This window comes from Scomber japonicus, chromosome 6, assembly GCF_027409825.1.
Source record: "Scomber japonicus isolate fScoJap1 chromosome 6, fScoJap1.pri, whole genome shotgun sequence".
Taxonomy (NCBI): domain Eukaryota; kingdom Metazoa; phylum Chordata; class Actinopteri; order Scombriformes; family Scombridae; genus Scomber; species Scomber japonicus.
This window is the reverse complement of record NC_070583.1, coordinates 16,592,904-16,815,958: the sequence shown is the minus strand read 5'-3', so window position 1 is coordinate 16,815,958 and position 223,055 is coordinate 16,592,904. Positions and strand designations below refer to the sequence as shown.

Sequence of the window (223,055 nt, the reverse complement as noted above, 5' to 3'; positions counted from 1 at the left end):
ATTATTGCACACAATTATATAATAAATAAATAAATAAATAAATGTTAAGTCTTAGTTTGACCTCCTGGCCTTGTTTGTTGATTTGCATCAGCTGGTTTCTGTGAGGCTCGAGGCAGAACGGAGGAGATGTGTTCAGCTCAGCAGAGCAGGACAAAGATATTTTCTAAACTTGCTGATGTTGTTTTTCATGTGTTGCACTTTGTTATTTTGGAGATGTAGTAGTAGAAGTTTACTCTGCATGCCTAAACCTACTTAAAGAATATGTTAATCATCTAAAAAGCCTTCAGATTTTTCAAGCAGATCATCAATTTTCTGAGCTGAAAAACAGCAAAAATATACATGTGTCTTAAAAGTAACACGGCATCATTGATTTTATAGATTCTGTCACTAAACCAGCTGATCAACATTTCTCCTCCACCAGCTGCAGGTCAACACACACACACACACACACACACACACACACACACACACACACACACACACACACACACACACACACACACACAACAACAGCAGCAGCACAGAGCAGTAAGGTTAATGATTGATTGTCATTGTGTTGATAGGATGAGATTGAGAGTGGAGTGATTGAGAAACACTCGACTCTGACTCAACAACAACAGCGGAGGTGTGTGTGGATCATGTCTTCACCGTCTGGTCAGTTCACTTTTTTTCTCTGGCTCAAAGTTTAAAGGTTAAAATCACATTGAACCAGATCCAGTTTGGTTTGATTTTAGATCTCAGATACAACGAATCCCGTGCAAAGTCAGGGCACTAATTAACTTCAATAAGAGTGTTAGTTTAAAGGTGTTTTGCTGCTTGCTTTTCTTCCTATTTTTGTGGGTCACACAGTAAACAGTCGGTTACACCATAACATGTTTAGGAACATTTTGAACACCATGTACTGACTTAGAGACGCTTTGGGATTCTTTAATGACTTTAGTGTACTTTATGGGGCTGCTGTCATGTTAATTTGTGTTGTGTTTGTTGTGAAATGTATTTAATATATCATTTAATATATAATGTTCAACATGAGTTTGTATGTTCTCCTCGCGCCTGTGTGGGTTCTCTCCGGGTACTCAAGCTTCCTCCCACACACCAAAAACATGCAGGTTAGGTTCATTGGAGACTCTAAATTGCCTGTAGGTTTTTAATGGTTGTTTATCTCTATATGTTAGCCCTGTGATGGACTGGTGGTCTTGCCCAATGACAGCGGAGAATGACTCCAGCCCCCTGCAACCCCTATGTATGATAAGCGGTTTGGAAAATGGACTGAAATGAATTTGTTTGCATTTATTTGATCAACATCAAGCACTTAAAGATAGGAGTTCGACTAATATAAAGAAAACAGGGACATTAATCCTGCTTTGATCAGTAAAACTAAACCAAATATTTATCATTTAAGAGAGAAAATGAGACAGATTCTGAATTTCACGTCTGTCCAAAAGCTTTTACAATAATAACTTATTAAATGAATAGCAGTTTCATTAGAGAAGTACATAGATTCTTTAAAAAAAAAAAGATAACATGGTTACATAAGTGATTTCTGAGTCACTTTTGTGGTTCTCCATATGACTTTGAAGATTCTGAGTTTCTGGCAGCAAACTGGGTGAAGAGTTAGAAACTTCGGGTTTGTGGATATAAAATATAGTCGTCAAAATAACAAACTACTGAAGGGAGATGTTTTGTGTTTTTAATGATTTTTGAAGTAGGGGGATGTAATAGGGGCTTTCTCCATCCTCTCCACATGTCAACCTGGCATTGCAGTAGTTTCATATACAGTATACCTCTCTAAAAGTGTAAAAATGAAGATGCATAATGAAAGTAATTTTGCACCAAAACTGGTGCAAAAAAAATAATCCTGTTTCAATTTCATTTCTGCAAAGAAAAGCTTGTTTTGAGTGTTTGGATCCTAAAATGCCCAAGATTCAGTACAAATGTCCACTATAGTTTAAAATCTTCCCAAATGTCTTTTACTCTAAAATTTGATGACTTTTCCTAAAGTGGTCCAAAATGCACAAAAATGGAAATATTTTACAATGTTATACTTTTGTATAGGCCCTACAAAGATTTGTCCATTGAGGCTGTTCTGGGTAAAATTTGACCCGTGTCTATTGACATGTCTTTTAGTTAAATGAATAGTTAATATTTTAATAATATAGTTGTAATGAAAATTTCTTTTTATGATGTAGCAGTGAAGACTGATGGCTCTAATGGTTATACAATAAACCCCACAGTTCCATAAAGTTCTTGTCATTTTCACTTTCAATAAAATATATTTCAATCATTATTGCTGTGTTATATTTTCATGTCTTAGGTAAAATAGTAGCTGTTTTTTCTCCAAAAATGAGTGGTGTAAAACCTAACAAAAACACTCTCTGCTCTCTGAAACATTAATCAAGGTTTAATCACACATTTATTGATCAGTCAGATCAGCTATTGATGCTTTCTAAATACATCTGTGGTTCAAAATTTGGTATAGACACTTTTTATGAAGGGATTCTTAGACCGGGTCAAAATTGTTGCAGAACATAGAATATGAACAGTATGTAAGGGTTCATTTTGATGCTGGAGGAGTGATCTTCTGTATTTTGAGATCCTCAGTTTCTTGCATTCATTTCCCTTAGTTACTTTGTTTTTTCTCTGGAATAGTTTTCCAGGAAAGTGTGTCCTTGTGTGTTTTTTTGTCATCTTGTATTTAGTCCAAACATCTCACAGTGCCTCCATAAACACACAGCGCATCACTTCCTGAGAGAGAGAGGGGGATTTTTCCAAGGAAACTCTAATTCAAACTCTCATTTACAAGGAATGTTTTGAATCTTTCCATTAAGAATAACCCCACAAGGGCATATCACTGCATAAAACACCAATTTTAAGAGGGATATGAGACTGCTTTACTGAAAATCCTGGGTGTGCCTGAAAGGTTTGACCAAAAAGAGAAGTTGGTTGGATGAGTCTGTTGTTGGGAAGTGAAAAAGAGAAGAGTCAGTGCTGTTTACTGTAAGTATCTGACTGTGGTTTACAATGGGAAGATAAGAGGGCGAATCATTGATAAAGACAGTACAGTAGATGTTTGTAAGATAGTAAAATGATGATTTGTTTTAAATGTTTTTATCGTCACATTACTGCAGGACACTAAAGCTTTCTTTCTTACCCTTAAAATGTAGCACTTTTCTCTCTCTCTCTTCTTCAGTTTTGGTTGAGTAATTGATGGACTCTGCACTCTTCTGCTCATTGCATGAGTCATTTATCAACCAGCATTAGCTAATCAGGGAGAGAAATTGACCTCCACTGTGTTTTCGAGGAAGTCACGTCACAGGCAGGAAGTCATGTCCAAACAGTGCCAAAAGAAGGGTGTGGGGGCACAGAGTGAAGTTTAAAGCTGTAACCAGAAATAATGAAATTTCGTCCCTTTAAAAAAAATGTGTTTTCACTATTTCAAAATAGTCTTATTGCAAGGGCGGTAGTGGTTTAGATAAGTCACAAAAAGCACAGAGGGTTTTTCCACTCCAAGTGACCAGTGTGTGACGATGGTGATGGTGCAAGAGGGGTACTTACTTACTCTGTCATGGAGGAACATCTTTACCCCAAATTTTGTGATTTTAAAGGTGATGATATCCTGCTTACTCTCCGTCTGCCCATACCTGATTAAGCAAGTTGATTAAAAGTGTGTACCTTTGTATTTAGCTGAACACACCTGACTCAGTCAATCAGCTGTCAGTAGAACATAAGGAAGCATGGGAGCTACTGTTTTATTCACTTAATTTATATCTTTTGTGGAGATAAACCCTCACATATTGTTCATATTCTGGCTCATAATCAGTCTCTACACCAATTCACATTCATAAATTCCCCATCAGTCATTAATGAAGAGTGTATTCTAATCATTTATGGGGAAAAAAAGACATAAAAAACGATTTTTTATGATCCAGGATAACATTTTATAGAATATAAAGACATACAGCAACATGTTTGAATGGTGATTTAAAACAATGTGCTTTTTATCTCCATGTTTGTATATTCAGGGTCACATTAGGATAAGCCCACCTAGAGAAAATGAGTAGTGGGTGTTTTTACAGCTCTTAAATGTTAAAATGGGTCAAATTTGACCCTGGACAGTATGCAGTCGTGGAGGAAATCTTCAGATACTTTGGATAAGTAAAAGTAATATAGTTTAGCTTATTTCAGTCATTTTAAATGTGTGCAACTCAAACATACATGTAAATAAATAGTCATATGCCCTTGTTTTCTTCGTCTCCCTTGGAAACTGTGACAACCCCTCCAAAAAAGGCTAATTATTTATCAATGACTTATTAATCGAGTAGATATGACTAGGTTTGAGTAAAACTAACAACATCACTGGGTATAAACATTCATTACAAGTCCAAAATAACACATGTATGCTCTATTTGAAGTCATCATAAACATGTCAAACATTTACCTTCTGCTCTAAATGTTATATTCATATTAGAAAGCTGAAATCCATCTGTATGATCAACTCAGAAGTTAAAGTTCTGATATGTTGCTTCAAATGGATGCAAAGCCAACAACAGGTAGATTTATTGAGGATATCACCATTGGTAATATTGGTGTACTGTATTGTATTGTATTGTATTGTATTGGTATTATCATTGGTATTGGTGATATCCTAAAAAGATCTAACTGCATTGGGAGCTGCAGTGTGCCGGCTTGGTCCAGCACCTGCTTTCTTTCTTTTTCTGGATGTGCGCATCCACCACAAACTTTTTTGCAAACCCAACAACAAAATGAGTTATTTCCAGTGAGATGCATCACTTTTTTTTATACCACTGTGGAGATGTTTATATTTTCTTTGTGGACTGTAAGTAGATTAAACACAGCAGCAGTTTACAGTCAACGTAACCTGCTTTGTGTCACTCAACAGCAGCGTTCCTGTTTTATAGTTGGAATTTTACTTTCATGTGTGGTGACCCCTGCTGTCCTGTGTGTTCACCTGTCGGCTGTTTACCTGTTTTTTCAGGTGCTTGTTAGGGTAGCTGGTGACACCTGAGGACCCACAGTGAGGTCTAATTATTAACACCATGCTGCAGCTCAGGCAGCTTGCTCACTCTCCTCTGACTGCTGTTTAGTTATGTCTTTGTTATTTCTCTAAATGTAACTTTAATCTTTTACAGTTACTGAGAAAAAAATGTGTCATTAAATTACAGTTACTAATGAAAATGTTGATGATTACTAAGAGGGTTACATCTGAAATCAGACCGTAGACCTTATTTTTCTCAGGAGGGTTTTTCCTCATTTTTTAATATTTAACATGTTACTGAATACATATATTGCTTTTTTTAATTCTTTGATGTCAATATTTTTATATTTTGTAAATAAATCATGACGTCGGCTTATTTAGAGCACACATGGACTTAAATGGTGTCACAGTACCAATTAAGTCCATACCAGACTTTTGACTTTTTTCATCAAATGTCTTTATTTTATATTCTACAATCTACATGAACTAATGAATACATTTTCAAATGAGAGATAAATCTTGCTTTATAAGAAATTATTTCTCTACTAAATCATGTCAGTATTCATGAAACACACCTGAACTTAGATTTTGGTGCTTAATGGGTACACTTACCCTAACAGCTGAAAACATTAGTTAGAAAATTAGAAAAGTAATCAAATGCAATGAGTTACATTACTTTGATGAAGTAATTGAAATAGTTACATTACTTATTACATAAATAGAGTAACTAGTAATCTGTAACCTATTACATTTCCAAAGTAACCTTCCCAACTCTGCACACCTTGTACTGATCCTACAGACATCAACACCCCATACATTATATATTCTGCTAATTTAATGTAATATATCATCTTTAGTTAAACATTCTCCCCTTTCTTGTGGACAGGTTGTAACAAATAGAGGCTCATCCTACGTGCACACTGACACTGAGCAGACTTTTATGACAGTGACGAGATGATCGGACCTGCACTACCATGAATGGATGTTCCTGTTTGTGGGAAGGTAAACATTTACCTCCTCCTCCTCCTCCTCCTCCTCCTCTCTGAATACAGATCACACGGTAGCTTCTACTTGTGCTTCAACAGCTTTATTAACTCAAGAATGCATACAGGATAAATTGTAAAAATAAAAAGGAAAACATTACATTACAGTATTTAAATTTCTCCCACGATTTCAATCATTGGAAGCATTTAGAGTAAAGCCTGTGTGTGGTTTTTGTTTATTTTTACAGAGAAAAAACAGTAAAATGTTTTTTTTTTTACCGGATGATAAAAAGGCACAGAGAACTTTGGAAGAGTTAACATGTCTGAAATGAACAAAAAAAAGGTCATTTCTCATACATTTGAGAAGTTGGCAGCTGACATTAATATGAGATAAGAAAATCTTTCTTCTACCATCTAAACAAATTTAAAAAAACAAACTGCTACATCTCAGCTGTTGTAGCATCACAATAATTTCATCTAACTCTACTTACATGAGGAGGCAAATTTTCATACAAGTCCAAAAAAAAGAAAAATCAAACTTATACATGACGAAAACATGAATACTAGTGTTTTTTATAACATTTCTAACAAATATGAAGAGAAACTAACTCAACTTTTTGCCTCATTAATGATAACTGCATCAATACTGTGAGTTTATCAATGATATATTTCAAAGTTATAATAAAAGGATGTATCAAACTGCATGTATCAACAGGTTACATGGTTTGGTTTAGTCCACTTTTTAATAACTGAAAAGATTTCCAACATAGGAAAAACACAGATTTTTATATTTATAGTAATGTATTTAAAAGTACATTTTACTAAAATGTTAGATTTTTTAAAAATTTATTGGCTCAAATTTAGCTTATAGGGAGTGTTTGATAAAAAATAAACTGCACCCGCCTGACACCTCAAGAGGATTAAAACAAACAGCAAGAGTAAAATCGCAGGGGATTGTTGACTCAGGCAAGATAACCAAGTAGTAACAGTTGAAAATTCACTTTTTCTAGTAAATGCACCATTTAAAAAATAAAATGTTTAGTACAACTGTATAAAAAGATGCCACTGAAACGATCGATGCCACTGATGTTCGCATGTTTTGTTTTGTTTTGAACTCGGAAAACAAAACAGAAGAAGAAGAAGAAACTGGAGATAATGTTGCTCCTATTATATAGATGTTGGCTCAAAGTTAAAGCAGAGCAGTTATGTGTTCCTGCACAGGTTTAAATGATGATGATGATGATAATGAAAGAAGGGATTAAATGTGAGTCAGAAAACTTGAAAAGCTGCAAAGAGAAAGACTTTTCAGGTTTGTCACATTGTTTAACCCATGTACATCTTCTCTTTTTTCACAACTTTTATTTTGAAAGATTTAGCACCACCTGCTGTTTTCCATGACACAGACAGGTCACAATAAAAAGGTGCAGTATGTAGAATTTAGGGGTAAATAGTGAAATCAGCTTTACAGAAATGGAACATAATATTCATAAGTGTGATTTTCTTTACCTTAGAATGAAACCTTAATGCATCAGCCATGTTTCTACATTAGTAGTGGGTCTTTCGTGTTTTTTGTGCGAGTTTCGCAGCCACTGAAGGTCCTCCTACTCGCTTGGAAGGAGAGGAGAGGGGTAATCAGTTGGTTTATTTTGCATCCTCACCACCAGATGTCACTAAATCCTACAGACTGGTCCTTTTTAAAATCGGTGATAAAGTGTAAATGCAGAGGAAAATCGAGCGAATAAGCAGTGTCGGGTTAAAGTAAGCGGACTGCAGCACCGTCAGTCTGACCTCACAACTCCTCCATCAGCTTTTGTTTCACAGTGAGAGACTGATGAGGGAAAACCCCTCCAAAGAAACTGCCTGTTGTGGTTCAGCTACAAGCAACACCAGGGTTACACAGAATTATGCGAGTCTAAATAACTTTTTTTGTATGTGCGTTATGAGTTTGTGGTGTGTTTTTTTTTAGTTTGTGTGCTCAGGTTGCTATGGTTGCAGACAGATCCGGCGTTTGAGTTTCTGGTCTTTAAAAAAAACACAGAAGTTGAGCCAACTCTCGACTGACCAGTGCTTTATCAAGTCATAGGTGAGAGAGGCGGCGACAGGTCAGGTGGGCGTGCTACGAATATTTCCCTCATCAGAGCTACAGAGAAACAGAAAGACAGAAAGATACTGTTAGGTTGGACAAAGTTGCTTCAGAGGGACACAACATGCACATTTCCAGGTCCAGGCAGAATCAATATGAGCAGAACACTTATTAATACCAATCGGATTCCTATAATCAGATGTTATTATCCAGATATGTGACATATTAATATCAGGAATGGGATTTTAGATAAATATGTATTGCAGTGTAAACTGTATATGTAAACTGTAGATAGAAGAATATCTACAAGTATCTACAAGTAAAAGAAAAGAAGTAGATGTTAAAAAAGTCAAAAGAGTAATGTAAAAGCATAATAACTTTAAAATGTGGATCTGAAAAACAGCATCAAAACCATTATCACTGTTTCATATGTCATGAAAAACAGATGATATAAGTCATTTGAGAGAATTCAACTATTATGTAATCACAGTTTATAAGAGAATCATGACAACTGAATCCTGTTAATGCAGGGGAGATGTAGGTCTCCAATATGGCCACCAGATGGCACCATGTCACCTGAACACTCCTGATATTTTTGAGTTGCACATCTGGGAGCTAAACAGGTTTTTACTGTTAGACAACAGAGAGGTGACAGGAAATGAGGAGTGTGAGGGAGATGGGGAGTCACATGCAGTGACAGTCTGACTGAAATCTGAGGATAGAACAGTTCATTGGGGACAGCTTCTGCAACTAAGGACAAAACCTGTGTCCCCAATGGGAAAAAGATGTTTTTTGGGTCAGTGGTTGGGTTTAGTCTCTGATAAATGAATGTGTGTCTATTTAATGTCCCTAAAAATGTGTCCTACCCGCGGTCTCACAGATTCCTTGTCCGCCTCCTAAAATAGGGTCTCTGTCTGTGAGCAGCTTACTCCGTCCTTCCGGGCCCGGGTCCAGGAGTAGATCTGATTGGTCGGTTTCCTCCAGAGAGCCCTGAGCAAGAAGTAAAAAAACAAAAAGTCAGAGAAGCGACAGAAACTCAAACACAGAGGTTAAAAACACTTTTAGTCGTTAACTGACCCTGAAAATGTGGTTTCATTAATAGTAATAGCGAGCTGTGAGCTTTTTACACACTGGTTTTTAAAGGTAATATATTAAAATGAATGAAGCTAACAATAATGATTACCATACAGTGCATAAATCCTTTCTAAACTTCATTATTTGAGAAAAAAACATGAAAATGTGATTGAAATATTGAATAACAGTGATCAGGGCTTTAATGTGCAGCTGCTGACACTCATCAATCCTCTAATAACCACTCATTTTTTGCTGCTTCCTGACTTATAACGCTGACAGATGGTTTGGATGAAAGCGCCGTCAGCATTTACAACATCAACATTTTTAGTATTTAACTGCAGACGGAACTTGAAAACAACTAAAACTGATCTGAATCAAAGCAAACTAACACAAGGAGTCTTTTTCACATAACAGTCGAAGCTGTTTTCTTCCTCTCCGCTCTGAAGAAAGTTCAAGGGTTGAAATGTTGTCTTCTATCATGATTAATTCTCTTCCTGCAGCAGAAGCAGCAGTACATCATTTCTCTGACAGTCTCACTTGTTTCTGGCCAAATTCAAGAAGCTGATTACTAACACGGGAAAGTTCTCGAGGCAGGAAATAATCCGCCTTTGAATTGTTTCATGCTCTAGTAGCTGCTTTAAGAAGGGGGCGAGAAACATTTGCTCCTCCTCTTCCTCCACTCACCAGTAATTTGTGGGTGAGAAGTAGTTTCTCTTCTAGTGAGCAAGGCTCCTGTTTCTGTCTCTTGTCCTGAATCATCAGTTGGGATGGCATTTCCTCATCTGGGTTATGGGTCCTAAAAGAGAGAGAGAGAGACAGAGAGAGACAGAGAGAGAGATAGAGAGAGAGAGAGACTCCTAAATGATTTCATGTCAGACATATAACATGACTAATTATTAAATTAAAAGGCTTCAGCACAAGTGTAAGAAACACAGCAGATGTTGCACATTGCTGCAGGAGGATGATCCCTCATCTTTTTATGTATGATACATTTTGACACACGCTTGCATATTTATGACACTTTCACATTCATCCCTTCTCATCTAGTTACCATGTTTACTGTCAAACATCTGCTCCATCTCTCTCTTAAGCACACATATTTCTTACACTTTTGCCCTCTTATTTGATCATTTTAGGGTTATGAAGACGTCCTAACATTTCCATTGCACTATTGAAGGTCTTTGAAGGATAAATGTGCAGAGGGAACTACTGGATCGTACCGTTTCCTGCTTGCTGTGACTGCAGGCGTCATAGCCAAGGGCTCAGACGAAGAGGAAGGAGGGTTGATAGTTTCCTCTGGAAGGTTGCTGAGGAAGGTCAGCTGGAAGTCATCGTCCATAGAGATGTAAGGAGCCAACATGTCCAGGTCCATCCCCTCCATGTCCTGAGAAAAAGACAAGACAGGATATTAAAAGTCAGAGAGAAATACTGATGGACACCCACGTCCATAAATGAAAAGTTGTGCACAAAAATGTCAAATGGAACCACAGACACTACATTATCACAGTTTCAGTGGCATTTTATTTTAAATGACAGAAAAGAAGTCCTATATCATGTGGAAATTTGTGAGCTTCCACTTGGAAACGCATTTTAATGCTCAAACATGAGAATCGTTGTTACTTTTTACAGCTACAGTATCAAATCTCAACCAGGACTAACCCTAACCCTAACCCTATCTGATGGATTCTTAAAAGGTTAAAAGGTCAGGATCTTTATCTCAATCTTGCATTCTTCTGCCCTTTTGAAGAGCACATCACAAACTGAATTTGGATTATCTACAAGAAACATATCTGATTACACTCATTTTATTACAAATTGAAAACAAAAGCTGTTTTTTTATGTTCAGTTTATAATAAAAATGATTCCACTAATAGAAAGTGAGTAGAATATCAATGTAGAAAATGCGCATAAGCAGCTAATCTTGAGTGGTTTAAGTTATTTAGAAAAACAATAAATACTTCTACATTGTTTTTCACGGAAGAAGAAATATTTTTACAATCTAATTTTCCATCCTGAGATTGTCGTGTGGATATTTGTGACATTTTGCTAGCCCTTCAGATTTTATGATGTTGTAAAGAAGAGAGGAAAAGGCAGAAATGTGGTCTTCTAATCTAGATGAATTTATATATCTGCGTGTTCTCCTTTTACCTCCAGCATCTGTTCCTTTTCTTCATCTTCTGCAAAGAACTGCGAGATCATGCTGTAGTCCATCACCTCCTCCTCAATGCAGCTCTGAGGGAGGTCGACAATTATTACATCTGTCAAAAAAAAACAAACAAATATCCACATGAAAAAAAGAAGATTAAATAGTTAAAGCTTATATTTACCGGCTCAGAATCAGATGTGGAGATTGGTGATAATGATGATGATGATGATGATGATGGTGGAGTGAGGGGGTTGAAGATGGGTGAGAGGAGCTGTCGGAGCTGTGGTGTGCACAGGTCCTGCGGGTGGTCCAGCACGGAGCTCAGACTGAGTGGGTGGGCAAAGGACAGCTCGGTAAAGTCTGACAGAGACAAAAGACAATGAAAGATGAAAGATCCAAATGATCACGTGTTTGTAATTTTCTGTCTGATGTTCCCAACGAGTCGGATAGAGATCACTGAAGTTAAACTGTAACTCGATAACTGAGAAATGTTGTACTCTTTGATATTAAAGTCATAAAACAAGCCTCAAGATAAACTTTAATGTCCTGAGGGGAAATTTGTCTTGGGCAAAAGTGCTACACAGAGCTGCAGTCAAGCAATACACGACAATACGATACATAGTTGAAATAATACATCACTGACAAGACAATAAAAGTGGTGCAGTAGTGCAAAAAGTGCCACACAGCCACAATCACAAAATATAAATGAAAAATGTAAAAGCATAAAAAACAGTATAATTGAATGTATTATTTGGCAATGTTTTTACTTTGGATATTTTACTTGCATTATCTGTTGTTTATTTCTATATATTTAATTTTTGCATATTTAAGTGCAACTTATTCTATAAGTACAAGCAGTCATATTAGTAGTTAAAATATCAGTATTACATTCATCATATGTGCATGTGTCAATGTGGTTTAAGTAAATCAGTACTAGTGTATGAACCTTAATGCAGTTTGAACATTTGATTCTGATAAAGAGACATTTTGTTCCTGTTTTGTGTTTATTAAATGTATGTTTTTTATATTACATTAATGTTCCTTTACATGTTTTTAAGCTCCTTTTATGTCCTTTTCATGTGAAGCATGTAATTTCTTATGTAAAGCACTTTGATCTACATTTCATGTATGAAAGGTGCTATATTAATAAAGTTATCATTATTGTTATTATTGTGTAGAAAATGGAGTAAATTAATACATTATTTTTAAAAGACGCAGTGATGCTCATGTGAATATAAAAGTGTGACAAACCTCCTGTCAGTGGTACGATGGTGTCTCCGGCCTCTGGAGCCAGCTGGAGAAGCTCCCCTGGCTTCACACTCAGTTTGAAGAAAAGCTCTGCAGAGCTGCCGGGCTTCAAATCTGCGTCCTCGGTCTGACACTCACTGTCAGCAGTCTCACAAACTTCCTCCTCTGCGGGTGAAGGGGACTGAGGTTCGGCTTTAGGCAGCTGGCTGCAACGAATCTGCTCAACAGAGAAAATGACGTCCGGCTGCTCCACGGCACTGCAGAAGGAGACGACGACAGAGGAGGTGAAGAGAGAGAACAGAAAAGTATTTTTAATAATCTTTTAGTCTCGGAGGAGTTTGCAGCTCTGTCCTAACTCTTGTTGGATCCACCGTTATGTGACACACAGTACCTGAGTATAAAGTTGAGGCAGACTACGGCCTCGGGTTGCGACGTCTTGCTGCTGTAGAGTACGGTGGCCTGAGTCTCTGCCCAGACGAAGCCGCCGCTGTTCGCCAGGAAACGGTAATGTCTGGTGCTAACCTGACCTTTGGACAGCACTGCACAGTGTGGACAGAGAGGCAGAGAAGAGACAGGTAAAGAAGGATGGACAAAAAGTACACAGGCAACTGAAAGAGGCTGCGGTGAAAGCCTGGAAAAGCATCACAAAAGAAGAATGTAAAAGTGTGGTGATTTCAATGGGTCACAGGCTTGATGCAGTTATTGCAAGCAAATGATTTGCAACTAAATATTATTGTTATCTTCTAGATTGTGTATCAGATTCAGATGTAAATACCTGGAAATGTTGAAGGACTGTGGCATTAATAAAATTTTTATCTGGTTTATTTACAGACTTATGACATAATTCTGCAGCACCAAAGTTATGGACCAAAAAAAATCTATAATTTTTTAAACAAAAGAATAAAAAACACACTCAATAACCTCAGATATGCAAATATATGAAAAAGGAAAAAAAAACAACAACAACAATTTTAATTTTAAAATGAGACATTTTGCAGGTAGAGGGTTGACCTATTAGTGACAAATTCTGTTTTAAAAGAAAGTCTAGATGTTTATATCCATTATTAATACTGTATTTCAGGTCTTTTTAAAATATAATAATAATAATAATAATAATAATAATAATAATAATAATAATAATAATGATAATACACTTTATGTACAGAGCACCTTTCATACAAGGCATGTAGCTCAAAGTGCTTTACAGAAAAAACTACAATAAAACAACAGCAAATAAAACAGAGTAAAAGAAAGATACATTTAGTAAAACTAGACAAAAAAATGTAAAAAGACTTTCAGTAAAATGACATTAATTAAAAGCCAGATTATATAAATATGTTTTTAGCTGGTTATGAAGATGTACTGAATACTTAAGTTAAAAACAAGGAAAATAAAGCTATTTTGTTCATAATCACATCATTATAAATTACATTTGTGTCTTTTTTCTGACACATACACACTCATACACACTCATACACACTCATACACACTCATACACACTCACATGTGTGCAGGCTCTTGTTGACGTGATCGGAGTCGAGCGCATGATGAAACTCAAATGCAGAGCGTCCAATCAGATCGTCAGGTTTGTATCCCACCAACTCTGTCACCCTGGAAACAGAAAGAAGAAGAAGAGAAGAAAAACAGAGGAATTATTTAATAAACAAGGTTTTCTCTCTGTGATTTCATATTCTGGTTCCCTCTCCTCTCTTCTCTCTCTCTCATCCCATCCCCACAGGAGGTCAAAGGTCAAGGTTCCTCCTACCTGCCCTCGCAATGTGTGAAGCGCAGGTCCATGCTGTGGCGGGTGAGAAAGGTGCAGGTGTCCAGAGGGAATTCCACGCTGGACGGGTGAGGAACAGGCTCACACAGCAGGGTCATCACTCTGGCAGCAGGGGGCGACGACGAGCCGCCAAATGACCGCATGTGACCTGTGCAGTGAAGAACCTGCAGAGAGGGAGAAAGATACATTTAGAGGCTATTTAGTACCAATTCCAAAATTATACTTTAATACTTCAATTTCACTAAATCTTTCTGAGGCTCAGGTCCTTTAATATGTGAACGATAAGCTGCTATAAGCTGGTCTGCCAGTCTGTGGTGACTAGTGTTATATTCTTGGCAGTGGTGAGCTGGGGAGGTGCTACTGGGACTTGTGTTGCCAACAAATTGGGCAAGCTGGTGGGGACGGTTCAGACAGTATGGAGGCAGTGACAGAGAAGGGGATGCGAGGGAAGATGAAACCGAGCTGAGGTGTCTCAGGAGCACATTCAGCCACAGACTCATCCAGCAAAGTGCCTCTAAGTGCCAAGATGGCTTCTTTGTGCCATCAGCCATCAGATTAGACAGCACCACAGCTACCAGTATCTTTAAAACCATACTGCTGTATGATATCACAAACTGTCAGCACTTAAACTGTCACAGATATTGCACATGTATATACAACAGATAGAGCAGTGACGTGCGGTCAGGGGAGGCAGGTGAGGCCGTGCCTCACCTGTTTTCATGGAAAAAGACTTAAAAATGAAAACAATAATAAATGGTTATATTTGTCCAGTGATTTGCACTATAACGTTATTTTCTATCTAACTTTACCATTTTCGGATTATTTTTAATTCAAAATCGCTGAAGTTTCACATGTACTGATCAAACACTGAAAAGAGACACGCAGTGAGGCAGCAGCCAGGCGAGCCTCACCATGGATTGCGCAATGACTCGGCTTACTGCGCTGGCATGCTATGCAGTGAGACAGTACAGCTGTACAGCTGTCTCTCTGTATGTCGCTATTAACATGTTCAAACACTTTTACTATATGAACTAAATTTCCATAGTTTAGCTGATGATATAATGTACAGTGTTTGTAGCGTGTTTCGTGTGCTGAGCAGCATAAAACGGCTGCAAAAAGTCACTAAGTGAGGCACGCAGTTCTCCGGCCTCTTGGCAGGGGGCGCTCCTGATCCCAGTGATTCTTATTACGACTCATTAGCTGCAGAATAAGTGACAGTAAGCTACAACTTCTACAAACAAGTTATCGATGCTTTTGTCCAGAAGGAGCGCCGCATGGACTTCATTTAAAGGTAAGACCATAATAACGTTTTTTAAATTAAATGTGTTTTTTTGTGTGCTACAGTTTGTATGTGTAAAGAAAGCTGATATGAGAGTTTAAACATAACCTGTTAACTGCTGCCAATCAAATGGTGAATAAGCTACTCTGTAGGGTTCATATGTTTGTAAATCTGATTGTGATGAAGTCAGTGCCTCACCAGACATGAACCTCACCGCACGTCACTGAGATAGAGCTATAATGTATGTACAGTTCTGTGAAAAAGTCTTAGGTCACCACTAGCGTTGTGGTTTTAGCAAAGTTTTAATGACCATCCATATTTATTTTTTGTTCTCTTTATAAAGATACAAACAGAAAATATAGGAAATATGTGCATAAAATGTAACAATGATTATTAATTATCATTATTAATAAGGGTTCCATTCAATTTAGGTTTAAGAGAGCCAGGTTCTATCTATTTTTTTGCATCTTTTACTCTTATTTTATCGCTTTTATTTTATTTCTTACTAACTTCTTAATGTAAAAATTCTTAACTTTTGTGCTGCTGTGTCAAACTCATCTTAGAGCCAAGCAAGTGTCGTTTATGTCATGTAAAGTCAGGTCACAAGTCTGTAGTCAAGCTGCAAGATTTTGTTGTACAAATCTATTAATTAAGTCCCTTTAATGCACTTAAATATGCAAGCTGTGTTGCGGTATTTCTGTCCCTGTGTTGTGCTATTTATGCTTCAGAATATCATCAGGCTGAAACCTGAGACTTTAACAAATTAGTATTTAATCTCAAAGTCATGTCTTCATTTCCAACACTTAAAATACAACCTCAAAGTTCAGAGCTCCCATCTACAGCTCCACCAACAAACAATGACAGGACATCTGTTGTAGTAAGTGCGTGAATATGTACTTTATGTACTGAGTGTGTGTTTCTGAGTGAAACAGGAACACAGCGCTGGAGCATGAAGAGAACAAGGTCTGACATCTGACCCACTCATATCATTTCAAGGCTGGACTTTGGCTCTGTGTAGTCTAGAGGTTTGGATGCACTTCCCCCATTCACTTGAGTTAGAAACCTTTAATCTCTGCTGTGTGTGTGTGTGTGTGTGTGTGTGTGTGTGTGTGTGTGTGTGTGTGTGTGTGTGTCCTCGACTGTTTGTTACTGAACTATCTGAACAAGATGTTTAAATAAAGAAAACTGTACCTTCCAGGTGGCAGATTTGATGTTGACGGTGCGCCCCCTGCTGGTCAGCGTGCTCTTCATTCTCAGGAAGAAGTTCCTCTCGCTCGCCTGCTCCGTCAGTGGTTTCTTACTCAAGCCTGAAAAACAACACAACAAAGTTTAAACTCCCCTCACTCACACAAGTTTCATCAACCTTTAAAAAAAGAAAAAAACAAAGCTCCATGTTTGAGTTATTATGTATTTAAAAAAGGTCAGAAATATTTTAATAAAAATGACTGAAAGCACAAAAATAAGTTGCAGAGGTCTTTAACCCCTTCATGCATGGATTTTGAAGGCGTAGTTGCACTTCAGCCACCAAAGTGCATCATCCCAAACACTTCATCTACAGTACCGTTTTTTTGGTCACATCTGTATACAGAAGACCCTCTCAACTAATATTACAGTTTTTTCATGCCTAAAGAGAAATAAAAACCTAGGGGGAAAAAATCCTGACTGAGGTTATCATATATAATTCATGAATGAAAGGGTTAAAAAAACAGCTGCTACTCATCTCTGCCACTGTGTTATATGACAGCCATAATGATGATGGATAGAGGACAGAAAGAGAAATTAAAGAGCATCTAATCATCTTATAACATGAAATTACGATCAAATTATTTCTTTGCCGAGAAAATAAATAGCTGTTTGAAATCAAGTAGGAAATCTTGAATATTATCTCTATCTATATTTTAAGGATTTTTAAAATTCTATCATGATAATAAATGGTGCGTCTTACCTGGACGTACTGTCAGCAGGTCTCGGAGCTCCTCCTGATCACATGGATGAACAAAGTCGTAGATGCTGTGACCCAGCAAGTCCAGCTGTGGACAATAAAAAACAACTGTCAGTAACTTGAGGCTTCGACTAGCATTAAAAAAAGCATTCGGGTAATTCTTTCCAATGTATTCTGTAGTCTGTATTTTGTGCACATGTTAAATGTAAAAACAAGCGCCTTAGTTAGAGGCCTATCTGGACTTAGTTTTTGTTTGTGAAATCATTCCATCTTATTAAATGATTGTGCTGAATCTTTGCTGAGAGAAGTAACATTGAATGTCACGATTGCAGGATGAAATCATTACAGCCGCTACGAGACACAGTGGGACAGGAAGTCTCGCTCTATATTTCAGTGTCCAGTTATAGTAACCTAGTTGTGTTTCAATGATAAACTTGATCTCAAAACGGAGATAAAAATAGATTTATGGGACGTCTTCTATCTCTCTCCGTCTCTCTACATCTTGCTCGAGTTACTGAGAATAGGTCACATACTGTCCTAGGGGCTTACAGTAAAAAAACAGTAACTCCCACTAAAGAAAGAGGCAATGTAACAATTACTATGTTACGTGCCGTAGTGTGTTTGCTTTATGTTTGTTGCTGTGTTTTTTTTTCCCTTTCTCTTGACAGGTGCTGCCCTCCTTTTACCTTAGCTGATCTCCACAGCTGTGCCCCATTGCAATCAGCCTCAGTATAAGACTCCAGCCTCTCCTTTTCTGTGCCAGTGGGCCATCCGGCAGTGCAATTAATGTTGACTTGTGTGTGACTCTGTGATACGTGTTTAGTGACTAGTAGTGGTGTTGTGTCATATCGGCTTCTTTATTTTAAGTTAAGACCGTCCTGAGTTGTTTCTTGAGCTGGAATTTTTGGTTTATTGTTCTGATTTGTTAAATAAATCCTTGGTTTTGCCGTCATACTTCAATTGTCCTCTTGTTTCTGTTATTGCTAATACCAGTTGTTATTTCCCTCCTCCATTAAAAGTTTTTTGGGTCGTAACATACTATCAACAAAAAAAAAAAAAAAAAAAAAAAAATGCCACTGAAACTAAGTAGTCTCGTATTCATGCTGAAGTCCAGATGTTACAAGTTTTAATAATGTTTAGTGAATGAAAGAACAAAAAAGACTGTTGCACTGTAATGATTGAACAATGCCTGATGTGATTTGTGATAATATGGTGACGATATCAGAGCCATACTAACCCCCTTTGTCTAAACTCTCGCCGCCACCCAAGTGAACAGGTAAAACCCATGTGTCAATCAATGCAAGAAACGTAATGCGTGTAGCCCAAAGAAATACATAAACACAGGCAAATATACATTTTAGATCCTACAGTAGAGAAAAGCCAGTGTAGTAAAATCTAGACCCACAAAGTCTAATATATACAGAATTACTATAATGCTAGTAGTGGAACATGTGAGACCACTGGCTTTCATAAAGGAGAATTTCACAGGACGGTCACACTGAACAGCAGCTGACACAGACTCTTGAATGGGGAACTTAAGCAAGCACCTTTAAAATGTGTGAAACATGTGAGGGAATATTTGTGTCATGAGGGACTCATTGTGTCAGGTACGCTCCCAGGTTTATTGTTAAAATAATGTTTTTGACTACATGAGATGGAATCCATACCACCATGCATCGTAAGTTCTGGTAACCTCTCCATGGTAGGTGACCTTCTACTGTGCCCAAATCACATAGGTTGAAGATTCTGCGATGTGATTCAACCCCACACTGCAAAACTTCTTCAAAACTGTGATGATGATTGCATGTTTTTTGGTTTGAATTATGCATAGGAAAGTTTTTATTTTGTTTGATTTTAAGTTTAACAGACATATTTGGCCCATAGGGGTTCATGGTCAGTCATATATGTATCCGTGCTCTGATTGTGTTTGGAATTTCTTTGTGTTTTGTGCATGTGCTCAAACCTGTATGCAAGCTCTTCTATACAATTGGTTGGGCATTGTGGTTGGAGGGAACAAGACATGATTGTTCCTTAAAAGATCAATTGAGCCATCCAGTGACTATAATCCACAATCATATGTCATGCCAGAATGGGCTCCAGGGAAACCCATTCAGATAAATTGATTTAGATGACAACATATGATGAGTTTTCTTTAAGTCATTGTCATTTCATAGTAATGTGTTTTTCCCTTTGTTGTATTTTAATTTTACAATTCCCTATTACATGGTGATGCCTGATATTATTATGTAAATATTTGGTTGACACTTTGTGTCAAAAGGGGGGAATGTGAGGGAATTGTTGTGTGAGGGACTGTGTTAGGAAAGCCTCAGGCCTTTTGTTACACTAGATAAGACATCAAAAGTAAACTGACCATCTTTTGACCTAGTAGGGGGTCAGCACGTGATACCAGTAGTCTTTGAAGGGTTTCTGTCTTTTATTACTTTACGACTTCTTTGGTTGTACTTTATTACTTTGTCACCCTGTCTTATTCAAATTCCACTGGGAGGTACTCTATAAAAGCTGAAACTAGTTGTTGCTTGGCAGAACAACTGTGTGTCCTTCTCCATGCTGGCATGTACTGAGTAAAAGAGAAAGATTCATCACTCCATCGTATGTGCTTTTCTTCAGAGAAACTTCTATTACAAACATACTAAATATATGAATATATTAGAGTCAATATGATCTGTTTGTGCACAATGTTTTTACCAGCAAATGTGAAACTAATGATCATTCTCATCAATTTCTGTCTGCCGTAATTTTTAATTTTTATTTTATTTAAATGAGGACAGTGCAAAACAAAACATTAACCTTGTATAAAACAAGGAGAGATGCATTACACAAGTTGCCATTTTCAGCCCATAGTCCCTGGGCAGGTAGATGGACCACACAATAAATTAAAATCAATAACAGAATCCACAAAGTTGTGCAAAATTGCAATGACAAAATTATCAATACACACATTCCAACATCCTAAAAGCAACTTGACCCTCCCCCCGAAACCTCATACACATACCTGAGTGATACCGATGTGTCTGCTGACGTTTTCAGTCAGGTAGATCATGTCTCCCTCCTCCGTCATCACCATGACGAAGCCGGCCAGGACCTGAGGGTAGAAACAGTCCATTGGGTCTTCATGCAGCTCCTCCTCCTCCTTTTCAGACTCCTCCTTCTGATTCTCACCTGTTGATTAAAAAAAACAACAAAAACAACCAGATGATTATTCCAGCAAACTTGTTTCAGAGTATTGATAGACACTTATTTGTGAGTGGAGTTTTTATAAAAAAAATGTAAATACATTTTCTTATTTTGACAGTCAATGAAGTTATCCTATTTTCCAAGTGATTAGACACACTGCTGCTTAATTTAACCTTGTCATTAGCTCAAAAAACTTTTCACTAACTATTAAGGTAAAATAAACTCTCTTTTTTCCCTCCAAAGTTTTCAGGTATGAAAACTGTCAGCGTAGCCACGCGTCAGAAACCTGATGCATTTTTCATATTTGTCAGCTGAGTAATATAAGTTCAGCCAATGCACCTTTCATTATTGATGAGTTCATTACTCTGTTCTCACACATCGCCTAGCCAACTCACATCACCAGAATAACAAAAAAAAGAAAAAACACTCACACTGAATGTACAAAAAGTATGAAGAGTGCTGCTTTTTAAATCCCCACCCCCACCCCCACCCCCCAATCGAGCAGCCCGTGAAGCCTGACTGAGTTCACAATTGAAACTCCTTCAGTCATGAAGGGGAGACGTGGATGAAAGAGACGTTTTAATTGAGACAACTGAGACATGGGGTAAAATATAAAGCTGTATCAGCCAGGTGGAGGCCGAGCAATCACTGCAATACCAAAAGATGTTTTTTAAAGTTGGCAAGTTTAGGCCTTAACACAGGAAATAAGGATACAAAGCTAAAGCTGAAATATGTGGTTGGTGTAAAACTGGACGACTCTCTGCAGATGTGCTTCTCACCAGGTTTGAGGAGGTGGCGCATGCGCAGGAAGCTGAGGGCGACTCTCATGATGGCGGCTTTGTCCAGATGGGTGGAGACTCGGCGGGGGAGCGGCAGAGTGTGGGCGAGCTCGTAAAACACCTCCGTCTCCTTACTCCGCCTACACCTGGCTGCATCACGGGAATGAAGCTTCCTCTGCTCCGAACTGCTCCTGGAGGAGGAGGAGGAGGAAAGAAGGAGGAAGAAGTAAAAAGACAGAGGTGGAGGAGGAGAGGGGACAGGAGTGGGTTTGTATATTGGGACAGGAGAGATATGTTTAGAGAAAGAAGAGGAAGAAAATGAAAATATTAAAAAAATGAGAGGGAAAGAATCAAAAGGAGGAGTAGGAAGAGGAGGAGGAAAAAGAAAAGGAAGGATTAGATCAGTAGATGACAGAAACAAGATAAAGAAGTAGAAGGGAAAGGAATGAATGAGGGAGGTGAGATGGAGAGAGAGTGAGGGGGATTGGAAGAGGAGAATAGATGTGGAGATGAAAGAAGGAATGTGGAAGAAAAACAAGATGGGATCAAAAAAAAAACACATCAGCAAGAAGCTCATGATGAACAAATCACACTCCTTACTTCACTTCTTCTCATCCTTTTAAACATTTTTATTCAAAATCAACTCTCAGGTGTCAGCATGTGTTTCCTTTTTTCTCTGGATATAGACAAACTGTTTCTTTGATAAAAACACACAAGTGCATTTCTGTAACACAAGTTCAGCAATAAGGTAATACAAATGAAGTAAACCCTGATGAAAGACACTGTAAATAAAGCTATATTAGTATGCACTGTTTTATATTAGTGACCTTTAGAAACTTTAAACATTACATTTCTGCTGCTGTGACCTCTAAAACATCATCATTTGTTACATTTCAAAATCATATCATCTAATTAAGTCACATCCACTAAATAACGCAGATCATTGAATGTAAAATTAAAGTGCTCTTTCAGATTTTCAGAGCTGCAGACTATATCCACAAATTTGAGGATTTGGGAATTTGATCCAATACCAACATCAAGGAGCTTTCCTGCATTATAGAATATACAGTAGATAGAAATACACAAGCTTACTCTAAAAGAATTCTCACTAATCCTTTCCATTATGTTTGATGTGATTCAAACTTTGATTTATTGCCCTTTTAAAGTCTGAAATCTTAAAAAGTCTTTGGTTTTGTCCTGAGACCCTCCAACATTCCCCTAGGGGTTTCCTTGAGTCAACCAAAGGAACCAAAGCAGTGAACCTGCTATAAATCCATCTCTGCTGTTTTTGACAGGGGGGGGACAGACATTAAGACTTCCATCTCTTTATATGGGACTTGAGCCCACCCCCCAAAGTGGGAACATTTTCTAAGAGCAAAAATAGAGAAATGTCCCAAACTGCAGAGAACAGAATGTTATTTATCTCAGCGGCTGGGAAAGCGTCCAGATCCTCCTTCGCTCCCTCCCCGTCTGTTCTTCCCTCTCTCTCAGCATCCAGAAACATGTGCTGATAGGACAAAAGCAGGGTTTAATTTCTCTCTCACTCACTCACACTCTTACAAAAGCAGTGTTTTGCAGAGTGGGCGGAAAGCAATCAAATCAAATTAGAATCAGAATAGGCTCCATTTGAAATGACTTTAAACAGGAGTAACTTCTGCTCTTTGAAACTAAAAATGGGTCAATGACGGTTTTTTTGAGTCAAATTTAAAGGGTGTTAAAATGTGAAAAACGTATGAATAACTTTCACACATTCTTTTTTTGTGGACCCAGCATAACATTTCTGCTTTTAATCCATATTGGGAGAATATATTAGAGGATTATAGCAAAAATGTTGCTTAAAAACACATAATTCTCAATAAGACACCATATCAAATAGTTTGGCATGATCTTACATTATAGGTAATGGAATACAATTGTTCTAAATATTACATTTAACAACAAGGACAAGACAGGAGATACCAGCTGAGTGCCAGTTCAAAAATAACTCATCAGCTGTGACTTTAAAAAGAGTTTATACTACAATACAAAACCATATTATACACCATGCAATAACGTCTGCAATTCCTCATGTTACAGTTTTACTATATACAATGCTATGACCCAAGCCTAAAGGAAACCAGAGACTCTGCTGCTCTCAGCTTTAAAGAAACACCAGCAACAAGGAATTTTGCCGCTTCAGGGGTCCGTTCCATAAAGCAAGCTCAGAAAAGTGGGTCTTATTGTCAAACACCTATAGTCCTTATGAGAAGATGTCTGTTTCTCTATGTTTTGTTCTATTGTGTGTTCAATTAAAAAAAACTCCTTTATCCATCATTTCAAAATAAAAGCTTCTAGTGACTCATACACAGTCCTGCTATGTGTTAGGTTTTGAGCTGGTTTCATTTCACTGATGTTTTAGTTTACATAGAAGACATATTTTTACTTTTTTGTACTTTATGTTTAATCAACAAGTTCAATATATTAAAACAAAAACATTACATAACTCCTTTACACCAGGGATGTGTGGTTTTTAAGACAGCAACTGTTAAAGATTCCTAATTTATTGCCTAATATGAGTAGGCTATAGAGAGAAAAACTGACATTAATAATAATGTGAACCATTTCTGTAGCATTAATTATCAATAACTGTCTTTTTTCATTCCTATTTTATTGAAGCAAAGTTCTGCTCCTTCTCTTCAGCTGATTCTCTATGGCGTGTCCCCTGACAACGTCCTGGAAAAGGCACTAGAGGACACATCCTGACCCCGCGCTGCACAACAAGCCAACAGCCAACACCATTACATAATATGAAAAAGGATAGGAGGCTGCATGACATTGCCTCAGATGCCTGTAATTCTATTCGAGCATAGCAGGCCACATATGTAGGCTCTAGGCTGTCTGTGCAGGAGTTCAAACTGCAGGCAGCTTCACAGGATGCAACACTCGGTTTAATCTGTGTGTGCATCACAAAGCAGTGCTGCACACACACACTCAATAATATGCAATATTAACTCTCAGAAGAATGAACTATCTTTTATAATTAGTTACATGTCTGTGTGTATATGTCATAAGCAGAGTGGTGGGTGAGTTATGACGCTATAATGTTAGTAAGACCAGTCTGATTTCACATCTTAAATGACAGCACAGAAACTAAATATGGAGATAAGCAACTAAATTGGTCTAAATGAATCCTGAATTGAACACTTTACATTATTTTCATACACAACTACACATTTATATTTCCCTTGTTTGCACAAATGAAGCCAGAAAATGTGAGACTTTATAGTTTCCATCTATATTTGGACTGAAAACCAACTTGCTTATGAAGTTTTGTACTAGAGCTGCCACAGTTGCGTGATTAATTGATTAGTTTCACACTGTTCAATTAATGGCCAACTATCTTGACAATCAATTAATCGTTTTGATTCATTCTTTAGTAGTGAAATAGTGAATAATGTGAATATTCTCTGGTTTCTTTAATTTGTTTTGACAGTATCTTTGGGTTGTGGACAAAACAAGTCATTGGAGGACATCTTGATCATCTAATAGAATAAAATAGCTAATAGATTACTGTAGATAAAGAAGAAAATAAACTACAGATTCAGTTCAGTTCAAAGACTGTCAGGGATTCATCCTTCAGAAAAAAAGGGTCCTTAATACTGTGACTTGAATGTATGAACAGTATTTTAAATAAACTGGCTCTTTCATTGCAGTTTTGTTTGCTGGTGTGTGTTAACCTTTAGGATCAACAGCTTTACAGGGCTTGTTAGACTGGTTTGGAGAAATATTATAAATACTCAGTTGATCAGTTATACAGGACCTCTTCTGTGTATTAGAGAACAGTGTGCTGCGCTAGAATAAGGTGTGCTGCGCTTAGTAGCAGTCCCTGCATGCAGACCTGTCAACACAACATCTTTTGAGTAAATAAAGACCACATCACACGACAAGTTTATGTAACAGGTGGTGTGCACATGCCAGCAGCTGCTAACACAATACCTCTTGTCAAATGTATTTTTATATATATTTGAGGTTTGTGATGCTACATGTCAAAGGAAGTGCAGCTGAACACACACCAGTAGACCACAAACAAAGATACAACAACCATTATACACACACACACACACACACACACACACACACACACACAGGCATGTAGAGACACACTGAGACATGCAGAAAGACTCTGAGAATGAACAACACGAATCGACATCATCCAGAACCGCACGTCGACCATGGTGTATCGTTGTGTGGCATCTCTAGAGGAATGACAAACACACAAACACAACGCAAGCTGCTTTTGAGGAATTGAGACTTTTGATCGAGTCACACGGAGGATGATTTAACTCAGCAGGAATTAAGGAGGCTCCTTCTGAAATCTCACTGTGTAGCTTTGTCACATTACTCACATGATCTCATAGGCTTTATTCTCAGAGCAGCCTGAGAAAGTGCTGAACTGACAGGGGACTTTCTGACAGATGATTTAAATGATAAATAATGAGGGTGCAGCTCTGGGAATGTTTGGTTTGGTTGACTTTTGTTCACCATATTTATTTATTCTAAATATAGATAAATATTATTTATATATTTATCTGCTGAAAGTGGAAGGTTTCTCTGAGGACACTGAGGACTAAGTTTAAGGCAGCAGACCTACGAGCAGGATTAGTGACAACTAGTTTGGAGCCAATTCTGGTCAACTTTACAGTGAAGGAAGAGATATCTTGTGCTCAACAGTTCAACTTAAAAATAAATTAGCATATTCATTCTGGGATTTTTAATGAGGGCGAGGGGTAGATGCTATTTTATGGATTTTCACCTTTTTTTAAATATAAAAACAATATCATTATTAGTAACATACTTTTGAAATGAAACATATGTTCATATTCATAGAGTCTGGGTTTTTAATGAGGTAGACAGAAGATACCACCTTTAGTAGTTTTTTTAATTATTTGAACAATAACTGAACATTTCTTGTGTAAAAAAAATATCAGGTGACAAACTGCATGTTTGTCTCCATCATCATCAGTGTAATTCATAAAATATGACTACCACTGTTAAAACTAATAATACTACTGTTCATAATACTACTGTGGATACAACAGTTACTACTACTATTGTTCATAATACTGTTGTTTCAACTGTTAATAATACTACTTATGTTAATACTACTACTACTACTAATATTACTACAACTACCACTGTTATAAATACTACTACTACTACTATTTATCATACTGTTGCTACCACTGTTAATAATACTACTTCTGTTAATACCACTACTACTACTACTGCTACTATTAATACCACTACTACTACTACTACTACTATTAATAATACTATTGTTACTACTATTATTACTACAACTACCACTGTTATAAATACTACTACTACTGTTAATATCTATACTACTACTACTACTATTAATTCAACTGCTTTTCATAATAATTCTTCTTTTGTTAATACTATTGCTACTACTACTGTAAACACTAATACCTCTGCTAAAATAGTACTAGTACTGTTAACAATAGTACTACTCCTGCTAATAACAGGACTACTCCTGTTAATACTACTTCAACTACAGTTAATTATAGTACTCCTGTTAATAATAGTACTTATTCCAGTCCTTCAGTGTCTCACAGCAACAGCAGCAGTGAGTGGGGAGGAGCTTGAGGGAACAGACTGTCCCGGTCAGAGAGCAGCGCTGCAGTTTGGAGACCAGTTGTTATTGCTCAACCAGTATGTGCCTGTGTGTGTGTGTGTGTGTGTGTGTGTGTGTGTGTGTGTGTGTGTGTGTGTGTGTTACACTGCCTGTGTGGGACATGCTTAACACCAAACAGAAGAGTTTATGTGTATGCTGGAGAACAAACTGTGGTTTAATGACGTGTGGTTTAGTTGCATGAGCCGTCCTGGGAGAGTGTGTGAGGGAATACACCCACACACACAGACACACACATGCGTGTGCACGTGCACGTGCGCACACACGCAAACACACACACACAGACACACACACACACACACACACACACACACACACGCACACACACACACACACACACACGCACACACACACACAGACACACAGACACACTCTCTAAACAAGGACACCACACTCTTCAGGGCACACCCCTAACCTTCTTCTAACATAAACACACACATTCTTTTAGGGATTACACAGACTTAAGTCTCTCTCCTGGAGACAAGCCTTAACCACTGACCCAGAAACCTGCTTTTTACAAAATGAGGGCACAGTTTTTGGACAAACTATCCCAAATTAACTGGTCTTTAGTCTGAAATCTGTCCCCGCAAGTAGCCTGTGAAATATTATGTAGACTTTTGGGGACATTATATAGGCTTAATTTTATTAGTACCTAACCTTAACCACCACCACCACCACATACCTAAGAATAAACCTTACCCTAACCCTAAACTAACCTTAACTTTAAACCAAGCGTTTACCATAAAATTAATGATTTACATCAATGGAACTTGCTTTTTCACCCCATAACAAGTCAAGTCCCCACAACATGAGTACACAAACATGAATGTGTACAGTATGTGTGAACTGCAGTAAAAGGATAAACAGGTCAGGCCAGGTCAGGTCGGCCATAAATACAAACAATGTCCTCTATTGTCCTCCTCAAAACAGGTGGAGAGAGTCAGAGACACACATTCACATATATTTAGTGTTGTCAGGAGAGTTTAAAGTGAGAGAAAATGAAAGAAAGATGAAAATGTAATAGTAATTTCAACTTCTTTGTAAGATACCAAACCCCCCACTGTCTCACCAACATATCAGACTTTTAACTGTAATTGTAAATTCAATTCCTTTGCATTTCTACTACCTGAGACACCATCCTCCCACTTTCTCATCAATATTCAAACCCTTTTGTATTTTAAATTGTGTTGTCTAGACCTCTTAACTTCACACTTCAGGGGGTCGGTGCCAATACCTGTGAAAGACAAGTGTGTGAAAGCACACCATAGGTAAGAGGCCGACCCCACAGCAGACAAAGGATGTTAAACACGCCCCAGAGGCGGGCCTTTCCCTCAGGTATAAATGCCTAAGTTTCCCCATGCTCGGGGTCTTTTAATAAAACCTTGTCGGCTGACGGAAGTTTCTATTTCATTCTTCACCAAGAGCACAGCATTTCCACGACAAAAACAAGGCAAAATGTACAGTACATGAGGAGGGAAGGGAAGTATGAGGAAGTCCTGAGCAAAGACTAACTAGCAGCCCCCCCAAAAAAGCACATGCACGTCTTGTATCCCCTGCTGACATTGTCAACTCTAAACAACACACTGAGTTTGAGTTTGTTTGGGTTGGAGCAGACTACATCAGAGCAGAGAGGGCTGAAAGTGGTTTATTTTTTGGTCAACTCAGTGTGTGTGTGTGAGATGGCACAAAGTCCGCTGCTCCTTTCAAACACACACGTGGGCGCAAACGTACATATCCGCCCCCCATGTCGAAATCAAAAGAGCTTTGTTTTTCTCCACTGGTTCTGGCTTTAGGATGACAGTGATAGTAACATATTTTGCACTGGAGTTGCCAACGACTATGGGGCTTACACTTCATTTATATTAAGATATAACAGTTGGCTTTACATTACAGCTACATTACAGACTGAATAACATCATTTGGTGCATCATCTCTTATTTTTTTTGTAAGAGGAAAAACTAAAGTGTAAGTGGAGCTTTGAGGGGAGATTATTTTATCACAGTAATGTTACAGTCAGGTAGGTGTGATAAAGATTTGTTGACTGGAGAGTACAAACGTCTGAGGAGGGAAGAATGCTGAATAAAAGTTTCAAAATTCAATATAGACTGTTCTGTTCATTTAAATACATCTTTATAGACTGACTTGATTAATTGATTGACTTTATATCCTTCTAAAAACAAACATTACTGCATTTTAATTTTAAGTTAACTGTTCGGTAAGTAAATGTCCTGAGAGAGGTAAAAGGAACAATATACAATATAATGCATTTTTCAAGTGTGTCGTGACTAATTTTGAAAAGTTAAAAAGTCAACACCGTACTGTGTGAATCACAACATGAACAACATAACCACTCCATGTTTCTGTAGCTGCAGGTGTTAATAGCACAAGCAAAAGCAATGTAATGTGAAATGTGAGTCAATGTGAATCCTCGAGGCAAAACAGCACTTATGATTACACTAGTGAGCAATCTGTGGACTTCTGATTCACTATAATGACAATACAGGACACTACACACAGATTCATGCCACATCTGGATACAAATACACTAGAAATGCTTTAATTCATATAAGCTAAGAACCATAAATAAACCAAATAAAACAACTTTTACTTATTTATAAAGCTTTAAACAACCTTATTCCTCCCTGCAGAGACTTTCTGTCATTTTCTGTTGCAGCCAGATCTTATCTTCAGGTTTATCTTTAAGCAGCTAAAGAGGAACCCTCTGTGTTTCCTTTAAAAAGGAAATTAAAGACCTATTTATATTGATTTTAATGATAATTTGTAATGTAAAGTTATACAGTAATGTTATAGTTGTATCTTATCTCTCTATCTACCCATCCGTCTATCTTTAGGCTATTTAGCCTTAAGGGTCCCACTGAGATATAAGATCTCTTCTTCCAGGAAGTCCTACTCAAGATGGCTACAGAAGTCACATTCACAGCAGTAACATGTTAATAACACAGACAACACATGAAAGATGAAGAAGAGAGAGAGAGAGAGAGAGAGAGAGAGAGAGAGAGAGGAAGACAGGCTGATCCATGGATAACCAAAATACAGTTCATCTCATGTCAAGGTTATGTAATAGCCTAGACAACAGCAACATGTCTCCTTCAGGGCAGTGTGAACAAGGCCTTTATAGGGTGTTGAAAGAGAGGAGTGCTCATAAGGTAAATGCTCCTTTAAAGCCCAATAAGCATTAAAAAAGGAGATTGAATCGTTTGCTTTGGTTTATATTGACCTATATATTTATCCATTTTCAAAGCTGGTTATCTTGCAAAAACTGTATTTCTTGTCATGTATTCTGCTTTTCTTCGCTTATTTATGTGTGTATAGTCTTAACCCTGCTGTGTGAGGCTCCCTGGCCTGCATGTTTATGTCATATATATAAACCTGGTGAGGAGACAAATAACACTATGCTGCTCAGCCTGTATTGTTTTCCTCAGTGAGACGCGTGTAGGAAAGTTGCAGTAAACACATAACACGGACTAAAACCTCAATAAACGAGTATTTTTTTTAAGAAGCAGTCTTACCGTTTAACCACGACGCTCTCCTCTTTCTTCTCCATGTTCAATTTGCTCGCTGAATCGATTCTTCTCTTTGTGATTATTGTTTATTCTTGCATGGCAGGATCGAGGACAGACCCAAAAAGACCTTTCCTACACTCTGTCAAGTGTGCAAGTGTAAGGAAACAACGCTTCCTGTCATTGTTTTCAAAGCAAGGGTCTAATTGAGCTCACATGATTGGCTCTCAGTCAGCAGCATGTATGTCACTGTGTCACATGACATGAAAGATGAATTCATATTAAAATAAACATGGTTGAGAAGGTTATTTTTGAAATGTAATAGGTTACAGATTAGTAGTTACCCTTTTTAAAAATGTAATAAGTAATGTAACTATTTCAATTACATGATTAATAAGGGAGATCATTTCTTATAAAGCAAGATTTGAAAATGTATTCATTAATTTATGTTGGTTTTTATAATATAAAATAAAGATATTTGATGAAAAAAGCCAAAAGTCTGGTATGGGTTTAATTGTATACTGTGACACCATTTAAGTCCATGTGTGCTCTAAATAAGCCCCCATCATGATTTATTTACAAAATATAAAAAGCTATTGATTTCAAAGAATTAAAAACAGCAATATATTTTTTCAGTAAGATGTTAAATATTAAAAAATGAGGAAAAAACCCTCCTGAGCAAAATCTTAAAGGTGTGACTTCAGATGTAACCCCCTTTGTAACCATCAACATTTTCACTCTAATTTAATAACACATTTTTTCTCAGTAAATGTAATAGATTTCACATTTATTTTGTAATTAAATTATGTAATGCTGTTACATGTAACAGTGCAGTAGCACTAAAATCCATTAAGTGTAGGTGTGTCCAGTGTAGTAAAACGAATCTGTATTGATTTCGAGTCACTGGGTTTCACAACATGGAAGTACTGAATTAACCCTTACATACTCTTCAGGGTCAGGGTTTTGACTGAAAGAACCCTCTATACACATTTCTTTTTCTAATGTGACCCACAGTATACAAAATGGAAATCAAATGTATTTTATTTTTGTGCAGCTGATACATATTTTTATGTATGCAAATATACAAGTTTTAGCTGTGTTTATTAAAATGTGAATGTCTTTTTTCCATTTGATTAATCAAACATGTATTAATAACTAACAGGGAATTTATGAATGTGAATTGGTGTAGAGACTAATTATGAGACAGAATATGAACAGTATATAAAGAGTTAATACAAGATCATTGTTTGTAAAAGTATCCACAGTGTAAAATAGGATTTCAGGAAGGATGGGAGCCAGAGTGCCTGAACCTGAACAGTATAAAGTCCACAGTTCAGAGTTCAGTGATTTATTTGCACACATGGCAAAAAGCAAACACACACACACACAGGGGCTGGTGAGATATTGAGTATGAGGATCAGTATTCATGCAGAGAGATAAAGTGAAATGAAAGCTGCACACAATCAGGTAAATGAGTGTAGGCAGGGACCCAGGTGCTCCAGATATTAACTAATGAGGAACTGACAAGGACTACACATAGGTTTTGGCAGTGGTGGAAAGTATTCCACTTGACTGTTATTGTTCAGAGGGAAATATGGTGTATTACTCCATTACATTAATTCTACAGCTAAAGTTAGTACTAAATTATATTTTTATGCACTAAACATATAATCAACTTATGAAAAATACAATGCATTAGTATAGAATGAAGCTCTTGAATATTTTCTCAGGTGTTCAGTTTCTGTGGGATGGGATTTATGTGAGGTCATTAAACTTCATGTTTCATTAGGTCTGATAACTTACCTGTGGGGGTGAGTGTGTATGTTAAAATATTAAAATGTTAAAACTAGTTCTACCTCATCCAGTTACATTAACAAACTATGGTAAATAACAGAGGTTAAAATATAATATTACACAGTAAAGGAAAGTCATATTAATTGTGTAGGAGAGGAAAGAAGCCCAGAGTGCAAGTCATTAAAAACACACTGAGTCATAAAACCAATACAACATTAAATAGACCCCAAAAAACACATATTAAAAAACTGTTAGTAATATGGGCTGCATTGCACCACTGTGACTCTGATTTTTGCTCATTTGTGTGCTGCTTTGCTTAAAAGTGTCTGCAAAGGAATAATAGTCAAATTAAATGTATATAAAAAATAACAATAAGCAGGTGAAGCGGAGGTTTAGTAATCTCCGAGGTCAAAGTAAGAAATTTGATCACTTTTTTTTTTTTACAGATTTTATTGTAAGCACAGAATTAGGAGTTTCCGGATGTACTCTGTCAGTCTCCGGCTTGACACACCCAGACGATCCTCCCATCATTGGAAGAAGAGACGTCGCTGTTGAGACGTCACCCTGAACGTCACATCATGTCGGTACTTCTTTTTCTCGTCAAGCAGCAGAAAGGAAAAGTGACCGTGTCTGTCTGCACTGCCCTCTGTCGTTAAAACAAAAAGCGTGTTTTGCTTTCAGTAACTACCAAGCTGCAAAATATATAAATACAGTTTACTTACACGATTTTGTGGACCACCATAGTAGACAAAAGTGCATCATCCCATGCACTTCATCTGCAGTAATTTTTTTTTGGGTTGTAAATCAATTGATTTTAGTTATTTTGTGATTATAGATGATGTAATTTGATAGTAATAATAAAAAAAAGAAGTCCAAATATGTTTTGCCATGCTCAAGGAGAAAAAACGCTTAAGGAAAAAAATCAACATGACAACGTGTCAGTCATGTCAGGACACACACCCAAAGGATCACACATATCTGCTAGTGTTAGTGTGTGATTAATGGGCTAAAAACATGTGACACTGACATGATCCTTTTCATGTTCACCATAGATCCTAATATTTGACAAATTTCACTTTACATTGATTGGTAAATAAATATTTTATAGTAAAATACTAAGTTCATAACACTAATAGTTTCTCTGTTCTCTGTGTTTCTCTGTGGCTATTGACAGTACACATTTAACCGGTATCATCGTAGTGTAATATACTGAAATATACCCAATAAAACCAGTATGAACACAACATGTCAGGACACACACACACACACACACACACACACACACACACACACACACACACACACACACACACACACACACATGAACAGAGATTATTTCAGTTCCAATGTTTTAATAACAGATCTCCATATACAAACTGGATACAGTGACGTCATTCTGCTGTTATAACTTCCACCAGGACAGGCAAGTGTGTGAAAGCGTGTGTGTGATCTCTGTGTGTGTGTGTGCAAATGTGGGTGTGTGTCTGTTAGTGTGTGTGTGTGTGTGTGTGGGTTTGTGCATGTGGTAACTGTATGGTAATAGAGAATGCATATTTCAAACATACACACAGATAAATAAAAATAAACTCAGAACATTAAAAAAAATTCTTACTCATCTTGCTTCAGCCTGAAATATCAAATAAAAAACTATAACTTCAGAAATGTGCTATACATACAACATACTGTATATGGAATGATATTTGTTCCCTTGGTACTGAATGTTTCTCTGAGTTGCAAAACAAGGCTTTAAGAGGAAAAAACAGTGTGAGCTTCAATCGTTCTGTTTATTCTGGCATCCTAATGTGTTTTTTGTTGTTCTCTTAGCGTCATTGACCCAGCTTTTGCTCTTTGGACTGAGCATTTGTTGTTTTTTTTGTTCTGCTCATAGACAGACTGATAACATATAAAATTAAATATCTGGTAAATGTTTCTAAATCCTTAAGAAAACTACTGAGTGAAGCAAAAACTGGATTCAGAGAATGAGTTATGAGCTGTAAGTAAATTTGTATAGAGGTGAGAGGTGAATCATTGGATTTTCTCGGGCTGTGTGGAGTTTGTGGCTGTTCCTACAATCTAAGCTTTTCTCTCCGAGTTCACAGCCTCTTCAGTATTTCCCAAAATCCCAGTATTTTTGCTCTAAAATTGGGCTTAATGATCGGTGTTTATCTAACAGGCATGAATACTTTAGTTTCTCAAAAGGAAGCACAACATTCAAACTAATTTGGGTTGTTTTTAAAGCACAGGAGGTACACATAGACATTTAAACACTGACTCTTGTATTTTGTCAGAAATATTAAGTCTTCGAATAAGAATTTCTTGTTTTGGAGATGAACCACTGATCTGCAGGATGCTGTTTAATGAGGCGGGATTCATATTTTGTTATGAGAGTTTGGCAGTAACCACATCTGGGCTCCATATTGCAGAAGTATTCTGGCATGAGCCCTCATATATGTTCCATTATAAACCAAAGGCTTGCTCATAATGATTATTATTATTGTGATGGTGTGGCCTTTAGTGTCATAATTGTCCTACTGTAATCTTAATCAAGCAGTTAATTATGACTTTCTAAAGCAATCAATTGAGATTGACTTAAACATATCAAATAGAAGATGTGAGTAGCAGATATTATGAGGTGACGATGTACTCCAAAAAACAGAGATTCCTACTTCTTTTTGCAAAGTTAGACACACACTAACTGATCTCTTTACACCTGCAGTCATGTCTATTTCAGCTCTTCAGTTCTGGAGCAGGATCGTTATATTTTTTACTCCCTCTCATGTTTTTCTAGTGGCTGAAAAAAAATTGAACACGACTCACAATTTTGGCCAGTAAATATGAAATGTTAAAGTGCAGGATAATCCAAGGCTGAACAACTGCGTCATGTACACAAAATCTCAGATTTACCTCATATAAACCTTCCTCACAGACAGTGCCCATGATTGTAATCATTTAATAAATTGGGAGGAAAATCCAGACCTGCTATCTTTTATTCAAATACAAAACATCCTGATTATGTTTAAATCTGCATTCATTTGAATGTGTCTCAAATATATCTTGTATTAGCAATTGTTTTTGATAAGAAAAAGAATATATATTATGTTTCCCCCGCTCATTTTATTTTAATAATGAGGACCTGAGCTCACTGGTTAACAGAGAAATACACATTTGCATTTGAAGTAAAGCTAAAGAAGAGGGCTGTGATTACTTTTTGCACACTTGATTTTAAAAGAAATGGGATAACAATAAAAAAGAGAGACATGATTAGAGAGAGAGAGAGAGAGAGAGAGAGAGAGAGAGTGAGTGAGTGAGTGAGTGTGTGTGTGTGAGTTTGCGAGGTTTTGCATCATGTATAAATACCAATATACTGACCAGGCTCACTTTAATACAGCCAGGTTTACATTTGCATCCACACACACACAACAATTGGATGGAGAAATGCAGCTCTGACCACCTTTAAATGTGAGATTTAATGTAATGTTAATCACAAAATACTTGGATTCAGTTGCACAACCTGTTTGGAGAAATTAAAAACTTTTGTCCGTCAGTGTTTTAGGATGAAGGTTGAATCTATGTTTTAGATCACTTTTTTGAATGTGAATTATTCCTTTAACATCTGAAGAAAGCAGATCCTAATTTTTCCCCCTTCTTATCTCAGACATCGTGATGAAGCATTAATTTAGCCTTAAAGCCAAGACTGACCCCTATAAGCCTATGTGCTCATTCGAGATACACTCGGAAGACATGCTGTTGCTATGACTACAGAAGGAGAGTATAGGGAGTGCAACAATCCCACCCGCCTCAACACTGGCTAGTACGCAGAGAGAGATAACTGGTGGTTTTATCTGTTGCTCCAAGGGCAAAACCTTGGCTCCTGCAGTCCTGGAAAATGCTCTGCTATTTATAGGATGCATTGTCAGGCAGGTAACTCTATAACTCACACACACACAAAAAAAAGAACAAAAAAAAACCAAAAAGGCTGACAAAAAATAAATAAAAATTCTGCGGGCATGCTGCAAGTTTTAAATTGGCATTGACATATAAGACAGGTGAATCAGTCAGTAGCTGGTTATGGCAAAAGAAAAACAACAAAAATCATAAGACAGATAGATCCTGTTCAGAAACACCTCTGCAGCCCCCTTTCTCTCTGGTTTATGGTTTAGAAGTGGTTTGGCATGTAGATTAGCAGCTTGGCATAGCTATTTTTTTTCTTCCAACTTGGTTTATTGACTCCTGAAATGATTACAACATGGCAGACAGTAGCGAGCACTCAAACATGTGTCACAAAAGGCAGTAAAAATGCAGTGAAATGGGAAAAAAAAGCTGCACAGAAAGTGTTTTGCTCTGGCTCTCGTTTTTTTTTTTTTTGGGTCATCTGGTGTTTAACGGCTGTTTTCTTGGCTGGAAAAGCAACATAGCCAAATCACAGCTTTGTAGGTGATTTTAAGAATGGTGAGGTCATGGCGCCGGAGTCAGAAAAATAAAGACAGGCATGGATGATATCACTGCAGCTCTACAGGTTATAATGCAAGTAATAAACCTGAATCTTGACACATGGCTACTTTCAGTCAAGATGTACACCCATTTAAATATCCAGTGAGTGAGTGAGAGAGCTGTTTCTGCACAGATCAAAACAAGACAACAACACCCCTTGTGTCACCCATGGCAGCTCAGGATGGACTGTGGATTTATTGAATGTGCAAATTCTTGCAAGAGGCAATTCAGGTGCAACAGGAATGAGTCCAAGATACAGTATATATGATGCTACACCATAAGGGGATTGCATGTGTGTGTGTGTGTGTGTAAGTGCATGTACACGTGAGCTGTTTTACATCCCGAATGTGCAGGTGTGTGTGTGTGTGTGTTCGTGAGCAAGTTATTCATTAAGATGCTGTGTGTCCATGTGTGATGTTCAGCAGAATTAGTATTATTTGGACCTATTAACTTGGACAGTCAGCTGAAATGTACAGCTAGCAGCCACTTCAAAGATTGCTCTCTGTGCTCGACTCAGGTCCCTCCCTCTCTCTAAAAAGTCACACAAGGACCCGAAATGTTCCCGCCTTGATCGATGGGTTGAAACTCAGCTCGCTTTCAGGGACAAACCGGAGAAACTCTTATCACACGAAATAAAAACACATTGACATCTTCAAGTTCCCTAAAACAGCAGACATTCATTTTTTTTAACTGTGGTTGCTATGTACAATAGAAGGATCTTCATATATTAATATTCTCCATCTCTCCTCTTTTTTTTCTTCGCATCCTTGCTGTGAAGTCATTATGTCCATACACGTTTAGTCCTTTTTGTATTAATAGAGTATTTTCAGTATTTACAATATAAATTACTACACAGTCTTGTGATAAAATAAATAACTTAAATACAATGGCCGTGGCTTTTGCAGTGTCTTTTGCGGGGGGGGGGGGTTTATCAGATGGAGGAGGGACTGAGTAGGGGGTTGAAGACATGAAGACAGAGCCTGGCCTGCCGTTCACTCCTCGTTGCTTCAGGGATACAGATAGAGGAGAAACAATCTCTGTTTGATGCAGTCTTTCTGTAGAGAAATGGGGGGGTGGGGGGGATTGGTAGAGGGCTGAAGCACTGGGGAATAAAATTTACTCCCACAGTGGCACTAGGTGGGAAACTCTTAAGAGCAAGTAAAATGTATAGTAGCTCTAGCACAACTGCTGACCACCTTAATAACACCAAGAATCAGACATTTATCATTTCAAATTGTGACAAAAGGTGCCATATAAATCGTACTAGTTTCTGAGTTTCTGGTTTTTTGGCAGGTGTCCATTAGAATCATTAAACTCTAGCGAAACACCAGGTTACATTGAAACTTTAAAAGTGGATGACTCCTAATGAAAACCTTCATTTTCTGTGGCAAAATGACACACTGAAGTTCACATAGCAGAGAATGACAGACATGAGATGAAGGATGCCACCATATCATATGGTACATTATCACTTATTTAAATCCAACCTCACTTACTTATTAAGCATGAAGCTACAGTAGATCTTCATATTTGATAAAGCACAAAACATTGTGATAAGAAGAACAACTAAAGTCATGTAACTACAGTTGTAAGTTTAACATGGCCAAAAGAAGGTGGACACCTGAACATTACCCCCATATGTGATTACTGAGAATGAAACTCATATCATCATAGGCATTCATCTGTTGTTTAAACAGCCTTCACTCTTCTGGGAACACTTTGAACACTCCTGGAGCCAGGCTCCATTCAGCCTCAAGAGTTTTAGTGAGGCGTAAAACTGATATTGGAGCAATAAGAGCCTGGCTTACAGTTCATCCCCAATGTGTTGGATGGGCTTAAGGTTAAGGGCTCTGTAGTGGCCAGTCAAGTTCTTCCACACCAAACTAGGAGAACCATTTCATAATGGATCTGGCTTTGAGCACAGGTGCACCATCATCTTGAAACAAGACAACGTTTTCTTCAAACTGCTGCAAGTTGGTTGAAAAAACATCAAATGCTGCTGCCCTCACTCAAACTAATAGGCTTCATAAAGCAACATAAACAGCCCAAGACAAACCCAACCTAAACAGCCCAAGACAAAGGGGGGGTCCACATACTTTTCGCTATATAGTGTATATGGTCAATTGCAGCTAGCTATCAGAACTGAGTCTAAGCAAATAACTGATGGCTAATGGTTAACTAGCTGATATGCTCTAGTATCCTAGTGGTCCTGGCTAGTCTTGTAACGGATTTTGACATCTTACATAAAATTGTTGCATCAAAAGTTTCCCATCTATGTGTCCATCATGAGAGTAAATCATTAAGGAACAGGGTTTTGGTCATGGCAAGAACAGAGATACACTGAGGGTATAATACTGCAGTGGTAGGGTACGGTCTCTGGTTGTTGGCCCCTTTATTTGAAATTTTTGAGGATGGGTGGAGAGGCTGTCGGACAGACAGAAGACAACGGAGGTGGAGGGAGGGGATGAGTGCAAAGCTTCTCCTCCAGCTATACCACTGTGCCGCTCGGAGAGTTACCGTTTTGTGCTGTCAAGTTCTGAACAAGAGAAAGAAAGACAAAAAAAAACATAATAGTAAAAGTTAGACAGTCAGGGACAATCACAGCAAGAAAAATACATTCTCCACTCCACTTGTAGGAGCAGGAACATAAAAAGAAATTGTTTTTGAGAAGACGAAGGGTGAAATAATCTCTAAATGTTGAGTCATTTCTCTAGCTCTGGAGGTGCTGCAGCCTGAAATATCGACCCTTTAAAAAATAAACTCAAAATAACCTGACCTGCAAGAAAAGGACTTGTTTACATTACATCACTGTACTTATGAACTTCCCAAAGTTCAGTGTTGTTGTCTAATTATGATTTATAATGGATGCTTATTCTGGATTTACTCATTTAAAAGAGAATGACAAAGTTTAAGATGGTTTGATCGGCTCCACGCCTGTTTTGGTCAGTGTCTTTCAACTATCTCATCCAGATTAACCCTTACATACTGTTCATATTGTACACCCTTGCAGTATGTTCTGGGTCAGTTGTGACCCGGTCCAAGAATCTATAAGTGTCTAAGGCTACGTTCACACCGCAGTTAAAAGTGACCTGAATCCGATTTGTTTACTCAAATGTGACCCATATCTGATTTGTTTCTGACAATGTGAACAGCACAAGTCGCATTGAATCTGACATTTCCAAATCTGAGTCAGGCCACTTTCAAATGTGGTATTGAATCGGATACATATCGGATTTTTTGGAATTAAGACCTGCAGTGTCTATACCACATTTTGAACCACAGATCTGTTTACAAAGCATCAATAGCTGATCTGACTGATCAATAAATGTGTGATTAAATCTTGATTAATGTTTCAGAGAGCAGAGAGAGTGTATTTTTTAGGTTTTACACCACTTGTTTTTGGGGAAAAACTGCTACTATCACACAATATCATGTCCTATTTGACCTAAAACATGAAAATATAACATAGCAATAATGATTGAAATGTATTTTATTGAAAGTGAAAGTATGTTATGGAACTGTGGGGTTTATTGTATAACCATTAGAACCATCAGTCTTCACTGCTACATCATAAAAAGAAATCTGCATAACTACTATCTTATTAAAACTATTAACTATTCATTTAACTAAAAGTCATGTCAATAGATATGGGTCATATTTGACCTCAAACTGCCTCAATAGACAAAAATGTGTAGCACCTACACAAAAGTATAACATTTTAAAATATCTTCATGTTTGTGCATTTTGGGCCACTTTAGGAAACGTCGTCAAATTTTAGGGTAAAAGACTTTTGGGGTGTTTTTACAGCTGTCAAATGTGAAAATGGGTCAAATTTGACCCGAACAGTATGTAAGGGTTAAAAGGAAAAGGTTACATAGAGAACAGTTGTATGCCTTCTTATGGCTGTTTTGTTTTTCCACTTGGACAAAGCCTCTTACCTGGCAAGAGCAAGACTGAACTTTTTTTGGCTGTGGATACTTTGTAATATACTCCAGCTTTTGGCAAACAGACAATTGGCTTGGTGCAACATAACAGAAGAAATAGCCCATGACATGTCTCAAACACACTGCTATTCCTATATATTGCTTAGTGGAGATATACACCTTATAAGTTAGGTTATAAGTAAAACATCAAATGCTGGGACTGTCAGTCCTCCACGCGACTATGGAAATGGATACAGCTTAAATTTGAGTCTATAAACCAATTTGGTCTGCCTGGGGTGTGAGAAATAATCCCCAGCCTGGCAGAAAAGAGGAATAAGTAGGCTATACTACCTCTGGACACCATCCAAGACACGCCGTCTATTAAACAGCAACATCTCAGAGCTGACTTTCACCAGGAGAGATGTTAAGACAGTACAGTAGATGTGTGTTATTGGTCATGCTGCACTTAAACAAAAAAGAACCAGGTATTTTCAAACTGTAAACAATGCAAAGGTAATATGGCAATTAGGAATTAATTCAGGTCATTTAAGTATTTGGTGTATTATATTGAAGGAAAATCAGGTTGAACATCTATTGACAGACTTTAATTAGAATTTTCTGGCTCAGAGTAAAACTTGGCTGAACAATAATATTCCAACAACTATGACTGATGTTCCTGGGTATGCTTGTTATAGAAAAGACAGGTCATCAGGAAAAGGAGGGGGAGTCCTGATCTATATCAGAGAACCCCTGAAGTGCTCTGAAATTAATCTGAATACGTTTGATTTAGAATGTTTAATATTGGATATTGTCTTGTCAACTTAGATTCATTTTAACATTTTAACTGTTAAATTGTGACAATGAAACTATATTTCTTGGAGATATTAATATTGGATGATAAAGCCCAACAAAACTTAAACAAACAAGATTTAATGCTTATGATCATAATTTGATTTGAATTGAAACTGATGAAGAAATGTTTCCAGCGTTTTTTTTGGCTATAGACCAAACGTCAATCATCAACAGAATGGGATTCAAAACAACAAAATCCCTCAGATTGAGATTGAACTAGTAGTAGAAGTAGGTGTTTAGTAGGTTTAGGTCCAGAATACATGAATGACATGCTAATAGAATATAAACCCTGTAGGGCTCTAAGATCGGCTGACTCAGGTCAGATAGTTGAGCCCAGAGTTCAAACTAAACATGGTGAAGTAGCTTTTAGCGGTTATGCTGCACACAACTGAGAACAAACTGCCAACAGAAGTGAAATCTGCCCCAAATGTGGATATTTTTAGATGCAGGTTAAAAACGTTTCTTATGATTGACCTCTTTTAAAGCACTTTAAATTAGTATCTTATTTGCACTGTATGTTCTTTTAATGATTTAAATGCAAATCATTATTTTATGTTGCACTCTCATATTTCATGCTCTATTTTAGTCTAGCTTTTTCTTTTCTTTTCTTTCTTTCTATTTTTCTGTACTTTGTTTTCTTTTCTATTATAATTGGGTTCTTTTTTTAATATTTCCAATTTTTACTATAATTGGGTTTTATTGGTTTATCTTTTTAATTGTATGGTTTTATGCTTACAATTCTTACTGTTAAATGCTTGTTTTTATGCAAAGGGTTAGGGTTACCTAACCCCTAACCCTAACCCACATTGAGTTTCCCCTAGGTATGAAATGCACTATATAAATAAAGCTGTCTTACCTAGAATATAAATTAAGATTCAGTCCTACAAACATATGATTTAAGTAACATCTTGATGGATTGACTTGTAAATACAACTCCAAAATGTATAAAGCTGTTCAAATGTGGTAAAAAAACAAAAACACCATCTCTGTCTTGGGTTCATAACAATATTTGTCAGCAAATGAAAAAGAGGGATCTCACGTTAAAAGAAAAAAAATATATACAAGGTCTCAGAAATAAAGTGGTCAGTGAATTAAGAAAAGCTATGACTGCCTACTTTGTGGTGAGTTGTTTTTTTTGTACAGTTAAGGGGAAATTGCTTTGGAGACATTTCAATAGGCTTACTAAACGGCAGCCTAATCAGAGAAAAGGAATAATTCAATTGGATGTAAAAGGAATGGAGTGGTCAGTTCTGACAGCAATGGTCACTTAATACCTTTTTAGTCCCATCAGTGGAAGAACTGGCAGCAAGCTTTAAAACCATTAGAGCTGTCAGGTACGTCAGTAAATGACAGAGCAAATTTCTGACCAAGGTCAAATTCAACAAACAATCAATCAATTAGATGATTCAAAAGGCTGAAGATATATTTGGGCTAGACACTGACTTTACAAAAAATAAAAAAGTAAAAAAATCGGCCCACATGAGATCAAATTGGGCTGTATGTGGCCCTTGAATGAAAATGAGTTTGACATCCCTGGTCTAGGTTAACCTTAACTGTTTTTGACTTAGAAGATCTTGTTTACCCATAATTATATTTTTATAAATCTCTCATTAAAAAAAAAGATTTTTAAGTGTGTTAATAGCCTTGCCCAGAACTAGTCAATGATTTTAAAATATAAGCAGCAAAGACGCAGTTAGTGGAGACTGCAAACCAGCAAAACACAAAACAACATTCAGTCAATACTCTCTTCCAGTTAAAGGCCCACAAGATTTGGAAACCCCTGCCATCAGAAATAAAAACATGTACTTAGTTTAAAGCTTTAAACACTAAGGCAAAACTATGACAAATCAGTGTGCACTGAGATACATGGATTTATATAGCATACGTTTGTTTATCGTCTGTGTTTCTCAATTACTGTCTATGTCAGTTTAATTGTTTGTTTCTGTGCCTGTATTATGTGTTTTATCCCTTAAATGGGCCCAATGGGTGAGTTACACATGTGGGACCCATGTTTTTGCCCATATGGTGTCTAAGTGGGATCAGAATGGACTTTAAATGGGGCCATTTAGCCAGCGCACATAAGCTTCACATGTGGGGGACCATGGGGCACGCAGGTGGTCGAGGGGTTAGAGCGCATGCCATATACGCAGCCGACCCCGGTTCGAATCCCAATAAGAGGTCCTTTGGTGCATGTCACATATTTCCTGTCGGTCCACTGATAAATAATTCTATGCCAACAAAATCTTAAAAAAAAAAAACATGTGGGCAACACAACAACAAAACATGTGTTTCTGAAACCATATAGGGCCCATACAATATGCCCATGCCCACTTAGTCCACTTACATCCCTTATGGGGCTCATCAAGTCAGTCCACCTGCAAAATTGGGACCTGCAGAATTTGCCCAGTTCAAGCCCATGCCATTTCAGTACCCACGTAGCCCGCATTTAACCCATTTGGGGCCTACATGGACATGCTGGCTGGGCTGTGATTTTTTTTTGCTTCCAATTACTGACATTCAGTCGACTGAACAATTAATCTGTGAATTGAATAAATAACTGACAGATAGATTGATTACAGTGAGAATAATTGTACTGTATGTAGCATGATGTATTATGAATGAAAGTTCAATAAAGCCGTACCGCCTTCCCCGGTCGTGCCCAGGTACAGATGAGACCCTCTTGGCAGGCTGTGATGATGCAGTCGTCCATGAACACCAACACGGTCAGCCTCTCATGTGCAATCTTCTTGCACACTAGCGGCTCCAGCAGGGGCACTTCATGCATGCGTGGGCACAGCGTGGTGCCCAGGACCTTGGCTGCGTCCAGCCGGTTGCTCCGCGGCGCCACGTTGATCTTATCGTTGCTTTTGCTGATGTTGCCCAGGCTGTGGTAACGCTTGTGCTCCTTCTCCACCCCACCGCTGCCACCAGACTTGTCCGACTTGCGTTCCTGGAGTGACAGCGTGGCAAAGCGACCGATGCTGAATGGGGTACTGTTTCCTCCACCACTGCTCCCTCCACCTCCTCCCCCTCCCCCGCCGCCCTCCGAGGCGCCTTGGCCCTTGGAGGCGTTGGCCACGGCGGGGTGGGGCAGAGAGTTGGAGCGCGAGAGGGAGCGAGGAAGGGGTAAGGGGAGCGTTGGCGGGTTGGTGGTGGTGCCGGTGTTAGTGTTGGGCGGGTGATGGTGCCCCTCCACCACTCCCCCACCTGAGGTGCTGTTGACCCCTCCACTGCCAGAGTTGGACAGCGAGGGTCCAAAAGTGTTAGTGAAGGCGCGGGACAGCGGCAGGCGTGGGTATAGCACATCATCTGTCAGGTCCCACAGACAGAACTGAGTGTCCTGCCCCACTGAACCAAACCGGTATGTGACTGCTGCCGAGCCGCCGCCTTTAGAGCTGTGCCGAGAAAGACGCGACAACGTGCTGCTTGTTCGAACCCGGCCAAAGTGCATGGAGTTATTTGGTGCCCCCTGGTGGAGGTCCTCCTCACTTCCACTAAGCTCCATGGGCTCTTCATCTTCCAGGGATGTCGTAAAGGGGTCAAACGCCACCACATTGACCCAGGACTTGTGACCATGACCTCTTGCTACCACGCGGCTCTCTGCAAATGACCAGACAGTAACCAGGTCATCCTCTCCACCTGTGGCGAGATATTTCCCATCGGGGCTCCACGACACACACAGCAGCCCACCAAAGTAACTCTTCATAACTCCTTGCAGTTCCATTGAGTCAAAGTGGAAGACACGCAGGCAGCCGTCCTGGCCCACACACGCCACATGCACGCCATCTGGGGAGAAAGCAAACTCGTTGAGGCCTCCCTCACCCACGGCCCATCGCAAAAGCGGGTTGCGCGGCGTCTTAGTTTTACAGGCGTAAACGGCAAAGCCTTCACCCTGTCGCAGCAGAGAGTACTGTGGGGCCGTGGTGCCACATGGGTGGTCCACATTGTAGAGGTAGAGGTGGCCGCTTGCATGGGAGGCCAGGAACAGGTTCTCCGACTTGGGAAGCCATTTAAGACACGTCACCTTAGATTTGTCTATCAACCTCTAGAAAACAGGAAGGATGAAAGGTGGGGACAGAGAGGAAGATGACAGGAGAGATTTTGTAAAATATAGGAAAGAAAGAAGGATTTAAGATGAGTTTGAAAGAAGATTAAAGGGGAGGAAAGAAGGAGGCACGGGGGAGACAAGAATAAAAGTAAGAGTAAAATAAAGATATGATGAATACATTGATTTTATATTTGGGCCATTAACTGGACACAGGGTAGAGTCAAATCATTACTAGCTAAATTTGACATATAGAATATAGATATATAAACTACAGAGAGAAGCACACACAGAAAGAAAGCATAGGAATGCCTGCAGAGAGCTAGAAACAAGTGTGAGCTGCAGCAGGGACGAAGAAAAAGACTGAAATCAACCGAGAGAGAAAACCAGGGGAGTGGGAGATTACCAGTGAAAAAGATTTAGAAAAGTAAATCCCAGGGAGGTGAACAGATTCAGAAGATATGCAAACAGAAAGTCTGCATGCAGTAGTGCAAATGTACACTCCCAACCTCTTAAATTTAATAGGGAATACCATTAAGGAGATTCCCATTAAACAGATAAATGCAGTTCAGTAGATGCAGAGAAAAATATGAATACAACAAAGCATGAATATAGTGTTTGAATGCCTCCAAAGGCTAAATGAGGCATCCAAAGTAGGAAGAAAAAAAAATCAATACAAAGAATGAGAAATAGCTACCTCTGCTGAAATGTAGCAAACTTCAATCACAATTTTCCCTAACACAGATGAAAATCTAATATTTGCAGACATACGCAGACAAATACAATACCTCCTCATTAAAGAGTTTACTGGTTTCCTTCTTGATGGGGTCGAGATACTGGACCTGTCCAGCCGAGAAACCCACGATGAGAGCTACACTCTCCGCTGTGGCAGAGTACTGATTGAAGTCGTGACATGTCGGCTGAGTCCCCTTGTAGATTCTCTTGTCTATTGGCTTGCTGAGGTCTACAGCCTGCAGACGGTCCCAAAAAAAAAAAGAAAAAGAAGGAGACAGGAGAGGAGAATGGTGATGCACAGGCAAAACACCTGCCAAGATGTGAGTTTCAGGGACATTTAGAGGTCCTCAGGGTGGTTTAGGCTAGTCCCAGAGGACACTTTGGAAAACAACAAACCGGTACTGAAACAATTTACCACAGCTAGAAACATCTGCTGACAATGCGGCTAATATTTTAAGGGGCTCTGAAGGGAATGATTTGTTCATGTTGAATGCAAACAAATGATTGTGTATATAATACTTGTGCGTGAAAGGTTAAAATGCTTTGCGACAGTTGTAGAGATCACGTTTGTGTGTCTGAACAGTATGTTCCTGCATGAAAGAAAAGCAAGAATCATCTTTTAATGCTGGAGCATTGCCATGTATTTTTGGGTATAATCATGCATACAGTAGTCACAGTAGTCACAGTAACTCCTAGAGGTTGGTGTGAAAGAAGAAGTATTTGCCCCACTGTTCGGGGTTCACTCCTCTGCAGATGCTTGTATGTCTGAGTGTGAGTGTGACGATACTGTACTGGGAAACTGTTTCTTTCCTCATTGAAGTCGAGTGTGAGAGGTGAGTTGCCATGTCATTTGTTTTTTTCTTATTTTTATTAATCCATTATAATGCATAGATGACAAAAAGTCACACTGAGATATTTCCAGTGGAGTTTGATGGAAAACCACATCTTCATTTATCTAAAAGATCAATGATTAATGTCAGGTTTTGGTGTCACAATGAAGAAGAATGAAGGTTTCTTTCTTGTGCTGCTGCGTGCTCTGACATTGAAAAATCACACAGGGAGAAATCCATCATACAAGAGTTGCTGATGTTTCCACCGACAGAGGCCACACGAGACCAGAAATCAACATGGCTGCAGGTGTATTTCCAGATTGGAAACTCTCGCTCTCTCTCTCTCTCTTTCTCTATCTCTCTCTCTCGTATTATTGGTCTCCACACCAGAACACGGTAAGGTGAGGTCACACCTGATCTATGAGGGTCTAGATTATAATGTACTCCTCACTGTCAGGATTTGAAATATACATGGTCTTAATGTCCACCATGTTAGAGTCACAATCAACCATGATACAAATAAAATATTGGGACAGAACAGACTCATGATGACTAATAAATAATCATTTACTGACTTTACTTAACCCAGAACTGGGACAAAACTTTATTTTGGGAGGATTGGGATTTTACTCTTCAATTATGCTGAATAAATATATTTTGAAATATCAAAGTCTTGGCTATGAAATCTTGTGACGGGCCAACCTCCCAGTTATTACATTTTTTCTTAAATAGCACGTTTTGCAGCTAACTTAACTTAAATTTTCTCAACTTTGTCAGGCATGCATAAAGTCATAGTATTATAATATAAAACATGAAGGAAATGTTTAGTGTTTTTGTATTAAGTACAAGTCTATTTAATCAGCTATATAATCAAAAAGTTTGATATATTTTTATCCAAGTAATACCAACCATACCATTATAATATTGTTGGAAATATGAGACTGAAGAAGTAGACAAGGCTCCCCAGTGAGCAGTGATTTAGTGCTCAAATGCAAAAAAACAAAACAAACCAAACTTTTCAACCAATTTCAGGACATCTGCAGATGGTGTGACTTCTCTATTGTCTTGCAAATTAATAAATGCTTAATAAACACTTTATCATGAAATAACTTTCAAGAGGCAATGCACAACAAATATGATTATGCATCGATCCCGTACACCTGATCATACCGGCACCAGTGGTGACCTTATTAGGGGAGTTTGGGTGTTGGCCAGATGTGAGAGACATGAGTTTTCATGCTAATGTAATGTTTTCTCCAAAAGTTGCATTAATATTTATTACATGTAAATGATACATGTAAGATAAATTTCACCTCTGATTTCTACGCCTGGACCTGAGTATGATATTTTGTTCTCTTTCATGTACCAACATGGCTGGAGTATACCAGTACCAATCCAAGTACCCTTAAAGTGATACCGAAAGCAATTGAGTACTTCATTCGATACCCATCACACATTTTGTGTACCTGCTTTTATCCAGTGTAACAGGCATGTAGTGTAGCCACACTGTAGAACGTTTAGGTGGCATCTTGGCTGCTGACATGCAACCACTACTTCACCACCACAGACAGGTTGTAGCTGCTGTGGCAGTGAGCCAATCACATGCTTTCTGTTAATATATTATACAAAAAGGATCGATTGCAGGTATTGTTTGACGGGAGACGTTCTGATACTACTTGGTATTTATTTATTTCAGTCGATACCTTAAAAGGTACTGAGATACCCAGCCCTACTGTGGTGACAGTAAACATCCTTAATCCTTGATCCATTTGCTCAATTTCTGTATAACAATCCAAAATCAAAAGAGTTTTTGCTTGAGAAATGACTGAAACTGTGATTTTGGTTGCAGATAAATTATTCAATTAATTGTATAACTGTTGCAGCTCTAGTTAAATCGTGTTGTATTGGTAGCAGGTAAAACTGTGTATAAACCTCAGGAAGGTTAGCTGACATAAGGAAGATTGGGAACCCCTGAGGATATGGAGTACAATTTACTGCACGTCATGCTGCCTGCAGACCAACTAAATACTGAATGTGCTGCTGTATATTAATCGTGACATGTTTCCTCTGTCATCTACACATGCAGGATCTGTATCAGTAATAAAGACACACACATTCCTGGCAGATTAACTACATTCATTATATTTATGGAGTGATTTCATACTGAACCTGAGACAGTGTGCAGTGAAAGTTAAAGTCTTGACATAAAATTGTAGTCGGTTACAACCTTCTCCCTCATTGATCCATGTCATGTCCATATTAGAAGGAAAACCTTTTTAGATTTGTCCTCTAATTCCTCCTAAATGGGTTATTAACATTCCTCATTAAGAAGCTAGTGGTGCAGCTAGTTGAGAGCACTTTCAGCTCTCTAATAAAGATCCTTGGTGAATACTATCAATGCTAAAACCAAGCTGGGTAAAGGAGGAGCAAATGCAGATACTACTCCTTCCTTCCACTCCTTTTTCTGTCATGTGCACATATGTTTGCCACTAAATAGTTAAAAACATTGCCAAATATAATGTTTTTCCACACTTTTACTTCTTTATGAGCCTGTGGTGCAGTGTGAGGACTACATTAAGATTTTAAAGCGTTAAAAATCAATAGTTTTCTTGTGAATGTAGCCTACCTGCTTCTAACTGAGTCACCTTGCATTACACTTCAAATATGAGTACTTTTACAGCAACTCCAAAACTCAAACTGTGTGATTCAAAGCAAAGCACAGATCCATATTAACATTTAAAAATTGCAGCAGAGAGAATAAACTGTCTTTAGTTCATGGAGGGTTTCTAATATAAAGGCAGTGAATAGAGTGCTGTCATTGCCTTCCTGTCTGTTTACTGATCCTATAGTAACACTGTTGCCCTGTATCCGTCTGGGTGATGCACCATTCACTGTCTATTCAGTCAACATGGTCTGCCCCTCTGCTGCACTGCACATAACACTCACATGTTTAATACGTGCATGTTCTCCAGCTGTGTGTAACATTAGCAGCCAAAGAGGCTCCATTTTTTTTGTTAAAATAAAAAATGATGAAACACGAGCTAATAGCATCAAATCAGCAGTTCAAGGCTAGCATGCTAAGCTACGCCTGTCATTCCGGCCAAGAGCGGAGGAAGAAGAGCAAGCTCACCTTCTTGATGTTGGTGTACGTGTAGAAATACAGCTCTCTGCCGATGTTGAAGCACACCCTCTCCGACTCCTCGCTCGGGTCTTCGGGCTGCAGCTTGACCATGGAGACCCGGACCGGCGGCAGGAAACCTGCCGGAGAGGAGTTGGCTGCGGCATTGGAAGAGGAGGAGGCGGCGGCGGCAGCAGCAGCAGCAGCGGCGGCGGCGGCAGCCCCGGGCCCCTGCAGCAGCCCGACCCCTCCACCGGGTATCGGACCGGTTCCAGCCCCGGGGCCCAGCGTGGCTCCGGCGGACGGACCCCGCGGCAGCCCGCCCCGCTGCTGCGAGTCCGAGAGGGTGAGCAGCTTGTAGAAGCCCTCTCTGGTCCTGAACTGGGATTTAATCTCATTGATATCCTTCAGAGCACCGCCATCTCCGGCCATTTTTAGTACAAACAAGCCGCACAGGAAACTGTGATTCTGACCTGGAAATAATAACGCTGAATAAAAAAAAGTACTAGAATAGAAATGGGAGCGGCGGAGGCGAGCAGCAGCAGCCGAGCTCAGCTAGGCCGACCAGCACACCCGGTCTGCTCCAGTGCATTTTACACCAGAACCGGCCACCATACCGCTGCTGCCTGATACATAAACCCCGAGAGAAAGCCCTTCCGAGCCGGTCTAAGCATCATCCTCGGTCAGCTCTTTGCCTCCGTTCATCCAGCGTGCGTAAATACGTGCGATCAATGATGCGTCGGCTGCTGGCCCAGTCTGGCACTGCGCACTCCCACAAATGTGTCGGGGGTTAAAGAGAAGGCGTCCGGCCCTTATCCGGCCCTGCTAGATTTATCAACCTCCCGGTGACACCAGGAGGACCACCTAAAGATACGATTTGTAGGATCAAGGAAAACAACAGGGTCTACTGCTTTCAGGACCCTAGCTATAATTTTTTATTTCTACTGGTACCTCTTTAAAATGCATTATGTGGTGTCTTTTTATGGAAAGAGATTAGTGCCACAAGAGAGGGCTTCATTTGAATTGCAGAAATCTGACACGCTCACATTGACTTTTTAAAGAAAGATTCTCTTCCTGAATACAATAAAAATGATTAAATTAAATTAAAGTAAAGATTTTGTCTAAAACAGAATGCAGTGGCTTGTAAAAGCAGATGCAGATATTATTGATTGTATGTGTTTAGCAGTTAGTTCACATTTGTTGTCTCGATAATACCCCCCATGCCCATTTTATTAGTTTTCTGAAGACTAATAAATGTGCATGAGGGGGTTGTAAGCAAATCAACATAGCCACAGCTTGTCAAATGTGACCCAATCACACCATCTAAACACACTAACAGAGATTACTTAATTATCTTTCACCTTGCATTAACTGTAACTGATTTGCCCCACTCCCCCTCCAAGATCAATACAATTCACCTCATCTTGTGTTAATTAACTTTATTACAGTGTAGCGGCAGTGGCAAGTGTGTATCTTCGATCCAACACTGACATACAAACTCAGGTTATAAAAACACAAAACACACAGTATGAGCAACAGCAGTGCTGCTCTGCTCCAGTCCTTTATGCTTTATATGAAGTGTCTTTAGGAAGCTGCTGCTTGTATCAACAATGCTGTGGCAGAAGAAAGTAGATACTCCTCTTTAGTGTTAGAGGAGGACCTTCCTTCACTATTCATTTAGGGTTTTCTCAGATGTCTGGATTCAGGAGATTGTTCTGGATCTCACAAACCGAGGTGAAATTTGGATAAATAAGAGCAGGCTCCCCTCTCTGTGTAAGGGATTAAAGGCAAGAACACTACAATCATCTTGAGTTGGTTTGACTTTGCAACATCCTGTCATCACTTCCTTATGACATAGTTCCTGTCTTCCATTTAGAAAATAAAACACTGTGGCAGTGATGCATCCGTTCCCGTCACAGTTAAATCATAACAGACGATGGAAGATCCAAATGTTGATGACAGATTTGTTCATTCTGTTCTCCTTGAATGCTGCAAGTCCTGGGTAGAGGCATTCATTTAGAAGTGGTGTTGGGAGTTTCCCATGATGTCATATACTAGCAGACGAGAGAGTCAGGGCAGCATGACGTAGCTCTCAGCAGTTTCCAGGACATACAGGTTGGACAGCCCCGCCTGGTCCTCTATCTGGTGCGTCTCCAAGACGACCATCCTGCAGCGAGAAGGTTAAGTAGGTCAGAGGATGTCAAGCAGGGATACTGTTAATATGCAGGACAGTATCAGTCTGATGTCAGTTACAGTGTTGGAGAATAACTAGTTACATGTAACAGTGTTATGTAATCTAATTACAAAGTAATGTAACTGTAATCTGTTACAGTTACTGAGAAAATGTGTAGTTAAAATACAGTTACTTATGAAAATGTTGATAACAAACGGGGATACATCTGAAATCAGACCTTTAAGATTTTGCTCAGGAGGGTTTTTTCCTCATTTTTTAATATTTAACATCTTACTGAATACATATATTGCTGTTTTTAATTATTTGAAATCAATATTTTTTAAGCCTTCTTTATTTTATATTCCAAAATCTACATGAACTAATGAATACATTTTCAAATGAGAGATAAATCTCGCTTAAATAATAATAAATCATGTCAGTATCCATGAAAAACATCTGAACTTAGATTTTGGTGCTTAATGTGTACACTTAGAAAAGTAATCAAATGTAATAAGTTACATTACTTTGATGAAGTAATTGAAATAGTTACATTTTAAGTAGGGTAACTAACAATCTGTAACCTATTACAGTAACCTTCCCAACCCTGGCAAGTTATGAATGAAGATGCAAAACCAGAATATAATCTAATATTCAGATTAATTGCTGAATTTAAATATATTCCTGATATTCACCTCAGTTTCACCTCAATAACTGTTTATCACATCAAACGGTTCCTCAGTGATAAAATCCAAGATGTGTAATATTAGAAATATCAGTCTAATCAAAGCATAGCTATTGGTGTTTTTTTATGTGTTTTATATTTGTTATCATTTGACATCAACAGAAGCAGAGCTGATTATTGGGCAGCACCATGTCCGAACAAGATAAAGAAAAAAGCACCACCTGCAAAAACCTAAATAAAGATCTAAGCAACAGGACGTGTCTTATCTTTGTTTTTATTTGCTATGCTGCAAGGTCTCTTTTGCAACACAGCAGTGAGCAGCGAGTGAAGATATGCCATACTTGTCTGACTGCACCAGTCTGTAGATCTTCCTTGCGTCTGTGGTTTCCTCCAGCACTTCAGTGAAACCTTGTCTTTTCCTCTGCCAGCCATGACGCCACACTGCTAACAGCGTGTCCTCCAAATACACTGGGTTAATTGACAGAAAAACAGAGTCAATGCTTAACTTGGATTTGGTAATGCACCCCTATAACATTGTGGACTTGTGGTAGATACAAATCTAAATCAAGTGCAGCAGAATCAGAGAAATTAACTTTTTTATTCCATTTCTTCTCAACTCAATTCACTCAACTGCATAAATTCAGGTGTCTTATGCTACTAGCTGCTAATATAACTTATAATAATATAACTTTTTTCAATCCCAACTGATGCTGACTCAACTGACATCACCTGACACAGCTCTTTCTGCAGTCACAAAAGGCTTTATACACCTTTTTTCACATATGCAATACCTGTAAACAGACTTTTAATGTTTAGAAATTTGGTGAACTTCCCCTTTAACTGTCACTGGATTTGTCACTGGATGCACTCACCTATAGACTCCACTTCATGAGCGAAGGTGGTCTCATAGGACATAGACCTGTTGCTCTTCTGCTCTCCCTCCAGGCCTACTATATGTACTGACCCTGTGGAGATAGAGGGGGGTAGTCGACAGTTTATCACCTGTTACATCAGTATGGAAACATGTGAGTAGATGAGGACATATAACACTGAATTTATGCATTCATTATAAATCACATTATTACAATTATTGCCAGATCATTACGTTGTCTATATATATATCTGCCACAAACTTAAAGAAGAATAAATGCCAACATTTTTTTTAATTTATTGGTATTTTGATATCAATATCCCACTAATATCCTGATTATTTTTACCTTTGTACACATAATGACTGATGTAGGAATTTGACTCAGTAATACAATAATAGAAACAGTACAGTAATATCATGACATATTGCACCATAATGGGGTGCATGTCTTCTCTAATATGATAAGGGGGGAAGGGGCACATTAATATCAACACCTGTGCAATGTAATGCAACCCAACACATTGGAAAACCATGAATCACATGGTGTCTTATGAAATGTATTGGAACAAAGAGGTTTTGATTTAATAATAGTATTTCTTAGAAGTCAGAACTGGTAATGTCCGTTGTTTTTTTAAAGTTTTGATTATTTCTGTCATTTTTAAATGCCTGTAACTCAAATACACATGTAAATAAATAACTAAATAAAAAAGGCAGTTTCTGACGGAAAAGGTGTAGGGTTTATAACACCACCAACCTTCTTTCCGTCCATTACAAAATTCATATATATTTATTAATCATCTTATTTTTAAAATATTTTAAGTCTTACACATTTTCAAATTTGTGTTGTGATGTGCACAGCTGTATAATGTCTGAAAGCTATTTTATAAGGTAAGGTAACTTTATTGGTCCCCTAGGGAGAAATTCAAAATTGACACAACAGTAGTCTTGTAATGGTGAAAGTGATAAAAAAAAATAAGAATAAAAATGAAATAAAATACAATATACAATAAAAAATCTCTGTGTAAAATAATTTGCAATCATATAAATCTACAATGTAAATAAATTCCTGATAATATAAACTGATTTTAAAAGAAAATTGCATTTACTTACTTTCTACGAGGATGAGCAGTGAGCTGCTGTCCAACTGGTTTACTTGAACAACATCTGCACAAGGTTTCTCTGTAAACAAACACACACACACACAAACATCGTACTGCCATCATTAACAACAACAGCAAACTAGCAAAGACATAAGCGGAATGTTTGTCCCTCATTTCTCTCAAAAGCTGGACGTAATGATGCTGTCTCCACTTACCCAAGCCAGAGTTGGTAAACCAGGAAGTGTTGGAGTTGAGGTTGATGTAATCTACAATGACTGGTATGTTGGGGTTGGACCCCCGAGAGACACCAATACACACCAGTGGGTACTCATACTGGGGCACCACCACCATTTGAAACACCCGCAAAGGGTTGGGCAGGGGGAAGTCGAAATTCTGCAAGTCAAGATTTGGGTATTTAGTCGTTTTTCATCTCACGGAGTGCAGCTCACAAAGCAGATGGCTTAAGTGTTTTGCCCCAAAACACTTAAAACTGCAACCTTTTAGCCACAGGAGGGCATATAACTCAGGGTACCAATAAGTCTCTCCTCAGAACTCATCTCATTTTATGCTCAAAGGTCTAAAACTACCCCTTAAATTTAATGGCGACCATAAAATGTTTTATTTTCCTTCCAGCAGTCATTTAATTAGCTGCTGTCAGTGTTAACAGTCTAATAAAAAAATGTAAAAAATAAAACACAGACAAGTAACAATCATCCAATGGAATCACACCATACAATATCTGAACTTAGACATATTTTTTGGTATCATTTTTCTATCCACATGTATATATATGTAGCATTTAAAACCTATTTAGCATTTATGGGTTTTTTATGCTTTTATTTTGCACACTTTTTTCATATAAAGTTTCACCTGTAGTGCAAGATTAAGAAAAACTATTTTATTATAACTATTTTATATGTACGTTTATACTATTTTATTTTAATGTTTTATTTAACACCCCCCGCCCCTCCTCCTCCTTTACAGGAAGAGGTTTTGGGATTTCGATCTAATGCTCTATTAATTTCATGGACCTTGCAAATTTTAATGGCTGGACATTTGAGCTCTGGAAAATTATAATGATTGTGTAACAATTTTCTGCCATTTTATATACAAAACAGTTAATCGAGAAAGTAAATGGCGGATTAATTGGTAATAAAGAATAATCTGCAGTTGTAGTCATACACATACCTTAATGAGCATGAACTTGTGCATTGGCTCGTACCACTGCAGCAGCACCACACTGGACTCCAGAGCACAGACCAGGAACACACAGCCTCGCTGTGAGTTATCTGCTGCAGGAGACAGGACAGAAAAACAAGTTTTAGTTTAATTATCTCACATATCAATCACATCAACACTGGAAAACTGGAAAACTGTGCAGCATCTGCATCCTTATGTAGCTTCAAAATGAAAAGTGAAGTTTAAAGGGACCCTGTGGAGTTTGTGACCACCAGCAGCACTATGGAGTCATTTCTTATGATTAAATGTAGGATTCACATCCAGCACGAGCCTGCGGGTGGCACGATGTACTCCTCCTGCTGGTATCACGCTGTCTATATAACTCCCTCGCTGTAATCATTCCTCCTGTTCATACTGACTATTAGAAGATCTCCTTCAAATGTGCTTTCAATGGAAGTGATGGAGGACAAAATCTAGAGCGTGTCCACACAGCCATTTAAAAGTAGATTATAGCTTATATGAGGCTTCAGCAGTCTGAGTTAGTCATATCAAGTGGATATCTGACACATTTACAATCTTATTAGCATCAAATTCCCTCTTTGTGTTTCTCTGTTGAGCTGTGGTGGAAGTAAAGTAACAAAAAGAGGGACATGGGCACTAAAAAGACTGTAACATTGAAACATATCTACTTGATTCGATTCATTTGGACAACTTTTAAATACATTTTTGCACAGGAGGACTGTGGATTTTGTCCTCCATCACTTCCATTGTAAGTGCATTATGAAGGGATCTTCTAATGGTCAGTATGAACAGGAGGAATGATTACAGCAAGAAAAAACTATTTCAATGTTCATTTGGGCTCTTGACTGCTACTTTAAAGGTGCTGCTCTTTGTGTGTTGTTATTTGCTTTGGTAGCAGCACCGGCCACATCCATGTCCATTTCTCAAATTACAGCTAAACAGTTCACTGAAATATGTTTGTGAAAACATTTGAAGCAAGAAATAAGGAATGCACTAACATAATCTTGATCCATATATGATCAGAACTGCCGAGTTTGATAGTCAGATATTGGTGCTATAGTGCGACATCTAGTGGCTGACGGATGGGCTTGGCAAATTGTGAACCTATCCTTTAATGCCATATTTAGAAAATTTGTGAACCTGTTCTTTAATATGTGGTGGTGGTAATGTGCAAACAAATATACCAGTGTGCTAACAATGGCGAGGGAGAAGCAGACTGCAATCTAGTTAACATGGATGTAATCAATGCACAGTTTAAGGAAAATCAACATTTTTGTTAAACTTCAAGGAAACACACTGAATGCAAACTTACATATTGCTTGTTTACAAGAAAACTCCACAGGGCATATTTAAATCCTCACACACAGGCAATAAATACAAATAAATAAATACACTAATGAGGCAGAGAGGTGATAGAAGAGAAGAAGTGTAGAACCTTTCCACTATCAACTACATCTGAACACACACACACACACACACACACACACACACACACACACACACACACACACACACACACACACACACACACACACACACACACTATGGCAGTAAAGTAAATTATTCCCTAAATTCAAGAATATATCTCTGCACACACATAAAATCATTATCTGGTCTTACCAACTGAGCAGGTCTTGCAGCCTTTGGTGTCAGGTATTTTACAGCTCACTGCACATTTCCTGAACACAAAATAGATAATATAGTTTTTTAATGTAAAAGTGTTTTGAGACAAACTGTTCAAACTAAAAAAAAGAGAAGGAGCGACAGAAAAATGAAATACAGAGGAGAAAGTCCAGCGTTACCTAGGTAACAGCCGATGAGTCGGCAAAGGAACCATCCTCTGGTCTCTCCGAGCCTGTTCATACAGCTCCTTCAGTGAATGGGAGTGAAGCTGGGATGATTTACCTGTAAACACACATCATGCATTTATTGTTTCTTGGCCTAAAGTGAATTAGTAAATGTTATAAGAGTTAGAGCTGAAGGAGGCGCAGAATTCCTTTTGAGCTGTTAATTATAACATCTGTTCCTTTTGTTTGCAGCTCCTCAATATGTCCTTTAAACAGAAAGAGCGTCTCCTTAGCATATCACCTATAGCTAAATGAGTTTTCAGTTCTTATTCAACATGCTTCTTTATTTACCTGATATAGACATGAGGACGTTATTAATGATGTAGAGCCAGGTACACTTCCCCGGATACAACTGAAAGAGAAAGAGAGAACATCCATTCATTCACTGCGTCCTTATTACTCTACTCAAATGATTTTGCTAACTTTTTAAAAAGTTTTTATTTGCTTTTGTAAAAAGCTTTTCTGATTAAGTGCCATCAGACTGTTTCTGTGCCAAAGTAATGTCAGATTCTGGGGCTCAATGCTGTCACCTTGTTTCCAACCCAAAGTCTGTAAAATATTGTTGTAGCTCTGCAGTAAGTTAGATAAGGATCCTACCAGCTCCATTGTGGTCTCTGAGCTGTTGAGGTTCAGGGTGTAGATTCCTTCTTCTGCCCCCAGGATCAGATGCCGGTCTAAGGTTAGGGGAAGAAAAGAGACACACAGGCTGGTCAGACAGATATAACAAAGGTTTTATAGGATTAAAAAAAGAGAGAGCAGTTCATTTACTGTGTGCTTCTGTGTGTTTTATTCAATGATACAACCTTTGTTAGCTGGGTTTTCCCAGGTTGTGGAACAGTTTATTTTCAGAGGACAGCCATGGAAGATCTTTTTAAAGTAGACCTGGAAAAAAAGAGGTGAGGGTATTAAATTATTCATTTGATGCCAGAATGACTCTATTTTACTGCCTTATCTACGAATAAACACTTGCTCACAATGATAATGCTTCAGCATGTTAGCAAGCATAATGTTAATGTTAATGTTGTTACTTGTATTAGCATTTTTACAACTAGCACTAAATAGAATATCATCAGTTTTTTAAGTTATTTAAAACCAAAGTATTGAATAAAATGAACTTTTGACTGTGATTGATTGAACAGTTTGAAGTTATTACAGTTCATTCTCTGGAGGCTGTGAACGTGTGTACCAAATTTCACAACAATCTAGTTTGTCGAGATATTTTAATAAAGAACTAAAATTCAACCTTGTGGTGGCTAAAGAGAAAAAAATCAGAGGGTTTTCAATGTTATTAGAATACATTGTCTGGGAGAACAATACTGTCTAAAACAAAGTTTGTGCCAATCCACTAAGTAGATGCTGAGATACAGCACTGTTCAAATGTCTTAGGCCACCATTAGATTAGTTGTTTTAGCAATGTTATAATGACCATATGTAATTATTTCTCAATATCTTTAATAGATTACAACCAGAAAATACAGGAAATGTGTATGCAGTATTAAAAAACAGAAATATTTAGTGTGATCTCTCCTTACACTTGAACAATAGCAGGAACCAGGCTCTCTAAAACCTAATGGGAATGGGACCCTAAGTAATGTCATCACTAACACCTGTATTTATCCTACTATTTCATGTCAAAATGACTGCTGTGAAAAAGGTCAATTACACCAGGTTTGTGCTTTACATACACATTTAACTCATTGGAAGCGTGCTAATATGTATAAGACCAACTTTCAATCATATCATTCCATTCAAAATGCCAGAGATTACACAATTTGACAGACATTAAATCACCTGGAAAGAAGAATAAATAAAAGATAAATCTGAACCTAAATCTGAAGAACAATTCTGGGAAGTGCTGAAAGAAGCCTGGTAAAATATACCAGAAGATTTCTTCACAAAACTTCAGGACAGTTTCCCCAAAATAGTTCAAGATGTGCTTAGTGCCAAGGGAGGTCACACTAAATACTGACCTTTGCCTGTAGAGGGCATATGGATGGTCATTATAGCATTGCTAAAACAACAAAGCTACTGTAGCTAGTGATGGCCTAAGACATTTGCACATAAGTCAGAAGTTTGATCTGCTGATGGTGTTAGAAGAAAAGTCAGAGGATCACCAAAATCATGAGAATATACAGACCATGAGTAGCTCTTGATTAAAAATGTTTATAGTTTATAGCTTTTCATTTTATTCTATTGTGCTTGTTTTTGATGTTTTACATTTTTATTTATTTATCTTATTATTATCATTCTATAGTTGAACCCTTCTTATCAATTTTATTTGTCATTTGTCTTTCTTAACCTAGCTTTAGTCCAACTTTTATTAAACTTCTTCTATTTTGCTTTTCTTTTGCCTTTTTAATCTATTTGAACCTAATTTGTTTCTCTCTAACTTTTAATAACCCTTTTCTCTTATTCTCTCTTATCTTACTTATTTATTTAATTATTTTTTATCTATTCAATGATTTATTTTCACTTCTTTATTTTCACAGCTTGTCAATCAACTAATTGCAATGCACTTTGAGCTGTATGAAAGGTGCTATAGAAATAGAGTTTGATTGCATGATTGATTGATAACAAAAAGATGCATTTAAATCCAATGAATAGCTGTAGAGATATTTCAGTATGGACCAAAGCAGTAGCAAACAGACAAAGACATCCCTGGAGGCAGCATATTGAACAAAATGAGCCACTATCACGTCAAAAAAAAAGAAGAAACATGAAAACAATAACATCATAAAAGGGTATCACTAAACAGTATTCTGTGTTTAATATTAAAAAAGGTATAAATTACACAGCAGTTTTTTGTGTGGTGTGGCTTTCTGAATGTTTTATGTGGATCTCAGAGGGGCAACATCCAACTTGTGATCTAAAGCTCAAGATATTCTAATAAATATTTGCTGGATTTTAAGCTCTGACAGTCTCCCTTGGGTAAAGAGATGGTACACACATGTGCAAACTTCAAACACAAAACCCCTCCAACATCTCAGCTGCTCAGCAGTAGCATTTTAGATGAGGGTAGGAGGGGGAATTATTTTGTCAAAGCAAAAGAAACTCACAGGAGGTTTCTTCATAATGGGGCTGACACACTCAGCGGGGTCCTGAGAACAGAAAAGGGAAAATCTGATGATGAGTGTGTCAGGATGCAATAACAGGGAGAAAGAGAAGATATGGATAATCAAAAAACGAAATGGAAATACATGTGACTCATTTTCCTCCATTATCTACAGCTGAATACGAGCTTCTGTTAATCTTTCTATCTGTGCTATAAACAGACTTTTGATTCCTGTCACAAATGCACTCTTAGTTTCTGTTACTTCTGGGGATATTTCTACTATAATTCCTGTTCTAACTAGTGTGTAGTGTTGACTGGAGAAGCATTAAATTCATTTATATGACACAAACATTTAAGTGATAACAGGCACAGAGCCAATGAGTGCAAAGCAGGCGAAAAAACACTTTTTTCCCAATTTTTTGATCCTCTGTTTTACCTTCGATGGGAGATGCCGTCTGCGTATGCCTTTAGGGGGGAGCTCAGGAGGAAGGAGGTCTGCTGGGTTCTCATTCATGTGGACAGGTAGGGACAGAGGGTCTGGATCATACACACACAAGCACACACATGCACACACACACGCACACACATGAACACATGGTGAGAAACTGTGTGATATAATACAAAGGTAGATGTATGGACTATGGACTTCTTTCTAGACAGAAATGCTTATGCTTATGCTGGTGGAAAGGTCAGAGTTCAAATATATTAAACCCTTCACTTAATCCTCTTTGATTAAATGACATTTGCCTCATTTCTGAACATAGCCAGTATCACTAAGGGATATGTTCAGAAGTTGCACATAACCACACCCAACAGTGATATCACAGCATCCTGTTTGGTAAAGTTAAAAACACTGGAGATCAGTCAAAAACACAAGGCAAGGCCAATTGATGTGTGTAATACATTGCAGCAACATGGCAATTCAAAAATTAATCATCTTTGATATTTGCATCCATGGCGCGCAGGTGGTCGAGTGGTTAGAGCACATGTCATGTACGCAGCCGATAGTTAACATGTTACTGAATACATATATTGCTGTTTTTAATGATTTGAAATCTATTTTCTTTTATATTTTGTAAATAAATCATGACATTTAGAACACTTAAATTGTGTCACAGTAACAATTAAGCCCATGCCAGACTTTTGACTTTTTTGATCAAATAACCAAAATGAACTAATGAATACTGTACATTTTCAAATGAGAGATAAATCTTGCTTTATAAGAAATGATCTCTCTTATAAATCTTGTCAGTATCCATGAAAAACACTGAACTTAGATTTTGGTGCTTAATGGGTACACTTATCTAGTAATCTGTAACCTATTACATTTCCAAAGCAACCTTCCCAACCCTATTTGTACTATTGTAAAAACTTTACAGTCAAATTCACAGGTATATTGTGTATGTTGATATTTACTTCTTCTCATATGTTGTGACCTAAGCACAGTAGAAATGTGCAGTGGCTCACCTGAGTGTCGTGTGGATCGTGGTTGGGGTGTCGGTCGGACATGCGTCCCACTAGAGGTCCTCATGAGAGGAGTGGGAGCATACAGCGAGCAGGGTTTCCTCGAGCGGTCATCCTCCCCCGCCATGCTTTCCTCTGAGCTGGTCCGTGCTTTGGGCTGTGCACATGGAAACATGCAGATATTTAAATTTCATGACCTAGTTAGTAATTTTAAAACAATTTAAAACAGACAGAGCAGGAAGGGGTTTTGATGTTGACCTTTAGCAGGGTGTTATTTTTTACTTCTTCTGTGGTTTTATGAGTATGTACAATCAGTCAGTTCTCTGATACTGATCTTAGATAGTGGAACATTCCTATAAATTGATGACATTTCCAAGTAATATGATGAGTAATTTGATAAAACTCCTAATTGAATAATGCATTCCAGTTATCACAAAAACCCTACTGATATTAACGGCCAAATAATATTGCTTGATAGTGAAATAACATAAAGGAAAAAATATCAAATGTGGTCTGACCTCTTGAAAAAAATGTACTAAAAACTGGCTGTTTAACAACTTATGTCTGAAGTTTTAGTCTTTCCATGAATGTTATAAAATCCAAAAATGTGATAATGATTATATTGACATGCAATAACATGTTATATCAACAGTAGTTTTCATTTTCATTACGTTTTTTTAATGTGAATAGAGTGTAACAATAGTTTTAGACTATTAAGACTTTGGCTTAACCTACATACACTGATAAAACCACGTTCCATGTATAGATTTAGTTGTTTCCTGCACTCAATACACACCTTTGGAGGAAGCGGAGGTGGGGTTTCATTATTGGACATGATGAGACTGTTAACAGAGAGAGTTTTTCAGTGTCTGGTTTGTTCATGATTCAAATACACATTAATACACATGTGACAGTTTTTAGCATTTCATAGTTTACCTGGTGGCTTGTATCGTAGGGCTGACGTGGATGAAAGACAAAGGGAGAACGTGTCACTGTAGTCCATTAAAATTGTACATATAATTTTCTTAACCCTTACACACTGTTCATACTCAGACTCATAATTATTCTCTACATCAATTCACATTCAGAAATGACCCATCAGTCATTAATAAATGTTTGATTAATCCTTAGTGAAGCTGTCAGAGAGCAAACAGAGTGTGTTCTATTTATTTATGGAAAACAAATTCACAAACACTATTTTATGGACCAGAAGAACATTTTATGTAATATGAAGTATATAGCATTAAAATTGTGTACATTTGCATATATAAACATGTGTATCAGCTGCACAAAAATAAAACAATTATGCATTTTATTTCAATTTTTGTAAACTGTGGGTAAGCTCTCAAATGTAAAAATGGGTAAGGGTTAAGTAAGTGCTATCATTAGCTCTCATAAATAGGAAAAATGTCCATGTGATTATCTGAGTTTGCAAAATATTTAGCTATGAACATAACACATCAAATTCAGGCTACCAGCAGTGTTTTGGATTTAATAACTTAAATGCTGTACTTTGGGTTTTTTTTTTTAGTTCAACATGGATCTGGTGTAATTGTAATAGTGTGATGTCGTTCTTACATATCCACATCGTCGTAGTCATCATCTGAATCTGTGTCCTGGTCCCTGGGAGAGAGAGAGAGAGAGAGAGAGAGAGAGAGAGAGAGAGAGAGAGAGAGAGAGAGAGAGAGAGAGAGAGAGAGAGAGAGAGAGAGAGAGAAAGAGAGAAGTTATGTATTCATTCAGTTGTCGATATTTAATGTGACTCCATGTCTGTGTTTAATTGTGTGATCCAGTTACCTCATTGGACTCATGTTAATGCTGGGCGATCCCACTGAAGGCCTTAACTGTAGAAAGCACATGAAATTGCCAGTTTTTTATAAAAGCTTACAGTCTACGAGTACAAACTTAATAAGTGCATGAAATAAGGAAGTAAAAAAAGGAGAAACCACAAAAGACAGAACCAAATAGTCACAAATTCCCATCTACACTCCTCTATTTGTTGCAGTAAATTAATATTCCATGATAAATATTACAGTAAATATAGACTATGTGCTGAGAATTACAACAAGGACGCCTGCACACAAAGATCCCTCTCTGATGAGTCCTGTAGTTCTTGTTGACATTAACAGGACTCATCAGAGGCGAATTTTGGTGGAGGTATCTGTTTATTTTATTGTGTGCTTGTTTAAATATCAGCAATGTTGACTTTTAATTAGGTTGTGATGTCACCAATGTGAAATTAGAATACTGTGTATGAGTGATCTAGATAGGCTGGGAACATCACAAGCTGTGTCCTGTAGATACCCTCTGTACTGTATGTATCCAGGCAATATGCAATATATATGGGTCAATGACATTTTCTTGTGTCATGTGGTTTAGTCAAATTTAAATGTATGAATAACTTGCACACATTCATTTTTTGTGGACCCAGCAACAAATGTCTGTTTTTAATCCACTCTGAGAGAATATGTTATAGGATTATGGCAAAAATGTCTAAGTGGTGTAACCATAAAAACGTTGTACCAAATAATTAAACTTGCTTAAAAAATCAACTATAACTTTTTTATATTAAATAAAGGTAATGGAATACAATTAGGCAAATCAGGCATAATGCATGACAAGTAGAGTCTCTCCAATATTGTACAGTAACAAAGTACAAATACTTCATTACTTCCCACATCTGTTCTTATGTGGTTACACCATCTGACATTTTCAGGAGCATTCAGTCTTACTTTTGGTAAAAAATGGTGCAAATGTCATTTCAAATGACATAAAACCAACACAAATACAATATGTTAATTTTAACAAACCTGATGCTGCTTTTAAAACAATTTTTTAAAGATATTTTTAAATTGCTCATCTTGCCAACACTTATTTGACATTAAACATGTCATAAGCTTACCGTGGTGTCCGGGGATTGTTTCTTCGTAGGCCTCTGAGTATAGATCTGTTCCACTGAGCAACAGTAAAATATTTCAATCATTATTCACAATTATTATTCTCCAGAGAAACTCTAATCAGTATGCAGTAGGCAGTATTGATTTGTATTCTTTTAACAGCATCATAATCATCCAATAAATGAAGAGTGACAGGACTGAAGCAGATGTGCTCAGATAGTAGAACAAGTGACTTGATGAGTTTATTCGCACACTTTCAGTAATGTACATGACTTGAGAAGGTGAAGTGCTGAATAGTTTGTGCCCCATATGTGATCATGATCTTTAATCTACATGAATGAATGAATGAAATAAATAAATATCATCTCTATCAATATGGACCTAAATATAAACACATTTGGTATTATGAGTATTCATGTTGCTATAAACAGACTAAGATTCTTTTACTGTTTATACTGTATTCATATACTATATATTATACAAAATCTGTCATTTTTGTGAGCTATATACAAAACTAAATGTACATATTTGATTAAATGCAATAAATGAATCACTAAACTGTTCTGTTAAAAAAAGAAATAGTCACTGGCAAGAAATATTTGAAAAAAATTTGACGAAAAAATATATTTATGATATTTATGATATAAAACCATAAATAGGGTATGTTTTCTTACAGCTTATGTCAGAGTTGGTCCTCTCTGCTCGGTTGTGTTTGTTGATAGACTGGATCCTCCTTAAAGATCCAGGCACTACCACCTTAAATCAACAAGAAAACAAATGATTAATACTATCTAACTAGAAATAGACATCCATGGCCATACATTTAAGACTTAATTTCAAATGTAAAGTCAAATTAAAGCCCCTAAAAGCATTAAGGAAAAAAGTAGTAATGGATTTAAATAAGATAATAGATAATATCTTTTTTTCCCCTTCATCTACAATGAAGATGTTCTGCTTCCTGCTTGGCTGAATCATGATGACTTTGATCAGGCTCTTCCTGTGTCATCAACAGAGAGCTTCACCTCAGTTAACCAAAAATAAAGTGTTACTAAGAATCAAGTTCAAACCTCCATCTCTTCATCGTCTGTCACCAGGCTGCTCTTCAGTTTCTCAGGGTGTCTGAACTTCTCCAGCAGGTCCAGGGTCAGGTCCTGGTTCAGGGACTGCTGGGTCAGAAACATGTGCTGCAGGGAGGAGCAGGGTGGAGAAAAGATGGAGGGAGTAAAAGAATAAGACAGAGATAATCAGTACAGGTGACCAGAGACAGCAAATACATTATTTTATTAGATTCTTTTCTGACAATCATCTTCATACTGATGCACTACTGACTTTCTTTTAAAAATGTTGTATTTATTTCAAAAAATGTAGGTACTTTCTATTTTTACTATTTTAAAATTATTACTATTTTTATGGTTCTTTTTCTTCCTTTATTTTTCTTTATGTTTTAGGTCCTTTTAATGTGAGGCATACAACTTGGTGTATGTACTTCCCTTTATTTTAAAGCACTTTTAGCTGCATTTCTTGTATCAAAGTATAAAGTATAAAGTTATTATGATTATGTTTCATTATTATTAAGTGAGATGTTGAAGACTGTAAACAGCAGGGTGGTTGTCAAAACTACCTCCAGTTCAGGTAAAGACAAAGCTTACGGGAGGCCAAGACTGATGAAAAACAGTTTAATACAGTCAGTAGATTTTACAGTAATTCAGGAAGACTGAACTATGGTCAACTGTTGCTTTGAGTTTTATAAGTGATAATATCTCTTGTAACCCTTACATACTGTTTGGGTCAAATTTGACCTGTTTTGACATTTGACAGCTGTAAAAACAGTTCTGCTACATTTTCAGGGTCATTGAAATACATTTAGGTCTGTAACTACACAAAAACCTACTGGAGTCTACCATAATGCGTCCCTCCACTACAGCCACTCAGTATAGGTAACTCTACATGTGCAGTGGATTTTGTCCCTCATATCTTACAGTGTCGTTACTTCTGAGGAGGTGTCAGTGCCTGTATAGAGACTAAAGGTTTCTACAGCGACCAAGACCTTTACCCACCTTCAAAGGCCATGACACTTATTACATTAAGACAGACTTGTTGCAGAATTGATGATTACACAATATAAACTTGACTTGGAGTGAATGTGAGCAGTACTGACTGAGAGCATCTTGGCTGCGCTTGGTCTCTTCTTCGGGTTCCTCACCAACATGGCCTTTACAAAGTTATAAAACATGGAGGACCTGCACACAGGAGAAAAATTGGCAGCTTTTTATAACAAGAAACTTAATAAACAAAGATACATAATACTAGATTAGGAAATTCGTCAACATCAGTGCAAATTATTTACATTTTTTGAACAGTAGCCTGTACTGTAATATTATTAAGCCTTACATACTGTTTTTTATTTTAGAAAAGTTCTTAGCCAGACACTTACTTATCCTAATGTGACCCAGAATATACAAAAATTAGAATTACTTCACCTTTCTAAAAATGTTTCTGTGCAGCTGATACATATTTTGTTGAGTTGTTGACTCATATTTATTCAAAAAAACCTAAAGAGTGCAATCAAGGATTTATCACCAGTTTATTAATGACTGATGAGGTGTTCATGAATGATGTATGGTTGTAAAATTATGTATAGAGGCTAATTATGAGTTTATACTGTGAAATGCCTGAATATGAGCAATAAGTTGCGGTGCTTTTATAAGCAGCTTTAACTTTATATGACCTGTAGAGCTTGTTTTGCTTCTCTACTTCTCAGATTTCAACATTTCATATTTGTAAACGCACACTAAGGCTTAAAATATACAACGCCTGATTGCAACAACTTCATTGATACTGTAGGAACCATTTGCTTCTGTGATTAAATGATTAAAAACAAAGTATATGATAATTAAGAATGTGGTAAGTTTTTATGTACCATTTTGACTTGTCCTTCAGTTTAGGAGGCTGGTAGCCACTCTTGGACATGAGAAACAGGACCCTGCAGGAAAAAACATGTTTAATGAGAATCTGCATGCACATGAAATGTCATACGTACATTTGCACAAGTCTGATCTGCTTTGTGGTTCACTCAGAAAAGTGACATGGAGATATGGGTGCAGACCCTGAGACACACGACTTCAAAGACGAGACTTCATACTTGACCAAAAAAACACTTAAAACGACCTTGACACCAATGATAACCAATGACTTGCATTAAAGTAGGACTTGTCCTTTTCCTTAAAATGGGTCATCATCACCATCAAGTTGTATCTATGGCATGTACACGGCTGATTTCTGATAACAATTCTGACGAAAGCAATGCTCTATATTTTAAGGATGTGAAAACTACTGTCAGAGGACTTTGTGAAATTGTGCTCAGGAGTTGCTGTTAACTGCATGGTGATGTAATAGTCACAGCTGGAAATCTTCATTTAGTTATCACTAGGCAACAGCTGCATGAAGTGTGAACTAACATTTATGTACTGCATAAGTATGAAGAACAAAACTAATTCTTGATAAGCAAATATGGTCATGGTATAAACTGCATAATACAACCCAACCCATGTGTTAAAATAAAGCTGATAATCACAGTGTGGCAGATTATTCTGTACTCATATTTATGTATTTGTGTGTACGTGCAGAGGTGTGTAAATGCTCAGACATGTGAGGTTGTGTGTTTCAATGTGTATGTACCGCAGCGGGTGGACATCAAACATTGGAGGTTGCAGTTCTGCCAGCTCTATAGCCGTGATGCCCACAGACCAGATATCACACAGTTCATTGTATCCGCCTTTAATTTCCACTGCTGCCACCTCTGGTGCCATCCTGAGGAAAGGAAGGGAACAGCAGCAACAAAAGGTGAGTTTAACATCACAGATGAGCAGAGATAAGAGTTTCAGTTGTTTCTCACAACTATTATTTTTTCAGTGATATTCATTTAAAATGTATAAACTGAGCTTTTGAGGCTTTTATGTGTGTTATCAATTGAAAACTATAAATTAAGAGGTCTGATGATGAGTTAGGCTACTGTACAGCATAAAATAGCAAAAATATAAATGTTCTCCCTGCACCTAAATTATCAGCTTCAGGTGTTTACAGGACAACATTTGAAGTTGCAAAGGAAGCTGCAGATTGATCTTGGGTAATGATCTTACCAATATGGCGTCCCAATGAAGGACATCCGCCGGGCCAGAGTGGCTGTGATCTGAGCTGAGATCCCAAAGTCAGCTACACAACAAAAACAGGGGGAGTTCATTTTTTATGTCACTTTAGTTGGTGTGCTGAAAAAGCTGCTGTATGTTCACACACAGTTCTGACTTGAGACCTGGCTCAAGTTATGAAATCATAAATCATGTAACAATATAAAATGTTTGTATTTTGTGTTTTTTTAACCCTTACAGTACATACTGTTCAGACCCAATTTTTACATTTGAGAGCTATGTAAAACACTAAATACACATTTCTTTTAGTTAGATTTTTCCTAATGTGACCCACAATATACAATACAATATTTTGTGTGTGCAGCTAATACACATTTTTATATATGCAAATTGTGATTGTGAATGTCTTTGAATCAAACAGAATGACTAATCAAACATTTATTAATGACTGAATTTATGAATATGAATTTGTGTAGAAACTAATTATGAGTCAGAATATGAACAGTGTAAGGGTTAATATTATTTTAGATTTAATGCACACTCTAAGCCACATATGAAGCCATAAAAAAACTTTCATCATTTCTAAAAATCATTGTTTTCATTAAATTATCCAAACAGATCATTTAGTATTTCTTCTTCTTCTTGATTAAAATGGAAGCCAGAATGCTGCATTATCAGAAGCAAAATTAACAGCTTTCTCACAATTTTGCTCATGAATAAAACTGAATATTAAGTGTGATTCACATTACCACAAAAATTCCCAACCGGTTTGGAAACAGGCCATTCACTCTGTCAATAACATATTAATCAGCCTTGTTTTAACCAGGCAGCCAAGATGTGTTAATTGAACTGACAGTCTTGACTGAGGTGAGTGACTAATCTCAACAGAAAGTGCAAACATCCACCCACCGAGCTTGACCTCTCCCTGGTCATTGAGGAGGATGTTGGCGCCCTGCAGGAGAAAGAGGATGTGAGAAACACAACCATAGAAACATGTTCTTATATCCAGACTCCCACTCAGAGAACTTTAACTAAACCCACACTCGATGGAAATTTTAAAGTCTAATTAAAATGTATTACCTTAAAACTAATTATCTGATAATTACCTTCAATAAGCATGAATTACTATTATTTTCTAGATTTTAATGACAAGACTGCATTCATTAATAAAATCATTTTTATTTATCATTATAAGATGAGAAATCTGAGAGCTTGGAATTTACTAATTTTCTTCATGATGTTTCTATCGGGGGTAATAAAATGAGATATACAGATGATTTTACTACCAGCCATTGGGAACACATGCTGGACATGTCAATCTCTAACCTTCTACATGGTCTATGTTTAGTCACAGTTTACATCTTACTCTTTGCTGCTGCAAATGACCCAGTTTTTACATCTGCAAGATAACAGAGACAAACATGTAGAATAAAACATCACTGTCTGACGTGTTCACCTTGATGTCTCTGTGGATTTTCTTCTGTGCGTGCAGGTAGTCCAGACCCTGGTCACACACGCACACACACACACACACACACACACACACACACACACACACACACACACACACACACACACAAAAAAAATCATGACCAAAAGAATGTTTTCAAGAGTTTTGTCCCTTCTCCACATCATTATCAACCATTTCAGATGATCGATAATAACTATTCTATTCATTTCCAGTAGGTAATAAATGTGACTTTACCTGTAGCATCTCCCTGCAGATGTAGGCTATCTGTGACTCAGACAGAGGACCAGTCACTGCGGAACAAAATTCACTTGTTATGATTGAGTATTCAAATACTATGGGGCGATTTCCTGGACAGGGATTAAGAATCCATTGATAAACAAATACTAGATTTGTTTCCACAGACTCTTATCTTTAGTTTAGGACTTGTCATAACCTCTGTATGAAAAACTGGATTTATATTTTATGTGGTAATAATTCAGAAGCAGCATTTATAGCCTTCACATGACTGGAAAAAGGGTAATAAAAAATAAAGGTTAATTTTAACAATAAAAAAGTTGTGTTGAGTGTTTCTAGAGGACATATAACATATGAGAACTGAAAACAGTGACATTGTATAACTCAAATTCCAGCCACATATTAGTTTATGTGGCACAAATGTCAACATCGGGGGGATTCAAAGAAAATGTACAGTTTTTAACAACCTGGGTTTGACTTTTTGTAAATGTGGATATGATCAGACAGGTTTCACCAAGGGCCAGTTTAACCAAATGATCCAAACCACTATTTGGATTCAAAAAATGTCCATTTCACTGTTAATTGACCTGTAAAACTGTGTGTGCTAGTGTTATGGTGTGTGTTTCTACAGTAACAGTTGACTACAACAGTGACTAATATTATGTGTTTGGTAATGTTTATGAATTTATAGTGTTCATTTCCTGTTTCTGTAGGAGACAACAAGTGAGGAACTGCTACTAATATTAACGATGTTTAGTCATTTTTCTCATACAGAAGGTTTTGAATGATGTTTTTCTGTCTATGTTTTTGTCTCTTTTACAGTAAGGATCTGAGGGAATCGATTTATAGGTAAAAGAACAAATACATCGAAATTGCATTAGATTAATTAAAACTATATTGTGTAGGTTTTTCAAACATTAACCACACACATACACAGATACTCACCATGATATACATCCTGGAGTGAGCCTCCTCCACAGAACTCCATACAGATCCACAATTTATTGGCTCTGGAGAAAAGTAAAAAGAGTTAATTGCTGCATCTAAGATTAATAAGTGAAAGAGAGAGAGAAAGAAAGAGAAAACACAAGCCTACCGTATGTAGCTGCCATAATACGCCACTATGTTTGGATGTTTGCAGCTCTTCACTATGATGATTTCCTGCTGGATGATAGAAAAATCATCCTCTGTGGGACCAGACAAAGAGAGAGACAGGATACACAGTCATTATCATCACATTACATACAAATAAAGGTATGGTCAGGGAGTATTAAGCACAGGCTACCACAAAAGTTGGTTACACTGGTTTTGGTTTAGCTACTGTCTGAATCTGTTTCTTTTATTTTCTAGACTAAAATAATTGAAACTATCACAGAGTTCAGTGCATGGTTAGCGACAGAAGAAGATCAGATCAGAGAAAAATTCATTTAGAGACTAATTAGAGTCTTCCTTTATTTAACCGCTGTGTTACATTCTCAGTGTAAACCATCCATGAACACGTATAAGAACTCTGCTCAATAAAGAAGGTGTAAATTGAGAGGCCATGTTACATGCATTTAAATATAGCTGAATATGCTAATGCCTGCACTTTGTGGTGTGGTGACATGCCTTTTATGGTATTCTTATGGTATCTATCTTATGGTATGTATCTTATGTTATGCATGTTATGGTATGTATCATATGGTATATCTTATGGTGTGAATCTTATGGTATATAGTATCTTATGGTATATATCTTATGGCATATCTACTTATGGTATGAATATTATGACATATATCTTATGGTATGTATGTTATGGTATATATCTTATGGTATGTATCTTATGGTGTGAATCTTACGGAATATAGCTTATGTTATATATCTTATGGCATCTACGTATGATATGTATCTTATGGCATATAGCTTATATCTTATGGCTCATTTGCAATTATACTTACTATGTTGAACTCTCCATTTAAACAAAGTGAACAAAGTATTTAAGTGAATGGGAAGGTGTGTCCATGACTTAATGTATTTTAATGACTGAACTGTCCCACCCACCAGAAATATTCCCCCCCTTTGCCTGACATATTTGGCACCTTGAGAAACTTTGAGCTGCCTACCAGAATTTAAAATGAAGATCTGTTGTTTGGAACAATGTCTGGCCAACAGGAAGGTCAGAGTGGGTTTTAAAAGGTTAAACCAAAGAGGTGAGTCCCCATTTCTTGCCTGATAGACTTTCACGTGCATATAATTAATCTGCGTGGTCTAAATAAGGAGGTCAGACTGTGACAGTGCTGCTTTCTCATGTGAGCTGATATAGAAGATATATATTAACTTACTACCTCTGTATTGCGGCTTTAATGATAAGCGATAAACTAAACTGTTGGATGTCTAATACAATGCATTGAATTGTATGATTTATGTCGCTCTGCCACTGTGGGAAATGATGACTCTCTTTCTCAGTATGTGTACATCTGTCTCTTCCTCTTAAAATTTACTGCAGTCTAATGTTTTGCCAACAGCTCCCTTAATGGTATCATAATGAGTATGGGAACTAGTAATTGTGTTGCATTTAGAGAGCTCTCTCTTAGTTACAGGGCCAGAAAGTAACAGCACTGTAATTGTCATAATATTTTAGTATCTTACATTATAAAACATTTATTTAAGAAAAATTGTGTACCGTAAGTACTTTTAACACAAAGACATCTACTGTATCTCCAACCTTTTTTGTTTTTACTTTGGTTCCCTTTCTTCCCACTACTTTTCTTTAGCTTTAATATTATTTATCTACTATTTACCTTTTACATACAGACACATATGTAGATGTAGATGAGCAGAGGTGTATAAATAAATTTAAATGTGTACACACGCACGCACACACACACACACACACACACACACGGCCCATTCATATATGTGTATAAGTAGGAATATACTGCTTGTTTTGTTTTGTGTTTTCTTTTTATCTTTTTTCTATTACTATTACTATTACTATTACTATTATTATCTTTAATTCTTCTTTTCCATTTCCTTGGCTCTTAAAATTAAAGGTCCAACTGTACAAAACCTTTGTTTCAAATCAAATAAAAAAGTGCAATAACATGTATGCATACCATCCATTACAGTATAGACATTACATATTGCACACCACTTATTATATGTATATAATGTCACATCACTGTTTTTATGCATTCATTATTTACGTCATTATGTATACATATTATCCATTACTGCACAGACGTTACATATTGTGCACCACATTAGTCATTATTTAACGTCATTATTTGTTGCAGTCTTTCACACATTCACGCTGTTTGTATCTTGTTTCCAGAAATTGTTTCAGACATTATATGTTGTTGGTTCTATTTATATATCATTTTTTCATCTAATTGCTTGTACATAAAAGTTATATCAAAATGTTTAATTATCTTTATTTAGCTTGTTGTCTTCATGCATCTTTGTAAAGGCCTTGAATGTGTGTGAACAACGTCAGTCAATAAAGCTGATTTGAAAAGCTCAATATAGCACATTGACCAGTTTTAATGCTAAACATGTGGTGAGTGTAAATGCAAAGTGCTGTTTTGTTTCCTGATAATATGAAATGAAACCGGAGACATTCAGATATTCTCACCCGGCTCCATCTTGATGACCTTAATGGCTGCCAGCTCTCCATTCTGCTTGTGACGTGCCTGAAAACACAAAAAACACCAACACAGGTTAATGGTTTGTCACTGTATGCTGTTAGTCGTGTGTTTTTTTTTTGTTGCAGTGTTTTCCTGTGTCTCAGCAGGGCATCATTTGCATGTGCGCTGTCCAGATCAGTGGAGTGCAGCAAACAGCCCACAGCACAGCTCTTTGGCCTTAAAGACACAAAAATACATCGACGGTAAAACACACACTTTCAGCACGTATTCATGCGTGCACGCAATGACCTTTAAAAGTGACACCAAAGAGGTGCGTCAATTCTCTTTTCTTGTTTTATTATAAATAGATACTGAGACACTGGTTTCCCTTACACATTAACTACTCTAAATGAGACTAGTTTATTTCCTGATGTAATGGTTGATCTGACAAGAAGCTGGCACACAACAGATTTCCACCCAAACTGTCCCGCAATGCAACGTAGGTACAATTTTTCTCGATTGCTAAGACACATTTCCCCAAAACTCTAAAACACTAAATGTTTTACTGCACACTCATCTTCACAAACTTCAAATTTCCATGTCAAAACCAAACCTCTCCACTCAATCCGTGTAATCTTACATCTAAACCAACCTTTGCTTTCAGACGTCACACAAAAAGCTGTTAGATACCCAAAAAAAGTCAATACATGCCGGTAAGATCCATTCAAAACACTACTGTAAAAACTTGTTACTGCAATGAATAATGGCACTTAAGGTTTTCCCCCCAGAACAACCTCTTTAGATTCAAGATCGCTTTATTGTCATTGTGTAAGAGCTACACACTGAAATTCAGTACACTCCCTAAAAATGGAATCCAAGACGTTCACGTTCACATAATTACCAACATATACTTGTACTGTAAAAAATACAACTAACAAAATATTTCCTATGTATTTACTAATATAAACCAATGAAAGTTTGTACATTAAGAAAGAAATCACATTTATTCTGTATCAGGTCCAAAACAAGTGGTCAGACCCATAATTCCAATTTTCTGCTGATTCAGAGATTTTTCCACCCTGATCTTGGAAAAAAACACAAATACACATTATGGTCATATTTAAAATATTTCTGTATTGAACATTGTGCAAAATGTTGTCAATCAGCAGCTTCTGGGAAAAATAATCTGAAAAAAACTGATGTTAATCAAACTATCATGGTCACAATGAAGCATTGAATATTATGGCTCTGGCTTAAAATAATATGTAAATAAGAATATATCTATTACTGTTAAATATAAACATAGCACAAAAAGTAAGGACATTTGTGTTTGGGTTAGGGTTACTATTTCTTTGTGGTAACAGTGCTCCTTGGCAATAAATCTTATATTGTTGAAAAGCCTGTTTATTTCCCTTTTAAATGGTGCATTTGTGTGGGATGAGCAGCAGAACTGAGTATCTGGGTTGCTCCCATGAAAAAATTGCCAAATCTTCTCTGCCAATGCCGAACGGCTTATTCTGCTATTGACTCTTGTTTGGTGGATTGGATGACTTAAGTCTGAAGAAACAAGACATACTGGCAATTTAACACTTTATTCCTTTAACAAACAGGAGCCTGAGTAGTGTGTGGAAGAACCATACATAGCCACAACAGCCTGGCAACTCCTCCTTATGCTGGTCACCTGACTGGTCACACACTGCTGTGGGATGGCATCCCATTCTTCAACCGCCATTTGTTGCAGTTCAGCCAACGTGGTTGTGTTGTTGACTCTGGCACGAACAGCACGCCCAAGCTGATCCCACAAGTGTTCAATGGGGTTGAGGTCAGGACTGCTGGCAGGCCATTTCATCATCTCCTCTCCCAAATTCTGGAGGTAGTCTTTAATAAACCCCGCTCTGTGGGGGCGAGCGTTGTCATCTTGGAGGATAGAGTTCGGTCTCAGACTGTGGAGGGATTGCCACTGGTCTCGATATCTCTCTGCATTGAGATTGCCTCCAATGATGACAAGCCTTGTTTTTCCAGTGAGGGAGATGCCACCCCACACCATCACACTGCCTCCACCAAAGAAGACAGAGAAGATTTGACTAATTTTTCATGGGCGCAACCCACATACTCAACTCTGCTGCTCATCCCACAAACGCATGTTCCTTACAAAAGGGCTTTCCAACAGTATAAGATTTATGCCCAGAAGCATTGTTACAACAAAGAAAAACTCTACCAAACACAAATGCCCTTACTTTTTGTGCTATGTTTATATTTGAGTAGGCTGTACACAATGTATACGACCTTCTGTAGGCGTAGCTGGTGTACTGTTAATTAATCTAAAATACACACAAAGTTCATCCAACCATCATGGTCACACTGAAGCACTGAATATTATGGCTCTGACTTTTTCAACAGAAAATCAGAGAAACAATTCCTCTCCAAACTGGTGGATAGACAGCTAGTCAGTACAGGAGCACTACAGAAAAAAACAGAACAAAATGTTAACCAGCTAAATAAATTAAGAATAAACTCATCATAAACACTCATCAGCAAGTGGAGAATATAATTCCACACATACACAAACCAACCCAAATCTGGTTCAGACATGACAGAAGTGAAAGCCCACCCACTTCGCTTGGAGGAAATACCCATTCACAATCTGCCAGTCCTGAAATAGAAAACCATCCCCAAACCCAGGAGCACAGAGGTCAGAACTACAACCAGAAGATAAACTGCTACATTATGTGTAAAGTTTTTTAAAGTTACGAAACCAGTTTGTTGTCGCAAAATGTACTGACATGAGCAGGATGCGGAGTGTAAGATGCCTTAAAGATGCTAATTGTACATGAAATACACTTTCCCCAAAATGAAAACACATCTTTCTTTCTGAAGACACGACAGTGGCCACCTCCACTGTCGAGGTGCTACATTCATTTTTGGCGCCCACCTTCTCCTCTGCCCCCTGGCAAGGATGAACTGTAATGGAAGATGCCGCCTTGCAGTTGGAGGTATTTCTTATGTTGGTGGTGGTCTGTGCTCTTTACTCAAAGTCTGCCTTTGTGTTTGACACTGAAATAGCAGAGTGGAAAGTCAGAGTGTTGTGGTCGCTGCAGAGGATGGTCATAAACAAAAACAAGTCTCGCATTTATACTTTATAATACGCCTTTTTTTCCTATTTAACAAACAAATAGTCCTCTCCCACAAACTGATCTTAAAGGATCAGTTCACCAAAATCACTATACACAATTTTCTCACTTTCTCACCTCATGGTATCAAAGCATACAGATCATTTTGTTTTATCTGCCTTCGGTCTCTCAAGACTGTCGCAGCTACTCCAATAATGAGGTGAAGAAAATTTGGTTTGTGGTGCTTTTAAATGTGTTAAAAAATGCACACTTAAAAACTCAAGAGTAATGTGTCTTATCAGAAATAGAGTGATCCTGTTATTCAGTGCAATACACTGACATGACTGAGCAGTTTTCAGTACTTGAACTGGCCCAGACTTGCTTCGATTGGCCTAATTTCCATTAAGCAATTTTTGACCAAAAAGACCCCCAAAATAAACTTTTAGCAAAAATTGGCCGGTTAACACATCAAGAGAGCAGCATGAGCATCTCATTAGAGTTGTGTTTCTGGCCATCGTCCAGTTTTCATTGGCCTAACTCTGATCTGGTCTCCACCGACTGCGGAGAAAAATCTTTAGCTGCTCGATGCTCCATTTTCATAACCAGTTGCTCTTTGCATACACTAAGCTTGTTGGAGCTTGAAACCACCGTCTGCAGTGAGAGTCGACAACCCACAGTCTGTGCCAATTAAACTAACTAGCTATAACATCAGGTGTTCATTTTCTGTAGATTTATTTATTACTACCTCCTATATATATTTATTAGTGCCATTTTTTTAATACTCTCTTTTTAAAAAAATCTATAGTGTCTTTATGTGTCTCATTGTTTGCTGGTTTATGTTTATTGTCTGCTGCTGTTTGTATGTGTATTAGCCACAGGGGACACACCATTTTGTTGCACTGCTGTGCAATGACAATAAAGGCATTGAATTGAATTGAATTGAGTCTTTAGATTATTGAATTCCCTTGACAATATCAAAAAATATCACTTAAAGCAGGTTTTACAATATATTTTGCATACTTTTTAACACACTGACAATGGCGTGCCCTCTTCAGTTCTTCCATTATGCATATTATTAATTTCCAAACAATGATTTCTGTAGTTGTGCTCATAAAAAGCTGTGGACTTCAATAACAGTCTGTGAGACATGTTTTGGGTGAAGTTTAGTCACGCTTATCGTTAGAGGGCAGATTACATGTACCGGTAAAGTACCTCAATGTGAATTGAATGGACAAAAAACATTTCTGATTAAAACTGAGGTGTAAAACAACTCAGTCATACTGTGCTGTACTCACACATGGAGTACAGTGCAGACAAACAAAAGCATTTAGTGGTTGAAAGGTAAGTAAGATCATGAAAGCAACAATGACAATGGAAACACCATTCAATCAAAAGAGACTGTGTGTGTGTATGTGTGTGTGTGTGTGTGTGTGTGTGTGTGTGTGTGTTAGTGGGTGTGTGACATCACAGAGGTCACAAAGAGGAAAGATGTCTTGCTAGTGATCAGTAAACAACCAAACACCAGACTATAGAGGTGGACGTCACAGCGGAAGCCGCGGCCCTTCCAAAGCGACCTTTCCATCTCGATGTTTAGTAGCTGCTTCTGATCACCAGCGGAAGGGGTCTTTCCTTTCTTTGACCTCTGCGATGACACACATACACAAACACGAAACATACACATGTGCTCGAAATAAGACATATTATAACATGCAGATTTGCTGCTAAAGCGAATGATCGCGCTCACAATACGCCTCAATAGAAAGAAGAAAAGAGACAAAGATGAAGTTGATTTGGCCAGTTCATTTGAACGGTGACAGGGGAAAAAGTCAAAGGAGTGACTGATAATATTCCACACAGATATTCATATCTAACTACTAAGCTGCCATTATTTCTTCTCTTCTCTTTTTCAGCAGTGTTCAATAAAATGATTCTGCGAGTTTAACGCTTAATTACTGTTCATTTTCTGACTCATAATTAGTCTCTACACCAATTCCTCAACAGTCGTTAATAAATGTTGGATTCATCTTATGGAAAAAAGACATTCACAATCACTATTTTATGGTCCAGGAGAACAATTTATTAGTACGTGATGAATACAACAACATGTTAAATAAATAAAGGTTAAAATAAAGGTAAACGTGTACATTTTACATTTATAAAAATGTGCATCAGCTGCACAAAGATTTACATTTACATTTTATTTTCATTTTTATGTACTATGGGTCACTTTAGGAAAAATAAATGTGTATATAGTGTTTTAACAGCTCTAAAATTAAAAATGTAAAAAGGGTCAAATTTGACCCTGAACAGTATGTAAGGGTTAACAGAAACAAACACAATGTGAAGTTAGCTATAATATACTCACATTTGTTCTTGCTTATGTTTGCTCTTGTGAAACTGTTCTGTAACTGTTTGTTTGTTGCTTTATTCAGTTGTAGTTTGCTCTGCTTTTATTGCACTGTGTTTTATAACTGCAAGAAAAAAAGTCCGCAAACTGCGGCTCCCAATCGAGTAGATTAATAGGATACCACCAGTGACATTTTGAGCTCAATGCTCTTCTTCAGATTAAAAATCAACTAGATAGACGTCATCTTAAAAATCTTTTTCATTCTCTGGATGTGCCCATTTACCACAAACTTTTTTTTGATATTTATTGTAACTGGCATGTCTGACAAACTGTGTTTCAGATTGCCAGTATACACCTGGCCAGGGAAAACTAACTTTTGGGCTAATTCTGGTATATTAACAGTAATATTTATTCATAGGCACACAATTAAAAGTTTAAAAAAAGGTGAATTACACATATTTCTAACTCATTTATACCAAAAAAACATACTAACTCTTAATTAATCTAAACTTTAACCTGTAATCTCCAATGATAACCATAATTTAAACCTAATCATAACTCCCAAAGCCTTTTGAACCTTATTCTAATGTTTAACCTCAGCACTCGACTGACCAATTCATTCATTGACAACCAGTTTCCTCTCTATATGTTCACTGGGAGCTACCTCCATTACATGTTTGGCCTAGTTTAGCAAAAAGAGAAAAACTGGGTGTTCTCAGCTGACTCTTGAACATCCTGATCTGATGATTAGCTTACTACTTAACTAGATTAAACATGTAAACAGACAGGTTTGGAGTTAGATGGTATCTTTTTTTTTTTTTGGAGAGTAGTTGTTTAGTCTGTGTGCTGAGCTAAGAAAGGCAACTGTTTTGTACAGCACATTTCATACACAAGGCATTCATTTTTTACAGGATGCAAACATTGAAACATGAATAAAAATGATAGAAACTATTTAAAAAGATTAAAAAGATATAATTTCATGTAATATAGATAAACATGTAAGTGCAAGGAAGATAATGATAAGTATTTATAGTTTAGTTCAGATGTAGTTTAGTTAGTAGTTCATTAATTTTAGCTTAACTCACACCTGAGTGCAAAATATCTTCCCATCTGACTGTGGTTCATTTAGTAAATAAGTAAAATCACATTTGATTTGACTTTATTTGATATTTCATCATGCACACATACACACTGTCAGTTATTTATTTAAAAATTATTTGTATCGTAAATGATCTCTCTTCCTCTTTTTCATGGGTTAAAGATAAATCAACGCTAACCAAAATTCATGCACATTTCATTGTAAAACACACAAACAGACACACACAGACACACACACACACACAAAACCACACCACTTCAGCAGAAACTTGACATAGTTAACTCAGCTCTGCAGGCTGACTCTCTGTGTAGTCCGCTGCTCATTTATCTCACTTCTTCATTTTGCGCCTGAGGTTGCACACACACCAGGTGCAGCCCACAGCTTCTGTGAGGCTATACAGGATGAAACTACAGTTGCACTGCGTTGAAGAGCAACCCCAACTGCAGCTTAGAAGCACAAGCCACATCTGATAAGGAGATATCTCTGCAGACAGTACGCTTGATGGTTGGAACTAATAAACATAAACTAAGTTGAGGGATGAACTCAAACGCACATGGCTGCTGTGGGTCATGGCCTCTTTGTAATCACTGATTCATACATAGGGGATCCAACAATACACATTGAGAGATACTAAAATACACCAAAAAAGTTGGGTTTTTAGTGACATTTTTTTAGAGCTTTTGGATAGATTGTAATCTGGTATGGTCTTCCTCCAGTCAGGGTGTATAGTAATGAACATAGACAGTGAATGTGGTAATAATTACACCTGCTAAAACATAGTGTGTTTGCATTGGCATTGCAAGCATGTTGGTGTTGTACTGTCTTATCAGTCAAATATATTCTGGAGCATGTAGCCCAAACATCCGGGCCTGCAGGAGGTGGTTTGGCCCCCACAGAACCCTGATTTAAACATTATGCAGTCAGTCTGGGATTACCTGAAGTGACAGAAGCAGCTGAGACGTCGAAATCCAGAAAAGAAGAAGAAGAACTGTGGCGACTTCTAAAAGATGGAGGAACAACAAGCAACCTGTAGAGTACCTGAAAGACTGTGTGCAGGTGTATTAAGGAGAACTGCTGCTGCTGTAAAGGCAAAGCTGCTCACTACATATAAAACAATTCAGTTAGCTTACAAGTTAACTTATAACTAAAAACCATACGTGGCATTATTTTTGAAAGCACTTTATTGTAAGTGCCTAAAACTGTGGTATGTAGCTTATTTTATAGGAAATTGACATCCTCAGGTAAGGTTTGATTGAGTATTCATATGTTAAATGCTGGAGATGAACAATTTGGACTCAATTCAATTCAACTTCGATGTGTAGCTACTAGTTGCTGCACACACATCCACCTCTTAAACTGTGTGTTGTACAACCAACAGGTAAAACCAGTTTCTATTTCTAGCACAGTGTTACAGAACAATGATACAGTTACAGAAAGGAAGTGTGAGGACGGGACGGTGATGCCTCACATTGTAGAAATGAAGTCTGGGTGCATGCCTCCATGATTCTTCTTTCACAATTGTCAATTGTAAAATTAAACAGAAAAGCAACACGGACCACGTGATATGTGTAGTGGTTTCTCTTCCCTTTTTTTCTTTTTTTTTGCTGTCACATACAATTTTTCCACAATATTTAAACTTCATAACTTTCTGTATAATTCTGTGTTATTTGAGATTTGGTTGGGAAGGCAAAGTTGGGTGTTCATCTGTTTTTGCAACTCTGATTCTCTAATGATTCGCTGTTATTTCCTTCATTAAAGGTTTTAAACACTGAATGAAGTATCTCTATACTGGCACAAAGAGCATAATTCAATTTATATTCAAGTTTTCAAAAATAAATCTGATTAATTCACATGAGCAGTGACAGCCGTCATGACAGAACAGACAAAAGACAAAAAAGCGAAACTCAAACAAGTGCAACATGTAAGAATCAGAAACTCCTTCTCATAAATGAAACCAGAGGCTACTCTGTCAGTTTACCTGTCCAAAAGGAGGAACACCAGCTTGGGGTTGAACGTTAGCAGACTTTATTTTTAAGCTAACGTTAGCTAGTGTTGCACCTTGTTGGTGCTATAGGTGGACAAGAGAGAGGCGAGGCACTTATACAGAAATCAGTCCACAAGCTGTTATAGGCATCTGAGAAAGTTAGGTCTCATTTCTCATAATTTTATTAAATTAAAACCTGAGCCTTGATCTATTCAAGCTAGCAACTATACATTTTGTTTTAGTCTGAAGAAGGACAATGTGCTTAAAATGTCACTATCATATTAAACCTACACCTGCATCGGGAACTACACTGTGCAGACATTCTTTTCTCTTTTACACCCTTTGGTTCTTTGGTCCCTCATTGGTCTAAGTTTCGCCAACCACACAGTTTTAAAAAGAAAATTCTTACATATTGCACCTTTAAATGTTTAAAGGTCAAGAGTACCAAAGATGTCACCTGAATCCAAGAGGCACAAATCTAATGGACAAAGTTTAATGAGTATCTTGAACATAATCTACAAAGAAGGAAACAAAAACATGACCAGTTTTTACAATACTTATCTAAAAGGTCTACAGCTGATGGTGTACATGTGCTGCTTTTGCAGGCTGATCTTGTCTACACTGTGAGTGAAGCAACATCTATTTGAGTGTGTGTGTGTGTGTGTGTGTGTGTGTGAGAGAGTGAGTGCAGGTGCATGTGTGTGCGATCATATCTGTGTGTGTCCATATGTGAAGGAAAGACTACTATGTAAATCTCTCTCACTCTCTCTGCTGGTCTGTTTAGAGGAAGTGTGCTCACTGCCACAGCTAACCTGCTTTGCATCGATTACATTTACAGTTACTGTACTCCACAGTGAGCACACGCTGAAAACAGTGTTAGCATGTTACATTAGCAGCATGAAAGCTTGAGATTCCTTAATGTTGTCAAAATGTCCATACATGAGCTGAGGCAGGCAGCTAAAAGCTACTCCAAGATCAATTAGAAGCCCAAACTGCAGCTTAAAGTTTTAATAGTAATTTACAATATTTTTGAAGGCAAATATCTGGTGATATCATTGAGGGATGAAGAGTAAAGGAGAAAAGTATTGACTACTATGGTTGGGTTTGGCTGTATGGTTCTAATGTGAGGACTTATTTATGAGAAAATATTACAAATATACAGCAGTGACCTGTATGTTACTGTTTTCTTTGACAAAAATGATAAGAAGTTGAGTTTCTTTTGGCTGTTAATGCTTCAATCATTAAATTTACGTTGCATCATTGCTTAAACTTTGCATTTCAGTATGGAGATTTCAAGTATCAAAGCAAAGTGACCTTTTCTTCTCACACAAAGAGGTCACGTCGTCCAGTATGGCTGACAACGGGTGTGTTCATGTCACATTACAACAAAACTCACTCAACGATTAACCTAACGCAGTATGACATGTTAAAGTTTTTTGTTTCTCCATTCCATTCCATTATCCACGCCTGCAGAGCCGACGCATAATTAGGGTACTTTTTGTTGTCTGGGCAAATAAAAAACACTCTATGACAGCTGAGGAAAAGATGAAAAGTCTGAGACGAGATGTGATGGTGTCTGGTGTCAGAGGTGTCAGAGTCGAGTGCTTTGCACGCCCATTCATCCACCCAGACCTCCACAGGCCTGAATGTCACAGTTAAGTGCTTGCGTTATACACTTAAATGTTGCCAGTGAACTCACACTCCTGACGTAAATATGTCGTATATGAACGTAATCTGTGGGAGACTTTGGAGGTTTTGACACATAAGCGCAGGGTTTGGATGGGTCTGCAGATGAAGTCATAGGGTCTACTGAACCGACATGAGAGCTGGCACTGAAATCTTAACGCTTATGTTTAATTTCCAAACAAATGAGTCAGATTATTATTTCTCTTTACGACTATCTCTTCTGGTCAGTCTGTAGAAAGGAGGGAAACAGTTCTCTTTGATGATTTTTAACTCTGATGGGAGCTATGATGAACAATTTACTTAACTTTTCCATACAAGATTGTTTCAGGTGTGACTAACTTTGTGGAAAGTACCAGAGAATCCTTGAATACAGTCCACCTACATGAGTGGTCCCATGTAGTTTACTGTCTTTAATGGTTTTTAACATGAAGACAACCAAATTCAGACTTATTTTTCATATGTCTGTCCACACTGCAGCCAACACTGTATAGTTACATTTGTGTATGTGGCAAAGAAGGCAAGACATTTATTTAGTTTGATATTAATAAGTAAAATTTTAAATTATTTTAAAACATATTGATTATAATTCAAATGCAGCTCCTTGTATACTGTTGACATGGGTGCTGTAAGGGGGTAAAAAGTTAAAATGATTCTAAGGGCCTGTGATTGACAGGGTCCCTAATAATATATACGAAAATGAGTTTGTTTGTTTTTTAAATAAACTCATAATCATTAATAAACATTAATAGACATATTTTATTTACAATGTACTCATTAAACTTAAACATTTTTCTTGTTTCTGCCAATGTTAACCATCGTAAGCCTCTGTATTGCCCATAAATCCCCCTCTATTTACATGAAATGGTTCAGTCCGGGCTCTTATTTTCACAGTTCAATGTCAGTAGATATTGTACAGTTAGTATTGGACTATAAGAGAGTTGTAAGCCTGCACAGGTAGAGGTGTGGTTACAGCAATGGTTGGTGTGACCTGTGTGTGGTGGTGGGGCCCAATGTGATATCTTTTCATGGGGGCCAAAATCCCTGGCAGCACCCCTGATTGTTGAATATAGAAAGCTAAACCACAATCGCATTAACTTCACAGACGTGTCACTGATGAGATATTGGCTACGTTCACACCGCAGGTCTTAATGCTCAATTCCGATTTATTGCTCAAATCCGATTTTTTTGTTTGGCTGTTCATATTACACATATTAAAAAATCTGATATGTACCCGATTCAGTACCACATTTGAAAGTGGCCTGAATCTGATTTGGAAATGTCAGATTCAATGTGACTTGTGCTGTTCACATTGTCAGAAACAAATCAGATATGGGTCACATTTGAGTGAACAAATCGGATTCAGGTCACTTTTAACTGCGGTGTGAACGTAGCCTTTGATCATTTTGGGAGTCAGAGGCCAGAAAAAGGCTCAGTTGCCCCATTATAATCAAACTTTGTCAGCAAGTTGATGCTTTTGTCTGAGAAGTTTTATGTTCAACAATTGCAGGTTGGGGGACACCACTGTTTTCAGTCTACATACTGTTTTACAAACCTAACCCACAAGATCAAAAAAATGTGGGTTAGGGTTAAATCAGATTTCAAATGACCCAAGAATGCATTAAATCGATCAGGAAGATGTTTTAAGATGTGATGATACACTGTTTATAAAAGATGATGTGGGATTAGCTCCTGAGAGCTCACTAGTCTACTACATATTCATTCTAGATACTATCAAAGGGTTTCTTACAGACTTTTATGTGCCAAGGTCTAAAGATATTGTTGTTTAAAATCTCTGCCACAAGAACAATTAGTTTTCAGTGGAGCCGAGAACTTCTCAGAATAAAGCAGACATTGTTCCTGGAAGAAGAATTTGCATTTGAGTTAAAAAAAAAAAATGTCAATGTATTTTTGCAAAGCTGCAAGCAACACAAATATCACCCTCATGTTTTTTGAGAGTGGTGGCAAAAATGATATCTCAGTAAGAAACCCTTTGATAGTATCTCAGAACAGATCAAATCAAAATGTTCTGAATGATTGCGTCATTCTTCATGGTAATTGTAATCTCTATCAATCTAACACTGTCATCTAACCACGGACAAAAAGAAACTCACTTTCTGAAGCGCAGAGGTTGAGTTGAGTCCATACAATGTCATAACATCATGTGAGCTTATGTGTTTCACATATAACTTTGACACTTCTTAAACTGGGAACTACACACTACTAACTGACTTGACTGTGACTTTATTTAGAGTGTACAAAGCTTTTCGGCCTGCTGCTTCCTTAATTTTGACTTTTCACTTAAGATGTTACTATGTTAAGATAATTGAAAATACTGGTTGTGTATACTGGGAGACTTCTTTACTGGGATGGTGTTCAGTAATGAGGAACTCATCCTGTGGTGGTGCAGAAGTAAAATATTGTGTCTGCTGCATAAAAGCAATAATGTGATCAAGGCCGTGCTGAATTATGACTCTTGGTACCGGTATGAAGAGGAGAGGGGTGTGTAGGTGTGTGTGTGTGTGTGTGTGTGTGTGTGTGTGTGTGTGTGTGTGTGTGTGTGTGTGTGTAGAGAAAAAAGCAGTTACTACAAACCTCACTGACCTTGTTATGAGGCCAGTTTTCCAGTCAACACTTACAGACACAGCAGTTTGGATTCTCACTCGTCTTAATTCTGTTAATGACTCAACATCTTTTAACCCTGAAATAATCTATATCATACTTTACTGTTTTTTTAAATCAAGTTTTCAAGAGAGACTTAAACAGACACAAATCACCACTGTGATAAACAAAAAAGAGAAGACATGACTAGAAATTAAAATCATGTAAAAAGGACAGAGGAAGGTATAAAAAGTCAACCAATCAGCAACCTAAAACATCTGAACAAACTACAGATCATCATGATTTTTTTATCTCTTTTTTTTTCAGGCCCGGAAATCAGCATGAGGACATCTACAAAACAACTGGAAGTAGTTTAATTATAATCAAGAGTTCAGTTTGACAACTGTTTCAGTTTTCAGTTAAATTCTCTATCAGCTATTAATGAGAATACTTTCACTTCTTGTAAAACCACTTCCTCCAGCAGTGCCAGAGCCTGCACTGAAGTTGTGATTGCCATGAACCAATGAAACTAAAATGAATCACACCTACATACATATATACGTACATATATACATATATACATACGTACATATATACATATATATATATATTCAAACTCATTAAGAATTATTTCCAGTGAGCACAAGCACCATACAGGGAGAGACAGAATATCTAATCTAGCCATATATTTGTGGGTCAAACTGTGACGGGACACAGACAATTGAGCAACTTGCAAAGTATAAGCAGAACGTGCTCGACTTGTTTTGAAGATAAGAAGAGATGCCAGCAGTCAGTGCCAAACACAAACAATGTGATTTACAACCTTGAATCCTGTCTTCAAAATAAAACATTGTCTATTCTTTAAAACTCTTTAAAGAAGTGTTTCAAGTTTGAACTGTCTTCAGATGTTTTGAGAAAATTTTGACTTAAGATTTTTTATTAGATCTAATCTTATTTGGTAAAAATCACTTTTTTAAATTTTATTTTTACTTTGAACAGACAAAAGTGAAACACTGATCAGTGACATATCGCGGTAGTACTGAAAGCAGAATAAGTCTAAGACCTCTGACCTTATAAACTTCTCCATAGGTTCCTCCTCCGACTCTCAGCAGGATCTCAAAGTCATCCTGAGGGTTTCTGGTGGAGATATCCAGAGCGGCCCGGTGCTGGAAATCCATTTTGATGTTTGTATTAGGCTACTGATAATCCCTCCTCTGACATGTCACACACATACACACACACACACACACATACACTCTCAGCGGCATCTACATGTACAGGCAACAAAAAATGGTGAACTGCCACAAGAAGTGAACTAAAAAGAGACGCTTGATCTCTCTCTCTCTCTCTCTCTCTCTCTCTCTCTCTCTCTCTCTCTCTCTCTCTCTCTCTCTGAGTGAATTGCTGTGTGTCGTTCAGCTACTGTCTCCCACACACACACATACACATACACACACGCACGCACACATGCACACACACTCACACCTTCCTGTTTCTGTTTCTCAGGCTGCATCGATACACCCTACCTCTGTCCCTCCCTCCCTCCCTCTACCTCTCACACCTTCTTCTATTCTTCTCTCTCAAACTCTCTCACCATTGCTTGCATAATCCAATTTTACTTTGTTATTGTGTGTATATGTGTGAGAGAGAAAGAGACATTAAATATTTTTTAGAATCTTTTAAAGATGAAGAAAATATGCCTCACAGTCCTCACTTTTTTCAGAGCTTAGAGGAGGTGTGTGTGTGTGTGTGTGTGTGTGTGTGTGGAGGGGGGGTGGGCATGTGCGCATATGTGTGAGTGTATGTGCATGGGCACATATTTTGGGATTGTATGTGTCTGCATATGTGTTGCTTCAAGCTGATTAATTGCAGTTGTGCTGTTTGGGGTTTTCAGCGTAAGTTTCAGTCTCAGCTTCACGCCTACTGACATGCGTCTGTTTTCTATGTGTGTGTGTGTGTGTGTGTGTGTGTGTGTGTGTGTGTTGCAGCTCTGCAGAAAAGTCACTCGTGCTTGGAGCTCCCTGTCAGTTTCCTGTTCTGAAGCATTTCCCCGCAGATAAATAAGGGGCACCCATTACATCCTGTTAACAAGTTAAATTGACTTTACTAGCTGTGTATCTGCTGTGAAAAAGCCTTCCTTTCTTAAAATTGGAGGCAGTTGGAGGTGTGAATAGCTGTGAGTCTAGTGGAGTTGTTAGAAGGAACAATCTAATCAGAAGATATTTGCTGCAGACACCTGCTGCAGTATGAGCACAGTTGATCATTTTCTTTGCTTGGCTGATTTACTTTTGCTGCTGCAGCTTAAAGAAAGTCCTCAAAGGTTTTGATCTTATCTTGTGTCATTTCATTAAGGGACACAAAAACAGTTACACATCCTACATTACCTCCCTCATATCCACTGATCTAAAAGGAGACATTATGAAGTTCAGCAGGAAAATAAAGCAGCTGAATGTGTGTTATTCAAGAAAGGATTTGTAGAAGAAATTCATCAAAAGGAAAAATATCACTTAATTATATTTCTTGCGACATGTAATGATACCATCTTCATCTTTTGACATTTGTCCTCCTCCTCCCATCTGTTGACCCTGCTAAATACCACGTTGTTCAAAAACTCCTACATATGACAGACACATAACAGGACCAGTCAACCACAAATAACCGCCTCAACTGAGCCATGACAGCAGGAATGGTGAGGTTATTAATAAAGGCACACCTCAAAACCTCAGAAAGGCTTCACAAACAAGACTCACGGTTGATTTCAGTATGAAAGTATGAAACAGCACTAAGTTGTTGTCTTTCTCTTCCACTGACCAAAACCGTTTGTCAAGTATGAAATTAATTGGTAACTACTTTGAGAATGCATTAATTAATTGGAGTCATTCTTTAAGAATAATACTCAAATGTGAGTATTTTCTGGTTTCTTTAGTCTCCTCTATGACAGTGAACTGAATATTTTAGGTTGTGGACAAAATGAGACATTTAAACAGACAGATTGATCATAAAATAATCATTAGTCAAAGCTGTAAAACTTGACAAAACCTACTCAAAATCAGTCAAACACTCCCTGAGACTTTTGGACACACTTCATGTTGTTGTGTTGCATCATGGACCACTGGCCCAAAAAGGCCCTTTTCCCCCTACACATAATCATTATGAAAGGAACAGCTGCAAAAATGATGATACTGTATGTAAAATGTCACAATTGCAATGTTTATGAAGTCCAAAAGGATATCTTCAATTTGTTTTTTTGTCCAGCCAACTGTTAAAAACCCCAAAGGTTTAAAAATTGGTGGAATTATTGTTTAAGTGACTAATGGCGACAACAGTTTTTGAAGAGTGCTCAATACTGTAATCAGATGAGGCAATAGCACCGAGGTTCACAACTTTCAGGTGCCCATATAAACACTGAATGCTGTGATCATCCCTCCTGTTCATACTGGCTATTAAAAGATCCTCTTCAAATGTGCTTTCAATGTAAGGTGGCTAAAATCCACAATAAAATGCATTTTAAAGTAGATGTGAAGCTTATATGAGGCTTCAGCAGTCTGAGTTAGTCATATCAAGTGGATATCTGACACATTTACAATCTTTTTAGCATCAAATTCCCTCTTTGTGTTTCTCTGTTGAGCTGTAGTGGAAGTATAGTAACAAAAAGAGGGACTTTGGCACTAAAAAGACTAACGTGAAAACATAGAAGACTTGATTTGACTCATTTGGACGACTGAAGCTTCATATTAGCTTCAGATAAACTTTTAAATACATTTTGCATAAAACAATAGTCAGTATGAACAGGAGGAATGACTACAGCAAGAAAAACATGTTTCAATGTTCATTTGGGCTCCTGACTTGACATGACACACATGAAAAATTGTGAACCTTTCCTTTAACACACTGACTGTCTCAGCTCCACATGTTTTGCTTTTTGTGTCAAATCACATCACTATAAAGTTGTTAATATTAAACCATGTCACGCTACTATGTGTTACTTTCATTATTGAAGTTGGAACACTCCAGCAAATATTATTCCCTGACCTAAAAATACATTAAAATGTGTTGTTGGATGAACTGCTGCTTTGCTGTTTCTTGAATCATTGTATTGCATTCACAGCAGGAGGTTTCAGGCTGCTGTGAGTCACTGTTTCACCCACCTGTCTCAGTGAGCCACCTGTCTGAAGTGCTCTTGAGCAAGACACCAAACTCTCTCAAGCTCCTGCAAGGCTGCACTGTAGCTGACTTTGATCCCCCTGGAAGCAAACAAGTAGACAGAGAAACTTCCTGTCATGACCTTATTGTGACTGTGGGCAGAGGTCACACCACGCAAAGCACAAACAAAAGGTGTTAAAGCCAGTGTTTGTGTGTTTGTGTGGAAGGGATGAGGAGGAGGGAGGTGTTATGATTTTAAAGGTCTCTCAAGTCACCTCAAACAGAGAAAGTCAGCTGATAGCTTTGAAACAGCTCTTATTAGTGCACCTCCAGCACTGAGTTTAGGTTTTGTAGTGTCACTACTTGCTGGAAGACTTCAGGACAGTTTGGCCTTCATCCTCCTAATACTGTTGTCTTTACATGACCCCTAACCCCTAAACACCCCACTCTTCATGCCTAAATCTAACCAAGAGGACATGTCATGTAGTAAAGTAGGTATGTTGTGTAGATACTGTGAATCTATAGCAAGCCATAATATATCCATATCCATAATAGCAAAACTGTATTCTCACCAGTCAGAAAGGTAATTAAAGATAATAACATAGCAATAACAACATTCTTACCATAGTAGAGATGGTATTTCAAGATATCTACACTTTTGATTGTACTAATCCAAAATAAATGTAAGATATATAAAAATCCTTACTAAGTATAAAGTGGCTATTTTAGCATTTAAAATCCAGAGTAGGTAATTAAATTCTGTAATTGGATATGCTGCAATTGAATATGCTGCAATGATTGAGGGGTTGAAGTTTCTTGACAGCTAAAAATCAGTTTAAAATGTTTCAATAATAAAAGTTCATATATCTCGGGTTGCTTCCGTTTTGTCACTGTAATTTGAAAGTACGCACAGGAAGTGGTTACATCGTGTTACAGTGACACTACTTTGATTAATTTAATGTGTTGTGGTTGCAGCGTGTACTACGGAGCGCCTCTGGTGACATGGTCAAGCGCACGAAAAACTAATTCGTGGCCGCGACATAGGTATAACGTGCGCACGAAATACTAATTAATAATATTAGGCTAATATCATTCCTGGACAGCTGGGTAAGGAAATCGAGTGCACCTTCTCTAGAACCTGCAATAGCCTACGTCCGGACCAAATTCTGTTCAGTTTCAGCTTAAAATCAGTTTAAAAAGCCTTTTTCACTGATCATCTCCTTTGAAAGTAGCATCATGTGTGTCAGACTCTCATCTGAGGGAATACATAGGTTATATGAACCGCAGCATTTAATGATGTCACCGGACGAAGTATGCATCACGTTGCCAAGGAAACCTATAGCCTAGTGATCAGAATCTAGTTTGATTTGCAGGTTTTTGTTGCTCTGACTGAACTACTGAATGTGTCTGTAGTGTTCTCTGGACATTTGTCCTTCAATAAAATCACAGAAGATTAAAAGTTCACTATATTATTGATCAATCTGACGTTTACCTGCAGATGAAATGTGCTATAATTCCTTTAAACCATTATGTTAACACTTTGATGATGTTTTATGCTTGATCCTGATTTGCTGAAGTCCTATATATACAGCTATATATATATGCCTATATTACAGCTAATAGAACCCTGATTAGAAAATTGCGCAATCCTTTATTACCACAGATAATATCTGATCAATAAAAATCATTCCACTTTGATTTGCCAAAGACTAGTGATTTCATACCGTGTCAGAGCTTGAGTATAATGTTAAAATCAGTTTAAAGTTTCAGAGCTCTACAATGTGCAGCTGTCACCAAACATACGGGAGGCATTGAGAGTGCACCGAGCACCCATGGTATTAATATTAAAATTATTAATTAGGAAATTTCGTGCGCAGGTTATACATTTCGTGGCCACGAATTAGTATTTCGTGGTCACGAATTAGTATTTCGTACGCACGTTATAGCTATATTGTGGCCACAATTAAACATTTTTTTGTCTGTCATCAGAGAGGCTCCGTAGGTTACAGCTCCAGACTGAAGTCACGCTCATGAGCTCATGCCAGGAGGTAAATTACTGCCCTTGTGTGGTGACAGTGTGGAACTGCAACACTGTTTATTTGTATTTATAAACAATTATATTTTACAATTATTCAGTATATTACAATTTTATTTTATTTTTTAAAGCCTTTAAGGAAAAACCAAATTCAATCAATGTGCTGTGTGAGGTCCCAGAAGTTTGGCTGTTTACTTTTAAATATGTATTTATGAATTTGAAATGTTGCCAATAAAATTAAACTTTTTTTTTTTTTTTTTTTTAAATATAGCTGCCAATTTAATTTAGAGTCATCTTATTTTCTTCCAACAAGTACGTTTCCAAAATTATATAACATTTCCATCGATATGGCTGTTGATAAAGTGTTATTCCAGAAGAATCTCACAAAAGGGACAAAATTAGGGAACAGCGGTCTAAGAGCAGCTACAACAAAATGTAATGATACATTTCTTAATATTTCTTTGCTGGGTAAAATTCATGAATGAATAAAACAGTAGGCTATATCTATCAAACTAGCGTAATTGGCGGCATAATAACCACTTGTGGTTGCTACTTTGCAATGTCAAATGCAGTGACAAATAGAGATGGTCATTAACTGATTGTGTTGATTAAACTGTGTTAGGGAGTAACTACTTGTTACATGTAACTGTGTTACGTAATTTAATTAGAAAAATAAATGTAACTGTAGTCTGTTATTGTTACTGAGAAAGAAATGTTCAAGTTATTAATGAAAATGTTGATGATTACAAAGGGGGATACATCTGACAGACGTTTAAGATTTTGCTCAGGAGGGTTTTTCCTCATTTTTTAATATTTAACATGTTACTGAATACATATATTGCTGTTTTTAATTCTTTGAAATCAATATTTTTTTTGTATTTAGTAAATAAATCATGACGTGGGTTTATTTGGAGCACGCATGGGCTTAAATTGTGTCACAGTACCAATTAAGCCCATGCCGGACTTTTGACTTTTTTCATCAAATATCTTTATTTCATATTCTACAATCTACACGAACTAATGAATACATTTTCAAATGAGAAATAAATCTTACTTTATAAGAAATGATCTCCCTTATAAATCAGAAACAGCTGAACTTAGATTTTGGTGCTTAATGGGTACACTTACCTGAAAACATTTGTTAGAAAATTAGAAAAGTAATCAAAAAGCAATCAAATGTAACTAGTTACATTACTTTGATGAAGTAATTGAAATAGTTACATTACTTATTACATTATAAATAGGATACCTAGTAATCTGCAAACTAACCTTCCCAACCCTGCTGTCTTTGCATTTAGATTAACCGCTGCAATGTTTGAGGAAAGTTTACGTTTAATAGCGTTATTTTCACAATTATACAGCAAGTTAACAAGAAGTTGTGTCTACAAACACGCAAACTGAGAAAAAGAAACGGTAGAAAAGGTAAATAAATATAAAGCTTATATAGGCCTATAGGAGGTTATTGTGAAGTTTTCTGTTTTCACAGCACACTTTTTGTTCGTACATTTAAGTTTAGAAGAAATGTTTTGTTTGATATTAAAGTAACATCTGAACAGAATTGGATATGTGGAATATTTATATCTTAAATTGCAAATATCCAATGTATAAAATGTTGTCAAAATAATACAAATTAAATAGAAAGTTGAAGTTGTTTTGGTCCATCGGTTGTTTGGGCTCCGTACTTACACTTCCTGTTCCGGTCCGTCGCTCTTTCCTTTCCGACCTCCTCTCCTCTCATCCCGACTCAGCGGTCCACGTGTGGATTTAGTTGGGTTTATTCACCGCCAAGATTGCAGAAATAAATCTGGACGAAATGTCGTCGACAATCGAGCAGATGAGGGCGAACGTGGGGAAACTCCTGCGTGGGATCGACAGGTACCAATGATGCTGCTCACGGACCGATAACCGGATGAACAAGCTAATGATAGCCTAGCCTCTGTGCTAATATTGAAAGCTAACATTTGCTGAGTGTAGCCAGTCAGATACTTTATTGTATTATTGTATCAGTCTTATATCAATGTAAACATGTTAATAATGAGATAAGGTACATTTCTAAATATACCTGAGCATTGAAACTGGAGAAGTTGAGTCACATCTGTCAGACTTTCAAAACAGCTAACCTTAGCGAGGAAACAAAAACTCCCCTTATAACATTTCTGCCACAATATTTATCAATATTAAAGACTCACATGATGTGCAACTGAAGTTTAAAGTATGCCTCTTTTTCACAAAAGTGACAGATGTTAAAGGTCTGTCTTAAAACAACAGTCAGGTGCTTAAATGAACATTGTCATCATCCCTCCTGTTCATACTGGCCGGTCATTAGAAGATCCCTTTATAATGCACGTAAGGCAAGGCAGTTTCATTTATATAGCGCATTTCATACACAATGGCAACTCAATGTGCTTTACATAAAACAGAAAAACATGCAGTTTGAGAAACATTAAAACATACAATTAACCCCCCACCCCCACACTAATGGAAGTGATGGAGGACAAAATCCACAGTCGTCCTCCTGTGCAAAAATGTATTTAAAAGCTAATATGATGCTTCAAGCTGTCTGCATGAGTCAATTAAGTAGATACGTTACAACCTTAGTCTTTTTAGTGCCAAAGTTCCTCTTCTTGTTACTATAAATCCACTACAGCTCAGTGGTGAAACATAAAGACGGAATTTGATAATACAAAAGATTGTAAATGTGTCAGATATCCACTTGATATGACTAACTCAGACTGCTGAAGCCTCATATAAGCTATAATCTACTTTTAAATGACTGTGTGGACACACTGTGGATTTTGTCCTCCATCACTTCCATCCTCCAAAGCACATTTGAAGGAGATCTTTTAATGGTCAGTATGAACAGGAGGAATGATTACTGGAAGGAAAACTTATTTCACTGTTCAAATGGACACCTGACAGACTTGAAAAGCTGTGAACTCATCCTTTAATTTGTCAATTATTGTCTCGATTCATCAAGTCCATAAAATGGTGAAATAAAGCAACCCAAATATATCAGTTGACTAAAGAAACCAGAAAATATTCACATCTGAGAAACTGGAAACATTTTGACATTTATCTGTTAAAAAAAAAAACACACTTAAAAATGAATAATCGATTATCAAAATAGCAATTAATTTAACAGTTCTACAGCTAGATTACAAGCTCCTGAAAACCTCTGACAGTTAATACACAGAAGCCGTCTACACTGAATAATTTTCTTTCTCCTTTCAGATACAACCCAGAAAACCTTGCAACGTTGGAGCGCTACGTGGAGATGCAAGCCAGAGAAAACTCCTATGACCTGGAGGCCAACCTGGCTGTCCTCAAGCTGTAAGTTACACGACCACTGCTTCTGTTACCTGCCAACATTCAAAACCATAGCAAATATTTAAAATTCTACTCAGGAACATTTAAGGAGTTAGCCAGAAACTGAGAGAATTATCTGGAATCTCTTTTAAAAACTTTGTGTTGGCTGAGTTGAATGTTTCCTGGGAATTTTTTTGTTCTCTGTTTTTTTCACAGTTGGCTGTTGAACTTGTTTTTACAATTTTGAAAGATATTAACATTGTGAGGGCTGTACTGTTTATCTTTCTGCTGGCTTGGAAAATAAATAACAGGAAAGCCAGACAATAGACGTGCTATTAATTATATAACAGTTAAAGCATGAGGTTCGTTCTTATAGATTTTAAGCAGAGTTTTGTGATTTTAAAGACTCATTGAAATTGTTTAACATGTGTGGGTCATATGAGGTGATTTTAAATCCTAAAACCCCCTCCTCTCCCTGTAGGTATCAGTTCAACCCTGCCTACTTCCAGACTCAAGTGACCTCTCAGGTTCTGCTGAAGGCTCTGACCAACCTGCCACACACCGACTTCACTCTGTGCAAGTGCATGATCGATCAGACACACGTATCCTTTTGGTGCTCTTTCATCTGTTAAACTCTTTACATACTGTTCATATTCAGACTCAGAATTAGTCTCTACACCGATTCACATTCTAAAAGTTATTCAGGTATTTTTTGCAAGTGGACAACAGAGCACCACTTTTCATTGGCATCATCATCGGGTTTCCTCTTTTACTCATTATTTTGAAAGTCTTAGTTGTGTTAATGTGAGTCTGTGGTCATGTTTCTGGGTAAAATAATGTATGTTGTAGTGTATGTAATATAAGTTGCTACTGTCAGTGTGTGTGTGTGTGTGTGTGTGTGTGTGTGTGTGTGTGTGTGTGTGTGTGTGTGTGTGTGTGAGTGAATAGGTCCAGGGTGGGTTGGGGAGGGGTGGGGTGCTGTATTTGGGGTCAAGGGGTGTTTCCTTGACTACAGTGTCGCAGCAAGAGGAGCGCCCCATCAGACAGATCCTGTACCTGGGGAACCTGCTGGAGACCTGCCACTTCCAGAGCTTCTGGGTACGCTACACAGTACACACACACACTTAAACAAGTCACGTATAGATTTACTGATATATTCAATCTTATTTTTATAGCCCTAAATCAGAAATGTGCCTGTTTTTACAATCTATAGCCTACATCTCTCTGTCCTTATTCCCCCTTTTTCTGTGGAGGAAAAACTCCCAAAATATCCTCTAATGGGGAAAAAGGAGGAGACAGACATGCGTTTGAAATAACAGTTATTAGGGCCAATATTAGGGAATTAAAAAACTCTGATAATGATATTGATACATATATATGCAACACTTGTGACAAAGATATGTAATCAAAGCAACATATTTTACAGTCTAACTATACTTTTTATTGTATAAAATGACATCAGTGCACTGAAACAGTGAATTTCACTGCAAATTTTATATAAAATCATATAAAAAATAAAACACATACAAAAAAAAACATGTACAAATTTATAAAAACGTCCTGATACTGATATATGTGTGATGGCTCTAACAATTATTAAATGACAGTATGGAGAAACAGTACAATAATATCAGGTAGATAGGTGGCAGACAATTCCTGGTGATTAATCAGGAGAGTAGAGCCACAACTGACAGCTGTTTTCATTATTGATGAACTGTGTATAAAATGTCAGAACATAGTGAAAATGCCTGTTCTGATTTCTTTGTTTTGTCTGACCAACAGTTCAAAATCTAAAGATATTAAGTTTACTTTCATCTATGACACATACAAGTTTTAAGTTGTCAGATTTAGAAAGCTGCAGATATGCAAACCATTTGAACCATCTGTGCAGACTAGATTCAATAAATCTCACCACTGAGCAAATCTACTTCAATTCAACACATTTTAAGTGTGTTTTCAAAGAAAAGTGGATATCACTCCATCATTTGGATGCAGATAAAATAACATTTTGAAAAAAGCAAGTCAATAATAAGAACTGGTTTATGCAAATATTTGGCATTTTCCTTATTAAAATAGTTGCTGATTCATTTCCTGTCTACTGATTGATTGACAAATAGTTGTCAAAATGATCTCTTAGTGGATTAACAGAAACAATATGAAAGAAAATGTAATTATTAATAAAAACAAAAAACACTTAAATGATATACAGCATGACACACAAAAGCTGCAACCAGTAAATATTTGGCAATTTCTTCCATCCATTCATTTACAAATCATTATAAGTCATCTGGATGAAGGAAATGTGTATTTTTAAACAGAAACAAAATATGTTTCAAATACAAATTTATACCAAAGAAAAATTTCATGATTTTAAGAAATTTTAAGAAAATGTAAATGATATAGAATCCTAACAGTGTCTGTGTTGCATATCATGTTTTATTTTGAATGTTAAATTATGCAGCAGAGTTAGATAGCAAATGCATAAGACAAATCTCCTTAAGCTGACTGTGATAATAATGCTAATAACACATTGCTAATAATACATTGTATTTATAAAGCACTACGTTTGAAACAACATACTGACATACTTTGTTATTATACATGTATTTAGTACCGTCTGTGTTTGAGTTGCTCCCATTGTTGTGGTTGAAACATCGATCATGCTTCATATTTGTGTTAAGCAGTTCATTATTCATCAGACCCGCTGACTGGATCAGGACTTGTTTGTTTTGATCCTTTTGTTTTTTCTATTTTTCCAGACTTGCGAAATACTTAATTCACGTCGTTTTGCTTTAGTCACGTTTGTTGTTTCTTCCTCCTTCCTTCTCTTCACTGACAGACGAGTCTGGAGGAGAACAGAGAGCTCATCGACGGCATTACTGGTTTTGAGGACTCCGTTCGCAAGTGTGAGTATCATCTGCTGACTCAGCGCTGCGGACACGAGCATGTGATGTCATTTATCTGTTAGAGGAAGATAACATTAAAGCAGCCACACCCCAAGCTGAAAAGATGTTATTACGTGAATGGCATGCATCACTTGTTGAAACATTACAGCATTACAACACTTTAACTGATTGTCCTCTTTTCTTTGTAGTCATCTGCCATGTTGTGGGTATCACCTACCAGACCATCGAGCACCGGTTACTGGCTGAGATGCTGGGAGACCCACTGGGTAAGAAACACACTGTTCAGCATGTTATAAGCATTTTTTACACAATATAATACCTGTGTCCCATCCAATATGTTTTAGATGTCTTGGAAATATAAGAACTCAACACTGATAGAAACCTCCACATGCCCCCATCTAGAAAAAGTGATCTGATTTAATTAGTCAAATTTGACCCATTTTAACATTTGAAAGCAGTAAATACACTTTAATTACTTCTTACTTTTAGCCTGAAATTTGATGACTTCTATTTAAAACATTTAAGTGCAGCTGATGCATATTATTAAGTTTTTAACCCATATTTATAAAAAAAAAACAAAAAACTGCTGAATTCTTCACATTTAATATAGTTTTTTTTTTCCATAAACGAGAAGTGTAAAGCTTCATCAAGGATTAATCTGCCTTATTATCTGTGACTGATGACGTATTCATGAATAATTTGTCGTGCAGAAATTTGGTAGAGACTAATTATGAGAGTAATACTGTGAAGAGTCTGAATATGAACAGTATGTGAGGGTTAAAACTCCACTAATCAATACTGTTTCATGTTTGTTATAATTATAATGCAAAAGCTCAACGTTTAAGGCTCGAGTCTGACTTTCGTGTGTGTGTGTGTGTGTGTGTGTGTGTGTGTGTGTGTGTGTGTGTGTGTGTGTGTGTGTGTGTGTGCGTGTGCGTGTGCGTGTGCGTGCACAGACACGCAGGTGAAGGTTTGGATGAACAAGTACGGCTGGACGGAGAACGAGGAGGGTCAGATCTTCATCTTCAACCAGGAGGAGAGCGTCAAGCCCAAGAACATCGTGGAGAAGATCGACTTTGAGAGTGAGTTGATGTGTTTCTGTTTGAGTTCTTTCTGGAGTTTCACAGACACAGACAGACTCCTTTTTAATGTTTTATTGATGATGTGAGTTGAAAGCTTCCCTCATGTGTCCCGTAAAGTCCCATAATGAAAATATTAATCACCATCATAGTTTTTACTCTGCTAGACAATCTTCAACAAAACATTAGATTACCTTGAACCCTTTTATGATATTAACAAGCTTTTTTTGTCTGATCCATGAGATTCTCAGCTTTCCAGGTTACTTTGAACAGTGTCTTTTAAACCATCAGGGCCGATAGGGTGCGTGCAATCACGTAATACAGGGACAGAAGTTTGCAGGCTCTTCCTTATATAACAGATAACAGATTCAGTTGTCTATTTTCCAATGATGTATAATATTTGAATATTTGCTCTCAGAGGTGATATTGACCAAAAAATTAACACAACACCAAAATGTAGATATTATTACATTATCTACTAAAAACACACCCTAGACAATATGCAAATAAATGTCTGTAACTCACGGAGGAAAAGATGGATTTACACATGGAGCTCCAAAACACCTAAACACTACTTTTAACACTGAAAAAAAAATATGGTAAGCTCACACAAAGTTCATGCATGATGGTAACTTTCCACTGCAGCAGAAATAAAGAGCAGGTTCCTCTGAATCATATGAAACATGACACTTGATACTCACTGAAAGAATGACTTCCAAATTGGCTAAAAATATAAAACTATGTCCAGGTGCCACTGTGTCTATATAGGGTTTGGATTAATGATGTCACAGTTAATTTCACTATCACTCTAAATGTTGCTTTTCTCTCATTGTAAATTTAATATATTTGGCTTTTCAATTGTTGTCAGTTAAAACAAGTCATTTGAAGATGTGACTTTGTACTCTTAGAAATGGTGATGGGCAGATAATAGAAATAACAATAAGCTGCTTCCCAGCATCCATTTATCCTCGTTGTAGCGGATTTATGAAATCATAACGCTTACCTTAATTTAATTTGAATTATCATATTTCACATTGTGTGTTTGGTGACTGTATCTGAAGACAAAACTTAATATTCTTCTTCATTTTTTCTCCTCTTTCCTTTTCACAGGTGTATCCAGCATCATGGCTACATCTCAGTGATGCAAACACACACACACACATACACTCACTTTTACAGGCACACATACCAGTGATCAAAATTAAACCATAAAATCTTTTCTCAATAAATATAATTTATCATTTACAGCCTATGTGTGTGGGTGTGTGTGGTTCTTCATGCTGCTCTGTAAAGAAACTCCATTAATGTTGCTTTATTAACGGAAACATTTTCATTTCCAAGAATATTATAAAACTTCCTTGTTGGTCCAGACGGTAGCAGGGTGTGTTGGCTCATATCAAAAGAGAAACTTGACCTGGATCAAAGCTACTGATTAGTCATCCTGTTAGGTGTTGTAATGTTTGTTGAGTGTTGAAATAATAATGGGACAGATCATTTCACATGTTTGATGTGCTCAGCAGGATCCTGTACACTGAGTAAATATTATATTAAATGTGAATTAATTTTGAACTAAATTGAAAAAAAACCCTCTAATACTATCAGAGACTCTAGTTAAAAAACCTGATTTAAATATCAGTCTAAGTAGAACGATGGCTGAGTGTAAGCATCGTATTGTCCTCAAGTTATTTGACCTGAAATCTGGTGTCCATGGGTAAAAAAACACATCTTTTTGGGGGTTTAGGGGTCTTCAGTATTTTAAAATACAGAGGAGTATTGCCAAAGATTTCCCTCATTAAAGTGAAAGGCAGGGGGGAAATTAGCAGCACACTTCAATATAGTCCCAATATAACAATACCAAGCAATATGGGTTAAAATGGCAGCAGATTTAAATTAAAAACATCTATGATGGTGTTAATAAGACACAAGCTTTGTAATGACAGGATTCATCATAGGTCTTTTATATTAGTTTGTTACATTTTGTAAATATACCAAATAAAGTGAAACATTAAATCAGTTCATCTGTGGAGTTCATATCTGCTGTGTTGGACTGTGTGTTGATCTTATTTCAGAAATCACTCCAGGAGAAATCTGATTCACTAAAAGCTTTTTGTAGTTTATACTCCGTTCTTTTCTTTTCTTTAAAAAGAACACAATTTTGCAGAACTTAGTAAAACAATGATTCTCTATAGCTCAGTGTTCTTCTTGGCGCTTAATTCTCATGAAAGGGATGGCAGTTGATCACTGTCTAGACGGGGCTAATGATCCTTGAAATGAAACCATTTGGGATCAGTTCACTGTTTCAGAGACTTCAACACAGAAAAGCAAGAGCTCACCAAATGTTCCTGATAAGTATTTCTGTTTGGTGTGGTTGTCAGAAGATTAGCACTTCATATTTCTACTCTGTAATATCAAGATAAAACTGTTGGTTTTTGCATTTTGCAACCATGATTCACAGTTTTTACACAGAAAGTTTTCCAGGTAACAAATAACAGCATTAAGAGAGTTTTTACAGTATTACCTTGAAAAGTAAAGCAGCATAATCAGATTTTTAATTTTATTTTTTTTACTGATGTTGTCTTGCAAGAATGTTCAGGTGATTTTGAAGGTGTTACGCTGACATGAGACAAAACAACTTTTGGATGGACAATTGAGCAGAAACCAAAAGAAGTAAAAATAAGTGAAATAAACATTTGTCCAAAGGTGTCAATCCTATATATACATTCTTGGATACTTCCTGACCCTGGTGGTCTAAAAGGAGCCAGTCCAAGATAACAAGTTTAACCCTTACATACTATTCAGGGTCCAATCTGACCCATTTCTACATTTGACCCATATAAAAATATCTTATTCACATTTGTATCAGATGGACTTTTCCCTAATATGGCCCATCGTACACACAAATGGAAATGAAATGCATCTTTTTTTATATTTTTGCTGCAGCTGATACACATTTTATATATGCATGTACAAATTTGAGTCTCTCCAGGAGCAGGGTTGAAGACCACTGCACTAAATAATGCAAGACTGATACCCTCTATAAGTAATGTTTTAATCTTAGTGTTAACATTCTTCAATGTAGAATTCTCTAGAATGATATGATCATCAAAATGGACTCTGCAGTAGATTGTTTGACCAAATATACAACCAATCCTTATCAATGAGAATGATTTAATAAGGCTTCTTTTATTCATAATAATAAAACTAAATTCCCACAGATGTCCTTCAGTCATGTCATGCTGGCATGTCATTGAACACAATGCTGCTCTCCTCCAGTTTGCATTAGGGTTGCTTCATTATTAAGGAGGGGCAGGACTGCTGAGTCATTATGAATAGCTGCTAAACATTTACCTGCATTGATTCAATGTTAGATAAAAGAGGGATGAAATGAAATCACTAAAGTCACTCATGTTTGGGGAGTAAAAATAACACAAATCATTTTTTACTGTGGACAAAACTAAGCTAACAGGTTCATTTCCACTCATGGACTAGACCCACCCTTTCATTTCTCTCGCTTGTCTTTTGTTTTTGTTTTTAGAACCATGATAATGTATTTTGTGAAGCTGTTGAGACAAGATGCCCATGCTGCACTTCTCTATTTCATGTAAATAGAGGGGGGTGTTTGGGCAATACAGAGGTTGAATGGTTCATTTTGGCCAGAAACAAGACAAATAAAGCGTTAATTTAACAAGTACATTGCAAATAAAATATTCTATTAATGACTAGGCTAGTTTTAACTAATTAATTAACTAATGTTCTAATATTTTTCAGGGCCCTTGTCAGTCACAGGTCCTTATCTTCCTAACCCCCTTACACCCCTCCTATTGAGAAGTAGCCTAATTCATGCACTTACTTTTTTCTTTCACTTTATGTTGTTGTTAGCTTATTAGCTTTGTTTAAATAGTTTGAACTCCGTTTCCAAGTTACTTTAATTAACCAAACTATATTTGTGTTTAGGGTAGCTCTGCTGTAGTTCAACTTCTCCCAGTAAGTAATTGGTGCACTGTATATGTGTCCAATCTACTACTCTGTTATTATTTTGGCAATGATCGTGATATTACTTTAATTATTACCTTTTCATTATCACAATATTACACAATGACCTTGTTATTACCGAGCTGGAATGTGGGATGACTTTGTCTTGAATGTTGGTTCTTGGTTTAACATCAATGTGTTTTTGAAGCATTGTTATTACATATCGGAGTGTCTGAGGGTCTGAGGGGTTAGTGGATGTACTGACCAGAAACGTGGGAGACCCGGACCTGTGTGTGTGACTGGAAAATCCTGCAGGATCCCGTATAATGCATTACATCTGAGTCCTCCCAGGTGTCCGCCTCTGCAGGAGCCAGGAGGGTGTGGCCTCTGTGTGCGTGTTTATTACCTGCTCAAAGTGAAACACATACACGTCAGTCGGAAGTTTGAGCGCAGACAGTTGAGCAGAGCAGATCATAGATTAAACATGCAGAAGTCTTTAAGTGTGTCCTCTGAGAGCTCCCTCCCTCCACCGGACGAGGATGTGGACTCGGTCTGTTCTGATGACCTGATGGGGTCTCAGTCTCGTCGCTGGCTGGCGGATCTTCGGTCTGATGACATAGTGGACCACGGATCAGGGAACACCTTCGGCCGGGATGGACTGTTCGTGGACTATAACTTCCCCCTGGGGGAGCTGGAGATGCACTCCGGGATCAAGTGGAAACGACCAAAGGTAAAGAAAACTAAGACTTCCTATGCAGGGCTGGTTCAAAATAAATCACCCCAAAACAGTCCAAACATTTGTATTTAATTACAAGCAAACATTAACGGAACATGGACTGTGCAGATATCCAGTCAATTATCATCTGAAGCATCTGCTGCATGAACGTGACGACCAAGGTTATTATAGTTTTGAAATTTTGTTTGCTTTTTTTTTTTTAAATTTCAGTTCAGTTTTAGTTAGTTCAACGAGTGATTTAGTAGTTTCAGTTTAGTTTTTATTTTGAGGAATTGACTAGTTTCAGTTTAGTTTTTATTTAGTTTTAGTCTTAGTCTTAGTTTTTCGGGTATTAAGAGAAAGCCTTGACTTGTAGAAGCTGAAAAGGATGAAAGAATAATTGACACCAAATATGGTTTATCATCAAGTCCTTTTTAATTTCATTCTTTAACCACGAAGCATAGCGGCTACTGCAGGACAGGAAGTCATCGAGGGAGAAAACGAAACGACAACATTGTAGTTTTTATTTAGTTTTTAAAAAAATTTTATTGTAGTTTTTATTTTAATTTCAGTTAATTAAATTATTTTCTCATTGCTAGTTTTAGTTTTAGTCTTAGTTTTAGTTAACTATAATAACCCTGGTGCAAACAGCATTAGAATGTAGTTCCGGCCAGCCACAGTTCATCAGCTGTATACTGCCTGGTAGCTTCGTTCATGGCAGTCCATCATATTTTATGACTTTATCACATGTTTTTTTTATTGTAAAACTTTATCTACTCTGTAACTATAGGATCAGATGGAGATGAAGACTAAAAAAATAATTTCATAATGTGAACTATCCTACAGGAGTACACAGAAGTAAAGCTGCAGAATATGGAAATGCCCAAAGTACTTAAAGAATTGCTCTTAATTACAGCACAGAGGAAATGCACTTTGGACTTCACAGCTCTGCTCCTCTTTATAAAATGAACTATGTAGATGAATAATTAACCTACAGTTTGTTATTATTATGTGTAGCCAAAAGGCAATAAGTAAAAAGTGGGCATATTTAGTCATTAAAATAAAACACTATTTAAATAATAACAATAATAATAATAAGGTTATTTGTATAGCACATTTCATACAAGAAATGCAGCTCAAAGTACTTTACAGCATGTACTTCACATTAAAATAATATTAAGGAACACAATAACATATAAAAACAACCAAAAAAGATCAATGTAATATAAGATGGAGAATAAAAATAGTAATATTGGTAAAATACAAAAAAAAAAATAATAATAATAATAAAGTTGAAGTAGTGAAAACAGACTAAATAGTATAAAATCAAGTAAATTACAATATTTTAAAAGAAGTTAGTGCATCAGAGGGAAGATGACTGATAGGAAAGCTACTTAAAGGCTAAAGTGAAGAGGTAAGTTTTTAGCTTTATTTTAAATATATTTAGCAAGCTGCTTACCTGATATCTAAATACAGTGTGCTCCATAGTGTTTTGGGGGTGTTATTGACGAAGTCTGCATCCCTGATTTTCTTTTGGCTGTGAACCTCCATTAAACCAGCAGCAGATGATCGCAGTGCTGTTGAAGGCAAATAGTTCAGACAGACCATTAATGGACGACCTTAAAGTAAATTCAGTGCAGAGCAGCTAAAACTGGACTAGTGTGTTCACTCCTTTTGGGTCTATTTACATAGTAATTATAAGGTATTTAGTGCAAATAATTAGTATTTATTTAAGAAATTACAATGTAGTAATAATAATAATAATAATAATAAGCAGAGATGATCTCAGTGGTAGGCTGTTTCAAAGTTTAGGAGCCAGTACGGCAAAAATAAATTGGTCCCCTTCTTCATTTTTAAGCTGGACTCAGACCTGAGGGTAGTAAGGACTAAGAAGTTGTATACTCTAGATATAGGCCATGCAAGCCACTTTAAATGAACTCTGTGTGAGAAGCATTGTGTTCTGCTCAGTAGTCTATTGAATCTATCTATGGAATTGTGAACAACAATAATTGAAGTCAGAGGATATTTCTCTGTATTGCTAAAAGAGTAAAACAGCATGTTGAAGTATTCAGGGAATGGTGCTGTTCTGACAAGCTAATCCTATTTAACTCATACTCATCTAACGTTCTCTCTCTCTCACCTGTCTCTCTTCTTCGTCTCCTTTCTTTCTCCTCCTCTTTTTCTAACTACTCGACCTCCCTGCTGGTTTTAGGAGCTCTGTGCATCACCTCAGTTTATAATTGATGGAGCTTCCCGTCTGGATATCTGCCAAGGGAAACTCAGTAAGTAGCCAACTATTGTAGTGTTGCCAAATACAGGTTTTTTTCAGATATGATGAATGCAGAAACCGTTAGCGACAAGACACATGAGGAAAAAACATGTTCAACTTTAAATTATTCATTAAATCAAATGAATCAGATCCCTACATTGTACCTGTTTAGTCATCTGAATTAAGGAAACCGTCCAGGTTCCATTTCATACACTTTTTGTTTTTTGTTTTTGTTTTGGTCTGTTTTTTATTTCTCCTGCAGTTAGACAAAATCACATAACACAGAGTTTGACAATCATCACTGTGATTTTTTGAATCAACATAACAAAACTACAAAGAGGCCAAACCATCAGTGGTAGAAATAGGTACGGTATCTTTATTGCTCCCCCTAGGGAGAAATTCAAAATTGACACAGCATAGCCATGTAATAGTGAAAAAAGTGATAAAAAAAATAAATACAAATAAAATAAAATACTATATACAATAAAAAATGTGTGTAAAATAATCTGCAATTATATAAATCTACAATATACATAAATTCCTGATACTATACTGGGATTAAACAGTAAGGACAGCCTCAGTCTTTTTAGTGGGATTGGGAGGTACTGGGAGCTGTGGTGTTGTACAGTCTGATGGCTGATGGTATGAAAAAGCTCCCAAAGCACCATGAGGCACGTGGCTGGACGTGCTTCTGCTTGGTGTAGACAGGATGAGAAGGAACCTGATGCGCCTGCTGATGAAACATGCCAAATAATGATATATCAATCAATCAATCAATCAATCAATCAATCTTTATTTGTATAGCGCCAAATCATAACAAAGTCATCTCAAGACACTTTCCACATAGAGCAGGTTCTAAACCGAACTCTTCGGGTTTTAATTTTAAAGAGACCCAACATTCCCACATGAGCAAGCACTTAGTGACAGTGGCAAGAAAAAACTCCCTTTTAACAGGAAGAAACCTCAGGCAGAACCAGGATCAAAGTGGGTGGCCATCTTCCTCAACCGGTTGGGGTAGAGAGGAGAGAAAGGAAGGATAGAGGAGAGAAGCACAATGAAAATCAACAATGAAGCTAGTAGGTCTGGGACTGAAATCTGTCATCCAGACGTCTACGGGCCCAGATTACCTGTGAGACGAGAAAGCACAGACAACTCTGGGGAAGAAGTTTAGGTTATTGAATGCATGGTTTCTGGTATTCAACCTAAGATGACCCAACGTCATGTGAGGTTTTGTAATGGAGACTTATCTACATAAACTTTGCATACATTTGTCTTACCCTTGTGAGCCCTTGTGACTATTTTTTGTAATTTATCTTCAGGACATAAACAATTGAACAATTGACTACTATATATGACTGAATTAGGGTAAGGGTCAGGTTTTATGATGCAGGTTTTTTCTCTTAGTCTTAAATCCAATTTAGAACAACTCAGTGAGGAAGAATAACCTTCAAACATTAATTGTGTCCAAAGTAATCTGAATCCCAATCTGAATACCAGATTGAACCTGTTCCTCTGGTACAAATACTTCATTCCAGTCAGATCACAGATAACTAATACAATGCTGCATTTAAGTGGTTCTTGCCTTGTAAACTCAGACAGAATATTCCCAAAATTCACCACCTGGAAGTTGCCTTGAAAAAGCTGATGAAGTGAAAATAGAAGTAGTAAACCTGGGTTACCAGTTTAGAGGGAAAAATATCAAAATCACATACCAGACTGCCATCATTACAATCTAATAATATCAAATGATAATTTTGAAAGTTGACACAGGTAGTCTGCATCCACCCTGAGTCAACTGACTGATTAAAAAAAATAAAAATAAAAAATAAAAAATACGTGCGTCATGTATGTAGCTTATTGTCGTGGATGTTTTGGGCTTGTTATGCAATGAATGACATGTGAAAGAAGGGTAGGTATTATAAGCAAATGCTGCAGCCTTTACCTTTTCGGTTGGAAACAGCTTTATTTATTTAATTTTTGGCTTGTCATCAGTTCCGGTGGAGATGTGCAACTTCTTGTTGACCCTGGCCCTGCTTATCACACCCTGTTTTCTTTTCTTTAGATGACTGCTGGATACTTTCTGCTATTGCATCACTCTCTTTGCATCCATCTCTGCTGAAAAAGGTTGTACCTCCAGGACAGACCTTCCAGGACGCATACAACGGCTCCTTCACCTTCAGGGTAAATACCTGAATGCGGCCTAACATGCTGCAGCACAGTCATGCAAATGTTTTTTCAAGGTTCAAAGGATATGTTCACATGTTTCTGTTATCATTGCTCTTACTTTGGAAGATAGCCACTTGGTTTGACCCACTCAGACTTACTGAAGCCTTGCATAAGCTTTAGATACTTTGCATTCTGCCCAAAACAATGACTGTTGATTTTGTTCCCATCACTTTCATTGAAAGCAGATTAGGAACTGATCCTTTTATGGCAAGTATGAACAGCAGGAACATTTTACAGCAAGCAAAACCTGTTTCAATGTATATAATGGCACTAGAAACGTGAACCTTTTCTTCTTCTAGATAATACCAAAGAATTAACTGCATGTTTACAGAAGCACAACCTGTCTCTTTCTCTTTAAATTAATCAATGACAATAGCAAAAAAGACGATGTTGAATATGAAACTGTAGCTTTAATCTAGATAATAATTCATAAAGCAGACAGAGATATAAGACAACTTTACTGTTTTTTTACAGCCTTTGTAAAGCAGTTGAAAAGGAGGCCTCTGGCTTTGTGACAAAAAAAAGCACCACACCCTTTTTCTCTTTTCATAGTTCTGGCAGTACGGTCAGTGGGAGGAGGTGAAGATAGACGATTTGTTGCCGACTCAGGACAACAACCTTATCTACCTCAGATCCCCAAATAAACTTGAATTTTGGAGCTCCCTGCTGGAGAAAGCCTATGCCAAGTGAGTATAAGTGTGTGTGTGTATTTGGAAAATACACTCCTTGAATTACAATGCTTTTTCGATGACCTTTGAAGATGATTTTTATCACGAAAATAATCACATAAAGGGCAGAAGATCACTTTTAATCTGGATTATTCCACAATTACCAAAATATAAAAATGTCCTGGTCAGAGTGCATTTATTTTCACAAGGTCCTTTTAATTCTAATTACAACAGTATGAGCTGTTTCTAGCAACACCTTGCGAAGGAATGTTGTATTTTATCACTTCTCAAAGGACATCAAGTCCATCAGGCTGTTATCTGTTTTGCTGAACACCTTCACAGTATGCTCTGAAAACAGAAGCCGCTCCAGCACATTCTTGGTCCTCTATTGTCTGTTACAGATGTTTCATAAGTTATATTCAATATTAAAAACGTTAGCTTCTTATAAATAAATTGTTTCTTTATCCAATTCCACTTAGCACTGAATGAAATGATCTATAACCATATATAACAAATATGGAAACACACGTACATGCACATACAGACAAATACACACATATGCTTTGAATTAAAAACAGCTGAAAAAACTTAAAAAATATATAACATACCTGGATCTTAACCTCTTAATTCCTAAGAATCTGCTTTTTGCTACTTGCTCAGTCAGGAGCTTGGTGTTTGACTTGTGTTTAGTTTGGCTAGAAATGGTTATGCTGCCTTACTATCTGAGCTTCTCCTAAACAAAAAAGTATGTCATGTGATTATGTTCTTGAGTCTTAAATGCCCTGTGATATGTTTACTTATGCAGGTATCATCTTGCCCCTGCAATTGGTGGCTCTAGTGATTAACAGATTCATTTGGTACCATTCCCCATCTCTCTCTGTCCTTATTTCCTGTCCTGTGTACTCAACAATGAAAGGCATAAAATCCCCCACAAAATATTTTAATGCACGTGTTGTGTTTGTGTAACTTTATTCTTACACTGTGTCTAGCTGAATTTGTCTGGCAAGCTGTTTTTCTGTCAGCCCGTCTGTCTGTATTTCTCTCTGGATTCCCCAGTTTCACACTTTTTAAAGTCTGGCCAAAATATGCCAGAGGGAAAGATACCCACATTTTTTATAAGGTTCAAAGGATGTGTTCACAATTTTCTGTTATCATTGCTCTGCTACAGATCAACAGAGAAACAAAAATATGGAGCATAGTACTAAGAAAACTTACTTTGGAAGATAACCACTTGGTTTGACTCACTCAGACACAAAACAATGTTGATTTTGTTCCCCATCATTTACGTTGAAAGCAGATTAGGAACTGATCCTTTTATGGCAAGTATGAACAGGAACATTTTAAAGTAAGCAAAACCTGTTTCAATGTATATAATGGCACCAGAAACTGTTCAAAATAAAATGTGAACCTATCCTTCTTCTTGATAATACTAAATAATTAACTTCATGTGTCACTTTATTTTTAAATTAATCAATGCCAATAAAAAAAAAAAAAATACAAGCGCCCCCCCCCCCCCCCAAACTCATGTACCTCCAATAAAAACCTTCTTTGTGGTGCTGTCAAATAGATGGTGTGATAAATGAGCTACTGTCTGTCAGTAATTCTCTCTGGATTCTCCAGTTTCACACTTTTTAAAGTCAGCAGTTACTTGTCAAAATATTCCAGAGGCAGCAAAAAAAAAGCTTTGTACCTGTGAATAATATTGCATGTATGTCGCTCTTTTTTCATTTCAGAGCAAATTGTGTGTATGCATGAGGTTGATTTCAGGCAAAGAAATCATCCTCAGACAAAATTCACAGAGAAAGATTTAAAAATGTGTGGCTCCCTAATATCTCAAAACCTGCTCATCTATATACCATAAACCATGTGGGAACTGCCTGACATTTTTGTCCTTCCCATGTCACCTGTCCCAGGATGAAAGGTGGCTACAGAGCACTGGACATGGGCTTCCCTCATGAGGCCATGGTTGATATGACAGGTGGGGTCGGTGAGGTTTTGAGCATTGCCTTGTTGCCCCGACACCTGCCAGCCATCATTAGAGAGCTACTGGATAAAGGAGCACTTGTCAACTGTGGCTCAAGCCAGGTATGCAGAGATATTGACTTGTTAGATCTGGTTTAAATCTGTGGACCTGTTGGGCAATACCAAAGCAGTACACTCCCCCCATTGAGGGTTTGATTTGATTTGATTTGATTTGAGATGAGTCATATAATTGTGTTATTTTGACTTTTCCCCCTGTCATGACTGTGGTTGGATGTGTTTGTTTATGCAGGGTCCACTGGAGCAGAGGAATGAATTTGGAATCATGTTCAGGCATGCTTATTCTGTGACTGCAGTGGAGAAGGTAACTGTATAGTATGGCTGTGGCTCAGGAGGTAGAGCGGTTGTCCTCTAATTGGAAGATTGGCAGTCCACATGTCGATGTGTCCTTGGGCAAGACACTTAACCCCAAATTGCTCCCAACTGTGTGTGAATGAGAATGAATGGTTAAATTCCCCCTGATGAGCAGGTTGGCACCCTGCATGGTAGCTCCTGCCATCAGTGTATGAATGTGTGTGAATGGGTGAATGAGTTGTAATGTAAAGCGGTCGTAAAGACTAGAAAGGCGCTATATAAGTACAGTCCATTTACCATTTACCATATAGGTAGCTCTCATCGCTTGTATTTGTCTTGTCAAACTTGACTCCAGTCTTAATCTTTCACATCCTAAAACAAGAAAAGGTTAGGTTTTAGGTTAATAATGTTAAAAACATAGCTAACAGATTTTTTTTTACATGTTTTTAGACCAAACTTATCAAAGCCTTAAAAAACCCTTTGAATTTGAGTTATCGGCAAACATATCAACAGCAGGTGAGAGTCTGCGAAACTTAGAGAGCAGTAGGATTCCTCCTACTAAGGCCACAAATACTAACTGTACATGGTTTGGGTCTAAAGTTAGATAGATGTTATATTTCTAGACCTTACAGTAAAAGTGCTAATTCATCATAGCCTGTTCTTCTCATTGCTCTCACCTTTTCTTTTGCTCTTCCCTCCCAGGTAAAGACATCTTATGGCCCTGTGGATTTGGTGCGAATCCTCAACCCATGGGGCAACACAGAGTGGGAGGGTCCATGGAGCGACTTTAAAGGGTAAATTTATCTAGTTTTAAGTCATTATGATACACTTTTTAGATCCTTATCTGTTTTAACTGCTACATGTTTTAACTGGGTAAAACATTTTAGCCGTCAGACTTTTGAATCTGGAGTAAATCATACTATCTAAAGACTATCTGTGCCCGCCTGATGAAATCCCTTAATTTGCTAGTATCTCATTCATCTCAGCGGCCCACAGTATTTGTAAGTCTCACTCCTTGGAGGACCTTAGACCTAGAGGGACTTATCTCTGCCCAAGCCAAGATAACACTGTGGAGTCTTCTTGTGTAGGTTTTTATCCGGAGTAGCTAAACCTGTAGCAGCTGCACTACATGTTTGCTGCTGTATACCTGCAGCAGTATAAAGGTTCAGATATGCTCATACAAACAGAAAAAAACAGATAAAGAAGAACGGTTTCCCCTTAAAAAGCAGGGCTGGTCCTCCAAAATGAAAACAAATGGGACTTTTTTAAATAGGGAGGCACTATGTTTTTTTGGATTTCAGTTGTATGTGGATGATTAAAGGATTTTCTTTATGAACCCTTTGTCTCTCTCTGTGCAGTCCAGAGTGGAGCACTGTGAGCACCGAGGAACAGAAGAGACTGGGGAGAGTCAGCCGGGAGGACGGGGAGTTCTGGTGAGTTAGTGGCGTTATTGTGTGTCCGACCGTCTCTCTGTGACACACTTCATAGCTCGGGTCGGGCACTTGGGTGATGCTATCGTTCATCAATGGCTGACAGTCATTGACCACTGTAACATCATAATTTAAAATTCCCCCATCACTTGTCATCTGTCCATCTTTTGCATGTATTAAATTACTCTTATTGGAATTTTACTCACAAAGCTGTTATTGCACTCGGTATTGTGACGAGTGTAGTTAGTTATTGTCAACTCGACCTTCACTGTGTCTCCTCTGCCCCGCCTGCAGTGAAACACAGGAGAGGAGAGAAACTCAATGTGACCATGAATGACAGGAAAACGCAGTGTTTATTTATGTTATTTACCTGATTTGAGTGTACTAATTTCATTTCAGGTCAGTGCAAGCGTCCACTGCGATTTGCTATGATTTATGGTCATGTTGAGTTTCTCTCCTCTCCTGTGTTAAACTGCAGGCGGGGCTGAGTGCACTGTTTGAGCTCCACAGAGTGAAGTAGAAGAGAGATAGTTAGCCAGGTGAATTACTCGAGATGACACTTGTCATGTTACTGTGCAAGTAAAAAGCCAATAATGGTAATTTATGCATATAATCCGCAGTACCATGATTTGAGATGACTTTTGTTGTGATTTGATGCTATATAAATAAAGATTAAATAAAGATTGATGAAGATAACCCCCTCCCCCCATGGTGATAATCTCATCCATTGTGAAGTTTCACTGTTGACATCTTCATATCTGTAGACATCGCCCAACTCTAAATACAACTGACTCTAATTCTCACTGTCCCTACACAGTAGACATGAACGAAAACATTCAGACATTTAAATCTCAACCACAACAGGAACCACGAGACAAACAAGACATCTTACCTTGTAATTTCTTTTCTCCTGCACACCCAAGTGCCTTTTGCTTTTACGGCTTTAAGACTGATTTTAACTGAAAATATTAAAATCAGTCTTAGAAATAAAAACTAGTCCTAGGTTTAACTATTGAGAACAATAAAAAATAGTGTCATACAAGTTTGGGACAATTAAACCACATACAGTATTTGAAGAGACCGGCTCGTCAGTTCACTTTTTCTGTCTCCATCAGGATGTCAGTTTCAGACTTCCGGCAGAACTTTGACGTAATGGAAGTTTGTCATCTGATTGAAGGTCTCGACGAACCAGGCGCCAGCCAGCATTCATGGTGCTGCACAATGCATCATGGGGCCTGGGTGCCTCACATCTCAGCAGGAGGCTCGCCCAGAGGGGGTAAGACACATGATGATCCATGATGAGAAAATGTTTTGGTGTTTCTAAAAATCATATTTGAGTAAGAAGCCTCTTTTTGTCCTGATATGCTCCCATGTGCACTGTTGATTTACTGTAATGTACTCAACATTTAAAGCTTTCCACCATATTCAGGATTTCCCACAAAGGACATAAGGGACATAAAAGTGCAATATAAAGAAAATTGTATTTGTAAAAGTATGTGTGTGTGTGCGTTCGTTTCCAGGTTGGTTTTGGCAGAACCCTCAGTTCCAGTTCGTCTTGTCAGAAGTGGACACCGATTCATCCAACTCTCAGAAGACCTGCTCTTTCATTTTGGCTCTGATGCAGAAACAGCGGGGGCGTAGGGGCAATAACCTGCCTATAGCCCTGCATATATATCCGGTACACACACACACACACACACACACACACACACACACACACACACACACACACATGTTAACACACATATGTACACAGACTAAGTTGATTTTAGTTATTAATTAGCTAAATGATCAATAGTAAAATAACCTGCAACCAGGCTTGGGGAGTAAAGGAATACATGTAACAGCATTATGTAATTAGGATACAATAAAAAGGTAACTGTATTCTGCTACAGTTACAGAAAAAAAAGACGTAATCTGATTACAGGTACATTTTGTAAAAATGGGGATTATTTAGTAGGATTACAATTTTACAATAAAGAACAATACTACCATGCACTGTAAAAGTCCCAAACGTGAGCAGAGCAAAAGTGAGAGGGAAAATGATCTCTCTGATCCACGATGGTCTGAGTAGTGGATGATACTGCATGACTCGTGCAGCGGGTGTACACACACTTCACACACACTGTGAACTGAAAAGTTGGCAAGGGTGTTTGTGGCAAAGACTCAAAAATTTGTTAAAAGAGAGCTTGAGTTGATAACAGCTTGTAGTGCACATTACTGATGTCCACTGATATGACTGTGTATGCGTAATATCAGACACAAAATATTCAAAGTAAGTATTTTATATGCAACTTAAGACACATCTGGAAGGATTTTTTAAGAAAATGACGCTACATGGATGTCAATGAAACTGCAACAAAGAGAAAAACCTACTCACTGGCTGGGTTTCATTTTCAGCCCACAATCACTATCAAAGTGTTTATGTGGGAGTTGTGTTTCAGATTCATTAGATGATTGAACTTCAGCTCTGACTGTGTTTCCCCTTTGACACCTTGCACTTTAAAACTTGTCTCGCCTGAACAGGGACTTCAACACTGGACTCTCAGATTAAAAGTCTGATGCTCTACCTACTGAGTTATCCAGGCTTTGCAAAATAGTTAATGTTTACAGTCCCATAAACCTGCAAATACTTCAGAATTACTTTCCTTAAACTTATAAAAATTCTCTGACCCTGAAACCAAGGTACAATACTTTTAAAGCATATTGATTGTTTTAAAAATGACACTAAAATGAAACAGTATGGTGCGACTAAGAAATGTTGCCCCCAACTTGATGGGAGTTAGGAGGAGTGGCTGGAAACCCGACTGCCGCTGAAGCCATAGCGGTCGCTGTATTAACACAGAGGCAGACAACATTAGCTTCCTTTCCACACAGCTGCAGGATTTATTCTGCTTCACAAAAGTATAGTGAACAAGTATACAATTTTATAGTGCATAACTACTTATTTCTTAACTATCCATTACACAAATGCATACTCTTTAGGGGAATATTAACCCACCTGTACAGAAGCAGACAACATTAGCTTCCTTTCCACTCAGCTGCACTGCCTCCATGGGGTTTTATGTTCCTCCTAACCGCTATGCGCCCTCTGCTGACATCTTTTAGTATTACACAACCACTTTAACCAGTAAAGTACACTGTAATTGGCATTTAAATCACGGTTTAGAACACAATTCAAATAAATTATTATTTTTTAACAATCAACTGTAAGATAGTCCCTTAATGAACTGACTTTTTTCACATCTTTGAAATTTCCTTTATATCACCTTTCAAATACATATGCTGCATTTTTTTACCCCTGGTGCCAGGAGAAGTTTTAAGCTGCCTGAATCAGACAGCAATAAGAAAAATGCAAATCTAGCTCCTAACATTAAAGTCTGGGAATGTGGAGCGCCCTCCTAGCAGTGGTTACAGCGCATGTCATATACTTGCAACACCACTGGTTCAAGTCTGGCAAGGGACCTTTGTTGTATGTCATACCCATAACTCTCTCTCCCCTTGTTTCCTGTGAGTCCCTCTGCCACCAACTGTCCAATGAAGGCAAAAAAATAGTTTGGGAACATGAACAAGGCCAGTTGAGAGCATTACTGTCTTTATTGTATGTATCTATTATAAGAGTGCGCTATATCTCCAGGCCCCTCCGAAGAAGACACACCTGTTGCCCGAGGACTTGAGGGTGCTACCGCTGGTCCTCAGCAGCCAAACTTACTTTGCACGTCGGGAGATTGTTCTCCGCCACTCCCTTCCACCTGGTCGTTACATCATCATCCCGTCTACCGCCGAACCCAATCAGCAGGGATCATTTCTCCTCCGGGTGCTGACAGAGCAGGGCAACACTGCCACGTGAGTCCTGGATAAATCTATCAGTAAAGTTTAGATTTTGTTGTTTTCATATAGCTTGAGCTGTGACGAGCAAGAAAAAAAAATACCCATGAGACATGATTATCATGTAAACAGTTAAAATGTTGTAAAGGTTGCATTTAATATCTGGGAACATACTGTGGGAGTGTAGAATATGAACTGTATGTAAGGGTTAATTTAACAGGTTTAAGACAGAAATCTGAACCTCATGGAAGTTGAAAACTGTTGAGATTCAATATATCGTCCCCATCAGTGTCCCAAAGGTCCAGTTTTGTCTTTTTAACTTGGTCATGTCCACCATTATTGGTGAGTATAGGATTGTTTCTCTGGATGTTTGACTTTAAAATCAGTGATTTTATGATAATTTAATGTGTTTTATGTAATTTCCCCCCCAGTCCAGCTGAGAAACCAGCAACAGACGTCCCTTCAACAACAGAGGTAGGAGACACATTAACATACATTAACATCCATGTTACACAGGCATGTCCAAACTACTCCATAAAGGTTTGTGTGCCTGCAGTTTTTTGTTCCAACCAAATAAGAGCACACAATTCAACTATCAAATCAACTATGTGAAGACTTAGATCAGTTCATTAAAAGAGTTGAGCCTGGTGTACTCCTGCTTGGTAGGAATGAAAACCTGCAGCCACATAACCCTTTATGGAATAGTTTGGACACCTCTGATGTTACATGATTTCTTGGAAGCACTATATGCAAATGTTGAATATCTTCACTGTTCTTTGCTTCTGAGTAAAGCATCTTTAAACTTGTTCTGCCTGAATGGGGACTTGAACCCTGGACCCTCAGATTAAAAGTCTGGTGCTCTACTGACTGAGATATCCAGGTTCTATTTTGCTTGGAGATGGAATGCACTTCATCGTAGGATTCATACATAATAAAAATATCTGAGATATTGTTTTAGTGTAGTGAGTAGTTTCAGACACAACTACTGACCTCTACAGCTGAGTTCTTGTATTTCACTTCAGTTATTGACCTCCACACAGGAAATGAGACTGAAATAAAGTGCATCAGTGACAGTGTCAAGCATCTTAAAACTTGTCCCGCCTGAACAGGGACTTGAACCCTGGACCCTCAGATTAAAAGTCTGATGCTCTACCGACTGAGCTATCCAGGCTCTGAAAGACACAAGAAATCTCTCAGTCAGATAACCAAATAAGAGGAGGTGTATCGTTGAGTGTAGCAGTGACAGTGTCAGCACACATCGTCTCTCTTTACTTTGTCAGCTTCAAGTATCTTAAAACTTGTCTAACTCACTGTGCATCCTGAATCAAGACCTTAAATTATAATTTAGGTAGTTAAGCTCCAGAGACACACGTGAAAAACAGATTAGTATAGTGTATACTTTGAAGGAGTATAGTATACTATAGTATTCTGTAGTAGAGCTACAAGAAATCAGTTTACTTTAAGGAAAAGATGCAATTTTAACATCAATCAAGCTGTGACTTTCAAACAAAACTGTCAAACTTAACAAAGCGATTTTTTTAATCTCCAACTGACTGAAATTTAATAACTTAGCTTGACTGAGTTCTTTGATAAATTTCATCATTTATCCAGATTGAATGCATCACAGCCTCCAAACTAGTTTGAAATGAGTAAAGAATTGAGGCACAGATACTACGCATTATACTAGATATGTGTACTATAGTTCAACATACTTCTGTGTCAATAAACAGTAGTATGCGCCATTTCGGACACACTGAGCTATAATTATCATGTCCCTTCCTGAGAGCCTCCTTGCTGGTTGGAGACGTATAACCATGGTAACCCGTGCCAACCATAAAGTCTGAACTAATTTAAAAAAATAAAATAGCCAAGTGAAATCTTTCTTGAGTTTAAATGTTGTTGATGTTACACCAGAGCTACGTGATTGTCTGTTATGTTATTTTTGTCGTTGCCACTGCTGGTTTCACACTAAACAAACCTGACATATTGCTTCAGTGTAGTGAGTAGCATGTTAGTGAGAGTTTCAGACACAGCTACTGACTTCTACAGCTGAGTTGTTCTTGTGTTTTATTTCAGTTCTTGACCTCAACACAGGAAATGAGACTGAAGTAAAGTGGTTCAGAGTAGAAATGACAGTGTCAGCACACATCTTCACTCTTTACTCTGTCAGTTTCAAAAATCTTAAACACAGGGACTTGAACCCTGGACCCTCATTAATAGTCTGATGCTCTACCGACTGAGCTATCCAGGCTCTTGAAGATGCTGGACTTCTCTCAGTCAGATAACCAAAGAAGAGGAGGTGTAGCATTGAAATGTTAAATAGCCTAACTCATTGTGCATCCTGAATCAAGACCCTACATTAGCATTTAGGTAGTGAAGCTCCAGAAACACACATGGAAAACAGATTAATATATAGTAGTCATAGTATACTGTTTCTGTAGTGGAGCTACAAGAAATCAGTTTACTTTAAGGAAAAGAAGTAATGTGAACATCAGTCGAGCTGTGACTTTGGGACAACACTCTGAAACTTAACAGAGAATTTCTCTGACTGACTGAAATTTAATAACTCATTCAAGAATAAAGTTTTCTTCTTTAGATTGACTGAGTTCTTTGGTTAATGTTATCATTTATCCAGAATGAATACATCACAGCCTCCAAACTAGTTTTAAAGGAGTAAAGAGTTGAAGCACAAATACTATGCACTATAGTTGATATGTGTACTTCCATTCAACAGGAGCAATGAGTTTCAGACACAGTCACTGACTTCTACTTATATTTTGCTTCAGTTCTTGACCTCCACACTGGAAATGAGACTGAAGTAAAGTGGTTCAGAGTACAAATGATAGTGTCAGCACACATCTTCTCTCTTTACCCTGCCAGTTTCAAGCTTTTTAAAACTTGTGTCGCCTGAACAGGGACTTGAACCCTGGACCCTCAGATTAAAAGTCTGATGCTCTACCGACTGAGCTATCCAGGCTCTTGAAGATATTTGATTTCTGTCAGTAAGATAACCAAAGAAGAGGAGGTGTAGCATTGAAATTAAAAGTGTTAAATAGCTTAACTCATTGTGCATCCTAATAAAGTTTTCTTCTTTAGATTGACTGAGTTCTTTGATTAATGTTGTCATTTATCCAGAATGAATGCATCACAGCCTCCAAACTAGTTTAAAAGGAGTAAAGAATTGAAGCACAAATACTATGCACTGTACTTGACATGTGTACTAATGTTCAACAGGAGTGATGTTTCAGACACAGTCACTGACTTCTACTTATATTTTACTTCAGTTCTTGACATCCACACTGGAAACGAGACTGAAGTAAAGTGGTTCAGAGTAGAAATGACTCTCTTTATTCTGACAGCTTGAAGAATCTTAAAACTTGTCACGCCTGAACAGGGACTTGAACCCTGGACCCTCAGATTAAAAGTCTGATGCTCTACCGACTGAGCTATCCAGGCTCTTAACATGTAGTAAACTTCTCTCACTGAGATAACTAAAGAAGAGGAGGTGTATTGTTGAATTAAACATGTCAAATAGCTTAAGGCAAGGCAAGGCAGTTTTATTTGTATAGTGCATTTCATACACAATAGCAACTCAGTGTGCTTTACATAAAACAGAAAAACATGAAATTTGAGAAACATTAAAACATACATTTAACCCCCCAACAGCTAAAAGCTGCTTCACCATGTTTAGTTTGAACTCTGGGCTCAACTATCTGACCTGAGTCAGTAGATCTCAGAGCTCTACTGGGTTTATATTCTACTAACATGTCATTCATGTATTCTGGACCTAAACCATGTCTCATTATTTTATGATGATTTATAAAATTCTCTGACCCTTATACCAAAGTGTCACAATATATATTAATGCATATTAATATTTAAAAAACAAGATTGGGGGGCAAAAAGAAACAGTATGGTGTGAATAAGAAACACCAGATTTTTAAATCAAGGACATGCGAGGAGGAGTTATACACATACATAACATAAAATATCAATTTTATTGATACAGTAAATGCTTAACTCACTGCACATCCTAAATCAAGAACCTAAATTGTAATTTTAGGTTTCCCTAACTACTATAAATTCCTCACACAGTCCCTTACAAAAGACGTATGCATTAGTTTTATTTGTGACTCCTATTTAAAAGTGTGAATGTGCTTGTCTGTGTGTGCAGCCCTGTGGTAGACTGGTCTTTCCTGCTGGGTGAATGTTGTCTGAATGTAACAGATTAGCATGTAATAGATGCTAATCTGCACAACAAGACAAAACAATGTAGTACAGAAAATAGATCCATGCAAAATATAGACACAGGGGTTGTTTTTTTTAAAATCAATTTATAGCATTTGAGTGCTTGATATGCTGCATCAAAGCAATATTATTCAGAAGAAAATTGCAGTGCCTAATATAAGGACAGCAGGTTTTTATTAGTGAAGATGAAGACTTGTTTCTCAATTCAGGTTTTGTATTTTCTTCCTGCAGACTTCATTTCCTCACCAGGCTGCTCTTCCTTCGCCTCAATCTACAAGACGTCTGTTTAAGAAGCACTGCAACAAGGTCAGGTTAACCTGCACACATAGCTGCTCTACATTAACCTGATTTAAGGTGCTATATGTATATTTGCAACATTGTAAAATGACTTTATTCCCAGTGAGATTAGAGAATCACAAGAACTCATTAAAATATCATTTCTGGCACTTCTTTGAACTGTTCTGGTGTAATAAATTTAATCCATCTGCTGCTCCAAGCCAGTATATATGTGTGTGTGTGTGTGTGTGTGTGTGTATGTGTGTGTGTGTGTGTGTGTGTGTGTGTGTGTGTGTGTTACATCGGCCATTATGTCTTTTGTTCTGAATGTTTCCTGCTTTATGTCATCAGAGAGGATTTTGCAAACCAGCGCACCTCCTGGAACTACTGACAGAGGCCATACGGGGAGGAGGTCAGTGATGTGTGTCTGTTTCCTTTCATAGAGGATTGTTTCCAGATTTTTATTCATAGGTCATCTCTGAAGTTATTTATGTTTGCAAGCTTTGTCCAAAAGGTAGCAGTAAAGGATTCTTTCAGGAACAAAAACAATACAAGTATATTGGATTTTTTACAATAGTTTAATCTTTTGATTTTTAGTATCAAGCTTGGCAATGATTGGTCTGGAGTCACAATATATCAAAGACATCTATACATCATCAAAGAACCAGAGCTCATTGATTTGAAGCCATCCGCACATCTAGTATTTGACTTGATTGATCTGCTGAGCTAATATTACATTTGTAACAGTCTGGAGCACTAACGACCACTTGACACAAGTGGCATTGTGAACACCTCCACAGAGGTTAAATACCTGGGTTTCTGGGTTCAGACTAGCTCAGACTGGTCAGACATGCAAGAACTGATGAAGCCCCTCAGATAAGAGGTGAAATGTCTTCATAGACATATAACAAGTCCAATTGCTTTCGATTCAATTACCCAGATATAACTATGACCTGAAGGAATGATTGGTACAACTACTGCATGTCTGTGAAGCACATCTCTGCCCCCCCCCCCCCCCCCCCCCCCCACACACACAGTAGCTTCATAGATTTTGGTGTCAGGTCCCCACACCCCCCTCTCTACTGAAACAGGCTGTTTGGGGTTCATTAACACAACAGTATTCAGGACACTTGTTACCTTGCAGTATTTAAGCTAATCGCAATCAATATTTAAATTAAAATGCATTTGCAGAAATTCTTTTTCATTTTAAGAATGTGGCTGCGTTATTTGACTCATAAATTAAATGAATCATCAATCCACCTATTTGCGTTTTAATTGTCTTCTTAAGGACTGCTCATTCTTTCACTTAATTAAAATGAAAAAGAAAAATACATTTTATGAGGCAAATAATGCAGCCACATTCTTAAAATAAAAAAGCATTTCTGCAAATGCATTTTAATTTAAATATTGATCACAATTTGCTTCCATATTGCAGACATGCTGATCACACCACTGACACACCCAGTAGTAAAGCAGTTCTAGTATCATGTTTTAAACGACACTTCAATCACATCTCTAACTGAAAAATTCACTATATGACTGCATTTCCAAATAAATACTAAAATATATGATCTAACTTGTGTTTCAGTGTTAGCTGGCAGTGAGAAGTGTTTGGCTCTGGAGCACTGCAAGAGCCTGGTGGTTCTCATGGATGTATCCTTGAAAAAGATTTAATAAAACACAGTTTTGGAGATCATTCACATTCCGCACCAGCAGACTGACAGACCGACTGACAGACCAGCTGACTGTGAGTGAGTGATTGAAAGAACAAGTGAAGAACTGACTGATTTATTGGCTGGATCTGTCTGTGAGGGGTATACAAAAGAATTAAGATCTGAATAGAAATTTGGTGTATTCTTGAATTTTAAAAAAAGCCGCTTTCATGTTGACCCTCCTGAGTGGTTTTTAACATCCAGATTTTATTTAAGTGTTGCCATGTTGCCTTGTTTGTAGTGGAGCATGTCAGAGCCTGGATAGCTCAGTCGGTAGAGCATCAGACTTTTAATCTGAGGGTCCAGGGTTCAAGTCCCTGTTCAGGCGAGACAAGTTTTAATCAGGTTATAGCAAACAAAGACTGCTCACCAACTGCTGCTTTGAATGACCACATTTGTAGTGTGGATCAAAATACATAAACATTTCATTTACATGGATTAAAAACCTGTACCTGTATTTGTTATCAGGATAACAATGAATTGTGACCCCAAATCTTAGCAGATGTAAATGCAGTCTGTACCGTGTGAACACATTAATAAGAAACAAAGTGGTCCAGTAACTTTAAAAGTCACCAAGCTCTGCCTTTTTCTGCCAGTTTAAGCAAGTCCAGCAAAAAAACTACAAGTAGCAGCAGCTAGAAGTGATTTAGAAATGAGTGACATCTGTTCACACCTATGACGCAACATGTCTCCCCTTCGCTAGCAACTGAGAAAACAAGAATATGTTTCAATACGAGGTGTAAATGCAAAGATCCATGGATTGGATGTCATTATCTAGGTAGAAATTATATGTTAAAACCAGATTGGGAATATTTGAGTCAAGAGTCTAGAAGTCATTATCTGTGCTTCAATCCCTTACTCTTAGATTACCTTCAGACCTGAAACCTGGTGTCTGTTCATCTAGTTTTTACTCTTAAACAGGTTAGTCAAGCAAAAAAGCTAATTAAAAAACTTTTTACACATATAATTAAATTGCAGATGGTGAAGAGGCAGCTAAAGAAACAGTTTGGAAAAAAAACAAAATGTATTAAATCTTTAGAGTTTTTAGTACATTGATTTCTTGTATATCAATTACAGATACTATGACAGGTATTGCTTCATGCACACATTTAGCATTTATTTGATGATTATATTTCATATTTGACTCCTGATTGTGCTTGCCTTCAATATCTGCCATCTTAAAACTTGTCTCGTCTGAACAGGGACTTGATCCCTCAGATTAAAAGGCTGATGCTCTACCGACTGAGCTATCCAGGCTCTGCTGAGAAGGTCCCATATGCTGAATTCCCTCCCATTTTAATTTTCAATATATTTACTCATTACTCTTATAAAACAAATAGACTTTAGAATGAAATAGCAGAAATGATTTAAACTCAAAAGCCGCAGCATTGTCGATGGAGCAAGTGACTCAAGAAGCCTCCATATTGGAATTTCATAGCAGCTGGATAAAGAAGAAGCTTGAGAAGAACAGGCTCATCTTCCTCTTTTGTGCTGGAAAGTTTAGATATTTTGCTCAGGCTGCCATTTTTTTCTGTGGTGGTTTCATTAGTTTAAAGTAATTATACTACTGTCTTAAAATAAAAAAAAGTTTGACTGTAAAGTGACTACGCTTCTTCTGTCTTTCATCAGCTGGCTTGTGGTGTTATTTCTGAGTCGTCACTGTTGAGAGTCATTGAGATATTTTCCTTTTAATTTCCTTGACCTCAGTGTTTTTTATAGACCCAAGGCATCGCCCAGCTAAACTGGATGGAGTTTCAGAGTCTGTGGGACAAGATCAGGAAGTGGACGGTGAGGTTATCAACACGCTGTAACACACCACAGCTGGAACGTTCATGAGAAAATGCGGCTGGTTAAATTGGAAGCTGCATGTAAAAATCTACTTGTGTACAGATGCATTGACAGGATGTCTTAGTTCATTTGCTTAACGTACTGATTTCCTGTTTGTCTGTTAGTTTTGCAAAATTATTACCAATTTTATGTCAGTGATAAACCAAATTGTATGAACTACCATAGCTAAAAGGATGGTGTCCCAGAAAAATAGTACACAATATGTTTAGATTGGGTCTGTGGAAATGAGAAAACTAGGATTTATTCATGTTTTCTGAGTGTAAAGAGAATAATTGATCTTCTTCCTCCTCTGCTTAGTTTAGTTTTGTTCAGTTTTGTTTTTATTAGTGTTTTTGTTGTTCTTTTTCTTCTTCTTCTTCTTATTATTATTATTATAAGGTGAATAAAGAATATTAACCGTGCAGTATATAATAGTATATAATAACCGCACTACCATTTTCCAAATTTAACTCATACATTTTATACTATACTATAATAATATTTGCATTACATTCATGATTTGAACACATTTTTTACAACTATGTTCATCTGTAGTTTAGTCAGGGACGAGACAGTTAACACATGATCAAATCTGGATCTGAGGGGACTGAATTGAACTTGTGTGTGTGTGTGTGTGTGTGTGTGTGTGTGTGTGTATGTGTGGGTGTGTAGGTGTGTGTTTAAGGAGTATTTTCATGCATTCATTAAGCTGTCTTTATTCTCCTCTCAGGACATCTTCCTGACGTTTGACAAGAATAAAACCAAATTCCTCGAGTATCGAGAGGTTGCCCCCGCACTAAAGGCAGCAGGTAGGACTGAGGACACACATAAGTGATATAAATGACTACGTATTTCATTACAGATTTTTCAACTGTTGATGTTTAACCCTTACATACTGTTTCATTTTTACATTTGAAAGCAGTAAATACATTCTTAATACGTATTTTTAGCCTGAAATGTTTTGACCCATATTTATTCAAAAATGTAAATTCTGTTACATTCTTCACATTTAATAGAGTTCATGTTTTTCTCCATAAACAAGTATAAAAACTGAATAGTAAACTCTCTCAGCTCTCTGAAAGCTTCATTAAGGATTAATCTAGCTTATTTTCTGTGACTGATGACGCATTTGTGAATGATTTGTTGTGCAGAAATTTGGTAGAGGCTAATTATGAGAGTGATACTGTGAAGAGTCTGAATATGAACAGTATGTGAGGGTTAAATACAAGCGTGGCCTTCATTGGATTCTGGTTTCTGGTTTCTGGTTTCACAGTTCAGGCTCTGCATCTGTCTCGACCAACAGGGGGAGCCAAAACACTTCTCTTTACTTCTTCCTTTCTGCTTTTTTAAAGCTTTCCTGATAGTCCTCAGAGGTGGAGATACTTTGTTGTATTTATTCTGATCACATTAACAGTCACATATATATTTGATGTGTTTGAGTTACATAAAGAAACAGCAAACATTATATGTTGAGTTTCTTGTTACTAAAGTCCTGTGCTCTACTTTTGGGTAGATGAGGTAACCCTTTAAAAAAAAAGATTCATGCATGAAGTAAGGAAGTTTACAATAAATGAATGTAGCAACTCTCAGCACAGTTAGAATAAAATGTCCAGAGTACAGATGCTGGATAAATGTGAGGCCAATTGCAGTAAAGCATTAATCAAGTGGTAAGTATTCACACCTTCCTTTACTGGTGCACTTTATTTTAAAAGTATTTACACCTCAATAAACTAGTGTGAACTTTTTCCTCTTGGCCTCCTGAAGTCATAAAAAATACACCCATAACTAGATTTACCTCCAAAACCTCCAATAGTTAACTATGAATTATTTTTAAATGAGCTACTTTAGACTTTTAGTGAGGGAAATGTTTAAATACATACTTTAACTTCTTTCTTCTTTCTTTATTCATAACTTTCTGGAGCTTACATGCTGTCAGCTCTAACAACTTTACAACAGTGTCCACATGTGTGCATTTTAATATGTGAGATCTTTTGACAGTTGTACGACTCATCTGAGGAAATGTCTCGCCCAGTTTCTCTGCATCTGTCAGTTACAGTGACTTGAAAGTGATCGTAGTGTGTTTTTCTGCTCTGTTTCCTGCTGCAGGGATCGTGGTGGATGATTTAGTGATGCAGCTGGTTGGACTGAGATACACAGAGCCAGACTTGACTGTCAGTTATCCCGGCTTCTTGTACCTGCTGATGAAACTGGAGAGCATGATCCGTAAGGAAGGGAGATGGGGAAAGAAAGAGGGAATGGGTGATTGGTTAGAAAGAAAAAGAAAAAGAAATGGAGAGGAGCTGGATGCTAAAAATTACAAACATGTTTAAGTTGTATAAATCACATCCAAAATACTTCAAACATATACTGCTGAGAATGACCTCTACAAGGCCGACAGTCTCTCTAAATATGGAGTCTCCATTTACAGTAAAGTTGATGTTTGAGTTTGAGGGAAAAGCTGGAAATATAACAATGAGAGATATGTTGAAAAGTTATATGTTTGTATACTTACTCACTCCAGTAAATAAATGGGAAAAAAAGAAAGTTATCATCTAGTAGATGCAGAATATCAGGTTAAGATTTATCACAAACATATATACAGTACAGATGCTGGATAAATGTGAAGCCAATTGCAGTGAAGCATTAATCAGTGACAAATATTCAGACCTTTATTGGTGCACTTTATTTTAAACATATTTACACCTCAATAAACTAATGTGAACTTTTTCCTCTTGGCCTTCTGAAGCCATACAAATCACACCCATCACTAGATTTACCTCCAAAACTCAAACAGCTAACAATTATGGTGACAAAATGAATTAATTTAAATGAGCTACTGTAGACTTTTAGTCAGGGAAATGTTTAAATTGATACTTAAACTTCTTCTTTCTTCTTTCTTCATTCATAACTTTCTGGAGCTCACATGCTGTCAGCTCTAACAACTTTACAACAGTGTCCACATGTGTGCATTGACAGTTTGACAGTTGTACGACTCATATGAGGAAATGTCTCGCCCAGTGTCTCTGCATCTGTCAGTTACAGCCACTTGAAAGTGATCGTAGTGTGTTTTTCTGCTGTGTTTAAATTAGTTAGGGGTTAAGTTAGGGTTAGTTTAAATATACACTTCAACTACTTCCCCTTTCTGGTCTCCAAACTTTAGACTGGTACTGTATCTATAAAGTTAAAAATCTGGTGCCAAACATTAACATTAGGGCAACAGCAATTTGGCAAAACTTCACTTAGTGTGTTTACATCATGTTCAGATTGGTAATGTTTGCGATGCATGGACAAAGAGAGGTGGAACGTTTCGAAAGTCACAGAAAAAGCCTCCTGAAGTGAGTTTATTCTACTGACATTCATCCAAAACCATCTCAGCTGACCTGATACATTACACTTCACTCACCTACTGCTGCAGGTAGAATAAGCCAGTGAAAGTATCTGTACATCATGTATTTCTGTTTCTTCTGCAGAGAAATTTCAAGCATATGACATGGTGGGAATGGGAACTGTAACTGTCAGCTACAGACAGGTATGAACAGCAACTCCTTTCTTTCCTCTTTTTATCTGTTAGCAGGTGTGATATATGTTAAAAATACTTTATCTCTGTTAAACATATACATTTTTGGGTGATTAATACAAAGGTGTTTTGTTCTCTGATTGGTTCCAGTGGCTCCACATGACCATGTACAACTGACCTGATCCACTCTGACGCTTTGCCAGGATTTCCTTTGTGTAGTATTTTTTGATGGATGATTTTCATTGTGTAGTGTTAAGTTTTTTCGAATGAAATAAAGTGATTTTTACTGAATAGTTCAGCAGCAAACAGGAAAAACACTTCCAGTCTAATATGCTAATTTAAAATAAGCTTGATTGTTCAACACTGAAATTGGCTCTTTTTGTTTATCGATCCATAATTAGAGCTTCAGACAACACTTATATTCATACCAATTAGTCAATCAGTTGATTTATCATTTAGTTGACTCAGCATTGTTTCTCCACTATGCATTTCTTAAGTAGAAAAAAGTACTTGACAACAGGTTTAAAATTTAAAGCTAAAAGGCCAAATTAAGGAATCATCCATTAATCTTAAAGGATATCTGAGACGTGTTTGTAAAAAATGTATGTAGTGATTTTAGACTCATTACTTGAGTTTGTTTCTGACTTTTTTTTAAAGGATAATGCTTGAATAAAGAATATAGAGTCAAAGTGTGTGAAGTCCTTTATCAGGGTTATTAGGTAACTTCCATAAGCATCCAGCTTGCTCATGCCTTTCTGTGAGGTTGTAGAATTATGTGGATTTTAGACCGGCGAGGAACCATATATGGTAAGTCATTGAACTTGATTTGGAACATAAAAATTAGTAAAAATTTGGAAATAGTCACAAAAGCAAAAAAGTCATGTCATTTCTCTATAGGGTTGAATTACCAGGGTTGAAAGTCACCAGCTCCAATATTTTTTAATTGAATAACTTGCTAAATGATTTAATAACTGCTTAACAATAATAATCATCATAGTAATACATTTATTTTATTAAACATACAAAATAAATGAAAACACAATCAATAAAAGCAATGTAGGGAAGAAGAAACAAAAGTAGAAAAAACAAAAAGAAAAGAAAACAATCAAACATTAAAAGCTGATTTAAAAAGTTGGCTCTTTAGAAGAGATTTGAATTTGATTAGGTCAGTACAATCACAGAGAGATTTGGTGAGTGTGTTGAGTGAGAGTGGATATATAAAGGTAAAAAGTTGATGAAAACTGATTATTACATCATCTGTCTGCTGAGTCTTGTTGTGTCTAAGTGCTGCCATGAATGAGGAAGACTTCTCTAATCTCACAAACTCGAAGTAATTTGAGCAACTGTTTCCCTTCAAATTGATGTTTTGGTGCTGCTGTATGTTTATGTTTCACTTTTATTCATTATTTCACCTCATGAGGCCTTTTCGCTGTGATTGAAAAGTAAGACTGATTATTCGTCTACTGCTTCTTGGGTTTTGTACGTGTTTTTTCTCTGCAGCTTTTCTGCAGGGTCTATGTCTGCGGTGACCTCGACCGCAGGGGATATTTTGAGAAATGACCCTCTGTTCTGTGCTGCTGTTTGGTATGTGTAAATATCCGTCTTCCAGCATCATTCTTTAAAGTGAGAATGGTCAGAGATACACATACCAGAGGAGGTTGTGCGTGTGTGTGTGTGTGTGTGTGTGTGTGTGTGTGTGTTTATATGTGTGTGTGTTCAATATCCTGTTGTGCTACTGCTGTGTTGGTTCAGACTGCCCTTTAGGACAGAATGTGATACTCATATGTTAGACACACCCAGAGACACTGTCTGTCTTCCTGTCTCACTGCCTCTTTCACCTTTCAGTGAGTATCACCAATCTTTTTTTTTTTTTTGTTCCTCTCGTGCTTTTATTTATATGAAAATAAAAGCCATTGTCAATATACATACAGAATATAATGGATTGTGTGGGCTCAACCGGTGGATGTTTTTTTCTCACAATCTTTGTTTATTGGATTTTCAGAGCATGCTATTCACATTGTAGAAGGGTTGCTAGACACATTGGAAAACATCACCCCAACACAGAGAACAGAATCACTACACACTACAGTTCATCACAGGACTAATATAAAGATAGGCATCTGGGTCATTGATGTTTTTTTGTGTCCATATGGTTTATAAATTGAAAGGAGTTAAAATGTATGAATACATTCTTTTTTGTGGAACCAGCATAACATTCCTGCTTTAAATCCATTTTGAGAGAATATATTAGAGGATTATGGCAAAATGTCTAAGTGGTGTAACCATAAAAACCAAATAAATAGAATTGCTTAAAAACACTAAATTCTCATTAAAAACCATATCAACTAGTTTGGCATGATCTTACATTATTAAATTTAATCTGGGAACTCATCAGGATGAATGAAGTAATTATTTGTATAAGTACACTTAAATACACTGTAGGTGGAATATTGAATATTTATCATTCTTTTGGGTTTACACCAATTGACATTTTCAGGAGCTAACCCTAACCCTAACCCTTACTTTGTTTTTTAAAAATGGTGCAAATGACATAAAACCAACAAAAATACAAAATGTACATTTTAACAAACCTAAAGCTGCTTTTAATACAAAATTTAAAGATATTTTTAATTGCTCATCTTGCCAACCCTTATTTGTCACTGACCAACCTCCTGGCAATTTAAAGTCAATTGCATGTTTTTGGTCTGTGGAGTACCCACAGGGAGAACATGAAACTAACCACTGCACCATCACACAGTCTAATTTGTCAAATAGCACTTTGTAATTTGTATTAAGAACCCAAAGAGTACACACAAAATGAATGAATAAAAAGCAGGAGGAAATGAAAAACATCAAGGAATAAAACAAGTAAAAGGTCAAAAAGGAGCTCAAGGTAACAGGAAAGAGCTATGAATCTGTAAGGAGAGTCTTCAATTTATCAGAGTATTGTATAATAATAGTAAAAAGAATCCCTGCAGCAAAAAACTTTTGTCTGCAATTTTAAAAAGAACTGGTGGGTGTTTTTACAAAAACATGAGTCAAATCCAGAGCAAATCCTCAACATAAACTTCAATAAAAGACTATAATTGGTTTTAAAAGACTACGATTACTCCAACTCACAACAGCAGCAGTTATAGTAAAACTCCACTAGTGGCTGTGGAAGCAAAGAAAATCACAGTTAAAAGGTCAGTTCTATATATCAGTACAGGTAGTTTTAGTTTCCATTTAGCTGGATTTGAGTTATTAGTCTATGAAATGTCTGCTGCTACCTCAGTACAGCTGAGGTGGAGCTGAAAGGACACATCTTTATCCAGAAATACTGAACACACTATAAACAGTTTTCATAGGTACTATTTCTTCAGAGCACTTAAGAGAAGTCAACTGTTACCACTACAGATGGGTAATAAAACATAAACTCTCTCCATTATACCACTGTCAGCTTTGGTGTCAGTCACAGTACCAATTAAACCCATGCCAGACTTTTGACTTTTTTCACCAAATATCTTTATTTTATATTACAAAATCTACATGAACTAATGAATACATTTTCAAATGAGAGATAAATCTTGCTTTATAAGAAATGATCTCCCTTATAAATCTTGTCAGTATCCATGAAACACACATGAACTTCAGAAACCTAATAAATTAATCAAATGTAACAAATTACATTACTTTGATGAAGTAATTGAAATAGTTACATTACTTATTACATTTTAAATATGGTAACTAGTAATCTGTAACCTATTACATTTCTAAAGTAACCTTCCCATCCTGCTCACAATGACCAAGTTTTTGTGCTTCATCATTCATATCGTCACCCCTGATGTTAATATCACCAACTACACCAACGTAAATCTCCTTGTGTTTGTTCAATGACTCTTCAAGAAACAAAAATAATAACAGGCCATTTACACGTGGCTCATTCCTTATGAGAGGGGACACAGGCTGTAATTATGACTCAGGGCTGTTGTGACCAATGACAGCGCTGTTAGTAGTAGAGTTGCACTATATAGAATCACATGACAACATCAAAGTTTAAACATGGTTCAGCTACAGTCTCCACGCTGCTGCAGGCCATGGTGACGCTAATGGAGCCGGACAGCCTGAGCATGACCTACTTCTGTAGGTGGCTCCTGCAGGCGGGACAGACACCCTCCAAATCAACCCAAGTCTCCCACCTGGCACATTTAATAGATGACACCACAGTTCAGGAGCTTCTTGTTTTTTATTTTTATGAGTGTCAGTCCTCCGGGTCAGCAGTTTGGATCATGACCCCATTGAGGGTCACAGGCTTCACATGAATCATATAGTAAGGATTGATTCTGCCCCTGTTCTGGTTGGTTTTTTCTTTAATCCTGAAACATTGGACAAGGAAAAAGTGAGAAATGATAAATTTACAGAAATATTTCTGTTTCCTGTCTGATTAAGCAGTGAGGGCCTTCTCTCTCTCTCTCTCTCTCTCTCTCTCTCTCTCTCTCTCTCTCTCTCTCTCACTCTCTCTCTCTCTTCTGGTTCCACAACATCATCTCTTGATGATCATTTGTTGTATCTCTCTTTTAATTACAGCGTGCTCATTTCTGGGCATTTATCATCATTCTGATTTCTCTTTATTGTGTTTGTTTTTTACTCTGTGGAAAGCAATTTGGAGTGCTATATAAGTAAATTAGATTAGATTACTTATTGTCATTGTACAAAACATACAACCTGTTGGTGGATAACAGCACAGCATGGATTTAGAAAACAATCAGCTATACTCTTACACTGTTAAACAAACATTATACCTGCAAGCTGCCCACTACATCAAGTGCTAACTGCTGATTATTTGGGGTTAGAGCTCCTCCACTGATCTCAAACTGCTTTCTTTAACCTTATTTTCTTGGATACTTTATGCAGAGTCATGCATGAGAGAGAGAGTTTTATTGGATGAAAGGGGTCAGGGTCAGTTGGAATTTTTAGCAATGTTGTAGGTCTGTCAGTTGGTCGATGTGATCACCAGACAGTAACTGTTTGATGGGTCGCAATGAAATTTTTCAATCTTGGAGGTCAACTTTCATATCCTCAAACTGGAATAAACAGGATGCTTTTAAGTTTTATTCTTCCTACTTACAAATCATATATTTTTTAACACTTTTTCTGATACTGTGTAAATGCATGCTGTGATGTTTTATATGTCTGGATCAGTTTTTCCACTGGTCCAGTCTGCTATTGGTTTTTATTTATTTTAGTATGGGACATAAATCAATTAAAAGGCTTGTGTAACCTGCCTGAGCTGCAAAATGCATCACAGTGAATATCAGGTCTGTATCCATGAAGTAAAAAGTTACATTAACATTGGATTGTGTTGCAGTGTGCAGCAGATTGATTTGAAAGGCTGTCAGTGGATTGCTCATAAAGATAATATAACTTTTTATATAAAGGCCTGTAATTTATGCTGACTTTATCTTCACTGTGACAGATTTCACACCCACCTTGAACAAATTTTAAAAATCTACTACTTCTTTCCATGCTTTCTGTTCATTTCCATACAGAAATGAATGGAAACTAATGGCTGCCTGGGAACAGCAGGAAATGGGGAGTGAGGTAATAGTGAATGGGCAACAACTAACATGGTTATTTAAGTGAGTTTGGAGCAAAATAAAATTGTTGCATATGCATGCAACATCTTGAATGGCTGACTAACTTCCTGTTTTTTGTCTATATACATCCAACTTTAGATACAACTCAGACAGAAACCACCAACAGAAGTTTGTGGATGACTCTACAATTATTAGATGTATTGTTTCACACATTCATGCACATTCACATTCATCAGAATGTGTGAAAACCCACAGAGATGATGGTGGATTTCAGAAGGCATAACACACCAATCAATCCTGTTACCACTGGGTTTGCAGGTGGGGTGTTTCAAAGTCTAGACATGTTGCAGTCCTACAGGTCAGGACAGTGGGATTGGGAACACTTATTCAAGAAGAACCAGAGCTGACTTTATTTCCTGAGGAGGCTCAGAGGCTAAATGTCGGTCGTAATAAGTGCCCTTTACTTTGCGGCTGTGGGCTGGAGCAGCAGCACAAAAGCTGCAGACACCAACAGGAAAGACAGAAGGTTGAGGAAGATGGATGTGCTCACTAAGAGCTCCTCTGCATCCTTTATGACACTTTGGGCAAGCTAAGGAGCACATCCTGTCTCAGTGTATCACAGAGCAGCATAGGAGGTCCCCTAAAACTGTAAAACCCTGCCCAAAAAACACACACTATGCACCTGGGGATTTGCTGTTTTGGACACCCAACTCTTAAACATCATTTGTACATTTCCACATTTATGTTTCAATCCTGTAGAATTTATCCCGACCTTTATTTTAATATTTATTCCTCTTGTGTTATTCTATTATGTGCTCTGCTATTGTTGCTGTAACAAAGACATTTACCCCCTCAGAGGTACAATATAGTAACTACCTACCTTAAACTTTAACGAGCCTGCAGTAAAACAATCCTAACAACGACACACCGACATATAACTGTATACATTTATAGTGTTTTATTGTTTCAGTGGCTCATGTTCAAGTGTTATGAATATTCATGATGTGGCCTATGGAAGCTACTGGAGACCGTAGCTGGAGACAGGTGTGTCAATTGCACAAACACACAGGAACACTGCACACGAGACAGACGGGGATACTTTCAAAATAAAACACTCTTAACTTCAGGGAGGGGGATGAAAATTCAACTGGACCAGAAATCCCATAAAAGTGCCACGTTACTGTAATTTATTTTACGTATCCAGTGAAACTCTAGTGGTAACATTTATAGGTCATTAAAGGAGGGGGAGCATTTAAAGTTCTTAAATGATTAATATATTGATTTTAAAAGCAAATTCCTCCTAATTTTATTTTTTTTATGATTTTTACTAATATAATTGAACCTGCATATTCAACAAAAATGTGCTTCAATTAAAAATAAGTGAAAAAAGTCAGAGTAGCCTAATTGTGTGCTGGATAAAGACAAAAAAAAAATGTTTTCAAAGTCTTACTGGTAGGTCAGTTCTGGTCCAACAGCCACCACACTTCATATGCCACCTTAGGTCTCTCATTGGACTTTTTTCTACAGAGATCCAGCATAAAACCCATCATTAAACTGCCTTTGCTTTTTTACATTGTGTCCCACCATGCCTGCTGTCCCTTTTACACAGACGTCGATTTGGCTCTGTGATCACCTTCATAGCTGGCTTATTGGTTAAGGAATTTTGCCCTCCCATTCTATGTCTGTACCTTTTACACAGAATAAAGGTGCAGCATTACCTGGACTAGACTGTGCTATTGAATGGCTCCTTGCAGGATTATTTTAATTTTGAAATTTTCATTAGTTTTTATTTCTATTTAGTTGTTCAGTTTGTTTGTTTTTTAAATTTTAGTTTAGTTTTAGTTAGTTTGACAAGTGATTAAGTAGTTTTTTTTGTTGTTTTTTTAAGTTTAGTTTTAGTCTTAATTTTAGTTTTTCAGGTAGGCTATATGGAGGAAAGCCTTGATTTGTGGAAGCTGAAAAGGAGGAACGATTGCATGGTTTACAAAGTTTATTAAAAAGGTACCATATTGTGACTGTGAATAGCTATTTTTATGATCTTTTTCTTTAACCATTAACAATGCTCAACCCTATCACCAATGCCTATTTGTCTGGAGGACTGGGAAGACTGGGAATAACTTTGGCTGTGTTGCATGAGTTCAAGTTTGAAGAACCAGGACTGGAGGAACTATAGTTGGGCTTTTTTTGGATTGGGGGGCAGCTCCAGTCTAAAAAGAAAAAATCACACCTAGGGCACCAGCACAGTCAGGTCCGACCCTGGCATTTGCTTTGTGAGCCATACCAACATAAAGCACACATCCATTACTTTGAACACCGAACAGGAAGCGTCTCGCCTCAGTGCGTGGAGCTTGTTTGTGTGGAGCTCGCTTGTGCAGCCTGTAGGAGCGGCGGTTCCTCCCAGCAGCAAGAGCCACACCGCTCACAGGGAAAGCTTTTCTTCTCACAGCAGCAGCAGCGGGGTTTTCTGACTGCACACACCGGATATTCAACACATTAAAAACACACACTCACGTCTGAAAGCGGCGAGAGAAGAAGGACACCGTGCTCGGGTCGTGTATCCCTCCCCATCCCGCCTCTTTCAATCCAGGCGTCGTTGCCTTTCTTTTCATTTTCATTTTTTTTTTTTTTTTTTTTAAATTTTGGTATTTTTCCCTCACAGTTTTATCTGTGGCGCACTCAGGTTTTCTTTTGCTGACATGGTAGATTATCACGCTGCCAATAATCAGTATTCGGCCGGCGGTCAACAGACCTACATGGAGCAAGAGAATGACTGGGACCGGGACCTGCTGCTGGACCCGGCCTGGGAGAAACAGCAGAGGAAGGTAAGGAAACGAGGAGTCAGGCCCCTAGGTGAGCTGGGCCGAGTGGAGCCGGGCTCAGAGGAAGAGGAGGCGGCGGCGGGCTGAAAGAAAATGGCAGGGGAGGGATGGGATGGGGAGTGGAGGTCAGGGAGCGAAAGCGGGCCTCGTCTTTGCTGTGTAAACCCTCAGCTGCTCCACTTATACAGACTCATTTTTCTTGTTCGCAGCCTGCCTCTCCTCTCTCAGCCCGTCCGGAGGCTCCTCTCAATGTCAAGCTGCTTCATTTCACTGCGATTTTAACAAAAAACAAAAAAAAACAACAACCCTGCTTTCTTTCCCTCCTCCTTCTTCTTCCAATTTGTCTTTTCCTCTCTGTGAATGAAAAAGTAGTCGGTTTGCCTGTGTAACGTTAGCTGCTGCTTTCACTCCAAGGTATTTTTTGTGGCACCTTTCTTTTTCTTTTTTTTTTTTTTTTTTTTTATCCCCAACCTACTTGAGCGGAAACGGGGCGCCACATTGTCGCAAAAAAAAAAAAAAATTGTAAGTGTGCAGATTTTTGAAGCTGGAAACAGACAACCAAACGGTGTTTTTTTTGTGCGAGGTTTTTAGGGCGTTATCAAGCCTTCCTGTCCCACTTGTCTGCTTGGCTGGCTGGTTGGAGGCCAATAAGACTGACTGGTGAGGCGAGTTTCTGCTGCTGCTCACTACTGGAAGATCTGACCGATACGGTGCTTTTTTAAGGCCGATATATATCATCTCTGTGTGCTCACATTTGAATCACTTTTATAAGAAAGACTGAAGGAAGTTAGTGTCAATTCAATTCGAAACTAATAACCTGCTGAGACAGTAAATGACTGTATAACATAATCCCCCCCCCCCCCCCCCCCCCCATTGATTAATAAGTAAATGAGGAGGTCCTGTGATCTTAAAGGTCACCATAGAGAAAAAGCACAGTGTGTGTGTAAAAACCAAACAAGACCGCCACCATGAGCAATGCTATGTGGAGCAACACTCTGTAATACTGTATATGTGCTGAAGAGTGTTATATCTTGACAATCACACTCATTTTCAAGCCCACACAAGTGTTGGGACCGACATGCTCTCTGTCTCTTGAATTGACACCCCCCCCCCCCCTCCACACACACACACACACTTGCTGTGCTGTAGATTTCAGTCAGCAAAATGACATTAAACAGCTTTGTACCATATAGCTCATCAGACTTTATTCTGTAGCCTGATACTTCCACCAGTCATCCCCACTGTTATCATTACTATTTAAACAACCGAGAGCCTTTTTTTAAGTGTATCTAAAACAAGCAAGCCTATTCACTTACTCTACTCCCTCTACTCCCTCCCCTCCCCTCCCTGCCTTCCACAACTCTCCGTCTAGTTTTTCCTCATCCTCTAATCCTCTTTCCTGTTCGTCATGTCTGTTAACAGATGATGCTTATGTTCGCGGGAATATTTTGGCTTTCCTTTGTGCAATTTTTGCCCCCCTCAAGTGATGTGAACGGATTTTTGTTTGAGCCACCAGACTAAAAGAAAGATGAATGATCGTACTTGCTAGAAGCTCTGATACACTCTTAAATGGACGCTGGCAGAAGACACACACACCTTGTCCTGATGAAAAAGGACGCTTGTGTCTACATGGATACACAATACGATACTAAAAGCCTCTCACACCAGTTTTTCACCTTCTAAATCCTCATCAGGGAGTGGGTAGGCAGAATAATTAGTGATAATTTGAAGAACCATTGTTTAACAGTGTGGAATGATTTGAAAGGGTGTGTATTTATGTGTGTGTGTGTGTGTGTGTGCTATGCTACCCAGACTACACACCCTATCTTATTCACTGACTAGCCAGATGACTGGCATACTTTCTAGTGGTGTGACAGCATGCCGAGCATTGAATCGTGCATTTTTATTAGGCCACTCAGCATTTTAACCGTCCACAGCAGACATTCCTGCAGTCGATTAGCATCAAACCTGGCAGGTTGGGTCCTCTCAGCTGTTACCTCACGCTGGTTAGTCAGGCTGGGTCGACGCTCTGTGCATATTTGTCCATTGATCACATGGGTCAAAGTTTCCCAGAAAAAGAAAATCTTAACTGGCAAATCATTAACAGAGAGGCTGGTTGTGCAAACCATTCCTCTGCGTTCCTGAATGTGCACTCATTGGTGGACGCTGATAGGTGTTTGATTGATTGAGAACAATGCAGGCTATGGGGGACATGTCTCCCTGCCAAGTATGAACGTTGTTGGCCTTGCTGGTGAGGTGGCTGGGTGGGGAGTTGGGGAGCAAGGGCAAATTCCTGTGGTGTATTCACGCTCACTGTGCCAGTTATTGCGCAAAAGTGAGTGAATGCCTCCCACAGGAGTATATAGAAAGACGCAGATGTAATGAGTGTGGGAATGGATTTGGGCCCTCCATCTTGTTAAGCCATAAGGTCAGAAATAGGAGTGGATTGTCAGAGAGAGAGCGCCCCCCCCTCCACTTCTCCCCCAATGCTGACGCTGCACATTTAACACTTTGAGTTATACAAGAAGGGGAAGAAGACAGCAGGGCTGAGGATTTTTGTCATTCTTGCCTTTATTTGGCGAAAGAGAGAGAGAGAGACAGAGACACGTGACACTGTAGGTGCAGAGTTCACATTTGATCTAATAGAGCCACAAAGACTTCTTGATGATTAGGACTTTATTTGCTTCTGTAAAAAAAAAAAAAGAATTACATAAAAAATGTAATGTACATGCTCATATCTTGTTCATATCTTGTTCTTCTATTTCTATTCTTCTTTTTTCTTTTTAAATAAACAAAAAGGGAAGATGTCATGAGGCGAGCTTAAAAAATGTCATTTGGCAGCAATGCTTTTACTTAATGTGGTTCTTTTTGATTAAATACATTTTTAAAATCCCAGTTTTTCAGAGCTGAGTTTCACCTCAGCACAAGAATAACTTGTTTTGGGAGTCTCTTATGATTCGTTTATTCCCACAAAGTGAATCTGTGTTTCTTTGGCAGAGGCTGAGCTTTGTCCTTTCAGCATGTTTCCAGTTGTCCATTTGGTACATTGAGCAACATTTCTCAACACCCCAGAGTACCTGGACTGAGCCCAGCTGAGTCCGGTCGGCTGTTTGTTTCAGGGCGAAGCTCCTCGCCTGACAAACATGTTATTAAACCCTTTTCCCACTGCCGAGGGATTTGCCGCACGTTGTAACATGTCAAACTACGCAGTGACACCACCAGAGGGTTTTTTATAATTGTAACTCTCAGCAGTGTGGCAGTGGAACATGCAAATCCAGCTTCTCAGTGACAGTTAAGGCTGCGCATATTTCTCATGTCAGGAGGGGGAGAAAGTACAGCAGAGGAGGGGAGGGTGAACTAACAAGGAAAACATAAAAATACACACGAGCCAAAGTTCCTGGAGTCATCTGCGTCTGTGCTGATTGATTTGAAATTGGATTTATTATCACTTTTCTCACTTTGTTTTAATCTGACACATATACAGTACTGTTTGATTAATTCACACAGACATAAAAAAGATCAAAATAGAGATGGTGAAAATGTGCTGGTATGCAAATTGGAGCAATTATGATATTTGCTCAATTGAAGGAAAAAAAAAGGGTTACAACAAAAATGAGCTTAAGGCTTCCACTCTTCGCTTGTATCAGGAGCGTCAGGAGTGTGTGTCTGTGGAACATTTCCTCTCATAAATTAGTTGTGTTATCGTGGCAGATTCACTTGTGGTTGCTGATATTTATCTGTCTTAATTTTCCTACACTGGCAGCCGTCTCAGTCTGACAGCCTGTTTGCACAGAAGTGATTGGAGCAGTGCCGTTTCACTCAGGACTCACAGATGAACAGGCTTTAAAGTTAAACAGCTGTAACTGATGGAGGGATAACCTGTGATAATGTCCCTGTGTTTTTTACACAGCCGGTCATATTGTCAGCACTAATTGAGTCACCTAAAGTTATTTCTGTCACACAATCAGTCACTTCTTTTAGTCTATTGTTGAATTTTTCCAGTTGTGTCATTGCACATGTGTCCTTCAGCGTGATCTTGTTTGTGCCCTGCCTTCCCTGACACGACCCACCAGTGCCCAAACTTGCAACACACACACACACACACATTTTTCCATTACTGCCAAGGTGGGCAGCTGGACACAATGTTGGTTTGTTCTTTTACCGCCCACTTTCACATGCTTTCTGTGTGACTGACTGGCTGGCAGGCAGGCGGAGCCACTTAAGATGGTCCGGGTTGGCTCAGGACGAGCTGTAAGTGACGTCTCTTCTCTTAAGAATCCCCGGGGGACTAAACAATACATCCCGTTGTCATCAATTTTAGCTGCCAGGCGGCTCCCTTCCTGTCCTGAAACAACATTTTTAAAAAGAATGAAGAGAGCTTAAAAAATGTTGGAAGAAGTTTGAGTAAATGGGCCCGCTCGCTAAATAACAATAGACAATGCTCCGTTTGTAGAGAAGACGAGGAGCGGACACTTTGATTGGTTGTCTCTTTGTTTTTGTGGGCGTGAGTTTGCTGATGCAACCTGACTGGGGATGTGGTGGATGTAGTTATCATTCAGGCCTGATATAAGTGAATTTTGCCCCTTTTGATTGAGCATAGTTATCTCTAATGTGTTTTCTCTGCTTCAGGTGAGCAGCGTGAAACGATAGGTGAGATTAATCCTCAGCTTAATCTGCTTGACCAGGATCACCTTCTACAGTTTGTACTAGATATGAACTCTAAACTCAGACACCTTTTTTCATGGTTAATCATTTAACACATAGATCAAGCAAAAATGGATAGTTAGTTGGTGAGAATCAGTTTGTAACCTTAGCAACTTGTGTTATGTGTTAGTCTGAAAATGAATCGATGATCAGAGGTTACTGTAAAAATAAAACTCAACAGAAGACGCTGCTGCTGCTTCTGCTGCATATAACTTCCTCTTCCAGATGTGGACAGTTTACATAACCTAACCCCGCTCCGAGAAGACAGTTCTCACAGCAGTTTTTTTTTTTTTTTTTTTGTAACCGTGGATGTCTGAGGAGAATTTAGGGGGGTTGTGAGATAATGGCAGCGTGGCATCTCCTCTCTGCCCCCCACCCCCCGTCTCTGCCAGCTGATTCTAGGTCAGCTGTGGGAAAAGCCCCTCTGCCTCAGCTGACCGCCATCCAGAATCAGCTTGTGCACCTAAACAGCGAATCAGTCAATTCAGCAGACGACAGCCGGCAAGAGGACAGAGGAAAAAAGAGAGAGGAATGCACCCCTCTGTATTTCCCCCTCTGTCCTCCTCTCTGTTCTGCTATTGGCCACAGTGTGTGTGTGAGAGAGAGAGAGAGTATGCAAGGGGGAAACATTCCTTTGGTGGCCCATTATAGCCTGCTAGGCCAGTGGGAGGGGGCTTGTTACTAAAGGGGGGCGGGGTGTCCTGTTTTTTTGCCCGACAGGAAAAAAGAGTTGGGGGGGGGGGGGGGGGGTTGCAGGATTGCAGATGTGGTTGAGAGGGAGAATCCTTCTTAGGGGCAGAGGATGCTTGTTGGGAGAGGGAGGAGGGGGAGAGGGGTGTGCAAGATTTTCCAGCTGGTTATGATGTGGCGGAAGTCGTGGCGCCAAAGTTTGGTCCAAATATTTGTTTGCAGTAATGCTCTCAGACACCACCGCTGGAACCATTTGTTTTATTTCTTTAGTTAAGACACACAAACACACACACAGTCCAATCAGTGGCGTGTAGCCCTGTGCTGGTATTGACATTGGTCTGCTGTAGACCTGTGTGTGTGTGTGTGTGTGTGTGTGTGTGTGTGTGTGTGTGTGTGTGGAGGTGGTGGTGGAGCCTAATGTGTTTCTCTTTCAAAAGAGATTTCTTTACGGTCTGTTTCTCTCCCCTCTCTCTCTTTGTGTGTGTATGAGAGGAAAGCGTTGCAATTTTGGGCCACAGGGGAGGACACGGGTACGTCCGAATGTCGTAGAAGCCATGAATCCCAGGATTCAGTTTATGGCTGACATAACCTTAGCGCTTGCTCGCTAATTGCTGCTGTTCACAGGCTTACTTCTTGGCTATTGTGCATAGTTATGAGGATTAGTAAATGGCATTTCCCACTGATGAATTGAAATTGGCAACAATAGGGACTAAGTATTTCCTTTTGGTTGGCTGCCAATATGCATGTTGATGGTTTTAGCTTGAAGCTCAGACGCCCCCCACCCCTTCATATATCCTCCTAGTTTAATCTCAACAAAGGAATTTGAAGGAATATTGAGGCTTTTTCTTTTGGCAAGGAGCTCTTTTGATCTGCTTGTCTTCATGTTAACAAGACTAAGAGTCTACAGCCATGCTAGCAGCTCTGAGAGACTACGCCAAAGTCTAACATTCAGTAACATGCTCAGAATGACAATGCTGACGTAAAGCAGATATAATATTAACCATGTTCACCATCTCAGTTTAGCATATTAGCATGCTGATATTTGCTAAGTAGTGACAAATACAGAGCACAAATGAGTTAGTTAGTTAGTTTCATCAAGTATTTCATCATAAACCAAAGGGTTGGGTGAACTGTATAAAAAGGGAGGAGGTCACCAAAGCTATTACAGTTCATTCAGAGGAGGGAACATGAGTGTCTGAACTAAATTTTAAGGCAATCCATTCAATAGTTGTTGATTCATTTCAATCTGAGTCAGAAATGTCAACCTCATGGTGGCCTTGGTCTTTAGGATTCATCATGCAGGCGCTCTAGATACCTGATCTATAGATTTGTACCTTGTTTTTCACAGGATAGATAAAAACCATGAGAAGAAAAGTCAGCAGTTCGTCATAGTGATTAGGAAATATCCTCTGAACACAACCAATGTCTGTTTAAAATATCCTGACAGTTCATCTGATAGTTGTGGAGATATTTTGGTCTCTGCAAACTTGTGATGAGCATTTTTCACCTTTTTTTCACTTATAGATATATTTAATGGTAAAGGCAATCCATAGACTTATTGATAATGTAAATCATCATTAGTTGCATCTCTCTGTGCAGGCTGCCTTCTCATCGGACAGAATCCTCTAAACATTCAGGAATCAGTTGTTTGCTTTCTGAGCTGTTATGATTGTTGATGATGGTTGCTGCCAGCGGCCTCATGTCAACAGCTCCTAGTTTGTGTCTTGAGCACATTGTGACAATATTAGTACATTTCTCTTTCTCTCTGTATGTGTGTGTGTGTGTGTGTGTTTTCTAAATTCAGGCTCCAGTGTTATTGAAGAAGTTGGGGGATGGCTGTGTTTGCAGGAAAGCAGCAGAAGAAAGAGATGTGTGTTTAGGTGTGGCATGTGTATGTGTGTGAAGGGTGTGGGGGGGGGTACCATTATATTATGAGTTTTGGGGAGGAAGAAGAAGGGGAGGAAGGGGGGAATTGACTGTAGTTTGGAGAATGAGCCCCCACCCCTTTTTTTTTTTTGGTTTGTTTTCCAGCAGGAGGATCACATAGCTGTGGGATTGTGTGCTGCTGCTTAACACCGTGCACTTAAACAAACACACATCCCTCTCTTGTCCTCACCCACTGCACGGGTGTGTGTAGGCATGCATGTTAGGGTGTGTGTGTGTGTGTGTGTGTGAGAGAGGGAATTTGATTAGGAGAAGCTTTTTTTCAGATTTCACCTAAAGGCATTGTGCATGTACGGTCCATTGAACATGCAGGGAAATAAACTGAGGAACAACGTGTTATGAGTTCACTTTTTTTTAGCAAGTTCCTTTATAAACAAACACCTCGCACTAACTGACTGATTGGACTGTGTATATAATTAAAAACAACATAATCCTCATACTGTAGTCACTGCTGCATTTTTCATATGAAGAAATTTGTTTTAAGGGCATCATGGAGAATCCCTGGCTTGCAAATGTAGATAGTATTGAACTATCAGTCACTATATTCAAACTAACTTGTAATGATAAGGGCTGAGTGATATGAAAATGATGTCTCACCACTCACCAGCCCTATTACAGTGATATAAAAACATATATCAGTGTATCCTCACTCTTGTAACACTGTTTCCTCTCTCTGCACGTCTCTGCTCGCACTCATATTTCTCTCCTCCGTCGCCATGGCTGCAGAATGCAGGTAGTGTTCACGCATGTATCCGTGCTGCTGAACACTCACACTCACACTCTGCACGGCTCTGTATTTTTGGAAACACTACTTCAGAGCTCTACTTTCATCCCGCACCTGACAGAGAGAGAGAGAGAGACAGAGAAAGAGAGTTCGATAAAAATTTGATCAGAAAAAAGAAGGGCAGAATAAGAAGACTGTTCTCACACATCTATTTCTCTCTGTCCTCGGCGGTTATAAGGGCGCTGATGCACCAGTTCCTTTCTAACACCGAAGGCTATAGATAGACATGCGTTTTCTTCACCTTCTGCACACTTCTCACACATCTTATCAAAGGTTTTTTTAAGATGTATGTGGTTGTTAAGGTGGCTGTTTAGGAGTTGCTCTTGTGCTAAATAAGCAGATATATTCTGGTTACATGGTTATTAGACGGCAATCGCAGAACTAAAAGTGCTTCTTATGAAAGCTTCTTTTTTATAGTTATTTTATGAAACAGAACTCATGTTGCAGAGGCTTACAGTTAAAAAACTATATTCATGATCCTTTTAGCAATATGGAGACCTGTTTCAATCTCTTAAATAAACCATGTGGAGAATAGTCAAGTATTAAGGGGATTTTCGACAGGAGGTCAGTTTATTAGTCACTGCTCAGCCTGTGGAAACAGTGATAATGTGTCTTGTGCAGCTCTGGAGGAGTTGTGTCAAGTCTGACAAAAAGATGCTACTAGTTGCATCGTGGGAAATGTCTATCTTCTGTGTCTGCTGCTAAATGAGTCTACATGTGGATCATAAAGCACTAAAACACTGCTTTTGTTCTTTTTATCTGGGCAGGTGTTGTGCTTGTTAAGTGGTTTGTATTTCAGTGTTTCTCTTCGTGTCTGTACCTGTAACCTGTAGCACTGTGTTAGACTCAGTTTGTATTGTTCACACTGTCAGGTTGTTCACAATCTGCTCATCCTCTGGAGCAACATCTGTCAGAGTTGGGACAGATCACCTGACCCAGAGATTATATCCCTGCTCAGATGATGAGTTTATATTCACATCTGGCACATATCTGAGGAGAATAGAAAGGTGGGGGAATGACATGATTTACTCATGCATGTGCCTGCTGATTTATGTACAGCCTGGTAGTTAGTTAAGATTACAGTGTGAGCAGGTGTGATCACAGGTGTTAAGATGATTGTAATCAGAGGCGCTGACCTTCAGTCAGAAAGCTGTAGTGCACATTTTTCACAAGTAAAGAGCCATAAAAGAACATGAACAGAAGGTCCCATTAGATATTATCTGAGGTATCTGATACTAAAACTCTATTTTGTGCTTATCTTAACAACCCTGTTGCACTATTTATCCTACAGACATATTATCTTCCCTTTTTATGATCTGTTTTATAACAGCGAATAAATGTACTCAAGAGCACATATGGATATAACACCTCTGTGGTGTTTAAAATGAAGCTTAACTTTTAAGTTTGAACAGACAAAACTGATACAGAGCTGATTTTATTTTATTGGCTGTTTCATCAGTGCATTCAAGAAAGCTGTTGTAATAATGATGTTGTTGTTGTTGTTGTGTAGAATATAGTTTGATGGATGTGTGCATGCGTGGCCACACCTAGACAGGTTATCCTCTGGGTGTGAGAGATAGAGAGAGGGAGAGAGAGAGAGAGAGAGAGAGAGAGAGAGAGACAGAGAGAGAGAGCATCACAAACAGGCCATGCTAGTCTGGTAACAAAGGGTGAGCTGGGATGGGTAAGGCCTCATCCTACATCTGAGACATGGTTATAACTACTACACACACACACACACACACCGATTAAAGTAGTATTAGTTAATAAGTCTTCTTCTTTCACTGCACGCTTGTCACAGTCTGGGTTAATTTTGCACATATATTCTTTTCTTATCGCGGTTATGAGACCACTGTGCACAGTAAACTTGTTCCACCCCCCTTTTACTGCTCATTGATTCCTGAAAGTGACGTCTGGACAGACTGACTGCGTGACCTCACTGGTTACGTGTCTCTATTCTAAGTGATGGTCTTAAACCTCAAGATTTTATTTTTACTATTTGTAACACAGAATACAGGAACTGTCAAGTACCAGAAGCTGATTTTAAAAAAAGAAAAGAAAAAAAGAGCAAGTTCTTGTATGGCAGCCTGAGTTTCGACAATAATTAACATTAAAGAGCTTCTTTTATTAAGTGAGTGAGTTAAAATGTGGAGTTTTAATTGTGATGCAGGTTTATTAAGTGTTGATTTTCCATTTACAGACTCAATTTTTTTTTTTTACATTTATCACTGACTTTATTAGATGTGTTTTGATATTTGAAGCTGAATTGATTTCATAATAATAATTGTTAATAAGGTAATACACATACATATAAACCAGTAAATGTGGGAAATATTTGATTGATTTTGAAGATATGTGGATTTAGCTACAACATGTACTGCTCCAAGAAGAACATATTTTAGTTTTTCTTGGAAAGTGAACAGATCCTGAGAGAGAGGAGAGGGTGGGGGATTTACCCTGTTGAGGCTGCTGGGATCTGTAGGCAACCGTTAGTGTTAGTTGTGGTATTGAAACAAAAGCCTCCATCGATCATGACGGCTTTTAAAAACGTCGTAACACAGGTGAAGACGAGGCAAACAAACCACGCTTCAACCTGTGTGTGTGTGTGTGTGTGTGTGTTTGTGGTTTTCTCTGTAGCTGTGTCTGATTTCTTCAGCGGCATCCTGTTGTATTATTTAACAGCTTTCAAACTGGGGCACTGGGCAAAGAGGTGAACAGGAGAAGCCTACTGGGACCAACACAGACAGAACATACAAAGAGCAGATAGACTGGATAATGTACATGAGCTTATTTAAACCCAATAGGGCTGCACACCAATTCTTTTTTCACCACTAATCATTTCAACCATCCCAAAGTGAACATAAACTGTCCCAAAATCAGTAATGGTTATTTCCCCAGGAAGATCTCAGTCCCTTCTTCAGAAAACAAAGGACACTGTTACTTTAGAGCCCTGAAACCCAAACACACTGCTTTGGACTTTGCTTTCCATTAAATGTTTTATTTATTTCATTTATTTAGTTTATTTCTAAGGCACACAGCAAATGAACATAGTACAACTTCAGCTTGTTCCAAACGAGCTGCAGTAACTGATGTTCTTCATGTAGAGATTATAGCTATTGTTAATTCCCATCTCCTGGCCCTAATTAGGCTTTTAAAAGACAGATATCAATATTCCATATAAAAAAACAATGGAAATGTAGATACAGTGTACTGTGATGTCTTTTCAGTTCAATTTTCTGCAGATTTATCATCATTAAGGCTAATTGTGTTAGCTCCAAACAAACCAGACACATTAAATGTATCACCTACTGAGTGTAATATGATTCTCTTTGTATTTCAAACAAGTAATATAAAAGTGTGATAAACAATAAACCTGTAAAATATTCATTAGTTTCATCAGATATTGGGCTCAACTTACTGTGAAGTAAAAAAAAATGGGGAATGTTCAGTCTGGGTTTTGGACACCTGAGGCTGAAACATTTCGGTGGCAATCGGTGGAGCCTGTGTTGGTTTCAGGGCAGATAACAGCAGCATTAAATATTTACTGATGGAGCCTGGCCTCCAGGTTCCTCTGCTCTCATTTTATAGCAAAGACACTCTGCACACTCGATCCCACGCAACACACTCGCTCGTCCTCTTGTTCTCTGATACTCACGTTGTTTTTTATTTTTTTTATTTCTTCCTTTTGCATTTCTCCACTTAGTCTCCGCTGTCTTGGCCATAGTCGTTAAGGCAACAGGCACAGACAAAAGAGGATAGCTGGAGTGTGTGCTGCTATTTTTAGTGCTTGGCTGGTATGTTTTTGGCTATCAAATTGTTTTTTTGTGTGTGTGTGTGTGTGTGTGTGTGTTTGTGTGTATGTGCGATTTAGCATTTCAGCTCTGTAGGGGAGTTGGGTTCTGTCTTGAATTGTGGGATATATTTCTGATCAGACATCTTCAGGACCAGCCCCGGAGCCTGTTCACAGTCTGGTTTTATTCGCCTTTCGTAGTTCAGAGGCCGGCCCCATGGAGACTGCGAGGCCTTTAGGCTTTTTTGCAGCGAGACACAAGACGCAGACAATAGGGTCCAATTTTTCAAACACAAAGCTCTGGAATGAGTTTAAATGTGTCTTGGCATGTTTGGATATGTGGAAAACTGACACACACACAAATATGTACAAAAAAAAGGAGATGTTTGTATTAGCTTAGCCCCTTTTCAAATGGGTGGAAATGTACACACAAAACACTGTTGTACTTCTGACTGAAATAACAGCTTATATTCCAATCTGATTATTAAAATTGTTTGTGCTTAATCTAATTGGAGTTTCAAACACATACAGTGTGATCCTGTGGGCAGACAATCAAGAAATGGCGCAGCAGTCCTGCAAACACGCTTGTTTTTTCTGTATTACGCGGCCTGAAAGTGTAAGACTACGTTTAGCCTCGCAGAGAGATGTAGAGAGCCTGATACAGATGTATGATAAACACTTACTGCACGTTCACTGCCAGTTTATGCAGCTGAAGAGACAGACGATCCAAACACTGCCGCTACTGCTGCTGTTCCTGCTGCTGTTATTAGCCTCAGGGTTTCCAAATGAAAATGGAAAGCAGGAGAATAATTTCCCCTCTTCTCTTCTTCTTGTTATTGTACTTTCAGCTTTGTCCTCCTTCTCCCGAGGTGATCAGGTTGGTTTTCATGGTTAAAAGTTGATGTGGAGACATTTCCTGGACTTCATCCACCACTAAAATCTGTTTATTATTGGTTACTGGTCACTTTCCTGCAGTTGAAATAGTTGGAAACCTCTGAATACTAAACAAATTGTGGCTTTTGATAAACATCTCGCTCTGCTGAAGAATACGTTTCCCCCTCAAAGAAGAAGAAAAAGAAGTAGAGAATAGGATGAGTGTGACTCAGGAGACGTTGTTGAAGAGTGACTGCAGCGCCGCTCTCATGCCTCCTGGGAGTCGTTGTTGTAGTAGTGGAAGAAAGAGGAAAAGGGAAGGCTCTGAGGTTCTTGCGGTTTTCTGCCCCTTCCCCCTGTTTCAAATATAAAGTCACCACACACGCAAACAGCCAGGCAAGCCCTCTGAGTCAGAGCAGAAAGACAGACACATCTCTCTTGTGTTTTCGTGTGTGTCACTGTTGCTTTAATGGACCAGATGGCTGGCCCTTAAAATAGGGAATGCCTGCAGATCAGCCTCACTGTATATTGAACAGGAGTTTAAAACAGGGAGTGATTGTTTTCTCTAATTTTGCCACATTGGTGACTTAAGACTCTTGTGAATGATGCAGTTTCCACCGCAGTTGTCTTTTTAGGTGTGTGTGGAAAGCTTCATTGGAAATACTCTGAGAAAATATTGCAATAGTTATGTTTGGCTGCGGTGCATAAGCTTGTGTGCAGAAACAGTAGATAAGATACGGTGTGATGGAATCAGTTTTTGACCTTGCAGAAGCTTCATCAGTAGCCTCTCCTGCTATAAACAAACCTGTTATTTATCACCTTGCATGACACCATTTATCACTACATGGCTGCTGCTCTGCTAGGAAACTGAACCATTAAAAAGAGTGTGAACAAAGTGATATCCTCATGTTTGAGTCCAGGTGATAAAAGCATGGTAGGATACACACATATTGCAGCTACTGGTGCTGCATTAATTACACAATCTGAACACATCATCTTGAATATTTTCATATATATGTAGTTGATGGAAATGGACAGATGTTATTTTTTTTATTTTTAGCTGTATTGAGAATCAGTTTATTTCCATGCTGTCAGTTTTGTGTTTAAAGCATATTTTGGAGATCCTCTTTTATTAAAGCCTTTCCAGCTGGTACAGTATTTAAAAGTCAAAGTTGACATTTCGGTCAAAGCAGGTGCTGCAGCAGAAAGTAGTCTTGCTCGCAGCCCCGCTCGGTCTTAATGTGGGTCAGGGAAGTCCTCTGCCCTCTTTGCCATCGGCCACGAGCCTACTATCCTGTCTGATCCAATCAAAGCTAGCCTGCAGGGGATTATTTAGCTACCGTTCCCTGGCTAACAAAGACTCCTCTGTTGGCCCTCTGACTCACAGTACTGTGGGGAGTGCGCGATGGCGTGCACGTGGAGTTAACGCCGACCCTGGTACCCTGCAGTCGCTTCAAAGCAAGCACGGCACAGTTTTGTCTTTAGTGTGTATGAGCTCAGAGTTCTGGTTTTGACACCCCTGCTGTAGAGACTTACGCAGCAGCGTTTCCTGCTGAGCTCGCCACCACTGAACGAGAGTTTCTGTGCAAAAACTCACTCTCAGCACCTTCTGGGATTGATTTGGTTTATTTATTTTCATCTCTAACATTCAGGCACACTTTGATGAATGCAGCAGTGCTTGTTTCCAGCTGTGCTTTGTTCAGTCTGTACTTTGTCACATCACATCGGGGCAGGAGCAGCATGTGAGATCTATTTTAGAGAAAGAGGAGGATGCAGAGAGAGATGGAGAAGAGTAATTAATACACTGATGGATGAGAGGTTGAAGAACAAAGTGTGATTTAACAAAAAGTCAGCATGCAGAAATCTCTATTAAAGAGCTCATGAGTGTGACAGGTTCATACTGTGGACATCAGGTGCTGAGATGCAACCTTCTAAAAATAAGATGCGGTAATCTTAGGTTGCTTAGCAACAGTCCTGCAGCACAGTCGTGGCATTAATATGGCTGCTGCGGTATCCTGAAATGACCAAATTTGGTATAACAGTTTCCTTAATGAAAGTGAACAGCAGCTGTAAGTGAACATCAGGTGTGAGTGTGCAGTGTCCCTTTCTGCCTCCGCTGTGTCACTCTACGTAAATTACCATGCTTACAGCCATCAAAGCTTTTAAGTAGATCTAGATCCAATAATTCAGTGTAATATCAGTAATTATTACGTGACTGTAATTTGTTGACATTGAGTTTGATGCTCCGGCATATGTATAGAAAATGTCCAGTGTTGAATAAAGCTGTCAGTTAATTGATGGTTTTTCTACGTGGTGCAGCTGGTTTTCTTAGCTGGGGTTAATGCTGCTGGTCCAGACGTCCATTGTTTGTATACAGACGGACAGAAAGTGTTTGAGAGGATCAGACTGTCACTGATTCACTGTCTACACATCCTGGACTACTCCATGATACAGCAGAGGAGGAGGGGTGATATAATATTAAAGTCATTTTAAAGGGATTACATTGATCTGGAGCTGCGATCTCCCCCCACCCCCCCCTCCTGCAGACCTGACCTGAACACAGTGGTAGTTGCCATGACTGAGCCCTGCACCCCGAGGGGCTCAGAGGGGGGTCGGGTATATACTCTGTGTGTGTGTGTGTTAAGAGCTCTGCATGAGACTATCTGGGGCACGAGGATCACTGCATTAAATCACTGAAGGTTTTAGGTTGGTGTGGGAGGAGTGAGTTCATGTAGAAATGGAAGTTAATGTAGTTGTGGATTCACGTTTATCACTTTTTAACCTTTTTGTATATCTGTGGGTACAAAGTAAAGGAGATTGTAAACTCAGACGGATGAAATTACTGACTCTGCAAATCTCTCACCAACTTAAATCTTTCTATCTTTGTTTAAGACTGTTCAGTCAGACAAAACAAGCAATCTTGGGCCATTAGGACATTGTGATGGACATTTATAAAATTTCACAGATTAAACAGCCAATAAGGTATTCAATAACAAAATTAACGAATCGCCTGAAAGTTCTTATTGCAGCATTACACAACACCCACTGGTTTCCTTCTTTTGTCTAGTAGTAACGTAGTATTAAAAAAATCTGTGTGGTAATCCCTGCCCGCCATTCTTATATTTCCTGTCTGTCTAATGTGACGCTCTCAGCGGTTGATTAATATCTATTTGCATGCCGATTTGCCTTGGCATCCGCTTTTTGTGTGTGTGTGTGTGTGTGTGTGTGTGTGTGTGTGTGTGACGGGCATAAGGCCAGTGACTCATGAAGCCATAAAGGGCAGGGTGAGCTCTGGAATGTGTGACAGAGCTGGAGCTGGTTTTGGCTAGACCTCTCTCCTGTGTGTGGGGGGGTGGGGGGGTCATCAACAAGCGGAAACTGAGAGAACAAACAATGTGCTGCCCCTGGTACCGAGATCTCACTCTTTTTTTAGAGATCTCCTTCCACCTCTCTGCTCGCCCACCTCCACTTGCAGTGATTTTTAAGATTTCAGACTGTCTCTCTAGTGAGATGAAGTATTTGTGAGCTGATTTTTCTGATAATCAATTGTTTTCCTTTTTGAATCGCTGAAACAAAATCTGAGTTTTAAATTGAGCTCTGTGCAGCATAAAAAATGATATTTGAGCTCATAAAAGCTTCAAAACTCAATGACACAAACACATTTTATTAAAATTCAGCAAATTCGAGTCAAGGCCATCTAAGGACATGCCTACACTCCCTTTTACACACACACACTTGTTGACACAGCGTTTGACCTGAGTCTCCTGTACAGAGGCAGGAAGTTGGGAGGTGTTTGTTGCAGAGCAGCAGTTTTTTTTCTTTGAGTGACTTTCTTCATCTTTTTTCTCACTTTTTTCCCTTTTCTCAGCTCTTCATTTAATCTGTTGTTTCACGTCCTGTGTCTCTGTATGTCAAACTTTCTGCTTCTCTCTCTCTCCTCTCTCTCTCTCTCTCTCTCTCTCTCTCTCTCTCTCTTCTCTCTCTCTCTCTCTCTCTCTCTCTCTCCTCTCTCTCTCTCTCTCCTCTCTCTCTCTCTCTCTCTCTCTCTCTCTCTCTCTCTCTCTCTCTCTCTCTCTCTCTCTCTCTCTCTCTCTCTCTCTCTCTCTCTCTCTCTCTCTCTCACACTCCCCCCTCCTCCTGTTTGTTTGTGCTGCTTCAAAGGAAGTAGGGGAGGGTGTGGAGAGAGAGAAAAGATGGTGTGTGTGTCGTGTTTCACATTCCTGCTCTGTAGATTGCTTGCTCGCTCACACACACACACACACACACACATACAAGTGCACACAACATTGACATAGATGCAGCCAAGTAACTTTTAAAGTATCTACTGGGGCATCCTGAAATTCTCTCTCCCTCTCCCTCTCCCTCTCCCTCTCTCTCTCTCTCTCCTCTCTCTCTCTCTCTCTGTGTGCATGTGTCAGCGGGGGTGCACCTTGCTGCCCTCTTACATCACCATTGTCGCCGTGACAGGCAGTAAAGTGCGTTGCCTTATAAGGTAAAAGCGCGCAAGGCGGGTAGAAAGGAGGAGGGGCAGAAGAGCCTGTTACCGCGACAATGCTGTCTGCTGCCGGGCAACTGGGCTGGCCTGAAACTCCCGTTTGGCCACATTTTCACGCACACAAAACATGCACACGCACACACAGCCTCTGTCCTCTGTGTTTCCTTTTATTCTCCCTCCTTCTTCTTATCCGTTTCTCCAGAGCCACATGATTCATTCATTTCATATGACGGTTTTGTTGTTTTTAAAGAAATATTTCTGGCTTCTTTGTTGTTTGTTAGCCTCTCAAAGGTGTGTGCATACACGTCAGTTATCGTCACAGTGTCAGCGCTTGCATGATATCTGCGGCACACTGCTTCAGTGGGTATTGAATAAAGATATATAACCATTGTCATTCTCCTCACACACATACACATGCACGCAGATGACACTTACAGCTCTGAAAACAAGTGTATACAGAGCTGCTTTATTTGTTCACACATGCTGTTTTATGTTTCCTATCAGCAGCAGAGGTGTCACATGGTCAGCTTGGTCAGCCTAGTGTGACCTTGATTTTGTTTTATTTATTTATTTATTTATTTTTATAACTTGATTGTCAGCTGTGTTGCCTGATTGTAGCTGACATAGGTAGATGAAGTGATACTGCAAGCTGAGCACGTTTTGGCTGCTGTCTCTGGTGTGTTAGACTAGCCCCCCCCCCCCCCCCCCACCTACCCCTCAATATGATAAAAATAACCAAAATGCTGAGTAATTCTGTGTCAGTGGCTGAGTGTAGCACGTATTTATTCTATCTATAGCCGCATTTGCTCACACCAAGGCAGAACCAGTAATATGTTGATATGAAAACAGCCTCTCTTTACAGGTGTGGCAATGCTGAGAAAAATAAACTATCAAAATAAATATTTAAATCTTCTTTGTGGTCATATTGCATTTATGGGTTTATGAGGTTATATTTTTGGGAATAGGAACTTGTGGCATTTCCCTGAAAATACGATGAATACAGAACGCAGAGAGAGAAGTTTCAATTCTCATACACATTACGCTAACAGTAATTACTTCTCTTTTTCTGACCAATAACTTCCTCTAACAGGCTTCAACTAGTTTCAGATGTTTATCAGATGTCATTGTTGGAAATAGACTCTGTGTGTGTGTGCTGTGAGAAACTCTAACCCTAGAAGAAAAAGTGATCACTACTGAAATAAATCATTTCAAAGTTATTTTAAAAGCACAAAAAAGAGATTAATTAATTAGAAGAATGGCATACTGATAATAGTGCAAACAATTAAAGTCCCCAGGAGGATAATACTAATACTAATGAGAGTGTTTGTCAAAAATCATTATAATTTTATCCACAGTTTTACAGACAAAATCAGTATATTATGTTGTGTTTAAGTACAGCAGTTAACTCTAGACAACATGCAGTGATTAAATGGTGTAAGAAAACTGGCACAATTTCCAGAATAAGCATGACAGAAAGACACTGTTAAAATTTCATTGGTCTAAATGACACAATCACCAGCAAGTCTTCCCCTTTATCCCCTTTTAAAATCAACCGTGTTTGACAGGTGTCACCGAATGCATTATGTACATCGCTTCCTGAGAAACTCTGAACTTCATGTTAAACACTGAAGGAACCTCATTTTCTAATTTTCATTTTGTGCCTGATCTTTTGTGTTTTTAGTATATTTATATCTCACAGTATAGAGATTTTAATAATACAGTATCAATAAAAGGAACACACAGCAATATATTGCTGGTAATGGTAGTCCAGGAATACATTCATAAGCCAGAGCTCAGATTATCATGATCCGTATCAGTCAGACAGGTCAATGGGACTAGTTTGTGTGTGTGATGGTCTTCCTGATGAGCTGTAAATGCTGTTACATCAGTCAGCCAGCAGATAGTTCTCTCTGAGTCGTCTTCATCATCATCATCATCAACAACGTCATAATTAGTGGGCTGTACTCAGTCACACCCATCATTAAGACTTACTCATACACACACACATACACACACACACACTTTCACGTGCCAGTGCATCAGGATCTTTCCAGAAACACATCATTCTTCTGTAATGAACACATCAGCTTTGTAGGAACCTGTCTGGAAATGTTGTGTTGATGTTCTTAATCAGACTAATTTACTGTGGATTAGCAGTTTGTACTGTAGCTCCAGATGTAACCAGGTTTAAACCTGCACAGCCTCTCAAATACACACTGATGCCAGATGGCTCATCCATCCTTATACATACTTATCTAAGTGTTTTTACCCCCAAAAATAAGATACCAAATAAACAGAGCACTCTGATTTGTTGTTAAGGTGGGTTACCATGTTAACAAGCAGTCATTTTCCACCTTTTGCATGTCATAAAACATAAATGATCCCTTCATGCATTCATTTTCAGACACACGCTAACATTTTTCTTTACTCTGAGGATGTTTTTGTAGCATCAATCTGCTTCACTGCTATATTCTGACCTCATAGAAACAGGTTTATATGATAATACTAAAAAGTACCAACACCAGATTTGACATCTGGGCTAGTCTGGCACCAAGACAACAGCGTGCTTTCTAACAAAACCAGGATCGGAGCAGCGCCTCCGTTTCCTCCCGCTCCCAGACTGATCAACAACAGTGCCGCAGAACTGTCGCGGAGCTCTGGAAAGATTCAGCCAGCGGTTTTAATAAAAGGGGTCGACACAAACAGCTGACGCTTTACCCCTGCCAACTCCTGACAGGCTTGCCAAACTCCTGATTGGGGCCGTGTAAAAACAGGCACATCACACACACACACACACACACACACACACACACACACACACACACACAGAAGTCAGTGTGTGTGTGTAGTAATAAGAATAATAATAATAATGACCTCAGCTCATTCAGCGATGGAGAGTTCTAGTTTTTGTGATTGTGAGGTCAGTGCTGGCAAATGAAAAGGGGGACGCCGGTCTGATTATCGGCCGTCCACATCTACTCCTGCAGGGCAGCCGGAAACATGAAAGCTTTTAGAACTAAAATGAGCCACGTGTACGTCATAACAGTCAAATGCATCAAGGTCAAAGGAGACATTTGTGTTAAAGAGTTGCCAGTCCTGACCGCTCTCTTTCTCCTTCTCTCTATTGACTTGTGATAATTTAACTTTTGATTCGCTGCCAAGTTTGAGGCCCGAGCAAAAAAAAAAAAAAAAAAAAAGTGCCAGACGTCTTCAGCATTAACAGTAACAGTAACACGTCTCTCTTAAAGGGTCTCAAGGTCACGGACATGAAGTAAAAGTTTCTGCTCATGACTCTTGGCATGCGGTTCATGCACTTATCCAGACATAATGAATGAATGAGGTTCCTGAATTGGAGGACGTGGACAAAGGAGAACAAGGGTCAGATAAGAGTTTGACGCTAAACAGGTTTTTTTAGAAAAAAATGGCTGATGCAAGGATCTAAACGTGAAAACGAAAGAAGAAAGTGAACCATTTGTTTTTTTAACACTGATGTTTGAGAAGTGATGTGGCTGTTAAATGATATCCGTGAGAAAAACACAACTTCTTCATTGCGTCATTCATTTTAGTTCTGCATTTATTTAACTTGGACGTGAAGTTTTTGTCTTTTGTTGACTTTTTCCCTCTCTCTCTCTATTTCCCTTTCACACATGGTTGTGCTCCATTGTGTAGCAGTTTCCAGGTGTTATCCAGGACCCTTGCTTGGCTTCCAGGCATTAGTCAGGTCCCTGAATGGGATTTTTATCTGGATATAACTGTATGCTGCCATTCAGAGAGCTGATATAAGAAGCAGACCTTGTTGATGGCATTGTTGGGGAGTTTTATGTCCCACAGCATAACTTACGTTACTTTAAGATAGATAATAAGGTAGATGGATAGATAAAATAGATAGATATAAGATAAAATAATTGGGTTAAGTTTTAGTTTTAGTTTTTGTTTTCAAGGAATTCAGAACAGGCATCATTTTATGACATAGCCACTGACTTCACCAAGGCAGAGTTGTTCAATAAAAGCAGGTGAAGCCGAGATCCGTCTGCGTGAGCTCCAGTCATGCGTGATGGTGTGTTTCAACATTTACTCAAGAGAAGAACTTAATGGTCAGTTGTGAAACGACGGGCCCCGCTTGACTCATTTGGTTTTAGCTCGTAGGCGGCAGCTCCAGCGTTGAATCAGCCTCTTGTAAAAAGGGTGTCAGTCATTGCAACACCTTTCCTACCTTGTTATCTTTACCCTACTTATTCTATCTTTTTGTGTGTGTGTGTGTGTGTGTGTGTGCTTGAGGTGCGGCTTCTATATGTGACCTCAATGAGAGGTGGTGTGTATTTATAAAGCGCACGAGGTAGTTGAGTTGAAACTTTGCCTTTTTTAATATACTCAGTTGAATTAATTCATTTCATTTAGATTTTTAACCAGAGCGTGTTTGAATCAGTGTTTGGTTATGTTTAACATTCTTCAATAGGTTAATCCAGGGAGGTGAGAGTGCTTTTAACTTAATAAAAAATAAAATATCCAGCTAGTTTTCTGTGAATTATTAAGCTTTAGAAAATGATCTCGATTAACTTTTAGGAAATGTCTGACAGCCTTACTCATGTAGGAAGAGTGAGTAGTTAATGAATGCAGGGCTGTTTTTGATTGCACTACAGATGAAACAATTCATAGACGTCACGTGGTGAGATTTTGAAAGGCATTTTTCACTGTTTACTGATAACGGATTACTCAGTTATCCCAAAATATGCTCAACAGCCACACCTCTGACCTCTCTGTGTCTGGCAGCACCTTCCTCCCAACCCCACTGACTTAACTCAGCTTTCTCTATGAGTCACTTGATTTGTTTGAATCATGGAGCCTCGTTGTCATTTTGTCATTAACACAGGAGGCTGTAAATCTTCAGATGGAGTTTTACAAGCTTTTTTTCCCGCTCTTGTTCAGTGGGTTAGTATTTTACATCTTGTACAGTTGGATTCGGTCGCCGCATTCCTGGTGAATTAACATGGACATCCTCCACCCCCGCCGCTTCCTGTGCTGCGCCTCTAAAGACAGGAAGTGGATTAGCTCATTGCTGATTGGCTGGGGGGGTGAGTGATTGTGTGATATGAGAAAAACAGACACAAGCATGAAGCGAAGGAAACACTAATGCCAAGTAGTGCTGACTCCTGCTTCCGGTTCTCTCCTGCCCCCCTCCCTCTCTCTCTCCCTCTCTCTCTCTTACCCTCACTCTCTCACTCTCTCTCTCCTCTGATGTGATCTTTATCCATCCGTTCACTTTTAGCTGCAGTAAAACTTCATGTTTAATCGTGTGTGGCATCACGTGGCACTCCAACTCTGGGAAAAGAGTCGGGAGGAGGAAGAAACCCTTTTCTCCCCCAAAAAAGATTAAAACTGAATGAAAAAAACGCCTTAAATGCCCACTTTACCTTACTGCTTCAAGGCTGTGGAAGGTGGTCAAGATTGAAGTCACATGAGACCTTTTTTTAAGAGGACCTCTTTTAAAAAAATTTAACCTGATATGAGGAATAACTGAGCGCCTGCCTGTTTCATACCTTATTGGATAATTGAGTATCGTCACTCTTTTGAACAGGCTTTATCATTTAAACTGGTTTTAAGCTGTTTCGTAACCAATATTGTGAAAGAAGGGAAAATAAATGTTTATAAAGGTAAATCCAAGTCGAAATCAGTCCTTAATTTCTCTATCTGATAATCTTGGCTCTGTACCTTATGGTGGACTGGAGACTTTGTGGGTTTTTCAGTGTCATGGGTCATTTAAAAGTCCTTTTTTAGGCAACTCTCTGAATGTGTGTTTCCATCCAGCTGTTCTTAATGTGGTAGCTCAGAAAGAAAAACTTGACTTAAATAGCAGATTTTACACTTGGCTGAGCTGGAAAAGTTAAAGGTAGAATAGATTTGATGAAGAGGAATTCAAGTCAGGTGATTCATCAGTTTCTGGATGACACAAGTTATGTCGCTGGAGAACAAGAAGGAAAGAAAGTTTAGATAATTCGGATGAGAGCGGAAAGACGTTGGAGACGGAAATAGGTGAGAGGAGAGGTTGAAGATGTTCTGGAAAGGGGAGGCAGAGGGAGGAAGAACATAGCTAACATTCCTGACATCTCTGTCATGTTCAGTAGGGATGACACTCATTCATCCACTCACTTTTTTTCTCTTCTTCTTTTTCATTCCTTCTTTCCCCTCCTCTCACCCCTCATATCTTTTTTCCCCCCTCTATCTTGTTGAGCCTTCTCTTTCTGCCCCCTGCTTTTCAGACTGGGCAAAAAAAAAAGAAGAAATCCAATTTGAAAAGAAATGTTTGTGGTTTGTTTTGCCAACTGAAGTAGGTGGAGTCTGCTGCCACATAAGACAACACAGTGAGCGCCAGAGAGAGTTAAAACAACAACAACAGAACCTATTTGAGTTGTCTGTGGCAGCTTGGCAACAGAGAATAAATTATCCAGATGTGGAAAATCAAACGTCTCGACAAAGTGATAATCGAAGACATTCACATACAAATGAATGTGTTTTTCTTCTATGTCCATAGTACTTTAGTTCTACTTTGTTCATGAAAAAGCTCTTTTATATTAGCTTTTCTTAAAATCCAATCTCTTCCCCTTTTTCTTCTCTCTTTTTGCCATTGTTAAAGGAGAAGACCCTGTTTTGGGTAGAAGATCAAAGACTTTAGACACATGTCAGGGAGTCTATCCCATTTCTCTTGTTGCCTCTCCCCCTTTTATTTAATCTCAAGAGTCTTAGTGTCTCATTAAAACCCTTCCCCACCCCTCCCTCCTCTTCAGCCTCCTCCTGAACTCGTCTGTCACCAAAGTAAAGTCAGCGACACATGACGCAGACCTTTTTTTATATATCGGAACAAACAACTATGTTCATCTTTTCCTCCTCCTCCTCTCATGTGGAGTGACCTGTGAAACAAGTCTTGGCTGGTTTAGGTTGTAACACAGCAAATGATACACAGGTTATTGAAGTATCACATTAAACACATATAATCTATTTTTAACCTTTTTAACTTTGCTATTTGCCCTCATCGGCTCCTCCAACTTGTATTTGTATATTGCCCAATATCACATACAAAGGCTTAACTGGTTTCACTGGCTCACAATAGCAACAGGCTGCAATCCAGGACTACATTTTTTTGCAGAGACAAGCAGGGGGAAAAAATCCCCTCTGAAGCTTTGATGAGAAAACATGAGAAATCTCAAGAAACTGAAATGGACTTTTTGAGTGGGACATGAAAGCTTTTTAAAGGTCGTGGATTTGAGTGTCAGTTAAAAAACCTAACATGTGTAAATGTAGTGGATTAAGCAATGAACACACAGGGGGTTTGTGGTAGGTCATGTCAACATGCTGTTATGCAACACTGGAACAGTCTGATGTGAAGTGGAGCAATGTGCCCCAAAATGTTACCGGTAGTGTTTTATTGACACATAGCAGCATGACATGGCATCAGAGCTGTGAGATGTGACCAAAACCTCACCTCCGGTTGTGTTGTTTGTCATTTGCTATTCAGGTGATGATACATGTCACAATATAACACAGCTTCTGTAAAGTCAATGACTAAGGAGTTTATGTAAAATGATAACAGAAAAAGACTTAGTTCCTGTTTAGAGATTACTCGACCGTCCTCCGGGGTCAAAGGTTTGACTGTTTATAAAGCTTAAGGTCTAAATTATCATCCAATTCTGTGTTAGACCTTTATACCCAACTTCATTTCAACTTACTACCACAAGTTTTACACGTTTTTGGAAATTATTGTCAATAGGCTTCATTTAAATGAAATTACACCTAATTTATGAGTTAGTCTGTTGTCCTCCCAGGTCAGAGTTGACCTGAGGACAGCTGTAGGTTAATGATAATAACTTTATTTGTACAGCACCTTTTTAATACAACAAATGCAGCTCAAAGTGCTTTAAAACAAAATAAATGACATGTTTAACATTCTTCACACAGACATAAAATGAGCATACAAACATGCAAATGTACATAAGATGGAAAATATAATCCACTTAATGATATTACATACATAACATAAGCTAAAATAAAGTGAAAATACAAATACATAGAATGCACTCTGTACTTCACTGCTGGTAATTTGAGAAAACCTTTATTTAGAGCCTTTATGAAAATGTTCAATTAAGTGTGTAACAAAATATAAGATATTAATGTATAGAATGTAAAAAGGTTAAATAGAGGAGACTTTTCAACTATGCAAACTAAATAAATATAGACCTAAAATGTGAATATGGTCAAAAATATAAAAACCAAACATATAATACTTGGAAGTATCCCCTCTTTTTAGGTACAAGCTTCTCGTCTGGTGTTTGCTGCTCCTTTTACTCCTTTTGTTTTGTGTAGCGTTCACTGTCCTCCATGTTGTCATGTTGCCTTTATAAAAATTTCCTGCCTGCATCTGTGTTGTGCAAAAGAATGCAAAGTTTCGTCCAAATAACAAAATACTGCCCTGAAGAGTGTGATTTGTGACATAGTTAAATAAGAAATAGAGCATTAAATGAAACGATACATGTGGTCACATCCCACAGTCCTAAATGGACTCATATAGTATTGGATTATGCAAAACTTGGTTAGAGGCCTTAAAAAAGGTCAACAGTTTGGTTTTTTTTGGATGGACCAAATGGCTCAGATATGGGAGAGGTTTGTTAGAAATGTGCCAAATGACTTCATGGCTGAAGTTGGATTCACTGCACATAAAAAGTCCTGGATGGGTTTATTTTCTCAATTTCCTCTGTTAACAAGCCAGAGCATAAATAAAACCGACATGTTTCAGCATCTGAAACCTGAAACAAGTTACACAATACTTTATAAAATATTACAAGCTGGTATACTGAATTTTAGCATGTAGTTAAAAGTGATGAATTAGCTCTGAAATGACTTACTGTGATGTTTTTATTTAACTGACCCCTCCTTGCTTGGGGACACCATGCTCTCTTTCTAGCGACATTCCACTTCGCTCAGAAAGTTAGCATGGCCACCAAGACAAAATTTTCACCTGAGATAGGGAACCAATCACACAACGGGGAGGCGGGCTCAAGACGATGACGCCCGTAGAGCGACTCTGTTTCCATCCAGCATGGCGGCCATGGAGGTGCAGCAACCGTTCAAAGCAGCAGTAGATTGTGTGCTAAATAAATTGGAAGGCAAGTTCACTTTGAAAATAGAACAAAAACTGGCGCTACATGATTTCCTTCACAAAAAGGATGAACCGCGATTTGCGCTGCTCCCTACAGGCTCCGAATACGTCATTGTGAATCGTTGATATGATTGGCTGTGAGTTTGTCCAGTAGTGTACAGCAGCATTTGATCGGCATTCGTTGATCCCGCCTCAAATACGAGAAAATGAATGGCTCCTCACCAGACCCTATCTCACTTGTGGTAGGGTCTAGCGTTAGCCAGTCTAGACCCCTCCAGGTTTTCATCTTTAAATCAAGTCAAAACAGCAAAATTATCATAACTTTACTGTTTTTTAACAATGCAGTGGTTATATAGTCACTGAGCATTGCAATGATTTATTCTTTTATTATAGGCATCACACAGCCAGCATGTATAAAAATACTTTACCACTGTTAGAGAGTCTCATAGGTCCTAAAATAGGCTGGAATGGACGGACACGGACACACACACACACACACACACACACACACACTTCTGTCATTGGGAGTGCAATCTGACCCCAGGTCGGACTTTTTGAACAACAAAGACAGGAAGAGGCATAAATAAATGAACAAATAACCACATCGCTTGACACTTTACCCTCCCCTCCCTTTCTCCTCCCTCCTTCCTCCCTCCCTTATTTCCTCTCTTCTCTTTTCAATCCACCTTTTTTATTTTTATTTTTTTTAAACTTCCCTCTTTTAAAACAGAAGCAAATAACTTAAAAAAACAACTGCACAGCTGCTGATTGGTTTGTAGTGTAGTTGGTGGGGTTGTCGACTGCGGCAAGTGCACACACATACACACACACACCACTAAAGTCATCAAAAAATACTCTTTATGGTGGGTAATGAGTTTTTGTCTGCAGAACAACACATTTTCAAAAAGTCTAAAAAGCTTAATAATTTCTCCTTCTCCTTCTCCTCAGTTAGCTGCATGTTGTCAGTACAGGATCTCATGACTTCCACTTTACTTTTGCCCCCCTCGCTCCCTTTTTTGCCACATTGATCATTTTCTACCCTTTCCTCCTCCACCTTCTCTTGATCATCTCCTGCCTCCCCCCCCACCCGCATTTCCTCTCCCCTCCCCTCATGTCCTCCTCTCCTTAATCCTCCCTTTCCTTTGTTTCTTTTAGCTGCTATATTAAGGCTTCTCTGGAGAGCTCTCTCTCTCTGTGTCTGTGTGTGTCTGGCTGGACGCTGTTGATGAAGCTTGTTGAAAACAGTCAGCGTTAAGCTGTTGACTCATATAATGGCATATCTGAGGGGGCATTAGGCCAGCCAAGACGTATACAACAATTACATGTTTGTTAGCTCCCCCTGGGACGTGTGTGTGTGATGGTGAAGATTGTCCCCACACTACAACGCCGTTTTACAGACTACATGCCAGCACATGAAGCAGGAGGGAGGCTCCCTCGCTTTGTGTGTGTGTGTGTGTGTGTGCGTGTGCACACATGTTAATGATCACCTGTCCAGACTTGAGAGGATAATGAGACCAGAGCAACCTCTGCAGCAGGGCCCTGCTTCGTCTTTCCTCTTCTCTTTCTGATATCTCTCCTTCTTCTCCCCCCTTCTTCTTCTCCTCCTTTCTTATTCCCTTCTTTCTCCTCTTCGCTGACATTACTCATAAGCAGCGCCACATTGGTGACCACTAGTGTTTTGAACATGACCATCTTGGCCAGCTGTTCTTCTCTCTGTAGAGTAGCCGCGCTTGGCTCGGACGTGGAATTCCAGTTAATCTTTATTATTCATCATTCCTCAGTCCGAGATGCTGCCAGTTGTATGTGTGTGTGGAGATCAAGGCTCTCCACAGACTTTTTAAAAACACTCCTACAGCTGTTCACTCATTTAGCTGGAGGCTGGTTCTTTCTTCTTTCAGCCCTTCAGGTTATCACACCCACACCCCTCCCAGGTCCACTGTGGCCCCCGAGGTGATGGGTGTCATATTCCTGCGCTGTGACTGTAGCCCGGTGCAGCAGCAGCTCTACAGTAGCAGGCTGCATATCTAGTTACATCACTGCTGCATGAGTGGACCAAACCATGCATGGAATCAACATGCACAGAAATCTAGAGCCTATGTAGTGTTTTTCTTTTTTGTATGCATGTTTTCTTTGTGGTTGTAGATGTATGTTCAAGTTTCAACATGTTTGTTTCTGATATGGAGCTTTGAGAATTTATGTGTTTGTGGATGAAGTTTGTCTTGATGTAAGAGCGCTCTCAGTAGAGTCAAGTTTAGCTTTAAAATGAGCTCTAGATTTGCACACCTGAATCTTCTGGATCAAGGTGCAGCATCAGTGCTGATTGCGGGATTTCATCACACTTTTCAATCACCAAAAGAGATGTTTGTGTAAACGTTGGAGGCCTCAGTGTTAGTGAATTACTGACAAAGCCTGTTACACAGTTACTATGTGAGAGTCTTGGTTGCATATTGTGTGTGCACATGCAGGTACTGTATGGGTGTATGTGTGTCTATATGTGCTGAAGTGGGAACATTAATTTAACTAGAGTTTGTCCCTTTCCGTCGTCTCCAGCACAAAGACCGACCTGTCTTCTGATTTAAAAGCGTGTGAGACAATAGCCAGCAGTACTAGTGTGTCACACACTCGCCACAGCCCTTTTTTAATTGGCATGCATCTAAGAATAGGAGGCCTTGTGTCAGGCCAGACCAGACTAGTTACTGACTGAGCTTTATTCACAGGGCCAGGCCAGCATGGTTTTGGCCCGGGTTGGGTCTGGTACGGCCGGTCCTGTCTACCATTTCCAAGTTCCTTGAGGTTGTACCTCCTGCCAGCAGGTCCCCGTATAACTCCTTTAACTAGCAGTACAGATCTGCTCTTTGGAATATTTGCCTTTTTTCATTTGCTGACACAGTGTTGGGCCACGCCTGTTCTTCACATACATACACAACAGGTCAATACACCTTCAGTACAACCAGTTTTATGTTGTTAGATGTTGCTGATGTGCTAGTGGGGCATCAGGGGATTTGTTAAAAGGCTTGTTTACAGCTGTTGTTCCTCGGCCACTACCTTACCACTTTAGCTTTGCATTTCCTCTTTTTAAAAAAAATATTTTTACCACAAGTTTTCTTTCTCAATAGAAGATGTTAGTTGTGTATGTCATTTCCAGAAAGCCACCAGTGCCTGAACATCTGTTGTTTCAGGCTTGTTTCTTTCCTCAGAGTAAAGCTTCCTGCATGTCTCTGCCTGTCTTATTGATTGACTGTTTTACTTACTGCTGCAGAGAGAGGGAGAGAGACAGAGAGAGAGGATGGCATGATTTTTGAAGCCTGTATATAGGTTGTAGGTGAGTGGGTAGACTTGGGCCGTGAGGACGTGAGGTGGGCTGAAAATAAGTGAATCATATAAAGACCTTTTTATTAAGATTTGTGACTTGAAGGCGTGAGACTTTTTTTTGTGAGACTTGGTGTGTACAAGCAGCTCATGGTCTGTGCAAAAATATAAATAATTTAATCAACTATAATGTGACACCACGAGTGAGAAGGCGTGTGTCTGTGTCTTTGTGCTTGAGCTGCAAAGAGAGTAAAAAACAAGCGGCGATGTAGATAGAAGCGATCGGCTCGCATAGAAACAGTTGGTGTGTAAGTCGGTTTGAAGAGTGAGCTCATCATCAGTGTAAGCACCAAAAAAAAAAAAGGGGTGTGTGTGATGTAGAGAACACACACCCACTCACAAAGTCACACATCACTGACATCATGCAGGGAATGAAAGGCAGTTGAGTAACATTGTGTTCAACCTGGCTCATTTTTTCCAGGTGTAGCAAGACACACCCTTATCTGTGTGTGTGTGTGTGTGTGTGTGTGTGTGTGTGTGTGTGTGTGTGTGTGTGTGTGTGTGTGTGTGTGTGTGTGTGTGTGTGTGTGTGTGTGTGTGTGTGTGACATGCTCGGGCATACAGTACATACAATTACAGTGTCTTATGTAGTTGGAAAAACATTTGCAAATGCATTGAGAAATAGGGTGTGGGAATAATTGAGGTGTAGTTTAACCCTTACATACTGTACAAGGTCTAATTTGACCCATTGTTACATTTGAGAGAAGGAAAAAAAACGCTTTAAAAAGTTTTCTTTTAGCCAGAAATTTGATAATGTATCCTCATGTGACTCAGATTATACAACGATGGAAATATTTCAACTTTCTGTGCAGCTGTTAGACATTTTTGTTGAGTTTTTCGACTCGTATTCATTCAAAAAATACAGTTTACTCACATTTAATATGATTCATTAAAAGTGTTATGTTCTGTAAAAGAATGCACGTTCTCTGCTCTCTGAAAGCTTCATTAATGATTAATCAGCAGTTTATTAATGACTGATGAGGTTCTTCATGAATGATTTGAAGTGGCAAACATTTTTTTATAGAGACGAATTATGAATGCCCAAATATGAACAGTATGTAAGGATCAAGTGAGCTATATTTGTGTGTGTGTGCGTAATTCTTGTCTCCTGAGCACATTCCTGTTTGAGGTGTGTGTGTGTGTGTGTGTCAGTGTGTGATAAAGGTGTGTAAAGTTAGTGTTACCTCACATGCATGATGTTATCTCTCTGTGTGTGTCGTCATGTTTTTGTCATTGCTTGAGTTTCCCCTCTTTTTAAATGAATAATATCTATCTGAACCTTGACCTTTAACACCCCCCACCCCCCATAACCCCAGTTTAGAGATCAGAGTTGAAAGACCGTCGGGGTCACACCGATGTTTTTTAGAAGATCAAACAGCTGACCCCACTAGACCCCATTAGGCTCCCTCTTCTCCTTCTTCTTTTCCACACTGGTGCAGCAGTAAAGCAGCGAGGAGACAGTTGTATATCTGCCATAAGAGGAGAAAGGTTGGACAACTTAAACACTTCCAGACACGCTCACAGTTTCTCCAGGACACAAACAACAAAGATTTTTGCACCCTGGAGTACTGAACGGTCGTCACGCATGCTCTGTTCAGCTTTTGGGAGCGATTCAGCGGCACCAAACTTTCAAAATGTTCAGTTATAAGTATAAAGCGGGAAGATGGAAACCAATTATGCCTCTTTTGCAGCGATAATGTTCTGACCAGACAGGTTAACAAAATGATTACTGTTACAAATTGAGAACATTGTAATTTTAACACGTTATAATTTCCATTTCCTCCACAAAATTGGCACCTTTATTCTGATGATTAGCTCCTCAGAGTTGGAGTCACCATTTAAAGCCGTGGTTGGCATTTAAACACTTGTCTATAGCACTACAGCTGTTAGTCTTTGCACAAGAAACAGCAAAAAAAACTCATCAATGGGCTCATCAACTTTTAACAATCTTGTAACTTTGATTTCATTGATGTGATATTAAAACATCATAGAGCAACGGGTCAGAAATCATGAGTGAGCCCGGCTCCAGTTTACTCGCAGTTTGTAATCATATTAAAAGATTTCCTGGTATTAAAAGTCAAAGTTTATACTGCAGTTTTAAAACATCATCAACATTATTACATTTAAGAATTAAACAACAAGTAACAGGCCAGAGATCAGTTTAGAGTTAAGGAAAATGATCATACATGGGTCATAAGTAAGAGGACAAATAGGCGTGATTGTGTTATTTAATAAAATGCTAATTATTGACCAAAAAATGCTGACTTAGTTATATGATGCATGAGAGGGGGTAACTAATTTTTTCACTATTGCAGTGGATGCAGCAATTAGTGATCTCTCTTGACTTGTGCAAACTCTCTTCAAATGAGCGAGCCAGCCAATCATGCTTGTCGTGATGAGTAACATGACTCTTATTCATCATCACAGCAAGCCTGATTGGCTAAAAAGAGGTCATGAGAAAAGATAGATCCATACTTTATTATCCTGATCACGTCTGGAAGTGAGTTAAAATGAGAGTCTAGACTGATTACAATGATTAAGTGTCAAAAAATGATTTAAAATGATCTTACATTATCGGATGTTAGGCATTATTGACCGTTGTACATCTTTACTCTGGTTATGTAATCAAACTAGAAGACAAGAGCACAAGGTCCGTGCCTCAAATGTAAACCCTCTTAACCCTCAGATCCAGCTTTGTTTTCCTCTGCGCCGTACAGCCTTCAGCTTGTTGTGTGTGTCCTCAGCTCAGGTCAGAAATCCTCTCATGTGAATCATCTGGTCTGATCTGTGTAGCCAACACAGAGCGGCCACATGGACAGGTTTAACAGGCTTCCCAGGCACGCATCCCACTCTTGTTTCTCTCAAGGAATTGGGGTCAGATTTGCTTTTAATTCAGCAGAGTTATGAAACTGGAACTCTTTTGACATGAAAGATGCTTAAAACTTTATGATGAGCATTACTCATTTACAAGCTGACTATAATTTTGTAGAAGGGAAGTAAAGGTCAGAACTCAATAAACATGTTGTGCATTCACAAGAAGTGTATGTAGTAGGATGAGGAAGGAAGTGTGAGAGAAATCTTGAAGCAGAGTCGATGTAGCTTCTGTCCTTTAGTGTCCAGCCTGCTCCAGTCTTTATCTTAGGGGTGTGTGTGTGTGTGTGTGTGTGTGTGTGTGTGTGTGTGTGTGTGTGTGTGTGTGTGTGTGTGTGTGTGTGTGTGTGTGTGTGTGTGTGTGTGTGTGTGTGTGTGTGTGTGTGTGTGTGTGTGTGTGTGTGTGTGTGTACAGCAGCACCACACCTTGTTTTCACTGAATGACATAAGGATTGTGAGAAGAACACTGTTCCCCTGATGCATAAAAAAAACAGACCTGACATAACATTCAACGAAGCAGAAGTTAAATTCTTCCTCATCGTCACAGACTGAGAACAGCATGACTGGCAGCTGAACTGTCTCTCTACGGCCTGCAGGATGAATTCAAACCGTGCCGAGTATCACTTTTGAAGATCTGAACGTTGGTGGAACGGAATGAAAGACATAAAAAATGAAAATCAAATCAAATCAGCAGAGTGTTGTGTTGTACAGAGCATGAGGTGTTCAGGGTGTCTGCATGTCTCTACCTGTTTGTACAGCGTGTTCACAGTTTTACACTCAGACTCTCCTTGTCACCACTCCCACAGACAGCAATCCTGTTGGAACACGGCCGACTCACCACAGCATTATTTGTAAAGCTCTCATACACTTACCCCTTTACATCCAAAGCTTCCCCTCCTCCAGAAAAGGGTGAGGCTGCTCGACCCAGCGCTAATTGAGTATCACAATTAACTACATAAGAAAAGGCACCTACAGTATAAGAAGGTCCATTTCCCATAAGAGTGGGGCGATATGGATCAAATCAAATGTATGTTATGTTTAATACTTTCAGGCAACTAAAAGTTATTTTTTAAGTGATGATAATACATGTTTGCCTATATTACCACAGTACTGATGTTATGTTGTTAAGATCAAAAAGTAGAAGTCTGTGCTGTGCAGTAATGCGGTGGCAGTGATTATTGTTTGAATCATTGACAGTGAAGGGTGTAGTAACTGATTGTTTTCTCTGTTGCTGCTCGACTAAGCTAGAAGTTCCTGTCATTGCAGCGCCACTTCCTGTCGCATTTAAACTGTTAGCATTGTGTGTGTGGTGTAGAGGAGGGGGGGGGGCATGCATTGTCTTTCCGCTCCACACTGCTGCCCCCCAACTTTGTCTGTATGTCTGTTTGTTTATGTGTGTGTGTGTGTGTGTGTTGGGGGAGAGGAGTTTGGTATGGGGTGGTCTGGGGGAGGGTCACACACACACACACACATACATAGAGAGATAGCGAGGGAGAGCGAGTAGACCGAGGGAGAGCACGGGGGGCTGAAGGGTGCTATTATCCACAAGGCTCAATGGCCGCTTTGTGGCAGTGGCCGCAGCAGGACGGTGGGGAGAGGGGCAGCATCCCGTCATAATGTTTTGAGCGCATAGTGCAGGAGAGAAAGGGGGGCGGGAGGGGGGCAGTGAAAGGGTGGATTAATACTTGTTTACATCATTCAGTTTGTACAGACTTCAAAGTTGTTTTCTTTCTTTTTTATTGTCAATTCATCTTTATTGTTTTCATGAGACTTAAAGTCTATAAAATGTCAGTAAAGGGTCATAAAAAATTTCAGATTTATTTAATATACAAAGATGTACAACTGAGAAATTTTGCAGTAAATATTCCTCATTGATTTTGATAATAACTGAAGAAAATACAACATTAATTTTTAATAGTTTGTATCATATTGGCGGCAAAACTTTATGACTCTCTATCTTATAACAAATCAGTTTTATGAGTCATTTAAGTGCATGGTCCTCATTGACAGCTTCTTACAGCTATGCAAAAATGCTAGTGTGAAATCATTTGGAGCCAGAGTGTGTGGTAGAGTCTCCGCAGTCATCCTGCTACCTCACACACCCCATAACCTTTTATAATACTAAATGAATCATTTGAAAAAATGAGCACTTAATAGAAATATCCTCACTTCTCTCAAAAAGACAAAGTGGATATGAAACTATAATGAATATTATTTCTTTACTACATCCTCCTCCTCCCCTTTCTTCTCTTCCTGTCACATTAAAATACTTTCTCACTTAAAACTATGCAGACACGTCAGCTGTAATGCACTCATGTTGATTGAGACACACTTACGGATTGCTGTTATCGATGTCATCATCTCTCTTGAAATCTTAAAATTCTTCCTAACACTGGACATTTTTAAAACTCCCAAATGGAGCAATGAGTGATGGCAGCTCTAACTGAGAATGTGCAGGGTCAGACCTTGGAAAACCTTGGAGCATTTTTATGCATTTCCCACTAAAGTGCGTAACAAGTTTTTTTTTTTTTTTTGACACAAAGATTGATGACGTGCCATATCTGAGATTTTTGGAGCGTGGCGTCACAGAGCTTGTAGAAAGTGCGCCAGCCCTCTCTCTGTAGTCCCGTGCCTACCTTGGTGCCACAAGCTTCTTCAAATAGAAATGATTCAAAACACATTTCTGAAGAATGTCGGCTAACCAGAAGTGCAGGAACACAGATTCCAACCGGCTTTGTGTGTGTGTGTGTGTGTGTGTGTGTGTGTGTGTGTGTGTGTGTGTGTGTGTGTTTTGTGCTGGTGTGGTCCCCCCCGGATGCCTGACACCAGTCTCATCTTAAATTACAGATATCGCAGATGTAGTTCAGTTTGATTTCTGTCTGGTTTATAGACAGCTGAGTAGGTGTTTATGTCGGGTTTCCGGGATTAGTGGCAGCGTTTCTGATCTTGTGGCTTCTCGATGCCAGTATGGGACAAACTGTGGCAGCCTCCTTGATGACAGAAAAATGCGTGTGTGTGTGTAGGGCGGAGGCTGATGAGGCTGGATTTGTTTACTCTCATTCTGTCCATGGTTGATATGATTTCAGAGCTCGTGGTTGAAAAAATGTGGAGAAGGAGCGAGGCAGGAAAATGATGCAAACTCATGAAACAAGCAAACCCAAGGAAGACTGTGTTACTTGACATTTATTGCCAAGATGCAAATAAATACAATCAATGCACAGTTATCTGAGGACTTAGATGTTTATTTGCAACTAAACCCTATCACCTAAAGTATGCATCGCAGTGTTCGTCATTTAACCGCCAACTTCATATTTTAGTGACAGATGGTTTAAATTGTTCCTTGAGGTCAATAGTAATTCTTATTTTTAGGTATTGTGTTCCAATGTCTTTCTCCTTCATTTTTTCTCCCCCCCTGCTGCTTCCTGTCATATCAAAGCAATTCCCCTACCTCCCTTTCCCGCCCATTGAATTTCATTTTCTTTTCATTTTTTAATTCAAAGTGGTTTATTGTATCATAAAAAGCTGGATAAACATTGTGGCCCGGTCTCTGACTTATTACCATTTGTGTGTCCTGTCTCTCTCTCTCTTGTACAGACGTTCACAGCGTGGTGTAACTCCCACCTGCGGAAGGCCGGCACTCAGATCGAAAACATCGAGGAGGACTTCAGGGATGGGCTCAAACTCATGCTGCTGCTGGAGGTCATCTCAGGTAACTCATCTACACCACCTCGCGGCGCTGGGGTCACCAGAAAATGAATAAGTTAAACGTCTTGATTCAATTAAAACAGCTGTAATATCTGATTATTTTTGAAATGTTCCACATGGGAGCCGCAGTGAAATCCATCCAGCCCCACCGCACTCGAGCACACACATACACGCTCGTTCGTCACCGAGCTGCGGCCTTATTTGGTTTCTCAGAGATGTCAATCAGAGTGAAAAAGGGTTTCAAATGGGGGGAAGATCCACAACATCTCTGTCCATTCCAGGGTGTGGTTACTCACTCCCAGTTTCCAACCTCAGTATGGATCACTAACATTAAAAAAATCACAGGAATACCCTTCTGTTCATCTGTCATTGTTTATGACAGCTTTCCCTTCGAGGTTTCTCATATTTAATTGGTAGGTTGTAGCAGGAAAAACTTCCTATTGGCGCAGCGGATGCTCATTTGAACTGCTGTCATCCCATAATGAAATTTGGACTCGCCCGTGGCCTCCTTTTTCACATTCACTTCGCTTTTTGGCTGCAGCGAGCGACGCCAACATTGCTGCTGTAACTTTAACTGTCCTGACTGACTGTCGTTCTGCTGAGCCTGTGGAAACATGCTCTGCTCCTGCCACCACGGGAGCTTATTCACTCACTTTTGTTTGTTCCCCTGTGTGTGTGTGTGTGTGTGTGTGTGTGTGTGCGTGTGCGTGTGCGTGTGTGTCCACAGGCGAACGGTTACCCAAGCCCGAGCGAGGAAAGATGAGAGTTCACAAGATCAACAACGTGAATAAAGCTCTGGACTTCATTGCCAGCAAGGGTGTCAAACTTGTCTCCATTGGAGCAGAGGGTAAACATGCACTCATACATATATATAACAAGATGCACATTACACTAAACACACCCATGTGATTGATTTTAAACCCTAACCCACTAAAAATCTAATGAGGTGAATTAAACTCTTTCTCATGAGCTGCAGAGTCCTTAAAACACCCATGAAACCACTGTGTCATCCATCCATCTTAATCCTCCTTATGTGTATTACCCAAGCAGTTTAAAAATCCACAGATACAGTAAATGACCTTCAGAGCACAGAGTAACCTGAGAACCAAGTGCTGAGATTAAAAGCTCAGCTATCAGTTTTTGTAATCACAGCAAAATGGGCCCAGACAGAAATGTTAGGCTTTTATTTATTGACTTGATTTACTGACTGTATCACAGTTTTAATTGACTCACTACCAACACCAGATTTAGCTATTATGAAACTGGCAGTAAATACCTTCCTGTCTGACTCTCCTCCTTACTGCTTATTGGCTCTGAGTTTAGTTAAGAGAGAGGACAAAGGTCGAGGGCTGGGCCATTATATCACACTGAGAAACATCCTTGTCTCTCTCTGTGGGGGTGTGTCTGTGTGTGTGTGTGTGTTAACTGGACGACAGTGACCTTCCTCCCACTTGCAGCAAACTGCTTTCACACACTGAAAACACCACTAGCCAGCTCAGTAAGCTCAAAATTCTGCGCATATTCTGCATGTTGTGAACACACACAAACACACACACACTCTCTGTTTCTGCTCATCTATAAAAGCAACCCACTAAAAGTCATCTAGTGGAAACTGGAGAGGGAGAAAAATGCCAACCGAAGATGGAGGAGGAAAACTGGAGGGACACTTTTTTTCCTGTCAGAGATTATTTATTTTCCCAGTTCCCAGACCTCCATTTCATCTTCAGGGACTTCAGGTTTAAACTTTAGTGTAATGTTTAAGTATCAGTTTTGATCTCAAGGAAAGTAATGTTAACTCTGAGCAGAAATATTTTAGCTTTCATTTTGAATTTATCACATATTTATATATAAAGCACATTAAAAAACAAGCCATGTTCACCAAAGTGCTGCACAGACCAGAGCATGCAGCTGAAATCACAAAGATAGAGACAGAAGCAACAAGGCACACAGTTTATAAGCACAAATAGATAACACATGGACATAAACACAAGCCAAAAGTCAGCCACATCAGGAGGATTCAAATACGAGTGAATGAAAGTAAAGTTTTAAACCTGGACTTAAAGGATCGGTCATAAACTTTAGTTGAAATGAACCAAACAGAACGAGAATCACCTGAAAGTTAAAGGTTAGATATAAAGAATGTCAGCAGGAGAATGAAAGTGATGCAGAACAAATTGACAGGTGAGAGCTTGACAGCGAGCGTGATTTAATAAACTGGAAGCCGAAGCAGGTGAAAGTATGATGAAAGATAAATAGTCTTTTAGTATGTGTTTTGAAACTATGAGTGGAATCTGACCCAAACTACATGCCTTGTCGCTAACACATCATCACAGATGATTTACTGTGCCGTTGTGTTTCTTTGTGTGTGTTCATTAACCTATCAAATATGTGTGGATCGTTGTGTGAAACCTGTTACATAATGATATTTGTAAAACTTCTAGGCTTCGACATACTCTCCTGTAAATACTTTCACTTAGTTAAAGGAATTTGTCACAGATACAATGTTATTAGCTGAAGCTCTGCTGGTACAGAGCACAAAGTCAGTACACTTTTATATAAATGTGCTTAATGGAAAGTTATTTGTTTTTTTTAATTGCATAAATACTGATAAATATGCATCTGATGCATTAAACAATGTTTAGGGGGTTTTCAACTGCCTGCATTTTTTTAATTATTTTATACTTTTTTAAATTTAGGACTGAGCTTGTCACAGTTACAATGTCATTAGCTGAGGCTCTGCTGCTTAAAATCAAAGGTGCACAACAAAACATTAATGTTGTTTTTACTGCAAATAGACATTATACAAATCTTCCCAATAGATGCATAAATACCAATAAATATGCATTAAACAATGCTCAGGTGTGACTCAACTGCCTGCATTTTATTCCTACTAAGACTATTTGTTGTATAAGAGTAATCACTGAGAATTACATTCTCCCAGGAAATAGTGGTGATTTGGCCGCTATTGGACATTAAGTGTAGTTGTGTGTGGGTGTGTTGGCATTATTAAATGAAATAGCAGATGTAAGAGTGTTAAAAAACCCATCAGTGATAGATAATATTAATATTAATGGTGGCTTTAAATGCAACAAAACTAACTGTGTGTGTGTGTTGTGTAGAAATCGTGGACGGAAACGCCAAGATGACCCTGGGAATGATCTGGACCATCATCCTCCGCTTCGCCATCCAGGACATCTCTGTAGAAGGTATGATTCCCACGAACACGCTCAAAACTGGCAGAGGAGAGCTTTGCTAAAGGGCACTGAGGCAGCCCCCCTCCCAGATGGGTTTTTACAGGATTAATTAGCAAACGTAGATCTGCAGGAATGTTCAGTGTTTACACAGATGTGCAGGTTGAGGACGCGTTGGAGGGGGGGAACTAGAGTGGAAGTAATACACACACACACACACACACACACACACACACACACTCTCACACTCAGTTGGGTGAGTAGCAATGGAAAACAGTTGTGGCATAGATGCGTAGATGGCTGCACATTAAGACGCTGATGACGAGAAACCACGAGTGCTACAACCACTGTTTTAACTGATATTACTCACAGCATATGCCACAGTGTGTGACTCACAGTATAGTATCTTTTTACAGAGAAAAAAAGGCTGCATGATAATTTCAGTTCTGTTTTCATGACTGAGTAATCCGTCAATTATCATTTCCATTGATATATTAACCCTTTAGTCTGTAAAAAGTACAAAAAAGAAAAAACTCAAAGATATTCAGTTTACAATTATATAAAACTGAGAAAAGCATCAGTTAATAAAACTGAAACCAAAACCAGAAAATATTTGTCATTTTCACATTTTCTGACAATCAACTAATTGATTAATTGACTAATAATTTCAGCCTTAAACACTCAAACTCCAAACACTGAAAGGCTGCATCTACACTGCACCACTTCCAGTTTCCACAATGTTTTTGTATTCTTTATTTAGTGTTGATAAGTGTTAACGACTGAGTGAATCAATCATTTTCCCTCCTAACTGTAACGACTGTAGCAGCCAATTAAAACTGTATGTGTTGCATTAACTGCGGTGGGTGTGGGCCCAGAGCATTGTGAGTAATATTTTTCACTCTGCTTATTTATGACAGATAGTTTCCAGAGTTTTGTTCTGTCACATGTCGTAAACAACAACATCCACTGATTAGAATACAGCAGTTTAAATTTGGTGTGCTTCTAAACAGGCATTGAAGTATTCTTCTGTCTTCCTGTGCGTTCTTAATGGAATAAAAAATGATTCAAGCTCTCAGTGTGATGTGATGAAGAGGCATTTCTTCGTTGGCTAATATTAGACCTCTTCTCCTGTCCTGCTTCTTCTTTCTTCTCCTTTGTTCTGTCTCCTTCGTCCTCTTTCCCTCCTCACAGAGACCTCTGCTAAGGAGGGTCTTCTCTTGTGGTGCCAGAGGAAAACCGCTCCCTACAAGAATGTCAATGTGCAGAACTTCCACATTAGGTAAGTAATACACACACACACACACACACACACACACACACACACACACACACACACAGTCAACATTTTGCCAATTGTTAACACTTTTAAAGGCTAAAATTCTCTGCAATTCAATTGGCTTTTCCACCAGAATTCAATTTTTTGATGTTGGTCAGTGAAACTTGGCTAAAATGCAATTTTATGGTTAGCAATAGTCTGCAATAAACTTTCCTGTCATGATATCATCAGCTGCATGACGCATCTGACCAATGTTCAATGTTTTTTATTTTGTTGTTTTGCAGTCTGAGCCAATAAACACTCATACAACACACATCCATCCAATCTCAGTCATCATGTAGCCACACAGGGACACTCTGATGAGCAGATACAGTCTGAGCATGATTGAAATCTCGGTGCAGTCTAGCAATATTTTATATTCCTCAAGTGAAGTGCTGTCAATCTGTAGAAAAGTCGCCCCCTGGTGGAGGAATTGAATATAATGTTTTTTCATTCTCTAAATGAAAAAACGTGATTCTGGGCGATATATAATATTAAAAGTTTAAAAAATGGATGCTATAGAGTTATTTAAGTCGTGCGATGACAAGCTGCAAAACCAGTCTGGACAGAAAGTGAACCTCAAGTGGTCAACAAGATGAAGAATGAACTGCAAAGCTTTAACACATCTTCACATTATCTTTTAGTCCTGTTTCCTGTTTGTAATTTTCAGCATTTAAGCTCAGTGGAACTTTTTATTCAGTCCGAGGTTCAAAATGTTGTTGAGAATGAGTTGTAGTAGTTATGATAGTAGCTTGTAGAGAAGACAAACTTAGAAATCACAGACATAATTATGAGAGTGTTTAACTACGAGTTCAAACAGCTTAATGCATTATGTTTTCTCTCTTCTCTAACAGCTGGAAGGACGGCCTCGCCTTCAATGCTCTGATCCACAGACACAGACCCGAACTCATCGATTACGACAAGCTCAGAAAGGTAGACACAGATTCTTCAATTCCTATCAGCTGCACTCAAACATTCAATTTACTTATAAAGTCTCCAAATCATCAGTAAAGAAACCTAATCTGTTGACCACATGTGGTTTAGTTTATTCCACCAACTCTTATCACACGCTCTCTGTAACGTTACACTTGAACTAAACTCACCCTACTGGTATGTTTGATGTTTTCCGACTCTCTGATTGGTTGCGTAGGATGACCCAGTGACCAATCTGAACAATGCCTTCGAGGTGGCTGAGAAATACCTGGACATCCCCAAAATGTTGGACGCTGAAGGTAGGCCTGAAATTTATTATAAGATTTGTTTGTGTCATTCATTGTTATTGTGGAAATGTGTTGACTCTGTGTTGTGTTGTTTTTATTATTATTAAATTGTCTAAACTGCAAACTTTTTTCATTAACTGGCTGTATATACATGCACACAATAAGGTGACTGTTAATGATGTCAGTAGCCAGTAGTCTGAATTAGACTAAGCCGCTTATGTTATTTAAAAAAAAATATTGCAACTCCTGTTTTAATCTCATCTACATTAGTTTAGTGATCAGACTCCAGCTTTACTAAAAGCACTGAAACAGCTGTGATCCAGCCCTTGAATTGTGTTAAATTTGGTGTTGATGTAGACAAACTGTAAAGAAAGGCTTTTTTTTAACAAATCTCTCAACATCTCCTGAAAGTCACAGTTTAGATTATCATACCAATCTGAAAAACCTCATTAAATCCACGTGTTTATAGTGCATTCAACCTTAACTCCAACTCCACTAAATTTAAGAGCGGAGCAAGATAAGCTGGGCATAAAATCAAATTAACCAAAATTCAAATTATAACTCCATGCTGTCTGTAAATACCTGTATAATAACTTTACCTACTGTACTGACTCTTAGTGATTTTAATAAAAAATACACTGTGTCCTATCCTGACAGTCACTACCTTTACAGTCATGTTATTGAGGTGCATGTAAATGTAGCCATTGATCTCCAAATCCACTGTTGTACTTGTTCTGTCAGATGATAACCTGTCATCTTTAGGATCAATGGAGCCCCTCTCTTCCCCCCCTCACCCCTCTAAAATCTTGTGAATGAAACTGTCTGAATGAAACTGTTCTTGTAAATAGTCACTCTCTTTTACAAGTTTTTTTCCAGCAGACTTTTAATTTTGTTTGTTAGAAGGACCCTGTGAAGCTTTTACAACATCACTGGACACCAAAAATTTTAGTGCATTTTAATTAAAAAATGAAAATATCCTGAAAAGGCTACAAAAGATTTTCCAGTTTAACTTTTACTGACTGCTTCTTTGCAGCTCTGATGAAGGAGGAAGCGCCACCATCTTCATAATGCTTGTAGTAAACTGAAACAGTGTACAGTGTGTGTCTGACCCTTGTATGTACATTAATATCAGTTTTGTGTCCTCCTCTTCTTTATCAGTGTACTTTGCCTGGCTGTGCATCATGTGTTAGATCATCCTGTCTGTTAACAGCTCCAGCAGCTTGTTGAAGTGTGTCCATGTTTGCCAGCCTGTGTAATATGTTGAGTGTGTCCCTATGTGTCCTTTTGTTATAATCACATGTCCTCTGTCATGCCTGTACATGTTTGTCTTCATAACCACTGTCTCCCCCCCGCCTCTTCATAGATATTGTGAACACTGCTCGTCCAGATGAGAAAGCCATTATGACTTATGTGTCCAGTTTCTACCATGCCTTCTCTGGAGCGCAGAAGGTACCGTCTCGACCTTTAACCTCCTGTTACTAACACGTGCTCCTTCCTTTCCAAGCATGGCCTCGCTCTCTCTCGACAGTGCTGCTAAGCAGTGGACCGCGACAAGGACACGGGATCGGTTGGGACATAAACACACACATACACATAAATTCACAGACTCACACAGAAAACACAGATTCAAAAGAACTATGCCGGTGAAAGCAGTGCTGTCATTGGATGAGACTGCAGACTGTAGCTGATCTTTTAAGTGGTGTAATTCATAAAAATGAAAGTTATTTAGATAATGATAGACAGTATTTCTTTATTACAGTTGCTGCCATGAACAGCTGCAGTCAGAGCCTATGTTCTGTCCGCTTGATACAGATGTTAGTGAGGTTTTCTGTCTCTGCTTGCTTTTATTTTGAAGAGTTCTAGATTCCAGAAGACATAAAATGATTCACTGACTCACAGTAAATAAATAAATAAAGCAAAGATTAGAGCAGGGCATGGAGGGACCAGCAATCTGCAGGTTTTTATTTCAACTAAGAAGTCTCAAAGAAATCACCTGCTCAGATGAAAACCTGTGGATTGTATTAGAGGAGCATAAGTTAAATGTATGTCACTGTAAAAAGCACGTAGAATAAAATGTGATTCTGATGTGGAGGAAACATCATGAAGCTGTCAGGTCAATCTTAAACTCTTAAACTGTATTTACATTAAAGCATTTCATGAGAATTATGAAGGAGAATGAATTTTGCTCCTTTTAAATCATATTGAACTATATAATCAGGCCCACTATTTGTAATAATTAAGATTGCATTTGAAGAGCAGTGTTAATAAATAAAGATAGCTGCAGTTCTGAACTTGCATACTTGTTCTCATTCTACTTCCTGCATTATTTACACAAAATCGAGTGCAGAGACAGTTTTTATTTGTAACCAACTTCATTACAAACAAAATCTTGACATTTCCAGACTCAGTGCTTTCACCAGCATTACACTTTATTTATCTACGTCATCATTTATTTAGTCGTGTCTGCCTTAAGGGAAGAGTTTATTCAACATCTACTGGTTTTGGTTGTGGTTTAATTTGGATTACTCGGTCATGTGATAGTCATAACCATTAAATGTGAGTTTAGATCAAATTAGAGACTATTAAAAAAGTGAAAAAGTAGAATTACACAGACCAAAACCCAAAGATTTACAGAGCAAAGTAACAAATCCTCACAGTAGATAAACTGAAATTGGATTATTCTGGATTCTGGATTATTTGATAAATGACTCAAACAAATGATAGATTATAAAAAATGTTGATTCATTTTCTGTTAATCGACTCATCAGTTAATCAGCTTACCTGTAGTTATTTCCCTCCAAACCGACTATGCTGCATTTCACTGCAGGAACAGGACATTAGCCTTTTAGTTACAGACCTCAGTGTGGTTGTTTCTTGCAACCAGATGTGTTATTGCATCATTCTCGCCTGCCAAATAAACCAAACTAAACCAAAGCAGCCTACTACAGAGATTGAATAAACTGCTTAATTTAAGTGCAGCCAGACACTGAGTCTGTGATCACAGGTTTGAGGGTTATCTGTGTCTTTGTGTCCCAACCTGGACCTTGTGGCTCCATTGTCCCTCATCTCTCTTCAAGAAGACGCCTATCTCTACTAACCACCTTGCCCTCTCCCAGTCTCTTCACATCCCAAGCCCCTGGTGTCAGTGTGGAGCGTTTGCAGTGGTAACAGGTGGAAGCTTGAAGCTGTGGACGCCCATTCAACTCTCCCAAAACTGGCCTTGCTCTCACATCCTGCTGGGAGCAAGAATCATGTAGCTTTGGGTAGCTTTAGCTTCACTCTTTCTTCTCTCTCTCTTTATTTTTTTTACCTTCTCTGTCCTGCGGGTGCTGGGTGATGCGCAGACATCGTGGGTACGCTGAGGCCGGATGAGAAAGCCATTATGACCTATGTATCTTGCTTCTATCACGCCTTCTCTGGTGCTCAGAAGGTGAGCTCCTCACGCTTCAGACTCACATCAACACGCCTCTGCAGCAAATAAAAACAAAACACCACAAGGGTTCCCACTGGTCAAGATATGAGGTTTCAGAGCAATGTAGTTTATGTGTTTTAAACATGCAGGGAGGTGAGGTTTTGTTCCAGACAGTGAAAGAAAGGGGTTTAAATGTTCAAGGGTAAATAAATAAAGTAAATATCCCAAAATGGGTCAAATCACAGGAACATACAGGTATTGGAAGAAGGTTTTTATGCGTTATTTTATTTCTGCTCAGTGTAGCTAACTATAGAGGAAATCAGATTGTTTACAATTCCTCAACAATTGCAGTTTTGTGGTCGTGGTGACATTTCAACAAGCTTTACAGTTTTTGGAGTGTTTAGAAAGTCAGGACCACGATGGGAACCCTGCAAAATAAACACTTTCTGATGCTTCTGTTTCTGTGCTTTGGACATCGACCGTGTTCCCCGCCCCCTAAAAGTGATTAACTTTATGGTCTGGACTAGAATTCCCAAAGTCATGTTGGCACGTTGTGACCAGTAGAGCTTCTTCTGCTGAATAAATGCCATGTTATTACTTCAGTTAACTCTGCTCTGGGCGTTGTTAGTGTCAGTTTGCGATCTTTGGGTTTTTCACTGAGATCATGAATGTCCCAGCTGGATAACTGAAAGCGCGCTCCAGAATAGTTACAGCGATGTGTATTTCTCTAGTGGAAAACAATAAAACATGAAATATTATAGCACTGATGTGGTTTTGGGAAACCAGAACTGTTTTAGTTTATTACTGTGGGAAACACTGGTTGAGGTCACTCTAGTTTCTCTTCAGCTACAGTATTAACACTTTCCAACTCTAAATGTGTTTCAATGAATGTTTTTTTTTTTTTTCAATTTTTAAAAACATATTGTTTTATTCTATTCTGTTATTTGCTATATGGAATAAATTAGTTAAGTTTAAGCCCAAAGCGAAATATTTCAACCCCCAAGATGATGAATGCTTGTCCAGGAAGTCTTAAATCCACTTGTCAAAGTCTCTCTACTGTTCTTCTTTTATTCCAGTGGTACAGTAGTGTAATATCCTAGGCAGACCCACTGACGTGGACTACAGCGCTACATGAACCTGTAACTTGATGTACTGTATGGATTGACTCCTGAGTTGTGACAGGAGATGCATGGAGTTTTAAAACAGTGACTCTGGCACATTGAACTAACCATCAACAGCTGAAAGCATGTTTTTATTTAGTCATAAAAGGCTGTTGGTTTTAGTGTTTTTTAATCTTTTTTGCACTCTTAAGTAATGTGTGCCTTTTTAAAAACAAAAACAAAAAATGATATGAGCCTGGCCTTGTGCTTACATTTATTCCAGTTCACTGCTTGTGTGTGGAGTGTGCTAGCACAAATTAAGAGAGTAAAAACTTGTCATTATGACAGTTATAATAAAATGAAAAGCCCATGTTGAGCTACTAATAAGAAATAATGTACACTTATGTTAGGTTTATCTTTTTAGTGACTTTAATTTGCAGCATTTTGTTTTAAAAATGTAAACACAGTGAATGTTCTCACTAAGCTTTAGGCACGGTGAGTGGACTCTGTGGCACAGTGTTTTTATCCAATCACTGTGAGCACTACTCATCACCCTGTTTCTTGATAGGCTGAGACAGCCGCCAATCGTATCTGCAAAGTGCTGGCTGTCAACCAGGAGAACGAGCACCTGATGGAGGACTACGAGAAACTGGCCAGTGATGTGAGTACAAAACAGATTAACAGTCTTTCAGCATGTTTACACCATTGCATTTTAGGTTCTGGTGCTCCATATATTAATTTAACTGACCATTACAGTACATTACATAATCTAAGTGTCAGATGATCCTTGGCCTACATTTTCCAGGGCTAACAACTTGATTATTTTCCTGACTGTTTTCTCCTCCTCTTTGCCTCTCCCTCCAGCTGCTGGAGTGGATCCGTCGAACTATCCCCTGGCTGGAGAACCGAACCCCAGAGAAAACCATGGCTGAGATGCAGCAGAAACTGGAGGACTTCAGAGACTACCGCCGTGTCCACAAACCACCCAAGGTTCAGAATAACTTCTGCAGTGCTTTCTGTTCCCAAAAATATGCAGGGCAATGTTGGAAAATAGTTGTTAACTTCTGTTTTGTGGTTAGCCTGGAGCTATGTTGGGATTTATTCCCTGATAGTGCGTTTCAGTGTGTTTTATATATCTGTACACTATCACTGAACCAACTTGTGTTCCTGTGTGCAGGTCCAGGAGAAATGTCAGCTGGAGATCAACTTCAACACTCTGCAGACTAAACTGAGACTCAGCAATAGACCTGCCTTCATGCCATCAGAGGGACGCATGGTTTCTGTAAGTATGCAGACATAATTCATATAGCATACGCTAAGATAATAAAACATGCAAATACGTTTCCAGCAAAAAATCACTGCGCATCCACATCCACTCACTTCCATTGTACTCCTTCAAATTTATGAGAAATAAACTGATGATAGAAAAGGTAGAACAGAAGTGAGTGTATGTGGATGAGCAGCGATTGACGTAGGATCAGAAAAATTCAGAGTATTAAATGTGTGTCCTAAGATTCAGAAAGTTGCCTTTTATTGTCAAATACTGAAATAAAATAGCCTTGGACAGCTTCAAGTGAATCTTTTCCTGAACTACACAGGCAAATAAACTGGTACCATAATGTAACTTATAATGAAGGGTTTGTATCAGTGATTTCTGTCGGTTGCCCTCAGGACATTAATGGAGCGTGGCACACTCTGGAGGGAGCAGAAAAGGGCTACGAGGAGTGGCTTCTCAACGAGATCAGACGTCTGGAGAGACTTGATCACCTGGCTGAGAAATTCCGTCAGAAGGCGGCCATCCATGAATCCTGGACTGATGGTATATAAATGTTTTCACACAAACATGCACAGATATTTATACAGGATGAACATTGTGTTGAATTGTGTGTCTATGGTTTGCAAAAATCCCGCCTCAATTTCAAGATGAGAATGCTTAAACAGTCCTCAACATCATTTAACTGCACTTTATTGTTAATGTTAAGTCAATAAATCAGTAAATATAGATCTTAATTTTATGTACTTAATAACTCTATGGAAATGGCAGGTATTAGAAATCCTTTTAACATTTCCCACACTGTTAAAGCACAAAGTAGACTTATAATCATAGTTGAATGTGATCAGGTTGAATGTGATTAAAAGGTATTTTTAAATGTGTGTACATGCAGGTAAGGAAGCCATGCTGACCCAGAAAGACTACGAGACCGCCTCCCTGTCAGAAGTCAAGGCGTTACTACGGAAACACGAGGCCTTCGAGAGCGACCTGGCAGCCCATCAGGACAGAGTGGAGCAGATCGCCGCCATTGCACAAGAACTGAAGTAAGGAGGGAAGAGATGTGGAGAGATGTGGAGTAATGAACAATCTGTGAACCTGAAAGGTCAAAAACCCACAGCAGGTCACACGTAGACATTCCAGGACATGTCAAGAATGTGCACACTGTATAGCACATAGAGTACATTCACTTCAAGTTTTGGAGCTTTGACTATGTTTATCATAGACATCCAACATGATAACAGAAATCAGAAAAAGCATCATATGTCATCTTTAAAACCAAAGAAAATAACAACACTAGAAAGTTTTCTGATTGTCAAGTTGGCTTATTTTCACATGAAACCTGAAATCCTGATGGACTCACAAAAGGCCAAATGGAATAAATTAGATAAAAGTCACTTTTCTCTTTTTTTGCTTTCTTGGCAACAAATTCAGCAGGTAAGCTCTTGGATAGAACATCATTTTTTAAATTCATAGAGAAGCAAATCCTAAAGAACCTGCCAGAGACACTTATGTACACAGATAGATCTTGATTTTCTCTTTAAAAAGCTTCCCTCACCCAATGCCACAGCGATCATTAGCGCAGCCGCACCAGTCAAACGCTCCCTGCTTGTTAATAGATCATGTCTGTTATTTAGTTATGCATCAGAGATTAATTCTGCGCTTCTCTTTGCTGCACGTTTTTTACAGCGAGCTGGACTACTACGACTCTCCCAGCGTCAACGCTCGCTGTCAGAAGATCTGCGATCAGTGGGACAGCCTGGGAGCCCTCACCCAGAGCCGCAGGGAGTCACTGGAGGTATGACTGATGAATCATGTCATATCATATGAGTGTGTGATACAGTAACTGGGTCTCTGATCAACCTCATGGTTTAATTAAATGACTCATGATATCAGAGTTTATGTTAAGAATCCTGACTAACTCTCTGTCTGTCTTATTGCCAACAGAGGACAGAGAAGCAGCTGGAGTCGATAGATGAGCTCTACCTGGAATACGCCAAGAGGGCGGCACCCTTCAACAACTGGATGGAGGGAGCTATGGAGGACCTGCAGGACATGTTCATTGTCCACAACATTGAGGAGATCCAGGTAACTGCACAGTGTGGGGGTGTGGTACAGATAAGTGCAACACATGAAACTAAATATAAGAATACAGGATAAGATATTGCAGACATCCAGAAAAATGCCAAAGATTTACTGAAGACATTTGAAGTTTGCAGCACTGGAGAACAAAATCAACTATTTATAATAATAGTAAACAGACTTTTTTTCTGGAATGATGTAAAACCAAACATTTCCTTCCTGTCTCAGGGTCTGATCACAGCTCACGAGCAGTTCAAGTCAACCCTGCCAGACGCCAACAAGGAGCGAGAGGCCATCCAGGCCATCCAGGCTGAGGTGCAGAAGATCGCCCAGTACAACGGTATCAAGCTGAGTGGAACCAACCCCTACACCACCATCACACCTCAGAGCATCGACAACAAATGGGAACAGGTAGACTAACTGCAGCCTGAGTTTAGTAATGACCTAATTATCACCTCCTTGAGTTTGAAAATCACAGATGTTGCTCTCCGATTTTAGTTTTTTGTTAGCTGTGAAGACACGATTGCTGCTCTGTTATTTGAAATGTCTCTCTTCTACCCTTTTTGAGTGGAAGCCTGCTATTATGAGTTTAAAGGCGAAACACTTTCAGTTCAATGACCGCAGAGCAGTAAACCAATAATAGAAGCACTAGATACAGGTCTATTTTTTCACAATTGTTAGCCTCTTCCAAAGTGTACATTTGGGAACTATAAACAGGAACTCTCATATTTATTTAGAGGTGATGTAATTACTTTTATTCTGATCATTGGTCAGATTTATTTGAACAGAACAGAACATTTGCCCACGTAAAAGCAGCAAGATACAGAGCCACTGAGGACCTCTGATGTGGCCTCCGGGGGCTGCATGACTTAATGACTGTCTCCAGCTGGTGTTTTGTGTGTAGGTGCATCTACATGTGCTTTCTGTTACAGTTGAGAGTGTTTCTATTGACTTTGTGTGTGTGTGTGTGTGTTTGCAGGCACAGCAGCTGGTGCCCCAGCGTGACCAGGCCCTTCAGGAAGAGCTTTCCAAGCAGCAGTCCAACGACCATCTGAGACGCAAGTTCGCCACTCAGGCTAACATGGTCGGCCCCTGGATACAGACCAAGATGGAGGTAATGGATTAGGCTATGCGGTCACTCTCATCGCTGTGTTAAAGCGGTTCATCTTTGCTCAGCTGCTTGTGGTTTGTCACAGTTGTCAGGCCAACATTGTAAAACAGTGAGCTCACCAGGCCGAGAGTCGACAGGGTTTAAGAGTTTTTGCTGATAGGAATGTTATTAACCACGCTTAGAGTTCATACCAGTATAAGTGCACTTCAGAGTTATGGGTGGATGACATGATTTCTTTACAAATATACATGACAGTACAAGTAGACCAAACATTGTGAAACTCTGGCCAGCAAGATTGTGGCCACTAATGTTGTTTATGTTAAGCTGAAGTATGTTGCATTGTGATTTGAATTGTGTATGTGTGTTTGTGTTTGCAGGAAATTGGCAGGATATCCATTGAGATGAACGGCACTCTGGAGGACCAGCTGACCAACCTGAGGGAGTACGAGCAGAGCATCATTGAGTACAAGCCCAACATCGACCAGCTGGAGGGAGACCATCAGCTCATCCAGGAGGCCCTCATCTTTGACAACAAATACACTGCCTACACAATGGAGGTAAAACACACATACACACACACATCTAAAAGTTTGATAATAAATCTGGTCAATCACACATAGTTTTACTCATACATGGTGTTCTTGTAGATTTTAAATTGAAATGAATGGTTAAGCACATAAAAGTAGCTTGTTTTTTGTATAATAACGTCTGTTTATCTGCTTTAAACTGAAGTCAATGCAACTCCAGTAAAGTCTATTAAAGAGAATGGAAAACCACCATTTAGCTTTTTATTGAAGGGGAATACATGTAGAAAAGTGGGTAATTAAATGTAAATAGATGCAGTTGCAATCAGCTATAAATTCTGTTTAATTCTGACAGATTATTTTGTCTATACACACAAATGTAATCCTCTTCTTTCATAATACATTGGAGACTCTAAAAAAAACCCCACAAGTATTCACTATTTCTGTATTCTCCATTCTCTCTCTCTCTCTCCCCCCCTTTGTTTGTCCCCCCCGCAGCACCTCCGTGTGGGCTGGGAGCAGCTGCTCACCACCATCGCCAGAACCATCAATGAGATTGAGAACCAGATCCTGACACGTGACGCCAAGGGCATCAGCCAGGAGCAGCTCCACGAGTACCGTGCCTCCTTCAACCACTTCGACAAGGTCAGGGGTCCGAGCTCAGGGGTCATAGCTTACTTACTACACTTGTTTAGCACTTTTTTATATACATTCTATGCCTCAGTGTTAAATCTACTGGCAGGTGTATCGGTACTTGGATTAGTAGCTAATTCAATTTTTTAAAACCTTTCTTTGAACTTGCATTACATACACGAACACATGCAAAGTGGGATGTCATGAATTAATTCCCTTTTTAGTTACAATCTTAAGAGTCATAATAAGATGCAGAAAAATATTTAATTTATCCTTTTTATATTTATATTCCAAAATGAACTTGCTCATACAGAGGAGTGAATAGATATGGTAGTTGTATGTGTTAGTGCTTTGTATGTACTGTACGTGATTCAACTTATTGGCACATGCACATAGACAAGACATATCCATAATGATGTACACACAAGAACACACACACACAAGACCCAACTTTAGCCCTCAACCCAAATATGTGTTATTTATGCAATGTACTCTTCAGTCAATGACATTTCTCTAATATTACTTTACAGTACATTATATATTTATGTTAATGAATTGTTATATATATCAAGAATGTTAATTGTTAAATTAGTTTGACTTGACATTTTGTATTTTTGTTTTAATGTAAAGATAGTCTTTTCTAGATGTTAATGTACAACATGAATGTTTAGACTTTAGGAGGGGGTGAGAGAGGAGCTAAACGTGTGAGTATTCATTCTGATATTCAAACACAGGCAAGCGCGTTATGAGGTGTTAACAGTGAAAGCAGAACAAATACTAGACTTGTGTTGCAGTTTTATTGGGAATATATCCAGATACAAGATGTTAGCATAGAGCACAGAAGAGTTGAGCAAATAGCAGATATTTCAGTTTTCAAGTTTACTGGTTTTTATTGTAGCTGAGGGCAAAGAGTGAGGAGAACAGGAGTAAAACACTGCAGTAGTGTTCGTTGTTGTTATTTAAGATGAAGGGATACAGTAAAATATAACATTTTGTGTTGTGGATCTGTTGTTGGAGGTTATGCTTTGACGTCTGCGCTTTTATTTTTTTTTGTTTTTTGTCTAGAGGAATTTCTCCACATATATTCTGAGAGGATAATTCATTTCATCTTGATGTTAATGGCTGTCAGGAAAGTTAATTCAATTTCAGTGTGTAATGTCGCTGGGTCAAACTTGAGCTTACCTCAGTATGTCACCAAATGTGTGTCTTTTGGTGGTTGTTGTCAAAACTGATAATTTATAGACCTTGAACCACGTCAGGATGAGGACACCACCATCAATTACCATCTTACACCACTATATGAGTGTGTGTGTGTGTGTGTTTGTGTTTCACTCTGTCATTGATTCATGCTGTTGTCTGACATGATGATGATGATGATTCATAAACACTCAAGGACTCTGCCACACTCTCTGTGGGCACTTAGGCATTCAGCTGTGCTCCACTCTGTGTGAAACTTGTCTTTTCTTTTCACATCACTGTGTCTGACTGCACAACGCAATCAGAGTTCATTTACAACTTGCAAGAACTTGTGAATTTTAGATTCTGCCTCACAGATCCTACACAGATCCTACACATTCATTTTATTCATTTTCAAAGAAGCATAAGGAAAGTTATTATAATAAACTCTTTTCAATAGTTGACACGCCACCTTCTCCAAGTATTTCATACTTTAAACTCTCAATCTTCCAAAAGCTGAATGTAGCTCATATTATTATTCATAAAATCATTTTAGCGCCTTTTTAAAAATATAACTCTCCACTTATAACCCAAGATATGTTTCATGCAGACACACGTGTATGTTTTGGAAAAGTGATCGATTATTTGAGTGTGTGGGATCTTCACAGGTCAAGTTGAGTTGTGTGTTTGTGTCGACATCATCTAAACATCCATGTCTGTCTGTCTGCCATCTGTCTGTCCCCTCTGTCCTTCACGTCCTCCTGTTTTCCCCTTGCATGCCATGGATCATATGGTCACCCATCCACCACCACCACCACCACCACCATCCCATATTGGTTTATCCTCATGACGTGGCGCTCTGTCATTGGGTGTTTGGCCAATCTCAGGACCACAGCGGGGCCCTGATGGCCGAGGAGTTCAAGGCCTGTTTGATCAGTCTGGGCTACGATGTGGAGAACGACAAGCAGGTAGGAGCCCCAGGACAGGTCGGAGGGAAAGGGTCAGTGTTCATCAGGCCTCTGAGCAGGAGAGCAGAGCGGAGAACACTGCCAGTTCATTATTCATTAGTTCATGTAGATTATGGAATATAAAATAAAGATATTTGATGAAAAAAGTCAAAAGTCTGGCATGGGCTTAATTGGTACCATGACACCATTTAAGCCCATGTGTGCTCCAAATAAGCCCACATCATGATTTATCTACAAAATATAAAAAATATATTGTTTTCAAAGAATTAAAAACAGCAATATATGTAATCAGTAACATGTTAAATATTAAAAAACTGAGGAAAAAACCCTCATGAGCAAGAAAGATAGATAGATAGATAGATAGATAGATAGATAGATAGATAGATAGAGTACTTTTATTGTCATTCTGCCCATAAGACATGAAAAGAACGAAATGCGGAACTCAGGTCTTCAATACAATAAGATACCAGCAATAGGACAGTAGCAGTATCTAGGATGAAGTGCAGCAGTTAGAATAGGAGTATGACTTCTGTTTCCTGCTTTATTTGGGTTATGGATCACTTCCTTTATCGTGTTTTCTACTGTAGTTTAGATAAACTTAGTAATCCAATCTGTGGTGATGACATAATCAAACACGTAACTGGTCAGTGATGAGCCAGCACTCCTGCTCTGAGGCTCGTTTTAGGATCCGGGGTCAGGCAGGATTCACTCCGTCAGCATGGAGGGGGCAGAGAGAGAGATGTCACTTCCCTGTTTGTCCATTGGGGGTCTCTGTTGCTTTGTGCTGCTTCAGCTTCAACTTGCTCCCTCTCACTCTCTGAACAAAGCTCGTCTTCGTCTGTCTGTCTGTCAGGTTTTTGCTTTGCTCTGATACTCTCTGTTAACTGTTTGTGCTTTTTATCTGTTTTTTTTCTATTTTTCACCTCCCCAAACAAACTCACCTCCTTCTATATCTGTTTCACATCTGTATTTCTGTTCATCGCTTCTTCCCTTTGCTCCTTTCTTTTTCATCTTGTATATTATCATCCCCTCTTTTGCCACCTCCCTCCCCTGTGGCCTTTGCTGTGCTGGGTGGCCCCACAGAAGCGATCAGGACAGATGGTTGCAGAGGATTTCCGGGCTCTGCTCATTTCTACAGGATACAGCCTGGTACTGCTGCAGACATGATGTTCTCACAGGGTGTCTGCAGGTCACAGCATTTCAGTTTCACTTAGTTTGATCAAATTTGTCCTGAAACAACTAAAATATGGCAAAATTTGACATATTTTGAATGAGGATAGGATACATGTAATCCTTACATACTGTTCATGTTCAGCTGTTTCACAATATCTCCTCATAATAAGTCTATACATAATTTTGCAACCTCAAATCATTCATGAATACCTCTTCAGTCATGAATAAACTGGTGATTGATCCTTAATGAAGCTTTCAGGGAGCAGAGAGTGTATATTCTATAGTTTTTACACTTTTTGTTGATGGAGAAAAAATATTTACAGTCACTTCATAGAAATGACACTGGAGAACAAAAAACCCTTTCAATGAATGATATTAAATGTGAATAAACAGTATTTCTTAATTGGGTTTTTTGGTTTGGGTTTTTTTTTAAATAAATGAGCCAAACACTCAATAAAAATGTGTTTCAGCTTCACAAAAACATGTTTTTTTCTTCTCTCAAATGTTAAAAAAGGGTCAAATTAGACCCTGAACAGTGTGTAAGGGTTAAATCAGATCTAATGTGAAACTGTAGTGAAAGTGGTTTCTTAGACTAAGCTTTGATCTGATATTTCTTCATTTCAATTATATTATTATTAATATTACTATTATGATAATGTCAGAGTGTGTTTGTAGGTGTAGTTCAGGTTTTAACATTTTATGTATTAAGTTTGTCCAATAGGAAAAAAGATTTAGCAGAGAAGTTTTATTTTCCTCAAAAGAAGAAATCAGTGCTGAATTAAAATAAGGACTGTTCTTTTTGTAAATAACAATGATAATAATTTAAAAAAAACACCACTTTGACTTTGATATTTCTGTGTTAGACTCTGACCTGCAGACTACCTGCTCTCTCCCTGTTGCTAACACTGCCCGTCTGATTTCTTGTCACCTTTCTGTGTCGCTGTTGTTCTCTCTGCACTTCTGCTCTAGTGTGTGACAGGCTAGTAACTGCAAGAAAAAATGTGATTTGTCATCTTATTTCATGCAACTTATATATGTGTGTCCTCAATAGTCTCATCTGTCTGTGTTACCTAGTGATCATTTTATATCTGTGTATGCATGTTACAGTAGTGTGGGACTACCGTCTCATTATTGGCTCAGTGTATGTTGTGGTGATCCAGATGTTTTCTGTCTTTGTCCTCCTACTGACTCTGTGTGTGTGTGTGTGTGTGTGTAAGTGTGTCTCTTCTGGGTTAACCTGTTGTTTTTTCGGTTGCCAGGGTGATGCTGAGTTTGCTCGCATCATGGGCATAGTTGACCCCAACAACAGTGGTGCCGTCACCTTCCAGGCCTTCATCGACTTCATGTCCAGGGAAACGACCGACACGGATACCGCAGACCAGGTCATCGCCTCCTTCAAGATCCTGGCCGGGGATAAGGTGTGTGTGTGTGTGTGTGTGTGTGTGTGTGTGTGTCTTTTAAGATAACCAGTGTTGTGAGGACATTTTGGTCAGTTCTCACAACACAGAAAAAGGACAATTTGAGGGTTAAAATGTGGTTTTAAGGTTACAGTAGGGTTTAGACATTTAGTTATGATGGCTAAGGTTGGGGTAAAGAGCTATTATGTCAGTGAGTGTCCACACAAGTCTATAAAGACAAACGCATGTTTGTATCATATGTATTTTTGTTTTATTGTACAGAAATATAAGTTTAAGCCTCCAAAATGATTCCGTTTTCACAATGTGTGTGTCTTTGTGTCTTTTAGATGATCAATTTTAGTTGAAAACCGGTGTTGTGAGGACATTGATGTTAGGAGGACCAGCCAAAATGTCCTCACAACACAGAAAATTTGAGGACTTGGTTTAAGTTTAAGATTAGAATTGAGTTAATGTTCAGTTTAGTGTAAATGTTGGTTTTAGGCCTATAGTTATGATGGTTAAGGTGAGGGTTAGGGTTTGTCAGTGAGTGTTCTCACAAGGATATAAAGACAAACGTATGTGTGTATTGTATGTTTTTATGTTTTTTATTATGCAGAATTATGATTTTAAGCTTCCAAAATGATTCAGTTTCCACCATTTCAGCTGTGAAAAGGTTCAGTTTGAATCGGTCCTGTAAGAATGAGTCTTGTCAGGTGTAGCTTCAGCCATCAGCAAGTGAAACAGGAAGTTAATCACCCCCCCCTCTCTCTGTTTCCATCAGAACTACATCACTCCTGAGGAGCTGAGGAGAGAACTCCCCCCCGACCAGGCGGAGTACTGCATTGCCCGAATGGCGCCATACTCGGGTGCTGACGGCATCCCTGGAGCCCTCGACTACATGTCCTTCTCTACTGCCCTGTACGGAGAGAGCGACCTGTAAAGGAGCCGAGAGGAAGAAGAGGAGAGGCTGGACAGAGGAAGAGGAAGTGAGGGAGAGGAGGAAGAAGGGGGAGGGAGGTAGAGAGAGAGAGAGGTCTTCTACGTGGCGGAAATACGCCAGGAAATCGAGCATTTTTGGAAGAATTTGAGTGGTGGTTGTGAGGTGCCCCTGCGTGTGCCGGTTTTAGAAATCATCAGAAATTTGTAAGAGTCTTTGAGCTTGTTGATTTGAACTGTAGTTAGATTTGGCCTTTGCTGAATGTTTTTCCAGTTCCTGTATCACTTAAACAAATTGAGAGTAATCACGGTTAATTTGACGTAAAGGTGTTAATAAGAACAGGCATATCCAGGGGCAGCTGTGAAGACAGGGAACAGTTGCTCTGTAGTGCGGGTCTTTAACTTCACCCTCTCTGCCTTTGGGGGGTCAAACAGGGGAGGGAGAGGCATGGGGAGGGGGGGGGGGGGCACAAGCTAATCTGATACTTATGCTAATTTTTTGTTTATTTTATTATAATTTTTTCTTCTTGCCAGGGGGGTGGGGTTCAGGGTCTCGAATGCGCAGCGGGGGAGGGGAGGGGAGGGGGGTTGACGTGCCGCCCGGCGATGTTTGTGTATTAGATTAGATCCTAGAGAGATACAGTATATGCTGCGGGGGTCAGGGGAGTTGGGGGGGGAGGGGTGGAGTGGGGTGCTGACCAACCAGAGATAAAAATGACATATTTACCCATAATTCCCAATGTTGCTGGATAAGGCGACCTGTCTAACCTCAAGCTCTTTCCTCTTCCTGTCTTTGTTTATTTCTTTCTTTTTGTTTAGTTCCTGGAGCAGGTGGGTGGTGGGGTCGGGTCAGGTCAGGTGGGGATTTGGGGGGGTGTGTGGAAGGGTGGGGCTCAGCGCTGTACATACTTATTTTTTTCAGTGCGAAGAATGACACACACATACAGAGTCCCAGTCGTCGAGGATTACCGATCGCCGGCTTTCCAGTCGAGCGAAGTTGTGTGACGTTTATTAAAAAAGAAAAAGGAAAAAAAAAAGAAGATACAATATACCAATGAATAGTGACGCAGAGAGCGCAGTTTCACCAGTGGAGAGGTTGTTTTTTTTGTTTTTTTCTTTTAACAATTGAAAATAATCATAGAAAAAAATGGGTAACCATTAGGTTGAGGCTTGTGTACCTAAAAGGCCTTCTCCTGTATAAATCCCATGACAGGCCACACCATTATTATCCACAAATATCTGCTTCTGTGAAACTATTATCCTTCTGGGGCGGGCATCAGGTGCTTATTTAAATACAAAAAAAAGAAGAAAAAACTATACATTTATATGATAGCTAAGACTGCAGTAGTCAAAAGTTAGTTTAAAAAATTATATTCCTGATAACGCACACACATGCAGACATATACATGTCATGTCATTGGATGCATTTGATTGGCTGAATGAAGGTTCTGAGGAGTGTCCCGGGTGACTTTTTCCAAAAATTAAAAGGTGGAAGTCATAAAAAAAAAAAATGTGCCTGTTGGTGGCTACAGCCCTGTCCTTCTCTCTCTCTCTCTCTCTCTCTCTCTCTCTCTCTCTCTCTCTCTCTCTCTCTCTCTCTCTCTCTCACTCTCTCTCACTCTCACTCTCACTCTCACTCTCTCACTCTTTCCCTACTTTTCTCTCCCACTCCCTCTCCTCCTCTCTTCCCAATCCCTTCCCTCCATCCCTTCCCATTCATCTCTGAGGTAAGAGAAGGGAAAGAAAATTTGCTAAGGAAGGAGGGAAGGGAAGTGTCGGGGAGGGGTCTTTTTTTATGTAAAACATTCCATTACATGCAAAGAATAACTTTAAAAAAGAGGAAATTGTTCTGTAATTAAAAAAAAAAAAAAAAAAAAAATCTATGCAATCATAATGTGTTCAATATTCTTGGAGGAAAGTTGTGCGCATCAAATTGAGAACCAGAAATAGAGGATAACCGATTTCTCCAGTGTTTGTCGGTCATTGCAGGATGGAGGAGAGGAAAGGAGAAGAGAGGGGAGACAGAGGGACAGACAGGGGAAGGAACTGAGAAGAAAAGACTCGGACCAAAAGTTTCTTTTTTTTTCTTTCTCTTTGTTTTTTATCCCCTGCGAGGTTGGAGAGAAATGAACTCTGGAATTGTGATTTTTTTTTTTTTGTACTCTTTAATATCGAACCTTATCTGCTGTACTGGAAACTGCAACGCCTTCTGTCTCTAATGATAAGTGAGTTTCACAAAGCACACATAAAAGTTTCCTTACAAAATACGTCTGCTTGTCTCAATGTCTTTTTAAAAATGTTTTATTGTGTGTGTGTGTTACACTGTCGTAAATTAAACTATAGACTGGGAAAAAACAAAATGGTAGGACAGTAAAAAAGGTAAAAGATGGAATATTACTTATTCTACTTTTACACATTATTAATATTTAGTTTGAATTATTAATATATTCAATACAACTGTAATAACTTTAAGTGATCAAATAAAAACACACCAAGTTCATAAAATAGTCCATATAACAAACTGTTGGCACATAAATGAGAATTATTTAACAACGTGGTTGCTTTCCAACATTTTCAGCCAAGTAGGAATCATAACTTGACTTTCTAGTGATTTAAGATCATTTGATTTATGCTCAAAAGGTTTTTTGTGAGTTCATTGCCAGTGCAGGTGTTGTTCAGCTGGTATGTAAGTCCCATTTTCCTTCAGTGTTCATCTTTGTCTGTGAATTTAAGTGAGTGTAGCTGCAGGTTATACTACACACTCTCTTCTACAGTATATTCTATAATTGGACCCTTTCAGCAGAACATCCTGAGAGCAGCTGTGGTCCATTTAAACTCATTAATTCATTCATTCTACATTCATTTATTCTGTGCCATGTAATCAATTTTTAATATTTAGTTCAGGCTGATTTGTAAAGAAGTGACTTTGTAGGTTACTGTATTAAAAATATCCTGAATGAGAGCCCAAACTATAAGTGAGCTGTGAACATTTCTGTAGAGTCCAAAAAGTGCTGCTGTGTGAGCTGTTCCAGTGGAGATAAAACCTCCAAATATCCCTGAGCGGACCACTGTGGGCAGTAGACCTTTAAAGCCAGTGTTTTACACTTACTAATGAACATGTTGATGATTACAAAGGGGGTTACATCTGAAGTCAGACCTTTAAGATTTTGCTCAGGAGGGTTTTTTCCTCATTTTTTAATATTTAACATGTTAGTGAAAAAATATATTGCTGTTTTTAATTCTTTGAAAACAATATATTTTTATATGTTGTAAATAAATCATGATATGGGCTTATTTGGAGCACACATAGGCTTAAATGGCATAGCAGTAACAATTAAGCCCATGCCAGACTTTTGACTTTTTTCATCAAATATCTTTATTTTATATTCTACAATCTACATGAACTAATGAATACATTTTCAAATGAGAGATAAATCTTGCTTTATAAGAAATGATCTCTCTTATAAATCATGTCAGTATCCATGAAAAACACCTGAACTTAGATTACTTTAGAAAAAGTAATCAAATGTAATAAGTTGCATTACTTTGAAGTAATTGAAATAGTTACATTACTCATTACATTTTAAATAGAGTAGCTAGTAATCTGTAACCTTCCCAAGCCTGTTTAAAGCCACTCTTTATGGATTGCATGGAGTGGTTTGAGGAACGTGGAACGGAAATGGGCAGTACATTTGGAGAGGAGAGGACCTGCTTTTACGCGCGGGAGCACCACCGCCATCCAGCTGCTGCACACAAACCGAACAACAACAACATCATGAGCAGCTCGGTGATTTTACAAGAAGGGGCGGCTAAGTCGTGACCTTGTGTCTATGTGAAGAAGGTTTCTCACCATTATTATCAACCGCACGCTGGCTGTGGACGATCCGCTCGCACAAACCTCGGAACAACAGGGAGTTAAAGGCGCGCGGCCGTTCCTCCTCTGGTCTGCTGCTGCAGGAATGATGCTCGCGCTCACCTTCACCTGCCGCGCGCTGCTCGTCTTCCTGCTCTCGGAGTGTGTGGAGGCCGACAGGACAGCGGTAGGATGTGATATTAACATGCATTGCTGCAGGTGGTCTTTGGAAGTGATTAATTCTGTCTAACAGTCTGCAGAAATGTGCTGAATTGAGTTTAAACTCCGTGTACTAAACTGAATATTGCTCCATGTGTATAAGCGTTTGAGGCACAAATCACAAGTTTATCAATCGGAGTGTAAATGTAAATGATATATTCATTCAAGCACTTCTTGTTATATAAGTTATATAAGATACATGATTATAATGTTCCATACAGTGGTGGAATGTACATCCTCTGGCCACTTTATTAGGAACACATTTGCAGTCTAATTTAATCCAATACATCAGCTCTGCCATAGACTCTACTTTTAGGAAGTTTATATATTTAGTTTGTGTTGACATTGTCAGAAGAGTGATAACATAATAATAATAGTATAACAATACTTCATGTTTAATACTAAGGCCGTAGTGGCACTATAAAGGGTGCACTATATTGAAAAGTGCTCCTAATATGTATCCCCCCTCATGTATGGAGTGGACAAAATATTAGGAACACCATTCAATATAAGGCATTTCAGTATAGGCACCTGCACCAACAACTATGTCCTCAATAATAAACATCACCTTTCTGAAAATCTCAATGAACCATGCTTAAGAATGATCATCTCTATATCTCTATATCTTATACTCCACTACATTTAGGCTATACCCAACAGCTGGAGTTACTTGCAGATTAATATTTTACAGTTTTTAAATTGTATGCATTAAAATGCTCAATTGTATAAAAAGCAGTCAACATTTTATCAACCAGCTACATTAAAAAAAAAGTTTATGTATCAGTAATAATAATCTTATCAAACTTTTGCTCATTAATTTCTACTTCAAATGTACAATGCATGGGGTGTTTACGTATATAGGAGTATTTTTGCTACTTTTACTTACATTAAAGGACCAGTGTGTGTATTTAGTGGCATCTAGTGGAACAGACATGGCAGAAATGGGATATAATAGGCTATTCATACGTAGTTTTAATTAGTGTATAATCACCTGCAACTAATAATTGTGTTTTCATTGTCGTACGGCCATGTTTCTGTAGTAACCCAGAACAGACCAACCAAACACTGGTTCTAGAGAGGGCCTTGTGCATTTTCTTGTGAGTTTTGCGGTCAGTGTAGATTTTCCTACACAGTCAGAAGTGGAGGAGGAAGGGAGGGATAATCAGTTGACTGCAACCTACATCCTTACCACTAGATGTCACTATATCCAACACACTGGTTCTTTAAGTTAATGATATGAATACTTGAGCCACACACACATTAAGAGGAATGACTACACAGTAACTTTTATAAAGGTGATTGATTAGCTCATTACTGGAATATTAATTAAATACAGTTGCTCAGAAAAAAATCAACGTCTATGGTAATGAGCTTATATTTAAACAATTCTAAACTTTAAGATAGCATCAGGATAAACTAATTAATTCAAGAGTAAAAAAGAAAAAAACAAAAAAGCTTTTTTTTTCTTTTTTTTTACAGCAACACCCTCCTCTAACTGTTTAAAATCATCAGTAGGAACCAGAGAAACAGTACACCCCTCAGCAACATTAGCCTATTCCTTTCAGTTTTGTCCAGACTGGATAACAAAAATAAAATCCCTCAGACTATAAGCAGTGTCTTTTTATGTATGCAATTGGCTTGCTGTTCGGGGACCACGGGCACAAAGGCTACACAGTTGCTCTGAATGGCAATGCTTTATCATCTTTGGCTTGTAATTGAAACTGAACACACTTGACAATACAATCCCAAGCCTCTCTGGTATTATTTTTTGGGTCATTTCGGCTGCGAAAGACAATATTGATTTTCTGGATGAAGAGATTCATCATGATGTTTGTTTTAGAAACTGTCCCTGGTGTCCGTGAGAGCTCCCAGAGGGGAGTAACACCAGCCTGCAAAACCAAACCACAAACACACTCACACTGCTGCCAGGCAAATATTTAACCTGCTACTCAGGGGGAAACAGGCAGGTGTGTGTGTGCGTGTGAGAGAGAGGGAGAGAGCTCATGAAAATTCAATAATATATTTTGATAGGATGCTATGCAAATATCACAACTACATTGTGAGTACATGTAGAAATATAAAATATAAAATATGTTATGGTCACTAAAGTTAGTAGAAACTATTAGCAAAACATTCTTAGCTGCATTATGAATATGGATGTGGTTATAAGGGGGGGAACAACATTAAGTACCTTCATATCAAGTATAAAATAACATAATGACACGTAGAAGTGATTATATATTGTGTGAATGTTATGAAGATATCACATGGAAATACCAATAAATTGTTCAAGACAACAGTTCTGCACTGGGCACTATAGGAAAAGATAAAGATAACATATAATATGAAAATCTATCATAAAGTATGATGGAGGATCACACCAGTGGATTTGCATGTTGTAGCTTACTAAGTACAAATAAAGCATAAATTACTGTCAACCACTTTCCAAAGTTTATTATTGGCTGTAATCAATAACAGTAAACGTTACGCCACTATAATGTCCCAGTCAAAGTATTGTTCATGTTGTAATGCAGTTCAGAGCAGGACTGTGTGTAAAAATTATCCCGTGTTGCATTTAAGCGCTTCTAGGAAGAACAGAAATTTGAGTCTTGAGAGTAAAATTTTCATTTTTGCTTAATGCTTTATCACCTGAATATACTAACAAAGTAGTATTTTAAAGCTTTTTAAACCTGTTCTCCTTCCATAGTGTATGTACAGTGGTATCTACTACTGTACTTACTGTACAGTAAAACTTAGAGGGACCTATCATGCTTTTTTAGAATGTTCTGTTATTTTTATACTGTTATGATGTCAGATGTTAAACATGGTCAGAGGTCTAAAACTATCTCTACCTCTACTTCCTTCTCGTGATGACATCAAATTGTTTGCACATGCCCACAAACGACCGTTTATAGCTTTTGTTGCTAAAGTTGTTCCACAGACTGTCTACATGCATATTTTTGGCTCCAACGTGTACAGATGTGTTTGAGTTTCCGTTTCGAGTACAGAATAAGAAAAAGAAGTGAAAGCCTACTTCTTTTTCTTACTTGTGTAGTCTCCCAACCAACAAATCAGCAATATGCCACTTCCAAGAGCTGACCAATCAGAGTGGGCTCATGAGGAGGGGGACCTCAAAGAGACAGGAGCTAAAACAGCCTGTGCCAGACAGAGGCTGAACTGAGGGGCTGCACAATGGACCAGTATAAGATACATCAGGAGTTTTTTTAGAACTATAAATCATGTAAAATATTCCAGTAGAGCCCCTTAATAAAAATATAGACCTGGAAATGTGTAGAATACGCCCCCTTTAAAAAAAAACCTTGACAAAAATAACCTATTCCCTGAATGTTAACATGTGAGTGTTAGTGTTGGCACACTGTCAGAGCCTGTAGTTGTTGAATGATAATAAGAAAACATGTTCTTTTCTTTGTTAAAAGGTGTTTACAGTCCAGTACAGTGGTGAGTCTTTCTCATTCACTATGGACAGATAACATGAGGCACATACAGTATTTGAGCTTGCCAGAAACACCACAAAAACAGACCTTTTACGAGAGAAGTGGAGTAGTTCTCACTTTACTGTGACTCAACTAAGTTTCCAAGTATCTGTAAGTTGGCTTCATTTCTGCACTTGTGTGATCTGAGCACAGTGGCTTTTTGAGCACTTGGAAATCAGTCTAAAAAATGCATGTAAAGCGTGAGTAATTTGTGATTAATGGGCTAAAACATACAAAACTATACTGTTCTTCTCCTTTAAGGTTTATATGAATTGAGCAGCACAGACACTCTCTTTATACCTGCAGGAATCTACCTGATTCTTCATCAGACACACACACACACACACACACACACACACACACACACACACACTGAATCCCCTGAACTATTAAACATGTTATAATCATCCCTGTGTGCGTGTATGTGTGATGTGTTAATGATCAGTTTTAACATATGCCGTACAGGTTAATGGCAGACAGAAAAAGTGTTGCATTTACAAGTGAGCTATTCACTCCTCAGCGAGCTCCTCCCATGTACGACAACAGCAGACGCCTAAAGCAGCATCAGCGACTCTTTTCTAGGCCACACATTATATTTCGCAAAGCTCTGGAGATGAGTTTTTAATGTTTTCCTAAAACAAGTCGGTCGGCGGTATCTGGAAGGTGTGAGGCACGAGGAGACACTGTTGGCTTGTTCTCACTTCCTCTGCTGCTTGCTCGTTTCCTGTCTCCTCTCTCTCTCTCTCTCTCTCTCTCTCTCTCTCTCTCTCTCTCTCTCTCTCTCTCTCTCTCTCTCATGTCTCAAGGTTTATAGGCCCAGAAACACTGGTGGTAATTGTTTTAACACTGAGGATATTGTAGCTGCTGCAGTTCTACCTGACAGACAGGAAATCCAGTTTGCCCACTACTTTGCACCTGGGCTGCTGCACTACTACACCACTTCTCCCTTTCCCTCTCCTCTGTTCATTCCTTCATTCATTCCCCCATTCCTCTTTTTCCCTCGACCTTCCTTCTGTACATCTGGCATTGTGAACAAATTAGAGGTAACACAAAATGTGATGAATTAAGAAAGACATTCATCACATTTTGTTAACATGTGTTTATTCCTTCCTTTTTTTCTTCTATCCTACCTTACATTCTTCCCACAATTGTACCTTCATTTCTTCATTCCTCCCACTATTCCTTCATTTCTTACTCATCAAATCCTCAGTGACTCCCTGTATTCATCGTCCTTCTTTTATTTTTGCCCCTCAGATCTTCCCATATTCCTACTGTAGCATAATCTTTTTCACCTTCTTTCATCTCTTGCTCCTTTCATTCCTCCCACCATGTTTTCAATCTGGTCCTTCACTCCTCCTTTCTGTATTCTTAAAGTTCTCCTTCTTTTTCTCCATTTATTCATCATTCTTCCCATCATTCATCCTGTCTTCTATTCTCCACTTCTTCCTCCATCACTCCAGCTCTTCCTATCTTCCAGCCGCCCTTCCTTTTTTTCTTTAACATTGACTTTCTATTCCTCTACTTTCAATCTTCCTCTTCTTCCATTTCTCCCTCTTTTCCATATTCATTTCTAAACTTAACTCTATTATACCATCATTAATTTCCTATTATTTTCTCCATCCTTTTTTCATTTTATTCCCTCTCTTGTTCCTTTCTTTTATCCCATCATGTTTTCAGTCTGGTCATTCACTCCTTCAGGTATTCTTAAAGTTCTCTTTCTTTTGCTCCCTTTATTTGTCATTCTTCCTTCTGTCCTCTCCTACATTTCTTCCTCCATCACTCCAACTGCCTCCTTTCCTTTTCTTCATCATTGACTTTCTATTCCTCCACTTTCATTCGTCCTCTTCTTCCTTTTCCGCCCTCTTTTCCGTATTCATTTAATTAGAGAGATATTCATGTTCACCTTGATAAAAGGTAACTTACATTCTCAGCTATTAATAGTTATAAAGTTCTTTGTGTATCAGCTGTTTGTTGAGTTCAGGCTGAAGGTGCTTTGCTTGGACTGACTACAGTTTTCAGACTTTGGTTAAGTTATGCCCTTATGCTGTGTTCCAGTTTGCCTCCCCTTATCCTCCTCTCCTCCTCCTCCTTGTACTGCCTCCTTTATTCCCCATTGCCCTTCCAAAAAGGCATACTTTGACGTCTTCCCTTTCAACTGGTTGTTTTTTTTCCAGACACATGTTGAGAAATGCCAACAACAAAAGTGGAAAGAGAAAGTGTCAAACAAGTGTGTGCACACAGATTTATTTATTTTCACTGTTAAATAAGGGATCGAAGTAAAGTGACCTATTCATCCACCAGGAGGAGGAATATAAAACACTTAAATCAAAAGGTGGCACAACTTGCTTACTGCCTGTACCTTCAACATATGTACAGTATATGAGCATACACTTTCCTCATTAAAGTGAGCCTTAATGGTAATGTATCTTAACCCTAACATACTGTTCATATTCTGACCGGTCCTCACTATTAGTCTCAATGACAAACCTCTGAACCACAAATTATTCATAAATACTTCATCAGTCACAGATAAATTTGAGATTAATCCTTAATGAAGCTTTCAGACAGCAGAGACAGTCAATTCTTTAGTTTTTATGAGAAAAAATGTCATTAAAAAACACTATATAATGATCCAATGTTATATAAAACAGGAGAAATTATTTCAACAAAAATGAAGAATGAACATTTTTACATTTTGGATTATTATGTGTTGAATATATTTCCTTCTTTGTATGTTAAGTTCATCAAATTTTAGGTTAAAAGAAAAAAAAGTAATTTTTACTGATCTCAAATGTAAAAATGGGTCAGATTAGACCCTGAACAGCATGTAATGGTTAAAATGTGTTATTCTATAGGCTATAGTTGATAATGTGACTAATTAATTATAATTGTTGTTACTTTATCATTTATTTAAAGTCACCCTCCACTTAAATAAATGTGTTTTTTTCTTATTCCTACAGTTGAATGTTTGAGCTTAACTGATTTTAAGTGGCGGACCTACAGGTTTTATGAGATCACAGCGAGAGAGAGAGAGAGAGAGAGAGAGAGAGAGAGAGAGAGACAGAGAGAGAGAGACAGAGAGAGGGAGAGAGAGAGGTAACACATTGATCAGTGCAGTCAATACATTAACACCTTCACAGTAATTAAGGCACAGAGGTCTCATTCACCTCTAAAATACAGCATGGCAAATGTATCTGTGTGTGTGTGTGTGTGTGTGTGAGAGAGAGGGAGAGAGGGAGGAGGGGGAAGGACAAAGAGGTACTGATAAAAAGTGAGAAGGTATTCAGCAGCCAACTTTCTACATGCAATGTTTTTGCTGTGTGCGCACATGTGTGTGTTACCTCGCTTGTTTCAGCTGTTTTTAGTGAGTCTGTGGCAGTGTGACGAATCCAATGTATATTTTGGAGATGTGTGTGAAGGTTGTGTGATCCTGAGCTGAGGAGCATGTGGGAGTAATTTGGTTCATGGTGCTCGCCAGACTCTGTCCTCTCTCATCTCCTCTGCTCTCCTCTGCTCTCCTCTCCTCTCCTCTCCTCTCCTCTCCTCTCCTCTCCTCTCCTCTCCTGTCCTGTCCTGTCCTGTCCTGTCCTGTCCTGTCCTGTTCTCTCCTTTAAAGACAGTGTAAAGTGAATTTATACGATTATTTCTGAGACAATATATTGTCCAATAAAAGTAGTTATCATGACAGGCCTACCTGCTTCTTTCCTGCACAGTTATACAGGATAAAGTATAGGTTGTGAGGACATTATGATACATTTATTCATTATTTGTTTGCAGTATAGTTTTAATTTGCATAATGTGCAAAATCTCCCATTTAGCTTTAAAAACTTTCACTCTTCCTCAGTATAGTTGAGTTCCTGGCAGGTATAAAGCTGATCCCCCCCTTTCCTCCTCCCTTTTCTAGTCCTCCTGCTCCACCACCTCCTCCTCCTCCTCCTCCTTCTTTCACAGTTCCTGACAGCAGATGCAGAGATTGAGAGTGTCTCTCTGCAGGAAAGATGCTGTCATCCTCACCATAATTAGTGAGGTTTATTCACTCAGTTGTTTGCAAAACTGGAGCTCTCACAGGTGTTTCTCTGCTCAGCCATCCTGAAATATTTGCATGTTTCAGATGTGTTGGCAGTTGTGACAAACACCCTCTCTCCTTTCTTAACACATTCACTCTGTGTCTCTGAGCTCTTCCCTTCTTTTTTCATAGTCCTTAGTCCGAGTTTTTCCAGGTATGACAGTAAAAGCCACTGCCAATTTATCTGCCACAGCCAGCCATGCAGAGGTCATGGCATGCCTTTTACTGTAACCCCTTGTTTCACACATATCTTATTCTGATGCACCTCGTTCTGTTGTGCAATTGTATGGCAGGGACAAAATTACAGGAGGAAACCTATATGGTGTTGCTGCATGAATAATAGAAGAACAGACTGCAGCACACAGTAAAAGTAGAAAACTGAAATAGCACTAACTGTATATTTGTGTGTTTTGTAGCCTTTCCTGATCACAGAGAACATGTGGCCTCGCGGTTGTGTCCTGGACTGCCAGAGGGGGCACCACAGACCTGTGTGTGGTAGCAACGGCAGGTTGTACAAATCGCTGTGCGCCTTCCAGAGAGCGCAGTGCATCAACACACAGCTCCGCCTCGCTCCACAGGCTAACTGCTCAGGTACACACTTGCACACAGACTGTTGTTATTTACTATATGTTTCCTACAGTATGTTGCTTATACTGTAAGTTGAGTTACTGAAGTTTTCTGAAGGCATCGTAGCTGAATTACTTACTGGCTTAACCTTTACATACTGTTCATATTCTACACGCTTGCAGTATGTTCTGGGTCAATTTTGACCTGGTCTAAGAATCCCCTCCTAAAAAGTGTCTATACCAAATTTTGAACAACAGATCTGTTTACAAAGCATCAATAGCTGATCTGACTGATCAATAAATGTGTGATTAGACCTTGATTAATGTTTCAGAGAGCAGAGAGAGTGTATTTTTTAGGTTTTACACCACTCATTTCTGAGTTCTACTATCATACAATAGCATGTTCTATTTTACATAAGACATGAAAATATAACACAGCAATAATGATTGAGTGAGTGAAAATGACAAGAACTTTATGGAACTGTGGGGTTTATTGTATAACCATTAGAGCCATCAGTCTTCACTGCTACATCATAAAAAGAAATCCTCATAACTACTATCTTATTAAAATATTAACTATTAATTTAACTAAAAGCCATAGATATGGGTCAAATGTGACCCAGAACAGCCTCAATGGACAAACATTTGTAGCACCTATACAAAAGAATAACATTTTTAACCATATACTGTATACTATATGCAAAAAAAAAAAATGCAATTTCTAACGGCACATGACAGTAGTGGTGAATTGCTCTTTGAATGAAAGAAGTTCATTTTGGTTAATTAGTTCATTTAATTTAATTAGTTAGTTTAGAAAGTTCTCCACCCCCCTTTCATAACACTGAAATCCTCTTGAATCAGTCTACAGAGCTGAGAAAGAACAACTTCTTATTGTGTGGAGTTCAGCAGAGAGACTCTATGCAAGTCTATGTTCGCAGCGAACAACACTCACACTTTCCACACTCCCTATCAATGGGAACACTTATCCTTTTTATTTCAGATCCGAGCCAGTCCAAATGCCATCTGGCCCGGTCTCAGGCACTGGAGGCCAGCACGCACAGCGGTGGCGGCCATGTTAGCCCTGCAGCTGCCATCTTTGTGCCAGAATGCAGCTCTGACGGTCACTTCCTGCCAGTTCAGTGCCACAACCAGACCGGATACTGCTGGTGCTCCACCCCTGATGGAAAGCCTGTCAGCGGGACCTCAGTCCTTCATGTGACCCCCAACTGCACTGGTCAGATATACTTTATTCAGAGATTTTTACAGCAAATTATTAGAAAGCCTCCTGAACATAGATTATTTTACAATCTCCCAAACAATGTTTAGTTGGGTAGAGTTTGGCGATATACAAAATATATGTATATTCATGTTTGTATGTGTAGCATTTTAAAAATCAATATATTATGAACATTCTTTGATGCCTTCATATAAAGACATTTACAAATTAGATGATTTTATTTCATGCCACATTTCCAACAAACCCATTTCTTAATGATTCTTTTTTTCTCAGTTTGTCTCTTAACTTGATATGGAAGTGAGTTTATATTCCACTCAGGAGGAAGTCTTAGCATTTTTAGTTATTTTTGAAGTGTGAAATGATGTAAAAGATACTCATAGTCATCTTGGTGATTTTCTCCTTTGTTGATAATGTTTCCTAAAAATCAATGGGTTTATGTTTAATTGATGTTCAAATTCAGCTTTTATCACCTTTAATCTTTATTTATCCAAAGAAGGCTAATCAGTCTCCACCTCCTGCTGTTCAGTAAGAGTTTTAGGGCAAATTCTGTTACTCTGTTCTTGATATCTGCACTGAAATGTGAATATATGCCACAATGAGATGTTGTGCTTTATTATATTGTCCCAAACAGATCATATCACTAAGTTGGCTCAGACATCTGATGCAGATTCAGCTCCAATCAAAGGTGGGATATTGTTTTTTTAGCAGTATTATTGCCTGCTCTACATTCATTAAGGCAGCAGTTTAATCCTCCCATTGTATATATACTGTATATATAGCTCTTAGTTCTGTATGTTTCTCATTTGTGTTTTTATCTGTCTTTTCCCGGCATGACGCTGGTTATTTCTATGCCAGATACACCTGCAAGAAATCAAACATTCACAGACCGCTCCACATGCCAACACTCCAAAAATGTTTCTCTCCATCTGATTTTCTCTCTGTTATCCTCTGACTCTTCCCACACTTTCCTCCCTCTGTAACAACTTACCTCATCCCTCATTCTTGTCACTTTTCTTTTTTCCCCCCTCCTCTTCATCTTGTCTGTGATATATTTCAACTCGCTTCACAGTGTGAGAGATTGTATGGACTCATTTAGATTGTGGTGTGCCTTACCCAGTACATTTATTTCCTGTTCCAGATGATGTTGATGAACCTGGACCTACGCTGGACAGCAGAAAACCTGCAGGTGAGAAACTGGACCTTGTGTCTTGACCTAAAAAAGACAACTTGACTAACATGTCATTTAGTGGTGACATACAGTACCAATAACAGTCCTGTGCCAGCCATGACTATAACAAGCTAGAAATTTAGGTTGGATTAGGGTAATGTAAGACATTGACTAATGTGATACAACTAACCTTTTTCTATTCAATTAAAAGCTAACTAGTGTATGCGTACTGTGTAAGTTATATTGTTTAATATTACACATGTGAACAGACTGGCTACTAGTATTTTAACCTATCTCACGAAGATAAGGCTGCTTGGTATAAATCAAAGTATTTCTAAGCCTAAAAACTAGTGTCCCCAATTTCAGTGTGAACTGTCCCAGATTCTAAAATCCACTAATGCTGAAAAGATTTGGCACAAGGTACATTAATATATGTGCCATTTTCCTTTTGAGTACAATATATTAAAATTGTCTTCTGATTTAACAAGTAAACATATTGGGGATTTCGTAATGATATTAGGTATTGATATAATGTATTGTATTCATATGTAAATAAGGTAAACAGATCAGTCAGAGCACACAGTACCCTAATCCACTCTATGGATTTATTAGAACAGGATATGGAACTGTAGGTTATAGTCGGTGGTCCGACTGACCTGCTGAGTAGAAAAAACTCAACAGCCAATGAAAGAAACTTTAAATTTGGAAAGATATCTCCCCAAAGGGAAAAGTGGATTTCAAGCATAATCTGTTCTGCTCCGATAAAATAAAAGGCTTTACGGCTCCTGGTGTCCCAGCAGGATTGATACGCTTCACGCTGCAAGACTTTAACAGAATGTGTCTGCCTTGTCAGTGAAAATCACAAAGCAAAGCTGCAACAGAGGAGAAATTTCTGTCCACCATCACTGAGATGATGTATTGACTTGTTTTCCTAGATTAAACACTGGTGTCCCTCCACATGTAGTGATAATTAAAACTTTGTAGATTAATACAAATGATCTTTTAAACCCATAACCACTGTTAAATGTTTCTATCACAGACTAAGAGCTGCTGCGTGCAGTTTACTGGCTTTTCTCTCTCTCGCCTTTTCCTCACTCTCTTCTGAATCTCCACAAAGCAGAAATACCTTAAAACAGTGTACTTTGACAGTAATATTCTCTTGTTCAGAGATGACAGCTCCTCCGTTCTGGGTGACCATCCTGATGAACTCTGACCCCAAAAGAAACCGCTCTGTCAGAAAACCGACTGGTAAGAGTCAGTGTGTTTGTGCTTCTGCTGCATGCTGTTGGACTGATGTGATGTTTAAAAATATGTGTGTGGAAAAATATGTCAGGATAACTGAATTTTTTATGGTCTGCATATACAATACGGCTACTATAAAATAATCCTGGAAACAACAATTGTGATTAGATAAAGGTTAGGGAAACAATTTTAAATCAAGGGTTTGTTGTCTGTGAAATTCTTAAATACACTGTCACCATGCAGGTTGTTTTGTGTGTGTGTGTGTGTGTGTGTGTGTCCTAACTTGTATGTGTGTACAGGCAGTCCTCAGACGTGTGAGCGCGAGCGAGTGTCGCTGCTCTCTCAGATGCGTTCAGCCAGGCAAGAGGAGCGTTTTATCCCAGAATGCACTGCAGATGGCTTCTACAGTCCCGTGCAGTGTCACGTTGCTACGGGTTACTGCTGGTGTGTCAGGGTGGACAGCGGCAGGCCACTACCAGGCACCTCTGCAAAGTAATCAAGCAGTGTCAGCCAATCAGTTAGTTCTTTGGGTCATCATTGAGATTGTGAATATTTTGTTTTGGGGGTTTTCTTTCTCTTTTCTTCTTTTCTTTTTCTTTTCATTTTTTACACTCTCTTTCTGTCTTTTTTCTTCCCACTTTTCCTTTACCATACTCCCCTCCCTTCCCCCTCCTCCTCATTGGATCCGACTGGTTTATATAGGCAGGGATACATATAATTACACACTGTCACACAGAAGCATTTCAATTTTAATCATCCAATTTTACACCAATTACTGGCTCTGTTCCCTATGTGGGGATTTTGAGTTTCCCTTCGCTCAAAAACATGTTTTTTCTTCTCTCAGTTGGGTATTTGAGCTTCACTGTGCAGAATGATGTATGTGCAGAGTTTGTTTTCACTTTCATTGCTGAAAGTGGAAAGTTTCTCTGTTCTCATTAAAAATCTGATTTTGAGTGGTGGGTCAACAAGTATTTGTGACTTCACAAATAGTTTTTAAGCCAATTCTGGTCAAAAACTGCAACTTGCAAAACAAATGTGGAAACCTCCAGAGCACAAACACTGAGTGGACTTTACAATAGTAGGAGAACTCTTTACTTACTACCTCTTAACTTCTCTGATGTGAACTGTATTTGCATATTTATAGAATGTGGATATTTAATGAAGAGAAAGGAGCAGATGTGGAAAAGACATATCACATACAGATTATCATTCAAACTAGAGTATTTTATAAATATCTGAAAATGTGTCTGGAGAGGGATAAAGGAACAAGAAGAACACATCAGAATAAACCATGCCTGAACTGTTCTGTTCTCACAGGGTTTTGTCAGTGTTGTTGCTCAGCTGCTCACAAACACCTGAGAGGAAAGTGTGTCATGTTTTCATGTGATGGTTTGATGTGGTTCCCCGATGTGAGGAAAACCCTCCTGAGGCCTAATTTTTCTTTTTTATGAAGCCATGTATCTCTGGCTGGATTTAAAAAGTGTTTAATTCTTTTCCGCAAATTTCCCAAGGAGAGAAAAATGAACTTTTGGCCTGGTCTAATTATAGATTTATTATTTAATTTAAATGTAGCATTACATAATTTCACATTTCTAAACATTTGCATAAATCACATCAGTTACACAGATAACTACAGTGGTCTACAGGGGACAGTGGAAGCATTCGCTCCAATAGACACTATGACATCTCACTCAATGAGAACAAATGAGAACAGAATAAGCAACGGTCCAATAACTGTACTCTTAATTAATCATGTTTTTTCATGTCATATTGTATGATTTTTAAGGGTATATTTTTCCCAGAGATCTTGGCACTTCCTGGGTTTGTCTTTAAAAGAATAACTTGCTTTGGATTACAGTATAAACACAAGTTCATTATGTGACATCATAAAAAGCAATTATATGACCAGCTACAGATGTGCTTTGGTTAATTGGATCACATTCAACCACAATCTGAAGTTTGTGTGAGTTTCATGACTGGATGATACAGTTTGTGTTGAGGTTAGAAAGCAAAATCTTACCTTCATGAAGGTTATAATGTTTGTTTAAATCATTTAAGAGAGGTGATGATGCTGTAGGATTATATTGTGTTATACAGAGAAGTGTTTCTAATATTTAGTTTACCTAATATTTAGTTAATTTTTAAATTATAGAGCACTGTTTTTTAACCTACCTATACCAGCAGTTAACAGACAATCTCAGGCTTTTCTACTTCTAATACATATTATAAGTGTAGCATTGCTTAACTGAAATATAAGTTGCTGTTTTTGTTCTTTGGAGGAATCGAATCCCAGACTGCACTGGTACTGAGGAGGCACCACCAGATAAGATGTACCGAGAGAAACCTCTGCCTGGTAAATATCACTGTTTGAATTACATGCTCGAAAAAACTGATTTGTATCAATTATATCTGAAATGTACCGTTAGAGGTATAGAAAATTAGCTGAATCAGTTTAGAGGAATGTAAACACCTCCTCCTGTTTACTTCATATATAATTTAATACAAGGTGTTAATTATCCTCGTAGGGATTGTGTTGCATGTCACCATTCCAGAGGGAGGTCAGGCTAAGAAACCAAGCCACAAACATGACCTAGAGAGCAATTCAGTATTATGAACACAGACACCTCAGTACAATAAGTATAGTTTTGATGTACTTGAGTATATCAATTTTATTATACTCTATCACATTTTAGAGAGAAATATTGCTTTCCTCAACCAACAACATCATTAAAGTATTGCTAACATTTTAACGCATTACTAATAATGATTCGATCTCATAATACTGACAGGGGCAATTCTGTATGAGTATTTTTAATACTTCAAGTGCATTTTGTTGTCAGTATTTGCTTTTGAATGCAGGACTTGTACTTGTTATGGAGTAATTTTTATACTATGGTTTTCCTACTTATGCCAATGATCTGCATACTTCTCCCACCAGTGGTTGAACCAGATCACCAAGCTGAAAGATTCTCTCTGACATGCAGCTGCACAGTCTGGTTGTAAACAAAGATATTCGTGACTTTGTAATCTGAAGATGTAATTTATTCTCTCAGGATGTCCAGGGGCTCATAAGAAGCAGTTCCTGCAGAGTCTGGTCAGAGCTCTGCAACTGGAAGCAGAGCATACTGGGAGTCTGAGTCCCTACCAGTAAGTCTAACTATTGTTTAATTACCTGTGAAAATCCCAGCAGAGCCCTAGTTTATATGACTAAAACTTAAATAATAATTCAGAATATTTGTAGAGATTTGTTAATTGGGTACTCCGTTTCTGATCATATTTTGATTAACTTCAAGAAATATTAACTTGTTGAGTATCTAAAGTTCTGTCTAAAGGTGTCTTGAAGGTAAACTTAAAGGTAAGACACAATGTGGCCAACATCCAAACTACATTGTATTTATCATTAAAGTTCAGCCTCAATAGATGTAATCAAACTGTTTACTATGTAAGGATACAATGAAGTAATGGCACCTGGAGCGGATAATTAAGTCACACTCCTTCTGAGCTTCTCTGTTCTTTGTTTTAATAGCTGGTCTGGCTGCAAGTGCATGTTGGTGCATGTGAGTTCTTCCATGTCCATTTCCGAGATGGCGGTAACAAACTTTCTCAAATTACAGCGATTAAATTACTGTACAGTTTGATATAAACATTTGATATAACCAATGCAGCAACAGAATCTCATTAAATTGGATCAGAACTGTCTAATTTGACTGTTTTATGTGAGTTTCATGAGTTTGTTTTCATTTCTTTTTTCTTTTCCAACTTTATAAGCGATCCAAACGTTTGTTTTGGTCTGAGATGTGCTATAGTGCGTCATCTCGTGGCTGAATGTCATATATTGAAGAAAGTCAAAGCTCCAGCAACACTTGTAGTGTAGTCCATGATCTTAATGGAGGCGACAAGCTGAATGCGTTAGTCTGTTAAGCAGCTTTTACTTAAAAAAAAAAAAAATCCTTCTCCATGCACCTTGGAAATAGGTGAAGTTGCACCAGACATTTCCACCCTGTCTACCACACTAAACATTTTTAGCTTTGTATTGTTTATATGGCCTTGTGGTATTCTATTTTCTCTGCTTCCACGCTCACAGGACATGATCATTGACTGCATATAATATGAACCATGTGTCTCTGTCTCCACTTCCTGCCGCTATGCAGAAATAGAAGCCTTGCTTGATTTTCAGTCTGTGCAGTAGAGTTTGGTGGTGGTATGACCCCCTTTTTATATAATCCAATAACTATTTAAAAATAAACTGCATAAACTGAAAAATCAGCAGTTGGACAAACATCAGTGTGATAAGAACAACCTAAAATGACAGAAAACTAATTTATCTGACATGCACATGCACAAAAAAAGCTCATGTCCTGTCTGCTAACATGGAAGGGTCAGGATTTATGTCCTATACTGCAGCCAGACACTAGGGGGCGTTTGGGGAGCTGTCATGACCTCCATTTTCATATACAGTCAATCTACACGTACATATATAAGCAACAAAACAAAAAAGAAAACAAGAAAACTCAAAGAACTATAAAAATATGAATAAATGTGTCAATTTATATATTGTACATTTGCATAAGTATAATTGCACAGCAGTAGTCTGTCGGACAATGGACACGATATACAAATAATATTGGAACCATCTCATCAAAACATCTCCCCACAGTGCCATATGGGGTCAAAAAGACGACTGGCTACCTTAAATTAGGCCAAATTATACTTATATTCTTCTTGGCACTCGGGAGTCTCTCAATGGAACGCAAAATTCTTTTGCTGCTATATTACGGCACTGATGTGCTTTTCAAAAATGCCAAATGAAAGCCTATTTCACACTTCAGAGCATAACACAGGCCTGATCAATGACCTGATTAACCGATGGAAAGGGATGGAAGAAGAGCACAGACTAACTCCATCTGTTTGCCTGTTCTGTGCTTCTCTTTGCCAATTAAGTGCTTCAGTCTTGTAATAACCCCATTCCCTCCATCTGTTTCCCTCTCAGTTCATGTACAAACACGCTGACTTTGGGCTTTTATATTTTTTTTTCACCATTATAATTTTTTTTCTTTTTTCATCAACTTGTTCACCCAACCCACTCAATTTCAACCCATCTGCGTCTCATCCTTCACCCTCGTCTCTCTATCGCTCGCTTTCTATTGCAGCCAGCTTCCAGTATTACCGTTTTTTAACATACCACAGGCCAATTTTATTTCAGATGGCACTGTTGCAAATTTGCTCATATCCAGTGTTTATTCTTCTTGATAACATTATGTTTGGTGTTTATGAAATTACAGTAATTTGTATTTTGGTTTGATGTAGAAAATTGAAGTTATCTGTTTTTTTTTTTTGCTTGCTGAATAACTAATAAGGAACCTCAGGAGCCATGTTTTTCACAAGGCTGCAATTTGATATTTCTTGAGTTCTGCAGGGATATTGTGATGGTGGAATATATTTTGGTGGAGGTGTGAACACTTGAAAACACTGTCAATCGCTCAAACTTTATTTGGATAACACTTTTCATACATGGTAATGTAACACAAAGTGCTTAACATAGTAAAAAACAAACACACACACACACACACAAAAAGACTCAATAACAACAGGAACAGAGAACATGCTATCATAACGCTCATGAATCTGCAATAAGGAAACAACAGAGGTAGGATAAAAATATAAAAAATGAAGAATACCCAAGTAAAATGAAAGGTAATAAAAGATTAATGACATAAAATAAAGAAATAACTTCACTTCTCATCTCTTTCTACAAGGACCTCCAACATACCTCCTTCCAAATCTCCAACCTCACTCAACCCTTCCTCATCTTCATCCGATTCTTCCTCCTCCTCCTCCTCCTCCTTCTCACCTCTGGACGTTTCCCCTCCCGCTGCTCCAGAGACTGTGGAGTCGTCCAGGCCAGAGTTTGTGCTGCGGTGGCACTTCAGTCAGCTGGACGTCGACTCCAGCGGGAAGCTGAGTGAACGTGAGGCTCGACCCCTTCGTCAGTTCCTGCGGCGGAGGCTAAAGCCACGGCGGTGCGCCAAGAAGTTCGCTCAGTACTGTGACAGGGACGGAGACCGAGGCCTGACGCTGGAGGAGCTGAGGGTCTGCCTGGGCCTCTGAGGTGGGCTAGAGCTACGTGTATGGGTGTAAAAAAATACCTATTTGACTGAAATATTTGCTGTTAATATTAGTGATCTCCAAACATGCAGATATACAAATATCTTTGATTAACTTTCTGTTAGGCTTCTCTGTTGCTTTCTGTAGATAGAGTAGAACTTTATTGTCATTATATTTTACATATAATGAGATTACAGGTGCAACTCCATTGGTGCTATTAAGACAATAAAAACCATGACGACCAGATGAAAACAAGACACACAAGCAGCCAAAAAAGATGACATAGTAGGCTATAAAAAAGTGAGATGCGGCTATAATAGCATAATATGGAGGGTATTGCATTTAAATAAAATAAATAGGATTAAATAGTATAAATAAAAGCAGCGGTCAAGAGTATGGCACAAGATTACTGTTTTAGTATTTTATGCTTTTGTATTTTTTATATGTACTGTATCATGGGGCAGCTGTGGCTCAGGTGGAGCGGATCATCTTGTGACTGTAAGATCAATGATTAGACCCCATGTTTCTCCTGTCCACATGTTAAGGTGTCCATAAGCAAGATGCAGAACCAGTATTCCCAGTGTGACTGTGTTTGGGGAAAAATATAAGTTACTTTGGATAAAAGGATCTGCTGAATGAATATAATATAATCCAAAGTATCAGTCGAAAATATCCTGTTTTCCAAGTGTGTGTGTGTGTGTGTGTGTGTGTGTGTGTGTGTGTGTGTGTGTGTGTGTCAGTGAATGAATGAGCATTAGACCTCCCGATGGGCAGGTTGGCACTTTGCACAGCAGCCTCTGCCATCAGCGTGTGAAGGTTGGCATGTAGTGTAAAGTGCTTTGAGTGGTCGGAAGACTTCAAAGATGCGATGTATTAAAGCAGTCCATTTCACCATTTGGACTACTTTCAAAGTACTTTTTCCCAATCTGTATGCAGTGAGTTAGTACCTATAATAATAAAATATCAGTATCCTAAAAAACAGGGATATAGTGAATGTTGGCTTTTACTTAGGTAGTTAATTTAAGGTCATCAGTTTGTTTTCTTTAAACTTCATTAAACACAAAAGCTTAAATTGTGAATAGTGTATGTGCCCTGTAAAAAAAAGCACATTTTGTAGAGGAGACATGACAATAATCAGATAGGATCACAATGAAAATTATATGAGCCTATGTTTCTTATTGTGAGTGGAGTTTAATTTTAAAATGTATTGCTAACAGACTAGTCATAACTGCTACTCTATTGTAACTGCCTAACACTTACTTAAGCTATAAATACATTTAAACATAAAAAAGGTGTCAGGTTCGCCACTTTTAGTAGTTTTCAGTGTCAAAAAATTGTGTTGATCGCAATGGGATCAACACAATTTCAGAAGAAAGTATTAGGCTGTGACTCACCATTATCGCTGTGAATGTGCCTCCTGTGCTGAGCCAATCAACCAATTAACCTGATTCATAACAGGTGCAGCTGCTGGCATAATTACAGGAAACTAAGTTCCCACTCTGCCTCAAGCTGGTGCTCAGAGCAAACCTGCTGCTCACACCACTGAAAGCTTGTGCTTAGATCAGCCAAGTTGGGGAGAGAAAATAAACATTAGAAAGAAAATGCAGTGATAAACTGTTTGGTATCAGCTGAAACTGATCACATCATGGTTTTCTTTTTGGAGATGAAAACAAATATATTTTGCATCATAATTCAAAAGATTAATATATTTCTTTTCAAGTTGTATTCAGTTTATCTGAAGTGTTAAAAACAGAAACTGACCATTAAATCCAAAAAGTCTTTTAATGTTTGGGCAGCTAATTAGTGCTACTTTTACCGTGCTATAAAAACAACTAAGCATCTGTTTTATACAAACACACACACACACAGCATTACAGTGGGTCCTCACTGGTCTGCAGGGAGTGATAAAAGATCTGTTTCTGCTCTCTAGGTTGTAGCTCCTGTTGATCCCAGGAGAGCTGAGAGTTTCGGGACGGATGCCCGACAAATTACACCCACCAATGTCGGAGTGTTTATATATCTTCATAAAATCAAAACAAACGTGGGCAGTAGTAAAATGGCCTACTTGTCAGTGAGCCATCAGTCATAGCCCGGCTGTGACACCAGCTCACTAATCAGGCAGCCGCAGACGGCTGTGACAGCCCGAGGAGTGTGTGTGTGTTTGAGTTGCAGAGGCATGGGCTGTTATTATGAGTGTGGGAGGGTCACTAGCTCACTATTCAACCTGTCTCGACTCTTTTTCTACATGAATATTTATGGCGTTTCTGTTGACATATACATAACAAAATATCTGGTTCATCTAGAGAACTCAAAGCACCTACAGATCCCATTAACTCACATAAAGACATGTTATTACATAGTATAGTGTGTGGTACAGTAGAGACATAAAGGAAAGATGAGAGAGAACAGTATTTTATGTGTTTACTCACAGTATGTGTAATATACATAATGTGGGTCATAGTATATATATTTTTTTAATCTTTTCGGATGTACATTAAATAAAGGACTCTTCAACAAAATGAAACACTCATATTTCAATTGATTTCCCAAAAATATATTTGAACTACTTACTGTGTAGTAGTAAGTAATGAGGGAAGGAGGACAGGTACATTTGGATTCACTGACTGGGTTTGGGAATCAGAATGATACAGAATTTAACACAGATGTTAAATGCCTTCTGGTGGACTGGTTTGAATGGGGCACTTTTGATTTGTTTGATATTGTGCTGGAGTGTTTCTATTTGGTTTTCTTTGCCTTTATGTAGTACCTACATGTATTTTAAGGACCAAAAACTCAATATCCAAAAAATTGCAATAAAAGCTTCCAAGTGGATCTTACTATTTTTGAGGTCAAGAATGAACTTTGCTAGTTAAATTCGACACTGTTTTGAACTAAGCTCGGCTTAAGGGGATATAAAAAGGGGGACACAAAGAGGATAAAATCTGCATGAGAGGACGAACAAAGCAATAAGGTGAATTGCACAGCTAGAGTTGTGCAGACAAGCAGCAATTTGAAGGTGCCAGCCAGAAAGGAAAATGTGAAGAAAGACAGGAAGGACAGGATGCGTTCAGAGCCACTGATAATTCAGAGATTGAAGAAAATGCATGTAGAGGGCAAGAAGGAGGTGTGACATGAAGTAACATGTGTCTGGGAGAGATAGCAGTGACCTCCGGTGGTGACAGAGGACCAGCCTCCCCAGAGACGCTGCCTGTTGTTCGTCAGATTAACTGAGACGGTGGTTCTGATTTATCTCAGTTATTGATTTTTTTGTTTATTTTTTCTACTGTTTTCTTTCTTTCTCTTTCAGAGGCAGAGTAACCAGATAAATCACTTGATGACCAAAGGCCAACTTTTTCCACATCATTGTCATCTTTCAAGGCTCAAGGCTCAAGGTTCTTTTTTAAAAAGCATCATTATTTATCCTCTTCTTATCAGTTTTGACAGACATTTCCACCGTCCACAGGATGAAGTAGTCCACCAAAAATACACCAAACATCTGCAACACACAACCTTAACATACTGTTCATATTCTACACCCTACAGTATGTTCTATTTTGATCGATCTAAGAATCCCATCATAAAAAGTGTCTATACCAAATTTTGAACCACCCATTTATTTATATTGTCGATCTGACTGATCAATAAATGGGTGATTAAATATTTCAGAGAGCAGAGAGAGTGTATTTTTTAGGTTTTACACCACTCATTTTTGGAGAAAAAACACCTACTATCACACAATATCATGTCCTATTTTACCTAAGACATGAAAATATAACACAGCAATAATGATTTAAATATATTTTATTGAAACTGAAAATGACAAGAACTTGGAACTGTGGGGTTTATTGTTGTATTATTATATAACCATTAGAGCCATCAGTCTTGACTGCTAAATTATAAAAATAAAAATCCTCATAACTACTATCTTATTAAAACTATTAACTATTCATTTAACTAAAAGACATGTCAATAGATATGGGTCAAATCCCGTGACCCAGAACAGCCTCAACATTTGTAGGGCCTACACAAAAGTATAACATTTTAAAATATCTTCATGTTTGTGCATTTTGGGACACTTTATGAAAAGTCATCAAGTTTCAGAGTAAAAGACATTTGGGGTGTTTTTACAGCTGTCAAATTAACATGAAATGATTTCACCTCAAGCAGTAGTGATGTTTCAGTTGTTTTTAGTGTCAGCTGTATCAAAGTCAAAGATTCACTAAACATCACTGCCCACTATTTATTCAACTTGCTCAGCAGCACT

General features: G+C 38.4%; 7 protein-coding genes across 11 annotated transcripts; 4 read left to right on the top strand and 3 right to left on the bottom strand.

Annotated features, from left to right (window-relative positions):
- Window positions 1-7,916: 7,916 nt before the first annotated feature.
- hif1al (hypoxia inducible factor 1 subunit alpha, like) lies at window positions 7,917-30,880 on the bottom strand. Of its 2 annotated transcripts, none has more exons than XM_053321198.1 (15): window positions 30,731-30,880; window positions 21,509-21,699; window positions 20,548-20,714; window positions 17,538-17,622; window positions 16,784-16,899; window positions 14,296-14,477; window positions 14,035-14,141; window positions 12,922-13,069; window positions 12,534-12,787; window positions 11,464-11,642; window positions 11,285-11,368; window positions 10,357-10,520; window positions 9,821-9,932; window positions 8,929-9,052; window positions 7,917-8,119 (listed from the first exon to the last, which is right to left on the bottom strand). In XM_053321198.1, the coding sequence occupies exons 1-15, from the start codon at window positions 30,763-30,765 to the stop codon at window positions 8,052-8,054; spliced, it is 2,016 nt and encodes a 671-aa protein (XP_053177173.1). In that variant the 5' UTR covers window positions 30,766-30,880; the 3' UTR covers window positions 7,917-8,051. The 2 variants fall into 2 exon arrangements, with proteins under 2 accessions (XP_053177173.1, XP_053177174.1); XM_053321199.1 differs by having other exon boundaries at window positions 21,509-21,696; window positions 30,731-30,878.
- A 7,965-nt stretch (window positions 30,881-38,845) lies between these two features.
- Window positions 38,846-51,132, bottom strand: zmp:0000000529 (WD repeat-containing protein 20). The gene is made up of 4 exons (XM_053321196.1): window positions 50,522-51,132; window positions 46,615-46,797; window positions 44,423-45,826; window positions 38,846-39,542 (listed from the first exon to the last, which is right to left on the bottom strand). The coding sequence occupies exons 1-4, from the start codon at window positions 50,939-50,941 to the stop codon at window positions 39,495-39,497; spliced, it is 2,055 nt and encodes a 684-aa protein (XP_053177171.1). The 5' UTR covers window positions 50,942-51,132; the 3' UTR covers window positions 38,846-39,494.
- Window positions 51,133-51,958: 826 nt separating this feature from the next.
- LOC128360712 (mitogen-activated protein kinase kinase kinase kinase 5-like) lies at window positions 51,959-89,435 on the bottom strand. The gene is made up of 32 exons (XM_053321205.1): window positions 89,145-89,435; window positions 75,259-75,316; window positions 72,742-72,832; window positions 72,591-72,655; window positions 71,646-71,701; window positions 71,397-71,444; window positions 70,850-70,892; window positions 69,935-70,007; window positions 69,474-69,605; window positions 68,716-68,778; window positions 67,954-68,035; window positions 66,863-66,979; window positions 66,470-66,551; window positions 65,801-65,853; window positions 64,696-64,742; window positions 64,477-64,521; window positions 63,835-63,855; window positions 63,695-63,740; window positions 62,902-63,055; window positions 61,871-61,971; window positions 61,439-61,480; window positions 59,186-59,264; window positions 58,980-59,056; window positions 58,674-58,734; window positions 58,338-58,440; window positions 58,156-58,214; window positions 56,524-56,627; window positions 55,551-55,728; window positions 55,346-55,414; window positions 54,237-54,329; window positions 53,706-53,832; window positions 51,959-52,676 (listed from the first exon to the last, which is right to left on the bottom strand). Exons 1-32 carry the CDS (start codon window positions 89,250-89,252, stop codon window positions 52,580-52,582), a joined length of 2,574 nt encoding a protein of 857 aa, XP_053177180.1. The 5' UTR covers window positions 89,253-89,435; the 3' UTR covers window positions 51,959-52,579.
- Window positions 89,436-95,967: 6,532 nt separating this feature from the next.
- eif3k (eukaryotic translation initiation factor 3, subunit K) lies at window positions 95,968-102,795 on the top strand. 2 transcript variants are annotated; one of them, XM_053321204.1, is made up of 8 exons: window positions 95,968-96,127; window positions 97,484-97,582; window positions 98,040-98,160; window positions 98,582-98,656; window positions 100,398-100,464; window positions 100,653-100,730; window positions 101,421-101,546; window positions 102,654-102,795. In XM_053321204.1, the coding sequence occupies exons 1-8, from the start codon at window positions 96,066-96,068 to the stop codon at window positions 102,683-102,685; spliced, it is 660 nt and encodes a 219-aa protein (XP_053177179.1). In that variant the 5' UTR covers window positions 95,968-96,065; the 3' UTR covers window positions 102,686-102,795. The 2 variants fall into 2 exon arrangements, with proteins under 2 accessions (XP_053177179.1, XP_053177178.1); XM_053321203.1 differs by having other exon boundaries at window positions 98,579-98,656.
- A 3,185-nt stretch (window positions 102,796-105,980) lies between these two features.
- Window positions 105,981-130,797, top strand: zgc:85932 (uncharacterized protein LOC405875 homolog). 2 transcript variants are annotated; one of them, XM_053320935.1, is made up of 20 exons: window positions 105,981-106,245; window positions 108,443-108,512; window positions 110,562-110,680; window positions 111,278-111,411; window positions 113,307-113,478; window positions 113,666-113,737; window positions 114,430-114,521; window positions 115,086-115,160; window positions 116,273-116,433; window positions 116,678-116,835; window positions 118,795-119,003; window positions 119,417-119,459; window positions 123,465-123,539; window positions 123,861-123,921; window positions 125,098-125,162; window positions 126,941-127,009; window positions 127,779-127,857; window positions 129,155-129,271; window positions 130,519-130,577; window positions 130,716-130,797. In XM_053320935.1, the coding sequence occupies exons 1-20, from the start codon at window positions 106,000-106,002 to the stop codon at window positions 130,740-130,742; spliced, it is 2,103 nt and encodes a 700-aa protein (XP_053176910.1). In that variant the 5' UTR covers window positions 105,981-105,999; the 3' UTR covers window positions 130,743-130,797. The 2 variants fall into 2 exon arrangements, with proteins under 2 accessions (XP_053176910.1, XP_053176911.1); XM_053320936.1 differs by lacking the exons at window positions 129,155-129,271; window positions 130,519-130,577; window positions 130,716-130,797 and adding an exon at window positions 128,265-128,520 and having other exon boundaries at window positions 127,779-127,927.
- A 7,724-nt stretch (window positions 130,798-138,521) lies between these two features.
- Window positions 138,522-197,283, top strand: actn4 (actinin, alpha 4). 2 transcript variants are annotated; one of them, XM_053320107.1, is made up of 23 exons: window positions 138,523-138,703; window positions 138,767-138,963; window positions 175,223-175,337; window positions 176,061-176,180; window positions 178,453-178,539; window positions 179,716-179,803; window positions 180,694-180,772; window positions 180,990-181,071; window positions 182,423-182,508; window positions 186,140-186,232; window positions 186,436-186,561; window positions 186,749-186,853; window positions 187,243-187,390; window positions 187,737-187,887; window positions 188,531-188,639; window positions 188,789-188,929; window positions 189,152-189,334; window positions 189,903-190,037; window positions 190,412-190,591; window positions 191,057-191,203; window positions 193,255-193,335; window positions 195,768-195,926; window positions 196,687-197,283. In XM_053320107.1, the coding sequence occupies exons 2-23, from the start codon at window positions 138,838-138,840 to the stop codon at window positions 196,843-196,845; spliced, it is 2,700 nt and encodes an 899-aa protein (XP_053176082.1). In that variant the 5' UTR covers window positions 138,523-138,703; window positions 138,767-138,837; the 3' UTR covers window positions 196,846-197,283. The 2 variants fall into 2 exon arrangements, with proteins under 2 accessions (XP_053176081.1, XP_053176082.1); XM_053320106.1 differs by lacking the exon at window positions 182,423-182,508 and adding an exon at window positions 184,404-184,489 and having other exon boundaries at window positions 138,522-138,963.
- Window positions 197,284-200,803: 3,520 nt separating this feature from the next.
- On the top strand, window positions 200,804-222,318 carry LOC128359844 (SPARC-related modular calcium-binding protein 1-like). The gene is made up of 10 exons (XM_053320166.1): window positions 200,804-200,881; window positions 208,890-209,064; window positions 210,040-210,273; window positions 211,415-211,462; window positions 212,612-212,706; window positions 212,997-213,178; window positions 214,966-215,039; window positions 215,740-215,833; window positions 218,443-218,795; window positions 222,099-222,318. The coding sequence occupies exons 1-9, from the start codon at window positions 200,804-200,806 to the stop codon at window positions 218,792-218,794; spliced, it is 1,332 nt and encodes a 443-aa protein (XP_053176141.1). The 3' UTR covers window position 218,795; window positions 222,099-222,318.
- Window positions 222,319-223,055: the final 737 nt, after the last annotated feature.

What these genes read in the sequence shown, in the direction of transcription:
- hif1al (XM_053321198.1), bottom strand. Translation starts at nt 30,765, where the DNA reads ATGGAGAAGAAAGAGGAGAGCGTCGTGGTTAAACG. An exon ending in TGCCTCAACTTTATACTCAG is followed by an intron (nt 12,788 to 12,921) that starts GTACTGTGTGTC and finishes CTCCTTCTGCAG; the next exon opens with TGCCGTGGAGCAGCCGGACG. An exon ending in AAAAGGAACAGATGCTGGAG is followed by an intron (nt 10,521 to 11,284) that starts GTAAAAGGAGAA and finishes TCTTTTTCTCAG; the next exon opens with GACATGGAGGGGATGGACCT.
- zmp:0000000529 (XM_053321196.1), bottom strand. Translation starts at nt 50,941, where the DNA reads ATGGCCGGAGATGGCGGTGCTCTGAAGGATATCAATGAGATTAAATCC. An exon ending in CGTACACCAACATCAAGAAG is followed by an intron (nt 46,798 to 50,521) that starts GTGAGCTTGCTC and finishes GACCGTCTGCAG; the next exon opens with GCTGTAGACCTCAGCAAGCC. An exon ending in GGGCACGACCGGGGAAGGCG is followed by an intron (nt 39,543 to 44,422) that starts GTACGGCTTTAT and finishes TCTCTTGTTCAG; the next exon opens with AACTTGACAGCACAAAACGG.
- LOC128360712 (XM_053321205.1), bottom strand. Translation starts at nt 89,252, where the DNA reads ATGGATTTCCAGCACCGGGCCGCTCTGGATATCTCCACCAGAAACCCT. An exon ending in GACTACGACGATGTGGATAT is followed by an intron (nt 63,856 to 64,476) that starts GTAAGAACGACA and finishes CATCCACGTCAG; the next exon opens with CCCTACGATACAAGCCACCA. An exon ending in CCATTATGAAGAAACCTCCT is followed by an intron (nt 59,265 to 61,438) that starts GTGAGTTTCTTT and finishes CTTTTTTTCCAG; the next exon opens with GTCTACTTTAAAAAGATCTT.
- eif3k (XM_053321203.1), top strand. Translation starts at nt 96,066, where the DNA reads ATGTCGTCGACAATCGAGCAGATGAGGGCGAACGTGGGGAAACTCCTG. An exon ending in CTCCTGCGTGGGATCGACAG is followed by an intron (nt 96,128 to 97,483) that starts GTACCAATGATG and finishes TTCTCCTTTCAG; the next exon opens with ATACAACCCAGAAAACCTTG. An exon ending in GATGCTGGGAGACCCACTGG is followed by an intron (nt 100,731 to 101,420) that starts GTAAGAAACACA and finishes GTGCGTGCACAG; the next exon opens with ACACGCAGGTGAAGGTTTGG.
- zgc:85932 (XM_053320935.1), top strand. Translation starts at nt 106,000, where the DNA reads ATGCAGAAGTCTTTAAGTGTGTCCTCTGAGAGCTCCCTCCCTCCACCG. An exon ending in TCAACTGTGGCTCAAGCCAG is followed by an intron (nt 113,479 to 113,665) that starts GTATGCAGAGAT and finishes TTGTTTATGCAG; the next exon opens with GGTCCACTGGAGCAGAGGAA. An exon ending in GAGCAGGGCAACACTGCCAC is followed by an intron (nt 119,004 to 119,416) that starts GTGAGTCCTGGA and finishes TTTCCCCCCCAG; the next exon opens with TCCAGCTGAGAAACCAGCAA.
- actn4 (XM_053320106.1), top strand. Translation starts at nt 138,838, where the DNA reads ATGGTAGATTATCACGCTGCCAATAATCAGTATTCGGCCGGCGGTCAA. An exon ending in ACAACATTGAGGAGATCCAG is followed by an intron (nt 188,930 to 189,151) that starts GTAACTGCACAG and finishes TTCCTGTCTCAG; the next exon opens with GGTCTGATCACAGCTCACGA. An exon ending in ATGTGGAGAACGACAAGCAG is followed by an intron (nt 193,336 to 195,767) that starts GTAGGAGCCCCA and finishes TTCGGTTGCCAG; the next exon opens with GGTGATGCTGAGTTTGCTCG.
- LOC128359844 (XM_053320166.1), top strand. Translation starts at nt 200,804, where the DNA reads ATGCTCGCGCTCACCTTCACCTGCCGCGCGCTGCTCGTCTTCCTGCTC. An exon ending in TGGAGGCCGACAGGACAGCG is followed by an intron (nt 200,882 to 208,889) that starts GTAGGATGTGAT and finishes TGTGTTTTGTAG; the next exon opens with CCTTTCCTGATCACAGAGAA. An exon ending in CGACTGGTAAGAGTCAGTGT is followed by an intron (nt 212,707 to 212,996) that starts GTTTGTGCTTCT and finishes GGCAGTCCTCAG; the next exon opens with ACGTGTGAGCGCGAGCGAGT.